Consider the following 226,583-nt stretch of genomic DNA (forward strand, 5'->3'; position numbering starts at 1 on the left):
AGGTGGCAAGACTGTAGTTGGTGCTAACGCACTCAGGGGAGAGCCCTTTGGGCAGCGACCACACAAACCTTGGGGTTCTGCCCTGGCAGCGGCGCCAGTCCCATCTCCCTTCCCTCACTCCCAACTCTTTGCCCCCTTTACCCCCTCTGCATTTCCCAGTGCAAGTGTCCAGCCCATTGAGTTTCCCTGATGGACACTCTTCCCCTGCCCTTGTCTATCTTGAACAGTAGCTGCAGGATATAAACAAGTGTCCAGCTGTTTCCCTGTCCTCTTTGCTCTTCCTGGGTCATGTCAATCGTAGACAGCACAGCCACATTCAGTGAGATGCAGACACCTAAAAAAATGACAGCCCTCCGTTGTCTCATCAGAAGGGCTCAGCAGGGTCCTGCCACTGCTACTGTGTGTGGCTGGGTGTAAAATGCTGCTCAGCCTGCAGTCCTGAGGCTCAGTATCCCTTTCCCTCAGGGAAGGAGATCTGGCATCTGCCTCCAGATGGAAGACCCTAGCAAGGAGTGACAATGCATTCTGAGGGGTTGTTTTGCATCAGGAGAGTGGCCCAGCTCAGGGCTTCACAAGAGAGCCAGGCTGTGCCTCTCTGCTGCCCAGCCTGACTCCTGTTTTGCAGCCCCCTGCAATCCATGAGCAGCATCCTGCTGCTGTCCCTCTTCTTCCCAACCAGCTACCAGCCCCACGGCAGTCAGAATAATGCTTTGCAGACCAATCTTCCCAGTGATCTTCCTAGACCCTGACGCCCCTGGTTACCCAGCAACCTTCCGTGGAGATAGGGCTCAAAGGCAGTCAGAATTCCCTGGCTCTCCCCGGGTCTTTTCCCGAGGGAGCAGGTTAGGCTCGGTCCCCCCAGAACCTTCCCGCGGCCGGCCGGAGCTGCGCTGCTCTGCTGCGGGCCGGCGGCCGGGGAACGTGCTGACCAAGGGAGATTTTGTGTGCGGTGATTTTGGGTCGCCAGTGAGGCTCAGGGGCCCGCCGAGCGCGGGGCAGGCAGGCACACGCCCACATTGCCATCTAGCCTCCCGCTCGGGGATGTGCAGCTCACCGCCCGCAGCCCTGCCTGCCGAGCGAGGCGTCCCGTCTCCGGCTGCATCACCCCCAGTTCGGCTGAGGTTTCAGCTGTCTCCCCCTCCTCCCAGCCCCCAATGTCACCAGCTGCCCCCCCCTTCCCCATCTCTGGGGTCCATCCACCCTGCTGGCACAGGGCCACGAGATGGGGCCGCCTGTTTCCCAGCCTCAGTCTCCAAGCAGATGGAAGACATCAGCTCCCTGCTGCATCCTTCCACGATAATCTGTCTCACCCGCTTCCTTTCAGGGACACCTCTTCTCACGGCCAGTAAATCCCCAGTGCTTGCCTGTCTTTTTCCAGACCCCAGCCTCATCACATGTCTTTCATGGGCAAGCATCTTCCCAAAGGCCATCTCTCCCTACCCATGCAGGATGCCCTAAAAAAAGACACCTCTTCCCCAACTCCCATGAAAGAATGTCTGGGCACAAAGTCCCCACCATCACCAGCAAATAGGCACCCTCTTGGGAGCTTCAGATGATGCAAATCCTATATCCAAATGCACAGACCAGTGTCTCTGCAACCCAAAGACCCAGTTGGAACTGAAGCAGGGCACATTTGTAATGAGGCAAGAAGACTCCAGGATTCTGCCTTTGGCTTCCCCTTCCCTTTGCAGCAGGTGGCAGCTCCCCCAGAAGCTGCACAGGAGATGAAAGAACTCTTCCTAAGCATGTGTCATCCTGGATTTTTTTTTTTTTAATTTATTATATAGAAGCATGTTAATGCCAGAATAATAAACAGGAACCAGGGGAGAAAGTGACCTTCTCACAGCAGCTGAGATAGGAAGCGTTTTGGTTTTTCTTCCCTCCTCTGAGGGAATCATTCCACCTGCCTGTAGCCATCCTTTAAGAAAAGAACCTGCAGGAAGAATTGCTAGACAGAGAGGAAATCATGTCTGCTTTCCTAGTAGGATGGATGCAAAAGGAAAAGCCTCCCATTTGGGGAGGTTTAAGCCTCAGTGGATTCCAAAGAAGGATGCCCCAAGCCAGAGCCCAGGAAACCCAGTAGCTGCTCCCAAGACAGCATTGGCTCACTGCTCAGAAGACTCTGGAACAGAGCAGAGTGCAGCCTGGAGGTTGAGAGCAAGCAGGTATTATCTCATGTGCAGAAACAAAAGAGGGGACCTGGAAATGAGGATCCTTGAGCAGGGTCTGCTCAAAGGAAAAGATGGAGAGCCTGGAGAACCCACATCAGCCTGGGCAAGGCCCCACCAATCTGCCCCTGCCTGCACAGGCTCTGCTGCCAGAGCAGCAGGGGCTCACCATCCTGTAGCCATGGCAGGGCCCGCAGCAGCAGGATGGGTGACAGCAGGCTATGGCCTCATCCACAAGCGAGATCCTTTCCCCTCGGAGAGATACTGCTACAGGCAGCACCTGGAATTTGCCAAGCACAGAGCTGTCAACATAGGTCAGGGATTTCTGCTGAGACTATATTCCTCATCAGGGAAGACAGGTAAAAACTGCAGGAGACGCACTATGGGATATGCTTAGCTTAGCTGTCTGCATGTCTGCTTATTAAGGTCTGAGATTAAGGATTTAGTTCCACATGTATCAGTTTACTTAGAACTAAAGCATCACTTCACATTTTAATCTCAAGTATGCTGCATTGTCTTGCCCGCTTCCTCTCGTGCCCTCTCCCCATGACCTCTTCCTCAGCAAAATGCTGGAAAGTTATTAGCAAATATTATGTGAAATGTTTAATATCCAAACAGCAGGGTCTGGCATCCCATGAGAGATTCATAGCTCCTATGGTCAGGACAAGAAAAACAAGGATTGTTTGCAGGCGCCCAGGTCCTGCTGGTCGATGCTTTGAGGCTGGAGTTGTTGTTCAGCAAAAATCTCACAGTAAAGTGTCCCTTCAGACAAGTTATAAACCAGGCTAGGCAGGAATGAGGTATTCAGCTGGGGTGAACTCCGCTTCAGCTCTACCCACAGACAGTGCACAGAAACAAAATACACCATAGAAGTGCTATTTCAAATTCTATTCTCCAGCACTGTGTTAGTGGAAGGCATTTTCCTCTTCTGTTCTCAAAAGCATTTACATTAAGGAAGGCTAAGCTGCTTCTGTTTGCAGGAAGGCTGGGACAGACCTGTCAACTGACTTGTGATTTATTAAAAATTATAAAAGTATTTGTTTATGTATTTATAAGGGTTGGAGGAGTTTCAAAAGTTGCAGAAGGTTTTCTAAAGACCTCAGAGCAATTGAGTGGCATAAACACTTTCCCTAAAATTGCATAAAAGCATATACCCTTTTTCTACTCCAAATATGATCCAGAAACAAATCTAACCATGAAAAAAAAAAAAAAAAAAAAAGGGCAATGGACAATGTCTGAGACATGAGGCTGTGCCATGCCCTTGTGACACCAAAATAAACTCCAACCAAGGGAGAGAGGCCAGTCATACCTTTTGCTGTGACTGCCACACAGAGTTTGCTCACTATCCCACTTAGAAAAACAGCATAAACATCTCCAAGCACCCAGAGTTCCTCCTGGAAGTTGACTGCACTCAGACTGACTGGAAACACTGACTTGAACCTGGTGAGCATCTGCTCTGCTGCTGTGCCATTGGGCAGACACCTATGGAGGAGGCAATCCCAGGGCTCAAAGGCAATGCCCATCGGGTGCAGAGGACTTGGAGCAGCACACCCAACGTTCCTCAGACAACAGCAAACAAGGAACATGCCACCAGCAGCATGATTCTGCTTTCCCACAGAACTGAGTTCACAGGGAAGTTTTACTTAGTAGGACAGCACCATTACTTAAAGGTTAATACTGAAATTAAACCTATAGTATAATCTTTTGTGTGTTACCTGGAGTAATGGAGTTGGAGGGGATCCAAGGCTCACTTTTTCCAGGGACAATGTGAATTTCACAGTGGGGACCGTGGGGCAGATACATCTGCAAGGAGTAACTGGAGTGCGCGATAGCTCAGCACTACATACTTTAGATCTTCTCACTGAGGCAATGCAGTGCCAAAGTAAGGAGCTTTCCCAGCATAACAGGAAGAGAAGGCAGAAGGGCAAAGAGCAGCCAGCCACCACTGCCACCCAACCTGTGAGGAACTGGCCTAACTGCTGCTGACTATACCTCCTGCTCACTCTTCCCCAGCACTGCTATGTCTAGGAGTGTTCTGCACTGATGTACCTTCACCAGTCATGAGCACCAAGTTTCTCTGCTCAGCTCCATAGAAAAGCAGCTCTTTGGCTCCTGGATCCCAACCAGTCCTGAAAGCAGAGTAGCATTTGCCCATCCCTGTGCCTAAGCGTAGGAAACTGGAGAACAGCCAACCTCACCAATTGCCCACTAAAGATGATGTCCAACAATGGTCCCAAGAAGCAGTCCAAAAGGAAGCTTCTTTCTGTGGTCCTTTCAGTCTGAACCCAGCCCTTGCATTAATCTGAGAACACAGTTTTCAGGGGTTGGTCAGGTGGAGAGCACAGGCTGTATCTCAAATCACCCTATGGCTCCCCCTTCAGTTCCCCTTCCTACTTCTGCTTCCCAGTCTCTGCTATGCCCTGTTCAAGCACACACCACTGACAGATGTCACAGGCCACCATGCCCTCCTGATTCTAATTGTTCCTAACTATTTCTTTTAGGCAAAGACAGAAACTAGTCTTTTTACCGAATGTGCCCAAAGCACCCATAGTTCATTATGTATCTCTCCTACTCTATTACTTGTGAATTCATTTTGTAGACTCCCAGTATGACTGGGCCAGGGATTGAGTCTTGTTCCTGGGGAACTGGGAAAGGCAGAAATAGAGAAAAGAGAACATAAGCAATACAGCACAAGGATTTTCATGTTCTCATTTTAATGATGACAGACCAGAATAACACCACAGGAGGAATAAGGGTGAAGGACTGTTTACCAAACATACTGCAGGTGTTCTGTGAAATAAATCAACCTTCTTTTGGAGAAAAATAAACTATTTCAATATTTAAATTAGTCGCTTGAAATTCTTAAAAGGAGGAAATATTCTTGATGAACATCAGCTTTTTCATGTTTCACCAGTTTCTGGAAAAGGACCAAGGAACAGCTACTGCATGAAAGGATATAAAAGGATTGCTGAAGACCTCTCTTAGCATTTACACAAAGTTGCGGGCAATAGCCAATACTTTGGAGAACTCGCCTTCTCTTCTTCGCAGTGTATAGGGTATTGGTGTTCTTATTCTAGTCCCTATTGGATTTCCATTATCTTCTATGAGTACCACATTGTTGGAATCAAATCTAGGCGTCATGGTGGGGCCAGGCATCTTGTGCCCTACAATTAAAGCCTTCTTCTTTTCTCCTTTGATAGCCAGAAGGATCTTATCTCCAACTTTGCCAACGCCAGTCTTGTTATACACGTGGATACATTTTGGTGGCCGGTGGTATGGTGTGTTCCCCAAGGTGCTGTTGTCCACCACTCGCACGCGGGTTAGTTTCTGTATTGCTCGACATGCTCCAGTGATGCTACCAAAAGACAGGAGAGAATGAGAGACAGATCTCCTCACTAATCCTTGGGGAGCAAAGGCAAACACAGAACAGAATCTTGTCATTACACAAGCCACTCAGAAGGCACCAGCAACGAATATATACCATATGGGTGACACACTGACTGCATTCAATGTGCTCTTTGAAAGACAGATGCTACTTTAGGCTTTGCACGTTCTTTACTAAATGTCAAATACAAAATGACCTTTCTACTCCAAAACACAACTAAAAGATGGCATGAAGAGTGGCTTGCATATATGGGCTTTTTAGCAATTGCAGATGATGTAGCTTCAATCTACAAGCAAAAAAATGTGCTCACTTCTGTTTCAAACAGCCTGCAGGAAGCTAAGACTCAAGTCAGGCTCTTTCAATCTTCCACACAGTACCCAGCACTAAGGACTTTTATGATCAACCTTCCTTTCACTGACATCTGTGAGTCTCACAGTTTATTTTATTCTCAGTAAGACCTCTGAGGTCCTGCTGTGGTTGTCCTAAGCTGTTCCCAACTAGAATCGAAGAGATCACCACCTTCCCCCTGTGGAAGGAATCCAGAGAGACACAGTCTCTTCTGTATGCTTGCTTTGTGGGAGTAAGAAACAACATAAATAAACTGCACAATATTAGTTGTTAGGTCTGACTCTGAATATTCTTGGGAACAGCAGGAACATACTACCTTAGAGAAACCATTATTCTTTTATTCAGTGAGCTCAAACTCAACTGATTTGTTGCTTGTCTTCAAATGACACCCAAACAAAGACGATTGGAAAAGCAGGAAGATCCTCTCTGCTGCTGAACAACTGCTTTGCAATGAGGTACTAGAAATATGCTGGCCAGAGCTGCAGGAATGCCAATCTGCTGCCAGCTGAACTACTCAGTGACAGCATATGGAAGAAACCTAACGATTCATCTTGTTTTTCAGAAGTGTGTAAAGTAAATAGGGACCATCATCCCTTCTTGAAGAGGAAAGGCCTGTATTTGCAAAAATACCTAAAAGATGAGCATGCACACCAAATGTGGTGTGGATGGACATCAGTTGAAGCAGGAATTTTTACACACGCTGAAGAAGGACAGTGGAGTCAATCTGCATTAGTCCAATTGCTCCAGAGGTCAAGCACTGCCCTCTCAAGATGTTTCACATAGTAGAGGCCTACTTTAGCTTTCCTGTCTCTCTCAGAAGTCACTAATCTCTGCAACCAGCCATGCCATCCCATCCAGTCCCATCACATCCTCTGGCAGGGACTGCAGTACATCACATTCTCTCTCCTCTGCCCACCATCTGTGGCTGCACAACAGGGAAAGCAGAAGGGAGGAGGCTAGAAAAAGAGAAGTGTTGTCACAGGAAGGAGCAGGGAAAACCTCGGTGGGACCAAGTGTATAACACAGCAGTAGCAAATAGATATGAATGTGACTGTCCAGGAACCACTAGATAAGAATAACCACACTGGGAGAACTTTTTCTTTCCCTTTTTTCTCGATTTCTGCCACAGTCTTGGAGGAATACTCCACAAAGAAAAGGTCTCCCCATTAAATTTTCTGAAGTCCTGTTGACCTCTATGGCCTGGACTTCACCTCCCTGTCATTGTCACTTATACATGCTTTAAATGTATGCTGGCCAATGCTCTCATGCAGCCAACTTAAAGACAAAGCCAGAAAGACCTGGATACCTCCTTGAGATAGCTCCCAGGACTATCACACAACCTAGCCCCAAGCATGTCTTAATCCTCCCTCTAGACCACAATTCTGGGAATGACTATTCTCATCCTTGAAACTGAAGCACTGACCCTTCAAAGAGTTGGATTCCCCAAACTGGCAGAGTGTACTGTGGGATTAAGCTCTAAGATTTGTGCAAGGCATTGTAAAATATGAAGTCCATAAATTTAAAACTTTGAATGCCTAGAGCAAGAAACAAAAGAAAAATAACAAAATAGACACTGTTAAAGTATGAGAAAGTAATTTTTCAGATTATTTTTGTTCTAAATAAATGATAAACTCTTGAATAATTCTGAGCACTGTAATTTGCTCTGCACCAGCAAGAGCTCGCTGTTGTTTTTTTTTTTGCACTTGCATGAGAAACACAGACATTTTCAAGTTCTACTTGCAGGCCCATGTATCGCTGTCAAAGACCTAAAAGCCTCCTTACACACATATGAAAATGCAGAATGCCAGGAACCTGCAAATGGAGGTTCACTTTTCAACCTATGAAAGAACAACTGTAGGATTTTTTTTTAATTTTATTACCCTTTTGAATTACAAATGCTATATCTTATTCTTGATCAACTTAACAGCAACTCTTTCAACCATGAAACATTCTGAAGAAAACAAAAGCAAAATTTAAAAGTTACCTGAACTGTCGTTGGATCACAGCACTACTTAGATGGGTTAAAGATAAACCAATTTGTCTATTCAGGAGAGCCATTTGGTAGCCACCCCTGCATAAGAAACAAAAGAATTATTAACTCTGGAAAATTGACAGAATTTGGTTTGCTTTCTTTCCTTTACATGAATCACACGCTAGGGTCTCAGCACCTATTTAGATGCCGCAATCCACAGGACACAGAGTGGTAGCAGCAGCTGTAGCACACTACAAGCAGATATACAACCCCTGCCTGAATTCAGGAGAAAATGTAATTCAGACACATATACTACAAAGCTGGATTCAATATCACTGCATTGCAGTTTCCTAGACACAGAGGTAAGGGCCCCTCTGTGTGCACTGTGAATCATATAACAAGAATCAGGTTTTGAGAATTTCAGATGTGAATTGGTTTAGAGGCTGCAGTGCCCAGAAAAAGCCATCATGGTTACTCGTTAAAAGCTACCAAGGTTACCTACAAAACCAAGCAAAAGGCCAAATAACTTACAGACTGGCATCACAGCTTCAGGAAACAATTTGCCAGACAAGAAACAAGTCAGAGCTCCATTGGTGAGGGCACGCTCTCTCTTTGCATACAAAGGTGTTAAGCAGCCTCTTACGAGACCACAGTTACACTACTGCCATTCTTGCCCTGTTCAGGCTGCCCAGAGAAAATAGTTCTCTGTACCTTTACAGTTCTCACTCCATGCTGCTGTACACTGTACACCATGCTGACTGCAGCAGAGCTGGGTTACAAGGGTAACCTCCAACTGAGAGCCACATCCTATCTATTCCTGCCTACGTCTGTGGCAGTTCCCTAACCTCATTCTGTCAGACTGACTGGGACCGGCTTGTGTGTGCAGTCACAAAGGCTTATCTGAACCCAGATCACTTTCCCAAACATCATTAGGGAGTGATGACCCAGGTGGTTATGCTGGCAGATCCAAGTGAAGGGAGGAAACAACACAGACCTAGAGCCAGGCCTCTTTCAAGCCAGCTCAGGTACAGCTAAGACTTTCCACCTGACTGCAACTACTACCGTGTGACACAGCTTACTGTGACCTTGGCAGAGTAACCAACACGCGCTCTGCTTCTCCCTTTTCAAAAGCAAACACTAAAAATCCATTGATCACCTCACCTCTCTCTGACCATTCTGATGAGTTTTGGGCCAAACTATAGTAATACATTGTAAAGCCATTTTTTTAACTTTTATTTTTAAAATAAAGCTGAGTTAACTTCTCTAGGGGAAAAAACATACACACAGAACCTTCCAATAGACAATGCCACAGCTCTTAAAACAATCAAGGTCCAGCCTAAATCTTAACTCCCTTTTTTATTTTTTTTTCTCCAATTTGTTTGCTTACTTGGGGATGTGTGTAAGTTTTAGGGTTTGCAGTTGTTCTACAAAGCAAGTGTTACCTGACAGCACAATCAAAATCACAGAATGTGCACCACAGCAGTTTTGAGTGGTGCTACCTGAGCATAGCACAGGTGGCAAACCAACTCTGTCAAACAGGCAGGTTTGGAAGAGAACAGCAACAGCCAAAGCTTACATTTATTTACTTTAAAAAAAAAAAAAAAAGCCACTTTTCTGTAGGGTAGATGATCATTAAATGAGTTGAGGGCTTACCCACACTGTCTCCTCTCTGCAATGAGACTCCAAAAAGGCTGTGTTTATGCCGCATGTCCTTATCTAGCTGTGTGATCATAATGACAGCAAGGCCCTGTTGCATTTACAGTGCTGCTGGCAATCAAGGTCCAATACGTGGCCTTGCTGCTGCTCAGATTTCTAAGCAAGTTCAACTATGCTGACTTGCTTTAAGCCCACTGTCTGCCTGAGTCCTGTGCTGCACAGGGTGTGCTGTGTCCCCATGTGAAACTCAAACTTGGTGGGTAGTAATGCTCCTACTTCCTCCAGACTCACAAAGAGCCTTTGGATCCCTCTACAAAACCCAAAAAAAACAGCAGCAAGTTGGGCTCTCTGTTGTCTTTCATGGACACTTCTTGGGGGGAGTTCAGATAGCAGTGTCACCCCCATTTCTATTTCCTAGCAGGCATGGTAGCCTTGGTGGCTGGAGAAGGCTCATCCTCACCTTTACGAAAGACCAATAGGAGAGGGTCTGCGGGCTCACAAGGCAGGCACAGCTGCAGGCTCTGCCTGCTGTCAAAGGGACAGCAGCATCAGGACCAGCATAGCCAGATGTGCTTAAAGCACATCTAAAATGTGCTGAAGTGGTGCGTAAACTCTGAACTCACTCATCGCTCCTGGGAGAAGTCACTGTTTGTTTCTACCCTGTGGCAGCAGTGAAGGTTTGAAGTTACAAAACTACCACCGGAAGCATCAACAGTATTAAGTGTCCAAGGACTGTTTATTTTTTCAGATGACTCAGTATCCCCTTCTTAGCTAAGAATTATTCCTCAGCACATTAAGATGTGTCACAAGCTAAGAATTTTCTCATGATTGATTATTTGGTATGAAGCATCCTGTTAGCAGGATTTACTTTAACTGAGTAAACAAGGGGGATGCATCCAAATAGCAGGAGAGTTCGGGGTGGAGGGAAAAGAATGCATCTATGGCATTAAGAACAGCATTCAAGGGTGCAAGTGTGTTCACAAAGAGTGAATCACAACTTCAGCTATTGTAACATGCCAGTTTCCTTTCTAGAAAGGAACAGCTAATAGTCTGGGTCTGACTCCAGGTGCTCTTCAACCAGACCCAGTCCCAATTTGATCCCACTCTGGCTGTGAACATCTCTCCTGCCCTCAGTTTCCCCCTATGGAGTTGCTAACTACTAAACAATTAAGCTTTGAAGGGCACAGAAGCTTTCACTCTGCCACACTTGGTGCTCCCAAGCGTGCCAAAATAGAAGAACTGCTATAAATCGATGACAGCTATCAGCCCCAGTGCCCCCAGCACTTTTCTCCTTCCAAGCACACCAGGGGGCCTTAAAAAGGCTCAGAAGAAGCTGAACTTAGGCATGGGGAATGCATAAGATCCAAGTTTGCCTCTGAAGGTGGCTCTCCCCAGGTCACCAGGTTTCAGTGCCCTCAGGTGTACGGGAAGAGTAACTCATAACTTTCAAACACAGCAAAATTTGTAAGAATTCCCAGAAGTCTACCATCAGTACTGCCCAACTGATACAGGCAGGAGCACACTCCAAAATACCATACCCTGGATAGACAAAACACCACCACTTGCTTAGCACTTAGTCACTAATATACTCCTGACCAAGGATTTATCCTTGAAGGGGGTTTTGGAGGTCATCTAGTTGAATCTCCTGCTCAAGCAGGATTAATTTCCAAGTTTTTCATGCTAAGCAAGAGCAGTATTTAAACAGACACTATCCTAAAATGAGAAGCCTCAAAGGCAACTATTGGTATAACATTGACCACGCACAGCTGCACCAAAGCAGCAATAAAGAACCATGAGAGTAATCTCTTGCTGTTTCTACCCTGCTGACCCTAATTTCTAGTAGTGGCTCTATCTCATGAAAATCACAGTCACAGAGACACTTTGCCCCTCTCCACATATCTGTTAAAAGTTATCACAGACCTTAGACAAGAGCTCAAAGTAACAGTCAGAAAAGGGTGAGGAATTTGTTAATCAAATATTCACTAAAATGACCCTATTTCTACTTCACTGAACTTCTTTTGAGCATGCAGTAACCTGCTACTGCAAATACTCTTCTCAAGGGCCCTTCAGCCTTACCCCATTCAATGCAAAAGAGTGACATAACATTTCAGCACTGCTCAACAAAGAAACTCTTCACCAGTTATAAATGTATGGAAGTTATTTACCCATTGCACCATTTTCAAGTGCTCTAGCTATCACCTTCAGTGGTTTTCCTTGATATTAAAGAACTAACTTGTATTTGCTGCAATCTTGAGTGGCTTTTGAATGGAGAAATTCTGGAAAGTTTCATCCCAGCTAATAAAATTGGAAAATACAAAAGATACATGTACACTATGTTCATCAAATGCATGCAAATGCACGAGTAGACCACCTCACGGAACTGATACAGAGCAAGGACATGTGCCAGACAAGGAAGACAGGATTACATACTCACTTTAAATGAACATCAGGGCACACAGCTCCAAGAAAGGAAGCCTGTGTCCCCCCAGTACACACTTCCATCACCTCCCTTATGCTGGCTTTAGTAGTTATGTAAATCAGTCAGTTTTCAGCTAGATCAGTTTCTTGATCCAGCTCAACCTGAAGGCACATGAACACTGCTGCAACGGAATGTGGCACAACACAAGACTGGGACTTCTGCCACTGGCAACACAGCCTTATGTGGTGACAGTATCTCCAAAGAAACACAAGGAGACTTGGACAAGAAAAGAATCTCTTCTCATTTCAGCAAGAACACCCGTGTGCCTCACTAGAATGGTCTGCATGAATCTGCTGTACTAATACATCTATGGGAGTACTGAAAAGGTATCTGAACACTCCAGAAGGCAGTGCAACAGCTCTGACCAAGTTCTTACCAGTGGTGCACACCCTACAAAACAGTCAATGCACCCTGCCTGCATCCTAGAGTAAATGTAATTTTAAAGAGTGCTGTTACTTGGCAATCCAACAGTACTTTCCTTTTTAACCACAAGTTTTGGAACTAACCCCTCCTCCCTATATTCCCAAGATCTCTAATTCTATAATCATTCAGCTATTCATTTTCCTTCTTTCTGTTGCCAACTCATCCACACAGACAGGCCCCATGGAAAACCAACAGATGTTACAAAGCATATGCTGAGGCCAACTACCCAAAGCCTGCTGTCAAAGCCAAAGAAACCAGGTAAAAATATTCTTCACTTTTATAGCAGTGACCTGATCTGCACAGCCAAACAGTGGGGACAAACATCACCTTTATTCTTTCAAAAGGTCAAAAAAGACATGCTCCAGGCAGCATAAAGGTTTGAACTGCATCTGTCATCCATCATTAAAACACAGGAAATAAACTCAAGACAGTACATGCAACACAAATGCCTAAACCCCTACTCTGCCACTGCAGGTCTATTTATAGACTCGTCTGCCACAGTGAGCTGCAGGAGCCAACTGTTAACTAGGGGACTCAATCTATTCACAGCTCTCCTCATAAAGGAAACAATGTGATTAAGGGCTGCGTGTGTTAAAAATACACAAGATAGTCATTACCAAGACATAATTGGTTTTGCATCAATGACAAACAAAAAGACCAGGATTCACAAAGAGGAATTAAGTCTTTTTAAAATCTGTTTATGAACAGGATTAGCTATTAAACAGGATATTTACTGATCCAAGTTACCAACAGAAACTCATTACAAGTGCATCTGTTAACAATTTTGAAGCAATACACACTAACCTAATTTTCCAGACCAAGATCAGGAATGGCAGATAACAAAAGAGCTGCATACCTTTAAAATAAAACTTACTTTTGACATTTTAAGTATCCAGAAGTTACAACTCTAAAGTACTTTTTGTCCTAATATCCGAACACCTAAAATCATCCTATATATTCATATTCACAGCACTATACTAAAACAGGGAGGGATTATTCCCAGTGCACCAGCAGAAAATTAAATTACAGAGAGGACAACTATCTGTGTGAAGTCAAAGGAAATGAGCAGGATGGCAGGTACTGGATTAGCCACAGAAGTTCTCTCTGGTGGGCCTGTGGGGTTTGAGGTGAAGCCAAGAAAGGCCCCTCCCCTGTCTCTGCCTTTTGGGAATCACATGTGAATTCAGAGAACTGCCCGCACCATCATCATTTTACACGGCTATCACCTCTCAAATGTCTCTTTACTGGTTTTAAAAGTATTGAGATCTCAAGAGCAGGACAATGGAAAGCCATAAGACCAGATTTGGTTCCCAGCCCCGACCTGGGTGGCCAGGCCTCGACCAGTAAGGTGCAATCACAACCCAGACAGCAGTAACCACGCTGGGGGGAGCTGTGGCAAGGAGAACACAAACAAGGAGGAAGAGGTGTAGCTGTGTCTCAACCATGAAGAAACGTCAGGAACAACTGACCTAGGCTAGTTGTTCACAGAACAAAAAACCGTATTGGCTCTAGGTCTTCCTGATAAAGCTGTACCAGAAAAGGATGCCTACTGCTGTTGGAATTCAGGCTTAAGAGAAACATGACAAAGGCATGCTTGCATTACAAGGCAGTACAGAGCTACCTGTAGCTTTAGTGGCATAAGCCTCATTTCTCACTCAGAAACTTCCCTTAACTCAGTCTCCTTCCAAACAAGACCCTCTCAGGCAAGCCTGGAGCTCTGGAACCAGAGAAGCGTACAGAGCTCAGATGAGCATCTGTGTCCTGCTGTTAAAAAGGTTGGCTTGCCCACCTGTTTTTACTACAAAGATTAAGGTATGCATGCTTTTAAGAAATATGTCATACCGTCTTTTCCCGCAATTTCCTCTCCTTACTCAGTGGACCTCCAAAAGAGGTTTCTGAAGAATAACCAGGAAAGCACAGGCTAGCGCCCATACTTCCCAAGCCCCCATGACACACGCGAGTAAATACCACACTTGTCAGGACACAGGAATTTTGGTCTAACTTTGCTGCGTGACTACTCATACCCACAAAAGCCTAACCCCAGCATCGCAGTCCCATACGAACTCTGAGCAAATAAACTCTCTGAACATGCAGGAACTTCAGAAGAATGTTTTCCCTCTCTCCTAGGCCACGCCGCAGAGGCAGGGACTGCGGTCCAGCGGGAGCACAGCGTGCAAGCGACACAAAGGCTCCAGCTCCCAGCTGCTTTTGCGCGATGTCACCACCCTGTGCCGCCCTCCGTGCCACCCGAACTCGCGCCGCGCATCTTCGGGGACAGCGCGTCTCCGTCCCTCCAGAGCAGCATGCTCAGTCAGGGTTGACGCGTTCCAAGCTTGGGCGCAGAGCACCAGAGGCACCTGCGAGCGGCTCCCTCCGAGGCATGGGCGGCAGGGCCGGGACCCGGGGGCAGGGAAGGCCCGGCCAGCCCCGGGGCCCACATGCGATTACGGCAGCGTCACAGCCCCAGCATCCGGGGACTGAGAGGGGCCGTCCGCGCCCCGAGCCGCTCGGCCACAGGGCCGTGTGAGGGCCCGGCGCTGGCTCCGTGAAAAAGCCAGCACGCCAGGAGCAGGCCGGTCCGGCGGCGGGGCAAGGCCAGGTACCGGTCCTGCTGGGAACTGCGGTACCCAGCTACACTACCCTGCGCTGCACTCCCAGCGAGCGAGCGAGCGTCCGTCCCGTCCCGTCCCGTCGCTCGCGCCCCAGGCCCCACCGCGCACCTCCGCGTAGAGCGCGCGCGCCCTACCGCCCAGCGCAGCCCCCGTGCGCACGCGCAGCACCACCCCGCCACTGTGCCGAGCCAGAGGCTGCGCGCCCCGCCCACTGCCGGGGCCCCGCCCCCCACCGAGCGCAGCCGAACCGAGCCGAACCGAGCCGAACTCGGCTGAGCGCAGCGGTCGTCGCTCGCTGCCGAGGGCGGCGGAGAGCAGCGCGGTACCGCAGCGCCTGGCCCGGCCCGGCCCGGGGGGGAGCCCGTCCGCGCTTGACACGGGGTAAGGAGCCGCCGGTAAGCGGGCGGCAGCTGGGGCACTGCGGGGCGCGGCGGCCGCGGCTCCTCTAGGTCCGGAGGGATTTTGCCGGCGGGGATGGGGGGTCCGCGGCGGCGCCTCAGGCCGTGCTGCGGCCGGGCCGGGCCGGGCGCGCGGCCGTTGCGCCGAGCCCGCGGTGGAGGCGGCCGGGGCCGGGGGCGCCGCTGCCATCTTGGGGCGGAGCGGGGCGGGGGGCGCGCCCGGCGCGGCGCCCGTGGAACGGCACGGGCCGCCCGCCGCCCCAAGGCCGCCCGGGGTTTCCTTCTGTATCCCGGGCGCCTGTCCTTTGCCGTCCCTCGCCTCGGCTACTGTTGGGTAACCGGGTTTGTGCACCTCGGGGGTCTCCGGACCCCTGCCGGCGGCGCGCCCGTCTCTTCTGCGGTCGGCGCTTTTGTGCGTGTTCGGGCTCGGAGAGCAGCCTGGCCGCCCCCCGCCGCTCCTGCAGGCACCGCTGTGAAGCAGAGCGGCAAGGTGGCAGGAGGGATGTTCCAAGGGTAGTGGGAGTCGCGCGCAGGTTTCTGATATTGCCCTGCTTATCCTCTCCTGGAATACTTGACAAAGGGCTATCGGATACAGCTCATGTCCGTGGCCAGATAACCAAGCGGTCCCTTTTTGCTCTTGTCTCGGTCGCCAACCCCTCCACATCAGCAAGCCATGTTTTTTTCCTCCTGCTGTAGAGTGCACCCTTTATGTAGCTACCTGCTGGAGGAGGCATCACGCCAAAAATCTGCAGTGTGGCTGTAGTCAGCCCGGTGTTCTCAGCAGGTTTGGTAGCTCTCAGCTAGATGGAGAGCAGGTGTTTTGGCAATTTGAGGTTCTGGGCACCTCCCTCCCTTGCTCCTCTCGATAGAAGTTAGAAACAAAAAGCCTGTTTGTGTGTGCTCAGGGTGGCTAATTTAGTTGTGTGCAGTCCTAGAGGAGTCCCCTCTCTCCTGGATTTATCTGTTACTGTGAAAGTGTCCTGCTCCGTAGTGTCATTCTCTGGAGGAAGCACACACAGAAGGCCATGAGCTGTGGGGCAGGAGCATCCTATTAGTGGCGGTCACAAAGCTGCTGAAGGGTTGCGTGGCTCAGGCACCTTTTGGGTGGTGCTGCCGATGCCCTACCCGAGTGTGGGACAGAACCTTTGCGAGTGCATGGTGGGACCAGTACCCTTCCCCTCCAAACAATCACACTGTACAGTCCCTAATAGCATTTATTACTCTTAATGCTTCTGAGAGAGCGCAGAGCTGACCACTCAGCTCGTAACTGACTGCAGGAGGACTCCATTCAACCAGAAATAGCAAAGCATTACTTCTAATGACTGCAATTAGCTGGTATCTACCGAGGAAGGCCTTTTTCATCTTGAGCCTTTTAGTAGTAGGAATATGCTATCTTTATGGGGAGAGAAGTCCATTCTGCAGTCCTCACCTGGATACCATAAGAGCAAAATAAACATTGAAAGAGCGTGCTTTTGAGGGGATTGGGAAGAGGCTCTGGTTTGACTCATAAGTATGTTTTGTTGCAATAAGTTTGCTCTATTTTTGTCTGTTCCTGTCTTTGGTAACCTTGGAAGGAACTGAAGCTACTGTATTTTCTGGGGGTGTCAGTTTTCATGTCAAGAAGGCATCACCACAAGGCTTTCCAATGCTCTATTTTCTTGCCGTTTGACCAGAGCGTAGTGTAACTGTCCTGAATTGTTCTGAATCCATGAGTTGAGCCAAGAAAAGAAAAATCCTGAGTGTGCCTTCTAGTTTGCGTGGGGGTTTATTTTTTTCTTTCTTTCTGGTCTTAAAGTATCCTTGCTTATATTTTTCAGCTTTCTGCAGTAATAAAGTGGGCTAATAATTTGCTTGGAGGGGTTTTTATATTGTTAACATAGAAAAAAAATCTTCATGAAATCTCTTCATTTTGGGAACTAGAACTTCCAGAAAATCCCAGGTAGCCTGAGGTTTGCAATAAAAGTTTGAGAGCTGGCAGTGCTCAGGCCCTGTTTTTTGTCTGTTGCTAATTACACTTCTCGTGAGCCCCCGGTCACTGGGAGCCCCGCAGCATCCTGCCGGCAGCTCCTCTGCCACCCGCCCATCCACACCAAGGTGCAACCCCAGCCTGCCTCCTTTCTGTAAGCGCCCCAGCACCATCCTGGTGGCCAGCATGAGGCTGTGTGCTGAAAATCCAAGGGTTGCAGACAACACCTGCCGCTCCCACCCAAGACAGTTGGGACCTGTGTCATCTGACGTGAAGCCTGCGCAGCCGTGTGGTGCTTGGGGAGGGAGGAGGCCCTGGGTATAGGATACTCCGTGTGTGCTGTTAATTGCAGACAGCGCTGGTTATGGATCCTGTGGCAGATTTGCATATCAAAGCATCTGAGAGCTCTGCTGTGGGTAGGGATGGGCAAGGATGATAAGGCTTGCTGGAGGCTGGGACTGGATCTTTCCGGTGGCTTTTTGTGGTGCACAGATGAGACAAGACGATGGGAATGTTTGGAAAATGGAATTTGTCTCCATGTCCTTGAATGACAGGACCATAAAGGCTTTTTAATCTAGCAGCTGCTTTCCAGAGGGTGAGAACCAAGCAATTCTGGGTGACAGTCCCTTAGGCTGCTCCTTCCCTGCCTCCTCCTGCTGCTGAGAGCTTGCTGGGTAGCCCACAGTGTCGAGCCCTGCAGATACACACACACACACCAACACCCCCCACCCCACCCCATCATCCGACAGCCCCGCAGCAAATGGCCAGTGTGCCAGCCTGCTGCTTGTTCTCCACACTGTCTCTCACACAAGGAGGCAGAGGCCCTGCTTGGAGCCTCAAAGCAAAGGGGCAGATTTCCCACTGCCTGAACTGGCTCTGCAGGGTCTCAGGTCTTTTGTGATAGCTCAGGAGATGTTGGGGACAGGGAATGGCAGAGCGTTGCATGGGCCATGGCCTCTGAGATACTGAATGAGTCAGAGGAAGGTTTGGCTATGTCTGAGCTCAATGAAGTTGTCTGTTCTTCCTCCTGGCTCTGGAAACGAACCTGGGGAGCTTCAGGCTTGCTTGCAGGCTGAGCTGGAAACTGAAATGCAGGTTTCTAGGAGGGGAGAGAGGTGGGGATCCCTGTGTCCCTCTGCCACTTTGATCTCAGCAAGCGTGTTGCTGGTCCTGATGGTCTAGCTCCAAAGGACCGCACTATGGGGCAGGTGGCCTGAAGGTAGCTCTGTGTTCATTGTGGGAGTGCCTGCTGCCTGGAACTGCAGTCCTCATCCTATTTCCTGTGCCCTGTACAGCTCAGGCTCTTACTGGGATGGACCCCTCACCTTGCTATCCATGATTTGTGCAGGACCTGCCTTGAGCACAGCCTTCTCAAAAGGCACCTTTCTGTCTGCAGCCTTCATCTGTCAGAAGCATTCTGGCTTGTCCAGGGTGGTGAGTTGGGGGCCAGGCCTGATGCATTGGCTAGAAAGTGCATTTCTCCTAGAAAGGAGAAAAATAAAAATCAAGGAATGAGAAAGAAATGTGTCTGTATGTATGTATTCTGCAACAGAGAGAGGGTGATATTCGCAGAGTCACTGCCAAGCTTGTAAAGCAAAGGCTTGCGGTATAAAATGGCTTTTCTCTGAGCCTGCAGGCCTGTGGTTGGCACTGCCTTCTCAGTTCATGTCCTTCCAGCATGGAGCTGGGTGTCTGCCCTCTGCCCCAGATACAGATTAGCTGCAGAAGCCTGAGGCTGGCTTGCTATGAGAGATGCAGAATCCTTTCCTCCTCCACTCTGCACAGTGCTCACTGGCCTTTACAGAGCTATGTTTGCATGCTCCCTATGTGTTCCTTGCACATGATTGCTAAGCAGTCCTGGAAAGGCTTCTGTTCTCCCCCTGGCTCTTGCATGTTGAAATTGACTGCCTGCCATTCTCCCTCTTCTGCTTTCACCTCCCTTCCTTCACTCCTTCTTAAAGCCAGGTTGCGGAATAGAAATGGTTTCCCTGTATCCCAATGTTCTTGTCAGGCCAAACTCTTGGAGTGGCTACACAGTTTATATGGGCAAGATAGGCATCCTGCTGGCATAGCCCACTACATCTGAGCAAGGTCTCCTGTTCTTGATGTGCTTTGGTCTAACTTGATGTCAGCAGCCTCTGCCCACATGGTTATTGTGCTGGGAAGAGAGAGAGCTGTTCTTTTATGCATGCTGTTTTTTCCCAGAGAAATTGGCTGTTGGTAGTACAGGTCTGGCTTAAAGCAAGGTTTTGAAGATTTCCATTTCTGTTGGCTGTTTGTGCTGTTGCATTAAAGAAAGGGCTGGATCTCTTAAAGAGCTGTGCGTTAGAAAGGCGACACATTGCATCAGCACAGGAGAAAGCAGTCACTGGCAGGATTCATGCTGCCTGTTTTCAGTGTGTTCTGCTATCGCTTTTCTGAACCACCACAGCCATGCTACCTCTGAGCAGCAAGCTGGAAAATCTCCCTGCCTTTGTCTGGAAGAGTGACTGCTGCAGACCTTTCCTGTGTGTCTGTTCGCTTTCACTCCCTGGAAGGACAGTATGCCCCCAGAGCTACCCACATCCCTTCCCTGGGTGTGCTCATCACCTCTGCAGCCCTGTAATTTTTTGTGCAGAGAAGTTGCTTGCTTTGATGCCCCCTTTCCAAGCAATGCTCTCTCATGTTTCTGTGCAGATCTCTGTTCCCAGCTTATTGCAGAGGATCACTCTGCAGACAGCTAGCTGCCACCAGTGATATGACCTCTGGCTCTGTCACCATGTGGTGTTGCCTGTGGGGAGGTGTTGCGCTTTCTTCTGTTGACCCGAATGGAAGAACTATTCTGATGGGCTCCCTTAAATCATCCACCTGTCTCCTGATGTGTTGCTGACATGGGTCAGGGGAGTGTGCTATTCTTACAAGTGCAATTTTGCACAAGAGTGCATTTGGTGGGAGAGTTTTGTGCTGGCCTAGCACTGCTTTTGCCAGATATACAGTGGCCTTTAGTAGCCTTTGTTTCAGGTCCCTTCAAAGTCAGAGACAATCTTGGCATGATCTTGTACTTAGAGGAAACTCAGATGGCAGCAGGCCTTGTCTTCTGCTTGAAGTAATTATCACATCCGATGATTTCTGCTGGAGGGCAGAGAGCACCTGGCAATGACACAGACTTGGGAGGGTCTCTGAAGATGGCCTCAGGATACTTGTGCTCTTGAGACAAAAATATAGTGCCTTTGGGTCCCAAGGAAGTGCTTAAAACGGATTCATCCTTCATCTCCCTGTGCTTATGGCCTACACTCCCTTATGTGAAGCTGTTGAATTTTGGAGGCTCTCAGGTGATGCTGGTAAAGCTAACATCAAGCATATACAAGTGGGTAGTTTGGTTTTCCTGGGCTCTAAGTCCATGCTTGAGGCATAGACCTGGAAATGAATTATTGTTGTGTGTCTGCTGAGCTGTGGTTGCTGCCCAAGGACTCGCTATTACTCACAACACAGAAAAGGCAGCTTGAGCTGGCATTAGTCACAAAGTTATAAATCTGGGAGGAAGGAACTGGGTTTGCGGTGGATGTGAAACTTGGTGTGAACTCCCAGCTATGGCAGAAGGAGCTGATGCAGCTCTTGGATAGAAGGACTTAGCTCCTGCAGGCATGGAAAAGAGGAACAAATAAAATGTGACAATAAGAGCTCTCGTCTTCACCTTGCAAACAAGACCAGAGGTGATGAGTTAATTTTAAAAAGCAAATCCAAGCACAAATCAGAATAGGTGACAAGACTATTTTGGTAAATTAGATGTCGTCATATGGGCAAAGCCTTATGAAATTTCCCTGAAAGTACTTCCAGACTAAGGCAACTTTTGCATGGTGAGCAGCCACCAGAGAAAACATCTGGTGAAGGGACTGTCCAAGGTTTGATCCCTTGAAATACAGGGGAAAGAATAGGACTACATCCAGCCCGTCTTAATAAGGTAGAATAAACAGTTAGTGTTTATTCTGTAAGGGAGGTGGAAGAATATGCCAGTTAAAAATCACCAGCATCCATTTGTCTGGAACGTAGTGCATCCAGTTGGTCAACACCCCTGCCTTAGAGGATGGCCTGCCTCATAGGTGAGCGGGGGCGACAGATAGATGTAATAGATCTTAAGTCAGCCAGCTCAGTGACCCAAGGGTAAGCCTTGTAAACAAATGAGAAAGGAATAGGAGATAGGAAGCATGCCCCATGTACACCCTCAACTAATGGCAAAATTGTATTCAAAAGAGTTTCTACCTGATAAAGAAACCCTAGCTAGGCAGGCAGGCAAAAATAATGGTATTGGCAGAATTTGAGGATTGAGCATTAATGCTCTTGTGGGGAGCAGAAAAACACAAGGAAAGCCTTGTGCCAGACTGAGTTAGGAGTGACACCTCTAAGCTGCAGGAAGCAATTAGTGCTCTCCTGAACAGAGATGAGGTGTTGCTGAAGGGCCAGGCTCAGATATAGGGACAACTCTTGGACAAGGGTGTGCGCAAACAGGAGACTATGCAGCAAAGCAATAGAAATTAAGATCTTTAGAAATATGATGTGGGAGGAAGGATGAGAAGAACTGTCAGAAGGGCTGTGTAGCCTGAGTAAGAAAAGGTGGAGGAGGGAACTTCGTGGTCTTTAAGAATGTACAGCAATGTGCATTTTTAGAAGACTGTAGTTGTGATGAAGATGGGGCAGGAAGTCACTTTACCTGTAATTAGTGAGTTAGACTTTATGATTCCCTGTAATATCATTTGGGATAGTGAAGCAGAAATGGAGGCTATCTTGAAGGGCTTTTGGGGGAATTGGGGTGTATATGTTAGTTTTAGAAAAAATTAGCTAAAAGTCTGTAGATCTGGATGACTTGCAACGGGCTGTGCCTCAAGTAAAACATCTTGACAGACTGTTGAATGTTAAGATATGTAGAAATGCAGAAATGCTAGGCTATGAAGAGTGGCAAAAAAACCTGTGGTGGGATGCTGGGACTGCAGTCACCTTCAGAGCTGTGCAGCCAGCTCTGCCTTCTCCTCTTGTACATGTGGAGGTCTTTGCCTGTTACTTTTTCAGTGCACCTCTGTTCTTTGGGTTTCTTTGTTCTCCTTCCCTGTTGCTCCTTAGTATCTAAGGCCTTTTGTTGAGACTTCTCTACCTTATGAGGAGACAGCTCCAGTAAAACAAAGCACTCACCTGGCCCCAGCTTATGTAGGGTGATTCCCTGACAAACCTATGCACATTCTCTGTGCATGTGCCTCTGGAATTGTTTCCTACCTGTCCTTGTCACATCCTGTTATCTGCCTCTGACTGATTTATAGCATCCCTTCTCCTGTGGTGCCCTGCTACTTTGCCAAACAGGTACTTGAGAGCAGCCAGCACCTAACACCTCTTCAAACTCAGCACCCTGGCTGGTTAAAATGATTAATGAAACCAAAGATGACCCTTGCCTCTGGTTCCTAGCAGTCTGTAATCCAGTGCTTTGTCACTTTGAGCTACTAGTTTATTTAGGGTCATTATGCCTGTTTTCAGTCCGTGAGGTGATGTTTCTTCCTTAGTCCAGTGAGCAAACCTCAAAAGGGAGACTGGGTGAGATACCTCAGCAGATGGCTCACTAAAATTTTGCTACATCCACAATTTCCCTTTCACCCACTAACACTGTAATGCTGTTAAAAATAAAAATTATCCACTGAGCCTGACAGGATGTATCCCTTGTAAATCCCTGCTGCATAGTGCTCCTGGAATCTCATGCTGTCTTCATGTTTTATTACTGCTTGGGGTAGGAGGGGAATTGCAAAGCTAGTAGATAGCTTCTGAGTATGGTTTCAAGTCAGGGAAGGCAAATGTTTTGATATGCTTTAAGCAAAACGGGGGGAAAACCCCCAGCATTTCAATTTTTTATTTTATTTTCTTCAAAGCTTTGTTCCATTTGATGAGAGCAGAGCTCTGGTTTGTAGGGAATAATGCCAGTAAGCCTTTGTGTTTTCATCTGGAGAGTTGAGTGCTACAGGGTGGAACAGCTGAAGTTGCTCCAGTAGAGTCTTGTGGAGTAGGAGCCATAGCTCAGCTTTCCTCTGGTGGATATGGAGTGAGGGATGCACCTTTGCAAATCAAAGGTTTAAAATCATGGTATGGTGGCACTATTTGAGCATGGTCTGGGCCATGTCTCTGGGGTGCATTAGGTGTCTCCTCCAAAACACCTGCAGCTTCTGGCCTGCTTGATATTAGGACTGCCTGTTTTGATTGCTCTGCCAATACATTATTTTAGCATAAAATGCTCCTGCTTCTAAAGTCTGGTTTTATTCCACCACCTTAAAACACTGAGAAGCAGTTTTGCCAGTATAACTGCACCTCCATCAGCAGACTTTTGCCTGTAGAGACATGTTGATTGCTTGGGTCTTTGCCTCTGTGTCTGACACAGCTGTGTTTGTAGATGTCTCTGGGGGTAGCTAGATGTGAAAGATCAAATAGAATCTTTAGATGGAGCTTGCAAATCTGGGGAGGAGATAGGTCAATCTAAGTAGAGGAAGTGGGCAGTTTTGTTGAGCCTCTTTTCAGAATACATGGGGGTGAGCGGAAGTGTGTGTGTCTGGTAAATAGAGAACAAAGCAGGATCATTCCATCATTCTTACCATACTCCATCCAGCTCCTCCTTGGAGCAGGAATTGGATAGAGCAGCATTGGCTATACCAAAAGAGGAGAAATGATGCCTTAAGTTTTAGCTTTTATATTTTTCAGATTCTGTGCTGCTTTAGTGTGTAGTTCTGAGCTTCATATTAAGTGTTGGTAAGCTCTCTTCACAAAGTAGCTCAACAAAACAATTCCTTTTCTAGCTTGGGACCAAGGACAACCTATACAAGTTTCAGGCCCAAGAGCATAAACAACAGTGGACTGAAGAGAGAAAACAAGAAGGATAGGACTTCATAATCTGAAGCTGTAATTGGACAATTAACTCCAATATGCAAATGGACCAACACTTAAAAAAGTGTGAGACCTCATGACTGGTTGTCCATCTTGGGCCCATGTTGGATGTAGCCCTGGCCAGGCTCTTGTACTGCGCAAGGTGTATCCATTGAGGCCTTTTAATAAATACCTACTTTATTCTTTAATTCTGTCTGCCCTCTGTTCTAGGTCAGCCTTTTCAAGGCATCAGGACAGCGTAGGCAGAGGTGGTTTTGCTCTTTGAATGGCAGAACATATATTCTGTCTTGTGTTGTTTGCACTGCATTTATTGGAGCACGAAAATAAAATTTTAAACCTGTTTGGTGAAAGTAGAGTCCAACCCTTCCAAGCAGTGTTACAGGTAGGGCTGCGTGTTGTAGCTGAATAGGTGTGTAGGCTGGAAACTTCCAGCCTAGTCCTGAAAAAATACTGCAGGGGGTGAGCCTGTCTGCCCTGGAGCAAAGATGCCCACCTGCTCTTCCCTCTGTTTCCTTTTCTTCCCTCTGTTTGTCTCCATCCTGTCAGTCATCCTTATCATCCTCTAATTGTCTTGCAGCCCACTCTAGCATATCGAAGCATCCTTTGACTTGCAATGAACATTTCTGATTGCGAAACCTGCCCTTTCTACCAACTCCTCCTTTCTGAGCTGGCTCTGGAGACTCCGGGAGCTCTGGGCCGACACTCTCTCTCCTCCTATCCCAGCGCCAGGGCTTTGCTACCTTGTTATTCCTGCTCTGCCTTCCCACTTAGATAGGTGTACATTTTCATACCCTTTTTGCCTGCAGGAGTCTTGTGGCAGGTGGATTTCAGGATAAGAGGGTTTGCAACTCAAATGTGGCTGGAGAGCAGTGGTTTGGTGTTGGGATTTTTGTTTCTTGGATTTTTGGGATTTTTTTATCTGCCTGTACTTCTTAAAATGTGTGTGTAGAGATGGCAGGACACGAACAGCTGTCCCATTGCTTGGTGAGTAGGTAAAAGAAGGTCCAGAAGGAAGACCTGCTGGTACATGTTGCTACCTGCAGTGCTGGGGGAGGAACCTCCCATTCCTTCCCGTACTGTGGTACCAAAGCAAAAACCAGAGGGAATAGTCAAGATGTGGTTTCCACTGTCCTGATGTGGTGACTGTAAATGCTAGGGGGAAAGAAAAATGGACAGGCATATGTGCTCTCTCTGTCAACAGCCCCCACAGGGCTGTGGGCTGGCCTTTCCCTAACATAAATTTGAACCCTACCTCTCCGGGTAGGAGAGAACTAAAGGAGAAAATGAGACAGTGAAGACAGGTGGCAGATAGCAGGAGGAGATACTTAATAGCTTCATGAGGTGTAGAATGAAGAGCCCATGGATGGGGAGTGGTAGCTGGGGGCACTGAGCAGAGCAGCCTCGCTCCACCCGAAGGTGGATGCTGCCTGCAGACAGGAGAGGCTGTGCAGGGGCTGGCATGGGGTCCCGTGACTCAGACTAGAGATGGATGGGGTATGTTTTATTCCCTCTTTCTCATTTTTTGTGTTAAACATGCAGGTTGGTGCCACTGCATGCTCCCTGGAGGGCAGGAAACATACCTGGTCCTGGAGAGCCTAAGCACTGACCTTGGATGGCAAATTAAACTAGCAGGGGCAAAGCTTTGCAAGGTGCACTGCTGCCCACTTGGGCATCTCCCTGTCTGCTTGGAGCTGACCAAGCTGGCAGCAGCAGTGTGAAGGTTTTGCTCTTGCAGTTACTCTGTCAAGCAGCTGGGAAACTATCCAAAAATATCTTTGGTTTTAATCCTGTGGCTAGTTCTTAAACAGATGTTACCCATCCAGGAGAAGGGTAGATTCTCAAGCCAGAGCAGAAGAGGGGACAGCAGAGCAGCAGAGCAGTGACAGCTTCCTGGACCTTAACAATGGGAGCAGAAGTCCAACGCTGCAAGACGTACCTTTCACTCTAGTAACTCAACAGGGATTTCAGCTGACTGTAGGTGAGAGTGCAGGCAGCAACAAGTACTTGTGTGCTGCTAGTATGTATCATCTGGAAAGTGGATTGTCTTTCCAGTGGCTGGAAATTAGCTGCGTTATCTCCCTGGGAGGAGTTGTATGTGATTCTGATGAACAGAGGCATGGGGCATATCAGCAGCATAGCTGTAGTCATGCAGCTGTTCAGGGTGGGATGCACAGTACAAGCAGGTTCTCCTGTTCTGTGGATCCATGTTGCTTCACTGCTGCTCTCTAAAGCAGAGTGTTGGCTCCCCTCACCCTGTGTCTCAGAGTGGTGAGGATGCCAGAGGCAGGCTGGGTGCATGGTTGGTAGCAGCAGGGAGTGAGTCAGTGCTGGGGCGGGTAAATCAGTGCTGGGAGGAGCAGGTGGGCAGGGGTGAGGATGACCGGGAGCTGGTACGTGGACATGTGGGAAGCTGGCATAGAGTGGGTACCCAGGGGTGAACCAGGAGGATGAAAGGAGCAGAGGATTGTCCTAGGCATAGGCAAAGTTGCTGGTGCCTTCACCTCTGTTGGTGCATAGAGGGCAGAAGCCTGCACCCTTGTTGATCCATGCTAAAGGGATGGTGCACAAGGGTAAGCTGAGTGGATGGCTTATAGCCAAAACTTGTTATGCAGTTGTCCAGCAGTTCCTGGACCTTGTGTGTGACAATGTCCCGTACTCCAAGCCTTGGCTGAACATGCACTAGAAGTCAGCTGAGGCTTTCTGGTAAAGCCCCTGACACCAAACCTCCCTTGCCTGTTAGGAAAGGTTAAAGACTCAGAAATTGATCAGCCCCTTAATGTAAATATGCATTCTAGTCAGCCCACTTGGGACTGGTAAGTGCAGTGGCATAGAAGACAAATCTGGGGAAGGAAGCCAGGAGGTCCATTATGAGTTTGGTAGGATGGAAGAGATGTTGGTTGGCTATTTGAGGGCAGGAAAGCAATAATTTTCTCAAAGATGGAAAGGAAAATGTGAGGTTCTGAAAATTAGCCTGGCATCATGAGATGGCTGGATGCAGCCAGGAGGGAAAAATGGAAAATGTGGTGGTGGCTCTAGAAAGAGTCAGGGCCTGGCACTGATTGTTTTGCCTGGAGAGGCTTCAAGAATCTGATCTGCCACCATATGGGTGTGCAGTTCAATAACATCATGTGGGATCTGTTTCCAGCCATCTAGGATAGGCTATAGCATTGCACTGGAGAAAGTCTGAAAAATTCAAGGAGCCCTAGAAGGCACTCATTTCTTGCCTTCTCTTGCTCAGGAGCATATTCTTAGACAGTATTCCAAGTGTGAGATGGTGCCTTGAGGAGCTGGGATTGTAATCCCTTTCCTTCCCCTACCCTGCTTTGAGACCCATAGTGAACCTTGTCATGCTCATCTCTGCCCACAGCTGAAGCCTGGTATCACTAGTGCCTCAGCAGTTAGATGTCCTTACAAATCTTCAGTGCAAATGGAGTAACAGAGTGACCATCCAGAGCAGGCTGGGCAAGGGTGAGCAGTGGGGGCTGCTTCTCCACCCACTGGCTGGAGGGGTTGTGGTTCCCCTGTACTGGGACACTACCTTGAGGTTCTGTCAAAGCACTGTAGCAACCAGCAGTGCTTTATTGAGCTGCTGCAAGAGGGTCCCAAGAACTGCCAGGAGGTTTTCAGAGCCTTCATTTTAAATTGATGCTTCAACACCTGCTGGCACTTGGTGCTTCTTAAGCCTGGAACAGGCTGCAAGGGATGCTGGCACACTCCTTTGTGCTGGATCTGATCTCACACTTCCACAGGAAAGTGTTCCCAGAGCTTAAGAGTCTGATGTGAAAGTGTGCCCTTGAGTCTCCTTGCATTGGTGAGGGAACTGCAGGTGATCAGCTGATTCTGCAGCACCCATCCCTAAGTAACCCTCCCACGATCCCCTCATCTTCCCACGACAGAAGAAAGTTCCCTTGCTCATGCTTCCTTGACTCATCTCGTCCTCCACTTCCAGCAGGAGTGTGTTTGGTGTTAGTAAACATCATGTTTTAAATAGGCAACTGATGCTATATTGGGAGGAGTTTTCTGTGGTGATTACAGGCTTAGTGGGACCTGGGCCTGGAAGCTGTGAGTACAGCTCAGGCATGCAGGGGCATTGGTGACCCCTCATCAAGGGGCAGCTGTGGATGTGGCTGAGGGGATGCTTCCCGAGCTCCAACTTTGCTTACCTGGCTCTGAGATGCTATCCAGGGCCTCCCACCGGCCCTGCTTGGCTTCTCACTACAAGGATGTTGAGCTGCTGGAGCATGTCCGGAGAAGGGCAGTGGAACTGGTGAAGGATCCAGATCACAAAACTAATGAAGAGTGGTTGAGGGACCTGGGATGTTTAACCTGCAGAAAAGGAGGCTAATGGGGAACACATGTACCTACCCTGAAAGGAGGTTGTAGCCTGATGGGGGACAGTGTCTTCTCCCACCTAACAAGTGGTAGGACTTAGAGACATACCTTTAAGTTGCAACAGAGGAAGTTTAAGTTCGATTTTAGGAAGAAATTCTTCACTGAAAGAGTGGTCAGGCATTGGAACAAGATGTCCGGAGATATGGTGGAATCCCTATCCCTGGCAGTATTCAAAACCCATGTGGATGTGCCACCTGGGTACATGGTTTAATGGTAGACGCAGGAGTGCTGGGTTAACAGTCGGACCTGATGATCTTAGAGATCTTTCCTAGCATTAATGATTCTGTGAATCTGTAATGTGTAGATTGATATTAGATTGGTAGGATTCAGGAGGAAGGAATGAGATGCAAATGGCTATGTTGGGCTAAACTTAGCCCTGAGGGTCTGCAGGTGTTCCATGTAGGGACTAAAGTACTGTTGGCCAGCAGCAGTGGAGTAAAACTGGGAGCTTGGTAGCTGTCAGCTTCCTTCTGTTGAGATGGTCCCTGATTCAGGAGGTGTGTAGCCAGCATCTGTGTGACTCTCTAAGATGAGCAGGTAACTGCCCTGGGATGCTTCGCAGTGTCCACTGTGTTGCTGAGTAGAAGGCACCAAGCAAGCAACGTCTCTTTGATTGCTGAGGAGTCACACATACACATCCCTGTGCCTGTGCCACTTGGAGAGCAAGTGTTGACCCTAAAACACTGCTGGGTCTGTGGGTTTCTGATGAGCTGCGGTAAATGAGTCACATACACACACCCAGTATGAGTGCATGAGGTGGAGCCCAGCGGAGATGCATGTGGCAGAGTTGATTGCAGAGGTCCCAGCATTGGCTCTGACAGGACATGTCCCTGCCACCCAGACCTGGCAGTCAGTCCCCAGTAGCCATGGCTGGCACCACAGCCTCAGCAGAGACCCAATTTCTGTATGTGGGGATTCTTGAAGACTTTGACTGGGATGCTGGTCAAGTGGCATAAGCAGAGTGCAGGGTGCCAGTTGTCCTCCTCACTTACAGAGCTGTGGCAGGATTACTGTGGCAAGTCTTGGGCATAAGTAGGTGGTGGGCAGGGCAGCAGCAGTAGCAGCAGCACCCAAGACAGGAGGTGGAGGAGTTGCTGCTCTCCTGCACCCTTGTGCTTTCCCATTTCAGGCCCTGGCAGACTAAGCGTGGCTGTCGGGTCTGCTCTGGGGGCAGCTGGGCACTGTCCCCTCTTGAAGCTGGCCTTGGATCTGTTTCCAGCACTAGTAGTGTAGGAAAGAGATAATGATGTACCCTCCTCAGGAGGCTGTGATTCAAGGAGGAGCTGTAAGTTGGCATGCCTGGATGGTCTTAAGCAGGGGACAGCTGATTTTGCAGCCTTGCCCCGTACTAAATTTGAGGAGGACGGGGGGAAAGGAGCAGCAGGCTTCCCTGGGAGTTCTAGGGAGGGTGTGGTGGTGGATTGCAAAGTGCAAACTGAATCTGAAAGCTCTCCAGTTTGGGGGGAGGAGGCTTTGCTTGGTCTGCTGCTCAGGTAAGCAGTGTTGTCTGGCCTTACTCTTCATTGTCCAGGTTGTGTTTTAAGCCATGTAAACCTAATGCTGCCTAGGGCTTTCCTGGGCTTGCTCCTCAGAGCTGACTGGGGTGTGTTGGAAGAGGCATCCCAGACAGCCTGATTGGCATGCAAAATGCGGCAGTGTGGCTACACTTTATCCATTGATAAAAAGCAAAATGTGTTGTAAGAGGCTTCTGCCTCATTTGTAGTGTGTAGCACGTGTCTTTCCATGCCATAATCTAAAAAGCAGATGTTAGGAAGCCTCCATTATGTGTTAATGGAGTTTGTCTCTGCCGTTGGTATCTGTAGGTTGCCTGCCCCATTAAGAGTGCAGGAAATTCTAGATCATACAGCTGCTTTGGATTACTCTGAGGCAGCTTGAGTGCTTCAGTGCAGGAGACCTTTTCAAAATAACCTGTAAGATCAGTGGAGGTAACAAAGGTTCTGTTGTGTGATTGCGTTTGCGAAGAGCCAATTGGCAAGCCGATTGATGTTGGTGATCCACAGCAAGTCTGGTAACAAGGTTTGAGTGTTCTCACTATGTAAAAATGGCAGAAATAGGATGTTTTAATGTTTGTTGATATAAATGGGAAAACTGAAGTTCTCCTTGTAACAGTTGACACTTACCAAAATACTGTGTTTATTTAAAAATAAAGAAAAAAAATTAAAGATAAAAACAAACCTTACTCTGCCCTCTCTCTGTGGACAGTTTGAGCACTGTGGGAGGCAGCTTTGCCGGAAGGAAACGGGAAGTGAGAGGATAAGCTAGGATGACAGTGTACTGGGATATATGTATATTTGGCCACGATGTGACTGAAAGAGAGCCCTTTGGCCTCTCAGACTAAGAATGGAAAGGAGTTGTGCTGCGGAGCAAGGAGGCCACAGTATCACTCTTCCTCTGGCTCTAGCCATGTCTATGCTTGGGGTCTTTGGGCACAATACATTCAGAAAGATGTTGACCACACAGAGACACACCAGCTGTAGAAACAGTCACACTGGAAAGGTGTGCTTGGAAAAATGACAGGTGTACATACTTGAGCTTGAGGAAAGTGGAGGGCAGGTAAGAGAGGTCTTCTGTCAGCAAGGGATCTTCAATCCCATTGCTGAGAAGGGAGAGCAGTATTTTTGATGAAGCAGTGAGAAGCAGAAGTAAGGAAATTTGGAAGCAGAATTGGAAGAAATTACATGCTTTTCAAGCCTACCAAAACCATTTCCCCAGGAAGAGAAGAAAGCTTTCTGGTCTAGGATCATTTATTTAACTGGTTGCTATGAGGTGTACTGCAGGAACATATTTGTCAACATTAAAGAAAAATTCTACTTAAACTTTTTGGTCTTTGCTGCCTCTACCCTGAGGCACTCAGCTGGGGCTAGGTTGGTAACTGCTGCACATAGCCAGAGTCCAGAGAATGCTTTTAGAAAACATCTGGTGCTTGAAGCAGGGCACAATACTCAAGTCTGTCCCTTTTTAGGTAAACACTTTAATTTAGCCATGTACTTATGATGACTTCAGTAGAAGTGTTTCAAGGTAAGTATGTACTTGGGAGCTTTCCTGAGCAGGGGTCATTTCTTTTGCATGAAGATTGTTGAAGAAATATCTTAATGAGCATTATCCTGTACAGTTGCCAAAGGTTTGCATTAGGAGAAATACTAAGCGGTAATCTCATCTGGGTTATTAATTAGTAATTTATCTCAGAATGCCATAGTCTACTAATTGTTTTGTTGTTTTGTTTTTTTTTTTTTTCTCCTGGTCTTTTGATGTGTTTGGGAAGGCCAAGCAAACTTCATGCCTATAAAGCAAATGCCTCAGCCACTCCTTTGGATGGTTTCTTTTCATGCAATACATGTGGTTAGTTGTCCCCATTCAGAAATGAGATATGGAGCAGCATGTTCACCCCTGTGAACCAGCAAAGAACAGGGGTTTTGTCTCTGAATCTTTGGAGTCCACTGGCTCCTTTTTATTTGGGTGATGGCCCCTCCTGCCCCCCTCTGTGATGCTGCACTTCACATCAGTCCAGCCAGCCAGCTGTCCTTTCCATAGAAGGTGAACAGTCAGGAATGTGATTTCTTGGCAGAAGCCCATGGCATGTTTTAGTGCATCCTGGGAGTGTTGTGCTGTGTGCTGGTAACTGTGTCCAGCAGAGGGTTAGGGTTGTATGGGGTGACCATCGAACTTCAAGATTGCACACAAGGATGGAGACCCAAAGTCAGAAATAGATGTCACCTCAGGTTTGGGGCACCTGGACCCACCACATTGTTTTCTTTTGATATTAGAAGTCATTTGTGGAAGCACAGAGATTGAAAAGCTTTAGGAGGGAAAGGTGGTCTCAGGAAATATGGCCAGAATAAGGATTGACGTGGAAGGGCTTAGCAGGGCAGCAGATGTGGTACAATGGGAATTGCACAGCTCTTCTGAGCATGTCTCTTTCAGAGCTAACTGCTACAGCTCCCATTAGGCTGTTCACTACTGATTTGCGCTCTTTTTAGGGCAGTGCTTTCTGCGGAAAGCAGCCTCCAGGTGTGCAAGCTGCCTTACAGCAGCTCCAGGCTATGATGCTTAGCTGCTCCTGGGTGTTCTCCAAACGCAAGCCCATGGAGTGCACCCATGTCTGTTTTCCTTTCAGCACCACTGCCTGGAGCAGCAGAGCCCAGGAAAGTCTGGCATGCTTGAGGGGGTTGCCAGGTGTCTGGTCTTAGTCCTTCTGTGTAATACTTGTCTGTCTGGGCTAGAGGACCATTCCTGCCTTCATCTCCAGCAGAGAGGTGAAGGCAGGAATACCTTAGTCCAGTGTTTGGTGTGCTTCACATTGTTTTTTGAGGTGACCTCCAAGCCATTTCCTTCATATCAAGTCAGGATTTTGGTGGTCTTAGTAGATGTGAGCACCCTGGCTTGAGCTGGGGCTGCAGGCCAGAGGAACCCAGGTTACTGAACTGCAGTCTTTAGTGGACTCTCATAGGCTTAGTATTTGCTTGTGTGGAGCTGTGCTCCACGGATAAAGAGTGACTCAGAGCAGCTTCATCCAGTAAAATTACTATTTCTTTGTTTGCCCTAACACTGAGATAGAGCCTGGATGACACGAGGCTCACACTGCCACGTCTTACCAAAAATTCAGTGCCCTCCTCCAAGCCCAAACAGCTGCTTTATCTCGCACGCCTTTATCAGTGGGTCTGGGAGCCAGGCTGCTTACCTTGAAGTACCACTTCAGTGTTCCTCGGTCTCTGCTGAATCTCAGTGCCCAGCGCCCAACTGGCGCTTTGTCCCCTGTGTTCCCAAGCCAGGCCCAGCTCCTCTTGCCAAGCCCAGTGGGGTGGAGCGAAACCATTGAAAAGAAGAGCCCAATCAGCATCTCTCAAGTGCTAGTGGCTGGCTGAGGGCCCAGCCTGCTGCATGCCAGTGACTCCTGCCTGCAGACCCCAGCCCCAGCAGTCAAAAGCAGGCAGAGCTGCCCTGAAAACTCGAGAAGAGGTAAGTGTTCGACAACCCTCATTTTTCCCAGCAGGTAAAGGTAATTGGGCACCTGTCTTCAGATTAGATCTCTCTGGCAGAATCAGAGCAAATATCACATAGATCACATAGAAGAGGAACTGAGACATCTCTGGGTCCTGATGCGCTGAGTGAGGTCCAACAGATCTCTTGAGTCTTGGAGCAAGGACAGTCTCAATGCTCTGTTTAATGTCCATCTACCTCTGCTGTGACCTTTGTTATTTATTCAGGGCCCAGGAGGAGGTCCAAATTGGTCTCTTATAACATCTGTCTCTCTTACTGGAGTTCAGTAGCTGCTGGGACAGTGCAGAAGAGGAACCATGTACTGTAGGGCCTCAAGGTTTTTCCAGTGGCACAGTTGTCCTAGTTTGGACATGTTTGGGGCCAAGGTTGCCCTGCTGCACTTGGCTGTACTGGGTGCCATGCCAACCCTGTGTGTGGTTCCCTGGTGCTGTGAGTTGGGCTGTGCTGCTATTGCTGGATCCCTGACTCTGTTGAGATTTCCCCAGTAGATGCAGAAAGCAAATTCCTAGATGGTCTCCTGTAACTGTCCTGGCTTGCTGGCCACATCTAGACCTCTTGCTGTGAGAACCCTTTGCTGATATCTGCTGTTACTGAGGAATAATTGAAGACTTTTCTCCTTCTGCTGTGGCTGCCAAATCTTTTTACAACTCAGCGTGAAGTCATAAAGGGAGCTCAATTTTGCTTGCTGCAGGGCTGTGATTACCTTGACCTTTGGTGTTTGGCTGTGTTGTGGGTCCTTTGTAGACCAACTCTGCAAGGCAAGCACTGTCTTAGGAATACTTCAAGGAAGGTGGGAAAAGGTGAGAACATCCTCAGCCTCCAAATTGTAAACACTTGAAGCTGCAATCTGCTGAAGGACCTTGGAAAAGAATTGGCCTTTATCTGTTAAAGGAAGGGTGCCAGTTCCAGGATTTGAAGTAGATGTTCCTGTTTTAGGAGCAACACTGAGGCTGCTCCTGCTGAAGCTCATGCAGTACCCTGGCTGCTTGTCCCTCAGTGCCCACGAGAGAAGAGGGTTCCCTCTAGGCTTCCTGATTTGCATTCTGGGTGTCTGCTGCTGGATGAGAGAGCCAGGCTGGTGGGCCCTTCCCTACTAGTGCCAAGCTTCTTCACCAGTATGTGAAGGAGGGTTTTTCTATGTGCCACTAAACACCATCTCCAGGGATGCTGCTCTAAGCACTTGGACCCATTTTGCCACTGTTCTTGAATTGATGCATGATTTCAATTTTCACATGTCCCTGTGGAGCAGTTGCTCAAGAATGGTGTAGAGAGTTGACACTGGCTGAATGCCAGGCACCCACCAAAGCCATTCTCTTGCCCCTTTCCACAGCTGGACAGGGGAGAGAGAATGTAGTGAAGAGTTCCTGAGTTGAGGACTGGGAGAGAGCACTCATCAACTACCATCACAGGCAAAACAGGCTCAAATTAGAGATATTACTTGATTTTTCTTGCTAACAAAATCAGAGCAGGATAATGAGAAGTAAAATAACACCTCAAAAATACGTTCCATCCAGCTCTACCTCCTATCACAGTAATGCAGAGAGACACAAAATGGGAGTTTAGGGTCAGTTCATCCATCACCTGTTGTTTCTCCTGCTGCTTAGGGAAAGGAGTCATTCCACTGGTCCACTGTGGGGTCCTTCCCACAGGAGACAGTTCTCCATGAACGTCTCCAGCATGAGTCCATCTCATGAGCAACCACTCTTTGTGAACTGCTACTATGTGAGTCCATCCCTCGGGCAGTAGCACCCCTCAAACTGCTGCAGCGTGGGTCACTCTTCCACAGGGTGCAGTCCTTCAAGGACAGGCTGCTCCAGCATGGTTCCTGTCTCTATGGGTCTCTTGCAGGTTCTCAGCCTCCTCTCAGGCATTCACCTGCTCCAGCATGGGGTCACCTCCATGGAATAGAAGGTGATCTCTGCATCCCCATGGTCCTCCATGGACTGCAGGGGCACAGTTGCTTCACCATGGTCTTTACCACAGGCAACAGAGGAATCCTAGCCCTGGTGCCTGGACCATCTGCCCTCCCTTGTTCTCCACTGGCCTCGATGTCTGCATGCTTGTTCCTCTCACATGTTTTCACCCCACTCTTCTCTGGCTGCAATTGCACAATAACTTCTTTCTTTCTTTCTTTTTCCATATGTTATTGCAGAGGACTTACCACCATTTCTAATTGGCCCAGCTTTGACCAGATTTGGAGCTGCCAGGCATTGGCTCTGCTGGAAATAGAGGAAGCTTCTGGCAGCTTCTCACAGAAGCCACTCCTTGTAGCAGCCCTTTCCTTTCCCCCCCAACCCCCTTCCTACCAAAGCTTGTCCATGCAAACCCAATAGAAAGAAGCATGAAGCTTTTCTGAAGTACCATCCAGGAGAGGTAATGCTTCACTCCTGTGCATGCCTAATTTACTGGTGTCAGCTTAGGGCAGGAGGACCAAGCAAGAGAGAAGTTTACCCCCAATAACTGCTGGCTGCTCAAGCTTTCATGCTGCAGAGTCAGGGATAGGGATGCTCTCAGGGCTGATACACTAGGGTGTTCTGCCAGCCTCTGGTGAGGAACAGCTGTGAAGCCCTGAGAGGTGGCTTGGATTCCTCAGAGAGATGCTCCTTGCCACTGTTTGGTGACTTGCATCACCAAAGAGTTTCCTCAGTGGGAAGTGCTGATCATACCTCATAGGCAAGTGATTATAATTGCACCCAGTGAACAGAATTCTTGTGTCTTTGAATACTGTGCTGCAAGGAGGTAAAGACTTCTGTCATGCAGAAGAGAGGAGGAGGAAACAATCGATGTGACCTTGAGAGACTAGATAAAAACCCGGTTTTATGAGAGACACATTTTTTGCTCAAGAGGAAAAGCTGGGTGTAGATGAGAATACGCAGTCTGTGACTGGCAGGAAACAGGTACGAGGCCTGAGGAAAGATGAATATGTGGTACTCTCCTATACACAAGGGAATTAAGATCAGAATTTACAATGAGGTGAGGTTACTGATAAACAAAGGAAAAAAGAATGAGAGTTGCAAGAGTGCAAAGCTCCTGCTAAAAACATGCCCCTGTGCAAAAGGGACAAGATGGTATTTAGTCACTTGAGAAACAGGAGAGATGTGGAAAAATTCAGAGTAAATATGAAATCACCAGGGAGATTGGTTTGTGTTTATACCAAACCAGATGTCATGCACCTGAACAACTCTCCATAACAGTGCTTGAAAACTAAAGTGGTATTTGTGCAGTAAAGATCCTGTATGAATAGTTACTCTCACTTAAAAAATGAAGTATGGGAGAGCTAGCCTGGGGCAGGCCCACAGTTTGTAAGGAAAGTGCAGGCCATATGCAGGTAGTATAAATGGTGATGATAGACATGCAGGGGATAATCAAGATGGCAACCAAGGTGAAGAACAGCCATTGTGCCAATGGAATCCATAAACTAGAAGCTGAAAACTACTGGTATTGTGAGGTCATGAAGTCTTCCTCCTTGTCTTTGCTAAAAGTCTACTGGAAATCGGTGAAGTTGCAACTGCTGGGGTGTTAAGTGATAGGTGAGAAAGCCCTGTTATCTGGAACTTACTCCCAACCATGTGATTTGGTTGCCATATGGCCACTGCTCTTCAGAATATACTGTGGGCAGTCCAGCACCTCATCGGTCTTGCTGCTCTGATGGTTTTTTGTGTTTACTAGATCACTATCGGCATATGCCTACAGGAAACAAGGGAAGCCAAACAGTAAGCGGTATTCCTTTATGAAGTACAGGCTGGCAGACAAACTTGGTATCTTTCTGAGATTTATAGCCTAGGAACTTGAAGGGAAAGTGACAGGTAAATATATTTGTAACTTAAGTGTTTGATTTGGTAACTAATGAAACACTCAAAATTTACTGTAAATCAGGGTGACTGTGATTCTGCAGTGCAAACAGAGAGCTGATTGATGTGGAGAGCTGTTCGATAGATTGCGCTTTCTCTTGATGGCAGAGGATGAGTCCCTTGCCATGAACTGGGACACATGGATAGGTTCCTATGAGACACCGTTGATGGTGTCCATGTGGCATTGAGGCTCCACAGCATTTGTCAGTAAGCAAACAAGATGAGACTGGGGACCTCTCCTTCATGGTGCAGAAATGCCAGGTACCATGGCATTGTAGCCATGTGGAGGTAGTCGAGCTGTCTTGGCAGCAGAACTGCATCATGGTGTTGTGTGGGTGTCACTGTTCTGCCAAACCTCTTTGGAGGGGAAGGGGCCATCATCAGCCCTTCCTTGATGGCCAGGCAGGAACAGACACCTCTTGCCCAGGAGTACCAAAGGGAGTCCAAAGGGATGTGAAAATTGAGGCAGGAAGACAGCAGTGTGGGACGTGCAGCATGGGAACAAAATGCAGAGCCAGAGAGACCAAATTGCCCTTAGGCTGAGGACAGCTTAGCCAGCTCTGATTGAAGAGCACGAACCACAGCATACTGGGTTTTAGGCTGTGGTACAGCCCTTCTTGGCGTGGTACATTATGTTCTGTGCACCATATGACTCCAAAACACTACCATCAGATTGGAGGGAGTTCCTGTAAAAAAGAGGCATGTAAAAGACCTAGCTGTTTGGAGCTGAATCCATATCACTTGACAAGGTAGTGTCCAGTGGGTGAAGGCAGCATGAAGTGTTTTGCTGATTTTCAAAGGCAAGGCTTTTGTGATTATCCTGGGTGATTTTGAAAGGGACTTAGTTGTGAAGTGGACAGGTACCTGACCTTCATGAAACTCAAACTTATGTTTTACATGAATCCAAATGCTCCCCACTGTTGTAGTCTACTACCATCCCTGCCAGGCACTGTCCCAGCTCAGGGTCACTCGTGTGGTTTGCAGTGCTTACAGTTGTGCTGGGAGCAGGACCAGGGGTTCTTGAGCATTGGGATGTACACGATCAGCAGTGTGCAAGCCACCACAAAATGGTGCTCTGAGCACTGTGGGGTTGGGGCTGGCTGTGACAGTGACAGTAACTCCCAGCACCAGGACTGGGAACTGATATGCACTAAAGAAAGGTGTGATGCCCTTTAGTGGTAGATATTTGAGGCCTGATGCAAAGCCAGTTGTGAGGACTTCAGACCCAGGGCAAAGGTGCACTTAGTTTTTGCTTTGAAGAAGCCAAGCCTGCCAGACCAAAGCTTTGTAGGCCTGGTATCTAGTTGCCTAGTTCATAGAGGTGAAGCATGCAGGGAGCTTTTTATTGACTGGAGGAGATGGAAAGGAGACAAAGAGATGTAGGGCTTAGGCAGGCCCCTCCTCCTTTCTGCTGATACAGGACCGATCCCTGTTGTATGCTTGTCAGTGCTTTGCCCAGGCTTGTTGGAAATGCACCAGTAGCACATTTGCTTCTTGATGCTTTTTCCCTTGGCCTGCAGATCACGTTTCTCCTCACTGCACCCAGCATGTCAGCACTTCTCCAGCCCTCAGCTGCCTGCATGCTCTGTGCCAGGATTGAAGCATGGTGCAGGACAGCTTTCCCACTGCTGTTTCTGCACCAAGAGTGGTATTTTCCCTGTTTAACTGTTGTAGTCTGGGAAAGGCTTTCAGCTAACTTGTAAGACCCTTTCTCCCCACCTGTCCTGAGGCTATTCCCTACTTGCTTAACAGAGTCAGACTGTTCTTCCTGTGGTCTGCTTGTGTCTGCAAGCAGTTTGCTCAGAGCTCTGCTGGACTTTGCCACTAAGGTGCAGGTAACCTAGGTGGCTGTTTGAGAGGATGAGAAGGCTCCCTCAACCTTGAGTGCCAGCTCCTGCTTGAGGGTCCCCAAGTGCTCAGTGCAGGCAGGTATGTACTGCCCTGGCAGGCAGAGGCTCATGATGGCACATCCTCTGGGCTCAGGTCCCTGGGGTCACACTGTGGGTTACCTATGGTACTTGGGAGACCAAGGGGACGCCAGAGGAGCAGGTCTGAAAGGTACAGGCCATGCCCACAGCACCCTCTGTGTCTGAGAACCAAAGCACACCTTACCTCCCTGCCATTCCCAAGAGATTTAAGAAGGTTTGAGCTTCTTTATTTTTAGTCTGGAAATTTGGTATTCTAGCCTTAGACCTGCTGGTTTCCGGTTGCCTGTCTCTGCAGCTCCAGCCTGCTGTGAGACTGTCACATTTCCATAAACAAATGTGTCTCTACTAGAGCACAATCTCAATGTTCTAATTACAGATGGAGTTATTAACATTTAGTGGTGAGAAAACAAATCAACGTAGCTTGTGTACTTACGTCGTTCCATCTGTGAGCTCAAGCATCCACTTTATTGATTTATATTTTTCTGCAGGTATTTCTCAGGTCACCTCCTCCTGTCTGGCTGACATCAGTGGTGTGGCTGAAGGAACACAGACACTTGCCCGTGTCAGTGCATCTGTCTGCCGGTTAGGCGGCTGTCCAGTTCCTGCGTCACTCCTGCCTGAGTCCCAGCACAGTGCTTCCTCTTTCTTCTTTCCCCCTGGTGCCAGGGGTTTGATAGAGGATGTGAGTGCTGAGTTTGAGGGGCAGAGACTTCAGGGTGAGCTGGTGAGAATGGGAAATGCTCTGTTTGAGAAGACCTGCAGTGCTGTTTATGTTGTCTGCCCTGGCCTTACAGTGCTGCAGCAGAGTTCAGTGTGGGACAGGCAGCCTCCTCAGCAGGCACCTCCCCATCCCCTGCCTGCATGTGGGATGACTCAGTAAGCATCCTGATGCACACTTTGCACCCAGTCATAGCAGTGAAGGACTTGGCCTTCCCAGCCTCATTCTGCTTTCTTTCTTCTTTCTCTTTGCAATGGATAGATGGGAGCGTGGAGGCTTGCCTGGTTGTTGTTGGGTCCTCATTTAGGTGCTGACCTGCAGGCCAGGCACAAAGACAAGGAGGAGGAGAAGTCCTACCCTGCCCTGCCGAGGCCACCAAACTCTCAAGAACAGCAGTTCTCAGGGTTGTGTTTGCACAGGGCTTAACAGGTGGAAGTTGGGGCTGCAGCACCAGGTGGGATGTGCTGTAGGGACTTCAGGTGGGAAGCTGTATGCCTCTGCTCCTGACATGTGTTGGTGAAAGCAGGGGACACTGGGACATGCTGGTCCTGCTGGGGATGTAGGGGCTATGCTGCGGGGTAGGGAGCAGGTTTCTCTGTGCATGGGAGAAGCTTCCTCTCTTCTCCTTCGTACTGTTAATAGAGAAGAGTCCAGTGTTGCAGAGTAAGAGTGGAAAATGCCTTTTGGCAAGTCTGTCTTTGCTGTTTTGAGGAAGTCAGCATTAATTATGCAGAATGCAGGAAGGGAAGCCTCTGGGACTTGCATGGAACCTGGTTTGATATCCTGCTCTTACTGTGCTTTTGGCCCCACTATATTCTGTGGTGACAAGCCATGCTTGTGATCAGGAAAGGGCTTTCATACCTTGAGCTGGTTCCCACCACTCCAGCCTCACAGCAGCTTCCTACCAACTCCCTGTGCCTTGTCTTTTGATGCTTAGGAGCTCATGCTGATGTTAGCATCTCAGCCCGGGCTGAGCCAAGCTTGCCCTGACCTACAGCCTTTAAGGGCAAGGAGGGACCAGGAAAGGCACCTTTAACCTTGTTCCGGTGCAGCACAGTTTGTGTAGTCAAAGATGCTCCTTTACTTGTGGTGGTGACATAAGGTATAAGGAAACATGCAGGGTCCTTCCCTAGAGGGAGACACTGGGATCAAAACAGAAAGCTTTGCAGAACCACCTCTGCCTTCAGTGTGTATTTGAGCTGAGGAGAGCAGCTGTTGCTAGAAAAATCCCCTTATCCCTCCCACACTGCTGGAAGGGATTTCCTTTCATAATTTGGAACTGTGCTTCTGTACTATAAGACTGTGCATGCTGCAAGCACCACCTTTCCTCCCTGCCTGTGCTTTGGGTGAAACACCGTATCCAACATCAGCTGCCTGCAGGGCTGGCCCTGCACCTTGCAGCACAGGACACATTGGAGCATGCCCTGCCTGGCTGAGGGCGGGGGCAGAGAGTCCCCTGGAGTGAGCATCTGAGACCAAGGTGCAAACTAAATGCAAGGGAAGAGGTATTGCCAAGCCCATGGGTTGCACTGTGCCTGGGAAAACCAGCCAGTCTTCTGCTCAGCTGAAAGACTCCTGGGAAAGGCCTTTGTGAAGGGTGCTAGCTAGGCACTGTTGATAGAGACTGCGGAATTGGTTGCCAAAGCATTTTCTTAGATGCCTAAATAAGTAACCCCAGAAGAACCCTGGTAAGTCTTACCTAAATTGATACAATGGCAGGTCACCTCTTAGCCTGCTGCCAGATGTTCTTGCAGCTGGGAGAACTAGAAGGGCACAAGCGCTCTGAACATTCCTGCGAGCTTTTCCCAGCTTCCCACACACCTGAAGCACCTCTGTCTCCATGGGGAGTTCCTTGTGCTTACCAGCTGGGTGGGAGGTTGCATAACTAAGGATGATGTGGACTACTTCTGTGCCTCTTGACTCAGCTAATGAAAAGGCAGTGTAAGCCTTGGGCATACACCACATCTTTTCCATTGCTGGGTGTTCTGGCTGGGTTACTGAAGAGGCTAGGAAGGTTTATATCCAGTCCATCCTCTAGGCTTCAGGGAAAAAGTGTATCTCTGGGGCCTGTCTCTCTGAAATGTGTCTTAAATTGCCTATAGGTTTGCAGAATTTGTCTTCAGTATGTAATGGTTTGTATAAATAATGTTTAGATAGGGTTGTGGGCAATCTGAGCATATGAGCCTCATTTCTTTTAAGAAAGACTACTGGAAAAATGGGGCCATAAAACATGCAAGAATGAGGTGAATGAGGTAAATAGTTTGGTGTCTGCAGAGGAAAATCATAGTTCCCTGATCTGTTGCAAGTCTTTCAATACTGTGGTAAAATAACAGCGTCTGGCAGACTTATGTAACTTGATTGGATGTTCAGAAAACCTCTGAAATTTCTCACAGAAAACTGTTAAGAAAACTGTCTACTGGAAGAGACATAGAGTTCTGGCTCAAAAATTGGCTGAAGTTCCACAAACAGAGTCAAGGAGTGAACTAGCAGTTTTAATGTGACAAGAGCAGAGGGATGAGGTCCTTTGCTATTAATGACCCAGAAAAGGTAATATGCAGCAAGGTTCCTAAAATCTGCCAATACCCTGGGGTCATTCAGATTTGTCAAGAGGAAGTGACTCCCAAAGTGACACCATATGTAGTGAAGTGGTGTGAGAAGTTGAGAAGCATGCAGCCAAGTGTATTGGAAGGAGTGATTTGCTCTGGGACATGGCTGGCTTCTAATTTACCTTGGCTACTCAGGACAGTGGGATTGCAGGCTTATGACAGATGCTTTTCTTCAATATGCAGAGATGCCATCGGAGAAGTAAATTGTGCTCAGCCACCTGAGGAGTAGTGTAAGGAGAGATGCTGAGAGCATCAGGGTGCTGTTTTGGCAGTCAAGGTCATTTCCCTACCCAGGATGGTGTATGTGGTTCTGGTCATCTTTCCATAGGGTCAGAAGAGAGGATGTGTTAGGAATGTGTGGGTGAGTGGTTAAAGCTAGAAAGACACCTTGTGTCCTGGGAAGGAGAGAGCACTTAGGAATAAACTTAGTAGATCTAGAAAAAGCAAATGCTTTTCTTCTTTGCCTTTAGCACTATAGAAGGTAACACTATAGATTGTAGTCTTTACTCAAAATCTGGAACTCATTGCTAAAAGTTTACAAGGCTCCCAAAAAGAGGATTGAGAGATTTTTTTTTTTCTTTCAGTTCATCTAGATTGCACTTACAGAGGGGTGTGACCATTTGTGCTCCAAAGTGTGTGATATTCCTTTGAGTCTCATGCCATCATTTTTTCCCATCATTCCCCTAGAGTTTCCGAGTCTCTAGTTAATTCAGCCTGGGTGAGTTATCCTGTCTTCCCGATTTATTCCCAACTGTGATCTCATGTCTTGGCTTGTTTTTCTCCTGCTTTTCTGCTCCCTTGTTGTGCCCTAGGCAGCCCTGCTCCACCTCTGTACCTGTGAATTATGTCTTAACAGGCTGCTTTGTGGCTTTTCCAATTTGGCTGACCCTGTCTCAATGCCTATACCCAGCTGGGCTTTTGCTTCTCAGGCTGCCCTTTGTCATTGCTGCTTCAGCTGGTTTGTAGCTGTGCACCCCTTTGAGCTGAGCTGGGAGGCATCACTTTGAAGCGGAGCTCTCTAGGTCACCTCAGCGAATCGTTTTGTGGTCATTTTCCAGCTAGCGTTGTGCTGCGATGCTGATAAATCTCTGCCACCAGGCAGGAGATGGCCAGGATTATACCCGTGAGCTGGAGGTAAGGGCCCTGCATCCCTTCTGCTAACGTCACCAAACAATGCAGAGCTTGAAGGGCAGCCGGTGGCAGCTTTCTCATCCTTTGGGCAAACGATGGCTCTTTTGCCCAGCCCTGAGGGATGGCATTTCTGGGGAAAAAAAAAACAAAAAAACAGGCATTGCCCAGAGGTGATACTGTGCTATCGATCCTTTTTGTGTGTTTCATGGTTGTAGTGAAGGATTTGGGGTGGTTTGTGGATGCTGGATTAAGAGGAATGGTTTAGGAATCAAAAGCCTATATAGATCTTCCTGTTATCACTGTTCCTTCTGCTATTGATGGGATTTTCTCAGTCCTGTTCTGAAAAGTGGTTGTGTTTCTGCTGTCAGCATGTCCTTCTCTGAGTTATTCAGTTCGCATTTGTCCGTTGCTACCATAATCATCTCTGTGTTTCTTATGGAGCTGCTCTGCACAGGAGGAGGACCTCCCCACGTCCAAGCAGTGATGCTGACCTGCATGCCACTGTGGGTCTTCTAACAGTTTGAGGAAGGCACTGATATAAATAAAATATTTGACCATCTAAATAGTAGAGCCTAAGCCTCCTTTCTATCCTGTATGCTTTTATCTAAATGGCCTCCAAGTCAGAGAAAGGAGAAAACAAGCAGGGGGTGTGACCAGCCCCTGATGGGTGCCCTGGGAGCTGGAGGCTGAGGCCCGCAGTGAAGAGAGGGTGATGATTCAGCCTAATAAAGCTAATGGCTTTATGCAGCCAGGCAAAGGAAATTGTGGGATCATGATGCAGCAACTGTCCTATAGCAGTTTGTTTTTATCATCCAGACGTGACTTAATGCCCCATCCACTCCACCCTTTCGCTTTTTCCTGTACCTAATCTCTTTCCTTGCTGAGGAGGCAGAGCTGAGATACCATGTTCTCAGGAAGAAAACTAGTCTGTGAGACAGCTGCACCTAAATAGTGTGAGAGTGGACACACAAGGAAGGGAGTTCTGGGACTCCATGGTGGGACAATAGCTGCTGAAGTGTCTGGGTTCTTCTGGCACCACCGAACTCAGCAGGCTTTTCAGATGACCTTGTCCCTGGATACTGGTCCCAGGAAAATCCTGTAGCACAAAGAAGCCCGAGCTGGCAGGCAAGGTTGGCCCCCAACTCCAACAGGGCTACATTGTCATCAGACTGGCGTGCGTCTAACCAGCTCTTTCTCTCCTTTCCCCAGGGAAGACGATGAAGCTGTAGAGATGCTTCCCTACGTCATTGCCACCTTGGGCTCAGTAGGGGCCCCCTGCAAAACTCCCACATGCAACAACAACAGCACTACCAAGGACTACTGCTACAGTGCACGCATCCGCAGCACTGTGCTGCAGGGGCTGCCCTTTGGTGGGGTGCCCACTGTCCTAGCCCTTGACTTTATGTGCTTTCTCGTAAGTCTACCTACTGTTGCTTCAATACCTTCTCCCCTAATTAACCATGAAACAAGGACGGTGATCAGATGATTAGGGTTGAGGGCCCCAAATGCCATCCCTGACTTTGCTGCTGGCTGGCATTCTGGCCCTGATCATGTCTCCTAGATACTGTGGGTTTAGCCACTATTGACTTAGCTCCAATAGTACCACATTGAGCCCCATGGAAAGGTGTTGCAGGATGGGGGTGATGTTGTGGGTGAGTCCTGCATCCCAAAACTCCCACTCTACGTTGCCAAGTCCCTGCAGCTTTATCCACCCAGTGGCTTTGCATGTTCCTCCTTAGAAGCTGTGGGACCACAAATCATATAGCCATAATTTTGACTTCTAGGAACCTCAGGGCCTTTTGATCCTGTGGAGCTACCTTAGCTATTGTGTGTTGCATCCTGGACCTCTGCCTCCCACAGTGTCCAGATAGTCTGATTAAACAGTCCTGGGGAACTTGTGCTCTCAGTGTGCTCTTAATAACCTCTCCTACTCTCCTTGTTCCTGTGGCTCTGCATGCAGAGGACAAGGACAGATTTGGATAATGCCTTTCCTCACAGCTTCTTTTTTGGTCTCTTTCAGGCACTGTTGTTTGTCTTTTCAATTTTGCGTAAAGTTGCTTGGGACTATGGACGCCTGGCCCTGGTGACTGATGCTGACAGGTAAGCACGGGAGAGTGGCAAGGGAATAAGATATGAGTAGTGCCCCTCCTTGCTGTGAGGCAGAAGGGATAAATCCTATTTTATGTGCCTGAGCAGCTGAAGAGGAGAGGCAAATGTGCCAGCTGCATCCTCTGAGCTCCAGGAACAGGAAGAAATCCCCACTTACTGGCTTTTTTGTTACAGCATCCTTCTCCCAACACACGGAGTGGTCCCTGCTGGCTCCATATCACTTATTGTCCCTTCAGTGACAGTGATGTGCAGGGCCCCTAACAGAGGAACAGCAGATGGAGGGAGGAGAGGAACAAGAGGTCACAGGAGGGGTGAGGGTTGCCACAGTAAAGGCTTTGTTAAGCCTCTAAGGTGTCTTTGTGACTCTGCTAGATACAGTTCTTGTTAGGAGCACTTGACAGTAGTATGCTGCTTTTCCAGGTGTGGTACTGCTGTGCTGATGTGAGTTTAGCTCGCATCCCAAATGCTGATGAATTGGTCTGGGTGTTGATCCTTCCTGCCTAATGCATTTGTGGGCTACAGTGTCTGTCAGCAAAAGCCAGGGCCCATTGGAGATGGCAGCTCCACAGCAGAGGGAGCATTCCCTGCGCAGCACTGGAAAGAATTGATTTTTTCCAGCATCGAACCAGGAATTCTTCTGGTTTAACTAAGTGGTCCTGGATAAGATTAGATAAGCAACTGTGTCCCTGCGGCTCCTCTGCCCATCGTTTCCTGGTCTGGCTGGGGAAATCAACTGCACAGAGGTAGTGGAAGGGAAACAAGGAGAAGGAATAATCATAGGAGACCCCAGTGGGGAGAGGGCAGCAGGGTTAAGCAGTCTGGATCCAGGTGCTGGCAGGAAGCCACAGGAACTGCACAGCTCTGGCCTCTGGGGGGGAAGGAGGGCTGGATTTTCTCTGAGGCAATTCTTGAGCACCTTAGGGGCAAGGGAGTGCCAGCAATGGCTGTAGGCAGAAAGGCAGAGGGGTGCCAGCTGTTTGGAGAGGGAGAGCTGGTGAGCACAGGAAAAGGGACAGGGTGGCTGTGGATCAAGCTGTGGATCAACGGGACTGCGGTCGCAGGGAGGAGCCCATGCTGCTTGGCTCCTCTGTGGGGTAGGATGAAATTTTCAGCATGGGGGTGCATGTGTGTTTATTGCCTGGGTGGGGAGGAGATATATGGAAGGGGAGCTCAGATGGCAGCCAGGCAGTCCCTACAGTCTGTCCTAATCCCCATCACTCAGGAGCTCCCTGCAATGTCCATTGTCTGGAGCCAGGTCACTTTCCCAGTGAAGCCAGCTTCACTTCAGCTGGCAGCAAAGCATTCTACCCCTGGACCAGTGGATGTTCCAGATTGCTGTAACTTGAGGCGTTGCTGGGCTCTGGAAGGAAGGTCTTCTCCAGCCTGACCATAGGCAGGTTTCTCTTCTTCAGGATGATGGGGAGCCACATTGGATGCATACTTCCCTACAAAAGAGGAGAACTCAGCACCTACTCCTGTGGTTGTAACCTCTACCTTTCTGTTTCTGTGCCCCCAGGCGCCGACGCTGGGAGACGGAAAGAGAGGAGCGGGAATAGTATGTTGTTTTCTCAGGGTCTCATCTCTTCTCTCTTTCTTGCTCACAACCTCTCTCTCTCCTTTTTTCTTGCAGCTGTCTTGCTTGTGAACTAATCTAAATGGCTGGGAGTTTGGGCATGAATTTTTGTCTCTTGGTGGATTTGTGCTCTTCTTTCCCTCCCCTTTGTGTCATCCACTACCACAGCTGAATGCACCCTGGTTTTCCCCTAGTAGCCCTTAAATGCTCCTTGAGAGCAGCAGTGCCAGGTAGCTCTCAGTCCTGACCAAGGCAGAGGGTGCTGTATCACATGCCCTGCTCTATCTGCTTGTGTCCAGCTATCCTGCCTTATGATGGAGGTGAACAAACTTGCTTGCCTGAGCCCACAGTACACTAAGGTCACCCAGGTGCAGGGGAGGCTACTTTGCCTGGTCCTTCCTGTGCCAGGTTGCCACAAGAGCTGTTCCCTCACCATCTGCAAAGGTAGGCAGACACACAAAGAGCATCTGGCAAGAGTACTGTCTTTCCTTTTTACCCCATGAGGCTGCTGGGACCAAGGCAACCTTTGGCCCTTGTCCCTTGCCACCTAAACCCACACCCAGCAAGGAAGCAGCCTTGATTTTCTCTCTTCTCCTCTGGAAGAAACCTTTTGCCTCAGTGCTGCTTAAAGCATCCTTTGTCACCTTGGCCTGGTGGTGCCCATTAAGCCCTGCCGTGGACTGTCCTCCCTGTTCTTACCTCTTTCTTTCTGCTTTTGTGCTTGAGAAAAGACCATCGCCTGTGCCTTGCTGACTGGTTGGGTGGTATGTGCTGCAGAGAGGACAATCAGCTGGCAGTGCACAGCCTGCCATGGTCATCAGCCACACTGATTTGTGCCTGAGGCCAGGGCAGCATGCTGCAGCCTCCTTTTCCCACTTGCAAAGCAGGGGCCTGCTACTGCCTTAAAGGGGGTACAAGAATGTGCCTGTTTTCTGCAGCTGATCCTTGTTCTTGGGAGCAGAGCAGTTGAAGTTGTTAAAACAGAACTAGTGGTCACTGTGGTACATGGCACAGAGGGGACTTCTTGCTCATGCTTGACTGCTTCACTAGTGGTTGGCCCTGCTTCAGGTGTGTCTGGCAACTTTTCACCGCTAACATCTTGTGGAGGGAGTAAGGCAGAGGCAGGAGAGCCATCATGCTCTGAGGATTTTTTAGGGGGCTACTTCATTTATCCTCACAAGTGCTTGTCTCACTCCAGGGGGCCACTTCTTCCTGCTCCTATTTTTCATTTGAGCTTGCTGGAGCCATCTGCTCTACACACACCACACATACCACCCCTAAAGCTACTGCATGAGCTGGGACAGTGTTAGCAGCCAGAAGCCTCCAAAAACCTGCAGAACTCAGTGAGGAAGTCTCATTCTGTCTGTGCTCCTTCAAGGCTAATGGCACATTCCCATCCCACTGTTCTCTGCTGGGGAGTGCAGTGACAGGTGGTGGGTTAGGAATACATATATGTCACCTGGTGCTCCCAGCCCCTGGATGTACAACACTGTTCTTTGCAGGAGAGAGCATCCTCCTCTGATGTGTTCCCTTTCCCTGAGAACCAGCAAGTGCCCTTATCCTGTGACTTGTCAGAGCTTGCAGTAGCCATCAACAGTCTCAACTGGCAACTCGGTCCGCACTGGGAGGTCATAGCAACCCATTTGCACCTCTGCGTATGAGGGAATTGATCACAGAGCCCTGTGGGTCTTGCCACCTGTGCAACCACCTCCAGCTTCACACCACAGCATGCCTGGCCTGCCCTCTTGGAGCCTGTGATTCCTTCAGCCTGTGGCTAGCTGTGCCTCAGATCGTGTATTTCTCCTTCCCTGGCAGGGCCTGCACCAAACCTGCATCATGCAGGGTCCCACCTTAATCTTAATTTGGGGAAATCTTGCTTTCACCCACTTGCAGTGTCAGTGCTTTGCTTTAAAAAGTCTCCATCCAGGTGCACCTGCTGTTGGAGCTCCCTATTCAGCTTTCCATCTTGGCAAGGTTTTGCATCCTCTGTCTTTAATCACTTCAGGTCATTCTGATTATTGTCACTGCATCCCCCTGCACAGAGCTGGGGTATCCTAGTTATCCAAAAGCTCATGGTGTCATCATGCTGTGCTTTCCTCAGGGCAGAAATTTCTCTTCAGCAGAAATTCACCCTCGCTCTCTGTGCCCAGCTGCAAGGCCTCTGTGATTATAAAGGGTTGAAGGTTTGGGAGCTGGGTGGAAGCTGTCTCTGTTCCTCCAGCAGAGCAGAGTGTTGGGCTGTGCAGTGGCAAGGCAGCACGCCACTGTCTAATCTGCACTTCTGTAGTCCCCTGACCTTCAGTTAATCTTCTTTCCCCTGTCTCTGTTACTTCCACCTAGGAACTGGGGACTCAGCAGGTGCTACTCTGCTCTGAGAGAGGCCACGTGTCTCATCCACTTTCCTTCTGAATGTTCATGAGGATCTCTGCTTGTTCTCCTTCCCATAATGTCATCCACCTCCTCTCTAGCACTTGTCTCTCAGCAGCTGTTTCTCTGTGTTCTTGCCCATCTTACCCTTCTTGAGCCTGTACTGACTGAAGGGAGACCATATTTTCATTTGGTTTTTTCCCTTTGTTTCTAGCCTTCAGATCAGTCATCTCTCTTCTTGCACCTCCAAGATCCCAGCCTGCTGTTGTCACTTTGCAAGTGCTATTTAATTTAGATCTCCGGACCATTTTCTTGCCTCCTTTTCCAGCTGCCCTCTGCCTCTGTTTATAGTGGAGGCTGTTGCCAGCCTTGGATGCTTCTGCTGCAGGTTCTTCATCTAGGTCCCTGCCTCTGGCTGCAGTAAAGAGGTTTCGTGATATTCACCCCTTTTGCTTTCCTGTCCTTTAGCATGGAGACATTCCGTTCTAGCTGTCTCTCCTGCTCCTGCTCAAGGGATTTCCAGGCTGGAGGCTCAGCTGAGGCTGGGAAGCAGGTTGCGCTGAGCCTTGCTCCAGGTAGCTGAATTTTTCCTCCTGCACTGAAACACTAAGGGTGAGGAGGACTGATAGCAGGATGCAGCCCACCAGACTCCTTCCTCTTCCTGAAGATGAGTGAGGTCCTCCAGGATAGGAGCTGCTCCCAGTGCCTCTCCAGCTGTGCCAGAACCAGAGGGGCTGTGTCAGCCTCCAGTTCTCACTTCCTTTCTGCTGTCTAAACCCTGTGCTAAACAGACCTCACCTCTCCTCTGTGGCAGCCTCTGCCAACCTCTCCTTGCAGGGACTGCCACATAGTATTGGGTGCCTTTCAGACGGTGCCTGACAAGTAGCATCCATGGGCTAAGCCCATGGGCTTTGCCTGGCTCAGCATGCCATCTGAGGAGGGTTCTCTCTTTACTGCTACCTCTGATCTTACCTCTCTCCACCTCGCCGGGTGCAAACTGACCTGAATTAACCTCTCGTCTCCTGGGCACTCTTGGTTCCTGGCCAGGCTGCCTCTTCACATCTTCTAACTTTCTCCCTCACCTCCCACTTGTCATTTTAGTGTAGCCTCCGCCCTGCATTCTGACAACCATGACCGCTACGAGCGCCTCACCTCTGTCTCCAGCTCTGTGGACTTCGACCAGAGGGACAACGTGAGTAGCCACAAGAGTCAAACGCTTTGCCTTTGGGGGGGGCAGGAACCCACAGCTTGGCTGAACCAGGGGCTTTTCAGAAGAAACACTTCTGCCTGTTCCTGGGCCTTAAGTCCCATATCTTGTAGTGTGTGAGTGTGGTATAGAACTCAAGGAGCTATGCAGCTCTTAGACATGTGCTTAAATAAATAGGCTCTACATCACTGTGGCTTTACAGACATCTGTCCGGTCTATAATCTCAGCATTACAGACAATACTTACTTGTCAGCTCTTCCTCACACTGGGGTCTTCTCTACTGGCTTTTTCCTCACTGAAGGGGAGGATAATGGGTGTGATGGATGGGGGCTGAAGCTCCCCCAGGTGTTCTTTGAGGAGCACTGCCTTGGCCCAGCCTACCTTCCCAGTCCTTACAGAGTTTCTCTTGTCCAGCATGATGGCTGAAGTACCTGTATGCTGAATTTTCTGGGTCTGCCACGGCTTTGGAGAGCTTTCATATTAGCCAGGAGCCCCTGGGTTGACTAGAAGGTTGGGCTGCCAGTTGGTAGGGGACAGCCATACAGCAGAGTCCAACCTGTGTTGTGCTCCGTGGAGTAGCACTGTCACCTCCTTCACCTTGGCCCATCTGTGGCTCTGTACATCTGAGTGCTTGTAGTCTGCCCGCCCCAAGCCAAGTATGTGGAGGTGCAAGGACATCAGCCTGGTCCCTGGAACCTTTGAAGGAGGGAGCTGGGATAAAGGAACACAGAGTGTTGTGAAACTGTCCTGTTTTCTTTTTGTGCAGGGTTTCTGTTCCTGGCTGACAGCCATCTTCAGGATAAAGTGAGTGCCCCAAGACCTGTATGGGGGATCCGCATGGGGAAGGAGGGGCAGTGCAGGGTTGTTGGGACACCCAGTGCAGTACAGCTTCATGAAGTCACTGCCCTTGCTGCAGCCCCCTCTCTGAGGAGCACAAGTGAAGTTTGTCCTCTGGAGAGGACAAGCAAAGACAGGACTACGTGAGGAGTCCTAAAGCCAAAATAAGGCCACAAAGTGAGTCTGTGGCAGAGGAGAGAACCCAGGCCCATGGCTGCCCCACCTCAGTCCCATCTCAGAAACTCTGTCCCCTGCTCTCCAAATATACTCATCTCCCTGGCGCTCTTGCTAGAGGCTCTGCTGTCTCAGGGATGGCTATGAGGAGGATGCAGGGAGATGGCCTCAGCTTGATGATGCACAGGAATAGTCTCCCAAGCACTTCTATTCAAAATGCTGTGGGATAATATCAGCATTTGTATCATAGCAAGGAAGGCAAGGCCCACCTGAAGGGTATAGGGTGTCCAGTTGCCTCTCCTGGGGAACAGAGAGCAGGGCCATGGGGAGCAGGGCTGGGTAATCATTGCACAGGCAGGTTTCTGCCCAGGCTGCTTCAAGGCTGAGTGCTGGGCTCCCAAATCCAGAGTCTGGCTACCGCTCTGTAGGGCAGAACAAGGGGTGCTGGGTGTGCTCAAATCAGGAAGGCAATGTGACACTGTACTTTTCCCCAGCACTTGAGGAAATGTAGAAAATTGCCTGACAGCTGTTCTCTCCTTGGCAGGGATGATGAGATCCGGGACAAGTGCGGGGTTGATGCAGTGCACTACCTGTCCTTCCAGAGGCACATCATTGGGCTACTGGTGGTCGTGGGTGTGCTTTCTGTGGGCATCGTGTTACCTGTCAACTTCTCAGGGGACTTGCTAGGTGAGAACAAGGAGGCTTTGGCTGGGCTGGGCCATCTGCTTTCAACACTACGTTCCAGACCACTGGGTAGGGAGGTGGAGGGCAGTGGAGGGCAGGACAGGACTAACACAGACAAACCCTAACTGCTGTCTCATTTTGACTATAGCGCATTCACAGGATCATCCTGTGTAACTTGGGGTTTTAGGTATTCTGCAGGTGATGCTCTTGCTGTAGCTCACTCTAGTGGTGCTCTGTCCCACTCAGTATAACTGAACATGTTTGTGTCTGCCTCTTTCTCTCTAGAAAACAACGCCTACAGTTTTGGGAGGACAACTATCGCTAACCTGAAGTCTGGGTATGTTTCAGCAGGGGTGGGATGGATAATTGAAGCCCTCAAGGTGTGTTTTGTAAATGTTCTCTTGCTCATCTCCTTTATGGTTGTATTTCTGCCCTTGCTGTGAGGCTACTGTCCCTGCTCCAATTTTCAGGCTGAGCTCCTGGAATTTATTGTAGGGCATCTGTGTGCTATGCTGAATACACTTATGCCCCCAGTGCCTTCAGGACCTGACAAGACTTGTACAGACTTGTAGTGGCAACCTTGCATTGACCTTTGTGGTCTCCCTTGTGACAGGAATAACCTACTGTGGCTGCACACCACCTTTGCTTTCCTGTACTTGCTACTGACAGTGTACAGCATGCGCCGGCACACTTCCAAGATGCGCTACAAAGAGGATGACTTGGTGAGCAGGACCTGGCCACTCTCCCAGGAACATTCTCCCATGCCCTGTGGTCAAGTCAGGTAGCCTTGGAGACAATGCTGAGCACCTCAATTTCCACAGCAATTTAGCACTGTCATGTTTTGGCCATTTTTATTCTACCTGGCCAAAGGCAGATCACCTCCAGAGCAGCAGCCATGACTAACTGTGGGGAAACAGGAGAGGCCTGCACTGGGTAAACATGTGGAAGGACCCCATTCTTCCTTAGAGGTTGTTCCAGCTGCTTTTACCTTCTCCATTTCTGAAGGGCGGCCATGTTTCTGTTCAGGCAACTACAGTAAGTCCCTAGCCTGTCAATCTGCAGCGCACCCGGGTGCAGGATGACTACAACCAGCAGAAGCACAGGAGAAAGGGAGCCCTGGTAGCTAGAATTGATGGGGCCACCCTTTTTCATCACTGATACAGGTCTTGGGAGGGGGTCTTGGTGCAATCTGGTCTTTTACACCATCCACACCTACCTGTCTTCTCCCTTCTCTCTTCTTTCCAGGTTAAGCGAACTCTGTTCATCAATGGGATCTCAAAATATGCTGAGCCAGAGAAGATTAAGAAGCATTTTGAGTAAGTCTCACTGTGTCCCTAAAGACTGCTCTGTAACAGGGATGTTTTTATTAGGATAGTACTAGTGTTATCTGGAATGGCAATAATACGTTGAGAGCATAGAGCTAAGCAAAATCAGTGAATACCTTTATTTTGGGTCTGTCACTGTTATTTTTCTGCTTTTTATCTGAATTTGAAGTATCCTTTGTTTTGTGTCTTGGGAAAGGCTCAGGCATCTCTTGCAGAGCCATAGGGTGTCAGTGTGCTAAGCAATGGACAGGGCACGTCTTGAGTTGTAGTTAAGTTCACAGGTGAGATACAGGCAGGAGGTGCTCAAGAAGTGACTGTGGGAGGTTGTGCCGCTGCCCTGATCACAGTCCTTGTAGAAAGTATAATGTTTAACAAGAAAATGAAATTCCTCTTCTGTCAGAACTTCACTTTCAGGACCATGTTTAGAAGGACCATGAGTAGAAAATAAATGCTTTGTACCCTTGGGAACCCTTCTGCCTCTTTCTGACCACAAGTCTGAAGGCAGAGGGGGGAGTATGGGGTCAGAGAGGCTCCTAGATGCTATAGGGCAGAAGTCCAGAATGGCTCCTTGTTCCAAAGCCTAAAGGATGTAGCATTTGCCCTGTATTTCACGTCTGCTGTAAGGGACACAGCCTGCAGGCTCCCCTGCAAAGTCTTGGTATGCATCACTGTATTCAGCCCAGGACACTCTTCTCAGGGCCAGAGAGAAGTTTTGAACACTTGGACTTTGCTAGGGGGCTACCTTTGGTGCCAGCTGTGATGAACTGATGCTTTTCTCCACAGGGAGGCCTATGCCAATTGCACTGTCCTGGAGGCCCGCCCCTGCTATGATGTTGCCCGGCTGATGTTCCTTGATGCAGAGAGGTAACCTCTATTTTTGAAGAAAAGGCAGATGTTCCTGACACCCCCTCAAGTCTGGTGCCACAGAGCTTTTATGACTCACCCTCTTTCTTTTCTTTCCTTCCTTCTCTTCCACTCTCGTGTTTCAGGAAGAAAGCTGAGCGTGGACGAATCTACTTCACCAACTTGCAGAGCAAGGACAACACCCCATCCATGATCAACCCCAAGCCCTGTGGCCACCTGTGCTGCTGTGTCATCAGGGGCTGTGAGGAGGTAGGGGAGTGCTGGAGGTGTTGGGCAGAAGTTGGGTGTCCCATGGCTTGGGTCCTCAGATCATCTCTCCTCTGACTTCTATCCTCCTGCTCAGGTGGAGGCCATTGAGTATTATACCAAGCTGGAGGAGAAGCTCAAAGATGACTACAAGCGTGAGAAGGAGAAGGTTAATGAAAAGCCTCTGGGGATGGCCTTTGTCACCTTCCACAATGAGACCATCACAGCCATGTGAGTGCAGATGGTCCCACCCTCCCCAAGAAGGTGACTTGTCCCAGCCTTTGCTTTAAATCAGAAGAACAGCAGCACTAAGGCATCCCCTCAGCTTGTCCTGCCAGCCTTTTGTGTCAGTGTGTCCCTCTTTCTCTTGTCCAGAATCCTCAAAGATTTCAACGCTTGTAAGTGCCAGGGCTGTGCATGCCGTGGGGAGCCCAGAGCCTCCTCCTGCAGCGAGTCCCTCCATGTCTCCAACTGGACTGTCAGTTATGCTCCTGACCCACAGAACATCTACTGGTGAGCAGCTCTCTTGTCCAGAATCCTGACCCACAGAACATCTACTGGTGAGCAGCTCTCCATCTGCTCCTCCAGTAACTGAGTTGTTCTTGCTGAAGCCCAGCCTGGCTGAGCTAGAGGTCTGATCTGGAGGGGAAAGGCTTGGGCTGGCACCCCAAGTGCTGTTCACCAGGCTGGGCTGTGGTGTGCATGCAAAGCCCCACACCTGGTATTCTGCCCTGTGCAGCCATCCTGATGCCCTCTTTCTCCCTCCCAGGGAACACCTCTCCATCCGGGGCTTTATATGGTGGATCCGCTGCTTTGTGATTAATGTGGTCCTCTTCATCCTCCTCTTCTTTCTTACCACTCCTGCTATCATCATCACCACTATGGACAAGTTCAATGTCACCAAGCCTGTGGAGTACCTCAATGTAAGGACTTGGGAGACAGGTGCAGGGTGGGTAACTCAGGAACCACCCCAAGGCACAATATCCCCTACAAAGCTGGGGGTAGGGAGAGAGATTGTCATTGTTCCCTGGGTCCTGTCAACCTGACCATGAGGGAGGTGCTGAGCCCGGACAGGTTGCAGTGGCAGTCACAGTGCTGGGGCCTTGGCATCAGCAGAGGCAACTGTGCCTTTGGCTGGCACAAGAGCTGGTTCACTATGTAGCATGTGATTTCTTCTCTGCCTTGTTGCAGAACCCAATCATCACCCAGTTCTTCCCCACCCTGCTGCTGTGGTGCTTCTCTGCTCTTCTGCCCACCATTGTATACTACTCTGCCTTCTTTGAAGCACACTGGACCAGGTAAGGACAGCCAGCACCTGTTCTTACCTTCTTAGCGAGCTGATTGGCTACTAGATGCTTCTCACTACATAAAGCTACGGCCTGAATCTTTCTATTTGAACTTCTCTCTTCCACTCCAAGCATGGTGTTATGTTGCACCTCTTGGGCACCTGGGGACTGCTGTGGACAGCTGTTCTGCCGCTCATTAGTTGCTGTTGTACAGCATGATTGTGTGAGCAGAGTTTGACAGGTCAATAAGAAGAAGAAAGCTGGGAGGAGTTGGGGCTGGTCACTATGAGAAATGCTAGTAGTGAGGGAAGTCTTGGCTCAGGTGAGCAAGCAGGGGTGATGTGCCTGTACCACCTGTAAGATGTAGCAATTCCAAGGGAAAATCATTCTAGGTGCTCTGGCTTCTGGCCTCAGGGAAGGCACTTGAAATGCAAAGCACTAGAAGCTTGCTGCTTGTGAGGCACGTTCCCCACAGGTCACACAATGTAACCTTTGTTTTTTGGTCCGTGTTGCAGAGACTGATGGGGAGGGTGTCACCAGCTCTGGGGATTGCAGGTCAGGGAAGATGATTGCAGAGCCTGTGAGACAAGGGGAAAGGAACAGAGACCCAATAACTGATTTCAGATATGCTGGGGGAAACGGGATGTATTTGTGTACTAGGAATGGACAGGGTGGGATTTAGATTAGACATTGGGAAGTGCTTACTGATGGAAAGCCATTGGGAGCACAGCTTGTGTGGCTGGTGGGGTGAAAGGTTAACAGCTTCTCTGTCTTCAGGTCCGGAGAGAATAGGACAACCATGCACAAGTGTTACACCTTCCTGATCTTCATGGTCTTGCTGCTGCCATCACTGGGCTTGAGCAGGTAGGGGTTGTGGGAAGGGAAGGCAAGTACAAAGATATGAAGCACAGGGAGGGTTGAGGTGCACGCCTGATTGTTCTCTTCTGTTTTCAACATCCTTTCCTCACTGCACTGGTGCCCTGGCCACCAGGCCCTTGGGAGACTGGTATTTAATTTTAGCTGAGGAAGAGCATGCCAGACCATACATGATTGGGTCTCTAGGACTTTACTGACTCACTCTGCAGATGCATTGACATGTGCCATGATGTTACAAATAATGTAGCAAATGTTGGTGTGGTAGATGAGTACGCATGAAAAATCTGCTTGATGTCTGCTGGTGAAGGAGGCATTCTCCACCTCTGTGCTCAGTGTGCAGTCCAAATTTTGCACAAAACTAGTGGATTCCCCCTTTAAGCCAGAACTTGAATAGGTTACGTTGCTTGGCTGGGTGGGAAAGTGTGGTACAGAAGTGCTCATCTGTTTGGGTCTATGCCTCAAATCTTCCTGCAGAGTTTATAGAATCACCCTGTCGGAAACACTTAAGTGTCACCTGCCAGCCATTGGTGTGGGCTCTAGTGCTGAACAGGGGCCAAGCAGGAGAACAGTGTGAGGAAGAAAAAACTGGGGAGTGGGTGAGGGACAGGAAACTCTGTGCTAGTTTATTCTTTACACATTGTGGGGTCAGGGATCATCTTTAAGATCCCACCTAAATTGCGTATTTGAGATACAACCCCTCAGTGGTCAGGCAAATCCTGAGAATAAGACAAACCATCTGATAGTGGCAGAAGAATAGTCCTTCACCTTGTTACATGTAAACTTGCATCTTGGGCAGGTGAATGCTCTTGGAAGGTTTGCATTTTGACCACAAAACAGACTCCTTCCTTCTGAGGAGTCAATCCCCATGCTGTTGCCTGTTGAGCTCCATACTCCACCTGTGCCAGAGGATTGGATAGTTTTATAAAATTGAAGAAAATGGGATTTGTTTCTTCTAAGGGATTTTTTAAATCTCTTGTTGGAGGGTACCTTGTACCTAACCAATTTCTTCTATAGAGTCAGTCATCTGTTCCTTACATGGATGTTGTGCCCAGAGGAGCAAGGAAAAATACTGAGAGGATCAGAGTAAAGGGATAAGAACACATATGAATGGGAAGCTTTGCATCCCTTTTTGAGTGTTGTATTGTTTTGTTCTGTCTTATTTTTTTTCCAGTGTCCAGTTTACATAATTGCTGGTGACACACTCAACAGAGAACAGAACAGTCTGTGGTCAGAGCTTTGGATCCTTCTAGAGCAGCTTCTACATACGTGCATTTCTGTCTGTTGCTGCTTATGATGGTTCATCTTTTTTTCTTCCCTTCTTGCCCCACAGCTTGGATGTATTTTTCCGCTGGTTGTTCGACAAAAAATTCCTTGCTGAAGCTACTGTACGATTTGAGTAAGTGGAGTTGAGCAGAAAGGCTTTGTTTACAATGGGAGGTGGCTCTTGTTAGCATCCAGAAGTTATGGGGACTCCCAGCTGCTGTCCTTCAAGGAGGGAGCACGCCTTGCAGCTTGCTCTTGCTGCATCTCCCTAGGTGTGTGTTCCTGCCAGACAATGGGGCTTTCTTTGTCAACTATGTTATCGCCTCTGCCTTCATCGGGAATGCCATGGACCTGCTGCGCATCCCTGGTTTGCTCATGTACATGATACGCCTCTGCCTGGCCCGCTCAGCGGCCGAGCGGAGGAACGTCAAACGTGTATGTAGCGGGGCTGAGGGATGGGTGGTGGCGTGTACCCAGGGAGGGGAGTGCTGCAGTGGGACCCTGATGGGGCTCACCTGGTGCTGTGCATCGAGCTGGGTGTGTTGCATATACCCACTCAGCTATCAGGGTCCTCCTGGTGATGGGTCTCCATTCCCTCCTGCAGCACCAGGCCTATGAGTTCCAGTTTGGGGCTGCTTACGCCTGGATGATGTGTGTCTTCACTGTAGTCATGACATACAGCATCACCTGCCCCATCATCGTCCCTTTTGGTAAGTGATACCCCTCTGCCTCCCTGTGCCAGAGATGGAGGGGAGGCAAGAAGGCTGATGTGGGAGAGATATTCCCTCTCAGTCTAGCAAAGAGGCTGAAGCCCCACTTGTCTGGCTTTTTTCTCCTTCTCCCAGGGCTCATGTACATGCTGCTTAAGCACCTGGTGGACCGATACAACCTGTATTATGCTTACCTGCCTGCCAAGCTGGACAAGAAGATTCATTCAGGGGCTGTGAATCAGGTAGTGGCAGCCCCCATCCTCTGCCTCTTCTGGCTTCTCTTCTTCTCCACAGTGCGCACAGGTGAGCACCGGGCTGGGATGCCCACCCTTAGCCTCCTACTGAGCCACTCCCTGGGCAGGTCTGATCCTGGCAGCCTCCCGCCATGGAGCACGGTCAGTCCTTTTGACACTGACACTTTGGTTTTCCTTTGCCCCAGGGTTCCTGGCCCCCACTTCCATGTTCACCTTTGTGGTCCTCGTGATCACCATTGTGATCTGCCTGTGTCACGTCTGCTTTGGGCACTTCAAATACCTCAGCGCTCATAACTACAAGGTGAGGCAGAATGGTTGGGTGCAGGACCCTTCTCCTTGGTAGCACAGCTCAAGCACAAAACAGCAGGGGCTCTGAGGGGTCCCAGCCTGCTCTTTGACAGAGCCTGTCAACCCTGACTTCACAGAGGGTATAGTCCTGAGGCTGTCTCTGCTGCCTGAATATTGCTGAGGTGGGACAGTAATTATGTTGCCCTGGCAGTCTCAATTTCTCCTTTTCTCTCCAGATTGACCACACAGAAGTGGATGCCATGGACAACAGGCAGAATGGGAGACCTGCCACCAATCTGCCAGCTCCCAAATCAGCTGTGAGTCACACTCCCCACCTCTGTACCCTGGCACACTCCTTGCCTGAGTTTGGAAAGGGGGAGGTAACTCCCTGTCTGAGTACCTCACTCCTCACTTCTCATTTTTCTGAGTCAGCACCTGGATCCTCCCAGTGAGGGTGGGAGGCAACTGTTGGCCACTGTGCCCCTCACCTGCTCTCGGTGAAGTGTAACCCCCACACACACACCTCTTTCCCGCTGCTGCTCCTCAGATGCTGTGCATTTACTTTCCGTCTCTCTTTCGGCTGGGACAGTGAATCCAGCCGGGTCAGTCTCCCTTCTCATTCTGCATCTTTGCACGCTTGCACGCCAGCAGAGGCTATCACCCATCAGGCTTGTCCTAGTGCCAACACAAAGGTGTCTCCATGGACATTGCCTTGAAGGCCATGCAAGTGCTTTGGGGACTATTCTCTCCCCAGTCCAACATCTGAGACTCCCAGAGTTGGTTTTCTGAACTTCACCTTGGCTCAACTGGCTCACTCCAACTGCTTCCTTCCACAAGGTTTTTGTAGTGCAGGGCTGTAGAGATGGGGTAAAGCAGAGCCTCCTGCTTCCTCAGGAGAACAGGGCTGGGGTGTGCACATGTAATCCAGGCTTGCTCCTGGCTCCAGACACCTAAGAGCAGCAACGTTTTGCCAAAAGGAGAATCCATATAAGAGGCAGGCAGAGCTTTAAGGACACAAAAGGAAGCGCAGTCTTCCTGTTCACATGGGCTCCAAAGAGCCTGAGAAGCCACATTCTTTCCTAGTCCAGATGCCCTGTCCCAGACTGTTGGGGTTTGAAACACATCTAGTGTTTCAGGGCCAAGCCTCGCTCTTAGACCTTTCCTGGTATATTCCATGAAGTCTGGACACTTCCTTGCCCTCCCAGCATATCCCCATGCTCAGCCTCATGCATGGTGCTTAGTGTGTTGTGCTCTGCTTCCTGGAGAAGTTACCTAGACTCATATGTGTTTCTATTCTCTCCCTGCCCTTTGCCTGCCCCTGACAGAAGTACATCGCCCAAGTGCTGCAGGACTCCTCGCCGGAGGGCGAAGCAACAGAGTCAGAGGAGCAGGGATCACAGGATGAGGAGCTCATCAACGCAGATGGCATGAATGACACAGATTTCCAGTCGTGTGAGGACAGCCTGATAGAGAATGAGATCCACCAGTAGGGACCTCAAAGGGTGGGAGGGGAAGGAGGCCCAGGAGCAGGGCAGGCTGTGCGCATGGAGACCTGGGAAGAGGCACCTGAGGGTGCTGGCTACTGCCCTCACCCTCCCGCCCCCAGGGCCGCTGCCTTCAGTGAGGGCAGGGGCCCTGCTGCAAGCTCTCCATCTCCCTGCCCATCCACCCCTGCGCCAGCCCAGCTGCTCGGCAGGCATGCTCTATACTAGCTACCTTCTTCAACACATCCCTGGACCCCAGACTCCCAGAGGCTGGGGAGGAGGGGGACCGTAACCCCCGCAGTGCTGCCCTGGACCTGCAGGGAGGAGGAAAGCTGGGTGCTTTGTGGGAAGGGGCATAAGGGGAACTTTTGGGGTCTTCTGAGCAGGCAACTGTATCCCCTGTCTTTCTGGTGAGAAACACTTAATAATTTAATAGATTTACAGGAAGGTGATAAATGTAAAACTTCAGTTTATTGGAAACCCCACCCAGGGTGGGGTTGGCTTTTGTTGCACCTTCTCCCTGTGCCTGCGTGTGCCCTTTCTAAACTGCTTCCAGCATCCAGTTGGTGTGGCATCCCAGGAGCTGGTCCAGGCCCAGGGGTGGTGACAGACTTCCCCCTCACCACAAGGATGGCGACGGTGACCCCAACTTTGTGGTCAAGGGTAGCATCACACCAGGGAAGTGGCACTGGGTTGACATGAGTTAGATACGCCCTTGCAGGGTGAGAGGTGCTGAGGGCATTTCTCAAGAGCAGGAGGAGGCGCAGGCAGCCTCTCCCCCAGGTCCTGTTCCCTCCTCCCCCAGGGGCACAGGCAGGGGTTTGCAGCATCATTTAAAGTGGCATTTTTCTTTGCACATTTTACTCCCCTTTCAAACAAATCAACCTGACCCCCATATGGTACTGCAGCCACCCTTTTGCTGCCCTGTGTCTGCACAGCAGGGTCTGGCTTGGGGGTGGGGAGGCTGTGTGGGGGTCTCCTGGGTGCTAGGGAGAGGGGAGAAAGGGTCTCAGGCTACAGGCCCTCAAGACCCTGCAAGATCAGCACTGCCTCGTTAAAATGAGGCCCCTTCCCTGAGCTGCTGCAGGGTCTTCCCCCACCTGAGGTGGTGAGAGAGGGAGGGAGCCCTGGGAGAGCAGCCCCTAGGAGCTGTCTCCAACCAAGACCACCATCTTCAGGACCATGAAAGCCTCATGGGACTGTGCTTTCTTCACCTGCCTTGACTGGTGTAGGCTCCCCTGCCACCACCCAGCCTGAGAGGCGGGTTGTTCCTCTCCTACCTCTTGCCCTTGCCCCCTCCCTGTTGATAGCTGTGTCCCAGAGGCAGGCAGGGAACAGGATGGGTGGGAGAGGTGACTGGAGCCCCTGGCTCATGGAAGGACTGATGCTGTTTAAAGACACTTTCTGGTCAGTATCAGTTGCCCTCAATTGCTTCCCCCCTCCCCTTGTGTAAAATGTAAAGGAAAATAATAAATCCCTCTGCTATTTAGCTATATTTATTTCCCTCAAACCCTGCCACCGTCCTGTTTGGTGCTCATTGCAGACACTATCACCCTCCCTTTGCCTGTCATTTGTGGGTGCTGTACCAGCTCCCTGGGGCTGTACCCTGAGGGGCCAGGTGAAGGGGGGACAGTCATTTACCTTTTCAATCACCCGTGCTGGCCCAGGAGCTCCAAGCACTTTAATTGACCAGAAAAGTGAATTGTCAGCCCTGCCCACCTCAGCTGCCAGGAACAGTGGTCACATCTTACAGCTTTTCTCCCCTGTGCCTTCCACTAGAGGAAGGGAATCAGATCCACAAAGGGGGATGCTGGGAGGTGCTCCAGGCAGGACATAGCTGCCTTTCCTGTACAAAACTTCTATAGGAATCCCAGGCCTGGAGAAAAGAGTGGATGGAACAGAAGAGGTGTGGGTCTTCAGTGCATGGGGAGGGCAGGTCACACCAGCTTCCAGGGCTCAGCTGGGGCTGGAGCACACCTGGGTGTGAAGGGGTATGGTGAGAGTCGCCCTTCCCTTCCAGGTAGCGGCCAGGAATGAAATGAGCATGTGAGCTGAGAGTTCCCAGTCTCAGCTTACAGGCTGCGGCAGGGGGGATGTTGATCCTGCTTCCCTTCTTCTCACACCCACCTACTGCCCTTGCTCCTGGTCCAGCAGATGGGCTAGGATGCTATGGTCTCTGTAGGTACGGCCGTGCTCTGGGGCTGCCTCTGTAGCTGTTGGGGCCCTACCCACAGAGGGCTGTGTGTTCTGAGTGGCACTGTCTGTGTAGAGATGTGTATAATACCCTGTATATATTTGTGTACAAAAGAAAAAAGGAAAAAAAGGAGCTATTGTTTGTGCAGTCTTTTCTTTGTGGAGTGGGTTGGGGGCTGGGACCTGGGAAGAGAGGACCCCAGCTGCTGCAGGGCTGCAGGAGCATGCGTGATGGAAAAGGAGGGGTGGGGAATAGCATGAGCACGAGCCCTGCCCTGCTGCCAGCAACTCAGCCACGGCTCAAAGGCTCTCACAGCATGATTGGCTTTCCCTCTGACTTGCAGAGGCATCAGGGACTCTGCTGCTAAAAGCAGGCAGATGGGGAGCTGTGTGCACTGAGGCTGCAATGGAAGAAGATGGTTTGGGAATGATGTGGTGGGGGAGTTCCACTGGTAGCCTCGTGCCACATGTCAGCCCACCCTTACTGTTCCAATAGTAGGTTACATAGCCACTTCTGCAATATCCATTCAAAACCTGGACGCCTGGTTTGGGCGGGCAGCTACAGCCTTTGGGAAAGCATGAGGAGTGCCAGACCCCTGGAGCACGGAGCAGCACTTTCCCAAAACACAATGCTGCTCATATGTAGCCATCCCCTGAATGCTGGGACAGACAGCAAGCAGCCAGGCCCCAGGATACTCCCTGCTGCTCTCTGTGCAGGCTGTATCTGGCATGCTTCCCAGGAGCCTGCTGCGTGCTATGCTCCTTACATTGTGCACAGTGGCCGTTGCTTGGAGGATGGCACAATGGAGAGGCAAGGCCTGGTCTGGGGCTGCCAAGAGACGGACAAGTAACCGCAGCTCCATCCCCACCTCACTGTGATCAGGCTTCATGTGCCAGCAGTGCAGCACTGGCGGGGGACAAAAGACCCTCCTGCCCACAGCCAAAGGACAAGGGAAGAAGCAATGCCAGAGAACAAAAAACTGAAGACAGAAAGAAGAACCGTGCCTGCTGCCAAGTTCCTGCAGCTATCACTGCAAAGGAAAGCTTGAGGGAAGGAAACAAGGAAATTGCAAAGAGATTTTGCAGGTGTTTTAGAGAAACAGTTTTCAAGCACAGGGGGAAGGACGTGGGACAGCCTTTGTGACAGGATTATTGAGGAGCTGTCTCCTGCCCCAGGAGAGGGATCTGTGAAAGCAGCTTTGGAGGCTACTGAAGGATAATAAGGCAGGAGCTGAAAAGGACAACAGCGTCAAAAGGACGGGCACAAACCCAAAGCAGGAACAAGCCCTGGCCCTACAGGCTTCTTGCTGTTTGAAAGCACAGTGCTGCCTGCAGTTCTGTGCAGAGCTGAATAATGTCCCCCTTATGCAGAGAGCCCTTTATGCTTCCAGCCTGTGGCAAGCCTGGCTGGCAAAAAGATGAAGCAGCCCTTGCAACAACCCAGAGCAGGGCACCCCAAGGCCATCTCTGCACTAGGATGGCAACAAGCAGAACAAGCTGCCTGTAACAGAGTCCCCTGTATAGGAACAGGACAGCTCTAGTGGGTGCTGGCCAGGATCGGACTGGTCCCTTGTGCGTGCAGCAGCAGGACCATGCTACAACTGGTTTTGAATGTTTGGTTTGCCCTTCCCTCAGGCAAGGGACATGGCTCCTGGCCCCACGTGCAGCCTGCTCCCTGCTTAGGAAGGATTTACCCCCTGGGGCAAGGTGGGGTGAGGTAGAAAGCAGGTGCCCTGTGAGGCCTGGGCTCGCACAGGCTTGATGGCAGATGCTGCAGTGAGTCTGTATGGGCACAGCCTCCCCAGCTGCAAACAGGCACCACAGAAGGAGAGGGAGTTCCAGGGCTGGTGACACCCATTAAGTTCACCCTGTTCAGCCCTGGCACCAAAAGAATGGCAATACAGAGCTTCTTTCCTGGGGCAGGGCTGAGCTGAGCTGCTCGTGCCAGGCCAGACTGTGTCAGATATGCTGGGCTAAGCCACACCAGCCAAGCTGTGCCAATCCATGCTGAGCCATGCCATGCCAGCCAAAACCATGTTAAGCCACACAGGGCTCCAGGGTGCCAAGCCCTGTGTGGCCATGCTCCTTGGTAACAGCACCACCCAGCATAGCTGCACCCTGAGTCACGGAGGGCACACAGGGGCAGCCCCGGTGTGGCTGTAGAAAACGCCAGGGCAGTGGGACCTGCCCAGAGAGGGCCCTGCTGGCACCCAGCAGTGAGGGGCAGCTGGTGGTCGGGGTGGGGGGGAAGGTGGTGCCAGCCGGGACACGCAGGGAGGCCCGGGCAGCTGGTGGTGATGTTGTTGACCGTGACCATTTGAACCACTGATTGAGGTGGTGCTGGCACAGTCCCCGCAGGCATGAGGGAAGGGAGAAGGGACATAACAGTCTGGGATATCCAGTGGGACCACCGTACTCAGCTGTGGCACCAGAAGGTCAATAAATCCTTGGGACAAAGTGCCGTAGAGAGCTTCACCTAGCTACGCTGGGGTGCCGGCAGTGTGGAGCAGTCACCTTCTAATCCATTCCTAGGGGAATGCTTCCTCTTTTCCCTCCAGCCCCGGTTTCCGTGTGGACCCAACCCTTTCCTCAGAACAATGGTGGAAGGGCCACCCCCATCCCGGCAGTACTCCTCCATCCCTGCGAGCTGGGAGAGGGTGACAGCAGACAGAACCTCACCATCAGCCTGGATCAAGAATCCCCTCCCAGCGTCTGTAAGATGTCACTGCTCCTTTAATTCCCCCTCCCACTGCCCTCCCGGCTTTGCTCATACATCCTGCCCGCCGAAACTCCACCTTCCGCGGGGCTGTACTGAGCCGGGCTGGGCTGGGCCGGGCCGAGCCGAAGCGGGTAGGGCGGTGGCGGCAGCAGCTTCCGTAAGTCCATCCCCCCATCCTCACCCTTGTCCGACCCTCAGCTTGGGGTTAAGCACCGGGGGGGAGCCCGCCGCCGGGCGGGCAGGGCTTCAGGTCCGTCCGTCTCCCCCTCCTCGGCTGCTTCCTCTGTTTTCTAAGCTTATCTAGGCATGCCTACCCCTCCCATCCCCTTTCTATCTGCGGGGATTTTTGCATTAGGTAACGCATCCGTAGAGACCCAGAGGCTTCCCAATCGGGGCGGCGAGTAAACTGAATACCGCAGCGTCCCGGGATGCGCTGCCGGCCCCAAAGCCAAGCCCGTATCCCATCAAAGGGATGCGGTAACATAAAGGGGAGCCTGTGGGAAATGAGGATCTTTGTCATCTGGAGGGCTGGAAAAGGCCTGAGAGCTGCTTGAGCACTGTGGGATGCCACGAGCGGCTGTGACGCCTTGCCCGGAGCTGAATATGCGGCGGGATACCGTGTGTCAGGGCTGGTTTTGAGGAAGGGAACTCCCCACTTCCGTTGATTTGCAAGAGCAGCTGGCAATCCAGAGGTCTGCAAAGATTTTTGGCCGGACTTCAACAATGATGCTGCCAAGGGTTTTGCAGTATGCGCTAAAGCGCACAAGGTGTCAGGGAGCCTGCAGGAACCAGTGTGTCTTTTCACTCCCACCTGGGAGGGATCAGAGGTGCCTCGAGTACTGGAAAGCATCATATTGTAGTTGGGTGTCACCTGTGGTGGAAAACTGCCCTGGGGGCTTGGCTTGTCTCATCACACCCTTCCTCCTCCGTGGAGGGCCTACAGTGTCCATCAGCATAAGCCCGGGGAGGTGTCAGTAGCTGACCCCATTGCTTTAAAAGACCCATGTGGTTCCTCTCCCATTCTGGGGTGTGAAATGCTTTCCTTTGGTCTGCGCTTGCGTGACCTCCGTCTGCCACTGAGCACGGCCTTCCCGAGTATTTTGAGCCACAGAGCTAAGAATAACTCGTACGGTGCCCGTGTCTGCACAGAGCTCCCCATGTCCGCAGCCATGTCCCGTGCTGGTAGGTAGGGTGGGAAAGGGTGCAGGGAACCTGTCAGGGGCTGTGGGTAGGGGGAGTTCCCTGGCCACTGGCAGGTTGTGGTGTAAGTGCTGGGGAGGTGGTGAGGTGGGATCTGGAGGCAGTGTGGGCAGCTGTACTTGAGATCCCTCCTCCCTCAGGGCCCCTCTGTTCTGGGAAGTGTCTGGGACTGGAGAAGCCATCTCGCCAGCTCTGCAGGCACCAAGTGCCTAGCCACTGGAAGAGACTGCCAGGGTGCTGTGGGGCAGGAGTTGTAGGAGGAGCTCCATAGATTTGGGACCATCGTAGAGAAGGGCTGGCACTTCCCTGGAGAAGAGTAGTGGGTTAAGAGCATCCCAGAGCAGGTAGAGTGACGGGGAAGAGTAAATTTTTTCTTCTGAAAAGCTTCTGGCTAGGACAGCCACATGGGTTAGCAGCCAAGTTTATGCCCTATGCATGTGCCAGGAGCTTGCACCCTATTCACTGTTGCCTGCAGTCCCTTTAGCTATCACAGCACTTCAGGACAAGGAAAGCCGCCTCTTTGGAGCCAGGCGGTGCCCTGCTCCCCTGGGATAGGGTACTGGGGAGGGAGTGGGCCAGCACTGGCATTCGAGTTTGCTGCTCTGAGTGGGTTGCTGGCTCCTGGCTTATTTACCCAAGGACTACACCACTTTCTCACACGGACAAACCTCTGAAGTATTCAGCACCAGCCCAGCCAAGCAGGAGCTGAGATTGCTGGAGAGTGGGGCAGGATGAGCCACAGATGCCAGTGGGCTGGGGGCGGTGGCACCTGCCCCATGGCCCTGCTGCAGGTCACACTGCTCGCATGGAGGCTTGGACCAGACGGTGCCAGAGGCCTCTTCCAGCCTGGGCAGCGCGGTGGGTGTGAGTGCTGGCTGCTGCCATTGTGCCTGGACAGGGCTGAGGGCAGCGGGACGCCGGGAAGTGAGCTGGGACTTGCCCACAGCAGCGGGCACGGTGGGGCAGGGCTGCGGGACCAGACATGCCTGGCAGCTGTGTCAAGCTGGTTCGAAGCTCCTGGCCGTGGGCTGCTGGGCAAAGCCCCGGGAGGATGGCCAGAGCAGGGAGAAGTGCGGGATGCGGGCTCTGCGGTGTCTGTCCTGCCCCACTCTCCTGGTGCCGGGGTGCCCCACTGAACTCCGCAATCCCTTCCCGGGATCTCCCAGCAAGCTGCTCCACTGGCGGTCGACGAGCCTTGAGTCATCCTCCCTGTGTGTTGTGTGCCGTCCCGCCTCTTCCTTCCCTGTCCTTCTCTGGCCCCATAGCTAGAACTATCTGCGCCCCGCTGGGCTCCTCCCTACCCGCCCCTATTGACTCAGTGCTCAGGCAGCCGGGCCGGCTTTCGGAGAAGAGGGAAAAGGAGTGGGAGAGGCCCCTGCGGGTGGGAGAAGCTGCGGGCGGCTGCTGACGCCCTCCCGGCCGAGGCGGGTGAGGAGGAGCCTGGACGAAGGAAGAACCCGGAAAGTTGCGCCGGGAGGAGAGGCTGACAAGGTTGGAAAGCGTCTGAAATTCCTCCGGGCTCAGCCTTTTGGCGTAGCGGTGACAGGCAGGACCCATGACCTAGGTGCTGGGGGGGCTGCCTCCTCCCAGCCCGCCCTCAATGCCGCTTTGTCCCCTTGGTGTTCCCTAAAGACAGCAGGGCTGCAACGGCCAGGCTGGAGGATAGGGCTCAGAACGGGGCTGCTGCTGGAGATGGGGTCTGGGAGGTTCTCCTGGGGTGCATGCCCACCCTGGGGTGCTCTGGTGTCATTCGGCTCACTGTGCCAGGCCAATGCTGCTGGAGAAGGTCCCTGCTGTGGGAATGGTGGGGAATTGGGGATTCAGCCTCCAAGCCTGGCTCTGTGTGATGGCTGATATCCCCAGGGGAGGGGAAGGTAGCGGGCCCTGCCTCAGCGTGGCTGTGCCTGTTGTGTTGCAGGGAGTGCAGCGGAAGGTAGCGGTGCTGGTGCCGAGCTATGATGCCCTTTGGCGGGATGGCTGCTCGTGTTGAGAGAGACCGCCTGAGAGCCGAGGGGCTTGGCCAGCACAACAACGCCATCAAGTACCTCAACCAGGACTATGAGGCCCTCAAGCAGCAGTGCATTGAGAGTGGCACCCTCTTCAGGGATCCTCAATTCCCAGCGGGCCCAACTGCCCTTGGATTCAAGGAGCTGGGGCCACACTCCAGCAAGACACGGGGAGTGGAGTGGAAGCGTCCATCGGTACGTGCTGGGTTTGCTTCTTCTCAGGCTGGGCTGGCGTCCCTGCCCTGCATGTCTGCACTGATGTGGTGTGCTGAGCTGCACACTGGTCCTTGCTGGCACCCCTCAGTGCTCCAAGTCCCTGGAGTGCTGCAGAGCCACTTTCCCAAGGGTCATTCCCCATGAGTGTCTGCTCAGAAAAGCACTGTGTCTAGCAGGCACTGCTTCCTCTGGGCAGCAGACTGTGGGCTTCAAAACAGATGGGTTGTGTTCTTGCTTCAAGGTGTCATGGCATGGATGTCTCACTCTCAGTAGCTGGGGCTTTTGAGAGTGCATATCCCCTGGTGCCATGAGGGCAAGGAGAATGTCATCCAGCCTTGTCCTCCCGTGGTTACAGCAGATCTTGCCTTGCCTTACCGTGGTGGCCTTGGGGTTGCAGTCAAGCAGCCTTCCCTAGCAGAGGGCAGGTGGACTACATCTCACAGGGACCATATACCTTTTCTCTCGAGTCAGAGCTGCAGTGGGTGCCAGCCCTGCTAAAGCCCAGGCCCTGCCAAGGTCAAGCACCAGCATCTGATTCTGTCCTTCTGCAGGAATTAGTGGATGACCCTCAGTTCATCGTTGGCGGTGCCACCCGGACAGACATCTGCCAGGGGGCTCTGGGTGAGTGTTGAAGCTTTGTCCCTGGACCTTGGTCCAGGCAGTAGTGACTGGGGAGGGTTGGGTGGTTCTTTCCATTCAGTGAGGTGGAAACTGCAAGTCAGGGGGCATCTTGTGCCTCCTAGTAGCTCTAGGTTAAAGCTCCACAAAAATGAGTCAATGCGCTCCCAGCTTGACGATGCTGAGATCAGTGGAGATTCTGGGTGCATCCATGCCTCACACATGCTGACAACAATGCCAGGAGCTGCTCCAAAGGCTCCCTGCTTTGGTAAATGGTGAGGGATGGCAGCTGCGTGACAATAACAAACTGAGGTGGTGGTGGTGGTGGTGACAAAATGTTTGCTAACGAATGTGGTGTGGCAGAAGGGTATTGAGAGGTGTACAAGTGATGATTTGTCTTTTCTCCAGGGGTGTCTCCCAAGGCGAGGGCACTGAGGCAAGGAGAGAAGTGTGAATGGGCTGGGTAGGCTAGCAGAGTTGCACCACAACTGGGATTTTGTGGTCATCAGAAATAGATCTTGGTACCACAGACAGTGTTGTCCTGACTGGGAGCAAGTAGGGCACTTGATTGGGAGTACTGTATACCTTAGCACATTTAGCATGCTGTTTTCAGGGCTGACTACATTTAATATATCCAGTAATTAGGACAAACTTGAGGTGGCAACTGGAGTGCATAACAGCCCAAAGCACTGTGGTAGTGTTCACTTTGTCATTAAAAACTCAGAAATGGCATTTTGTCAAACCACAGCCCGGTTACAGGTTATGCAGGCTCAAGGCTAAGGTGTGAAAGGTTTCAAAGACAAAAGAGAAAAGAGAACCAAGTAAAAGAATTTAAAGCACAGTTCTGGCCTGGAGCAGCACTTGTGGTTAAGATCATTCGGAAGGAAAAGTGCAGTGGCATTGCTTGCAATTTGAGAAGCTGGGGCAGCAGCAGGAAAACGCTTGCTTACTAAAATGGCTTTTTACATGCAAAGTGTAATTCCACTGCAGAACTCGCTGTCTGAGATATGGAGGGCAGTCATATGAATGAGTTCCAGAAGGGTCCAAATAAATGGCTGCAGGAGGGGGCTGTTGGTGCTGACTGTGTGTGGTGGTCTGGACACAGGCTTTAGGTGAAGGAGGAACATTCCCTGTTGCCTTGAGCTAATACTTGTCTCTGTGGGCAGGCTGAGCAAGCCTGGATCTCTGAGTTCTGCTTGCTGGACCTTCTCTGGTTTTTCCATGGACTTTTTGAGCTGGGTAGCCCCAAACATTTGCAAGGAGAGCACACCATGGGCTCCTAAATATCTATCACCTACCCTCCCAGCTAGGGAGGTGATGGGTACTCATACCAGCTTCCTTTCATTCCCCAGGTGACTGCTGGCTGCTGGCTGCCATTGGCTCCCTCACGCTCAACGAGGAGCTCCTGCACCGCGTGGTGCCCCATGGACAGAGCTTCCAGGAGGACTATGCTGGCATCTTTCACTTCCAGGTGGGCTGGGAGCTTTTGGCCCTCCACAGCTGGTGGGCTGTGGTAGAAGCAAGGGTGGTGGGTTGAGGCCATCCCTCTGGGGTAGGGATGAGCAAGCCATGTGATGCTCTGAGCTCACCTGCTCCCTCCTCACCCCCCAGATCTGGCAGTTCGGTGAGTGGGTGGACGTGGTGGTGGATGACCAGCTGCCCACCAAGGATGGGGAACTTCTGTTTGTCCACTCGGCGGAGTGCACCGAGTTCTGGAGCGCTCTGCTGGAGAAGGCCTATGCCAAGTGGGTATCCCCATGGTGGGCATGTGGGCAGGTGGGCATGTATGGGGTAGGGCACCTGCCTGTGCGGGGTGGAGGGAAGGGAGTCTCCTCTGTCGCTGGCCCTGCTTGTGCTGGGTGGCAGGGCAGCGGCAGTGCGCTACCTCCTTGTCTCCTCACACGCCCCTCAGGCTGAACGGCTGCTACGAGTCGCTCTCGGGGGGCAGCACCACCGAGGGCTTCGAGGACTTCACGGGTGGCGTGGCAGAGATGTACGACCTGAAGCGGCCGCCACGCAACATGGGTCACATCATCCGCAAGGCGCTGGAGAGGGGGTCCCTGCTGGGCTGCTCCATCGACGTAAGTGATGTGCCGGGATGAGCCGGGGCTCTGCCACAGCTGGCCAAAATGAGGCCTCACAGCCAAGGCTGTATCAGCAGTCCCCTCACTGGGACACCGGTGGAAGGTTGCTTCTTTGCCCTCTTACCACAGCACCCTTTCCAGAGCCACTGTGACAGCCCTGCAGCACAACATGTGGCTCCTTTGGATGGAGCGGGATTGTTCATCTCAAGTGCAGGACAGGGGACTGCCTATAACTCTGGCCATGTTTTGCATCAGCAAATTACCTGGAGCAGGGTTTTTAAATTCTGAAGTTTGGGTGGTTCCTTGATGGATCTTCGGGGTCCTCTGCTAAAGAAACTGTCTTTAAATTGTCCACAACCAGCAGCCTTTGAGCACAGGGAGCTGCTACCTGCTACTTCTCTTGGCTGGAGCAATGCAAAGCAAGGAGAATTCTCCACACAGTGGAGGGAAGGAGTAGGGATAAGTCTACACAAATTCAGTCCTACTGACTTGAGCATTATATGTTCTCCTCAGATCACAAGCGCCTTTGATATGGAAGCAGTGACCTTCAAGAAGCTGGTGAAGGGCCATGCCTATTCTGTCACAGCCTTCAGAGATGTGAGTCACCTAGATTAGACTTTAATAGCAATAGCAGCCTGGCCAGTGGCATGGACTCCACCTCCTGTGTCTGGTGTGTGGCAGGTGAACTACCGGGGTCAGCAGGAACAACTCATCCGCATCAGGAACCCCTGGGGTCAGGTGGAGTGGACTGGAGCCTGGAGTGATGGGTAAGCAGGACAGAAGGGATGGCAGTCTTGCTCTGTCAGGCCAACAAGCACTGCACACAGAGCAGTCAAACATGGGGCAATGCTGAGGGGAAGCTCACAGTGTGCAGAGCCCTTCGCATCAGAAAGAGAGGAGCTGAGGGCCAGCTCTGAATTGCTCTCAGGAGTCCTTATCTAATTGTCTCTCTCCTGCTATTCCAGTTCCTCTGAGTGGAACAACATTGACCCTGACGAGAGGGAAGAGCTGCAGCTGAAGATGGAGGATGGAGAGTTCTGGTGAGTGTTGGAGCAAAGTGCTGCTCTATTTCAGCAGCTGGTCTGGGAAGGAGCAGAGGAGCCGGGGAGAGGTCCTGCAGTCATGCTTCACCTGAAGCGCATGACCTACCTTAATGACCCAGCTTCCCAGCACTGGAGAGCTTGCCAGCATTTTCTCATCTATCTAGTTAATAATTTTCCTCCCTTGAAGGAAATTCAGGCCAACTAAATGCAAAATAAACATCTAGGAAGAGTAAACATCCCTTCTTACCCAAACCCAGCACAAGGCTTTAAATAAGCTATAACTGTTTAGGGTAAGAGATTTTACTGTCACTCAATTCTCCTAAAATGTTAGCTGGGTCCAGAGCTACTTGCGCTCTCCTCCCTCCCCACAGCAGTGCCCTGGCTTCAGCCCCTACTTGCCTCCCACAGGATGTCTTTCCGAGACTTCATGAGGGAATTCTCCAGGCTTGAGATCTGCAACCTGACCCCCGATGCCCTCACCAAGGACGAGCTCAGCAGATGGCACACACAGGTGTTCGAGGGCACGTGGCGCCGGGGGAGCACTGCTGGGGGCTGCAGGAATCACCCAGGTACCTCTGGCCTCCATGTCTGTGCTCTTGGCAGCTTGATGAAACCAGGTGTCTCATCCATACATCCCCTTTCTCCCAGCCACATTCTGGATCAACCCCCAGTTTAAGATCAAGTTGCTGGAAGAAGATGATGACCCTGGGGATGATGAGGTGGCCTGCAGCTTCCTGGTGGCTCTGATGCAGAAGCACCGGCGGCGGGAGCGGCGGGTGGGAGGTGACATGCACACCATCGGCTTTGCTGTCTACGAGGTAACTTCTGCCCGCCCCAAGACTTCTTCCTTGGGACAGGCTCAGCCCTGCCAGTCCCACCTCAACCCCAGTCCCCAAGAAAATCTTTTCCACCAGCTTTGGCCAGCTGTGGGCTAATGTCCCCCATCCTGTGCTCCCTGCAGCTGTAAGGGACGGGGCAGGTACTGCGATTCTGATTTTTTTCCCCTTTTCCCTCCTATCTGCAGGTTCCTGAGGAGGTACGTCCTGAGCTGTCAGAGCCTACCCCATCTTGGAGGGAAGCACAAGACTGGGCAAAAATGGGTTGATGCATCCAGTGGCATGGGAGCTCCCACAGCACTGGCTCTGGCTAGGGTGCTAGTGGCAGCTGGGCACCTCCATGTGGAAGGGAGAGGTGGCTCCTACTGGATGGGCAGGGCAGGGTTGTCCTAACTGATGGGGCTGGCACTGGTCCCACCACTCCCTGTGGGTGCTTCCCATTGTGGTCCACAAGCACATTCCTTCTCCCAGGCCCAGGGCATGCAGAATGTGCACTTGAAGAAGGACTTCTTCCTGCGAAACCAGTCCCGGGCACGGTCTGAGACCTTCATCAACCTGCGGGAGGTGAGCAACCAGATCCGGCTGCCCCCCGGCGAGTACATCATTGTGCCCTCCACCTTCGAGCCACACAAGGAGGCCGACTTCGTCCTGCGTGTCTTCACCGAGAAGCAGTCGGACACAGCGTGAGTCCTGGCCTGGGAGGGACACCCCGTGTCTGTGAGCAGTGGGATGTTCCCCACTGCAGGCAGCCTGCTGGCTGGGGACCCTGCTCATCACTTTGTTTTCCCCTTTCTGCCCCAGGGAACTGGATGAGGAGATCTCAGCAGATCTGGCGGATGAGGTAGGAGCTGCCACTTTGAATCAGCTAGTGCTGAGGCTCTGGCACTTGGGAGGGGGAGCTGCAGGCAGGAGGTGGCTGTCTGAGTCTGGGATGTCAGTGTGGCTACAGAGGGCTGGCAAGGTTGAGGCGATGGGGATGTGGGAATGAAGATGAGAAGAACAAAGAAGAGCTTCCTTTGCAGTTGGTGTTTATTGAGTCTGGAAGTCAGGGCAGAGCCTGGGTTTGACCACTAACCTCTTCTTTCTGATTTGCATCACCCCAGGAGGAAATAACTGAGGATGACATAGAGGACAGCTTCAAGAACATGTTCCAGCAGCTGGCAGGGGAGGTGGGTATGGCTGCACTAAGCTCTGGAAAGCCCTCTGGAGAGGGGAGGGGACAGAACCGAACCCCTGGCCATGGGAGTTCCAGCCCACCCCACACTCGCTCAGTCCCATCCTGCAAGACAAGTCCATCTTTGCTGTGCCTCAGCCCAGCTGCCTGCAGGGATGGTGTGATGACAGAGGCAGATTTGGGGAAGAGCTGTGACCGAAACTCCTCTGAGTGTACAAGAAATGTGATGGCATCCTCATGTTTTGTGACTAAGGCAGAGATGTTTAGGCAGGAGGGGGACAATGGTTACAAGTGGGTTGGAGAGCAGGCAAGGGGTGATGCTAACTCTGCTTCTGCTCCAGGACATGGAAATCAGCGTCTTTGAGCTTCGGACTATTCTGAACAGAGTCATCTCTAGACGTAAGCACTACCCTTGCTACTCCTTGCTCCCTGCAGCCCAGGTTGCTCAGCAGGTTGGGTTTTGGTGCAAGTGCTCAACCTCCTCCTTTCTCCTCAGACAAAGATTTGAAAACAGATGGGTTCAGCCTGGACTCCTGCCGCAACATGGTCAACCTGATGGATGTATCCTCTTGATGCTGTGGGCCAGGGATGGTTTTCATGGCTCTTAGCCTACAAGAAACAAGACTTGTCTCTTGGAGCTGGGGCTTGGCTCTCCAGCAATGACGAAGCTATTTAACTGGGGGAAGAAAGGAAGGGGTCCTTATGGCTTCAGGGCCACCTGCCCTACACTCTTCAACTTCAGCAGCAGGTTTTTTTGCAAGGGCTATAACTTCCCCTGCTTGCTTAGGCCCTGGCTCTGCCACCAAAAGCCCCACACAGTCCCACCCCATGCCTTCTACTTTCACCTCCAGGAGGAAGTTCCTATGTTTCACTTCCCACAGACTCCCTAGCCAGATGTGCTGTTGTGCCACCCAGCCTTTGAGGCACTCCTCAAAGGGAACAAGGACTATTGGGTTTCTTTCCTCCAAACCATCCTGTCTAGGTGTTGTGGATGAGTCAAGTGACAGGAGCAATGGCCAGTGCCCTGCTTGTACAAGGACATGCAGCTGGGAGGTCAGGCAAGGAGCACCTCCGAGTCCTCCAGCCCAGCCCTACAACATTCCTTTTTGCTGCAGGTCAGCCCAGCTTTGGTCCAAGGACAGCACAGTATTGTTCTTCCTACTGCAGCAGCACAGCTGCTCCCAGGGAGTGGCATGGCCGCTAGTTCAAGTGTTACCCTTTCCTTGCTGGGTTGCAGGCTTTTTGCTGATGCTGCATAGAATAGAGGGGAAGGTTGGGGGAAAAATTGGGCAGGCCAAGTATGTCCAGGCTTTTCTCACCTCCTGTGGCTGGGATCTGGTAGCTTTGCCTTTGTACCCCCTGCCCTTTCCTGGCTGCTTTGACCTCCTTGACCCTCTGTTCCCCAGAAAGACGGCAGTGCCCGCCTTGGGCTGGTAGAGTTTCAGATCCTATGGAACAAGATCCGGAGCTGGCTGGTGAGGAGAAGAGGGGGCAGGGTGCACTGCACAGGGGTAGGACCCCTCCTGAGGCAGCAAGGAGGGGGGACAGTCAGCCTGGAGGCCAGAGGAAAGCATTCCCTTCACGTCCTCTGTGATGTTTTTGCAGACGATCTTTCGGCAGTATGACCTGGATAAGTCAGGCACCATGAGCTCCTATGAGATGCGCATGGCTCTAGAGTCAGCCGGTAAGTCTGGAGAAGGATGGGACTGGGCTGGAGGCTGGGGAGGGGGCTCCTGCTGTCAGAGTCCTGACCTAAATAGCAGGAGAAGAGTGTAACCAGCCTATACTGCATGCTTGAAGCCAACCTGTTGTAGTGAGATGTGGCCCCTGTATGCACCAGGCTTTCTGTATCACAGCTGTTGCCAAGTGATGGAGCCTCAGAGTTAGAGATGCACACAAGATTGTCCCAGCCTCTGACCTCCTCTGACCTGCAGAATCCCATCTTGGCAAAGCAGAGGCCTGGGGTGGATCACTGAGCTAACTAGTCATATGTGGCTGCAGGGAGAGCATCCCTTCTTCCTATTGAGGCTGGACACAGTGCCCTTTCTTGGGTGGGTTGGTGGACTTTGTGTGGGTGCATGGACTTTCACAACTACACCCTGCTCTCCTGCCTCCCTGGGGGGCTGACTGCTCCCTGCCTTGCAGGTTTCAAGCTGAACAACAAGCTGCATCAGGTGGTGGTGGCGCGCTATGCAGACAACGACATGGGCGTGGATTTTGACAACTTTGTCTGCTGCCTCCTGAAGCTGGAGACCATGTTCAGTGAGTGATGGCCCTGGGGCAGGGAGGGCAGGAACAGAGAGATGTGTTGCTCACTTTGTTTGCGTCCCTGCAGGATTCTTCCGTAGCATGGACCCTGAAGGTAGTGGCACTGCTGTCATGAACCTTTCTGAGGTGAGAGTTCAGCCCAGTGAAAGTTGGGGTGGCAAACAAGGGGACATGGCATTAGGGTGAATGGGGCACCTGGGGTGGGTGGTAGAAAGCCCTCCAGCCCCTTGGGTAGGGAAAGAACCCCTAAAGATCAAGGTGAGTAAATAGGACTGTTGCAGGCTCTGTGTTTCATGGAGGGCTGTTAAAATTTACTCATGAAGACACGCCAAAAATGCACCCTGCTCACCCCTTCTCCCTCTCCTTTCCCAGTGGTTGCTGCTGACGATGTGTGGCTAGGAGTTACAACAGATCTGCTGCAGCTGGGACACCCCAATGGGCCAGGCCCACTCCAAGTGCCTCCCCTTGGATCTGTGGATACAGGATACTTTCCCCCTTGCTCCATCCCACGCTGAGCCACCAGCCCTGCCTCCCAGCAAGCCTCACACCATCTTCTCCAGTGGACCAGGGGTTAAGGCAGGCAGGGGATTCCCTTCTCCTCTTCTGGGCTGGGCTTCTTTCCACATCCCCTTGCTCCCTCTCACCCCAGAACAGGAGGAGGGCGAGCAGCATGGTGTACCTGTGAATCCCTGCATGGTGGCAAGCTGGGGGCCAGTTGCAGAGCAGGGAGAGGCAGCTGCTGGGGCATGAAGGGGAGGACACTCGTATCACTTGCTCTAGTGCTGACCCATCCCCTCCAGCACACATTGCCTATCTCTGCACCCACACCTGGGAGCATCAGCACATATTGCCTTGCTCAGGCAGCAGGTTCCTGAGGCAGCCACAGTGGCCTTCTGGGAGGAGGAATGGCCACACTCGATATCATGAAGCCCTTGCACCGTACTTATCACCACTAAGCACGACCAAAGCGTGGAGCCTGCTGGCTCTTTTCTGCGTGGCCTTCAACACATCCCTTCCACCTCCATGCCCCTGCCTAAGCCCACCACTGGGTCAAGCTCTACAACTCAAGCACTGAATGTTTTGGGGCTCCTCCATCATATGAACATATGCAACCCTGTAGTGCAGCACTGAAGCTCCTCTTGCCCACGCAGGCACAGCTATGCCATCACTGTCACAGCAGCCTGGCCTCCCCTCCCATCCCTGGGACATCCTGGGACATCTGCTGCCCTTGGTCATGGCCCACAGCAGGGCTAAGGAGTACAGCACCCAAGAGGCAATGCCTTCCTCCAGAGAGCAGTGTGGTGGTTTATGGGGGTCTTCGGCACAAAGTTGGGTTTTTTCTCCCAATCCCTCATCCTCCCATACTGTAACACTCTCCTCTTATCTTGGGCTCCTTTGCCCAAAGTGGATGATCTCCAGTGCCAACATATTTGCACTTCTCTCTGCTACTCCATTCCCCTCACCGTCTTCTGAGGTAATGGGGTGGCTCCAGCCTGGCAGTGGGCAAGGGCCCGTCCCCTGCCCTGTCGAGGCAGGCAGGCAGTTTGCTTCCCCAGAGCCCTGTTGTCGCTGGAGGATGCACCTGCAGCAATAACCACTGCTGCCTGCCCGGCAGCTCTGCTTCCTCACCCTGCTCACTGTGCTCTCCAGGAATAAACAGATCTGTCAGACCTGTGGTCTGGGAGGTGTCTTGGGGTCTGCGTCCTCCCTCTGCTCAGCGTGGGCTAGTGCAGAGCCAAGCCCAGGTCACGCTGCTTGCCCAGCCTCGGGCACAAGTGGAGCAGCACCATCAGAGCAGGTCTTGCTATGGGGCTGGAGACATCCACATTCCCTAAGACTTTATAAAACTTGCCTCTCCTTTCTCAGCGCTTACACATGGGGCAACACCACGTAAGAGAGAGGGAAGGGAGCACTGCTCTTAAAGAAAGGTGTCTTGTGGAGGCTGGGAAGGGGAAGAAGGATAGGATGGAGTTAACTATGGAGTTGGTGGAAGTGGAGAGCAGCCTGGAACTCTGGACCCTGGAAAGAGACCAAAAGAGGTTTATTTCTTCCCTGGGTACAGTCTGTGGGAAGTGAGTATTTTCCCCTGCTTCCTTTGCTTCCTTTCAATTATAGCTAGAAGCAGAAGCTTTCCACAAAAATGAGAGTGAAGTGCTGGATAGTGGGGCTTTTCACAGCGTGGCTCAGAGCAGGACTGGCTGTCAGCATCATCCTGCTCCTTGCTCACACTCCAGAAGGACATTGCAACCTGGATGGCCCAGGGGTACTCAGCATTTGTAAGAGCAGTGACCTTGCGTACTTCATCCATCCCAGCATCTCAATATCCCTTATATGGGTGCCCTTTGGACCAGCCCAGCTCTCTGGGACCAGCATCCCCACAGTGGGGCAGCACCCAGTTCTGGGGAAGCCAGCCTGGCTCAGAGCATGAACAGGACAGGAGGAAACAACCCCCCAGCTTCCTCACAAGCCTGCCCTCTCCTACAGAGGCTCCCCAGGGCTGGATGGAGGTGGCCTACTTGTGCTTGTCGCTTGACTACCTCTGAGCTGAGCTGCCTCCCTGTGGGGTGGGAGTACCTTAGGGCTTGCCAGCCCAGGCTTCCTGCTCCTCCATGCAATCCAAAATCCCCTGCAAAACAAGACTCAGGTGGGACAGAACAGGGGTGCAGGCAGGCAGAGCTGTCCCAGCTGCAGGGCCTCATCACGCACACACAGGCCCAATTATAGGGGATGGTGACACCCTGGCTTGGGGATAACAGGTGCCCCTGGCGTAGCCTTACCAGAAGCCCCCTCCCTCCCTCCCTCTGGGTGCCAGCTGGCAGATCCCTTCCCTCGTCGGCCCCAGCAGCTGGCAGACCAGTATCAGCAAGGGGTCGGCAGGTGGGGGCTTCCCCAGCTGCCAGCTAATGCCACTAAAAGTAGCCTGGCTCATCCCCCTCATTGCAAAGGGGACAAGGAAGACGCCCAGCAGACGCCTTAAATCCTGAGGTGAGGGGAGTAGCAAGGGGACCAGGTGTGACCAAACCTGCTCTTAGCTTTGGCTTTGTCTTGGGACAGGCACTAGCCAGCACTTCTGCCTTTCCCACACCAATCCCATAGGTCTATGCTGGGTGGGCCAGCAGCGACCATGGATGCACAGCACCACTGTTCCTGCTCCCCAACATCCCAGAATTTCCTGCACCTCATTTGGTCCTGTCTCCCGCAGCCCAGAGCTGCCTGCCCTCCCTGGGGGTTCCCCTTCTCCCACCACCTGCTCATGTCCATCCCCCAGGCACAGGAGGGGGCCAGGAGCGCAGCCCATCCCCACCTGGCCCCACCAGCTGCCCCAGCAGCTGGGCTCTGGCATCTCCCCCTTGGCTACGCTTCACTCTGCCCCAGGCCCACGACTGCAGGAATGTCATTCCCGTGGGCACAAGGGGCCTTTGTGTGAGCAGAGAGGGGTGTGGGGGCCCAGCCCAGCATCTCAAGCTGGGGCTGGGGACAGTCACAGCTGAGGGCTCGTGGGTGGGCAGCAGCTGACTCCGGCATGGCCCCACAGCTCCCAGCCAGGCACGGCAGTCTCCCCACTACTGCAAGGGGTTATCAGGGAGGAAAGCCCTCTCCTCGTCCTCCTTGTCCCTCCAGCACCAGCAGCATCCTGCAGTCACTGCTGGCTCAGGAAGCAGCACCAACACCAGTACAGAGCCTCAGCACCTGTGCCAAGGGATGCTAAGGTCTCAGCCACCCCACAAGGAGAGCAGGAGGCCTGGGACTTGGGGCAGGGGCCAGGAGCACCAGCCAGCAGCTGCTGCATTTGGCCTTTTTCAACAGCTGCTGTCTCAGCGCCAGCAGCAGGGAATGAGCATGGGCTGGGGCTTTCCAAGGCCTGGCTGCAGTGCATTAAACAACCTATTTATAGCACTTGCGTCCCTCATCAGCAGGAATGGCCTGTGCTCCTCCTGCATGGGGCTGGGTGCTTGGGTGCCACCATTGTCCCCATCACCAGCACCCTCTGGGATCCCTGCCAGAAGGGTGAGGTTTCCTAAAACAAAATACTCTTGGCCTTCCTGACTCTCATCTTCCTCCCCTGCCACTTCTGAGAGCTCCCAGTGCTGCCCAGAGCAAGACTTGCAGCAAATCTCATACAGCTGGTGAAGATGCCCTTCTTCCCATGATCCCTGCTGAATCCTTTGGAGATTTTATCATAAAACAGTCTATACCAATGGTTGCTCTGTCCCCTGCCTCTGAGATGGCATGAGGGTCTTGCCCTCCCACAGAGCAGAGATGCTGTTCTGGGAGCAGGCTGAGTGCTGGCAGGTCACTCCTCGGGTGGCCTTTGCCAGATTTGCTTGTTGTGTGATGGGGCACAGGACTGCTCAGAAGACATTCCTTCCACAGAAGGGTAGCAGCAACCAAGGGGAGTTGCACTAGGAGGTAGCACAGCCATCTCCTGCCCAGATACTGGCATGTCACACACCCATGACCCTCCAGCCATGCCTCCTCTGAGGTGGCCTCCCAATGGGTCCATCCTCTCCCAGAGGAGATGGAGGTGCTGTCTGGCTCCAGCCACAGTGGATCTCAGCCCTTCCCATCAGTTAATAGGTAATACAATAAAGAAAAGGGATGCCTGAAAGGAAGCGGTCTTGACACATACCCAGCAAAACATAAGTCAACCATCTGGTGAGGAATTTTGAGTCCCTTGGTGGAGAGGAATGAAACACAGACAAGTAAAAAGTGTTTGTTGAGAGACAGAGCAGTGATTGCAGGACCAGAAATTCCTCCATGGATCACAGAAGTTACAGCAAAGCTCTACGTATCTTGGCCTAGATCTTTTGTTTCGAAGTAGATACTGATACGATTTTGTTTTCTTTCAAGGTTGCATTCTCTCTTGGGCATTACTCAACAGAAGAGCAAGTTTACATCCCTTCATCTCCCTGGGCTGTACTTTTGCCCACTTGGAGGCTAAAGACCCATACCTTCCAGATGGGGAAAGTAACTTGGCAAGATCTCTGAATGTTTGGCAAGAGACAAAAATCTGCCTTTCTATGAGTCCCAAGAGCTTGGCAATTAAGCCCTGCCCCACTTTCTTCCCAGTGCTGGGATGTTGCAAGCATCTGGCTCTCAAAGCAGGGTGAGAGCCTTTTGCGCTCTCTCCCCAGGAAGGAACAGGTTTTTGCAGAGGCCACACACTACAGCCCCTTTGCTCCCAAAGAATTTTCCATCCACTCCCTTGTGTATCTCGGCAACATTACAGTCAGATACAACCTAACACACAGAGGCAATGCTCCCGGGAACGTGCTGCAGCATCTCTGCACCTGGTCAGCACCTCCCTTTCCCCGTGGAACTGGAGGACAGGATTCCTCTGGTAAGGATAGCAGGAAGATCAGTTCCCCCAGCCCAGGCAGGGCTTTTCCTAGGAAAAAGCTCTCTGTGGAATAAGATGTCCACTCTCCTCCATTACTGTCATGACTAACACTGACCTAGGATGCTGCATTTTCATCCCAGTGGTCCCCAGCTAGCTCAGAGGTAGGATGCTGCAAGTGCCCTCTGCACAAGGAGAGGATATTCCCAGTGGAGCTGTACTGCTGGGGAAATTAAGGCACTAAGTAAGGCTTATCCAGGATCGGCTGCAGCACATTGAACCCAGGAGTCTCAAGAGCAGGCCAAGCACTGCACCCACTGCCTCCCTGATGGAAGGGGAGATGCTCCCTCCTGGGGAAACGCAAACCCTGACATAGCTGCAGCAAAGCTTTGGCTCCCGCTTCCTTCGTCTCAGCTCTTCTCGCTCCCCGTAAGGCGGCCAGCACGGAGCTGGCGGCAGCGCGCAGCAGAGCCCTGCGCCTGCGCCGCGGCCTCTGACCACAGCAGACCCGGAGCCCAGGAGCCTCCAGGAGGCCAGTCCCAAGGGGCTGATGTCAACCCCGGTCCTTGAAGCTCTGGGACCATCGGGGAACTGTTTCTGCTTTCAGCACATGGTGTCCCTGTGCTGAGGCATGGCCAGCCTGCTTTCCTCATCCATGGCTAGCTCCCTGGGAAGAATCCATGGGGCTGGGAAAGGTCACCCTGGCTGAGCTAACCACCCTTGGATGGGACTTACTGGGCAAGGGACAGCTTACAGCAGGCAGGCAGGGAAATGGAACAGTAACTTTTGGTCCCTCATGTCTGTTCATTCTCCTAAATTCTTCTTGAGTGAGAGCCAAAAGTAGGGCCTTGGCAGGGTTTTGGAAGGAAACAAGGGGAGGAAATTAAAACAGACATCCACAGGAACAAAACAAAGGTTTGGCACAGGAGGGAACTAGAAGGGCACAGACATGACCATGGACCTTCCTGCCTGCACGCTCACTCTGGCTAGCTTCTGCTCCCCTGGCTGCTTGCCCCAGGCTAACATAGCTTGAGAACACTGGAACACAGCTGGAAAGTGCAGGACACTCGTTACTATCCTGCTCTTGAGCCACTCATGGAGCCAAATTAAAGCTCTTTCTCAGAGGAGTACACAACTGCTCCTCAGTGTATTACACCTTGGGCCATCCCTTGCCTACTCTCCTTGTTGGCTCACCTAATCTGCATTCCTGGCCCTTATAGGAGCAGGGTGACAATTTCTGGCACTGGAAGGGAATGACAGGCAAGCATATTTTGGACTCAGCTGCCTGCTCAAGGGCTATGGCAAAGACTTGCAGTGAAACAGAACCCCACCCTGCCAGCCCACATTTCTGTGGTGGGCAGATGTTGATCCTCCCTTGCCCCCCTTATCTCCCCTACACTGCCACCCCGACAAATGGGGCCTCGGCTGTGAAGCAGTATCACTTTCAGGGACCGTATGTGGGGCCTGGGAGGAGGGGGCATTTAAATGAACAGCTGGTTTTTTTTTTTTGTTGTCCCTTGCTCTGGAGCTGTTCCTGCCATTTGGGCTGGTGGCAGGTTCACGCTGGGGAAGCTGAGCAGTCCAGGCTGCTCCGGGAGAAAGAGCTGAGTGGTGTCCCGGAGCAGCAGGGATCCCAAAGAGGGTAAGAGGCGGGAAGGAGCCCCTTCCTGTGCTTCTCCCTCGAGCCTGCCCCAAGCAGCCCCCGCTCTCAGGAGGGTGCGGACCCCCAACTTCCCGCTCAGCTCAGACGTTCCAAAACGTGAGGAGCTGCCGAGCACCCCCGCTACTGCAGGTCAGCCGGGGGTGTGCCGCTGTGTCCGCAGGCTCGGGGGCAGCATGCCCGCCCCGCCGCTGGCCGCTCCGCTGCTGCGCGCCCTGATCGCCCGCCTGCTGCCGCTGGCCCGCCGGCGCCTGCTGCCGCCGCTCCGCCGCCTGGGGCGCCGGCTGCGCTCCCGGGAGAGCCGCCAGGCCCTGCTCACCTGCCTGCTCTGCCTCCTCAACCTGCGCAAGAAGGCGGACGACTGAAGCCGGCCGGCGACGGGCAGGGACGGGACGGGACGGGACGGACCCGGCAGGGCGCGGCGGCTCCTCCCGCCTGCCCGACCCGCCGCGGGAGGAGGGACCGGGCAGGGGAGGGGACGCGCCCCGGCGGGGGCGGAGGGCCCGCCCAGGCAGCCGAGGCCGGACGGCTGCCCGCGTTTCGCCGCTCCGGCCATGGTTGCTGGGCCGCCCCCCGCCCCGCTGCCCCCCGCCGCGGGGCCGCCCCGCCGCTGAGCGCCCCCGCTCGCCCCGGGGAAGGAGCCGGCGCTGCCCGGGCGATCTCCATCACCCGCTCTCCCGGGCGGTGGGGGCCCCACACTGCCGCTTCACCCCACGGTGCCCGGGCCGGGACCCCCACTGCCCGCAGCGGGCAGCGGGGAGGGCGAGGATGTCGGGCAGCACGGCGAGGAAAGTGCAGCCCTTCACCATCAGCACCAGGCTCTCGCTGCCTAAGTGTGCCGCGGACTTTCCCGGAGACGCCTGCCCCGGCATCGCCCTCGCCTCCGCGCTGGACAGCCACCGCGGCCTCCGTCGCAGCATCAACGAGCGCATCTCCCTCTACCTGGCCCACGCCCGGGCCGGTCCCGTCGCCCACGCGGGGCAGCCCCGCAGCCCCAGCCCTAGTGAGGACGGGGGCCCCGACGAGGACCGGCTGAACCGCAGCTCCCTAGCCCGCTCCATTAAGAAGATCACGCTGTCCAACTGGTACGGGGACGCTGGCACGGGAGAGGCAGGGGGACCCGGGGACCATGCCCGCGCCAGCGGCGAGAGGAACCACAACAACAACAACAGCAGGACAGGGAAAGCTCAATTCAAGGTAAGCGATCCCGGTACTCTGTGCCCTTTTCTCGCCCCGTCTTCCCTGAATTCCCCATTCCTCGCTGCCAAGGGATGGATAGGTCCTGGGGAGGCTGTGCCCATCCCTCTTGCCTTATCCCCATGCCGTCCAGGTAGCAGTCGTTGCAGGGCTCCTGGAGTAGTTGTTTTTCCTCCCGTGTGCCCCCCCACGCACTTCTCTGTCCCATCAGGCTGGCGGGCAGGAAGTCTTCGCGGGTGAGCGGAGATGAGCTTTCCCCGGGGCTGAGATGAGCCAGAAAAGCCCTGCCCCAGAGCCTGGCTGTGGAAGGCTCAGCTTTCGAGATGCCTGTGATGATAGTTGAGGATAGTTGAGTGCGGAGAGCTGGGAACTCACTCTCTCGTTTACCAGAGGGGAAACGGAGGCTGGGAGAAGGGAAGTGACTCATGAAGGGCCACACAGCCAGGCAAAGCTGGGACAAGGCTAGGATCAGGACCCAGGGCTCTCGGCACTCCACCCTCCAAGTTTGAGCACTAGCAGGCGCAGAGGTAGGAATTCAACAGTGCCAGAGCTCAGGAGACCCCCAGTGTGGGTGGGACGGGGAGGAAGGCATCTCGGAGATGTTGCAGTTTCTGGCAAGAGCAGGCAGGAACTCCTTGGGATTTAACCCTGACCTGCAAGAGCTGGTTTCCCAGCAGAATAGTACTAGGGAGAGCCGCGCAGCCCACTGCCAAAACCCTCATCTTCATTGCCAATAAAGGCTAGACACAGCCTCGCAAGAGGTACCGCTTCCTCGGGCACGCAGTCAGCTCCTCGCTGGGCGGCCGGAGTCTGCGCAGCCCAAAGGGCATCGGCATGAGGGCTCCCCTCTTTCATATAAGGTAGGGACTCGTGCTGGGCACGGTGGTGTGGGACTCTCGGGAGGCTGCCAGGATCGGCCCTTCCTCCCTGTCCAGCATAAGCATGTGGAGCTGAAAGAGGTGGGCAGGCTGCAAGATGGAACTTTGGGAGAAAGAGGGAGCTGGGAGGCAGGGGAAGACATGTGGGATGGCAGCTGGAGGAGAGGAAGGACACTATCTCCCACACAGAGCACGGTAATACCTTCCTGAGCGTACCCCGCAGCCCTTTGATTTGCCCTTCACTCCTGCCCCATAGGAATGAGGGGCTCCTCCAGGATGAGCACAATGCTGCCTAGGAGGGCCTGGCCCCGCTCGTCTTGTTCGTGGGAAGTCACTGGCGCCTATTCTATGGGAATGCGGCAAGCATATGTGCCATGTTAATTTTGCTTTTAGAGGGGGAAAGAAGTGTTTGCAGAGGCGGCAGCTGAGGCTGCTGCGCTCATTTCACGTGTGGCTTTGCTCATGTTATGAAGCCTGGTGTCCTGCTAGGGAGCATTTAGCACAGCACCTCATGGATGCTGAGGCAGGCTCAGCTCGTTCTCCCGGACTTCGGTTGCTGAGAGAGTTTGTTGTTTTGTGGGATCAAGGACCCAGCTCCAGCCAGAGGGACCGAGAAGGGGGGGTAGTCCCGGTGGAGCAGCTCTGCAGGAAGGATGAAGTCATCGTTGTGCTGGCAGCCCTGTTTTCCTGCGGCTGACGGTTCGTGAGACAGGGACTTTATTTAAAGCTCCCGTGTCACCTGCAGGCTTGTCTCCCATGGCTGAGCCCTGGGGGCCAGCCTGACATGTTACTGCATAAAGCTTTCTAGGGTCTTATGCCTCATAGGCACTTCACATTTAGCTCCCTATCATTCCCTAAATATGCATCCAAACCTCTCAGTCCCATGGTCAGACAAGGAGGTGCCTTTTCCTTCTGATACCATCCTGCTGAGTTCTCACTGTGCCTGCTGGGCTGTGATTCAGCCTTGTACCCTGACTGTTCTTCCTGTTTAGGATAGGATGCTGTGGCATGTGGCAGCGGTCTGTCCTCTGCAGCCCTGGGCCAAGCTTTGCAAGCCCTTGGAAAGGTTCAGTGGTGCTGTTCTCTTAGAGGCTGTAGAGCTGTTGGGCTGTTTGTAGGGCTCTGAGACTTTTTGGTGGCAGCAGCTCTATGCTGGGGGCTGCTGTTCATGTCAGGACTCTTCTGCAGTGCTGGAGAGATGGTGGGAAACAATGTCCTGTGCAAGAAAGGAGTTCTGATTTGCCTAGGTTCGTTTCCCTTGGACAGTGTCCTCAGTTTGGAGTGGCCTGAGCAGTGGTAGGCTGGCTCTGGCTGATCCAGCACTGCATTTGCGGCGGTCTCAGAGAAGGGGTTGTCAGGGCAGCACACATTGTCCATCCCCCTGTTTCTGTTGCCCTGTGCCCACTTGGATGGTTGTTACAGAGACAGCAAGGTGGCCCCAGGAAGGGAGTGGAAGGAGGTCCCTAAGTTAGCCTGTTATATCCAACAGCCCAAGAAAAGATCCATCTGTAGAGGATAAGGCTTAATGCCCTTGGGCATGATCCAAACAATCCCACGCACCTCTCCTCCTGGGGCTGTGCTGCATCAAGGATAAGGTAATGTGGAGTTCATCCTGGACATCCTCTCTGTGCCTGGCTGCAGTTCCTGGACTTCCTTCCTCCTGCCTCTCCTGCTTCCACCTTCACCCCTGTCCTTTGGAAGCCCTTCTCTGCAAGCCAGCTGCCCCCTTAACTCATCTCCCAGCTAGGCTGAGATCAGAGATCAGCAGCTGAGAAGATTCAAGTTCATGATGTTGGAGTTAATGTCATCCTGTACCCTCATGCCTCTGCCCTACTGTCCTGGAAGAGGGCAGGGGAGTCTCACTCTGAACACCCTTAGATGACCCAGAACCAGTGGTGATCATTAATGGGTTTCTGCCGGCTTTGGAATCAATTCAAGGAGAGAAAAGATTGTCTGGGGTACTGGGAGCTAAAATGAAGAAGGTTGTGAGCAAAGCAGGCTTAGGAGTTCTTGCCACTTGCTGGACATGTAGTGGGAGCTGTGGGTGCTGCTTGGAGAAGCCTGGCCTAGATGTATAGGGAGGGATGGGCAAGAGCGCAGCCAAGCAGCGTCTGGGTACTACCAGCAGCTGCCTCTGGCCCAGGGCAGGGGGAGGTGGGTGAGTGCTCCTCTGTCGCCTTGGCTGCCAGGACAGTTAAGCACTACCAGGCTTAGAGCTGTGCCTTCCTGCCTCTAGGTCTTCCTCAGGAAGGATGTGGATGTGGACGACAAGCAGCAGGAGCCTGGGAGTGTTCAGGCCAGTGTTTTCTGCTCTCCAGTGGACAGATGTTCTCCCTTCTATGCGGTATGTCCCCCTGCCCTCAACATTAGGGGGGCATGACATGCAGCTTGGAGCTGAGCAATGAGGCTGGTCACTGGTGGTGTGCCTAGGTGTGGATGGAGCCTTGCCTCTTCCAGTCAGTGCAGGAACAAGCTGGGCATGATGGGGCAAGGAATCACCCCCTCAGGCAGCACCCAGAGGTTTTATTGCTTCCAAGGGAGCCAGATTATGGGCTCCTCCAGCCAAGGCTGAGTCAAGAGACGAAAGGTCACAGAGTCATAGGAGGGCCTGAGAATCTGTGTTGCTATTAAAAAAAGAAAAAAAAAAAAAAAAAAAAAAAAGAGGATTTCTGTAGTTCTTGTGGTTAAGTAGAACAGGCATTGGAAAGTGAGTCCCATGCTGTCAGCAGGGCAGCACATGCCAGAGTGCTTAGAGAGCCTGAAACAGTTGCCTGATCCCCACTGCTCCACAGGCTCCTGGAAAATTGCTCCCTGGGAAGCTCGGGGGCAGCTAAGACCCTTTTCCTCCTGAAAATTCTCAGTTTCCTGTTTGCCACCAGGTAATATGCAGTCAGATCCCCATCCCTGGGCAGAAGGGTGGGAAGCAAGTGCCCAGATGACGATGCTGTCCCCTTGGCTGCGTGCAGCTGGGGCCCAGGGCTGAGTTTGGAGAAGGGCCAGCACTTTCATTGGCTGACTTTTGCTGTCAACCCTGGCAGAGCTGAAACCCTGACAGAGGGTTTCATCAGCATCAACTGCCCACAAGGCCAAATCCCAAGGGAGATGATGTGCTCTCTGCCCCCTCCAGCCACTCACTGGGGATGGGGGTTTTGGGTGACACCAAAGGAGTGATGGGGCTGACCAGGAACCTGCCTCATGGCCCCTCCATCCCATCCCAAACCATCCCATCCCATCCCATCCCATCCCATCCCATCCCATCCCATCCCATCCCATCCCATCCCATCCCATCCCATCCCATCCCATCCCATCCCATCCCATCCCATCCCATCCCCTGGCAGCATCCCCCTGTGTATCACCAAAGAGATGCTACAGAAATGAATGCTCCTCACAGGGATGTGCTGCCTGAGTCTGGAGGGGCAGCAAGCACTGCATCCATCTCCAGTATGGGTGCCACGAGCAGTCCAGGTGCTGGATGCCATCCCAACAGCCTGGAATGACCTAGAGAGTGACCCACTTGAGGGAGAGCCCAGCAACCCCCTGCTGGGGTTGCAAAAGCCACCAGTGTGGCCTTGGTAGAGGGAAGTGGTACCTCAGTGTGGTGGAGGAGAGCCCCAGATAGGTCAGTGAAGGAGTGGAATTAAGAATAAGGCATGCTGACCTACTTCATTTGGGTTTCTGAAATGCTTCTGGGAGGTAACGGGGAGGGCTTCCTGGGGCAGCACACTGACACTCCCAACCCCACCTCTGCTCCCAGCTGGCAGGATCCCCAGTGTCATCACCCCAGAAAGAGAGCCCTAAGGGCAAGGAGTCTGCTGCAGCACCAAGGTGCAGTGGGCGAAGCGGCGTGGGAGCAGCCCCTCTCCTTGACCTGAGTCCTCTGATAGCCCAGTTCAACCGGGAGATGCTGCAGGTGAGGCCAGCTGGGGCCCTCTCCCAAGGGTCTACGTAGGAAGTGCAATGGAGGGCCACCGGCAGCCTTTCATGTGAGCTGTGGGGTGGGGTGCGCAGCAGGGAGGGTTGAACTCCCAGCCCGAGCGAAGCCATGGTTGTGGCATGAGATCATGTTTGGCTGCCTCTCCCTGGCTGTCAGCCCCAGGGAGTGGGGTCAGCCCACACCAGGGCCCTGCTTCCTCTCTGTGTGCGCATGCTCCTCCTGTGCCCCATTCTCCTCCTCCTCTCAGACCCTGTCCCTCCCCAGCAGCGTGGGAACTGAGGTAGTGGGAGGGCTGCTTCCATGCCATGGTGGGAAGAATTCATGGGTGTTTGCACTGGGGAGCAGGGTGCAGCGAGGAGAGATGCTTTGTGTAGGGATGTTCTGTGCAGACCAGCCTGCTTGGGCAAGCCCAGCTTCTCCTGCTGGGCTGAGGCAGACGCTGGAAAGAAGTGAGGTGCTGCACACCTTCACATCCCCATTGCCACAGATGCTGTCCTGAGTGCCGGCCTGTTGATTCCCAGAGCAAATGGGTTGTCAGCTGAAAGGGTGCACTCCAGTCCCTGTCACAGCTTTGGGAATGTTTGGGCTCAGGTCCCCAAAGATGTGTCCTTGAGGCTCTGGTGGAGGCCCCCAGCCACGTGGCTCTTTGTATGTTGCAGGCAGAGACCTGGGTGCGAGGCAAGCTACGGGACCTGAAGGACGGCTGTGACCTCCAGGACTGGGAGGAGGTGGCTCAGACCTTGCAGCGGGACATGAAGGATTTTGAGAACACACTGATAAAGCTCAATCAGGTGGGGCCAGGCAGAGCATAGCATGGCATGGCTCCCGTTACTCACAGCACATGTGTCCCTGGGTTTTCTGCAGCAGAGGGTCCCTGGGAACCCCTGATGCTGAGTGGGTCGCTTGGCTCCACAGATGGGTGAGCAGCTGATGTGGAGGGCAAACCCCAGTGCTGAGGCCGTGCGGAGGCAGCTGCTGGCCCTGCAGGACCAGTGGCAGCTCCTGAAGCAGACGGCTGCCAGCCAGAGCAAAGCCCTGGGGGGGCTGCGGAGTCTGCAGGACTTTAACAGGAAAGCTGAGCGGCTGGAGGCGTGGATCAAGGACAAGGTTTGGGGGATGGGAAGCATGGTTTGGGGAAGGGGACAGCCTGGTTGTCCCTGCACCTTCTCACACCCTTGCCTGGCTCAGGAGGAGAAGCCCTCTCTGGCAGCCCTCCTGCAGGAAAGCCCGGATAAGATCCAGCTCACTCGCCGCATCCTTGACTTGAAGCAGGTGAGAGGCTTCTGGGGGATTGCCGACCTGTCAGGGACCCCAAATACCTTGAGGCTGGGGCATGGCACAGGTCCCTGAGGAGGGATGCTGATGTCTTTCCTCTCTGCTTGGGCCAGGAGGAACAGCAGTTCCAGAATCTGCACAAGGAGCTGAGCAGCCTGGCCCAGAAGCTGGAGAAACAAGGCAAAAATGAGAGCAGAAACGTCTCAGCCCGGCGCAAGCACCTCAACAAAGCGTGAGTGGAGGACACATGGGCTGAGCAGGGCTGAGCCAGGCACCAGGAGCTGACCAACTGGGAAGCAGGACCCCCCAGACTTCCTGGCCTAGCTCTGCACAGCTCCCCAGACAGGCACAGGCTGCCATTCACCTTTCCCTTTCCACATACTCAGGTGGCTTCGGCTGCAGGGGACCCTGAAGGAGCACCACGAGGCTCTGCAGCTGGCCCTGGAGGTGGCCTCCTTCCTCCAGCAAGCAGATATCCTGCTTGGGGTCATCCATGCAAAGGTATCTGCACTGGAGCCAGGTTCACCCTGGTATGCGGGGTTGTTGCATGGCCTGAATGAAACTTGGTGGGCAGCATCTTGCTCTTGTCCCCTGCATGGAAGCTCCTGTGGTCCCAGCACTCTCAACCTGGGCTTTGGGGAGAGAACCAGGGGATGGAGAAAGGGAGCCAGGTTGGCAAGTGCAGCCTTGCACTGTTTCTTTCTGCTGGAGCTGGGAGCAGGGCCCTGTCCTCCTCCCACTGCTGACCGTGGCCTCTTCTTACAGCAGAGCACCATCTGCAGTACAGGGAAGCCAGGGGAGGGCGAGCCATGCCAGGATCGGGATGTCAGGGACATAGCCAGCCAGGTGATGGTGAGTGCAAGACTCTGCCTTGTCCTCTGAGCCCTGGGGAGCATCCTGACAGGGGGGAATGTGAGCCTTCCCAGGCCAGCTCAGCCACCAGCAGCACTGTGGGCTCTGCAGGCACCCCCCACTATGTGGGTGGCTGAGGCTGTGAGATGGATGGGGGAGTCTCCCCGGGGGCAGACAAGGACTGGGATAGGCACTCACTGCCTCTGCTGCCCCCAGAAGGCTGGTTGTCATCACATACCCTCCCCATGGCCATGGTGGTTTGTCACTCATGAACCCTGTCTCCATCACTTCCCAGCTGCTCTCTCTTCTCCAGATGCTGGATGTGACAGTGTCCCAGCTCCTAAACTTGCAGCCCAGCCTGGCAGCCCGAGTCACCTCAAAGCACCGAGACGTAAAGGAGAGCTGGGCGCAGCTCCAGCAGACACTGAGGTAGAGCATAGCTGGGAAGGAGCACCAGGGTCCCAACCCTGACCTCCCAGCACTGGAGCCAGAGGCTTGGAAAAGACCTGGGTTAGCCCCCAGCAGGCTGCCTCTGGGGCACCAGCTCCACTCAAGGTCTCTATTTATCCTCTGCTCCCCTGGGCTTCCCTTGCCTTCCTTTCCCAGGACAGGGAAGGCTCCAGCACGGGCAGGCAGTTCCCCAGGGGGCAAAGCTGCAGCTCCAAATGTTGAGCCTCGAGGAGATGATAGCAGTCACGGGGCTGTGGGTAAGGAAGCGGCAGCCAAATGGACAAGAGGACTCGTCAGCATGGTAAGCACTGTCTTCCTCCAGGCATCTTCAGCTCCTCTGCTTCCAGAAGACAAGGGAGCCTATGGGAAAGGGGTTCAGGTGTTGGGCAGAATCCAAGCTGGATCTGGTCCCACCAGTTATGGGAGGGGATAAGTGCCAGGCCCAGGACAAAGCAGGTATATGCTTTGTGCTGGCCAAGGAGGAATGGGAACCTTTGTGCCACAGGTACCAAAAGATGTGCTGGAGAAAATGGCAGAGCACAAGAAAGGAGAGGAGAGCAACCCTGGCTCCCCAGCAGTGGGACAACCCCCTCATGGAGGGGACAACAAAAGGTACCAGCTTGTGAAGGCAGTTGTGGGAGTAGGACAGAGTCAAACGGGATAGGGATGGAGTTCCCCTCTGCAAGGGGGAACTTGCAGTCCTGACTGTCCTTCTCCTCTCTCTGCTGGAGGAGGAGAGAGGCAGAGGCTGAGTGGGGGCTGCAGCAGCTGGAGACCCAAGTGCAGGATGTCTGCCAGGTAATGTCTCCCCAAGAGTCCCCTTTGCTCCCTGCCCATCCGAGGGAAGGACTCACTTCCCTAACCCACTCCTGCTGCCCATGGGCATGCAGGCTTGGGCGTACATGCCTGGTCTGGGCACTAACCCAGCATGTCTCCTGCTCCTTGGCAGACTCTGTCCCCATACAAGGAGAGTATGGGTATGGGAATCCCCCCATGCCCAGTGGCGAGCCTGGAGGCAGCACGGATGCAGCAAGAGCCCCTGGCCCCCAGCTCCAGTACCAGGGCTGTGCTCCTGGTGAGCCTGCTTGGATGTGAGGTGGGGGGAGGACACCAGGTGGGGTCCATCCTAACTGCCCTCCCTGCCTCCTAGGAGGAACCAGCACGAGGGAGGCCTCCCGGGAGCCCTCAGGTGGAGGCCATGCTGCGGGAACTGGGGGAGTTGTGGGAGGACCTGCAGAGGAGGCATCAGGAGAATGGTGTAGTGCTGCAAGAAATCGATAAGGTATGTGGCATCAGGGCTAGGGTGGGCACAGGGCATGCTCCAATTGGAGCAGCTTGCTGGGGATCACCAAGTGAGGTTGGCACCTATGGAGCCTGGAGCTGCAACATTGGCACCGATGTCTTTGGCTGGCTTTGCAGATGGCACACTTCTCCCACTGTGCTGCCTATGCCCCAGGTACCACCTCCAGTGGGATGCCAGCATGGCTCCTGCCTCCTCTGGCTGGCTCAGAGCCAGGCTGATGGGTTCCCTGCTCTTCTGAAGGCACTGAGGCTGGTGGGGGAGCTGGACCAGGTTGAGCGGTGGCTGCAAGACGTGGCTGGGTCGCTCTTGGAACCAGCTGCCATGAGAAGCCCGGCGGAGCTGCGCCAGGACCTGGAAGAAATGAGCCGGCTGGAGAAGCAGCTCCTGCTCTGTGGCCTCAAGCTGCAGGCACTGCGGGAAGAAGCAGCAGGCGAGTCGCCCACTGAGCACGAGGGGGCAAGGAAGATGCAGAGGAAAGTGGAGATGGTGGAGGAGAAGTGAGTCCTGGAGGAAGGTGCCTCTTCTCTGATCCCCAGGTTGGATGGGGAGGAGGATGCTGTCCCTGAGGAGGTGCAGAAGCTGCCAGCACCTCTGATGAGCACCTCTCCCCACAGGCTGGCACATGTGCAGGCAGCCCTGCGGCACCGGGCAGCAGATCTGCGGGACTCCCTGGTGCTGTCTGAGTTCCTGCGGGACCTGCAAGAGGAGGAGGCACGGAGCCAGCAGGGATCTGCAGTGGTGAGCAGTGTGGCCAGACATCCCTTGGGATCACACAGCACCTGGGATTGGACCAAGGGTTGATCTGTGGTTGGCAAGGGGCCCCTATTGGGTGCTCCCCTCCAGCCCAGCTGCCTGGGGTGTCACTCCCCATCTCTTATGTCTGGTGTTTCTGCTGGCTTCAGCCAGGGAGTGGGCGTTGCAGCTCGCAGGGGTGTTTTCCCCTGCTCTCAGCCCAGGCTGAGAAGTCTCCAAGCACTGAGGACATGAGCCGCCCCTTGGGAGAGCTGCAGGAGGCCGTGGAGATGCTGAATGACGCAGCGAAGGAGCGGGAGAGGGTCATGGAGGTGGCAGCGGAGACGGAGAGCCTGGAGCGTCTGGTAGGGAATGGAGGCTGGGGGCCTGGGGATGCAACTGGGTGGTTCGTCTGCAGCTGGACATGCCGGCTGACTGGGAGAGGGCATGCACTTCAGCTGTCCTCAGTGGGACACAAGGACATTGGGATTCATGGGGACCACTCTGTGCGAGGCTGGTATCCCTGTCTCTCCCATGGCTAGCACCTGCCCTTTTGCAGCTGCATGGCAGGGTGTCCCCAGGCCGGGGTGGGCTGGGGCTGTGTGGCAGGTGGTAGCACAGGGGCTTCCACCGCGGGGCTAATCTCGCTCTGTGTCCCCTCCTGTCCATCCAGGTGGCAAAGATATCCCCACAGCTGGAGGCCCTTCAGTGCAGAGCCAAGGCTCTGTCTCAAGACATTGCCCTAGCAGAGAACAGCTTCACCACGGTGAAGAGTGAGAAGGACCTGCAAGGGCTGCAGGGCTTACTAAGCTGCCAGCAGGAGATGGAGGTGAGTCAGGGGAGCCCTGTGCCAGGAAGGTGCCCCGGCTGGCTGGGGCTGTCCCAGTGAGGCACTGGCCCTGCTCCGGGGGCCCAGGTGTTGTAAGCTTTGGCACACTGTGGCAAGGCAGGCTGGAATTTTCCAGTGGAGCTGAGACTTGCCTGCTCTGATCTTCTCTGATAGCATGGGCCAGGCAAGGGGACAGAGCTTGCATCAGCTCCCATGTGCCAACACCCAGCTGCCAGCACCTCACTCGTCTTCCCTCTGGTGGGGAAGCGACTCATGCACACAGGGCAGGGAAGCCAGGCAGTTCTGTGCTCTTCCTGTGCTCCCCATGGAGGCTAGCTCTGCCCACTCTCTGCAGTCCCTGTACCAGCATCCTCTCCTCTGTCCCTGCATCCCAGAATGCAGGGGAGTCCAGCCTGGGTTCAGAGGGGTTGGATGCATCTTGAACCTTTCCTGCCTTGTGATCTTTAGCATGCAGTGTCACAGACCCTGCAAGGGCAGCTGGAGGAGCTGGAGAGGGCAGCTGCCCGCTTGCAAGAGCTGTGCCCCGCTCGGCAGTGCCCCATCAGCCGGGAGCTGCAGGAGACTCTGTGGGCCTGGGCAGGGCTGCGAGAGCTGCTGCGAGAGACCCGGCTCCGTGTGCAGCAGGCCAGCCAGCTCCGGCACTTCTTCAAGGATTATTTAGCCATGATGTAAGTGGCAGTGAGCTGTTGGGGTTGCTTCTGTGGTGGTTGAGGGGGAGCTGGTGAGAGCATGGCATTGGCAACTATGTGGGCAGTGCTGGAGCTGCAGCCAGGCATGACTATGGGGAGCCTGGAAGGCAGGGTTGCACCAGAGCTGTCTGTTGTGAGGCAGCCCTGCAGAATCTTGTCCTGCCTCAAGAGTCTTGCCACAACCCCAGTGAGCTGCTTCCAGCTATCCCTGAGCATAGGAATGGCTTCCCTGGGGCCTGCAGGGCTGGAGAAGGGTTGGGTCGTTCCTCAGCCTGTTCTTTCACATGCTCACAGCTCCTGGACTGAGGACACACGGGCTCAGATCTTCTCTGAAAGCCCAAGCAGCTCCAGTATCCCGGAGACTCCATGTGAGGAACTGGAGAGGAGAATTGAAGAGAAACTCAAGGAGTTTGAGGCACTAGCAGCAGCAGGGCAGCAGCTGGTGTCTGAGGAGCACTACCTGAGTGCAACAGTAAGGACAGGGGAAATAGGGGTTGGGGGGAAATTCTCAGCACTCCCTGAAGTCCTCTGGGGACAGACCATGAAAGAAAGAGCAAGGTGTGGGTGCAGAGCCCCAGTAAGTGGTATGGGAACAGCTATGCATCCCTGGGGCTGCTCAGGGCAGGAAGAAGTTTCATCCAGTGGATCCTGAGCTCTGAGTTGATGTGGCTGTGACTGTATCCCACTCACAAAAACCTCCTAACTGCTCTGTTGTGAGATATCCTGGTAGGGCCAGTGTCCCTGGGCCAGGAGTCCTTGCATGCTGCCCAGCATCTCTCCTCCATCAGATAAAGGAGCGCTTGGAAGAGCTGCAGAGCATGCTGGGCTGGGTGCTGGTGCGGTGGCGAGCACAGAGGCATCAGCAGCAGGATCCGGGGAGCAGACAGGAGGAGAGGAGGGAGCTGGAGAACCTCTCAAGCACATCCCCCACTGGTCAAGTGAGTACCCAGCCATGCTGAGACTGTCAAAGAGAATGACCGGCCTTGAGGCTGAGGATAGCAGAGGCACTGGATGGAGTGGGTGGTGCAGAAGGTGGGGGTGGATGCGTGCCAATACCTGTGAGAGTCTCTGGGGTTCAGGCAGGGCAAAGAGAAGGCTATCCTGAGAAAACACCTGGCTACAACAGCCCTTCCTTCATGTTCCCTCTCTTGCCTTGCTCCCCAGGAGCAGCATGCCTCACGTGTTCCACCGCACCTGGAAAGCATCCACAGCCCAGTGAAGTTCATGCCCTCCTCCCTCCTCGAGCCTGTGCAAAGATTAGAGCCAAAACTTCCAGAGAAAACAGCCATCTCCCCACCCACATCACCCCTCTCAGATGCCCCATCAGGAGCGGAGCAGAGCTGGGGGGAGCCCAGCAGCAAAACACCCCATGATGCAGAATCCCCCAAGGAGGCTGCCACCTGGGATCCTGCTGAGACCTCCACGCTGCTGCTGCCACCACGGGGCCCCTGTGGTCTCGGGGGGACGGTCAACCTCATCCTCAGCATTGGCAAGAAGGGCGAGAAGAAGAAGGCACAGCTGCTGGCCAGCAGCGAGCGGCCAGGGGAGGAGGCACTGCCAACGGTACGGGGGGATGGTGGGCAGCTTTGGCAGGACCATGGGCGAGCAGCCACACAGTCAGAACAGCTCTCTGGAGCTGTGCCCCAAGCAGACTGGGAGGCTGCGAGCGCTGTGGGGTAATCCCCAAGCTGAGACCCCTCTAGGCCATTTCTAAGTGAGCTGCTGGGACTCTGAAGAGGGACCTTTGGCCATGCTGATGCTGCGTGATGCCTTAGGGCTGAGGCCGGCCTGCGCCACCCCCTTTGCCTGTGCTCTCCTGCTGCAGCTCCTTGCCCACTCTGTCCTCTCTGTGTGTCTCTTTCTCTCCCCTTGCTCAGCTGCCTGCCGCTAAACACTCAGGCTGTAAAACCTTTTGGAAGCGTTGCCAGGGGCTTTTGGGAAACACTTGGGGTAGCTTAAAGCGAAAAAAAAAGCCACCTCACCAGCTGGTGGAAGAGGTAACGTCCCGGGGAAGGCTGCATGCTGGGCAGAGTGGCTGCATGGCGTGAACCTGCCTGCCACCAACCCTCCTGGCCATGCCACGGTGCCCTGGTGGCAGTGGTTCACTGGGAGAGGGAAAACCCTGCTGGGGCTGTGGGGTCCAGAGTGTGGGTGCTGGGATATGTGAGGAGGGGACTCAGGCAGGGCTTGCTGCAGTTTGGCCCCACATTCAAGTAGTTTTGGTGGCCATGGGAGGTATGGCTACCTGGTGGTCAGTGGGAGAGCCTCCCTGCTCCATTGCTGGGGGGCAGCAGCAGTTCCTTGTGTAGCCAGCTGAAGGGGACAAGGGTGGTTGGGGCTGTGTGAGGTGCACATTTTGCTGGGGTGGGGATCTCACTCCAGGTTGGTTGGCTTGTAACTCTGAGGCTGGGAATTTGGGAATTTTTAGGGGCTCACATCTCTTTGTTGCTCCAGAGCCTGTGCAAAAAGGTCTGTGTGTGAGGAGCCCCAGGGGCAGCCAGGCACAAGGGAAAGGGCAGGAGGACAGAGAGGCTGGAGGGTGTTGAGGCAGGGTAAGGGGCTGCTGGGCTGCCAGAAGGGTTTTGGTAATGGGTGCCATCCAGCCTAATGGATACAGGGGGACACTGCTCCAGCTCCTGCAGACTCTTGCAGCTGTCTGCAAACCCAGTAGAAGGACTGCAAGGAATAGGAGGGGCAGGGTCTGCACTCAGTCCCTGCTCTCACATTCATTGCTTTACTGCCTTGGAGCATACAGAGCTGGCAGGCATGGACAGCAGTGACTGCTGTCTCAGTAGCAACCCAAAAGTGATGGCTTGGAGGTCAGCAGTGCCAGGGAAAAGCTGTATGGCAGTCAGCCCCAGCTGTACCACTCCTGGGGGCTCCATCATGGGCAGACTCCCTTGTCTGCCTCTACCCTGCCTTGTCTGCCTCTACCCTGCCTGCACCAGTGTGGGAGCAGCCCTCAGGGGACTGAGGTGAAGCTCTGTCGTTCCCAGCACTGCATGTGCTGCTGGTGAGCATTTTTGTCTGCCTGCCCTTGCAGCTCCCTGCTTTCCCAGATGCAGCATGGAAAGGGGGCAGTCGGCACAGGGTGGTGGAAGCTCCAGCAATGTGGATCACACCTCTCTCCTTCTCTGTTTCCTCAGGTGCAGGTGGAGGCCAGTAAAACCTGCACCGCAAAGCGGCCGCCCGCTGTTGTCCGCCGCCCTCCGGCATCCAGCGGTGGGATGCCGGCTGTCTCCCACACCCTGCCCAAGGCCGGGGCTGGCTGTCTCTTCAACAGCCTGCAGCGGCGGGAGCAGGCCAGGGCAGAGCAGGCCCGGCTGCTGACTCTCCGGGGCATCATGGGTGACAGCTCCCTGCGGCCCACGCCTGAGGAATGCCACGGCCCCAGCAACACGTGGCCTCAGAAGTGTGGTTGGAAGAAGGGGGGGTCAGGGGCAGCTGCTGCTGGACCTCAGCTTGGGGAGCTGCTCCTCTACGTCAGGAACCCGCTGGTGCAGGACATCGATGCAGAGTGTGGGGCGGCCCCTCAGAATCCCTGCCTCCCTAACCCAAAAATCACATGCCCCCGTGTTTCCCTGGGCTCTGTGCTCAGCCTGGAGCTGCCACGGGATACAGTGGTCCTGGGGTGCCACCGAGGGGCTGCGGCACGGCAGCAGGAGGCAGAGGGGCAGGAGCAGAGGCAGGATCAAGGGGCGAGGCCTTGGAAGCCCACAGGCACACATGGAGTTGGATGGCAGGAAGATGGGCACAATCCCCAGGGGCCCAGCAAGAGGCTGGGAGTGTCCCCCAAGAGTGAGCAAGAAACGTGGTGCGAGGAGGTGAGCTTCAACCCCAGCTACAGCCAACAAAGGGCACGCTGTGCTGGGAAGGAGCACTGGAACCTGCAGCACCCCAGCAGCACCAGTAAAGACCTTCTGGACTTGAGGCTGAGCCAGCCATCCCGTGTCAGTACGGGGGATGAGCTGGCCACCCGCTTTGGCCAGAACGACAGCCCCGCTGCCACTGGCAGGGCCAGGCATCACAGAGCCGCTTGGCTAGAGATTGGATCGTCCCCTGCCAGCACCCCAGGCAGGGCTGGAGCCATCCCCAGCCCGGCCTGCACACAGCAGCCAGCCAGCAGCAGCCAGCCCAGAGGGTCCCCAGCTTCCCCTGTCGCCCCCACCCAGCTCTCTGTCTTTGAGTGGGCACTGGGCTCTCCACAGCCCCAGAGCCCTGCACTGGGCACTAAGGAAGTTTGCCACCCTGCCCACAGGCAGTTTGAGGAAGAGGAGGAGGAGCTGCAGGCCATCTGGGATGGAGCGCACGACCAACAGGCACAGAGCTCACCAGGAGGCAGCTGTGCCAGCCACCGTACGGGCAGCGGGGCAGGCAGCTTGCCCAGCTCCAGTGCCACTACTGGTGGGCCCCTCATCCTGTCATCAGCCAACAATGTGCTAGTGGCCAAATTCACCATTCCCACTGCTGCCCAGCTGCTCCACAGCCCACCGGGAGAGAAGAGCCCCAGGGTATTGCACAGTGGCAGTGGCAGTCCCAATGGGCTTAGGGTTTCCCCCCACATGGAGGAGCTGGTGTCTGCAGCCCCCTTGGATGCCTCCAGCACCTGGGATCAGCAGAGGCATCAGGAAGAGGAGAGAGAGAACAGCAAGGTGAGATCCACAGGCCAGGGACTCTCCTTCAGGGTCAGATGAGGGGCTGGGGAACAGCCAAGGCAGCAGCTGGGTTATCCACTCCAGCAAACATAATCTGTATCTGGGGACTCCTTGACTCCAGTGGCCCCTTTTCTTCAGCTGGTAGGGAAGGGCTAGGTGTGGTATTTGGGGTCCCTGTAGCATACACACCCCCTACCAACCCACAGCCTCAGCAAGGTGGCGCTTCACCCCTAAAGCTGACACCCCTAAAGCCCAGCCCCTGCCCAGGTGAGAAAGTTGTTCCTCATTGTCATCCCACTCCCACTTTGGCATCGCTCACCAGGGATGGGTCATATAGACCTCATGTGCATGGAGGCTGAGCTGGCAGCACTAGCCCCAGAGAAGTTTTTGCTCACCCTCTGTGCTCTTGCAGGTCCTGCCTGCTAAAATGGAGTTTCAGATGATGGAGGGGACGCTGGAAAGGAAGCACGTATTGCAGACAGGAGGGAGAAAGGTACAGACATGGCTGTGGGGTTCGTCTGGGACAGGGGTGCTGGGACATGGTAGGGGGTATAGGGAAGCCAGGGATGTTCCTGGAACTACCACAGCAATGCTGCTGGCCATTCTGGAAGGGCAGAGCCTCAGAGGGACTGGGCCACATTTTGAGTGGCATGAGACCATCTGTCTTCTTCCAAAGCTGTTTGCATCACAGCTGTGCCCTGCTTGTGTCCCACAGGCCAGCTGCCGGGCCTGGGGCCTCTTTCACGCCGTGCTGATGAGGCAGACACTGTGCTTCTACCAGGACCGCAGGGACAGCCTCAAGGTACGGTGGGGGAGATTGGGGTGTCGTAGGAGGGGGCTGGCAGCAGGGTGATGGCTCTGGGCCCCATGGGCATGGAAGGCAGAGCTGTCCAATCCTGCTGTTGCCGTTGATTTTCCTTGTGCTGTAGAGCTCCGTGGTGGCCCTTCCCCTGAACCTCTCCGGGGCAGTCTGCACCCCAGATGCTGAATACACCAAGAAGACCAACTGCTTCAGGCTTCAGTGAGTCCCCCATCCAGGGCAGTAACCACAGTCCTCCCAAGTGTCTGTCCTCTGCTGGGACAGACACATACCAACATCCCCAGGCAGGACCAGCACAGTGCTTAGATGAGGATTTCCTTTCTTCTTTCTCACCTACTTCTTTTCTGGTCTGGTGGGGGCTGTTGTATCTGCACCCTACATTGTCCTCCCCCTCTCCCTGCAGGCTGCAGGATGGCTCTGAATACCTCCTGAGGGCCCCCAGCCAACCCCTCATGAATGAATGGGTCTCAAAGCTGCAGCAAAACTCAGGTAAGCAGCCCTTGCAGGCAGAACAGGGGCCCAGCTCTATGTTACCATGTTTGTTCAGCCCCCACTGAGCCCTTTGATACATGGGGGGTCAGAAGAGAAGCAGCACAACATTTTACTCTGATTTATGCATCCTCCTAGCTTGCCTTGGGAACAGCAGTTCTCTGCCAGGCAGGATTTGGAGGCTTTGTTTTCACACCACATACACAGCTATAAATCAGGAATAGCACAACTGACGTCAGTGGTGCCTCAGCAGCAAAAATCCCATGTCAGGAAAATTATAATTGTGCCTTGGTCTTCCTCCATATCCGCTGGGCTTGGAAATGCCTTGCTTGCCCTTGAGGCAAGGAGACCTGTAGTACTGAGGTCTTCCTGTTGCTGTACCCACACCTGAGGAGTTCAAGCCCTGCTATGAAATCCTAGGCAGGTTGTCAGGACCAAGAGCAGGTACTACAGCAGGAGGTTGGAGGAGCCAGCCATGCAGCATGGGCAGTCGCATCAGGGACTGGCTCTGTGTGACAGTCCTGTGCACTGCCAGCATACAGCAGGATGTTTGCTGTGCCCCCAGGTTTCCCTGAAGTGGATTACTTCCAGGCAGCAGCACAGCGTGTCGAGGGCACTGGTGGTACTGGCAGGTGAGTAGCCAGGAGCTGGCCAACTCTATTCCACGTTTCCCAGAGCGTGCTGCTCCAGCAGGACATTGGTGGGCCAGTCTGGTTTGCTAAATCTCTGCTGCTTTCAGTTTCAGCAAGGTCTCCAGCCCTGGGACCTCCCACCTCCAGGGACATCATCAGGTCACAACCACCAAGAGCCAGGAGATTGTGGTGTTACCCTGCACAAGCCCACTACTGCAGCGGCCTCTGAGCAGCCAGGATGGCCCAGTCGATGGGACTGTGACAGCAGCAGGTGACTTTACTGTCTGGCTGGGTTGCCACTGTCCCCCAGCTTCTCTCCCCAGCCCAGAGAGGTACATGGGAGACAGCTGAGGGAGGCTGAAGGCTGTCGGTCAGTCTTGAACTTGGTGGTATCTGGGCTAGGAGTCCCAGGGCTTGGGACTTGGGGAAGGAACATTTACTTCACTCCTGGGATACTGAGATAGTCATACATTTCCCTCTTCTCTTTGGGGCTGACACAGGGGTGCCCTGTGATGTCCTTGCCTTGTGATATGTCTCCATTTTGCTTCAGAGAATGCTCAGGGGACTGGGCACAAGGAGCAGCAGTGGTCATCCAGGGCGTCCCCTGGGCTGTGGGACAACATCTGCCCAGAAGATGACTATGGGCTGGTGGCCAACAAGAGGAGGTCCTACTCCTTCACCTCAGGTACAGTCCTGATTTTGCTGTCACCGCCAGGAGGTGGCACCACTGTCTCTGTCCCCGCAGACAGCCAAGGACAGATGCGATGCTGCTCCAGCATGCACCTGGTCCTACATACCTGCGCCCTTGTGTGTAGCCCCCATTTGGGGAGGGCTCTAGAGGGCTGCCAGGGCCTGCTGGCACCCTGCCCCTTCCAGTGACCGCTCCTTCTTGCAGCCACCTACCAGAAGATCACTCCGTTGGCCGTGCCCAAGGAGCCGGTGGAGGCCGGGAGCAGTTACTCCGTCACACTGTACATAGGGGAGCAGGTGTCGGCCATGCCCCGGGCACGCTGTCACTCCTTTGTGGCCCGAACAGGGAGCCCCCGGGACACACGAGGGGAGAAGACCACCAGCCCCCCTCGCACCAAGAACAAATCTGTCTTCAAGAAGTTCTTTGGGAAAAAAGAGTGAGCCCCAGACAAAGGGAGAAAATGCCCTAACCTGCCTCTTACCCTCCTCTTGGGCCACTCTGACATGATCTCTACTCCCAGCACCAGTTCATGGCTCACTGCCTCCCCAGGGGCAAGAGGCTGTGCCAAGTGGCTCTGTTTCAGCCAGCCCCGGGGCTGCCCTGTGCCCCAGGCACTGCAGCCCCCAGCCTCAGCCTGGTGCTGAGCACCCCTCCTGCCCAGTGCTCTCCCTGGGTGCTCCCGAGGCATCCTAATGACACACAGCACAAGCAGAAGGGGTGGATGATGGTTTTTATTAAAAGATAAATAGACACGTAGTGTGGGAGCTTTTTTGTCCAGCACAGGAGGACAGGAGCTCTCTGCAAGGTGGTCCTTGCTAAGGAGTCAGGGGAGCTTCAGATGAGGAGGGCCCTGCAGTGAGGTTCAGTCCTGCTTGCAGGGGGAAGCTTGAGCTGTTCGGTGCCTTTCAAGGATACTTCACAAGGATGCTTTGTCCTGTGCTTCCTCTCTGCCTGCACTCAGCCCAGCTGATCCCACAGGCTATCTGGGTCCCTTTTCCCTGCCCTGGGAGCTTAGCAAGGAAGTCACTACCTACAGAGTAAATACTCCTGCCTGCACAGTCCTGACAAGCCTGCCCAGCCTTGTTCTCTCACAGGATGCCTGCCAGCCTAGGTCACAGCAGGTGAATGCTGCCTGATACAGATGGGGGCAGGGGTGTGTGGATAGACCCCCATTCCTACAGCCCAGATATTTTTGCAGTAACTTCACCAGACCATGCCAGTTTCAACTGCCCCAGTTGCCACTTGAACTGGGAAGGGGAAAAAACAGCTGATCCAACCTGCCCTGAGCCTGTACCAGCCCTAGAGGAAGAAGGGGAAGTTTCCAGGGACTTAGGTAGCAGGGCCTCTCCCTGTCAGGCCGTGAGGCTCAGCTGTGCACACCACTCGCTTCCTCAAACACATTGTGGGGCTTAAAATAGAAGTGCTGGCTGCAGCCCAGCTCTGCAGTAAGGGCTGGGAGAGCAGAAATTCTCCTGCCACCACATCTCCCTCCTGCAGTATTCCTGGGGCTGGAGACAGGCAGTGAGGTGGAGGTGGGGACACCAGGGTCACCAACAGATGGACTTTCTCCATGTTCCCAGCAAGGGGTGGGGAATGCCCCGGTGTGGGCGGGGGTGTGCTTTCTGAGCTTCCCCTGTGTCTTACCACCCTCCACTTGGCTCCATCACTCCTGGCTCTGACGCCTGTTTTCCTCCAGCACCAAAGCTCAGCTGCCTGCACTTCCTTAATGGGAAAGGACAAGCGGGATGGTAAGGCTGGGAGGGGAGATGCCCTGGGCAGGGGCCAGGCTTGTCCAGACCAGTGAGGAGGTCAAGGTACAGCATTCCGGCTCTGGCTGCACATACCAGGAGAGCAGCTGGTGGGCTGGTGCCAATTCATTCCTGAGCAGCTGCGGGGCCCGGCAGAGGGGCAGTGGGTGCAGGGTGCTTTACTAAGGGCCCCCCTGCTAGCCCCAGGGGTCGATGCTGACCCATGATAGGGCGGGAGCTCAACAAAGGTCCCATCATGGCCCAAGTCCAGCACAGGAGCACGGGATGGCATGTGCCACTCGAGAGATAACACCATCCCAGGGACGATGCTGGCACCTGCAGCACCATTTTCGGCGCCCCCGTTGTACAGGCTTCATTGTCCCTGCCGAGGCGGTTGCCCACCCAGAGCCTCCCCTCCTCCCCTGTGCTGGCACTTGGCCCCACGGCAACCGCTGACGAATCCCGCCTATAATTCCTATGGCAGAAGCCAATTCCTCCCCCCGCCCTGCCACTAATCTGCCCGTGCACGCAGCCTCCACCTGCTGAGCCAGCGGAAGCCGTGCTCAGCCAGCCCCAGCCAGTGCCAGGGCTCTAAAACCCACTCTGGCTGCAGAGCTTGTAGGGTGGCAAAGCCTTTGCACCCTGGTCCTGCTGCCGTGGGAAATCCCAGTCCTCTTGGCACCAGGCAGTGAGGAGTCTGCAGGCAGCATCATCCGGCGCCAGGAGAGCTGAGCTATCAAGGTAAGGGCAGGCTGCAGGCAGGGAGGTGACCGGAGTAAGCACTGTACCTGCTGTGCCTGGTTCGGCCAGGCACTAAGGAGAGGGTCTGGTTCCAGCCTCCTCCACTGAGCCAAGGTCTTGTCCCCCATTTCGACGGCTCGGCAGTCCTGCTCAAGGTCACCCTGCAGCCGGGAGCCTGTGCTGAGCTCTGGGGCTATCACACAATGAAGGACCCCAAGCAGGGTCCAGAGCTTTCTAGTCCCAGAGCTGCAAGGAGGGCTCGGAGCCTGACCCCGGCGCAGGCGGGAGTGAAAGCGGGGAGCAGCAGTGGAGGGGCTGGCTGCCGGCACCCTGCCCTCCTTGCCTAGGCAAAAGGACAGCACGGCTATGCCCCCGTACCAGGGCAGTAGGGCCAGCCGTCTGTTCCAGGAAGAGAGGAGACACTGGGGAAAAGTCAGAGCATTGGACATTCCTGTACCGGAGCTGCGGTAGCGAGGCGACCCCAGCACCCTCCCGCTCTCAGGTGCGGCCGATGCAGCTGGGGGAGTCGCCGGGTCAAAGCGGGGTGCGAGAGGTGGGGGCACCGGGCTGCAGTCCGGCGGCCGCGGAGCCGGGGGCTGTCCCAGCCCGCCCGCGCGGTGTCCTTGGCGCGGCGGGAAGCGCTAGCACCCGGCCTGCCGCGGCCGGCAGTGCTGGCACCGGGCGCTGCGGGACGGGACCGTGCCCTGCAGGCGGCGGCGCCGCGGGAAGGAGCCGGCAACCCCCGGCGAAACGTGTAAGCAACGCGGCGGTGCCCCGGCTGCGGGTGGGTGCTGGGGCGGAGCGGGGCCCCCGGCAGCGGCGGCGGCAGCGCTCGGGGAAGCCCTGGCAGCCGTTCCGCTGCCGTGCGGAGCGGCCGGGGCTGCGGAGCGGCCGGCTGTCCGACCGGGGCTCCGACCCTGGCGCGCTCGGTCCCGCTCCTGCCGGCGCTGGGTGCTGCTGCCTTCCCTTCCCCTTCCTCTACAGGACCGCCGCGGGGCCAGGGAGCCTGTCCCTGGAACAGAGTACCACGGGGCAAGAAACGCTTCCTCTTTCGCCATCCCCCGAAACAGCCAGCTGGGGACGGTGTTTGGTTACCCTGCCCGTGGGGATGTCACCCGACCACTGGCGCGGCCACCACTTACTGGCCCCGTCACCTTCCTGTGTCAGTCCCAGCCTTCTCTGAGTGCGGGCTCCCTCCCTGCCCTTCCAGTCACATGTTCCTGTATGGCCTCGGGGGTGCCTGCACCACAGGGAACACCTCCAGGGAACCCTACCCGTTCTTGGGGTTCCTGGGGCTGTGCCACTGCTCACCTCCCTGCCAGAACAACTTCTACAACCCCATTCGCCTCTTGCAGGCGCTTTGTCCCAGTAGCTGGGCACTCTCCCATGACCCTTTCTATTTGTAGGCTGACCTCTGGGAGCTTGCCCTCCCCCCTTGCACCATTCCCATGCAGGTCCTTTCTCCCCAGGCACTGTTCCCTGGCTGCCCTCGGTGTGATTTGGCCCAGCACAGGGTCCTGGCTGCATTCTGAGTCCAAGGCACGACCCAAGGCTTGTTTGCAGGAGCCTGACCTCGCGTGCAGGCGGAAGAGAGGTGAAGGTACAGACAGAGCAGGGTTTGTAGCATGGCTCTTGACCCAAATCAGTCCAAATCAGTGGTGCCTCTCAAGGTCAGGGCACTGCTCTGCTGCCCCAGTAAAGGTCTTAGTGTAGGAGGTTAGAAAACAGGGTCCCCACTGCTGCTTTTTGTCCTTATCCCTTCAGTTCCTGGTGCTGTCCTGGGAAGGGAGTGAGCAGGTGCTTTAGGGGCTGAAATGGATCAGAAAATGTATGAAGTGGGGGAAGCTGGCACAGCTGGGTGGTAGGAGATAGTGAAATTTATTAACGGTCCTCAGGCTTGTGGAGGATGTGGTGGAGGAGCACCAGCTGTGCTGCCCTGTTTTCTGCACAGACATATAAGAAGTCCTGCCATTCCCTGCCAGGAACCCCCAGAGCATCCCTGAAGGCAAGCTGGATGTCATTGGGACCAGCAGGGTGGGAGAGACCAGGCAGCAGTGGCAGAGAAGCCTGTCCTCCATGAGCGCAGGCAGCCCTGCCCTGAGCTACTGCCAGCAACAAGACCCTCCAGGGCTCTCCAGAAAGCTAGGGGTCTGTGGAGCTCTTTTCCTTCTTGAGAAGCCTGCTTTTTTGCAGGGAACCCAGCACCTCCATGACTGAAGAAGCAAAGCAGGGCCAGCAGCAGCACTGCTGGGCACTGCATGGCAGCTCAGCTCTGCTGTGAAGCTTCCCAACTCTATCATCCCAGGACACAGCCCTAGCAAAAGTCAGGTGAGACTTTCCCACTTGCTTGCATCCTCTGGAGATGGCAGATCCTGTGTGGAGAGTGGAGAAAGACAGGGGGTTGGTGATGTCTGCAGCTGCTCCTCAGAAGAGGGATCTTTGTGGGAAGCCGGCCACCACCGTTATCCGGGCTGACTTTAGTCATCTGGCTTGCCAGAAAAGAGATTTACTGGGTCTGGGCAGCAGTGTTAAAAGAGCAGGCTGTTTCCCCGGAGACTGAGTCCCTATCAGCTGAGTATGGATGTACAGAATAAAGCCTGAGGCCCCGAGTCCCTGGGAGGGTAGCGCCAGGATCCCCTCTTGTCCCTGAGGCACTGGGTCTCTGGCACAAGGGTGCTCCTGGATGCCTCACAGCCCAGGACCAAGGAGAGAAGCAGGCAAGCTGCCTTTTGAGAAGTAACCTATGCTGAGGAGGTGCACTTCAAGCCTTTTCCCATCCCATCCCTGTGGAACTTGGGGTTCTCAGGGGACCAGCCAGGACTCCTTCCTCTGTGGCCTGCAGCTGAGCAGCAAGCACAGCCCTGCAGGACAGCTACTGTGTTCAGGGTGACTGTCACAGTCTTATGTCCTCATGTGATCCATCGTGACCCTGAAATCTGCTTCCTAACACTATCCCTGTCCTTCTGACCAGTGTGTTATCTATAGGCAAACTCTGTTTCTTTAAACCACCTTCAAACAAAAAGCTGCTTCTAACCTCGGACTTCCCTGCTTTCTCCCAGATTTCCCAGCTCCCACTCATCCCCAGCCCCCCTATGCATTAGTACAGCACACACTTCGGGGTACCCTGTCCCACCTTGTGCACTTGGCTCCCAGTGCCGTTTATTCCCCCATCTCCCTGCTGCCGCTCACCGCCTCCTCATACTCACGGTGACCCCAGTGCTCGGGGCCGTGCCTACCCTTCCCTCGACGCCCTGCCCGAGCGGTGGCTTGGGATGCCTCCCCACCCTGGAATGCCAGGCCCTCTCCCACCAGCCACCAGCTCGCCACTGCTGCGCACCCCCATCGCTGCTTCCCCACCCTGGCTCCCGCATTCCGCGGAGCCGCTTAAGCCCGAGCCCGGCTAATTCCTTCTCCGTGCGCTCCCCGTGCTCCCGGTCACGCCGGGGCGGCCCCGCGGCTGCCGCCAGGGGGCAGCGCCGGCCCGCGCCCGCCGCTGAGTGTGGGGGGCTCGGCGCCGAGCCGGGGCGTCCCCCGGAGCCCCTCGGGGTGCGGGTGGGAAGGGGCAGAGGCCAATGCCTCCCCCCAGGGACAGGCAAACTGCCGCGCTCCCCCGGCAGCATGGCCGCGGGACACTGTAGGCTCCCAGCCGCGTACTCCAGCCCCTCGTGTGAGAGGTGCAGGATCCCCCCGAGGGTTCCCCTCCTCCCTGGTCCATATTAGCGCATCCTCTACCCACCGGTGGACACTCAGCTTTGCAGAGGGGCTGAGGAAGGGCGGGGAGGGCAGCCCCAGTGGTACCCTGGAAGCTGGGCTGCTGGTCATGGGTTTGGCCTGCCCTTCTTTTGATGTCCCATGTTTGTGCTCCACTGGGTGGCCTGGGGGCCTCGTTTCAGCTTGGGAACCTGCGGAAGCATGACTGGCAAGGAGAAGAAATGATGAACGGCTGGTACTGTTGGAAGCTGTGGGAAAGGGCCGTCCGGGAGACCTCCCTGGAGGATGTTTAGGAGCATTCAGCCACAGCTCCGCTGCTGATTTGCCCAAAGGGGAAAGCATGACTGGATGGACTTGGTCTCCAGACAGGATTTAGTCAGCCTTGCCAGACATTTGCACAGAGTGGAATTCCTCCACGCCAGCCAGCAAATGTTGGGGCAGGCACAGACCAGGGCTGGCACGGCTCTGAGAGCTCCTGGACCTCTGTTTGGAGCCCTCCTCTCTGCAAGTGGCTGTGTGCCATGGTCCCCGTGGTGCCAGTGACCACAGAGACTGTCCAGGGAACAGGCTGGCTAGGAGAACAGGTAGGGACCTGGGCTCTGCCCTGCCATGCAGGGTGGGCAGACTCTGGCTGCAGCAGCATTCCTGGGGAGCTGGAGCATGGCTCTGTCTGCTGTCACCAAGGTGCCTCGGGAAGGCTGATGGGAAACCATTGCTTCAGGCTATCCTCCAGAGCTGGCATTTACCCATCCTACAGAAAGCCACTTTCTGCCTTTTAGATGGTTCCACTGGGTACCTTGCTCCACTGGGCTGTAGATGGACTTTGTCAAGCGGGGAACGGGACCACACAGCAGCTGCCACCCCTCTTCCTCTCACCAGGTTCCCTGGTTCCCAGCAGCCCACAGCTCCCCTGCGGTGGTTTACAAGTGTGGCTGAGTGCCAGCCAACTTCCTAATGGCTGTGCTCCATCGTGGGAGACTGGTGCTGCCAGTTAAGGAGGAGGATATGCCCCCGGCACTGCTTCAATGGGCCAGATGACCTTGGCTGTAGAGTGGCTCCCTCTGCCAGCACCAGCTCCATCCTCAGCCAAGGAGACCTGGAGTGACACCATGACAGGGTGCTTGGAGTGCTCTGTGTCCTGAATGCCACAGGGTGTTCCTGCCTGCCGCTGAGCCAGGGGTTAACCCTGTTTCCTCTGGTACAAGTGGGAGCCTGAACTGTGTGTCTTCAGTTTATCCAAGTCTCAGCTTGGGCCCTGGCAGGCATAGACTGCCTGCAGTGAGGTAACATTTCACCCTTGCCCCGTGGCAGCACAGCTGTCACTCAGTAACTAGCACCCAGCAGCTCAGCTGCTAATTGGTACCATTAGCCAGTATTTACTCCCCTAATGCTTGTAGGAGAAAGCAAATGGGCAGCTGGAGCTCGTGAGAGGGCAGCAGCAGTGCAGGGGGGGAGGCAGAGGGATGGGGATGGAGGAGGGAGGGATTGCTCTTGGAAGGATTATGCCCAGGAGATGTCCTGTGTCCCAGAGATGCTGCTGTTCCACTGGGGCAGGCTGCCCCCACCTCCAGCAGCCTGAGAGGGGGCTGGAGCTTGACTGGAGCCCACTGTCCATGCCAGGTCCCAGGAGCCCTGTGGGCACCACAAGCCCCTTGCTGAGCTGTGACCAATCAGCGGACAATGGAATTTGTTTCTGTTTGCCCAGCTGGAAAACACCCATGGCCCTGCCACTGGGCTGGAGGCGTGTGGAGGCACTTCCTTGTCATGTCTCCAGACCATTTGCTCACCGGGGCTGTGAGTTCTTTGGGGGTAGTTGTGTCACCATATTGCATCTCAGTGCTACCAGCAAAGGGTGATGCTTAGCATGGGGAGGTCGTGGAGTTGGCAGAATGGCTGATTGGCAGCAAGGGTCTCTGTCTCCCTTGCCTTTCCTTGCAGGGTTTCACCCAAGGCTGCTCTGCTGCTGGCAGCGAGGTCCTGCTGCCCTCAGCCCACTAGTGAAGAAGTCACAGGCAGCTGCCTGACTTTATCCCTGCAGGCCGAGTCGTGCAAGGAAGCAGAGGGACAACAGGATGCTGGAGGTCTGCATGGCTCCCTGCAAGCGGTGATGTGCCAGCTGGATCTCTGTGCCACACACAGAGTTCACGAGGGTATCACAGCCCACTCCTTCCCCACCTCATCCCAGCAAGGCTCCGACCATCAGGTGAGCATAACCTCTGTCCTACCACCTCATCCCAAAATACAGGGCAGGGCACCAAGAGCCCAGAGATCACCATCAGGAGTCCTGCAAGCAATGACTGGAGATCTCCCACCCCAAAAAGGGTCTGCCAGCAGCTCTTCAGCCAGGATCCTGTTCCAGGGTCAGCCAGGACCAGCAAGGGAATAGCAAAACTAAAATGATCAGTCCCAGAGCCATTTGCTGACCTCAGCAACAGGCTGAGATGCTTTGTTGGCTATCAAAGCATCCATGATCACTGCAGTCTTGTTATAGCTGGATTCCCAGGAGCCTGTAGCAGGTTTTTTTGCCCCCATTAGCTAATAGATTAATAACCTGCTGGCACTTGACAGAGGTTCAGCATCTTCTGTTTCCCTTCATGTGACTGATTAATATCCCCCTTTTCCCCTTTCCCCGTACAGCTGCCTTGTCACACATGCAGGCACTTGGATACAGCTGCTAATCCGTTTGCTATTCCACTCCTGTCTGCCTGCTCTGCCTTTCAGACATACTGGCTCTCTGTTTCTCTGCTCTGTGGCACCGAGGGTCAGCACAGAGGCTCTATGAGCTGACCTGCCATGCCTTCCTCTGGAATGGGGCAGGCAGCATCCAGTGGAGGGAAACGCAGTCAGTGTGGGTCATGCTCACAAAGGGAAGGGTGGTTTTGCAACGGAAAGGAGAGCTGGATGACATGCAGCCCCCTGGCCTCAGCTCTGCTGCAGGCTGATGGCCTTGCCATGCCTCAGGTTACCCTGTCCCTGGCACAGGCGCATTACAGGGAAAGGGAAATCTCATTGTAGAGGAGGGCTGGTGGGTTAATCAATGTATGGTTGCGAAGTGCTTGCAAATCTCCAAGGAAAATGGTCGACATGGGTGCCAAGTGTAAAGGATTCTGGAAACATTAAGTGCCTGCAAATACTGCCTAGCTCCTCAGGCCCTAAAACTCTGATATTGCCCAAGAGGCAGTAAAAATATTCATTTAGCTCCTATGATGCAATATCCACTGCCTGGAATAAAGCTCCCTTTTTGCTCTTGCTTTCCAAACCAGCTGTTTGTTTGTTTTCCCCTTTTTGGATTTCACAGCTTTAGTTAAAGCAGGGAGTTAAAGCTACAAGGGAGGAGGAAAAAAAAAAAAAAAAGCAGCTTTTGTGAAAGGTTTGGCAGCAAGCGTCAGTGAAGGGAGAGCACTTTGCCTGTTTGTTCTGCCTGTCACAAACTAGCTGTGAGCAGAGCATACAAATTGGGCGCCAGGTGATGGCATCGCAATGCCTGCAGTGCATGTTCAAGCTTTCAGAAAGAAAACTCAAAGGGCTGGGCAGCTTCAGCCCCACCAGCATGTTCTGGGAAGCATATCCATGAGCTCCCAGCCTTATGTAAAGGAGAGGCTTTGCTGGCTGCCTTCCTCCCTTGCTTTCTCCCTTTGCTCTGGGGAGCGCAGCAATCTGCCAACAGCAGCAGCATGTTCTGGCACTGTGCTGCTGCTTTGGGGATGGAGAGGGTGGGAACACAGCAAGGCCACGGGCCCCACTCGAGGCTGCCTTTTCTCCTTGCCCAAATTACACAGGGGAGAAACATCCAGCTCTGTGGGCCATACAGTGATGGGCCCAGTACCAGTGCTGGGCAAAGCACAGCTGTTTCCAGTTTGGAGCAGAGACAATTTTCATAGCTGTTTGCTATTTCTAGGATGTTTGCTATTGTACACACAGAGGTGAAGATGATAACATGAGAGTCACTAGGGAGCAGAGAGCTCTTTAAATGCAACACCTTTGCCAAGATGAAGCAAGGCTGCTTGGCCCTGCAGCAAGAGGTCATGTTTGTGGGGCAATAAATGAGTTGTTATTGGCTGTGCAATTTGTTACCTTCCCATGCACCGTAGAGGAGGTGTCACCCCTCTGAAACTGCCATTGACATGCTGCCATTGACATTACACAACCCAAGGACTTGCATGGCTCTTGGGAGCAGCCGAGTTCCTTAAGGGGCTAAAGTGCCTCTACGGAGAAAAGCACTCTGAGCAAAATGTCTCCTGTCCTGCAGGAGCCAGGGCTGGATTTTGAAGGACACACTCTCTCTCCCAGACTTAGCCTTTTTCACCCCACAGTGTCTTGCTCGCTCCGGGTCTTCTGCCTGCACAAGGGAAGACATCATCAGACCCTGTTCTGCAAGTTGGTGATGGGTGGGGGCACAGGTCTGTGCAGGGAAGCAGCCAGCAGCCAGTGCTGTGCTTAGGAGCTGGAAGCTGCCTTTCTCCATGCCTCCCCTCGGGTCTATCTGCTGGCCTCCTGTCTGCCTGTGGTCACCAGTGGCTGGGATGCTGTTCAGTGCTAATGGATTTCATCCCCCATCTCCAGTGAGAGGCGTCTCTATGGAGAGATGTTTGATTCCAGTGACTGGGGAGTGGCTGTGCAGACAGGACCAGAGCTGCAAATTACAGAACATTTAATCCTGCATTTTGGTGATGGTAAGTGCTACTCACCCTGCTGCTGAAAGCCTGGGGTGAGGCAGCAGCTACACCTGCCCTGTCCTGAAGGAGAAACTTCCCGGAACATCCACTCAAAGGTAAATGTTGTGGTGTTTCTCCTCCCGAGGGGGTCTGAGGTTATAATGGTTGAGGTTGAGAGCCTTGTCCTGGCTTTTGGAAGCACAAGTGTCAGTTTGGCTGGGCAGTGCCAGTCTGGATCCTATGCTCAAGTTTCTGGGGGAATTGGTTCTCAAAGCTTTTAGTCTGTGCTAAAGTTGGAGCTTATGTAGAAAAGCAAAATTGTAGAGATGCTCAAATTTTAGCTCATGCTGCTGAGCAGCGAGCATGGGTATCACAAGGAGCAACACAGTGCCAAAGCTGCTGTGGCATCCATGTTCTAGGGACTACCAAGGGGGCTTGTGGGCCTGTGGGTGAGAAAATGGCACACCTCAAAGCTAGAGAGGAGGTGACAGAAGACATCCCAAGCGGGCGACCTTGCTTTTCTGTTTTGTTTGGATTTTGCAGAGAAGAGAGGAGAGAAAAGATGAGGCAAGGTAGGGAGAGGAGCAGTCTTGTCTGTGTTGCAGCTTACCCAGAAGACCTTCCAGATCAGAATGGCTTACGGAAAGGGGGCTGAGGAAAGGCAGACCCAAGGCCTGGATTTGTCATTGCCTGGGAGATGCAGCCTGGGAGCTTTAATTGGAGATGAGAGCTTTTAAATTTAATTTGATCTGATATGGATCTTAAATTTAAGAAAAGAGCCTCCTGTTGTATTATCTGGCAGCATTGTCTGCCGCTCTCCTCGTGTTGTTAGTGTACCCTACTATCTGCCCCCAGAAGCCCATAACCGTGACAAATATCTATGGCCAGGGCAGAGGGAGAGACCCAGCTGTGGAGGCTGCTACTGAGCAGATCAGTGAAGAGGTATTTTCCTTAGGATGAGACTCGCAGTGTCATTGTTGCAGATCAGAAAGCACCAGCAGCTGTCTCAGCCCTCTTACCACTGACTTTTTCTTGGGCTTTGAGGACTTTTTGCTTACGTGGTAATGTTTTGTAGGTCTGTCTTAAAATACAAGCTTGGTGCTTGGATTCTGCAGGAAGATGTGTGTTAGAGATCATCTTGCTGAGAGAGCGTGAGAACAAGAATCTGCCAGAGCTTTTGGGGGTGTTTTAACTTCTGGTTTTAATTTCTAACCCAAACTGATCACCATCTGCAGAGAATTTTCTGAGGCTGTTTATTAATGGAACAAATGTTGTAATGGTCAAAGCTGCTTCGGGGATTTTCTGGTGCCACTGCCTGTGCCTGCACAGCACCGTGAATGGAGAGAGCCAGGAGGGCCCAGTTTTCCTTTAAACACCCAGCTACATAAAAAAAATATTTCTGTCACTGTTTAACCGCACAGATATAAGGTTAAATTCAGGTGCACTCCCCTCTGCTGGGGGACAAAGTACCTGAGGAATCCTCCACGTTTGCACTTCAGCTGAGCAACATGCTTTGATCACAGCAGAGTAGATATCAGTTCTGGAGAGATAGGAACCTGGAGGCGGCAGCCAGAAAAAAAACCTAATCTTAGAGTTTGTGCCTGCCCTTTGGATACTGAATACATACGGTACTTATATCCTCTAAATATCAGGGGATTGCTAAGGTGCATGGGGCTCTGCAGATTGCCTACCATCCTGTGTAGCACCACCAGGAATACACAGTGCAAAAATCTGTCTTTAATCCTCTCTGTGACTTACAGAATTGTAAATGGTTTGGGTCGAAAGGGGTCTTAAGGATCATTACGTTCCCATCCTCCTGCCATGGGCAGGGATGACACCCACTAGATCACTAATTCAAAAAAGTTTATATATATATATATATATATATATATATATATATATATATATATATATATATATATATATATATATATATATATATATATGCAACACATCTTCTGGGGCTGATGTTACACCCTTTGGTGCCGAAAAGTGTCCTTGCACATATACATGTGTATACACATGCATATGTATATTTGTGTGTACATATATATACACATCCGTATATATGTAAACGTATACATACTACACCCTCATGTGGTGACTGCCAGCAGAGTGTTTTTGTCTGAATTAGAATGCAGCATGGCGGGCAAGTGAGGAACATAGCCAACTAGGGGCCAGTTCACACTCCATTTAGAGCCATAATTTAATGCATAGCTCCCTTTAGAGCTGTAATATCTACTAATGCACGGACATGAACGGAAACCCGGTGCTGGGTACGGCTCCAGAGTTAGAGGGGGTTTGCTTTGCTTTCCTTCCCCCAAGAAGCAGGCGGCCGCGGGCCGGGAGGGTTTCCCGCCACATGCGGGGCGTGGAGATGGGTAGGCGCGGAAATGGGGGGAGCCAGGGGCGGGCGGGCTCGGGGAAGGGACAGCCGCGGAGCGCGGGGCGGCGCGGAGAGCGCGGCGCAGGTGGGTTCTGGGTTCGCCCCGAGGTGCGCACGGCTGCCCGCGGAGGGGTGGTGGCTCCTCTCACCCCTTTTCTGTCGGGGACGAGGGGGGACGGGGAGCGGGCGGGAAGCAGGAAAACACGCCGCCTCTCCCACGCGGGAACCGCGTGGCAGTGAAGGCGGCAAGAGGCGGAATTTAAAGGGCGGCTCGGAGGAGGCAGGTTTCCATCCGCGCCAGGGAGACAAGGAGACGGCAGGCAGCGGTGGGCGCTTGAGTTCGAGGTACTGGCTCAAAGTCGCCAGAGCTTGTGGCCACCCCGGCTCCCTCCGAGGCTCCGCGCGGCGTTTCAAAGCTGCCGGTAGTGTGGGGAGCCTTCAGAGGGAGCCGGGGGATTCCCCAAGCTCAAGATTCGGCGCCACAGCGTGAGGAGAGGCGGCGTGCGAGTCGCGGCTTAGGGGACCGGGCGGGGGGTGTGTGATGCATAGATGCTGCTTTTCGGGGCGGGGTGGGGGGGCCCCTTCCTTGCTACCTTGCACGGCAACTACACATCCGCTTCCATAGTTACTGCCGCGGGCAAAGCGTGTCGTTTTGGGGATGCGAAGCGGAGCGGCCAACACGTGGCTCTGGGGATGCAAAGCTCAGTGATGCTCTGATACTTGGGATGCAAGACTTCACCGAGGGGTTTGTGCCGCGGTCCTCCGGCTGCAGAGGTGCACATCCCTGCCGAGTGGCACGTGTGCACGGCAGTGTCTGCCAGCCTGCCTCAGCCGCGGGTGTGGGGGGGACCCGCTGGCAGGTGCGTGGGCAGGGTGCCATGTGCTGCTGTGCGAGAAGTGGGGCAGAGCCCCCTTGGCTGGCAGAAAAACTGCTGGGTCGAGGTTGCTCCAGGTCCTGGTCAAGAAAATGCTCCCGGTTGGCTGTGGGATGTTGTGGATGATTTCAATGAGTGTTTCTTTCTATTTCTGAGTAAACCGTCAGCGTTAATGGAGAGCAGGTTCAGGCAGAAGTGCCAGGAGCTCCTGTGGAGCCCTTTTGTGCTGTCCTCACCTCTGTAGTTAAATCTGTGCCTCACACCCCTGCTAGATGCTAATACTGCCAGACCAACACAGTCCCTGCCTGTACTCACCAGCGCTCCCATCTGCCTCTCGGGAATGGGCTGTGGAATTGCAGACTGTGTGGGAAGGCAACAGCAGCTAAGCCCTTGAGCTGTGGGATCGCAGACAAGTAAAGCCTGTGTCCTTGATCCCAGGGCTAGGGGCTGCAGGAGGAATTTGTGCAGCTGTTGGCCACAGCTGGATGCACTTCCCGACTGCTCCGAAACAGAAACCAGCCCAACGGCCCCTCAGTTGCTTGTTGTGAGCAGACACAGTTGAGGGACTTCTGAGTGCTGACATGGGAAATCCCACTCTCCTTCTGCACTGCATCCTGGCTTGGTGACATTGTTCCCACTCACCAGCACCTGCAAGCTGCTGGACAGCCTCAGGCTCCCTCAAGCCTGCCTTCTCTACAAAGCTGTCTCAGGATGTGACTGTGCAGGGATGCTTTTCCCTTGGGTTCACTGGTTGTCTTTGTGCAGCTCACGGGCCATTGGTAGTGTCAGTCCAGTGCTGACGCCACACATATACCCTCCAAAGCACTCCTGCTCCTGCCATTGTTTTTTGCTCCTGGAAAAGACAGGTAGGCTTGCTCTTAGCTTACCAAAAACCTTTTCACAGAGCAAAGGCATTTTCTTTTCAGCATCAAGGGCTGTAACATCAGCCCCAAAAGATGCTTTGCAGGATGACTCGTCCCTCCACAACTAGTGCAGACAAGAGGTAGAGACTGTACCAGATACCTCGAGTGAGGAGGCTGAAGAAATTCACTTTAGCTTAATCAGCAGATGGGGCACCAGCACACAGGACAGCATGGTACCTCCATCCTGCAGTTGTCCCCCTTCTCCATTCCCCACCAAGCTGCATAATTAACTACTGGCATCAATTCCCCAGCATGGCATGGCTGCTCTCATTATCTTGGGCTGGGAGGTGTTAATGAGCCTCTTCCTCTTTGAAGATGAGCCATGGGCTTTGTTGTTGCCCTGGCCTGACCTGTCTTATTCCTTGTTGTGGTATGGGGGTAAGCCGGGGTGCGGAGGACAAGGCACGCGTTCACCCACTCCCGTGCTGCGCCTTCTTCACTGCCTGGCTTCATTCCCAGTTCTCCTGGCAGAGGCAGGGCTTAGGGACCAGCCCATTGGGATAGAGGGAGCCCAGTACCACCGTTGTGCCCTGTCCAAATGGGAAGGCACCAGCCACTGGCTTTAGGAAGCCAGCAAACATCTTCTGGTGGTTTCCATGGGACATGTGTAGATCTTGGTGGTTTTTGTTCAGTGTAATGTCCAGGCCCTTGGCAAGTGTTGCAGAAGCTGCAACGCCTGCTCTCATCCACGGAATTCTGTTTGCTTGCGGTCCTTGCCAGCTCCGTACTGACCCAACAGCGTAAACCTCACTTACCTTCCTGAGCCTTCCCAACACCGAGCTCTGTCCTGAGACCTGTGCCAGCCCAGCACTGCACTACTTGGGGCTGCAGGACTCCCTCTCAGAGTCTCATCTCCATGCTAACTTGTACTCAGCTGCCAACAAACTGAGGCCCAAAGCACTATGCAAAATGAGCTACAGGCATTTGCCTGACTCTGGGCAGGAGTCAGGGTTTTACTAGCCACACAGCTATCTTGATTTGATTAAGCAGTGCTATAAAGACTTAATTGGTTCTTAGGTTAAGAATGTGCAAGATGTGGGTTGGGGAGAGAAGTGTGCAGAGTAGGGGCAGAGCCTGGATGAGTTTGGTTACATCAGAATGTGTAGTCTGGAGGGACTCAGTTCCCCAGCAGAGGCTGCAGCACAGTACTCCACTCCAGATTCCGTGGACCTAGCTCTACATGGGTGGGGGGAGGCTGTACATGGGCTCTGGTGTCCCCGTGTGGGAGAGGAGCTGTGATGCTGCATGAGGAATGCATCTGAGGATTGTTGTTCCTGTAAGACAAGGGAAGGTGTTGCATAGGAATAACACTAATAAGTTCTTTGTAATTTCCTTACTGATGGCAGTGGTGTGAAAAATGTCCCTGTTGTGACCTTTTGGTCCTGCTCTGGCTTGGAGCATGCCTTTTCCTGGTCTTGCCACTCCCTAAGAAAGGGGAAGCTCAAAGCTCTGTGTGTGTGGCTGTCATGCACTAACTGTGACACAAATTGGTGAGCCTGGCATTCTGGGTGCAGTGCTCAAGGCTCTCTTTCAGCCTCTTGGTTAAGCTATGGGTGAGCACTTCACCTCCAGGAGACCGACTTTCCTTGGGGCCAAAAGGGAGCAGAGACCTATTGCCTGCCTGGCGGCTCGTGCAGAAGCTGTCAGCAAGAAGTCAGGCAGATTTCCGCAGAGCCTTCTTGCTTCTTCCCATCACACACTGCCAGTGCGACTTGCTTTAGTTCATTTCCTTTAGGACTAGTCTGATAGGAAGGCACCTCCCTGTGAAATTTCCAGCTGGAAATTCATGGAGTAAGCAGACCAGGAAGCTGCAGAGGGAGGAGGGAGGCAGGGGCTGGAGGTGAGGAGCAGGGCTCGGAGGGACGTGACTGGGTGAGCAGCAGCAGTGGGACTGGAGGGTTGTGCCATCAGCCTCCCACCTGCTGAGCAGCCTGCTCTGGTCATGTACTGAGGCTCAGTCACAGCAGCAGGACTGTGTCATCAGCTGTGCTGTGCCAAGGGCAAGGCATCCACCTGAATGTGTATCTGTGTATCTGTGCCCCTAGACTGACACTCAAGTGGCTCCAGCCTCCTGCACAGCTGCTGGGGAGAAGGGTGTCCTGCCTGGGTTGCCCTGGTTGGCATCTCCTCTGCTGCCCAAGCTGTGACTCCAAACATGGTCCTCATCCCTGTCTGGTTCATTTTCCCCAGCATCTCCAACCATGGACACAGTTTGCACCTGTGGCTGAGGGCCTGTTCACCTGGCTTGAGCCCGTGAGGGCTTTGGAGTTCCGCTAGAGTTTTTGTTCATAGTCATGGTAAACCCTCATGAGAGAAACTCCCCTGTTTTAAGCTTGGGGATAACTCCTGGAGAACAGCCAGGGAGGCAGGAGGGACTGGTGACAGATCTGGCTTCTCAGTCCTGCCCAAGGCTCAGGGTTGAAGGAGATGCCAGCCTTATCTGCCTTGCCTGATCTGCCCATGACAGGCGGTGCAATTTCCTGGCCTCAGGACCAAGTTGGAGGCAGTTCCATTTTTTATCCTCCCTCAGTGCTCTACCCTCAGGTCCCTGATGGTATTTGCTCTGGAGTGGACTTCAGCCCCCACAGGGAGCCTACTGCTGCAGGATGCACATAGTGCATGGTGCTTTCATCCCATCAGGGTTTGCAGGTGTTGGGCTGTGGTTGAGGATGGCAGGGCTGGGTGGGTCTTCATGGCATCCTGGCAAGAGCAGGAGTGTTATCCATTAAGTACAGGAGGACACAGACCAATGGCAACACAGCCAAGCTATTATGAAGTGATCCACCCTACCCTGCAGCTTCTCCTTCCTGTCTTCACACCCACTCCTTGTGGCAACACAAGGCTGGTGTGTCTGTGTGGTGAACCACGTCAGGACACTCATCTGCTAGCGTGTTTCTGAATAGGGCTGGAGGCAGCAACTGTGGGGTGCCCACATAATGTGGGTCAGAATCCATGCCTTGCAGGGGGATGAGGAAGGTGCTGAAGAGCACTGCATTCCTCCTGCCTGGGCTCTGCAGCTGGGCTTGCTCCAAAAGTGGAGCCTTTGACCAGAAACAAAATCCAGCATCAGTAAATTGCTTGGCAATCAATACTCAACACACAAGTCTGCTGTCCCTCCCTTCCTTCTCTGTGGCTGTGAAGGGGATGCAGTGTGTCAGAAGGGACTGCTTCAGCAAGGCTCAGGCCCTGGGCTCCCTATCACCTGCCATCACTGTGGAGGTACATCAGCATCCACCCAGGCAAGCCCTGACAGGACACCTTACCAGATGGCCAGCTCACCTCAGTGGAAGCTGCTGTAACCTTGGGTCTCCCAGCAGGGTGTCTAGAGCCACCTTCATCTCCTCTGCTCCCCACATTAATTTGGGGAGGCTGAGAGGCTTCTGGAGCCTGCCAGCCAATGCCAGTGGCTGCAAAGTGACTTGATTTCCTCAAGAGGAGAGCACTCAGTGGCTCTCATCCAGAGTTTTTCGTGCTTCCCTGAGACATCCTGAGGATGCTAAGGTTGCCAGACAGGCTGCGATACCGTCGCTGTGGCAAACTGGGAGGTGGCTGTTTGCACCGATGTAGCAGCCCAGGCTGGGATTCGGAGGGGATGTGACTTGCTCTTTCCCAGCTTGTGGCTGGGCTTATTATTGTTGGTTGTGTGTGAGATTCTGTTTTGATGGCATTTGGGCAGACACAGCAGTCCCCACCTCCTGTTTACTCTCCCTGCCTGATCCTACTTGCATAAAGATTTTCCTGTTAGCCGCTGTTCAGCGAAGGCCAGTGCCAAGGGTGGGAGGTTTGGGCTCTGACTTACTTGCTCCGAAGGACGTGTCTGCCTCAAGTCTTGCTTTGGCTCATGTGAGACCTCAGTCCTGCCAGGCTGTTTGGGGAAGCTGAGTTATTCAGGGAAGAGGGTGCCAGAGACGGTGCTTCTGCCCTGGCTGTTTGCTCCAACTCCTTTGCTTGCACCACATCACTGACAGCACGCTGCCTCCTTGGCTTTCCACTCCTTGGTCTATAGATCGTGTGTTGCCCACACAGCTCTTCTGTGTCTGCCACAGAACAGGGATATGGCAAACCCAGCTCTCAGCAGGCAGCATCTTCCCTGCTGGGAAATGTGCAGGCATATGTGGCTCCTCAAGTCCCTTCAGCTCCTGGGACTTGTGGGGACTTTACCCCACTCTTTGGAAATGGCTGCAGCTTTGGAAGTGAGTGGATTTGGCACAAGCAGACCCAGATAGGGCATCCATCCCTTCTCCTTTTGTTTCTGGGGATTGTGGGATGCCCCTTGGCTGGCACAAAGTGGGTTTTTGAGGTAAGGGTGTGATAGACACTCCCTGTCTCTTGGAGTAGAGCCACTGTGAAATAGCTGCATTTAGCATCTGAAGCCAGTTTGTGATTTGTAAGATGCTGCGGCTGTCCGGGCAGTGAGCAGGATCTTGGCAGGACGGGTAGCTGACAGACAGACTGCACAGGAGCCTGACAAGTCCCAAAACCTGCTTCTGTGCTTATCATCCTCTTTCTCAGTAGGGCTGAGACAGTTAATGCCAAAAGCAGTGGTCAGCCAGGGCCCCTATTCTGAGCTGGCCTACAAGCAAAAGGCCCCTTTGGTCTGTGGGGACCCAAAATAGCCCATGTATTTCTGTCCTGGCCACTGGGACATGCAAAGGACAGAGCCAGCCTCGACTCACCACAGGCCAGTGGTGGTTGGCTCCTGTATGTCTGTCCCATCCTCTGCCAAGGGGGCTGCTGCTCAGTGGGGAGGAATTTCCTCTCTGAATTTTGGAAGCTGTTAGATGGTGACACCAAGGGAAGATTGTGTTGTTCTGGCTCTGGTTTCGTTTCTCTGTCCTCCACTAAATTGGAAACAGCTGTGCAGCCCAGACCAGCCTCCAAAAAACTGCTGAGGGGGAGCAAAATGATCTCTGCTCCTGGGCCAGTACCCCAAACAGGACTTGCAGCCTTCTGCTGGGCTGTCCAGTGCAACGGCAAGGTTCACTTTGCCCAGCCCTGAGGATGCTCTCCCACCTTCTCGGGGGGCAGCAGTTCAGCAGCTCCCACTGGGTTTGGGCAGCTCTTGCCTGCTGAGGGTCCTGCCAGTTCTGCACCTTTGAATCTGGCTCCATAGAGGAAGGAGGCAGGGCTGGAAGGACAGCCTCTCTCCTGGGAGGTGGAGGTGCCATGAGGTGCAGGAGGTGGCCAGGTGGCAGTGGGCAGGGGGCTGCTGCAGACAGGTGCTCTCACTGCTGGTTGGCTACTGGCTTTTCCTGCTCTTCTAGAAGCATCCCTGTTTTGGAGGCAAGTGAAAGAGGGCTCAGACTCTCCTTGGGAAGGAAGTTCCTGTAAAGTACAGGGTGGCATTTGGGGTGGGAGAGTGCTTGAGCTGAGCCCTCCAAGCCATTTCTGCCTTGCCCCTCACAGTAGTACTGTTTTGAGGACCTCTCAAACAGAATGTAAGCTGTCCCCATCCTTCTCCTCCAGACCCTCACTGCAGGTTTCTCCATGCTCAGCTCCCTTATGTTGTTCCTGGCCTGACTTCTTCCTGGGTCTGCCAGCTCTGAGCTCAGTCCTGTAAGCCAGCAACATGAAGGAATGAAGGGGGAATCATCTCCACTCTACATCCCACCACCCTAGGGGTGCCAGTGGCAGGTGGCCTCCTGCAGTCCTGCTCTTCCCCTCTGGTACTGCTCCCCAAGCTGTGACCTTGGGGTAGCCATGTGTTGTTGGTAGACATGGCCCTACCAAGCCCAGGAGATGGCAGGCTATGGAAAAATTCATTTTACCCCTCTTTCATTCCTCAGCTGTGGGATTCTATCCTCTGGGTTTCCTCCCACAGATTCAGTGAGTCCTTATTTTCATACTTGTCTGGCTAAGAGCTGTTTTGCTGTGGGCTCCTCTTTCTGTGTTTCACCTTTGCTCTCCTCAGCTGCATACAGGAGGAGGAAATGGGACATGGTCCTGTAGGCTCAGCCCATCCCTCTGACCTGCTTTAGCTGCTGCCCAAGGTGTGGCCAACCAAGATACCGTGGTGCAGAGACAGGGATTCTTCTTGAGCAAGCATGAAATAGGGAGGGGGAAGGCTGATAATCCAAAAGAGGTGCATCTGACAGCCAGATCCCAAGGGGTCTTACTTAACTGCTGTCCCAGCCCATCAGGGAGCATCTCTCCTCCCACCTGACTGGGTGGAAATAAGGACCTGCCTGTGGGCAGGCAAGAGCCATAACTGTGCCTTGTGTTGTACGTGGTTGGGATTGCCTTTGTCCTCTGTGCCTAGCTGTCCTGCATGTGGTGGCCTGTGCCACTAATGCATCAAGACTGATGCAAGGAGGACCTGCTCCAGCTCAGGGTTGCCTCTGGCTGCTTCTTGTGCTCCCAGCTGAATTTTACATTAATGATAATCTGGTTGTTCTCCCCAGGTGTCCTGTAAGGTTTTCCCCACTTGGAAGTGGAAACATGGTTTCCTGCCATTGTGCTTCTTCCTGCTGCAGCCCCCAGATCGATTAGAGGGAAGTACCCCTTCCCGCAGCACTTCCCCTCCCCACGGCCCCCGAGCAGCACCTCCATTGGCCATCCTGGCATCCCTGGGGACATGGACCAGCCCTGCAGACATGGGCTGTGAGGGTCTGCCGGCTGCAGAGGATTGCTGGATGAAGATTAATGTCTGGGGCAAGGCATCCCCAGGGTCTCCCCAAACCCATGGTGGTCCCTCAAGAAGCCATGGTCAGGTGTTATGAGTTTGGTGAGCTGTGCATGCCCATAGTGGGTCACTGTGTGCCCCTTCCCACCTCCTTACAGCTCCTGGAGGTGCTGAAAGCTGCCCGGAAGCACCATCCAGGTCCTGGAGATAGTTTCTGCTTGGGCTTGGAGGCTTCTGCAGCTGCATTGAGTGAAGCCCTGAGCAAATCCTTCCTTCTGCCCTTGGGAGAAAAGGTCTTTATTTTTCTAAATTTCCACAAATAGAGACTGAACCTAGCCCTGGAAAAACGTGTGTCCTTCCACAGCCTCCCAAAAAGCAGGTTGGGGTTGTGGCTTGGAGAGGACAGTCCTTTCCCTGGGGCGAGCAGCCTACGTGGGTGCCATCAGAGAAACCAACTTCTTGGAAGAATCCTGTCTCTGCAAACAGTCTCCTGGGATCAGCTTATCTCTCCTCCTCTGACGCCTGCTCATAAATGACGTTTTCCCCCTGCTCCTGCCCTTCCCCAGGCACTTGTATCTCCTCCCGCATCCCCAAACCGCCGGCCCTGGAGCAGGCAACGGCTCCAATATTTGTGGGGCTTTTCCTACCTCTCCAAGGCTGCATTGTCCCTGCATCGTCCTGTGGCTTGAAGTGACAAGGAGCAAGGGGCTGGCACTGCCCTGCCCTTCTGGTAAGCTTGTTGCGGTGACATTGCAATGTCCCTCTGCAGTGTTTGATGGGATGCTGGGCAGGAGCACCCATCTCTGCTCCTGCGGGGGGTTTTCTCTGGCCAGGGACCAGATTGCACCTGGGCTTGGGCACTCGCCATGTGCTGAGGACAGAGGTGTGTGAGTTCATCCTGGGGCTGCCATTGATGGCGTTTGACCAGTATTAGTCAGGGCTGGGAAGCCACTCAGCTGGCCTGCTGAAGAGGTGGATGTCCAGGGCTTCCTGGGACTCAGTAATGGGTGGGATAGTCCCAGCTGTGCCACCTGGGGTAGTTTTAAGGCTGGCTCTGTCCTATCACTGTCCTCTGCCCTCTACCTGGTGGGAAGCCCTTCAGGGAGAGTGCTGGAGTCCCTGGGGAATTTGCTGCCCAGCCAGGTCACTTTACCTGCCTGGGACAAGGGCCCCCAGGGAGCCTCTCAAGGCTCCTTGAACTCTCCAGATAAGGAACTTCAGCCTGGTTGGTCTACGCAGTTCAAAACATACCAGGGCTGAATGCTCCCCCTGCACCACCCGGCATCTGAGATAACAGCAAGTGCTGGGAGCAGGGTCAGTATCCACAGCTGCTGCTCTGTGATGAGTTTGTGGTGGCTGCTAGTGCAGCAAGCCCAAAGGCAGAGGGGGTTTAGAGGTGCCTCTTCTTTTGTCCATGGAGGAGTCGAGGGAGTGAGGTGAAATGGGTCAGAAACATTGCCCAGGGACCCTCATTCTATGGGCTGAGAGTGCTGCACAGAGCACCTTGTAAGAGGTTTTTTCTGCTGTCCAAGCGTTGGCAAAGCAGAGGACTTGGTCTGCAGACAGCAAATCAAGGGAGAAAGCAGAAATACCTGCTCCCTCCTGCTCCCCTGCTAAGCTCTCTCCTCTGGATGCAGGCACGGAGTAGGGCTGGAAGAGCAGAGGGCATCACAAGGCTGTTTACTGAGAGGCATAGAGAAGAAGATGGAAACAGCTCACAAAGCACTCCAGGACTAGGAAACCTGCTTCAGGATGTTGGATGGATGAGGGATCAGAGTAAGAGAGGCCATAGCAGAGAAGACAGATGAAGCTTTTACCTCTCTGTTAGCTCTACAAGAGTCTGAGCAGTTTCTTCCACCTTCCTTCGGGGAGCTCCTCAGACCAGAGGAAAAGTTAGAAAGCAAAGGTAAACAGCAACAAATGTCTTGGGCCAGGCAATGTTGCCCAGAAGGAAAGGGAGGGTGAAATGGCTGGTTGTGACTGTGGCCTCTAGTCATTCATTTGCAACTGCTCCAGCCCCCAGGGACTGGGAGGAGGGAAAGATATGATGTTATTTTCTAAGAAGGGCTGAAGGAACTTCAGGGAACAGCTGACTGCTGAATCTGCTGAACGTCCTAGGTGTCTGCAGGGACAGGGCCTGTGGCAGGTGGGGAGGCTCCTGTGGAGGGGCCCTCAGGACTGGAGCAGCACTTCCTAGGGAGTCTGAGCTCAGAGTGCCCACACTGCTTCCTCCAAAAAATTCCAGTCAGCTTTCAGCCCAGTTTTTAAGGGAGCTTGTTGGTCAAGAGGGAAAGTCCTTACTCAGCTCCATAATTAGTATGAAAACAGGAAGGAGGATGTAGGAGTCAGCAGTCAGTTTTTCCAGAGAAAAGAGATCTTTGCATTGGTGACATGTTTTTTCAACACATTTATGAGTGACCTGGAAAAGAGAATGAGCAATGAGATGACCGAGCTTTGCTGAGGTGATTGGATTACTCAGGTTCATGGGGACAAGTGCCAGCTAGGAGGAGCACTGACAGCCATTACACCAGGCAACTGAAATTCAGTTTAGATAAATATCAAGTGATAGACAAGGGGGGAGGGGAAGAAGCCCAAATCCACAAACAAGATTATGCACTAAGGCATCCATGAGCCGGCCACTCACAGCAAAGCCGGGGGCTATTTCAGATAGCTCAGTGTGCATGAAAACACACACTGAATTATCTTTCCCAGTTGCAAAGCAGAAACAAAGCAGGAAAGCTTTGTGCCACTCTTCACTCTCACCCCCACACAGTCCCTCTGTGTCCCCAGCACCAGCATCTCTGTAAGGATCGAGAGGAGCCAGGGAAGATTTGGAGAAAAGCAACAAGGACTGAAGGCATGGAGCCATGCCTGAATGACTAAGTGAGCTAGAATTTCTGTTTGAAATATGTGCTGTTGGGTGGATACAGTCCAGGTCTGTAAAGCAGCCACTCCAGTGTTCATCCACCCTTTGATGTTGAAGGCAAGGGAGCCCTGGTGAGGCCCTGTATGTGGGGAGACCTGCTGCCCTGTCTCAGGAGCTCCTGAGTTGAAGGGGGAAGCAGAATTTCACGGAAGTGAAACCCACATGGCTACAAAACACATGAACATCATGTCCCTTCCAGCTCAGAGGCTGGGGAAACAATTGGGCAGTTAGTCCGCACCCATGCCACATTTACTATTATCCTAGCATCTGCTTTTGCCCTCTGATGGAGGCCAGCCTTTGAGCTGGGCCAGCCTCTGCTTTGACTCTAAGCATCTGCCTACCCTTGTTTTGGGAGGGCTTGTTTTAGTCTCACCACCACAGTGGTGGTGCGCAACTGTGCACACTCATCTGTCTTGTGAAATACAAGCGCGTGTCCTGGAGGCGGAGGTGGAATTCCCTGCAGTCCAGCACAAGGTAGGAGGACCCACAAGCACCATGGTCAGAGTTCAAGCACGCATATGAAATCTCATGAAAGGGGCAGTCTCAGTCTCGTAAGTGTTTCCTATTTTCCAGCTGAGTCATGGCCACCAAGGTTTCATGTGACCCACATACCTGTGCTGGGCTTGTTCTGTGCCTGCAGATAAATCTTGAGGGGCCCCTGGATCAGCCTTCCGGGCAGGAGAATTCTGGTGTTGCCCAGTGGGCAAGTGGACATAGGGGATGGGGTGAAAGGCTGGTGGGGCAACTGGTCCTGTCCCATCTTGGCCATGCTTGGAGGAAGTACTGACATTATCCCTGCAAAATGATCCCCTGACAAGTGGTGTCAGGAGGACACGAGGTGCTTGCTAGTGAATTTGCTGATAACCCCTCAGCTATGGACTGCTGGGACACTTCTATACTTGGTGTGGTGTAAACTTTAAAAAGTTGGTGTTTCTGGGTATAATTCCATGCTGCTATAGCATGCCTACATGGCAGCAGGGAATTGCTCAAGTGGGAAACTAAGCATGCACTGTGCTCACCCTTGGTGAAAGCAGCAGGAGCAGAGGAAAAGGTGATGTGGGGAAAGGAAGAGGTAGGGTGCGGGGATTGCTGGACTCCAGGACGGTTTGGGTGGGTGGTAACGAAGGATCTCTGAGGCCCGGTCTTTAGAGCATAGGGTTTATTGTAAAGGATGAAGGGCCCTGCTTAGAGTTGCTAGCCACAACTCGTGGCAGGCCCAGGGAGAGCGGGGGGAGAGAGAGAGGGAGAGAGAGAGATGGTGCTAGGTGGGTGTCCCAGCAGGAAGGTCCAAGAGAGAGAGCGTCCGGTCCCTCGGGCACACCTTATCAGGGGGCTTCAAGGTGGGCTGGGACAGGACTTGGGCCAATGGGGTTACAGACATCGGATACTTCAGGGGAGGGTTACAGGTATGGGATGAACCATACATTGGGGGGTGAGACAGGACATTCCATTTGACCTTAGGATCTATCAGAAAGGGGGGATTGCATTATTGTTTTCGGGATGCTCAGTAATGAAGGTTTGGTATTTCAAACCTTGTTTTCATCTCGATATCTGTATTCTCTGATTCTTTTGCCAGGCCCTCATATTTATAGGGCCTTGCTATTTCATCTTCCCCAACAGTAGGGAAGTATCCAAAGCCAGGTAACAAATGGGTGCCTGCAGGTGTGGCTGTCCTGCAGTGCAGGTTTTTCTGCAGAGGTTAGGCAATTTTGGTGACAGCTGGTCCTGCCGTCAGCTCCCAGGGCTCGGCTGTCAGTGGGGCTGCACATGGCCACCAAGGGTGTCACTCAGCATCTGTCACAGCCTTTGTCCTGAATGGGCAATTAAAATTGTGCCATCTCTTGTTTGTACCTGTTCAAATGTTCTAGCTTTTGGTTTGTTAAGCCCACTCTTTGTGATCTTGCTTCTTCTACTTACACATCACTTCCATGGAGTTAAGACAGACTGCTCTATGCCCAGGAAGAAAAGGAATGTCCTTACACCAAGGCACTACATCGCTCCTCGTTTCCTGTGTCCCTCAGGATGTGCAGCCACCACACTGGTGGCTGGGCTAAACACCAGCAGACTCCTGTGGGGGGTAGTTGGAGCTGTGCTGTGCCAGCTGGAAACATGGCATCTGTTCCCATGTCCCATCGGGTAGGGCAGCTCTCCCCGAGTGGGAGCAGGGTTGCCACCTGTTGCTGGTGTTGGTTCATGTAACCTTTTCTGTTTGTTGTAGGGTTCTTTCTAACAGCCAGCAGCTGGAAGTGTTTCCTGCTGTAATGACTGCTGCCCTTGGCACGCACTGTCTCTTTGTGGAAAAAATTAGGAGGCATTTAGCGAAGTGAGACAGAAAACAAACAGAGCAGGCAGGAGACTGCGGCCGGGCAGTGCTTGCCAAGGAGGCTGGGCTCCAGACACAGGGATGTGGGCACTCTCCGGACGGAAGCAGGAGGTGGTGGGAAAGCAGCATGGTGGAGCGCCCTGCCCCAGCACCCCCAGAGTCCTGCTCCCGACCCCCCCCACCTCCTTCCCAACACCCCCGGCTCCTGCCATCTCCTCCTCAGCAGCCTTCTGTTCCTCCCTTCCCTGGATGGTTGGGCAGCAGGACCTGGGCTGCGTGCCAGCTCTGGTACCCGATACCTCTTCTCCTCCTCTGCGGGTGCCGCTAGACCCACAGGGCTCCAGCCCCCGTGACTTGAGCCAGGGCCTGCCACTCACCCCCAAGGGCGAGGAGTGTGGAAGCAGGGGGACACACTGCCTTCAAATACTCCGAACACAGGGCTCACCCTGGCTCTGTCCTCTCTCCCAGGTATGTCTATGGGGTCAGCCCCTGCCTCTATTTCTAGGGACAGCGATGTGACCTGGTGGGGGCTGGAAGGGGGATCAGTGGCTTGGCTGGCAAGGGGAAGCATGTTGGGGCTTGCTGGGGACCCACGGGGGAAGCTGAGGTCCTTTTGCCTATTTGGGGTTGAGATCAGTTTGCTTGGAGACAAGCAGTGGCCCCGGTGGGGTCTCTGTGTTCGAGGGGATGGCAGTTGTGTTTGCAGATCCCTCTGCTAATCCCCGGTGAAGATGTCTCCTCCCCGCAGAGGCACTGGCAGGCTGCCAGGAGGGGATTTTGGGATGTTTTCTCTGGAAGCCCGGATGGCTCACAAGGGCAAGGCAGGAGCTGTCATGCCCCTGAGCTCTCTGTGTGGGAAGGCAGGGGAGCGGTGCTGCAGATGGCTCCAACATGAACAGGGTGGCACCTGTCGGGCTGGCAGAGCCCTCGATCCTTTGCAGGCATACTGTTGTCCTGCTCTGTCTTTCCCAAGGGGCTTCCAAAATCTCTCTCCACATCCCACCGGCTATGTTTCGGCTCCATCGTAGCTTAGGCTCCCCAGCCTGCAGGATCCTACTGGAGGGGGAGGCGAGCTCTGCCCAGAAACCCGCAGGCACCTGCGCCAGGGACGGGCTGCGCTGCCTTCAGTGAGTGGCGGGGCTGGCAGGGACTACAGATCCCAGCATGCTGCTGCCTGCCTCTTCCTCCTCCTCCTCCTCCTCCTCCGCCCTGCCTGGCAGGGCGCAGGCAGGGATGCTGCAGGAGGCGTTGGAGCAGGCATCCGTGGGGCATGTCCCGGGGGGGCCAGGGACACGGTGCCGGCGGCCCCGCTGCAGGTGAAGCCCTGGGAGAAGTACCGGAGCACCCCATGCTGCGCCGCCCCGACTGGAAAAGGACAAGGCAGGCCTGCGGTTCCTCCTGGAGGCTAATCCCACTCTGCCCCGGGAAGAGGGGGTGACCGGGGAGGGAAAGTCCCTTTTTGGGGCTCTGGAGGCTACGTCTCTGGGGCTTTTAGAGTGATGCCTGAGCGGTGCAGTGCCTGGGCAGGTGGTTATGGGAAAAAAGGAGCGGTGGGTGCCTGGGAGGGGACAGCAGTGCCAGGGATGCCCTTGGCTTTTCAAGGTGACCCAGGAAAGGGCTGTGAGAGCCCCAGGGAAGTGGAATTGAAAACGGGAGATTTGCTGGTTCTGGCCGGAGAGGCTGCTGAATTAAATGTGTCTTTTGTGCCACCGAGCCCGGGGCGTTGGAGGGAGCTGGGGTGGGCAGTGGGGGCAGACACAGCCCACTGCGCATATGCTTCACTCACAGCCCCAGGATTGGGGACAGAGAGCTGCAGGCTCACAAATCCCTTAAGAGCCTGCTGCAAGCAGCTGGGCAGCCAGCATGAGCAGCCTGGGTATCTCGGGGAAGCAGTTTCCTTTTGGAGGGAAGGCTTGCTGTGCCCAGCCAGCAGAATAAGGTTGTGTGTCACAACCCCTTGGCTTAAGGACTCTGAGCTGCAGGTTTCCAAAGGTCCTGCACTGTCCTCTTGTCATTTTCTGGGTTGGTGTTTGGCACCGAGTACTGTGGAACACTTACTGGCAGCATGGGTTGGGGTTAAAACCAGTGCTGCCCCTGCCTGGCATGTGTCTCTCACTTTCCTATAAAATCTTCTGTTTGCTTTCCAGACGGAGAGCAGCCATAAGACTTGCTGGGACCTGTGCTGACTCTTGCCACACAAGATGACAGCAAGAGACGGGCCTCAAGATAGGTAATGATGGGTTCTGATGTAGCTGTGGGGGCACATCCAGGATACCAAGAGGTGAGACAGGATAGTGGGAACCAGCATCTGGGAGACCCCCTCTCCTGCATGCTAATTGGGCTACCAAGCTGTACCTTCTTTCTCAGCTTTTCCATAGCAAATGGGCTGTAAACTGTAAACAGTCCCCTGTAAACATGCCTGGGGAGCCTAACTCTCTCCCAGATCTGGTGATGGATGCTGTGTATCTGGGTGCCACATGCTGAGGAGCAGCCAGCCTCTCCCTGCCTTTGTAGCCTCCTGGGGAGAGCCTCCCACAGCCTCTCTGCAGTGCCACATCTCTGGCAGCCCAAGCTAGTAAGGGCTGTGGAGCAGGGCAATAAATATTGTCTGGTGCCTCCCACCGCAGGGTCAGGGACAGTCAGAAGCAATATCCAGTTTCCGCTCCAAACCCCACTCTGTCCCCTTCACAGGTACAAGGCTGTCTGGCTGATCTTCTTCATCCTCGGCCTGGGAACGCTGCTGCCATGGAATTTCTTCATGACTGCCAGGGAGGTGAGGGCTTCCTTCCTGCTGTTGTCCATGACAGTAATTGTCCCCTATCGTGTCTAGGGACCATGGTGTAGATGTGGCAGCATGGCACAGCATGCAGAGGACCACAAGCACGTGTGACCTGGGTGTGACGAGTGGCACTGAGGCAGCAGGAGGGATGGGCATGGGTCTGGACAAAGAATAAGGGTGGCCTTGGAAGGCCTCACAGAATCTCAGCCCCACCAGGCTCCTTCCTTTGCAGTATTTCATCAGTCGCCTTAAGGACCCAGAGGAGACAAGCCACGTCAGGAACCAGACTGGCGAGGTCACCTTCACACTCTCCTACCTGCAGTCCGTGTTTGACAACTTCATGACTCTCTGTGCCATGGTGCCCCTCCTTATCTTCACCTGCCTCAATTCCTTCATCCACCAGCGGTGAGCCTTGCTCTGTCATTGCCCCTGCCAGCTCCCATCGGGCTGCCCAGCCCTGGCCTGTTCTCCTGTCCCAGCACTAAGCCAAGCTACAGCCCGTTCGGTCAAGTCAAAGGCAAAACACTGGTATCCTGTTTGAGGGTTTGGCTGGGGTTCCTACAGTTAGAGCTTGGTCCCAGCCCCAGGTTTTTAGGGGGTTGGGTTTTCCTCACTGAGACCTTCTTTTGTAGGATTCCCCAGCAGATCCGCATCTCAGGCAGCCTGGTGGCCATTGGGCTGGTGTTTTTAGTCACCGCGATCATGGTGAAAGTCCCCATGGAGCCTCTTCCCTTCTTCATCTTTACCATGATCAGCATTATCTTCATCAACTGTGAGTGAAGCAGTGGGGGAAGGAGAAGGACACAGTCCCATGGCTAGGGCTGAACCCTCTGGGAGAAAAGCATGAACCTCACTGTGGGAGAGGCACAGTGGGGAGGGGGATTTGCCTTGCTTTGCAGGGGAGGGGTCTTGGTTCCCTGCAGAGGTGCAGTCTGTCCTTGTCTTTGGTTTCTCATTTCTGCTCCTCTTTCCCCTTTGCAGCCTTCGGCGCCATTCTCCAGGGCAGCCTGTTTGGGCTGGCAGGGCTCCTGCCTGTCAGCTACACGGCCCCCATCATGAGCGGGCAGGGCTTGGCAGGCACCTTCGCTGCTTTGGCAATGATCTTCAGTATTGCCAGTGAGTAATCCCTACCTTGCACACGACAGGGCCTTCCCAGATCACTGCTATCACAGCATCTGCCGAGGTCATGCTGTATGGAAGATGGCAGCAGGGCCTTGCTCCTCTCAGCTGTCATCATCTTCCTTTCCTCTCCCTTCCTATGCTCTCAGTTGGTGCCCAGCAACCCGAGAGCTTCATCGGTTACTTCACCACCGCCTGTGTGACGATCGTGCTGGCAATCGTCTCCTACGTAATTCTGCCTCACATGGTGAGACTGCTGTCCTGGTAGGGAAGGGCTTGGGGACATGAGACCTTGGCGCATCCCAGCACAAGAACCGTGGCCCACTAGCAGCCTCCACCTCGTGTGTCAGGGCAGGTTCTCCTGTGTCCCAAGGGAGCACTCTGGGATACTTCCCACCACAGATACCCATATACTTGGGGTATCTGAGTCCCTGGATAAGCAGGAAAGCATCAATATTGGACATAATTGGAAGGAATACTTTGCCCATATTGCCCATATCTGCTGTTGTCACACAGCCCCTGGCAGCCTTCTTTCTGCACGCAAGAATGAGTTCTCCCTCCTGTCTCTCTGCAGGATTTCTTCCGATACTACTCCATGAAGGACAAGACAGAGTACCGCGTGTACAGTGCAGAGCTGGAGACCAAGAGAGACCTGATTAAGAAAGGTGAGGGGCTGAGAGAAGGAAAAGGGAAAGAGAAAGAGCTTAAAGAATGAGATAGAAGGACTGAGTTAGATCTCGGCTTTTTGGGGTCTGCTATACCCTACTTGTGTTTCTCCCTGCAGATGAGAATGGGATGGAGCAGAATAACTCAAAGATCATCCCTGTCCACAACCCTGATGAGCAGCCCTCTGTCATTGCTATTTTTAAGAAGGTCTGTGAATTTCCAGCAAGCCTTGTCCTGCCCTTCCTTTTGGGATGGGCACAGGTGTAGGAGAGCAGGGGGAGAGGAGACCAGCCCTGCACTGGTCTCTTGCCCTGTGTTTGGTACCAGCATTTTGCTTTCATCTGCCTAGCTCTGGGTCTTGGCTCTGTCTGTCTGCTTCGTCTTCACTGTCACCATCGGCGTCTTCCCTGCCATCACAGCTAAAGTGTCCACTGTCCTTGGAGAGGAAAACAAATGGGGTAAGTGTGCCTGGGATGGGGGTGAGGTAGGAAAAAACTGAGAACAAGGTAAATGGGAGAAAAGAAGGTGGGGCTTGAAGGTATGTGTGGTGGGGTAACCCTGTCTGGATGCCAGGTGCACACCAAAGCCACTCCAGCTGGACAGGAGAGATAAAATATGACAAAAGGCTTTTGGGTCGAGGTAAGGACAGTGAGAGATCACTCATCAATTACTGTCACAGGCAAAACAGACTCAACTTGGGGAAAATTAATATAATTTATTTACCAGTCAAATCACAGTAGTATAATGAGAAATAAAAACTAAATAATTAAACACCTTCCACTCACTCCTCCTTTCTTCCCAGGCCTAAGTTTATTTACAATTTCTTTATCTCTTCCCTTTGCAGTAGTGCAGGAGGATGGGGAATGAGGGTTGCAGTCAGTTCTTCACACATTTCCTCTGCCACTGCTTCCTTTTCAGGGGGAGAACACTTCCCATTCTTCCCCTCCTCCAGCATGGGGACCCTCTCATGGGAGGCAGTCCTCCTTGAAGTCCAATGTGAGTGCTTCCCATGGGCTGCAGTTTTTCATGAACTGCTTCAGCCTGGGTCCCTTCCATGGGACACAGTCCTTCAGGAACAGACTGTTCCAGCGTGGGTCCCCTGCAGGGTCATAAGTCCTGCTGGCAAACCAGCTTCACAGTAGGGTAGTCTTCACAGGCAGCAGGTGGATATTGACTCACTGTGGACCACCTTGGGCTGCAGGAGGGCAGTCTGCCTCACCATGGTCTTCACCACAGGCTGTAGGGGAATTTTTGCTCTGACATCTGGAGCGCCTTCTCCCCCTCCTTTTCCACTGGTTTTGGTGTCTGCGGAGCTGTTTCTGTCACATATTCTCACTTCTCTCTCTGGGTGCAATTGCACATGTTGAGATTTTTTTTTCCCCTTTTTAATATATCATCCCATAGGCTCTACCACTGTCACTGGTGGCCTTCCCCAGTGGTGGGTCTGTCTTGGAGCCATCTGACATTGGCTCTGTCAGACTTAGGGGTGCTTCTAGCAGCTTCTCTCAGAAGCTGCCCTGTAGCCCACCCTATTACCGAAACCTTGCCACACAAACCCAATACAGAATGCTGGAAGGAAGAGGGAACCACTGTGCGTGATGGTTTGGATGTGCACGCCAGCCTGGCTGGGAGACCATTCCAGGCCTTAATGGGAAACTAGTAGGCCCTAGACCTGAAAGACAGTCAGTCTCCGTGCAGTGGGTATGAGGGACTGGGACACACTTGGATTCTCACTGGCCATTCCCTTCTTCAGGTCTCTACTTCATTCCTGTCTCCTGCTTCCTGCTTTTTAACGTCTTTGACTGGACAGGACGGAGTCTCACTGCCCTCTTCACATGGGTAAGTATGGGGCAGGGAGCAGATGCCAGGCAGTGTCTATCCCTAGGTCCTTCAGCCACAGCTGTCACTGGGGCTGCTATCCATGGCTTGGAGAAAGGAGGAGGTGCAGAGATAACTCCTGCTTTAAGTTTTAAGCGCAGATTTATGGGTCAGTGCCGAGAATCACAGTGTTGTTCTGTCCTCCCACCTCTCTTTCAACATGGCTTGGATGAAGCTGCCTCCTCAATTTCAGCTTCTCTGTAAACAAACCTTCACTCCAGCTATGCAAACGACGAGACAGGATGGCGACAGGGAAAGAGGGTGAAAGACAGGGCAGCCCAAAATAAAACCTCTGGCCTTGGCACAGGACACAGCTGCTTCAAAGACCCTTGTCCTGAGAGCAGGGAAGGGCCATGCCATGTGGGTCACAGTACTCTCCCCTGCCACATCCCCTTGCTCTCATCTCCCCAGGACGGGCAAGGAAAGGGGCTTTCCTGTCTGGGCCTCTTCCTGCCCCTTCACCCACCGCCCAAGCACTGTTTCCCCCTGTATTGTTCAGGCTGTTTGTTTAGAGAAGTTCCTCAGGACCACATGCTGCATGGGGTCTGCCTGGGCCTGCCTTCCCCACGGCCTGGAGCTGCTTCTCCGCTTGCCATCACTGCCTGTTGCCTTTGGTCTTGGCCATGAGCCGCCTTGCCTGGTGTCCAGGCCACAGCCTCCATGGTGGGATGACCCAGCAGGAGATGTTTCCAAAACAAGGCAGTGTGGAAAGTCTGACTGCATGTGGTTTGGGCCACATTTCCCTAGTTGGGGCCCCGCTCACTCCTTTTCTCCTCAAGGAGGAGAGGCAGCTGCTGTCTCCAGTTTGCCCCATAGACACGGCAGCTGGCCTAACCTTAGTTTCCTCCTGTGTTCATGGAGTTTCCTGTGGCCATGCCAGCCCAGCTCCCAAGGCAGCTGTGGGTCTCTCCTCACCTCAGACCAGTGAACCCTGTCATTTGTGAACCTGGCACCTCACTGAGGGGATGAGGCCTGTCTTGGTCCAGGGGCTGCCTTAGTCCCAGCTGCAGGGACAACACAGGGGGATGGTATCTCCTTCTTTGTCCCAGCCTTAGTTGCTCAGGAACTCTGGTAAGATCTAAGGAGACTGTAAGTCGGTCCATGCCTTTCCCAGCACATTCCAAAGCAAGCTCAGCTTAATCCCTTTCTCGGATTGCTGGATCTTGCCCTGCTTGCTGGAGGATGGTGTAGGACGCTGAAGAGCTGGCTAAAGCCCAGTTTGCAGGCACTGAGGTGCCAGAGGGGATTTACCTCAGCCACCCTTGTTCTGCATGCTGGCTCACTGCATGAGCGTGCACAAAGCTCTCTTGCCTGCCTGTCTATTGCCAGTAAGGGCTTAACAGTTGCCCACAAGCCTGGCTCAGTATTTTGGCTCTAGTGCTGCTTCAAGTCACCTGTGACAGGGCTTTCAGACCTAGAACCTACTTATGACTGCAGATGGTGATGCTGAGATTTGTTGAAGCCGAGAAGTCTGTCAGCAGCTTTGCCATCTCTGTGGCTCCTCCACAGCCCTGGTGCAGTAGGGACAGCCTATGTAGAGCCCCTGCCAGCATGCCATGGGATGGGGAATGTCCAGTTCTCAGCGGCTCAGCAATCTGTGTTTTTCTCCCAGCCCGGAATGGACAGCTGCCTCCTGCCAGTGATGGTGGTCCTCCGTGTCATCTTTGTCCCTCTTTTCATGCTGTGCAACGTGAAACCCCGTTACTACCTGCCTGTTGTGTTCGCTCATGACGCCTGGTACATCATCTTCATGATCTTCTTCTCCATCTCCAATGGCTACCTGGCCAGCCTTTGCATGTGCTTCGGGCCAAAGTGAGTGCGAGCTGGGGACAAGGGAAGGGTTGGTTATGCCCCCAGATGCCAGCCCTGGAATGACTTGTGGAATCTAGCTCTGCCCAGCTCTGGCATCTGGAGAAGAAGCCGCAGGCACAGAAGGGAATTGTCACTACCCACAGTGTCCCATCTCCTAGGCTTGTGCCTCCATATCCTAGGGATGAGGAGGCTATCTGGGCTCTCTGTTTTCCCCACCTGCCACACAGGGGAAGGGGCTGGATGCAGCAGAGATCTGGAGGGGAGCAAAGCATGGCACAGCAGCCACAGTAGGGTGAGCAGCTTTGCCCAGCACAGGCAGCACAAGGAGCCCCACAGGGGTCAGAAAGGGATGTCCCTGGTGCCAGGAGCTTCGGGGTGGCCTGCCTGATGCACTTTATGAGCCAACAGTGTGGAGACTTGGAGCTTTTGTAGCTCTGGGAGCCAAGGGGGATTTCTTCTTGCCATTCCTCTGCTGCAGACAAGCTTCCCAGCTCCACTGAACAGCAGGGCACTGGACACGCATCCTGAGTATGGATCTGATACCTGTTTTTCCCCTAGGAAAGTGCTTGTGCACGAAGCAGAGACAGCTGGAGCTATCATGGCATTTTTCCTGTCACTGGGCTTGGCCCTAGGAGCTGCCGTCTCCTTTCTGGTCCGAATTCTCATCTAGCAGAGGCACACAGAGGGTGCAGGGACACCAAGAGATGGCTCCGCATCCTCCACTGAGGCCCTGGACACCTCAGCACTGTGGGGAAACAACAGCTTACACCTGTCCCTGCCAAATCACACTGCCACAGCAGACATTACACCCAGGGACGGTTCCACTCCTGCAGGGTTGGCCTGGTTCCTGCCATGCTCAGCTGTGTGATGCCTTCAGGCCTATGTGCCTTCTCCTCCCCCATGCTGTGTGTGTTGTAAGACCCCCGGGATCTCCAAGAAGTCCAGCTGCCTCCCATGCTGCATAACTTTCCTGGATCAAGGCCAAAAGCCATTTTCAGCCTCTTTCTCGCTCGGAGAGAGTGAAAGGCTGCTAACTAGTGTTACTCTTTATCTTTCCCTTGTCTCCAAAGTACCTAGGAGATTCTCTCCTCTCCTCCTAGACAGCCTGGAAATATCCCACAACCCTCCTCCTGCTGGTAGACTTGTGGATGGGGAGGAGAGCACCAGCCAGCCTCACCATCCCTGCTCTCTGCTATACGCACATCCTCCTGCCCAGTGGTATCCCAAAAGTGTAGACATCTGTGTCCCAGCCACAGAAAGAGCCAACACTGTGGCTAGGCTGAGGGAGGAGGAGGTCTCCACACCCCACCTTCTCCCCCTCTCCTTGCTTCTCTTTTTTTTTTTTTTTTTTTTTTTTGTGATTCTGACATTGTTTTTTTTTTCAGCCTCCTGGTTGTGTGACAGGAGGTTCTACTGTGGGTTACAAGAGGAAAAGCAGCAACTCCCTTCCCAACAAAGCTGCCTTCCCTACCCATGTGTGCTACAAGGGAAGGCCTCACCTCTCCCTTGGCTTTCCCGTCCCTTGTTGTGTAAATGTGTCTATACAGTTGCCATTTTCTATAAAAAGAACAAAATGCTCCTTTGGGTATGTGTTTTTGTCTCTGTCGCCACAGGGGAGAGGGGCTGTGGAGGGTCAAGGGTTGAAGTGAGAAGGCACTGGTGTTTCCTTACCATCCTGTAGTCCCCTGCAACCAGCATCAGAAATGGTGGGAATGGTGTGTGCATGCCCTGCACAGCCAGGCCCAGCTATGAGGACACAGCCAGTGTGGGAAGGGGATCACAGAATTATAAAATCAGAATGGTTCAGGTCACAAGGGGCCTTGAAGATCATCCAGTTCCAAACCCCCTGCCATGGGCTGTGACAATTTCCACTACCAGTGGAGCGCAGTAACCAGGTTACTTGCAGCCCCATGCAGCCTGGCCCTGAAGGCTTTGAGGGGTGGGGCATCCACAGCTTCTCTGGGCAACCTGTTCCAGTGCCTCATCACACTCAGAGTAATGCATTTCTTGCCCAATATCTAAACCTTCCCTCTGTTTGAAACCATTCCCCCTTGTCCTGTAACTACATACTCTTTGTTCCTGTCCATTTTTATTGTAGGTCCCCTTCAAGTACTGGAAGGCCACAATTAGGTCACACCAAAGCTTTCTCCAGGCTGAACAGTCTAAATTCTCTGAGACATCCCTTGTAGAAGTGCTCCATCCCTCTGATCGTGTTGTTGTTCCCCCTACAGACTATCTCCAGCAGGTGCAAGTCCTTCCTGTACAGGGGACATCAGAGCTGGATGCAGCACTGCAGGTGGGCTCTCACCAGAGCAGAAGACTGTCCCTTGCCCTGCTGGCCGTGCCGCTTTGGATGCAACCCAGGACACCACTGTCTTTCTGAGCTGTGGGTGCACATGGTGAACTCATGGCCAGCCTCTCATCCACCAGCACGCCAGGGATGCTGCCCTCGTGGTACACCAAGGGACCACTGACACCTCTGATAAAGAGCAGATGCACCTTCATATTTTGAGGTGCAGTGCCCTGCAGCACAGCACCTGGGAGCTTTCTTTGTGCCTGGGAACAGAGAGAGTGCCACCTCTTGCTCCTGGGGTGAACTACACCAGCTTGCCAGTGGGACTCCCCCTCCCTCTGTCCCACATCATTCATTCACAGCCATCACCTCTGCACCACCAGGCACCAAAACCTATGTGGGAGCTCGGGTCCCCTCATCCCACTTCCAGCTTCCTTTTGCTCGTCAGGGCTTTTGTACCCACAGCCTTCACAGAATCACAGAATGGGTCAGGTTGGAAGGGACCACAGTGAATCATCTGGTCCACCATCTCTGCCTAAGCAGGGTCATCCTAGAGCACAGGGCGCAGGACTGTGTCCAGACAGTTCTTGAGCATCTCCAGTGATGGAGTCTCCACAGTCTCTGTGGGCAATCTGTTCCAGTGCTGGGTCACTCACACAGTAAGTAAGTTCTTATGCATTTTCAGGTAGAATTTCCTGTGCATTAGTTTGTGGTTTCTGCCTCTTGTCCTATTGCTTGGCAGCACCGTGCAGAGCCTGGCTCTATCCTCCACACCCTACCTTGAGATACTTACAGACATTGATGAGCTCCCTTCTCAGTCATCTCGAGACGGAATAGGCCCAGCTCCCTCATCCTTTCCTCTTAAGAGAAATGCTCCTGTCCCTTAATCATCTTTTTTACCCTCCACTGGACCGACTCCAGGGGCTCCATGTCTCTCTTGTACTGAGAGGCTCAGAAGTGGACAGAGTACTGCAGATACTGGAATGGTAAGGCTTAAGATTGATTGACACTGCAAGGACAACGTCTCCAAACACTGTTTTGCAACCGCGACACAGGCCTGCCATACACTGCGGCCCTGACACCTTCTGTCCCCGCCCCTTCACCCGCTGTGCTTAAGTTCCACGCAGCTTCAGGCCGGCAGAACTACGCGGCTCCCGGCCTCGGCGGGAGCTGCAGGATGAAGCTGGGGCAGTGCGGATTCCCGGTTCCGCGCCCCAGCCGTGGAGCCGAAGAGGCGCCGCTGTAACCTCTGTGCGGTTTTGTAGCCGTAGCTGTATTCCTCCGCGACGGGGCGCGGAAAAGAGTTCCTCGCCGGGGCTCCCCGCCGCCCCTCGCCGTGGCGCTAGGAGGTCCCGGTCCTGCGGCCCTCCGAGCATCACGGCCAAGGGCGGCGGAGAGCCGGGGGTGGCGACCGCAGAGCGGCAGCATGAAACCGAGCATTCATTGCACGCCCGCCCCCGCCATGGCCGCCGCTAAACGGCAACGCCGGTGTCTCCCATACACCATCGATCTGTGGTTCTCTGACCGCAAACCCTTTAAGGCGGAAGGATACAGTGTGACGTAAGCCAGCGCCTCGCTCCGTGCCTATAAAAAGCGGCCGGGGGGGAGGTTTAGTTCTTTCGCCGGTCCCTCACGCCCGAGACGGTAGGGACCGGATGGGGGATGGGGCTGGGCCTGATGCCGCCATCGCCCTCGTGCCCTGAAAATGCACTGAAAATAGGCATGTGTTTGTCTTGTAGATGCCCGAGAAAGTGCAGCACGAGGAGGAAGATGCGGAGACCTTCGCCTTCCAGGCGGAGATCGCCCAGCTCATGTCGCTCATTATCAACACCTTCTATTCCAATAAGGAGATCTTCCTGCGAGAGCTCATCTCCAACGCCTCCGACGTGAGCTCGGGCGGGAGTGGGCTCCTTCCTCTGCCGCGGGGCTCGGGGTCGGGCTGGTGTCCTTCCAGGAGTGCCTGGGGAGAGGCCAATTCCTGGCTCTCCGGGACGGCTTGTGCAGGGGAGGGATGGAGGAGGCTGTTGAGTAGGGAGGCCGTGTCGAGCATCCCTCTCTCCCCTAGGCCCTAGATAAGATCCGCTATGAGAGCCTGACTGACCCCTCCAAGCTGGACAGTGGGAAAGACCTGAAAATTGACATCATCCCCAACCCCCGGGACCGCACACTGACTCTGGTGGACACTGGCATTGGGATGACAAAAGCAGACCTCATCAACAACCTGGGCACCATTGCCAAATCCGGGACCAAAGCATTCATGGAAGCACTGCAGGTGGGTTGCCTTTAGCTGCATGGGTTCCCTGGCACCTGGGTTACAGGCTGGCACTGAATGTACAAATAATAAATAAACAATAAAAAGGCCCTGCTGCCTTATTTGCTGTGGGAAATGTTGGCCTACTCAAGTGTGCTTTCCCCATCTTTCCAACATCAAGGAGGAGCTGAGGGTAGAGCTGGTTGCCTGTTGGCACTTGCATGTTTTTCTCCGTGTGCTTGACCCAGTTCTTTGCTGCTGTGAATCAGTCACAGACATTTTCTACCTGCACACTGGTCTTAGCAGCTGCTCTCTGCTTTCACAGGCTGGCGCAGACATCTCCATGATCGGGCAGTTCGGCGTGGGTTTCTATTCCGCCTATCTGGTGGCTGAGAAGGTGGTTGTCATTACCAAGCACAATGATGATGAGCAGTATGCTTGGGAGTCATCAGCTGGGGGCTCGTTCACTGTCCGAACTGACCGTGGTGCGTATTGTACAAAAAGCCAAGCTCGTTTTCCTGCCAGAAGCACCCCTTTCGCTGGTGCTGCCTAGAGCCGTGCTGCACTGTCAGTCACACTGGTTAATGCTGGGTATCACATAATGTTTAGGCTCGAGGAGCTGGTCACACTTGCTCTCTGCCCCAAAATACTCATGTTTCTCTCCCCACGCTGCAGGTGAGCCCATTGGACGTGGCACCAAAGTGATCCTGTACTTGAAGGAGGACCAGACTGAGTACTTGGAGGAGCGTCGTGTGAAAGAGGTGGTGAAGAAGCACTCCCAGTTCATTGGCTACCCCATCACACTCTATGTACGTAAGGAAAGGACTGTGGGGACCGACTGGAAAGCTGGAAGCAGGGGTGGGTGGTGTTAGAAACAGGAGCCCATTGTTTGGTCCCTTCTGTAGTTCCTGGCTGCTGGGTACTGAGCAGTGGTGCTCTCAGCTTCTGCAGCCAAAGGTGGTTTGAGGCTGGGGGCTTACTGGAGGTGAAGGAGGTGGGTATCCAGCCACACTAAAGGCCTTTGATCTCTGTAGCTGAAGATCATCTTAAATCAGCCAGGAAAAAGGAGGGTTCCTGCCACTTTTCTCAGACACAGCTTTTGGTTGCATGATGAGGGGCTTTTGAGGACTGGTTCCAAGAGCTTTGATTCCAGATGATGCATTTGTTTGGCCTTGAAGGATACCATTTTTCTCATCTGGAGCTAAAGGATTCTTGGTAACTTTGGACTAAACCTGACTATTGCTTGTTTGTTTCTCCACAGCTGGAGAAAGAACGTGAAAAAGAGATCAGTGATGATGAAGCAGAGGAGGAAAAGGATGAGAAGGAGGAAGAGTCAGTGTCCAAAGATGAAGAGAAACCCAAAATCGAGGATGTGGGCTCTGATGAGGAGGAGGAGGGAGACAAAGGCAAGAAGAAAAAGACCAAGAAAATCAAGGAGAAATATATTGACCAGGAGGAGCTGAACAAGACCAAACCAATTTGGACCCGCAACCCTGATGACATCACCCAGGAGGAGTATGGCGAGTTCTACAAGAGCCTCACCAATGACTGGGAGGACCACTTGGCTGTCAAGGTGGGTGCTGGGCTACCCTGCCTTCCAGGGAGAGGCAGAGGGCCCCTTTCTAGTCCTTATCCACAGTTGTGGATCCATAGTTATGCCTCTGTGGGACTGAGCACTCTCAGGCCACTTGGTGATGGAGCAACCTGCACTGTGACTCCATGCAGATGGAAGGATTGGCAGTGCCAGTCCATAAGCAAGACAGGAGGATGTGGGGTCTCAGAGAAGCACTGACTTCTCTGTCCAAGCCTGCTGTATGCCAGAGAACCTTGGCACATAGGGGATAGTGGGCCTGAGCAGGAGGAAATACAGGCTGCTTGGATGCTAGAGATGTTGCTGTGCCCCCTTGCCAGCCCCAGTGCTGAGGAGTGGCAGTTCAGCCTCCCTGCTGTGGGAGCTGGGGAGAGGAGAAGTGAAACACCCCAGCAGCTGGTTTTTTTTTTCCTGGTTCCACAGCACTTCTCTGTGGAAGGGCAGCTGGAGTTCAGGGCCCTGCTTTTCATCCCGCGCCGTGCCCCTTTTGACCTTTTTGAGAACAAGAAGAAGAAGAACAACATTAAGCTGTATGTGAGGCGGGTCTTCATCATGGACAGCTGTGACGAGCTCATCCCTGAATACCTAAGTAAGAGCCTCCTGCCTCACCTTCTCAGTGCAGAGCTGGGATCCCCACAGCCTGTGGTACCACTTCCAGAACAGAGGGACTGGATGGGGTGCTAGCTGGTGAGGGTGCATAGCAGTCAGTGTTTTAGCTCTTTTCTTTTTGGGTTGAAGCTCAGAATCCTTAACCTGACGCCTGTTTTCATTCTCCCTATGCAGACTTCATCCGGGGTGTTGTGGACTCAGAGGATCTTCCTCTGAACATTTCTCGTGAGATGCTCCAGCAGAGCAAGATCCTCAAAGTGATCCGCAAAAACATTGTGAAGAAATGCTTGGAGCTCTTTTCTGAGCTGGCAGAAGACAAAGAAAACTACAAGAAATTTTATGAAGCTTTTTCCAAGAATCTCAAGGTGAGTTGGGCACCCTACACCTGGAGGAAGGGCGGGCCCATGACCCATCTGCCTGAGGAGCAATCTTGTTCCTATGCTGTGTCTCCTCTGCATCGGTGTTAGGATAAAGAGAGTGGGTCTTGTGAATGTCTTGGAGTGCCTTTGTGGGCACCTCTCCCCTCTGGCTGCCCTAGGCCAAACAGTCAAATGATCAGGAGCTGGGCAGATGGCTGTGCCTCAGGGGTGGCCAGGTGCATCCAAGTCCTGTCCTGGAGACTTCATGCCTCTCTTCTGCCCCCAGTTGGGCATCCATGAGGACTCCACCAACCGAAAGCGCCTTTCGGAGCTGCTGCGGTACCACACGTCCCAGTCAGGCGATGAGGTGACTTCGCTTTCTGAGTATGTGTCCCGTATGAAGGAGAACCAGAAGAGTATATACTACATCACAGGTGAGCCAGAGCTCCTCTGAGCCTAGCAAGGCAGAGGCAGGTAACCTGCATATGAACCCTAATTTAAACATTTCCTGCTGCCTTCAGCAGGTCATCCCTGCTGAAGTACAGCTCATTCCTGGGTGCTGGGGAAAAGGCTACCAAGCCTAGAACCCTGGCTGCTCTACCAGTTTTATGTTAGGGGTCCCAAGTGACTGATGGTGTTTGTCCTGCTGTAACCAGCTCTTACCTCTTGGTGATGTTTCATTTCTACCCTCCATAAACACAGGGGAGAGTAAGGAGCAGGTTGCTAACTCAGCCTTTGTGGAGCGTGTGCGGAAGCGTGGCTTTGAGGTGGTGTACATGACAGAGCCCATCGATGAGTATTGCGTGCAGCAGCTCAAGGAGTTTGATGGCAAGACCCTGGTATCAGTCACCAAAGAGGGGCTGGAGCTGCCTGAGGATGAGGAAGAGAAAAAAAAGATGGAGGAGAGCAAGGCCAAGTTTGAGAACCTCTGCAAACTTATGAAGGAAATCCTGGACAAGAAGGTGGAGAAGGTGAGGTGGGCAGGGAGCTTAGCCCTGTGCTGGAGGGAGGAGGGCTGGGTCCTCTGTGCTGCAGGTGAGGGCCCCCGCTCAATGCATGCCTCTCATCTCCTGCAGAGGAGCCGCTAAAGGAGACTGGAGATCCCAACATGCACCATCTTGCTCTAAGCAGCCAGGCTGCAGGCGAGGGGCACTGACCCAAATACGTGCATTGATGGGAGAGGGTAAGTGTGGCAAACATGCAGTGGGTGCTCTTAAGTGCTGGCTGAGCTGTCCAAATTAGTCTGCAGTAGTCCTGGAGCTGCTTGGAGCATCTCTGCTTGCTTTGGGGTGTCCCCAGGTGAACCAGGGGCAAAGACTTGGGCTGTAGTGTGCTGTGGCTGGGCCCAGTCCAGGGCTTTCGGGGGCCTTGCTCAGCTAACCCTTGGCTATGTTGGCAGGTCACCGTCTCAAACCGGTTGGTCTCATCTCCCTGCTGCATCGTCACCAGCACCTACGGTTGGACAGCCAACATGGAGCGCATCATGAAGGCTCAGGCACTGCGGGACAACTCTACCATGGGCTATATGATGGCCAAGAAGCACCTGGAGATCAACCCTGACCACCCAATTGTAGAAACCCTTCGCCAGAAGGCTGATGCTGACAAGAATGACAAAGCTGTTAAAGATCTGGTGGTGCTACTCTTTGAGACTGCTCTGCTGTCCTCTGGTTTCTCCCTGGAAGATCCCCAGATGCACTCCAACCGCATCTACAGGATGGTCAAACTCGGGCTTGGTGAGTATCCATGCAACTTCTCAAGCCTGCAGCAGGCCTGAAGGTTAACTGGTCAGGCTAGTGTCTAGGGGCAGGGGGAGGCCAGTAAGGGAGCCATGCTGCTATGATGTGCTGAAGTGGCTCTGTACATAGGGTGGCCAGGAGAAAGTGTAAACCTGGAACAAAGTACTTCAGGAGGGCTCAGGACTCTGGGTGGACTGCCGTGTCCTCCACAACACCAGGAGTCACCACCAGGATGTTCAGACGACAAGCTGAGGCTTTTTATTCCTTCAGAGTAAATGTCTGTCATGGGTATGTGACCCATCTGGAGAAACAGCCTGTGCTTGCACACAGCCTTTTCCTCCAAATTCACTGTTTAGCTAAAAATGTAAATCAGAAGGTGCTGTGGCTTGGCACAACTAAGTTAGTAACTCTGTGCTGCCTCTCTCTACTCCTCTCAGTAGGAGTAGGGTGTTCTGTTAGTCAAGTTGCAGGTAAGGGGACTGTATGGTAGTACAATTTTCTGTTCAGAGTATACTGAAACAGCAACCTACAGGGTTGGAAACTGATGAGCTCTAGAGTCTCGCAACTGCTTTAGTTGTGACTTGACGGGATTTACTGCATTTCTCTCTAGAGAAATGTTCATGCTGTTCAAACCACATTCTCCTGGCTTAATCTCCAGGTTTTGTGGTGCTGGGTGACAGATCTTTTGTAGTTAATATCAATTGGCTAAGGAGTGCACTCTAATGGCATAGGTAGTATCCACATACTAGTGTGGATCTTACTGGGAAGATGTACTGCTTCAGGATTAGTGCTGGAGCTGACAATAACTTGTAGCAATGTTGACTTGCAATTAGTTTTTAGCCTGGAGGAAAGGAGACTGAGGGGTGACCTCATTGCATTGTACAGCTTCCTCACCAGGGGAAGCAGAGGGGCCTGCAGTGATATCTTCTCTGTGGTGACCAGTGACAGGACCTAAGGGAAAGTCATGAAGCTTTGTCAGGAGAGGTTTAGGTTGGATATTAGTTAAAGGTTTCTTACCCAGAGAGTGATTGGCCAAGGAACAGACTCCCCAGGGAAGTGGTCACAGCACCAAGCCTGCCAGCATTCAAGAAGTGTTTGGACAACACTCTGAAGCACATGGTGTGATTCTTGATTTCTATGTGTAAAGCCAGGAGCAGGACTTCAGTGATATTTGTGGGTCCCTTCCAAATCAGAATATTTGATTCTGTGAACTATTGGATGCTAATAGCCCCATTCTTCAGGCTGGGGGCAAGGAGCCAGGTTTACTCTGGGAGAGGATGTACATCTGGGATTAGGTGTCATTTGGAGGCCTTGTCTCTTCCTTTTCTCCCCTTTCCCAGGCATAGATGAAGATGAGGTGGCTGCAGAGGAGCGCAGTGCAGCTGTCCCTGAGGAAATCCCCCCTCTGGAGGGAGATGAAGATACATCCCACATGGAAGAGGTAGACTAAAGGAGGAAGATTCTTCCTTCACCTGCCAGACCTCTCCTCTATCATGTTTGCTTAGAAGATGGTCTCCTCCCACCAGCTGCTACTGACTTCTTGGTGGTGTCTTCTTTTGGCTCTGTTTGGTTGGGGTTGTTTTTGGCAGGGTGCAGGATGGCATGATTCCCTGTTTGTTAGTAGTGATTCAGGTAGCCTGAGGCCTGTCTATTCTGTGTCTTTCTGCTTGTGTAGGAACAGCTGATGGGGAGCGGAGGAGTGAGGAGGCATCAGGCTTCCCCTCTCTCCCCCTCATGGAGTGTCCCATGTTACCAGTAGGCATCAAACAGTGTCCTTATTCCATTGGGGTGGGAGAGCCTTTCCTCCGAACAGTGCTTCCCTGAAGCCCCAGGATAGCATAATGTATTTTGGTTGGGTTTTGTTTGATTATTTTTCTGGAGTTTGTTGTACTGGAATTAAAGAATTGATGATTTACATGGTGGGGTCCCTTGTGTTTCATGCCTGCTCTTCTGAGGAAAATGTCTCAGCCTGCGCCTGAGGGCACTGGACTGTGCTGTGTAGGTGTCCCCTGTGCCCTGACTGCTTTTCTGAGCCCTGCTTTAGGAGATCTTGATCTCTTCCATGCCCTGGCAAGATGAAGTGGGTGGAAGGAACACATGACCTGCTGTGCAGGTGGGGTCATCTCCAATGAGCAGTAATTCTCCACCAGGAGAGCTGCATGCCCCCCAGTCTGGGAGCAAATTTCCAATCTGTGTGGGTCAGCTGGGTGAGCTGCTGCTGGCTGGTTTGATCTGAGCACCTCTGGGGCAGGACAGTGGCAGGAGCCATCAGCTTGTTCCATTGCAGTGTGGAGCAGGGTGTGGAGTGATAGCTCAGGATTGCAGTCAAGCTGCCTCTCTTCACCTGTTAGGCCAAAGACTCAACTCCTTTCCTCCCACCTCCAGCCTGCCCTTTCTGGCTTTCTGCAGCCATTGGATATTGAGCAGTATCTGGCTTCTTTCCATCTGTGTCCTAGATGAGAAGCCTGGGCCATCACCTCTGACTGAGCTGCCCCTTGCACTGAGCCCACACTCTGAGGTTTGTTACCCTTGGCCACAATGGCCCTTGGGGTTTGTCAGAGAAAAGTGACACCAGCATTAAGTTCTCTTGCTGCCCACATGCCAGCTGCCACAGGCACAAAATAGAATGGGCTTTAGCCAGTATCCATCTTCAACAGGGAGGCAGAGCCTGCTGGAATCCCTTGCTGCACACCAAGACACTGACTTGCTGCTGGTGCGGCTGCTGTGTGCGTGCAGCCTGCTAGGGCAGCTGAGCTAGCAAATTGTTTAAAAGTAGGATTTCTCTCTCAATAGGCAAGTGTTGCCAAATAGTGAATCAATAAAAAATAACTTTTTAAGTTAATGTCCTGGGTTTTCTTTTTCCACTAATGTTTTGTTTAAATCTACATTTAAATGAGAAAGGTTATCCTGCTGTATCCCATTCCTAACCTGGCAATGTGGGTTTTTGTTGTTTTATTTTTAATCAAAGGAAATCACATTCCATTTTCAGTCTGTCAGCAGATGGTGAGTGCAGACATTTGGCTGAATTTGTAGGACAGGATGAAAAGTTGTGAGCTTGCACAGGTACCTCCAAAAGCTCAGAGCTAGAAAAGAAGCCCTGGTAAAACTGCTGAGAGCCAAGTGCTCCGAAGCCTGGGCTGTGCTCAGCACCAGCTCTGGTATTCCTCCAGGCTCAGCTAAGTCACCACTGTCCCTAGTCTTCTCCTCTGTTTCTCTTGTAACCCTCACCTGAGTGTCCCCTTTCCCTAGCTGTGTTAGGCCCCAGTCCTGTTTCTGAGCCCAGACTCTTGCCTGGATTTTCACCAGGCCTCCCACACGTACCAGGAGGATGGACCATCAAGCCTCTCCTGGCTCTGGCTGCTGCAGGCTGCTGCAGTATGCCCCACAACGTGCTACAGCACCGGTGGCCCTGGCTGGCAGGTGCTCAGCACGCCTCTGTATCACCTCTCGGTAGCTACACCCACTGAGAATTCCTTAAGTTGCACCATGCAGAGAACTTAGGAGCCAAACTAGGCTCAGGCTAATGGCTCCTTCACCTGCCCACCAGCATAAGCAGCATTCCAAACCTGGCTGTGCTCCCCAGTTGTGTGTGCAAGGATCTCCTGTCAGGCCTTGCAGCTTTGAGTGCAACCCTGGTAGATACCAGCCTTGGCAAAGACAGAGAGCGGCACCTGTATTTGGAAAGACAACTTTGCTGTCCCAGAGAGACTAGGGACACAGGAAGAGTTGGAAATCTCTTCCCTCCTTCCAGGTACATGGAAAAAAAATACAATGTAAAAAAAAACCCAAAAACCAAACACATTTACGCCCATTGCACTATATGCAGCATATTTTTAATTTAATAAAATAAAAAGAGAAAAAAGTTGCCTTGCAAAAGTACCAAAACCTGCTGGTTTGTCAGTCAGGTTGTGTTGACGAGAAAAGGATTGACCAATAAAACCCAGGCTTCAGGGGAAGAAGAGCTTTCACTGCTCCAACCCCTACTGTCTGTGGAGCAGGAACAAGGCACCGCAAGCGGGCTCTGCCCCACGTCCCAACCCTCCAGGCACAGACTCTGGCCAGTCCCTGGGGAAACCAGGGCCAGTGCCTCCAGGTGGCAGGAAAAAGAGGAGTTGTTTGTGCTTGTCTGAATGGCAACTGCAAAGCCCAGAACCCATGGCACTGAGGGACCCCGAGGCGGTGCTGGGGCTTCTGGGCAGTGCAGCCTTTGGCCTGTAACAGCAGCAGATGTAACCAAAAAGCAACCTCGAAGGACTCGGCAAGCCTTGGGAACTGTCCAGCTCAAGTACTGCATAAAAATCAGCCTGGGCTGAGGGGGCCAAAGAAAGTGTCCTGGAGCAGGGGTAAAGAATCGATAAAACTAAACTGGGAGGTACTGGCTTTCACTGCAATGCCCTCCCAGAGCAGATCCCAGGCCTGGGGTAGGACAGGCTGGGAGTCCTTCCCCTGACTGTGTCTGTAATACTCAAGAGCCCCTCCTGGAATGGAGGAAGAGCAGTCCACACCCTTTGATGGGCTCAGCTTGGGACTTGCCTCACTCAGAGGTGTTTCAAAAAGAAACCTAGTGTTTTGCTTGCCCTTTCCTCCTGCCAAGCTCTGTAGTACTAACAGAAATGGAGGAGCATTAGCCAGAGGCAAGACAGTGCCAGGGAAGTGTTCCCTTTTTCATCAGTGACTTTGGGGAGAAGCCACAAGACAGGTGGGGCAGGAATACCAGCAGCCCCATGCTGGTGTGTCCCCAGGCCTGTGCCTTGGCTATAAGTCTTTGACCTATTAAGGCAAATGGAAAGGTTTGGAGCTGCATCAGCCCAGAGCATTTCCTGGGTTTGTTCCAGCCCCTTTCCCAGGAAAAGCAGGTGGAAAACTGAGTCACTGGTCCTGCCTATCCATACCGCACTCTTCTCAGTTGGTTCTGAGAAATCCAGCAAATACCCTCAAGTGGAGGCAGGACAGTGGGCATGGCTTAAATGCCATGGCCTCAGCTTCCTTAGACCTTTTGAACAGGGGTTTCGCCCGGCGGGAGCTTCTTACTGCGCTTCTTCATGCGGCTGCGGGCGTAGACACGGAGAAAGAGGGCCATGAAGACAACGGCAATGCCCAGCCCACCCACAACAGTGACAGTGTGCCCGTAGATGAGGCAGGAGAGGAGGATGGCAAAGGCCTGTCGGAGTGTCATGATGATGGTGAAGACAGCTGCCCCGAACTGGTTGATGGTGTAGAAGATGAAGAGCTGGCCGCAGGCAGAGCACACGGAAAGCAGCACGGCGTGGGCGGTGAACTCCGAGTGGCGGGCCATGAAGCGCAACGACTCCAGCAAGGCACCCTGCTCCACGAGCGAGCCCACGGTGAAAAGGCAGGAGAAGACGTTGACACCAAACATCATCTGCACGGGAGACATCTTGTAGGTGAAGAGAGCGTCCTGCCAGTTGGAGGTGAAGCTGTCAAAGATTATGTAGCCAGCCAGGAGCACTATGCCAGAGAAGGTGGTGACAGTGGACACCGTCCTGTTAGGAGCGCTGGAGAGCAGGAACATGCTGACCCCCACGGAGATGAGGGCAGCAGTCAGGTACTCCCAGTACTCGTAACTCTTGCGTGACACCAGTTTGCCCATCATCATCACTGGTATCACTTTGGAGGCCTTGGCCAGCACTTGGGTGGGGAAGCTGATGTATTTGAGTGCCTCATACTGACACCAGCTGCTGAGGATGTTGGAGAGGGAGGCAAAGGAGTATTTGTACATAGGAGCCCCATGGCGTGGCTGCTTGGTCAGGGCGCAGTACAGACCAGCCACTGTGAAGGCCAGGATGCGGTTCATGAACACAAGGAACTGGGAGTCCTTGAACTTCTCTCCAGGGTCTGTTTCAGTGGCACCATATGTTCTTGTCATCACACGCTCCTGGAGGACACCCCATGTGAGGTAGGAAGCCTGCAAAGCAGCAGGAGCACAGGGAGAAGTCAGGACCTACAATAGCAGTTGCCAGCAACAACAGGAAGAACAGACCCCAGGAGATCCTTGCTTTCCCCAGTGTTGCTCATCCTCTGCATGGCAATGCTTCCCTGAGACACTGGGAGATGGGACCACCCTCCACTCCACCCATCTGAGGGAACCCCGCTGATCCATGTGGTTACAACCGGGAACATCCTGTTCCAAAGCACACCTGCTCAGTGGACAGGGGAGAAAAGCCCACAGTGCAAACATCCTGGTGAGAGCGAGCAGTTACGCTTTGAGCTACTTTAAGCCTGTGGAACCAGACTGACCGAATCAGGGAACATTACTGATACACTGCTGTGGTTTTGGTGCCAGCTCCCTGCGGCAGGTCCTGGCAGTTTTCCCAGTGGCCTCTGCATTGGTTTTCACTTCCAGCTCCCTAGGCCTGGTTTTTACATCCAAATCAATTCTAGTTTCAGAACCAGCAGACAAAATTGTCCATGAGGGATGATCACTGTTCTGGTTGTCATCTCCACTACTTTTGGTGCAACAAAGACAAGCGCCTCACAGAAGTAACAGACTTCTTCTCATCACACATCCCCCAAGAAAGTAAGACACAGAGATGGAATAATTTGGTGGCCCACAGCATGTCTGAATAGGCTGGGGGAGTAAGCCAGAGAGTGAGTAGTTTCCTGGCTGCAGAACACCTGGGTTTTTCTATCTCAGTGCCTACATTACTATTTTTTGTTCTCATAGATCAAAAAAGTTGCCCTTCCTAATGATGCTCTGGTGGTAGCTGAGACTTGGGGAATCTAAAATTTTAAATTCCTGTTTATCTGTAGCTGAATTAAGTATTTTCTCTCCAGTACTCAAATTCAATCCATCAAGGCAGAATGCATCAGCCCCAGACAGTGACCAATGGGAGAGCCTGGGATAAAAGAGGGCTCAAACTATCTGCTGATCTGACATCAGAGCCAGAACAAAAGCAGCCTTAACAATCTGCTGAATCACAGAATTTTCAGAGGCTCTAGAGGACTGTGATCAGACAGACAGGATGCTCCAGCCCAAATGACAAAAGCTAAATGCACCTCCACAGCTCTTGGAGGTGGACTGTCCTGTCCCAGCCTCCAACCCCTGCCTTGATCAAGGACAGCACTGCATGCTTCGTCTTCAAGTATCTGACAGTCACTAACCCACTGGCCACTTCCTCCTTCCAGAATGGGACAGCCACACATGCACAGGACCCCTACCTGTAGACCAGCAGCACAGAAAAGCAACTTGAAGACTTGTCGGGCTGTGGAGGACTCTGAGGGCTCTGCTCGGGGTGGCAGGGAGCCATCGTCCTGATGTACAGACTTCACCTCAGAGCCAAACACACATGATTTGATGACAGGGAAGCAAATGCCTCTGCCTAAACAGGGTAAGAGAAGATGGACACACAATTAACCAAAGCCTGGGCACCACATGCTGCACCAGCTTGAGAGGTGAAGCCTCCCTCCTCACTAGCCTCCAGATCTGCTGGCATGGGGGCCTCAGAGAAATTTGTTTCAGGATAGCAGCTGGACAGCACTGGGACACAGCTCTGTGAGTGGCTCAAACCTGACAATGCAGGTTGAGGAAGGGAAGCTCCCACTCCTACCTGTCTCCAAGTAGTTCCTTCTCTTGAAGTACTGGATGAGGAGGAAGCCTGGTACCACAATACTCGCATAGCCAGCAGCATTAACAAAGAAACGGAAGAGCCAGAAGTCCCCCCAGGAGTCCTGCAGGGCAGGGGCAATCTCTTCACCTGTAGCCATGGTAGGGAGGGAAGCCAGCAGGAGGGGAATGCAAAATCTGCAGAGAGAGAAAGAGGCAAGTGGTGGGCTACTGGTACCTGGGCAGCTCCACTCCACATGCCTGTTATATCCACCATCCAGCCTGATCCTCATCACCTGTAACACGGCCACCTAGACCCCAGTGCAGCAAGAACAGTGATGCTGGCAGCACACAGAGTAGGAAGAGTCCTCCAGAGCTGAAAAGTACAGGCCAGACATCTATGTTTGCTTCTGTTAAAGGTGGTTGCTCTGGAACATGTGGACTTAGAACCTTGGATTCCCAGGATTAGAGAGAACAGTGCTGTAACCATCTGGTTTTGACTACACTCTTACTCCAAATGCAAGGAGCACCTCACACCTCACCTTTATAAGTTAAAATTTAGCACAGCTTTTGGGTGGAAAAGGAAAAAGTCATTGAACAGAAGAATTGACTCCTACCTCGAAGCTTACATTTCAAGCCTGTGGCAATGAGCAACCTTCCTCTGGAAGCAAATAGTTCAGAGGTTTCCCCTCCAGCTACACTAGATGATGAGTGGAGCAGAAGCAGCGTTTGGAGCTGCCAGCCTCCCCCACCTCCCCATGCAGCCCTGGAAGTGTGCCAAGGCATTCCTCACAGCTCAGAGGAAATTACCAGGGTTCACCCGCTTGGCAAAACACAGCAAGAAAGCCAGGCTGGAAAGGAACTTTCCTACCAGCTGTCTGGTTGGGATTTTACCAGGACTATGCAATGAGGTATAGGTGATATTCTTCAGCTGTAGCTGTAGGAAGTGATCTAGCCAGCTTTAAAAGTCCTTGAAGGAGTTCTTCCCTTCACAGTCCTCTCTCTCACAGAGGCAAACCTGCAATATTCATGGTACTCAACAGAATGAGCAACCAGGCAAGAACTTCCTACACCCCAGGCCGCCTGCATCCTCCCCTCACAAAGCAAGCTACAGCTTCCTGCATCAGGGTAGAAGGTTTCCCTGGTCCATGCTACATCCCTCAGTTGAAAAAGCCTCCCAGTTGCCTTGGGGACCAGGTGAGAGTGCTGTGGGCTGGCTAGATAAGCATATACCAGAAAAGCTCCTGTGACTGAAAGGGACAGAGATGTTAATTCCTCCTCCCCCTGAAACAAGTGAGTCAGAGGAATTTAGGTCCTATTTAGGGGTGTACCTGGCCCCAGTGTTGTATAACTGTGACCTCTAGTAGCCCCCACACGAAACTCCGAGATTTACAAACTTAAGGACTTTAAAGGCAATAAAGTCCCCTGCCACTTCATGAGCAAGCACTTCCACCAACCTCTTGTCCCCTTGGGAAAGACCTCAGGGACTTTTCTCATCCTCAGCTACTGTGGCCAAGCCCTTGGAGTTCCTGGGGATGACCAAAGCTGAGGCTGTGTTTCACCCAGAAAACTCCCTTCTGTGACTTAGAAGACATAGAAATTCCCAGACCAGGGAGAGGCGCACATGGCTAGGGGTGGATTTCTTTGCCTTCTTCCTATTCCTCTGTCTCCCCCCTCCCCTGGAAAAGACAGTCTGACACCTCCACTCAATATTTCCTGCTGCAGGGGCATCATCGCAGGCAGTACAGGTGCTGTGGGATGCAAAAACAGGGCTCGGTGCTCACACCTGGGGCTGAAGCTGCCCGTGTGCTCCTGGGTTTGTCCATATTAAGTAACCGTGGCTGACGGTGGGGTGCAGAAACGCCGTTCACTTTTGCAGAAGTCAGATATAAATGACAGGGTCTGTTGCCACATTTGCAACTTGAGAGGGACTGCAAGCTCCGTTCAGCACGACTGCGCCTGCTGTTACCCCGCCAGCTCCTGCAGCGCTACCATGGGAGGAGAATCAGCGCCGCTCTCCCACAGCGCCCGTGAAGAGGAGGCTATGGAGGGACAATGGCTCTCTATGCCTGCGCTAGCAATTCCCAGGCCCCTAGAGCTGACTCAGTGCAGCAGGCCCTGCCCTCTCTGCCGAGGCTGGGAAGGAACAGGGACCCCAGTGTTACAGGTAGAAAGCGGGGGGGCTGAGCAGGCAACATGCTGAGGCATGAAAGGAGCCTTAGTCTACAGAGCAGCCCAGGAGCCGAGACAACAGAGCCGGCCGCTGCTCCCCTGGGCACTGCAAGGGCAGCTCTCAAAGGCACCGCTTCAGAGCCGGGCTGGCATCCAGCCCTCCGACTGGAATGGACAATTTGGGTCCCGGCTCTGAAAAAGATCCCTGCCTACAGCCCTGACACTCTTCAGCGCGCCTCCAGCGCCTGGAAGGGCTGAGGTCAAATGCAAGCTCGGAGCTGACAAGTCCATACTAACATCTCGGGATCTCGTGTCTGCTCCCTGTCCCTGTCCCTGTCCCTGTCCCTGTCCCTGCACGCAGCCGGGTCGCAGGGGGTGCCTGCCACTCTCCTCCCAGGGCCGACCGCCGCCTCTGCCCAGGAGCCACGGGACTCTGCCGCTCCCCGCCGGCCGTGGCACGGCGCGGGGCTCCCGGGAGGGGAGAGCTCTGCGCTTGTCGCTCAGGGGCTTCTCTGCCCGAGGCTCCAGTGGCCCCGCGGGAGAAGCAGCGCACAGCCGGGTACGGGACGAGCGCGGCCCCGGCGCCGCCTCCCTGCCCGGCGGCCACGTTCGCAGCGAGCAGGCCGGCAGCGCGGCGGCAGCCTTCGCCCGCTCTCGCCGAGCAGGGCAGCTGCCGCCCGCGGGCCGGCCCGCCCTCCGCGCCCGCCCTGGCCTCGTTACCCACCTGCGGCCCGGCCCCGGCTCGGTCTCGGCCGGCTCCCCTCGCCTCCGCTCCCGGCGGCGGCGGCGGAACCCCGCCCGGCGGGCGCGCTCCGCGCCCCACAGCGCCCCTGCCGCTCCGGAGGGAGCGCGGCGGGCGGGGCGGGGCCGCGATCACAAGAGCACAGAATCAGCTTGGAAGAGACCCGAGGTCATCGAGCCCAACCTAGGACCGAACACCACCGTCTCAACTAGACCACAGCACTGAGTGCCACAACCAATCTTTCCTTAAACACCTCCAGCGAAGGTGACTCCTCCACCTTCCTCGGCCTGTCTATTCTAATGTCTCATCACCCTTTCTGTAGAGAAATTCCTCCTACCATCCAACCTAAACCTCCCCTGGCACAGCTTGAGATTATGTCCTCTTGTCCTGGAACTAGTTGCCTGGGAAAAAAGGCCGATCCCCACCTGGCTACACACGCCTTTCAGGGAGGTGTAGAGAGTGACAAGGTCTCCCCTGAGCCTCCTTTTCTCCAGGCTAAATACTCACATCTCCCTGAGCAGCTCATCATAGGGCTTTTGCTCCAAACCCTTCCTTCACCAGCTCTGTTGCCCTTCTCTAGACATGCTCCAGCACCCTCTTGAAGTGAGGGGCCCAGAGCTGGACACAGGACATGATGGGAGGCCTCACGAATGCAGAGGAATGATGACTTCCCTAGTCCTGATGGTCACACTATTCTTGATTCAAGCTAAAAGCCTTCAAAGCTGACTCCTAGTTCCATTCCTGCCCCTGTCTCAGATTAGCCCCCTCCAAGCTGCCAGCCCTGCACTGAGCACAACCACAGCTGGTTCCTGAGGCAGGTGCTGCCCAGGGGCTGCAGGTCAGTATGACACACCCCCAGTCCTGAATCCCCTATCCCAGCCCCAGGCATGGCTGCAGGGCTGGTTGGAGCCGGCAGGTGGTCACCCAGTGATGTTTTACAAGACATCTTTTTAAAACAAATAGTTTTATTTTAAAATAACAAAACAAACAAAAAAGTGCAGATCACTTGTTTCTGCCTTTTCCCTTTGCTCCCAGCTACAGCCGTGGCCACACCATCCCACATTGCCCTGCAGCATCTGTCATCGCTTCTTTGAGCAGCCTGGAAGTGCCTCATGTCCCTGGTGAAAGATGTCCTTGAAACAGCCCCATGGGTTTGCAGCAGGGTTGAGGCCCTGTCAGAAGGTGAGGCAAAGATTCAAAAGAAACAGAGCAATCCAGCTCAGGACTGATGAGGAAACAAGGCAAAGTCCAGAGACCTGGGGGGTCCTTATGCTGCTTTCCTGGCAGCATTCCCTTACAAGAAGGGAGGAAGACAAGAGCTCACTCCAGAGCATCCTGGTCGATTGCACCATCCAGTATTTGTCCCAAACAACAGCAGCTGCTCCCAGGCAACAAGTGAGGAATTTTCCTGGCTGAGATGGGGTATGTCATCTGTGCCTCCATTCCCACAGCACCTTTGGCTGATTTCCTAATGCACTGCATGTGCTCCTCTGGCTGGAGAAGTAAGTGGCAGGGAAGGGTGGTGAGCTGAACAACAGGAGGGATGGGAAGATAATGCTGCCACCTCTTCAACTTTCAGCCTGGGAGGATCTAAAACCCAGGGAAGACCCATACCCTAAGTTTTTTAACCCCCTTCCAAGGCAGGAGAAGGGGGCAGGATCTTCCTGTCCTCTGTGAAAGAGGAAAACACAGCACAGTAAAGCAGCAAGGTGTCAGGCACAGTGGCAGAAGCAGGGATCCACAACCTGGTCTTCAGCATCTCCTATGCTCTTTCTCCAGCCCTGTAGCCAGATGTTTGGCAAGACAGCATGGGAATAGAGCACCTCACTGGGATGCCCAGCCTTGGCCTCGAGCACTAGAAAGGCTCTACGAATGGGGAAGGCCCTGTGCTCCCACTCACCTTGTGCAGTGTGAAGGACCCGAGGGAGCAGGCAGACTGGGGAAACCCCTGCAGCCCTCATGTCCCCAAACCCCCACAGTGATGCACAGCCTCCTGATGCTGTGGGGTGTGGGGTGGGTTAGATCACATGAGACCTCTGGTGCCCACAGCAACAACATTTATTAGAGTGAGTGTTGACTCTCCTCACCCCACACTTATTCTGACGGGGTGCCAGACGATGCTCTGTCCAGCCTACAGTGTGAAAATGAGTCCTCTCCTACTCCTTCCCTGTGTATGCTGGAGATCCCCACAAGTCAGACTCATGGCAGGGAGGGGAAATTCAGTCCTGCTGCAGTACACAGATTCTAAAAGAAAAGCCTCCCCTGTGTAGTGCTCATAATGCCACCTTCTTCCATCTGGGAAGGCAGCCTGAGGCAAAGAAAACTTTTCCAAAGAGGGGAGGGGCAGTGGGATAAGTCTCCCAAAGTGTCTCTGCTCCCACTGAACTGCAGGCAGGCAACATCCTAGTGGGCAGCAGGGCAGCAGCACAGAGGAAGGAGGCAGCCCAACGGGCCAAAGGAGTCCATCTGCTCATTCAGAGCACACAACAGGCTTCCCTGAGATCTTCAGGTCATCGAAGGGCAGCAAGGCAAGGAGCTGCAAAGATCAAGGATATAGACATGTAAGCATCCAGGGTTGTGTTTCCACCAAGCTGGGGTAGGGGCCCAAATCTTCCCCCCACCCAGTCCTCCAGCCTCCCATGTTCCCAGGGAAGTGCCAAGAAGCCCTATTTAGGCTATTCCTGGGGCTCGAGGCAAAAGGTAGTTATCCCACACATCACAGAGCCAATGCTTACAACATATAGGGAAGGATAGGAACAGCTAGAAACTCCTACTAGGAGGGTCCCTCTAATCACCCAACTCCTGCACCTCCTGACACACTTGCAGAGCCACAGGCTTCCCCCCATAGAGACTCACATCATCGTTGCCATCAGCCAGGTCCTGAGCTGTCTCGTTCTCCATGTTCCTCAGCAGGGTGTCAGCCCCAGAGTGTGAGAGGATGGCAGCGATGGCAGCATCCTTGCGGCCCACAGCCAGGTGGAGCGGAGTGCACCCGTTGTACATCTGGGCATCCACGTATGCCCCATTGCGCAGCAGGAACTGGACAGCCTTACGGTTGTGGCATTCCACAGCCAGGTGCAATGGGGTCTTCCCACTTGTGCCCTCCTGCAACCCACAGATCACAAGGGTGTCGGTGGGGGGCCCCCTCAGCTGGGCCCTGCAGCACCCACCCAACACCCCTTTGACTGGGTGCAGAGGGCAGTCCCCACCCTGATTTCTGCCACAGCACCCAACAACCTCTCAAGGACCTTTACGCTCTGCTCCCTCGCCTCATAGTTGTGCCTGCCCCAGGGCTGAAGGGAGTGCCCAAAGGAGAAACCCACTGTCCCAGCCTTTACAAAACATCACATCATGCCCAGTCTTACCCGAACATCAATGTTGGCGCCGCTCTCCAGCAGCAGAGACATCATTGGGATATTCCCTTTCAAGGTACTGATGTGCAGACAGGCCAAGCCTGTGATGGGGAGGCAGAAGAGAGCCACTGTCAGCCCAGACCACCCTGGGGCACACCAATCCCATCCGCATTCCCATTCTGCTGTGCTCCTGGATCCCTGCATACACATCTCATGGTCTCTGCCCTAATCTGGCCACCAGCTCTGCCACTGCACTGCCCCCAGGTCTCACCTTGCCAGTTCTGGAGCTGCAGATCCTGGTGGTACCCACGGGGCTGAGTCGTGCCATCTGGTGTGGCTGGGCCCTCCAGCAGCTGCTGGGCACACTGCAGGTGCTGCTGCTCACAAGCCAAGTGCAGCGGGGTGTTGCCATTACGGTCCTGCAGCCCAGGGTTCACTCCCTTGTGGATCAGTGCCTGGATCACGCTGGGCTGCTCCAGGTACACAGCGAGGTGGAGCGGAGTCTGGAGAGAAATTAGGAGAGGGGAGGATGCCCGGTAGGACACCAGGTGTGATGAGCCCCACCAGTCTCCAGGAGCTAGCCTGGCAGCAAGAGCTGACCGCCACGCAGGACACCCCATCCCTGTGACGTTACATGTGGCTGACACTGGTGGGGTCACACAGCTTGCTGTTCCCCTGCACCTCAGCTCACAGATCACCCATGGAGACATCTCATTCTCCCAAGCTGTCTACCCTGCCACATTCAAGCCATGCCTCTTCCATGGCTGTCTGCAATGTCCTGGGGCCTTGCAGAGAAACTCTTCACCCCACAGTGCTGGGAGCTGTCACACTTCTCTCTCAGATTATCTCCACCTCCCTTATTCCCCTCCCTGCAAAGAGACTGCACACACAGGACCTTTACCATGCTCTGGGGGAAGCAGGTGGGGGGTCCTGGGGAAGGGGCAGATGGATTGAGCAGCTATCCAGGGAACAGCCTGCGGCATTTCTCTTTCTCCCATCTTCTGCCTATCACAACAGCATACCTGGAAAAGATCATTTTGGATCTCCAGCATCTCCCTGGGTAGCTGAGCGATGCAGCAGAGTGCTACAGCTGGGACACAGTGGATAATGGCCAGATGAACCAACCTACAGGGGGTTAATGGTGACAGGAGAGAAAAGAATGAAAAATAAGCCATGCTCAGGAGCAGAGATCCTTCCCTGCTGCATGAAGGAGCAGGGAAGAAGAACCTCCCTGCTTCCTCCAGTCTCCTTCCCTCCAGCTTGGAGGTCCTCCATCTTTCCCTCTCCCTTGGGAAGCTCAGCAGAAGGCCAAGGTCACAGGCTCCACAGGGCAGTCCTTCACTCTGATCCTCATGGGTAACAGACCCTCCTGTCCCTGCTAAGCAATACAGGGTCCTCCCTCAGACCTCACAGATGTGTAGGGTTTCAATGTGGCACTGCCCAAAGCGAGGCCTCCAACTGGTGTAGGTCCAAGGAGCCTGGGATGTCTTTCCCAGAGTTCAGGAGCTGGGTCTGGTGGCTGTGGAGAGAGGTCTGGGCTCTGGCAGCTACCCAGGGAATTCCAGTTCCCTATTGCCAGCTGCACACTGTACTTCTGCTTTCCCCTCCACGAAGGCAAACAGTCAAAGCTGGGCAGGAGCCCAGAGCTGGTCCAAGATCACCTGTATGGCACAGTCCCTATGCCAGCCAATCTGCCAGTCCCACACTGATTTCCTCTTCTCTTCCCCACATCCTTCCCTTTTAGCACTGTTGTGACAAGGCTGGCACGCAGCCCACCAGCACAAAGGGACACCAGAGATGCATCTGTCAGAGCTTGGTGGCAAGCAGGGAGCTCTGGTCCTCAGGACTGTGGTCCCCACAGCCATGGGGTGGCCAGGCACCTGAGTCCCCCAGCCCAAGGACAGGTCTAATTTCCAGACAGCCCCTGCACAGTCAGAAGAGAAGTGAGAGCACAACAGAGGCAGCACTGAGAGGGAATTTCTAGTCCCCCCTGCCAACCTCCTGTCTCCCCGGCTCCCTGCACTGAAGGGCCCATCTTCCCATCACAGGGCAGCCCCCACAGGTCAAACCTGGCCACCACAGTCAGCAGACAGCATCTCCTACTCTGCACAGCAGGGCAGGCATGAGCTCAGCCTCCTGACCCCCCACCACTGCACTAGAGGCCCTGTGTGGCCTCTGTCTCTGGAAGGAACCAGCTCCAAACTGAAGGCTGGGCTCTGCCACCCATGCTGCTTTGATGGAGACTGATAGGGCGAAGAGATGGAGGGTGAGAGCTGTGCCAGCCCTGTCAAGACACCCCACTCTCCAGATGGCCCAGCTTTGGGATGCCACCTGCAATGTGGGGCATAGAGAGCATCCCTCCACAGGCAGGAGAACAACACCTCGCCCTAAAGCATTGCAGACAAGAAGTGAGACTGGTGCTGTCTTTTTGCCAGTTGCACTGGGACATAAATGTGCTGAGAAGCTCAGAGGCCAGTTTCCAAGAATGTCTTTTATTGACCTCCTCCCAAGTCCTGCTTGAAGATCAAGCCAGTATCTGGGACCCCAGGCATCTTCAGTTGAAACCTGATTTTGAAGGCAAAACAAGGCCAGTTCCTCTCCACCCTGCTGCCAGGGACAGGCTGTGACCAACAGGAGAGGCTTTGTCCCTGGGGAAGCCCCAGGTTATGTTGCAGCAGGGAATTCCCCACTGGAAGGGGGAGGCCACCCACACTTGCTTGCCTCTGCACAGCCATGGGGTGCCCCCTCACTGCCAGCACTCCCAGGGCAGGGGAGGGGGCTGCAGGGGCCATGCAGCCACATGGGCAGGGTCTGGCCACCTTCCATGGACCATGAGGCAGAGGCACAGCCAAGCGGCCCAGCCCAGGAACAAGGCAACCAGCTGTAAGGACAGCCCTCCCCTCATCAAGCTTTTACTAACCCTAGCTTAGGTATCATCTGAGCAGGGAGGTTCCCTGCTGGGTTTTGCATCAGTCCCTGTGGTAGCACCTCAGCTGAGGTGTCCTTTGCACACTTGCAGGGACAGCCCCTACTTCTCCAAACCTGCTCCCAGGTACCACGTGCAGGAAGAGGCTGCAGGATCTGACTTTTTCAGGTACAACAGAGTTAAGACTGCTCAAATAAGGGACTTTCCACGGCAATTTCTTGAACTTTAAACCGCTGGTGCTTTCGCTTTCCAGAGCCACGCTGGGCTCCCAGGGGAGAGAGCAGTGCTCATGGTTGTGTCCCACGACAGACAGCCCTCATGCCCCAGGAATCCCCCGGGCCCCTCTATCACTACCCACACCACACGTGGGGAAGAGTGGGGCAGTCACCCGGGGGAGCTGGAAACCCCCGAGCAGCCCTCTGCCACAGCCAGCACCTCACTTTTCCTGGCTTGGCTGCCTTTGCAGCTCAACAAGGCAGCGGAGCCGCTCGGGGCTGGGCTGACACTGAGCTAGTTTGGGCATCCATGCTGCACAGGCAACGGGGATGACCATTCCCCTGGCCAGAGCTCCGGCTTTCACCTCTCAGCTGGGATGTGCCGGCTTTGAAGGATTGCTTTCCACCCTCCCCCTTCCTTCTCCACCCGGATGAAGCCTCCTCCTGGGCTTTCATTTCTGCATTCGTTCCCGCCTTTCCTCATTATCAGCCCTCAACTTCCTGAAATGGCTGCAAGAACCTGAGATACTTGGGGGAATCATCACACGGCCAGTGGGCTGGGAGGAGCCCACCATGAGCACATGTGCACTGAGGCATTCTGTGCCACCGGCAGTGCTGCCAGCCAGGAACTGGGATTGTCTCCTAACTCAGGAAACCTCTTAGACCCAGGAGACATGAGGTGCAGGCATTGTGCCAATCTATACTTTTTTCCACCGAGGCTACGAGCACTCTCTGTGTCACAGCAGTTGCATGGTCTAGCTGCTGATGGGCTGCTGCATGCTGGCACATCGTGTGCCAGAGCTAGGGCAAGGCGATGAAGAGACACCTGCTCGCTGCCAGAACCTCTCCTTGCCCAGCCACAGCAGCGTGCCCTTGCCAGAACAAGCCCTCTGCTCTTCCATACTCAGATCCTTGCCCATCCTGGGCTGCCTGCACATCTCTCCTCTGCTTTCCTCCACTTGCCTGCTCCCTCCCTCCCCATGCTCTTGCCTGCAGTGCTTCTGGCTGCAGCCTCAGGGGTGGGTGTCCAGCAGGAACTGTCAGAAAGGGCAACAGGGAGTTTTGAAAAGGGCATGGGATGGAGGAGCTGTGAGCAAGGGAAACACAGCAGGAGTACAGACTGCTGGGTTCATTCTCAGCTTTTCCACTTGCTCACCAGCTCTGTCCTGGCATAAGGGGTTCAACACTCTGAATCACAAAGGCATAGGACATCACTGGCACAAAGTGATCTACCCATCATCAGAGAGATAACAACCCTGGAGCAGAGAGGTTGGGGCTATCCCTGTGGATATCCCAGGGAATGAACATGCCATGCACAAAGTGGTCCTAGCTTAGGCACAGGAAAGCATCCATTTCCACAGTGCTGTCCATCTCCAACTTCTGAGTGACCTTAAGTGTCCAGTAGGAAAAGTTCCCACACATGAGGACTGGAGGCAGGAGAACAGGGTAAGGGGTGGCACCCAGCTCTGACACACATGCAGAACTGATGAAGTCTCACCAGTTCTCTGGCTATCCTTTTCCATCCCTCTAGAAAAGGAGCTGACCATGCAGATTTCCCCATCTGTAGAGCAAGACACCTTGTCCACAAATCAGCCTCTCCCTCCACCATATCACCCCAAGAAGCACCTTAATCAGGGTATCCAGCATTCAACTGAATTTGCTTTGACAAGTTTTTTCCCTCTCTAGATAAGGTCCCTGCCAGCAGCAGGAACAGCTCATTCCCAGCTCCTTGTTTTGGCTGAGTGGAGCAGTAGGAGATCATGCAAACAATTCACACAAGAGAAACTGTTCAGGGGAGGAAATGGCCCCAGCAGCAATAGAAAAGAGAGCAAGGGAGGAAAACTGCAGGGGAATTCCACGCTTACCCTGCTCTCCTGTTCCAGCCCTGTAACCTGCACTGCTAACCGCTTCCTCAGCCACCAGCATGAACCTCTGCCAGCCGGCTTAGCAAGCACAGCTCATCCTGCCCTGCAGCCCTGAACCAGCCCAGCTTGGCTCCCTTCCTTCCTCCCCACATACCAATGCAATGCTGCCCTGCTCCATAAAGCTGTTCCAGCTGCCCTCTGGCAGCTCCAAGGGAGCAGTGGATCTCAGCTGCCTTATCCCATGTTCTGTGTTCCTGCCTTGCAGGTTTCATCATCCCTTCCTGGGGAAGGGCACAGCTTGAATTTGAGTGGAGAGGGGAGTTGGGATGGGACTGGAGGGGGGCTGCAGCTAAAGGGATGCAAAGCCCTTTCAGCCACGTTGGGTTCAGCATTCCTAATCTCCAGTCTGGGCAGCAGCTGCTTCCCAGCCTGCTGCTCCTGGGGCCAGAGTGAGGGGTGGGAACTGACAGGTGAGCAGAGGAGACAGTATCACCTTTCTTGGGGTGCTCTGCAGAGGGTGTGGTCTGAGTGCTTGAGGATGAGGGCAGCTGGAGGCTGACTGGCAGGAGAGGCAGAAGGGCTGTGGGCACCTCATTTTTCAGTGAGGTGGGGACGAGAAGGTACCCTGACCTTACAGCCTCTAGATTCTGCACCCACACATTTGAGAATTTTGCTCTATTTCTGAGCAGATGGTGGCTCTGGGATTGCAAAAGCACTAAGCATCAGATGCATATGATCTGTTCCCTGCAAAATAAGGGGCCTGTCCCATACTATTATCTATGCACAGATGGGCCAAATCAGAAAACAGGTCAGCCCACCCAAGCAGGGGCCAGTCACCATCAGAGAAGCATGATGTACAATTTCAATAAAAGCAGTAAACATCCCAAAAAGTCAATTGACTGTGGACAGTCCATTTCAAACAGAACAAACTCACAACTGACTCCTTGAGAGGCAAATACATTCTACAGTTTCCATACACAAAGAGATATCTTGAGGTCAGAAGAGCCTCTTACAAGAGGAAAGCGACTGGACTTTGCCAGAGCCTGTACAACACACCCTAGCAATCATTTACAACCCCACAGATATCCTCACTGTCTCAGGATTTTCTTTTAATGAGGCATGAGCCGTGGGTCTAAGATACTTCAGGGCCCCCCTTCAGCTCTGGATCTGCCCCAGGCAGAGGGGCTTCCCAGCTCTGTGACACAGAGAGCATCCCACGCAGCTCATTGATAGGCACACAGTAACCACTCTCACAGCTCAGAGCCCACAACCTCTTCCTACACAGTCATGTCTGACTCCCCATTTTTTCACATTATACTAAAAAAACCCAAACCCAAGCCAATAAAAAATAAAGATTTTTGTGTTTAATTAGCTGAGCTCAACCCTCTCCCAGCAGCAGTCAAGCCCACCTGCAGAGTGCAAGGACCTGAAGCCCTCCATAGCTTGGCTGATCTGTTACAGCCAGGCTTCTGCATCCCAGGACACAGAAATTTCCAGCCATTCTTTCCCTTCCTCTGTGCTGAAGTTCCCAGTGTTTGTCTCCAGCTCTGAGGCAAACCTAGGCAGGTGGAAAGTTTGAAGAAACTTCCTCCAGGCCAGGCTGAAGTCATCCAAACTGGGAATAAAACCTCTTGCATGCATGATCTCAGAAGGCTGCCAGGACTTACCCACTTTATGCCAAGGCTGTATGTGTGTGACCCCTGCAGCAGCCAGAAACTTCTGGGGCATTCCAAAGCAACTTGTGCAGTGCTGCCTGGCCTTGCTTAGAGGGACATCAAGCTCTCCTGTTTACCAAACTCCTGAGCACACACAGAGGAAGAGCTGAGAGTTCAGGGACAGGGAGCTGGACACAGGAAAATCTCCCTCCTGGCAGACTCAGGTTAGGACTCACTTTCTCTAATGCCCCACAATTGGCAGCATGCTAGGGAAAAACTTGGGATGGACTTGAATCCTGGCAATCAAGCAAAGTTTCTGAAGACCCTCTGGTAAAACCAAGAGCATCTCCACTTCCCATTAACTATGGCCATCCCACTGCTGGGCAGCTGGCAACAACCCAGCCCAGCAAAGCAGGGGGACTCCCAGCCTGACCAGCAACAAGGTGTGCTCCCTGCATCCGACTTCTTTAATCCTTCTCCTAAAACTGAGTCTCTCCAGTCCTCTGTTTCTTTTTCCTTTCCTCGTTTTCTTTTATCTTTGTTGTCACACTCTGAGCATTCCACCAGATGCACAGGGCACAGGGGTTCAGCAACACTCTTGTACAGCAGGGCAAGCAGTGAGAAAGCAGCCAAACTGGAGTAGACAACCTGAATGGGGACAACCTCTATTCCCCTGCTCAGGGAAGATCTCCAGCCCAAGACCACATGACTGGAGAGGGTTATGATTGGCACATGCCAATGAATGGTTAGAAGTGGCTCTTGGCCCCTTGAAGATGAGCCTCATGCTCAGCAGCAACCCGTGCGGGAAAGGGAGGCCCCTTCACTACCATCATGTGAAGAGTTCAGAACATCAGCTCCCATGGGGCCCTGACTTTACTCGATTAGCTGTCCCCAAGCCCTTGTTAAGGCATTTCAGCCCACGAGTCACTGGCACGTGATTTCTTATCAGCAGATGGGGCACCACTTGTCTCTGGTGGAAGGAGGAAGTCAGGCTTCCTCTGCTCCCCATCCTCCCTGAAACACACACCAAACCAAAACCACACAGTCCCATTTTCCATCTGAAGAAGCCCTAGGTCTTCCTTCTGTAATTAAGCTGGGGTCCCTCGACCTTCACCCCTTCAGAGATGCTGCACTGCTTTGCATACAGAGCCCCATGCACAATAGTCAGTCTCCTGCAGAGGTGCATTCCCCAGCCTCTCCATCACCACAACATCAGGTATAATGGCAGAAAGTGGTGTGTGACCCAAGGACTAGCATGGGTAGGAAGGAAAACATGTTTTTAAGTTTAAGATAGACTATACAGTCCTAGAGAGAGGAAACTCTGCTTAACTTCACACACTCATGAATCAACTCTGCCTCTCCAGAGCTGGCAGAGGCTGATATCAGCCCAAGGAAATGGGGAGGTTTTCTCTTGTGCTGGGACAAAACCAGGTGATCCCTTCACACCCCATTTCACCTCAAAGGAGCTGCTCCCACACTCATCCTTTTCCCAGGATGGTGGAATTGTGCATCTGCCAGGTGAGGTTGGGGAGGACGGGGTTTCCTCAGTGAATCCTCACAAAGGTTGAGGTGGTCTGGAGGCTTGGGTGCAACAATAAATCTGCCTGCAGTCTGCTCAGAGGCATCCAGGCCCACAGCTGGAAAGCCCCTCTCTTCACTTCCACACAGAGCAGTCCCAACAGGACCAAAGTCAGCAGAAAAGGAGTTTGTTTACATGGAAGAGACAGATATTTGGAGTTTTAGGTCATAAGGAAAAGATGGATGCTTGGAGGAGACCATTTGAGCTTGAGTGCACAGGGTTTGTTCTCTACCTGCCCACACAATAAGCAGGATACAGATCACTGCCCAAAGTGCACCCACCATCTTCCGCTTGCCACCCCACTCCTCATGCTCGATTTCTCCTGCCCTCACAGCTGAGCCACACTCTCTTGGGGACTAATGTGCCTTATTACTGTGGCTCTGACTTCCCTGAGGTAGAAGGGGCTGCCAGTGGCACTAGGGAGCCATGGAGGGGATGACATTTGGGCAAATAATTCTTGGAAGACAGCACCCACGCATTTCACTGGCCATTATACCCCTGTCCTTCCTGTTAGCCAATTTCCTTCCTGCCGAAGTGAGACTCCTTCTAACTTTGGGCACAGGGAGAAACAGTTTTAGCCCCATTGCTTCAACCTGCCTGCTCTGATGCTCCTCTCCTTCGGAGGCAGGCAGGGAAGTATCCAAGGAGGATCCTGCTGACACTCCAACTGCCCAAGCGTGTGCCCTTCACCTCTGCCTCCACCTCCTGTTTTTACCCCTCAAGTGCCAGGCTGACAAACACAGAGACATCTTGAGATGGCACAGGTGGGTGAACCTGAGTGAGCTATGGGCAGTGAAGATTTTTGTCAGATGTAGAGCCAAGACTTTTGCCAGCTCCCTTCGTGCAAGCTCAGTGCTCCTCTCAGCTCAGTACCAGCCAGGGCATTTGGGGAAACAGGAACTACTTAGGCAAAACCCCTGAACTTTTTGTATTTTCAAAATTACAATTACAGGAAAGTGTAGTTGCCCAAGTTTTCTGAAATATAATGATAGTATGATTTTAATTCTCTGCCTGGAGCTGTTTTGTGACAGACATTTAAAAAGGCACACAAGGAAATAAGCTGCAGACAAAGATGAAAAGAAGAAATGAAGATGGGTTTGTCTGGCCGGATGAAAGGGATGTAGCCTGTGGCCATCTGATCCCTTCTCTCTGGGGACCTTCTGTCGCTGGATGAGCAATTGCACCACAGACTTTAGCATTACTGTCAGCCCTGACTTGTTTTCACATACAAAAACGGTGGCAGTTCAATGAGTTCCTGGGTGCTCACAGTCCCCATTTGCATCGACCTGAGTGGTGGATGTTCAGCACTTCTAAATATAAATGCCACCTACCTCTGCCGCAGGGTCAGGAGGAGAGACAAGAATAGCGGAGGCACAAATCCACAGCCTCACCACTCTAACCACAAGAATAGGGTTTTTTCCCAGCAGTGGGAGTAGATCCCAGAAAAGCCTGTCTCCTGTGTGGACATGGTGAGCCCAGAGCTATACAGCCAGCAGACCTATAGCTCCCTCCCTCCGTCTTAACAGATTTCCTGTGCTGAAATGCACTGTGAGTGAGAGAAAACAGAAGAGCAAAGGCAACTTCTGAGAGCCTCTCCTGCCTACAGTAACCAAGGCACCACTGATTAATGTTTTCCTAGTTAATAAGATGTTTGCATTAGGTCTCTCCAAGCAAGTCTGACAGGCAAAGAGCTTCAAGCACCAAACAAGACAGCCTCAAGCACGAAAAGCATCTCCACTAATGAAACACTAAGTGAAGAGCCCTGGGCACACCATGACAGACGAACCTGGGAGGTAAGCATTACTTCCATAGCTCTGATTAAAAGACACCTGGCTCTCTCCGTGGACACCTTGGCTCTGGCATTATAGCTGGGAAAACTGGCAAAACTCCTCCATTCTGAGGAGCCACAGAACGAGCCTGTAGATAGGACAGAACTAGAAAGCCTGTCTCGGGAGTGTGGGAGGCTGGGTTTAGTGTAACTTTGCTTGCCATGAGACTTCCAGCCAATCCTCAGAACAGATCCCAGAGTCAGCATTACTGAACTAATTAGCAGATGCACAGATTCCTTCCTAACAGGGAAGTAAACACAGGCTGTCTCCCAGCTCATCTTCAGCTTCAATCCAGATGTGCTCTGCCAGGCAAGGACAGAGCTTTCTTGCTGCTCTCACTACTGAAGACATTTGCTTGATCATGTCAGTGCCTCTAAGTTTCTCTTCCTCTTGCACCATTACTCAGTATTAAACTCTAGCCTGGTTTTGGGGCAAAGCTTTGCCCTCAGCTGTGAGAACACTTCGCTCACGCTCTGCATGTACACTCATGATGAAAACCTTCCATCGAGGGAATGTACAACAGGAAAAAATGCTGTGATTAGCTGAAGGTAGTTACCAGAAGCCAAACCAAATAACTCTGGCGTGATGCCTCTGCCCTTGAGAGGGCATTACGGATGTGGGAAGCCCCCCCTCGTTAAGAGAAACACTTGTCTCTGTCACAGAAGCTCAGGAGAGCAGCCCCACAACGGGGTGTGCGTCACAACTCTGCCAAAAGCCATGGCTCTGCGGGCAAGTTGGCAAAGCAAGGCGATTCCCACCTGAGAACAAATAGTTCTTGGGTTGCTCGGTTGAGCAGCGTCTAACACAGCCATTGCAAGGTCTTGCCCTGCACAGCTAATCTTGTTTCAGGACTTGCTTACGTGCCATCTCACGGAGCCAAGCCTTGCCCATTGTGGAGGAAACGTTGCGTTCTCTGGGGAAGAGACAGTGGGAGAGGCTTGATTTGCTCTCCCCTTTCCTCTAGTTGCTAGCAGCCCCACGGCAAGTGGAGGTGGGCTTCCTATGGTGGGAACATTCTGTGCCATGCAGCCTGGGGTGCCTCTCTTCCTGCTCACTCTGCTGGACCTGGCTCAGACACCTCTCAGGGTTGGGGGGTGTCATCCACCCAAACCTGAATGCCAAGCATCCACGCACACCAAGGCAAGGCGGGGGGCTCTTAGGACAGGGGCCCGGGGAGACCCTAACAACACGGCTGAGAGGATTCTCCCCGGGAGAGAGCCGGAGACCACGGCGAACACAGCCTGGCTTATCTCTAGGCACCGGCTCCCCGCCGCTGCAAGGGGAGCAGCCCGGGGCTGGGGGGGGGGGGCAATCGCTCGCAGCTCCTCGGGGGTCACTCACGTGTCTCCGTCCTCCGAAAGGTAGGTGAGGGCCTGCTGCTGCCGGCTGAGCCCCTCGGGCCGGGGCGGCGGCTCCTCGGGACGGTCCCCCGGAGCCCCCGGCAGGCCGGGCAGAGCCTCGGGCAGGGCGCCGGAGCCGTAGCTGGAATCCAGCCGCTCCTCGGCGGCGGCGGCCTCGGCGAGGGTCTCCTCGGGGGCGGCCGGGGGGCCCTCGGGCGCGGCGGGGGTCTCCCTGCCGCCCGGCAGCGAGCGCAGCGACTCGATGCCCGAGTCGCACTGCCCGTCCTCGCCCTCCCAGCCCGCCGCTTCCTTGCGGCACTCGCCGCCCGCCGCCCGCGACATGGCTCAGCGCCCGCCGTCCGCCGGCCCCGGGCCGGGTCCCGCTCCCGGCCCCGCTGCCGGGGGGCTCATGGCCGGAAAGCCACCGAGCGGCGACCGGCGCACAGTCTAAGGCGCCACGGCTCCGCCTCCGCCGCCTCCTCCTACCCCTGCCCGCACTGACTCAGCCGCGCCCCGGCCCGCCTGCCCGGGATTCCCCCGCCGCCGCCCCGCCCCGGCACAACGAGGGGCTGCTCCTCCCCGCCCTCTTTGTCTGGAGAGCGCACAAGCAGCGGGAGGGAGGAAACGCGGTGGCCACGGCAGCGTGGGCGGGGACCGGCATCCGGGGTGCGCAGGGCAGGGAGGTGGCAACTCTGCACTTCCCTAGGCCGGGCAGTGCACGCCGGTCTGTCCTGGGCCTGCCTTCCCCCTGCCCGGTTGGTTTGGGTTCTTTAAATAGCAGGCAGGTCTGCCAGGGGAGGGAGCGGGACCTTGTCCAACCAGGCGGTGTGTGGGTGAGGATGCTGTTGCGTGTGCAGGTGCTGAGAGAAGCCACAGGCTCCGTGGGAAACAATGTGGTGGATGTCACTTGTAGCAGAGGTGCAAACAAGGTGTTTGCTTTTCCCATGTGCATACGTTAAACTGTTCCACTCACTAAGACACCTTCTCATCTCTTCTGCCTTTACAGGGAAAGCCAGGAGGTCAGTGTAGCTGGCTGCACAAGCCTCTTGGTCCAGCCGCATCTCACCACCTTTCTGTGTTGAAAATAGAAATCCTTTCAAAGCCCCGAGTGGCTACTAGGGCTCACACAAGAAAAGGCAAGATATAGAGATCAAAACTGAAAATAGAAGGTCGAATGAAGGCCCAGCTCACTGCCTGTGAATGATTGACCAGACTGCATTTCAGTGCTCTCTTCCCACTGCCAAAACTCCTGTGGATCTGCATAGATGTCATGTAATTACTTTCCAGTGTCCCAAGCAGTGGGCTTTCCTCAAAAGACAAACTAGATAGCTCTGAAAACAGCTGACACTTTAAAATCAGTTTCATTTTTTGCTTTTATTGCTCGAGATGACTTTCTGTCTCAGCAGGATGCCCATTCTTCCAGTTCATCTGAGCAGGAGGGGAACAATCTCATGCAAGGAAGCTTACTTGGGAAGAGCTTGGATACTGGATGGACTCACAGGAACCACATGCAGAGCAAGAAATAGGTCCCTATCCCACACTGCAGCTGTTGCTTTGGGTTTGTAGGAAGAAAGGTTTTGGGTTGTGAGGGCAGCAGCAGGGAGACAGATAAGTCTCTTTTGGCATCAATGACTACCAGTCACAAGTTTTCTTCCCATGCTCAGTATCTATTTCAATGTCTCCAGTTGTGTCTCTGGCACTATGTCACTGCAAGATTACAATTACTGAGGGAAAGGAGCTTCTCCCACGTCTGTCAGCTCTGTCCAGTGCAGTATGGGGATCTGGGCCATATATCCATGTCACTTCCTCTCACACCCTGGTGGTGGCTGCATCCCAGCTCCACCTGTAGCTGTTGTTCCTGATCCGCACACAGAATTAATAGAAATTTTAGCTTTCGGCTTTCCATACTCAACTAGTACTAGGTTATCCACCAATTGCCTTTCTGAATGCCTTTGCCATTTTCTCTAGTAACATACTAGATGCAGCTCCATCATGGAATGGCTCCTTGTACACTTTCCTATCGATAAAGTGGTAAAATCAACACAAACTTGTGTGGTGATACACAAAGATTTAATTTTTCTGTGAACTAGTTGCAGCTAATCTTTGCATCAAGCATCAGTCACACCTTGATTATATTGCGATGTGCTGTTCCAGTTGGGAAATAGGTGTGGATCCTGATTCCAGGACTAGCACATGTCCAGGAACAGTTCAGCCAAAGCACAGAACCTGGAGTAGTAAGCCCTGGACCAGTTCTAGTAAAAAGGCAATTCAAGACCCACCACTGGGGACTCTACAGTCCAGTTCATTGCAAGCTGTCTACACCTCTGGTTAGCAAGTAGCCCCTGGAAATGGCCTTCTTCTGCTGCTGATGGGAATTTATCTGGAGTTTGTGATCTTGCAGCTTCCTTATGGTGAGCCTTGAACTCTTTTAGCTGGCTAGTGCTGTGCCAGGGCTGTGTTGCTGCGGTCTACTGCAGCTGAGTGGGGAGACCAGGCACGCCCCATTGACATCAGCTATGCCCCCCTAGGCATCCATGGCCAGCCACTCTCTGCTCTGACCTTTCAACTACACCCACTAACATCCAGCTCAGGCACCATCTCCTGCCACCCCTCTTCTGACTGGGTGTGCTTCTATCAACCTTTCAGACAATTTTACTGGAAATTCTGAAAGAGGAACTTGGCCTCTTTGCCCCATTATTTGCCTTCTATTACTCATTCTGCAAGGCTTGGGCTCCCTTTCATGCTGTCTTCCTAAGAGAGAGCTTTTCTGCCTGGCTGTGCAAGTTTTGGACTTCCATAATTTTGAGAGGCTTTAAATACAGACATACATATGCACAAATATCTATATATAATGTATTGAAGACAATGGTAGAGCGATTAAAAATAATTAAATATAATATGAGGCAAATCTTGATGTTCTGATTTAGTTTTGAAGGTTTTAAAAAGCGAAGCTCTCTTTCTTGGGTCTCTCCAGTTCGCTTTAATATGTATCACTTAAAATGGTTAAAACTGCAGGGAAAATCTAAAGAGGAAGGGATTTATTCCCACTAGAGGTCAGTGTCAGCACACACTGTACAAGGCACCAGCGTTTCCCACCACACTGCGCTGCGAGGCGCATCAGATAAGACCATGGACACGGGGAGGAATCCCTAAGCTACCCAGACTCCTGGGCATTGTCTCTGATAATGTCCTGTCCCCAAGCACAGCCCTCTGACTAACGAAATTAAACGAAGGCCTGGCCTGGCACCAGCATCTTCTCTGTTCTTTGAGCTGTTAACTGGGTAAAATAAGTGAAAAGCAGCTGAGAGAGGTGGAGAAAGGAAAATTATACCCACTGAAATTATACCCAGTCTGTGTCTGTTCTGAGAAAATATAATGGCCCTTTAATTACCAGCTGTGGTCCTGTCATTTGTAAGCAACATTGGTCCCCTGAAATTGTGATAAGCAGTTATTGCCGCAATAATTCACACCAGGCAATGTGACTGGTGCCACCTTCCCCCCACGCAGTCTGTCCACTGCACAGCTTTCATCCCACGTGAGCACTGAGCTGCCCCATTCCCTGGGGATGCAGCCCTTTTCCCTCATCCCCAGAAATCAGAAATACTGAGTCCATAAGAAAGGTGCTAGATCCCCATTTGAGGAAGCTCCTTCTGCATTCTCCTCACCAGAGATGTTGCTGGGCACCCCAAGCAACAACCTAGACCCCTGTCTGGAGCTCCAGCTCCAGCTCAGAGAGCTCAGCCTGTGAGCTGGGCATCCAAGGGAAGCGGAAGCCCTGGAAGAGTGATGAAAGTTGCAGGATGACAACAGACTCTCTGCTCTGACTGTGGTTTCACATATCTGACACTAAATCAGTTCTGTAGTGCACCAAATTGGGTCACTTCACTTTCTGCCCCAATAAAGGAAAGGAGGAACATGACTTTTCGAGATTCTATGCCCAGAAGCTTTCCAACAGAGCAACTGAGTTGAGCCAAGCTTTCCAACAGAGCAACTCAAAGCAGGTCCTGCTCGGGTACACATTTTCTGGGGTAGTCAGTCCAGAAAGCACTGGCTGCCCTCTCCTGGTAAGTCTGGCTGAAGTCACAGGGTCACTTTGAATGGCTCCAGGGATGCTGCTCTGGGCATCTGCTTGCTTTTTCAATATGGGATTATTTCCAGCCAGAATTTTTCTCCTTGCAGTCTGTGTTGGATGCTTCCATTGTGCACTCCTGGAATGTATGGGAGCCATCGTGCCATTGTGGTGACACAACCCAGAGCAGATCAGGTTTGTCTACATGTAGGTGGTCGGCAAGTTGCCCAGCTAACGCCCTTCCTGAGAAGATTCCCACTGTTGCTCAGAGTGCCAGTGGATAGGGAAGTTTCTACCTCCTTCTGTTGTTCACAGTGTGTATGATGTGTAGGAAGTTGGACAAGAGGATTAGTTAATCCCTTGAATGGGGATCACACTTAACTCGCTCCACTCTTGGCCACGGTATTCACTTCCACAAACAGAAAGTGATCGGTATAAAGGTGCACTAAAAATCCTCGACCTTACAAAGTGAATGAACAAAACTCCTAGATATTTTAACAAAACCTCATTCTAAATTATATCCCTCTTGTGTAATTCCTGTCAGCCTGGTGGCTGCTGCAGCAATGCTCTCTGCTTGCATCTGGGCAAATGCATGGTTGATAGGCCTTGCTATGTATTTATGTGTGTGTGTGTGCTCAGAGCTCTCCCAAAGGAGATGGCAGATGTGATTATGAATGGGGAGGGAGTGGCAGATGGTCTTGGAGAACTGATAATAAAACCATGCTTAAAAAGATGGTGAAACTGTGTCCTAGGTGAGAAATCTTGTCACCTGGGGCTCTCTTTATAGCTAGTGATGAGACAGACTCATTTCAGAGGGTGGCTCTGATAACCCCTGTCTGGCCACATCACTCTAATGAAGAACACTCCTCCCTCCCCATGGAATAGCTGTGGAAGACAGCGCTCCATCGCCGGGCTATCATTTATTCATGGCTCTCTAAGTACAGTTCATCTAGCAGAGACTTCCCAAGACAAAACAAAAACAAAAACCCGCCCAAGCATCCCTCAGCTCACCTTGCCAGAGAGCACAGGACAGATGCTTCCAGCGCTGCTCCTGGGCTTCAGCATTGCCACACTGGACCTGATGGCTGGTAGAAGCGAGGATGGGTTAACTTTCATTTTTAAGTTGATTCTGCTTGAGCTGCTTTCTGCATCACCTCAGCCCCTCACTGCAGCCTTGCACCCCCACTAGCCCAGTCCTTGTCTCCCAGCAGTGCTCTGAGTGGCTAGGTATTACTCATGCAAACTTGGCTCTGCTCTCAGGAGAGTTAAACCTCCCAGCTGCCAGACTGAATTAGGGCTTGTGTCTCTCCACACTTGCATCAGAGTGAGATGGGAACAGGCCTGGTGGGGAGCCACACTCCTGAAAACAAGTGAGGAGCCCAGGCAGGGGCTGGGAGAGAGGGGTGAGCAGGGTGGCAGGGAGGGGAGGTGAGGGTGAGTGAACTGTTTGAAATATTCAGGTGCTGAGCAGGAGCAGGTGGCCATCCCATTGGACAGAGCAGTTCTGACACCATGAACAAGTGATGACCAAATCTGTGTTGCCCAGGTGATGGGGCACACAGAAAGTAGGATTGCAGCCATTCCCCAGGACTTTGGCCACACTGACAGACCTGGCCTATACAATGACCCCTAAGCATGCAGTGGGTTTTAGCCCCTTCCCTAGAACAGCGAGTTCCCTGCCAGCCAGGTTCATGGGGAGAGCTTGGTGGGACAGGGATGCTTCTCCAGGTCAGGGTATGTCAACTCCTACCCTTCAGTTTGGGGAAGGCAAACTTTAACAGAAACCTATTTTCTGCTTTTAGGGAGGTGACTCCCAGGACCGTAACTGGAGATAGACTAAATTCCCTGAGCCATTAGTTTCTGTGGTTTATTTCTTTCTGGGGGTGATGGGCCAAAAATTTAAGTGAGAACAAAGCATTTGGCAAGGGAGGATTTGGCTCAGTTTCCAGGCACTTGAGGCAGTTGCCGCTGCTCTGGAGTTATATCGGACAAAATGTCCTGAGGATTGTCAAACCGCATGTGGGCAGTGCTGAATCCACTTTTCATTTCTAGGAGGGATGTGAGGGAGCGCCCTGGGTATCCTGCTGGGCTACTGCAGAGAGGAAAGTGATTTAACCTGACCCAGAAACCTCTGTGGAGCCTCACAAAAGCTGTGATGATGACAAAATAGACTCTCATGAGGCTGGATGGAAAACAAACAAACTGTATACAGACAGCCTGTTGGAGAAGAAGGGATCAGAGCGGGGATCAAAGACTCTTCAATGACAGAAATTCTATTCAGTGAAATGTGCCCCAGAGCGGCAGCTACAAACCCACCTACTTTGTGAGGTCTTAGATTTTGAGTGTTTGGGGACTGCAGTTGTGATGCATACCCCTATTAGTGATGCTAAACAGAAATGAGCTCCCCAGTCACCTGGGGGTTTCCTTCCCACAATAAAAAAAGCACACCTTAATCTCCTCCCAGCAGACATGAAGTCTGAGTGCAGCAGATGAAAACACAATTAATGGCACATATTTCCTTGAGGACAAAGCTTGCAGAGGTAGATGGCACCCAGACAGTCAGCACCACTGACCAGCAGTGGCAAAGGGATGTTGTTTAGCTGGAGCAAGAGGCACATTCCTTCACCCACACTCCCCTTGTTGCATTAATAAGGAGTAATTTAATTGGAGTGACACATTCTGAAAGGCGCAGGCAGCCAGCACAAAGTATCCTTGAAATTTCTAAATTGAATAGGCATTACTTTCTGAGCATAGAAAATCTTGCATCCTAACACAAGGGGATTCTCTGCCATGCATCTTCTTAAGAGACAAAAAGCAGCACACCACTAGGAATCATTGATTGCTTTGGAACAAAAGACTGAGTCTTGATCACACTTGGTCTAATGGAAAAAATAAAGCTAAACATAATGATATATATATCTATATGATGCTGTAAAATCCATTTTTATATTTAGGCTACAAATACCAGCACAAGGATAGGTTATCTATGGCCATCTGGTTTAAGATGCAGCCTCCATCAAAATTTTTTCTAGAAATTGAATGCAAATTTGCTTCATGGGTAAGAACTAATAACATATTTAAGCAGGAACTAAAAGGCTATTTTCCGTAACTACCAGAGACAGAAGAGTGAGACTTTTTGCGGTTTGATGCATTATGGAAAGTGAACAAATCCTGCTAATATGATGTCATGCTTTATGCTTGCTTGGAACAGATATGAATGTCTCTGCAGGGTGGCAGGTACAGGGTTTCTGGAGAACAAACCTATTGGTAAGGGCACCACCTCTACTTCAGTTGCTGTGTCTTCTTAAAAGCCTCCCTGGTTCTTTCAACCATTTTGTCACATCGGAAAGGCATGAATCCCAGAAATATCCCACTCTCCAACATGATTTTGCACTAGAGCATCCTGAAACCTGCAGGAAAAACTGGGGGAAAATCTCACAAATTTTTGTCTCTTGCCCCCAAGAAAAGGAAGATTGAGTGATCAGGCAGTGTGTTGTAATTACAACTTCTGGGTCCTCCCTCTGATGATGACACAGAACACAATCTGGCATGCTGACCGTCCTGCTTTAGTTTCTGAAAGGCCTAAGCATCATATACTATATATATAGTCTTATTTCTCCCATTCCTGGGAGTCCTTTGTTACACATTATCAGCCATGCCTTTGGGCACCTGCCCGAGGGTGGAAATCTTCCACATGCCTGTTTTCCTCGGAAAGTGGCTGAGAACTTATACAATTTCAGTTCAGACAAAGCAGGGCACACAACCTCTTTTGTGCCACCTCATCTCAAAAATAGCACAGCTGGTGATGTGCTTGACAGTGTTGTCTCCAAGATATGCTGCCAGGACCAGTATCAAAGATGCCTGACACAAAAAACTCTACCTCTGGCTCATCAGTAGCCACCGACTCCACCAGTGGAGGATAAATTGCACTGTGGGTAGCTCCATAAGGGTGGCAGCAGCCTGCTTCCCAAGGGTTAGTCCTAGTGGATAAAAAGCCCAGAATGGGCACATCAAAGGAAGCTCCTTGAGTCTGTGAGTGTGCTGTGAAACTCCTTGCCACAGAATGCATGAAGCATCTACAAGTCCAAAATCAAAACAAATTCAAAAGTAAACTGACGAATTCCTTAGAGAAAAAGACACCATGGGCTATTAAATGCAAAGACATAAACTTGTACCACCTTTCCCCCCTGTTCACTCTTCTGCTTTGCTCTTTTTGTGTGATATTCAATTTTTGAGATAAAACCAGTGCTGTTCCTGGAGGGCAATCCCTCAGGCACTTTTTGGTCTAGCTGAGGTCACATTCTATAAAAAGCAGAAATGCATATAGGAATGCAAATTATTTTCAACTGTCTATTAGTGTGCATGGAATAACATGCTGCTACAGGAATTGTGGCAGCTCTGGGCTTGTGCTTCTTTGCCTTGTTTTGCCATGACACACATCCATGGGTGAGCTCTCCTCGGAGACATGGGATCCATCATGTGAAGGTGGGTCTGAAACTCCCAAGAGCCAAAGTCTGCCGGGATGATTGGGCAGGGGGTGTCTGAGCAGTAGGCAGCAAAATTCCAAGCAGGCTGCTCCTGCTTGCTGCTGTTCCCATGGAAACAGGGGAAAGGCGAGAGGAAACACATCCCCAGCCTCTTTTGAAGATGAGCTCCTTCAGCAGCACCCCCGGCCATCACATCTATTCCCATAAGAAGCAGGGGTTGGCAATTCCCCTCGGATGCATCTCCTTGAGTGAGACCATCAGGCCTACACACTGTTTCTTCCTCATCCCAGGCAACAGTGGACAAGGGCATGCCAGTTATCCCATAGCCAAGGCTGAGCCTCAGAGCTCAGAAAAAGAGAAGTTTCCAGCAAATTCTGCAGCTTATGCTTCTCCCCAGTATGGATCTGGGGAAGCACCTGCAGAGACACCTGATTTCCTGACTATCAGGGAAGCTGGGCTGGGCTGTACCTGCAATATCCAGACCTTGACAAGTGTCGCCTCCGTCAGTTTTGGCTGAGGGTCCCTAGAGACTTTCCCACTCATCCCTGTAACCAAGCATGTTAGCTCTGCTGAGAAATAAGCTGCAGTTGGCTCTGCAATAGCTAGGTGAGAACCTTTGGGCCCGGTGCAGATCACAGCAGGGAAGATCCTGCCCCGCCTAAGGATTTCCGTGAGTGCCAGCATCAGCACTGACTACCACTAGTCAGTCACCACTACCCCACTTACCCCGACCAGCTGGGGTGCCCACAGATTAGAAAAGCAGACGGGGCACATGGGAAGTGCTCCCGGTTCTCCCGCTTCATCCCGAGGGAAGGAAAACCCACGGGACCCCTCACCTCTCCATCAGCTGTCCAGCTGGAACCGAAGCCAGCCTGACGACCGACCCCTCGGCGCGGCTGAGAGTAGGAGCTTTTCCCGACAGCGCCGGGCGGCAGCTCCGCTCCCGGTGGGGCTCGGGAGGGGCTTCTGCACCGGGCTCCCTCCCTCTCTGCTGCCGGCCGGCGCCTCAAGGTCATCCGCCGCTCCGCTCGGGCGGCCGCGGATCCCGCCGTGCCCCCATCCCCATCCCCATCCCCATCCCCATCCCATCCCCGTGCCGTTCCCCCCGCCTCCGCCGCGGCCCTCCCACCGCGGCTCTGCCCGCCCTCCGCCGCGTGTAGCGGCGCTGCGCTGCGGCGGGGCCGGGGCCGGGGCCGGCGGGCGGCCAGCGCTGCCGCCGAGCCGCGGCTGGGGGCGATGCCGCCGCGCCGCCCGCCCGCCGCGCCGCCCCGCCGCCCGCCCGGCGACCGGCGAGGCAGCGCCCGGCGGCGGGCGGGATAATGCAGCTGCCCAGCCCGCAGGCACCGCCAGCGGGGCGCCCCCGCCGCCATGTCCCCCCCGGCCTCGGCGGCCGCCGCCAGCGAGGGAGGCAGCAGCACGCCGGTGCCTCCGGAGGAGGAGGCGGAGGGGGCCAGAGAGGAGGTGAGGAGAGCGGCCGCCCCCCGGCCCGGGGCTGCCCCCTACCACCCTTCCTCCCCGCCCGCTTTGCATGGCGCGTTCACTGACCGCCCCGCCGCGGGCTGGGCCGGGCTTTGCCCGCACAGGTACGCACCCGCTCGCTGGGAGCCCCTCTCGCCCCCCTCCGGCCCCGGGCATGCGATGCGGGCCGGCGGGGCGGGGCGGGGGTTGGGGGGCCGAGGATACCCAGCCGTCGGTCCGCGCCGCCGATGGGCTGCCCCAGCGCATCTCTTCTCCATCGCTCGCCGGTCACCTGGGGATCGCTGCGGAGCCTCCGGGGCTAGAAGGGATGCAGCAGCCAGCGCCGTCCGGAGCGGGGGCCGGAGCTGAGCTGGCGTGGCCGGGATGGAGGAGGAAGGGAAAAAATCACAAACGAGAAGCGCGGGGCACCGTTTGGGCTTACCGCCGCGGGCAGACCTTGTTATGCCTGGGAGAAGTGGACGTGGAGACCCCCTCCTTGCTGTGCGCTGGCTTCTGAGGGCATCCAGGATGTGGCACAGCTGCCTGGGTCACTGTGAGGCAAGACGCAGTGGGCAGCGGGATAGAGGGCTTGGGGACATAGCAAAGCCAGGGGCTGTTGCTGGTGGCTGGTCCCAGCCAGAGAAGCAAAAGGTGCAGACTGGGGCAGGCCAGGTACCAGCACAGCCTTGCCTCCAGGTGTGCTGCAGTCTCCCTCATCAGATGACTTCTCCGGAGTCCAGGCAGCAGATGCCAGAAAGGGTCAAGAACAGGGTGCCCTGTGCCTTGGGAGCACCACTGAGAGGCAGGAATGCCAGCCCTTTTGTCTGCCTCTACAGATCCTGCTTGCAGCTTGGGCTTCCCAAGAAGAGAGAAGGCAACTGCACTGACTGGTGAGACTCACTTTATGCCATGGGGCTGCTGAACCATGGAGGGCAACTAGGTAGTGTAGGAAGGGCAGCATACTCCTACTGTGGTGGGCTGCCCTGTCTGGTGAGACCACAGCTCGAAGGGCAGCTTGGGGGGTACTCAGAAGCTGGTGCATCACTTCCCCTTCTGCTGATGAGGAGCTGCAGTTTGTGAGTGCTGCATAATCCTGGTATTCTCTGCCTCCTTGGCTTGGGCAGAACATGCATGCCCATGCACGGTTATTCTATATATACAGACTTATATTTAGATATAAATAATTGCAGGAGAGGAATGCTGAAGTTCAAGGACTGGGAAGCTGTACAAATGCTGTATACTCTGTGTCCCTCTCTTCCTGCCTGTATTCAACAACTCCTGATGATCTGAGCCCAGCTCTTCAAACAGATCCTGATGAGGGTAACTAAACTGTGAGGCATTTTTTAGCATGAGGATGTGCTTGTGCCCTGCTGTGGTATTGTCTCTTACTGCCAGTGCTCTGGCAGTGCTGCTTCTACTTTCAAGACTGCATAGACTTTTCAGAGGTGCCAGAGCAAGAGCCAGTTTGAGTGACAGAAGTGTAGCAGGGGCAGTGCCCAGATAAGTTTCCCTCACCTACAGTGCCCCCTGGCTCGCAGGGATTATAAGATTGTCCTGGCTTCAGTTACTCTGTGGTGGCTGCCAGCGAGGGTGTCAGTATAATACTCCATGGGAGCAGGCAGAAAGGCTGTAGTCCATGACCTGCTCTGTTTAGGCTAAGGGCATGCTTCTTGTGGCCAGAAGCTATCACAGACTTGGATGAAGCAGCTGGTGGAGGAGAGGGAGCCTCTCGTGATGGTGCTATGCTTGCTGGCGTCTCGTCTGATGCAATGAGGAGAGACTTTAGTGGCGAGCTTGGATTCATGGACTGACCTAGTGCAATCCTCTTGTCTTCAGAGCTATCAGGAGGGGAGAATGTTCCTCCTCTCCTCTAGTGCCTATGTAACACCCTACGTCTGTGCAATGTCCTCATTTCCATCAGAACCAACTGCTGGTGCCAGCATTGCCGAGTGTCCCCACAGTGTGGCTCAATCCCACATGTCAGGGTCTATTGGCCAGGGTGAGTGGGAAGCCAGAGGAGATGTCTGGAAAATGGGAAACTTGCCCTGTCCTGTTTGAAGGTGTCTCATCGTGATATCTCAGGTTGCTGTGTCGAGGAGCCAGGCAGGGCTTCAGGTGTTTCTCATCTTGTCCCAGCAAGGCAAGTAGAAAGAGCTACTAACCAGAGCTGACTGAGCCCTTGTTCCATCTTGGTGTCACATGCCTACACCCACATTTAGTGGTGGCGAACTGAATTTCACTTATCAGTACATACTTGGAGGGTAGGAGACGCCAAGAGACAAGCTCTTCAGCCAGGGAACAAGCAAAAACATGTCCTTGTCCTGCTGCTCAGGTGGGATCTGATGGAAGGAACCAGTCCTCCTCCAAGCTCCTGTGTAAAATGGAGACCTTGGTACTGCTGCGGGAGCTGACTACTGGCAGGACTCCCTGGCTTGTCAATGCTCAGCCTTCCTCTGTCCTCTGCAATTTGCAACACTGCCAGCCTGGGACTGAGCCACCTCTTTCTTGTAGGCAGGTAGTTCCTGAACGTGGGCTGTAGGCATGGAGTGTGTGATGTGGGTATTTGCTGGGACCATCCTGGCCAGGAGTTGCCAATGTTTGTCCAGAGCCTTCGAAGACAGTGGTAATTCCTAGAAATGACTGGATCCTCCTTACCTCCCTTTTTCTGGGGATTTGAGGTCAAAGGAATCAGGGCTTATTCATTTCTTGCATGATGTAAGTGAATCCTGGGGAAGAGCCATGGGAACTGATGCTCAGGAGTCACTCTGGAGTCCCCTGCAAGCTGCTGCCACCACCTGGCAGTAGGGAGCTACCTGGTCTTCAGGCTGCTGCTCTGGGGCTTTTTTTGGATTGTTTTTTCAGCCCTCTAGAGGGCTGTCTCTAGAGGACACCTAACCCTCTGAACCCCAGGCTGTATCCAAATATGAAGGTTTAGCATTCTGGAGGTGAATCAGAGATTTCACAGAAATCTCTGCAGGGAGAGGCAGGTGAGAGGCATGGGAGGTAATGACATGGAAACACTTGTTAAAAAAGGGGCCAGTGGATGGGGCCAGGACCAGGCTGTTGCTGGGAGTAGCTTGAAGAACTTGAAGAGTTTTAGTATTCAAAGTTGCAGGGTCAAGGTTGCAGGGGTGATTAAGGGATTTTGATCCATGTGCTTGGCCACTGAGGTGCTGGGCATGTTTGTCCCCTTGGGGCTGTTTTTTAAAAGAGGATCCCCTAGACCTCAAAGGAGTTTACTGCAAGCAGTGATGGGGAGCCCCTCTTCTACTGCCTCTGCCCTGTGCATTGTGGGTGTCTCCTTTTGCTTCACGGCTGGTTGTGAGTCATCCCCTCCATCCCTCCCCACACATCCCGAGCAGCAACTGCAAGTGTGGGCCTCCATCTCTGTTCACTTCAGGGGCAGTGTCAGAGGCCAGTGCCACGCAGGAGGGAGGGGAGGCCCAAGCAGCAGCCTACCCCTTGCCTTTCCCAAGGTGTGTCTCTGGCTAAGGGTTACCCCATGCATTCCACGAAGTGAACTGAAGCACAGAGAAGGGAGCTGGTTGGGATCCCACAACAGGTTCAGCTAAGCTATGGCCAGCCTTGCCCCCTAGCACTGCAGAGATGTTTCAGTGCACTGCAATAGCAGATTTGCTTACCAGTCTCCAGTGCTGGAGCCTGAGCAGTGAGGGAGGCTCCTGGTGATGGAGGGAAACCCTGTTTGCAGTGAAGTAGGGCAAGTCTTTTGCCTCATTCCATCAGACTGCAGTGGGCAGATGACGATGGCATTTATATCAGTGCCTGCTCTTCTCCTAGTGACACTGTTCTGAGACACATTTCTCTTTCCCCAGCTTTTTTGTCTGCTTGTTTGCTATGCTGGACTTATCCAAGGCTGGTTAAGAGCTCAAGGAGACAATCTTATTCAGCTGCTTCTGTGGAGGAATCTGTGGAGGTGATTGTTTGCTCCTGTGAGCCCTTTGCAGCCTGGGAGAGGAGCAGGGATGCTGCAGTTCCTACTGGGATTAGACTCTGCATCTGGCTCCTCCTCTGTCTCTGCTGTGGTTGTATCCCGTCATTGGCACTTGATCAGCTTTAGGAAACCCCACCAGTGCAGCCGAGGTGTCTGTGTTTTACCTCAAAAGCCTAGGACAAAGCTGGGTTGTAAACAGTTTACAGCAGGGGTTAGTGTGACCCCGTGAAAGCGCTGCAGTATCTAAATACTGCGTAGTCCTAGGAGGAGACTAATGCATGGACTAGAGCCCTGCTAACACAGTTCCTGGAACCAAGCCTGGGCTGCATCGTGCTCCCTGCCCTGGGTGGGTAACCGCAGTGGGGCTTGCCTGCATCTCTGCAGGGTGACAGCCAGCATCTCCCTTCTCCTGCGACACAGGCAGTGCAGAATGTGAAGGGCTGGGGACTGACTGTGAGGTGGAATTTGCTTTTCTGAGACAGATGTGTCCAAAAACCTGTCATTCTGGTGCCCCTTCCCCAGCTGGCAAATGAATGAGCTGGATGCTTTGCTTTATTCCTTGTGCTCTGTTTGCATATCTGCCTCCTAAACAAGGTGCTGTTTCTCAGCATTCACACCCCACAGACACCCCAGGTTTGGCATGTACCACTCCAAGGGCCCTGTTCAGACCCTCCCCATGCTCCTCCTTTGGCTGAGCAGCTCCTTTAGATCCTCACAGTCAGACCTGCCGCTGCCAGGGAAAGCCGCAAGGCAGAAGGCAGCAGTGAGAGAGGAAGCCTTTAGCTGCCTGGGTAGTGGTACAGTATTCCAGCATGGGAGAGCCGTGCTGCAGCCAAGCAAAGACAGAGGGGTCTGAGCAGGCTCTTGTAACTGCAGCATTGACCTCAGGAGGGAGAGCGCAGCTCAGGTGGCTCTGCATCCTGAAAGGGTCCCCCTTCTTCTCCACACTCCCTTTTCTCTTACCTGGGGTTGCCTTCTTGCCCCATGACTGTGAGGCTGCTGCAGTGCTCAGTTGCACTGGGAGGACTGGGCTGCAAATGTGTCCATGCTAGCACTGCCAGCAGTGCCACCCGGCACCTCTCTGAGATGCCTGCAGTCCAGCACCACCCCACCTGCCAGCCCTGGGCTCTGTCTGTCTCCAGGTCCTGCTCTCAGCTAGTGGCTTCAAAGAGAGGAGCCCAGCATTGCTGATAGCTGGGACTGCCAGTGGCACGTACCACCATTCCCCTCACCAACCGTGGTTTCTCTGGACGAGCATCCTGCTCTGCTCATCATGGGGGGCGCTGGCTGTTGGGGTGGGCAGGCAGGGGAGCTGCGTGCCTCAAGGAGAGAAACCTCTGTTGGAGATTTGGGTAGGATCCCTGAGTGAAGTGACAGAAAGTCCCACTGGCAGGCTTTGACAGGGTGGGGAGGAAAGATTGGCCTGTGGGACTCTCGAGCACCAAGCCAGGAATGAGGAGATCTTCAGAAGAGCAAGATGCATTTCTTAGAGGAAAGAAGAGGGCCCAGGTCTGTCCCTAGACCTGCCAGTGGCCTTGTGATTTCTGGTTCTTGCTTTAATTTTCCTTTTCATGCCAGAGTGAAAGTGCCTCTCCTGCTTTCTAGCAGTGTGAGCCCATTCAGTTGTTTGGGATTCCTGGATGAGAGACCTCTACAGCCCAGCATGTTCAGGAGTGGAGAATACTGGAGCCAGGCTTGGACTGCAGTGCCGTGAGCAGTGTCATTACAGCTGGTGTTGGCCCCTGCCACAGCAGAGGTGAGCTCAGGAGCTGCTGCTGCTTGCAGGTGCAGAGGGAGAGCAAAACTTGAAGCCTCTGAGTGAATTTGGTGGCATCTGCACAAGGCTGGTGTTCTTGACCCCCTCTCTCAGGTTACACCTTTGGAGATTGCTGGATGAAATCTTCTGTGTAAGAAAGCAAATTGTTACTTTGTCTGTTCTTTCTTTGGGTAGGATGATGTCAGATCTCACAGACAATGGATCAATACTTGAGACTTCAGAGTGTTGCAGTGACAGAGGTTTCCTTAACCAAGTTTTTTTTCATGGATTTGTGTGAAACCCTGCACTGTACTGTGGTAAAGGCACCAGTGCAATCCCTTTAAAAAGTCATGTTGCTGAAGCTCTGCCTTTTCCTCACCATGAAAGACCTAAGAGCAGTTATTTCAGAAGTGTGACTGTCACAGCTGAATCTCAGTGCAAGCAGGCACATTTGCCAGCAGCTGTGAGTGGCCTCTTGCCCTCCTTGCTGCTGTAGATTGGTAGGATGCTCCTCCCTTCCAGCCTGAATACTTTTTAGGATGTTACTCCATATTTGCTTTCTCTCCTACCAGAGGTGGCTCCATTTCAATTGTGGAAAAGTACTTTCTCATTGGTATGGTTTATAAAGCATTTGAGAAGCACTTCAGAGCTCCTTAGGCTGCCAAGTGTTTTAGTGGGAATTGTCATTACCAAACACAGACCTTCCCAGCTGCAGAAGGTCTGTTTCTCCATCTTATAGGCACACCAGCAGCTTGTGCCGCCCTGGTGGAAAAATTGGAATGTTGCTGTTGGTCATTACTGGGTAGGGGGGAGACTTGTGTGCAGTGGGATGAGCTGTAGTGAGGGGTTCTGGTGGGGTGACATCAGTTAGAGCTGCCTGTGCTGGTGGGGTGTGTGCAAAAGCTGAAGAATGTGGAGGAGATCACCCAGACTGTTATCTTGTGCTCCAATAGCTCTTCCTTGGAAGTGGCAATGGTAGGGTTTACTCCCTGTTGGAGAAGGGGGGTGCTCAGGGTGCGGCTGACAGAGTTGTCGTTTGCCACTCTCTGCCCTGTCCAGCTGGGCTCTGTCTGTCTCCCAGGGAGGGGCAGAGCACCAGAAATGGAGGTGGGGGTTGTAGTTGCCTGCACTGCATGGCTGTCATCCTGTGAGAGATCCCAGCCTCTGCCCTGCCCGCTGAGGCCAGGAGCCCCATGGCATCTGCTGTTTGGTCTCTGTTCATAGAGCTATAGGTGCTACCACAGCACCCTGCTGCCTGCTCCCCTTCCCCTGCCACTGCAGCCTACTGACTCCTCTCTTGTTTTTTCTCTCCTTCTCCCCGGTCCCCCGGAGCAGCAGCGGCCAGTGAAGCAGTCTCTCAGCAAGTCCCTGTGCCGAGAGTCCCACTGGAAATGCCTGCTGCTGTCCCTCCTCATGTATGGCTGCATGGGAGCCATGACCTGGTGCCACGTCACCAAGGTGACCCGGCTGACCTTTGACAGCGCTTACAAGGGCAAATCCATGATGTACCATGACAGCCCCTGTTCCAACGGCTACGTCTACATCCCCTTGGCTTTCCTGGTGATGCTCTACGTGGTGTACCTGGTGGAGTGCTGGCACTGCTACACGCGCAACGAGCTGCAGTACAAAGTGGACGTGGAGAGCGTGCACGAGCGCGTGCAGCGGATGCAGCAGGCGACCCCCTGCATCTGGTGGAAGGCCATCAGCTACCACTATGTCCGCAGGACCCGGCAGGTTACCCGCTACCGCAACGGGGACGCTTACACCACCACCCAAGTGTACCATGAACGGGTCAACACCCACGTGGCAGAGGCCGAGTTTGATTATTCCAATTGTGGAGTTAAGGACATCTCCAAGGACCTCATTGACCTGGAGAGCTACCCAGCCACACGGCTCCGCTTCACCAAGTGTTTCAGCTTTGCCAATGTGGAGTCGGAGAACTCCTACCTGACCCAGCGGGCCCGCTTCTTCACAGAGAACGAGGGCCTAGATGATTACATGGAGGCCAGGGAGGGGATGCACCTCAAAAATGTGGACTTCAAGGAATACATGGTGGCCTTCTCTGACCCAGACAACCTGCCTTGGTATGTATCTCACTATGTCTTCTGGGTGGCAGCTCTGCTGACCCTATCCTGGCCCCTGCGGGTGCTAAATGAGTACCGCACCTCCTATGTCCATTACCACGTGGAAAAACTCTTTGGGTTCGATTACGTGGCAGTGACGCCGGCCGAGGAGCGCTCCTTCTGCCGGAGGATGCCCCGTGTCAACACGGTGGACAGCACCGAGCTGGAGTGGCACATACGATCCAACCAGCAGCTGGTGCCCAGCTACTCGGAAGCAGTCCTGATGGACTTGGTGGGGCTCTCCGGCTGCACCAGCTACTCTGCTTGCCGCTATGGGGGCTACCGGCAGAACTGCGAGCGGTGCCACAGGACTATAAGCAGCTCCTCCATCTTCTCCCGCAGTGCTCTGAGCATCTGCAATGGCAGTCCCAGGATTCCCTTCAGCAGCAGCCGCTTCTCCCTGGGCCGCTTGTACGGCTCGCGCCGCAGCTGCCTCTGGCAGAGCCGGAGTGGCAGCCTGAACGAGCAGAGCTGCCCCACTGAGCAGACACGCCTCTCCAGCCAGGTGACTGTGGAGGAGGAAGACCCCCCTCCTTATCAGGATGCTCTCTACTTCCCTGTCCTCATTGTACACCGCAACGAAGGCTGCCTGAACCACGACCACCGTCACCTCCATCGCAATGGGTCCTGCGTGGAGACCTCACTGTGAAAGCAGAAGGCGGTGAGATCTCATTGTCCATTGCCTGGCCCAAGCCAGCGCAGGATTTGGGGAGAGGAGCACAAGGGGGATAGCCTAGGAGGACATCAGGATGGAGTGGACATGGCATCCTGCTCCGGCAGCCAGCAAAAGCTTCCCCCGCTGTGGCTCTGACCTCCCAGAGGGGTGGATGCTGATGCTCCCCCTGACATGGCACAGAACTCTAGACTGATCACCACATGCAAAAAAAAAAAAAAAAATTCAACCAAACCAACTGCAAAACCATAATTCATGGTATCAAGACCCAAAGGGGGGAATAAAATGACAGGCCTGATGCAGGGAGGGGGTGGCTTTGGCTCCCAGCCCTGGCTTCAGGCTGTCTCATGCTCCAAGGAACCAGCAGCCACCAAAAAGCACCCTGCTGCACCTCTGCCCACCCTGCTTGCCACAGTGGAGCGAGACCCCTCACAGGGTGGAGGAGAACAGGCCCCTGGGAGCAGGGTATTGCTGCCTGTGACAGAAGGTCACGGGTACCCAGGCACGTGGAGCTAAATGGCAGGTTAGAGCAAAGGCTGAATGCCACAAATCCACCTCTTCCCCTTCCCCCCAACCATTCCCCACCCTCCCCACTTTTTTTTAGACCATGCTCCGACTGTTACTTTTTTCTCACTGCTGGGAATGGCATTGCCTCCAGAGGATCCCATGCTCAGCTCCTTAGGAAGTTTTGGTGTGCCAGATGTGAGTCAGCATCTCCTTGTTAAAGGGTTTTTTGTTTGGGCATGCAGCACCGGGGAAGGGGTGAATATGCAAATCCAGATGGAGTAGAGATCTGCAGTGCTACTGATGTGTTTGCTGGAGGAGGGCTCAGCTGGAAAGAGAAAACGGGAGGCCCCTGGTGAGCTGGGGAAGGGGAAGAGGATGGCACTGGAACAGACATCGTGGTATCAGGTGGCATATCAACTGGCTGGGGACCCTTCCTGGCTTTGAAGTGAGTCTTAATTGGTTCAGCCAAGCATCAAGGAAGTCTCTGGTAGGTTCAGCTGCAGTTCACCTATTGATAATGGAGCAGCAGGTTGGTGCATGTCTGCATAAGTGAATTTTGCATGAGATCCAGCTGGGCTCTGGCTGTGGACTCTGAGCTGCAGACTCCTGGAAGCCTCATTTTGGCAGAGAGCTCTGAGGGGATAGGAGAGACAAATGCAAAAGCATGCTGGAGCATTGGGAATTTTGGCTGGGGAAAGGAGGATCAAAAGGATTCCATTTCTGTGGGACCCCACTATTGGTTCAGGACCCGTGCAGGAGGCACTGCCAAGAGGGATGCTCTGCAGAACAGAGGCCGGGCATGCGTTAGTGGAAAACCTGATTAAAACGAAACGTTTTGCACGACAGAGGTTTTTGCAGGGAGGTGTCAGGCTGTCAGAAGTGAGGTGACTTCTGCGTAGCTCATTAGCTACTGTGTTCTTCTGCCTTGCTCTTGTCAGGGCAGGTTGCTCTGAGCTTTGTGCTGCCCTTTCTACCCTGCTGGAAAGGATCTCACTGACATTGGGCAGAGAGCCTTTGTGTCACTGAAACTGCAACAGTGTTTGCAGCATGCAGACACCCAGCTTTTCCTCCTCCAGCAACACATCCCCAGATCTCTTGTGTCCTTGTTCTCAGAAAAGCCGTCTCCTTTTCAGTCAGCTCTTTGGGGAGTGCATGCCAAATCAGCCAACGATTTCTCCAGACAGCACAACTCCTCAGCTTCACCCTGCTTCCCTCATCAGCTGTGGAGAATGAAAGCTAAGAGCAGCACATCTTGGGTGACAAGGGCAAGTCCAGTGCCACGTGGGCATTTGTGCTTGGTGTCTGCCTCCCCATCTGTCATAGAAGGGCAAACAGTGAGGCACTGTATTCATTCCAGCCATCTTCCTCCTGCCAGCTATTAATGAGGGGTCTGTCTCTCTCATTGTGCTGCTGTACTGTTTTGCCTCCCAGGTCTTGAGGAGGCTGCGAATGCACCCATGTACCACACTGGTCCTATGTTGAAAGTAATCTCCTGCTGGCAAGCCTGGAGTGATCAGCACCTCTGGCATTGTAGGGCTCCACTTTTCATTTCACCCAGAGCAGTCTGTTCTGCTTTTTATGCCCTGCATGTCTTGCTAAGTGTCTCTTGTCCTTTGAGTTAGCTTGTCCTACTGGATCTCGGGTGCTAAACTACAAACAACAGTGGTTTGAACGGGAAGTCTCTTAAAATCTCACTCTGTTTATGATTGTCTTAGCATCTGCCCTTACTTTCACTACCAGAGCTAGATGTTGGCTTAAAGAAGAGGGTCCCTTGGAGGACAGAGAAGCATAAGGTCTCTGCACATCCCTCTCTGCATTTTGTTCTCATTATTTTTGGCACAGATTCAGACTGGGTGAAAGCAGCCCTGGGATTTCCTTGCTTAGTAATGACATTTGGCTTGCTATGCACTCGTGCTTCTCTCTCCAAGGGCCTAATGTAAGCCAAGGCCAATGTGGAGCGTCCTTGTGACTCCAGGGAGATAATGGTGTGTGCTTGTATGTCCCAGTGAATTGAGACAGTGGAGCTGCAATAGGTCATTAGTGAGGAATGAGGTCTCTGCTTGTCCTTCCTGACATGTTCTCTTTGAAATCTGCAGTTGCTTAAATTAGGCTGTAATGGCTCATCTTTCTAGCTCCAGCCTCCAAGATGCCTTGGACAGATGGATTTACCTAAGTTTTGGCAGGCCTTTTAGCTCCCTGGGGCAAAGACAGTCTTCACAACAAGGACAGATTAGCAGGGTCTCTATGCCCCCCAGCTTTTAGCACCTGCAGCAGAGTTTCAGGTACCATGTCCTTGGCTCTTTCTGGGGCTTTCCATGAGGGTGCCTAGCCTTGTTCCTCTGGCCCCATTTTCACCCGTGAAATCTTGTTCTGGAGGTGGTCTGTCCACGTGGACACATGGATCTTCGAGGTATGGCTGCTGTTCTGACCTACAGGATCTATACAGTCTTCCTGTTACTGAACACCTTCCCCATGTACATGGTGCCAGCTGCAGCCAGGTCCCAGCTATAGTCCCAGTGCTACTGTCTGTGGCTGGTCCAGACCCACAGTACCCTGAGAAATGGGACTCTCTAGTCAGTGTTCCCCACTGCATGCCAGGATTTCTCAGAGATCCCATCCCTCATATTCTCGGCCCTGCTACCCAAGTACACCTGGTAGAGCTGCTCCCCTGTTCCATCCTATTCCATTCTCTCAAGGGTGGAGACATGCCTCAGGCTCAGGAAAGGGGGCTGGTGCACTTGGACATGGTAGGGGAGCAGGACTGGGCGGCAGGGACAGGAGCTGTCTCGTGGCTTGACAGAGAAGTGGTGGAGCTGAAGAGGAGAAACTGAAACTAGGACTCGTCCTGGCGTGTCTAGTCAGGCAGGAAAGTTCAGAGCAGAAAACTGGGCTTTCCTTTCCGTCTCCTGGCATGGGACACTACTGCTGGCATGGGACACTACCAGCAAAGAGGGTTTCCTCCTAAGTGTTGGTGAGAGAATGCAGTGCCATGGGCCAAGGGCAGCTGCTGTAATTCTCCTTATGGCTCAGGTTACGAGCACAGGTACCAGAGACGGCCTGTCCCTGTTCTGGCACATGGCCTCTCCATGGTGGAGTGGTCCCATCTCCTGGCACATACACATCACCCACCACAGCTCTGGGCTGTGCAGCAGTCAGGTGCCTGCTCTTCTTGAGACTTGTGTCTGCTCTCTGCCATATCCACGTTGGTGATGACTGCTCCTTTGGCAGGTCATTCAATGGCCCAATCTGCTCCTCTCAGGATAGGCTTCTCCCTTACATCTAACCTGAGTTCTCCCTGCTGTATCTTAATCCCTTTACTTCTCCTCCATTGACTGGTGAGTGTAATTGGTTCTGTTCCTTTTTCTCATGGCCTTCCTGACACAAGTAGGCTTGTTATCTGTACCCTTCTCTTCTCCTAGTCCAGAGTCTTGATCTCACTTGCCAGACCCTGGCTTGAGTGGTGGTGCAGAAGTTTTCACTGTGTAGTGAGTATGTCACTCCTGCTCTGAGCCTGGCCCGGACAAGAGGGCCAAAGGTGCGAGCAGTGCCTTGGTCTGTCAGTGTGGCTGTGTCCTCATTTCTGGTGCGGAAGATCTCTTTGAAGCAAGCGGAGCTCACAGGGCTGCTGGCTGCTTACACAAGGAAAGCAGGACAGCATGCATCACCCTCTGGGAAGGTCAGAGCTGGGTGCTTGTCAGTATGATTGGGGCAATAATTAGGAGGATCTCAGCAATCAGATGGCTTTATTTTTTTCCATATATCATTCAAACATTGCAGTTTTCCATGGGCTGAGAGTCAGGCTCAGCATTGCACTTAGCAGCAGACTTTCCTCATATACCAGAAGGAGGGAGGCAGGAATGCTACCAGCTCCTCTTTGTGGCCCTTCATGGTGCTAATGCATCCCAGAAGAAGGCTAGTCCTTACTGCTGCAAGGCTGGAGAATTAGTTTGGGCTATTTGGTTTTTCCTGTTGTTGTCAATATACTTGTCAGGTACTTAAAATCTCTCCAGCTTTTCTGAACTAGAGAAAAAAGGAGAGAGAGAGAAGTGGTGTGTGAGAAGCTCTCGATTACCTGATCATCAAGACACATGACCACCCATTTATCTGTCTTTCAACACAGTGGAAGCTTCCCACATAGCACCTAGCACCTTGCTTGTGGAGAGCCAGTCGATGTGGTACTTCTTTGAGCTCTCTCTGTCATGTCTCACTCCACACCAAGGAGGGAGGTTTCAGAGAGGGCTGTCAGGGTGAGCAGCTGTAGGGGCATTCATTAGGACGGTGAGAGGAAATCTGAGCCTATGGCCCAGGCCAGGCCTTCCAGGCAAATACACACTATTAAGGCTGGGGAAGCTGTTGTTCAGCTATTGTCGAAAAAATGCACCCCCCTTCCTTTCTGCTCCCCATAAAATGCACATTAGAAATCCAGCTGGTCCCTGCCCTCTTTGTTGTCTCTTCACTCAAGAGGTTGCGGAATTGTTTAATAACTGATGGATGCCCATGGGGTGAGAACTGCAGGAAAAGATTTATTAAGTGGAAGTTTAAGAAAGTTAGGTAGCATCAGATGCCAGTAAAACAGCATTTGCTGATTAGCAGGTGGGACGAATAATGCCCTTTAGGCTCTCCTTCCAGCCTTTCCAACCACAGCTTCTGTACTGCTGTCTAATGTCACCAGGGTGCTGCCTTTAGCAGGGTACAGACTTTGCTGCAGTGTGCTCCTACTCTGCTGCAGTTGCTGTAGGGGCTGGGTCTGAAGTGCCACACCACCACCAAGATGTTGTGTTACCAAAGCGCTGTAAGTCTCAAGCTGGGATATGTCCTTCTGATTGTGTTTCATTCATATTCAGTGGTTAGAATAAAGTCTGTAGGAATAGGATCTGGATCCAAGTAATGTCAGAAATGAAACAGTTTAAGTGATAGCTCTATCTGGTGCTGCTGCTTCCTGTCATGCACTTGGGGCTACACTCTCCACTGAGCCAGGTACGTGTGGGGACCAAAGGCTGGTTCATAGGACCTGGGACCCCAGTGGGGACTTGGGGCTGAGCCTGCCTAGGGCTGTTTTCCCTGTGGGCATTCTGGAAAAATTAAAAAGGGGTCATAGTCACACTTCAGGTAGAAATTAATGGGCTATGCTCATTCCTAATGTAATTTTACTGAAGCCAGTGGTACTATACTAATGTGAGGTTGGCTTAGCAGCTCCTCGAGGTGTCTGTTCCCAAGTCCAGAAAAATTGATCTGTCACAGTGTTGCTTTGATGCATAGATTTTGTGTTGGGACTTGGCCAACATGAATGAATGTTGAATATCTGTAGTTTCTGCAAGCAGTGGGTTGAATTGTTCTGCTCTACTGCCTCACAGCTGCTCCGCCAAGGGGAACATTATGCCCATGGATGTGATCTCGTCAACTCCCTCAAAAGCAAGATAACAAGCAAATTGACCTCCACAGCACCTCCACAGCACTGGGAGAGGAGCTTTCTCCCGCAGGACCATAGCCTTTCCACCTCTGAGGTAAAAGAGGTCCCAAGGACAGAACTGAACCTGCAAAACCCATGGCCTTGTGGCCTGCCCTTCCTCCTTCCCACCTTACCTCATGTCTGTCTTGGGGGACGGACAGTTTCCCTGTGGAGTTCAACAAGCTCCTCTTCCTGCAGCTCGTGAACAGGCTCTACTAACAGGTATATCATCCACCTATGCAACTCTTCCAGAAGCTGCCAGATTTTCAGGAACCCATTACAATGTGCAGCATGGCCATCCAGCACTGAGAATAATCACAGCGGCTGCTGGAAAGCTAAGTGGGTTTTATTCCTCCCCCGTTCCCCAGGAAGACTCTTTTTGTTGGGCCACGTTGTTTGTTCGTTTGGGTTTTGTAAACTTCATTTGGGGGAAATGATGCTTGTGAGAAATTGGTGCCCATCCTGAACCCTCCCAAGTCCTTCGAACTCTGTGAATGGATGGATCACCTACTCTGATTATAATTTAGTGGATTTTGTAGAACAAAATAACTTCACAAACAGACATATGAGGTTCTTTCACTCTCCATCAGCACAAGCTGCTTCTGCAATCTTAGCTATTCACATTAGTGAAAGAAAAAGCTAGCTAGAATGTGGTGAGATGACGTAGTACTTTGTATCAGTCCCATGGTCCCAACGTCCATTAGCAGCGCCGTCAGCTGCCTTGACATGAATTCAGACTTTGGATGGCAGCCCATGAACCAGTCAGGGTGAAAATTTGGAAAATCCCAAGCCTGAGTCTATGCACATTTCCAGAAGCAGATGCAGAGGGAGGATCAGCTTAAAGCAGGCATCACCTCCTGCTCAGCCCAGGCAGAAGCTGGTGGGCTCTGTTCGTGCTGCACCTGCCCCTCAGGAAGAGCCTGTCCCCAGGGGCTGAGCAGAGGGGAGTGAGAGTAGCAGTGTGTCTGATGGAGCAGCACTGCTCAGCTGACTGGGGAACCAGCAGTGACAACTAGACCCCGGAATAACAGAATTTCACTTTGGGAGTGCCAATGGCTTTTTCAAACTGAAATGCTACAAGAAGGCCTTAACAGCTGTGGGAAGTGTTTCACATTACTGTTCCTTGCTTAAAAAAAATATATATAATCTTGGTGATGATGTGGGTTTAAACTCTCTACTCCTTTCAACTCTGTTAGTAATGTGCCATGCTGGTGGAGAAGAAATGCCCAAGACAAATCAGGATAGTGGCCCTGTGGCTTTGCAGTGGGGTAGGTTGATCAGAAAGGGAGGCCAGAGTTTAAAATCTTTCTCTGTCCTTGGAGGTGTGACATGGCTATCCACCCAGACGTGGCAGGGTGGGGTTCTGCATGCTTGTGCACAGCTGGGGTCTGTGGCCCTGTGGAGGGTTGATATGTTTGTGGCATTGGTGTGGTGACACCCATCCACCCTTGCAGCAAGGGCTTTTCAGGGTGACAAGAGCATTGCTTGTTCTTCGTGAGAGGAAACTCCTGACCTGGTTTCTGTGAGGAGATGGTGTGAAGTGTCACATTTGCTGCAGAGAGTGGCAGGGAGCAGGGATAAAAGCATGGAGCAAGCTGTGTTTGAGAACAAGCTAATCCATTGCTGGCCATCTGAAACTGGAGAGCTGCCGGATTTGCTCCCTGGATGACGCTTTCCAGCTCTTCTCACTCTCCCCAAACCCATGTGCAAACTGTCATTCCTCTGAGCTAGCCAAAGCACTCCCCTCCCCTGAACTCCTCTGAGGCTGTGCGTTCCCATCATTTTGGTCCCCTCCCTGCTGGGCGCCATGAAATGCCAGCAGGTGCATGATGACCATGGGCATGCTGGTGGCCAGACCTCACCATACCCTGCCTGTGCACAGCCTTCCAGCACTGCTCCCTGCCCTGGCGTGCCCACTGCTTGCTTGCTGCACAGCAACTGCAGCATACGCTGGCATCACTTTGTGCTTTCCCAGAGAATTTCGCAGCACTTGTCCTAAGTTAGAAAACAGAAGGCCTTGATGTTTTGGTGGTCCTGGTTTCCAGACCAGGGAGGAGAGGAGAGGCAGGTCAGCTGTTGTGGCAGTGAGGGAGCAGGGGACAGCATCATGGTGAAAGCAGCATATCTGCTAGAGGAGTCTCCAAACATGGCCTCTGTGCTTCTCTGCTGGGGCTGAGGGCAGCTGACAGAGGGCAGAATAGGATGTGAATGCTCAGCAAGACATGGGAGGAAGTGAGCTGGTTGAGAACATCTGTAAAAGGCTTTGCAAAGGTGGTGGTTTTTACAGGAGACAGAAAGCAAAATGAGGCAGGAGGATGTGGTGCTGAAGCAACAGTGCTGCAAGGCAGGAAGGGTTGGGGGGAAATGGAGCTGGGCATTTGATAGAGAAGCTAAGGAACAGAGTGGGCTTTTGAAGCAATCTCTGCTTGCTCTGGCTGAGGAGAAAGGCAGGAGGTATTCCTAAACTGAGGTGCCCAAGCCATGTCTCGCTGCATTGTTGGAGCAGCAATGTCGCCTCCAAGCCCAGCAGTGACAGCTTGAGCACGTGTCATCAACCACCATGGCTAATGCAGCCACAAGGTGTAAATGTCACTAATGAATAAATTGCCTTGTGCCTTGGAGAGGCGAATCCATCACGGCAAGAGACAGGGATCTGACAAGCTTGGCTATTTCAGGCATACCCTGTAGGGAGGAGGAACGCTTCATTTCTGAGCCATCCCCTCCACCTAGGGAAGCCGATGCAGGGCTTGGCTCTGCGCCACTTCCCATCTTCCCAGCCACATGAGCTCAGGCTTCATCCCTCTTCACTGCAACTGAAGAAGCATGAAAGGATCTAGATTAGCCAAAAGTGCCCTGTTAGCAGAGTGGTACATGGGGTTAGCAGGTGATTGAGGTTGGAGGGAAGCTGCTGGACACAGGGCACAGGTGCTGTAGGGGTGATGGAATACAGTGGTGGGTCCCCAGTGATTGGGAGAGCTTGTGTTAGTTGTCTGAGTGTGTTTTGGGGCAGGAGTGCTTGGCACTATGTTTTAGAAGCGTGCTGTTTCCTCCTCAGCCCACTGTGCTGTCCCACAGGCAATGCACAGTACCCCCATTTTCAGGACCCCCTGTGTGTGAACCCCAGCCACCAGCACCCTGTCTGACTGTGCAGAGGGCCAGCAGGTACCAAACAGGCAGGGACAGCTCAGCCTAGACAAATCCAGCTCCATGGGAGCAAAGGGAAGCTGAACATAGCAACCATTTCTGTGTACAGCCTCTGCTCAGCCTTGTGGCAGCCTGCTCCTCCTCCCACAGTCGGTGCTCAAAATCAACCTGCAATCCTGTTTGTGACATATGCCAGTGTGACACCTTGCAAATCGATGCCTGGGTCTCTGTGAGCAGAAACCGCCAGGCTTGGGAAGCTGGCCACTGTCTCCTGCTGCCGTGTGCGCTCTGCTCAGAGCAGCGGAAGCCGGGCTCGCCATCTGCTGTGGGAGAGAGCCAGCTGGGTGCCCCTGCTCAGGTCTGATGGGACAGCCCGAGGGCGAGCCCTTGGGTCATTCCCCCTTCTTTACCTTCAGGCCACTCCTGTCTCTCACCATCTCTCTGGCACAGACCCATGGGTGAGGGGATGCTCCCACCTTCACTCTTTGAGTGCTGCTGATGCTGCGTTGGTGGGTGGTGGCAGTGCCCAAGCTCGTTCCCTCCTCCAGACAGAGGCCTGCAAGTGACCCTCCCTCCTCAGAGCCTGCCAGTACTCCTTGGAGATAGATCTCATGGGAGAGCTAAGGTATTTGTTCTGGCCCTGCACTCAGCACAGAGTGACCAGCTAGTTACGCGCCCTGTGGTAGCTGGACCTGGAGCTGACAAGTGACCCACCAACAGCAGGAATGTTCACACTCCAACAATCTGCTGTTGCTGTCTGGCCAGAGTGTGTGGCATTTGAAATGGCTTCTGCCTTTGCAGACTGGCAGATAGTAGACTGTTGGTCTTGGGTGTGGGCAAGTGCTGCAGGCTGCTTGGTTTGGACTTTGCTTTTTGGCCAAGAGATTGATGGGAGAGAGGGCAAAGAGTTCTCCAGGCAACTGCTACCCATCCAGGCATTCCTGCAAGTGGCAGCCCAGGAGTGGGTTTGAAGGGTGATTAAGTGGTGTTAACAGTCTCAAGCAGTTAGCAGGAAAATAAGCAGTGAATATCTTGGAAACCAAGTCAGTTGTTGTTCTGGTGATGACATGTTTTCCCAAGCCCTTTTCTTTCCATCCCTTGTCCCCACTGGCTGTGGTGGCCAATTCCTCTTCATGTGTCTGCTAGCATGTCTGCAGGATCTCATCACTGCCCACCAAGCATGAGCTTCCTTTGCACAACTGGCTGACCAGCTGCAGCCCTGTCCTTGGAGCTACAGGCAGGCTTGCCTAGGACCAGGCCACCCCTCTTAAACCCCCACCCTGCTGCTGGAGCTGTTGCTTCATCAGCCTGATGCTGATCTGGGTCTTTTCTGCTGTTTCTGAACACGAGTTCTCATCTCATTGAGGTGTGTCATCCAGTGAAAATATTTTGTAAATGCAAATAAAAATAAATAAGTATATTCAATACCTCGGTCTCGAGGATGGGAAACAAGGAGTGGGAGTTGCCCAGGTAGGGAGGTTTCACAGCTGCTACTGCTGGTTAGGAATTCTTCTGGATGTAGCCCCTGGAGCATCCATCAGTAGTCGGGAAGGGAGTTACACAAACCTGTGAGGGCTTGGGGCTGAGCCCTGTCGGCACCCCTGCTGTCGGGGCAGCCTCGCACTCCATCCTTTCTGATCTATATGGGCGTGACACGGTGCAGGTAAAGGTCCTGTCGGCCAAGGGCCAGTGGCACCGTCAGTGTCTGTATCCATCAGGCAGGGCAAGGCAGAAGCGGGTATGTGGTGAAAAAATTCTTTTGTGAACACTGGGAAACGGTTTTTACTTTCCAACTCTGTCAATATGATCTAGCTCTGTCTGTCTCTCTATATATGTACAAACAGTATATCACAATGTTGCCTTTTTTGTTGGAAATATCAAAGTACAAAGATTGTAAACCAAATCGGTGTAATAAAAGTTTCAGATGATTCACTGAGGTGGTTGCCGGCAGTGGGTCTGTGAGCGCTGGTGTTGGGCAGGGCTGGGAGGCATGGGAAGCTCCTGCCTTGTTCAGAGGGTGGGAGGGGATGGAAGTCAACCCACTTGTTTAATTCCCTAATATCTCCTGAGCAGGGTGGTCAGTGGACCAACTCACTCATGTATGTGCCTTGTCCCATCCTCAGGTTGGAGCCTGTAGAGCAAAAGGAAGCTGCTCCATTTTGCTCTAAGCCAAGGAAGCTGCACTGTTTTCAAACTTGTGAGCTATGTGGGCCAGCAGTCCTGAAGGGACCCCTCTAGCTTGAAGTTATGCAAAACAGATTGTTTTAGACAGGTTTGCACAGAAAAGCACTACTAGGTAAGGTAAGCATCTGGTTGTAAAGAATTCACCTGTTGCAAAGCAGGCTAGCACTGATTTAAAGCAGAGCAACCCAAAGCAGGAAACCACATTGGTGAGACCTCTTGAGTTATTGAATTTATTTCTATTTACTTTTCACCACCCATATCAGACTCCAGACAGATTTAGTAGAAATTCAAATAGATTATTGAGCAGAGCAATAGCCAGAAAAAGCTGCTGAGGATCTAGAAACACCATTTCCTCAGTCTTCTAGGCCTCTCACATCCTCCTCAGCAAAAACTTAAAGTTAGGTCTGGACTAGACCATTTAGGTAGCAGAGACCTCAGCTGCTTTACAGGTGAAACAATATTCAGTTGCCTGAACTAAGCTTGCTGCTGGAGCATATAAAAGCATCACAGGAGGTGAGATTGGGGTGCAGTGAGAGAGAGGGCTTAAGAGGCAGATTGCTCTGCGGTGCCACTAGAGTGCCTTGAGATCAAGTGTCTGTCTCCAATGAAGTCACAGGTTGGATGATGGGGGTCTGGGAAAGGCTGCGGTGGCAGCCACAAGTGAAGTGTTTCTCAGGAAAGCAAATAAAACCAAGACCCTAAAATAAAGTGTTTCCAAGACTGCACACCCCAAGCTCATTGCTCCCTGGAGCACTTTATTCAGAGGGGTTCAGTGGTGGGGTGCTGCAGAGATCCCCGCCTCACTGCTTCCCGATTGGCCCACACAATTTCGTGAATGAGGAAATCAGTCTCCTGTTCCACCTCTGCGTGGCGGAGATCAAGCTCGGTCAAAGTCTTGTTGTTTGTCAGCCCTTCAAGCAGCTGCTTCCCACCATCCTGCAAAAGGATGAGAGGGGATAGTTAAAGGAGGACATCCAAAACAGAAGTGTATTTTTTCTTTTCCCTCCTCCCCAGGGCAACTTCTGCTGCTGCCAGTGGGAGGTCCATGAGATGGTGCCAAAAGGGATAAAGGTCTCCGCCCAGGTCTGAAATGTTGCTCACAGGAGAAGTGCAGAGGAAGAGTGTAACCTTATGCAGCTCTCTGTGACATGACACATGCTAATGACTCCCTCTGGGTACCATGTCAGGAGTTCTCAAGCTCATGCTGGTTAATAACACATCTGGCAATGATAACCTGAGAAGAGTCTGCTCCTCCCTGTCCCCCCATTCCCAGCTTACTGCTGGCTGGGGACAAATGGATTAGAGCGCTGTTCCTCATCTTGGCAGTTGTGAGAGCCCCAGAACTGGCAGTTTTCTGTCTGGATGTGATTTCCCAGGCTGGTTTGGCTTTCCTGAGAGGAATATCTCATATAACTGAAGACCAGCCTTCATGAGACAGAAAATGTGAGGTAGACTTAGGGAGGCAACCCTCTCTGAGGCATAGCTCCCCCATACACTGGGGGAGCACTGTATTTAGGGATGTGACAATTTGAACTTTTTTCCGCTGTTGCTATTCTCTTCCAAGTACCAAATACACTTCCTGTCCCTTCTCCTCCATCCAGATGGACCCCTGATCCCAACACCCTGCCTCTTAGCCCTTTTGCCAAAAAGGGCAGAGCAAAAAGGACTGCAAAGAGGTCTCTTTTTAATGGGCTACATAGGTCAGAATTGAATGCATCTCTAGCAAAACCCCCAATTTTCCCAAAGATAATACTACCAGCCACCTTTTGGGCTGCCATGGAACTTCACAAATGGGTAACAGGAGAGCTCATCAGAAGGAAAATACAAGCACAGAGATTATTATTTACTAAACAAATTTCCTTCTACCCTTTCCAACCTTTGCCCCCTTGTATCATTAAACTCAGATCCAGGACCATAAAACTGAGAACTCACAAAAGGTTTTCTGCCATCAAATCCTTTTAAAACCCTTGTCAAACACATTGATGCCAATATTCCTGCCAGCAGGGACAGCTGGTCTTGCTGTCTCTTTATTTGACAGTGAGAATAATCGAGGCAGCACAGAAAGTTTAAAAGCCAGCATGATTGCTTTTGGCTGTCTAGTTTCAGATTTCTAAAGCTCTTTTTAATCAGCAAAAGAGAAGCGGTCTGGTTTGTGGCCATGTTGCATACTGCTGCTCTTAGGGATGTAGTAAGATCTGTGGATGATATTCTGTCTAGAAAATGTAAGCCTGTGTTTTAGGAGCCACTTACAAGCACACAGACATGACACTCCTGACCCACCACACTGTTCCCGGGCCGCAGGGTGAGTTAAAGAAGCTCAACAACCAAGCCAATTTTCTAACAGTCTCCTCTGAGCGTATGATGGACAGGAGAAATTCTGGGAAGGGTGGCACTATCTGTGTGCTGCTGAGTGACAGATGGCACAGCAGATACAAAACACAGAGGATATGCATGAGACCCTCATCTTATGCCGCCTATCATTAACTACACTCATGTGTGCGAAGCGTCTGTGATTTTTCCCAGACATGCTTCCTGGTTTTCAGTTTCCTGGGGGGGAAAATCCCTCTCTGCCCAAAAGCCCAAAGCCTCAAAGACAGATTCATCCCTATGAACAGAGCTAGATGTAACAAGTGAGGTAAATGCATGTTCATGCAGAGAAAGTGTCCTTCTCTTTCCTGGCATCTGCTACAGTCTCTTCCCTGCTCACAACTGATTGTTATCATAGCAAGAATGCAAAATGAGGGATGCATTTGCCTCTGTGGCTTTGAGACAGGCTCAGGATCTGCTTTGCAAGACCACCACACAGGGTCACAGACTGCAAGCAGAAGAGGCTTCTCTTACCAGCCCTAAGTGGTTGCATGAGAAGTTGATGCTCCTCAGAGTGGTGTTCTGAGCCAGAACCTGGGAGAACACTGCCGCGGTTGGCTCTGACAGGTTATTACTTCCCAGATGCAGGGATTTCAGGCTGGTGTTGGTCAGCAGGGCATGGCCAATCGCCTCCCCACCTTTGTCCTCCACGAAGTTGAGGCGTAGATTCAGGGAGGTCAGAGTGGAGCTCTCAGCCAGGCCTTGAGCAAGAGCCTGAGCCCCCAGGTGACAGATCTGGTTGTTACACAGATTAAGGGTTTCTAATCTGCTGTGGCTGATCAGCTTGCCAAGAGCTTGTGCCCCGTGGTCCCTGATGAGATTGTGGGACAAGTCCAGCTCCAACAAGCAAGGGTGATGCTGCAAGTTACGGGCCAGGAGCTTGATCTTGTCATCATCCACTTTGCTTTGTGTCAGCTTGAAAACCTGTGGGCATAAAAACCAGGGTCACTACAACAGGCAATGCTTTGGACTGAGCTTTGTACAAGATCATCACGGAGTTAAACCTATGGTCCACCAGACAGGATTCATCTCCCTTCACTTCAGACACCTTTAGCTAGCAGGCTCAAGTATTTGCTTTCCTAGTGGACTGATACTTCCAGCAAGCAGGCCGTGCCACTGATGTCCCATGCCTATTCTAGGGAAAAAGGGTTTGCCTCCTGGAAATACCTGTTCCTCTCCTCTGACCACACAAGATCTCTAACTGGGGGTTAAATTAAAGCAAGATAAAGCTGTCCAAACGTCTGCAGCAACTAGCAGTGGAACCCAGCCCAGATCACAGTCGAACCTGTCTGAATGAACACGTGCACCAGTGATAACCACAGTACGATGTCCTGTGTGCCTGGGGCACCTTAACAGCCACAAGAGAGGTAATTTCTCTTCCAGAAGCCATATTTCCCAAAGCATGCCAGTCTGTGGGGAGTTCATCTAACTCACTGTGGCTCCACTCTGGATAGCAATGCCCACTGATGTTTTGGAGGGGCTGAGTATCTGCACTGCCGTTGCCACAGAGCTGAAGATACTGTTAGTTCTTAGGAGGAAAATCCCTCATTGCTCTAAAGCAAGTGTGAGTGTTTCCCCACACTGTTCTTTGGGGTCTTTGCTCCTCTGGGAGAGGCTGACATGCATTTACTGAGCAAAACTACCAAAAACTGCTTATGAAATGTTCCCTCTGGACTTTTCTTCTCCTCCCTCCCAGAACTATATGAGGAGTTAAAACAGTGGTGCCTCTTATGCTACAGGCAACAAGTTTTGTGGGAGCAAATATTTTTCTCATTGATCCCCTGACAACCCATTCTAACAAGGACACAGCAGAACAAGATACTCAGCACTAGGCCAGCAGGTTAACATCTCTGCACTCTGTCAGAGTCTGTAACTTGCAAAAGGAAGGGTGGTACCAGCAAGCAAAACTGGTCCCTATATTTCTATCCACGTGCAATTTGAAGATCTAGCTGAGGCAGTAAGGTTCAGTTTGCGGTATATTACTTTCAAGTTACGGCACATCTTCATGGTAGCAGCCAAGTTGGAGCAGTCCAGCTCAGTGAAGTTAAAGAGGCTCCACTCAAAGTTCATGCCACAGCTCTTCACACCATAAATGAGATGAAGCTCTTCAAGGTGAGGGAGAGCAGTAATGACATCTTTCAGGTCGTAATGATGCGTGTAGACCTCACTAATTTCAGCATCATCCTCTGTGTCAGAGAGGTCATTGCTCTCCTCCTTTTGATCCACCCGCAAAGGTGGCAGGAACTGATTGATCTCCAGTTTCCGCACGTAGTCTTTACAGAGTGGGATTAGCTCTAGCACCTGCTTGGGGTCTGTGGTGTTAGGGATGAAAAACTTCAGAATGTTCTCCAGGTGACGTTCAAAGAACATCCGTTTCCAGCTGTCTCCATAGTTGGAGACGTCACACACTTGCCAGCGCTCCATACAGCACCTCTTCCAGTACTCCTCGTGGCTTACGATGTTGGCAGTCACAGTGAGTGGAAGACTGGTGGAGAGCCTATCCACCACCTTCTTTTGATGCTCAGGCAGAAGATAGTTCAAAATAGGGTTCTCTGGAAGAGATAAAAAGAATGAGAGGTTGGTCTGGGCATAGGAACAATTGCTGGCACCGTGGTTCTGCCCGGGTCCCCAGCTGTGTGCCCATGCCCTCCCCTCTGCTGATACCGGCTCTCTCCCTGGTTGCCAGAAGCTGGAACACAGAGCTAAGTTGGCAGAACACATTTGTACATTTCCATATATGATTTCTAACTTTTACAATGAAACATCAGTGTAATTGAGTTTACTCTCATAGTATTTGTGAACTATGCCAGAAACTGAGCTCCCCATTTAAACTTAGTCTGAATGCAGTTTATATTCAGGGCAGGAATTCTCCTCCCAAGAGAACTAATTCAGCCTTACAGTGATGGGAGAGCTTGGCCTGCCATTTGCTGAACTTTCTCCCTTTTGGTTTCTAAGCATATTGAAGAACAGTATTTGAGAACAACTGTGTGCTTTTCATGCAGGTCCTTGTGCCTGTTTATCTTAATTCAAGCATCAGTCTTACCTCAAATTGATTCCTGTTCCTTTTTGCTGAGGCACACTCCTAGCTTTTAGGTCCATCTTGTTTAAATAAAAATTCTGTTTTCCCAGGTACTCTTTCCCCTGAGTCTCTTTCCCAATGCTTGCCCTAAGTCTCAACTCACTTCTCTGGTGGAAGATTTTGTGCTCAGAAATGCCAGAGAAAAGCCACATATACTCACACCATGTATATTTGGTTATGTGTACACAGTTGTGTTGAGTAACATAAATCATCAGTGAAAAAATTTATCTGTGCACAGGAAACCAGATTATGAAACACAAAGTGGGATTAGCTTTATAGTTCCTCTCTTTCTGGGGCATTCCCTTCCTAAGGGCACTGATAGTTTTACCACAGCCTCTTCATGGAGTCTATTTTCCAGTGTCCCACAGCTGACACTGTGGTGACCTTCTCTGCAAAGCCCCACAACACAAGCAGAGGTGGGACACATATGGGCAGGGCTGGGCTAGCTTCACTTAGGCTCATTCAGGCTCCACTGTGGGCAAGGTGCAGACTCACAGCTCAGGTAAAAGCACAGGGGTTCCCATGAAAATGAGTACACTGCTTTTATGTGTGCACAGTGCAGGTCCAATGCATTTGGCATCAAACTGACTGATCGGGCTGCTGGGACTGCAAGGTTGTCCCAGCTCAGAGCCTCAAGTGCCTTCAGCTCCTGGCATAAGGCAGCACTGAGCTCCTCTGTACTGTCTTACAGTCCCAGTGTGGACATAGCCTTAAAACTATCTTTGGTCTTTGCTGCCACTTCACTGAGTCAGCCAAAAAGACAGGCTCTTCTTTTCCCCCTCCCAGTCAGTTCTCAGATGAGACATGCTTCTTCTGTTTTGCTGTGTTTCATCAGTCCACCTGCTTCAAAAGCACATTCCCCGCCTGAGGATATAACTTGTCACATCACCACCAAAAGCCATGGAGGAGGGCTGAGCCAGTGAGTACAATACTGAGATGATAGCTCCTCTGGGCAGGGAGCAATTCTGCATGTCTTTGTACAGCATTCAGTACAACAGGGCTCCATCCTCGAGCGCTGCCCTAACGTCTGTATGAATCAAGAGCAGGAAATAGCAACTGCACAGCCCCAGTCATGGTTGAGGTGAGTCCAGAAGAGCATGGATGGAAGAAGATGTGATAGAACAAGGTCAGTACAGAGTCACATTCTGTAGTGCAGCCCAGAGGACTACAGCCATTCCTGGAGTGTACAAATACATACTTAGCAACTAAACAGTTTGTTTAACTGGCTGCCCAAGGGGATATTTCTCCCCATCTGTTGCTTTGGCAGGGCTGGGTGCCACACTGCCTTTCAGATGCATCTGCCTGCCTTGTTGACCCTCTGCTCTCTGGGACTGACCCTCTCTCCGCGTGTCCTAGAGTAAATGTGCTCCCACTTACTTTCAAAATTGTGAGCGATGTGCTGGAGGCAGAGCTCAGTGAGGTGGGGGACAGTGACCAGGGACCAACTGAGATCCTCAGTGATGCAGCGGCGTGTGTAGAATGAGCCATCAGTGAGGTTGGCCTGAGGTGGACATGGTGAGGGAATGCCTCTGCTCTTATCACCAGCTTCTGGCTGCTGCATCCTTGTTCAGGATTTACTTCTCCTTCAGGAAAAGCAAGGGGAAACTTCCTTGAGAGTCACCACTACGTGGTTACCTGCAAAATAAAAAGGCAGCTTTAGAAAGAAGCTAGCAATATTAATGGTCAGCTCACACTGCTCTCCTGTAACACACTTGCCCTTTGCCTGCCTCCTCTGCTTTGGACTGGAAACACTGCAGCCAAACAACTATTACTTAGCTTCATCTTTATACCCTGCCCTGTGCAAAGAGGTCTCTAGGCACCACATGCAATAAGGAGATAATAACGTGGTGTTAATTCAGAGTGCTGTTGAAGAGGATGGACAGGAATTGATTGTTTACTGTCTTTTCCAATAAAAGTAATAGGGGAATCTGGCAGGAGCTAGGCTTAAAGCAAAGGGTTCTTCACACAGGCTACAGTTGAACTGGGAAATTCCTTGCCACAGGATGCTGTGGATGTTAGGAGTCTGCAGACTCTAAGAAAAGTCCATGGAAGAGAAACCCTTTGAGAATTATGAACTACACACAAGTCATGTGGCTCAGTGTGAGCAGCTGAACAGAGCTGGAGGTGGGGAGAGTATTGGAGGAAAGAAAACACACTTGCATTGTTTTTCTACTCTTCTCCAGGTGTCTGCTTCTAGCCACTGTCAGAGATGGGTTTTTGGGCCAGCCTGGTTTGATCTGGTATGCCTGTTCTTATGACTCTCTAAAGACAGATGCTTTACAGATGAATACATTATAAGTGTAATCTTTTCCTGCTTTTCTCCATTATTCTCTGGCTGAACTCCTTCCAAACATCCATTAACGGATGAGATGGGTCAGACCTGTTCAGACCATACTGAGCCTAAGCAGATATGAGCTAAAAGAATGAGCCTGGAGCAGAAGGAAGGATGCCTGGCCCTATTAACTTTGCAGAGCTTTCCCAGACCAAAGTTTTCCATTTGCTGTTTCCTATTCCAACCTCAAGGCCAGCACTCTCAGAATCCCACACGTATGGTTATTGCCTGGAAGTCCTAATGGTTCTCAAACCAGCCACTCTGAAAGAGGCAGAAAAGACACCAGGAAGGAATCATCCACTTGAGTTCTGGGTTCCACAAGAGCATCTAGGTCTGGTGAGCATCCCCCAGGGCATTCAGACCCATGCTGATCCTTACTGGGGCTAACTGGGCTTAAGAGGGCTGCAGCACGGGGCTGGGAGGTTACAAGCTGCAGGACACCTAAAAGAAGCATGAGGCAGAGGTGGATGGCAATGTCAGAGGTGAGAACAGCTTCCTGCATGACCAAGAGGATATCTCAGGGCACTGGTGGCCTTGCACCACCATACAGTCAAAGGATCCTGTGGAAGGATAACTGCCATGTAGTGTCTTTGGCCACCATATCCCTCACCTGAAAGGTGGTTTGATCCCAACCAGCTCCTCCTTTGTGAGCGATGTGATCAAGACAGTGGTCCCTAGATTAACCATTTTAGTACTTCTTTCCCCTGCACAAGGTTGCTCCTTTCACCTCTGCCTTCCCAGCTCATGCTGCTTCTGCCAGCACTTCCTTCTCTCTGAAAGCTTTGGAGCTGGCTTTGCTAGTGTTACTCCCTCTGCTCTCCTCCTTCCCCCTCCAAAAGGCATCTGAGACAGGGCCTGCAAAAGAGGGAAGAGAGGAGATCTGTGAAATGCTGTGGTCTAGAAGAGAGGAGCAAATGATTAATGCTGTAAATATGTCAGCAAAAGCTTCTTCAAATGCACTTGAGGCAGGCCTGAGAGGGACAGTCAGGAAAGGGTGGGGATGGCAGTGGCAGGGCATTCTCTGGCCCACAGCAGGAGGATGAAGGGTGCCAAGGACAGGGAAGCTGATTTCCTGTGAGGCAGTGGTGTACAGATGACAAAGGTAAAGGCTGATAAAAAAGGGAGCCTGATCTGATGAAGGGTGGAAGTGGAAAGAGAAAGTGTTAGGCAGCTGTGAGAATGCTGGGAATCCTTTCCCTGCAAAGATCCTTGTGCCTAAGGAAGGTACTATGATGATGGGCCACCTTTCAGGGGGAAAAGAAGAGACCTGATTCTTCACAGCACACTAACCCAGCTGAGACCCAACTCCTGGTGCTCGATGGACTTCCATAGAAGGGCAAAACACAGCTAGAAGGTAGTGAGGTGGCATTAATGGAAGTGACTGGGAAAATTGTTTTCTCCTTGCTCAGTCCTTTGTCCTATTCAAAAAGCATCTGTATCATTTTGTCCCCCGGGCCAATCACAGCTGATTGGAGCTTCTGATGGCTTTCCTGACCTAAACAATCATTAAAAGCCAGCTGTTGGGGAGAGCCAGTGCAGCATTGGTGGCCTAGGATTGTTTCCTGTCTGTTCCAGCAGATGATGGGATTGCCTGTTTACCGATGGCAGGTTGATTTTCAGAGGGTAGGTAACCCATGGCACATGCAGGGCTGCCAAATGGGCTCCAAGAGTCTGGGCAGGAGACACAGCTGCCCTGAGGCAGAGCTGCCCAGGCTGCTGAGAGGCTTTCCCTTGATCTGAGCCCCAGAGCAAGTCAGCTCAGCTGACTCCACCATGCCCACTTGTCATTCACTATGAAGCAAACAGGAGCAAGGCTGCAAAACATCAAAATCAACCCCATGCCTGTGGTGCCAGGTCTGACCCTGAGCCACTGCTCCTAATACATCCATTCCCACCACACCAGCGTGGTGAACACAAACTGCCAGGTGCCCTTACTACCAGGGAAGGGCCTCCTTCACTGCTCACTCCCTCTGCCTCGGCTGCAGGAGTCTCACCCAGCCAGAGCTGAGACTCTAAGCCACTTTCCAGAGCCAGGTTTGCTAAGCACGTATTTAAAGAGAGGGGGAGCGCCGTAATTCACTATCAATAAACCAAGTCAACACTGTTAATGCACGCTCCTTCCCACCCACTCTGCATACACATCAGTCACCTCTCCTAAAAAGGCTTTATTAGACAATATACAATGAACAGAGCCATGTAGTAAATTCCCAGTTTTTGTCATTTAACACCCAGATTAGACTAAAAAGTAAATAATGCTTGAACTTCTTAAAAAAATAAAGGAAATCACACTTCCCTTCCCCTGGAGGAACTGACAGAAATCTAGTCACACAACCAAATTATGCTGCTACTAACATGCCTTACAAACGTTCTTCAGCTAAACCTGTTTTGATCTGGAAATAAAAGATTTTTGCTCTTTTCATTCGCACCAAATCCCAGAGAGACCAAAAAAAAAAAAAAAAAAAAAAAAAAAAAAAAAGAGCTGCATGAAAACTGGTGACCTTTGGCTGATGCTCCTACCAGGATTACAGAGATCCAAGAAATGGAACAGTAAACACTGTGCTTACTGGAGAGTTTGTAAGAGCAGGATAAATTATTTCTGAGGGTGGTTATGCCCCAGCCAAGATTACATTTCCACTGAAGTTCTGTCTGCCTACTAATTGAGGAAGCTCTTATGCCACTGCAGCAGCACCCTGAAAATGCCAGTTGTTCTGCAGGTGTGCTGACCTTAATGCTGTTACCTGTAGTCCAGGCAAGTCATCCTGAGTCTGGCTAACACCACTGATCCCACCAACACCTGTGGGGACTTGCCATGCCCTGTGGCACTTTCAAAGGCTAATGCTAAATGTGCATTAGGATACTGTGTTGGAGGCTAAGCCTGGGCCTGAGACACTACAATGGGCTTTAAGTGAATTAAAAAAAAAAAAAAAAAGTGCCAAATGAGGAATCTATTTAGCTTCAGATATAATAAAAATTGTCTGTAATGGGAGACTGGACAGAGTGAGGCCAGCTGGCCGTTTGGGAATTTGGTTAATGTCACCACTGTAATCCTGGCGGTGTGAAGGGCCAAAACTGCGGTCCTGCATCTCGGCCAGCATGACCTGTGAAGGGCCACTGCCCTAGTGTCAGAAAAACAAAAGCCCTTTCGGACCTGAGCAGTGCCCACCGCAGCCCCTCTGCCGTGCCAGCCCCGGAGGTTCGGAGAGGGGTCCCTTCCCCGGGGGGGGCAAGGAGAACGCCTGGGTGCTGCTGACCGCCGCGGCCCCCGCCAGCCCCACCAGCCCAGCTCCGTGGGATGCCGGCCCTGCGCTCCCTCCTGCCAGCCAAGCTCCTCTCCAGAGACCCCGAGAGGGAAGGGGACACATCGGCGCGGCCGCTTCGTCACGAGTCAGACCTGCGAACCGCCGGGGGAAGAGCCCGCTCACGGGCGCTGGGCGTCCCCAGCCCCGGCAACGCCGAGGGGCACTGGGGCCTGAAACGCGCGGGGTCCCTCCCGACACCTGGGCCTGGGGGATTCGGCTGCCGGCTCTGTCCTGCTGCTGCGGGGCAGGGAACGGAGCGGGACCGGGACCAGCCCGGCCCCTGCGCTCGCCACCGCCGCTGTCGCCACGGACGCGGCCGTTGCCGGGGCGGGGCTCCCGCGGGCTGCGACCCCCGGCCGGGCACGCGTGGGGCTCGTGGGGAGCCGGTCCCCGTCGCGCTGGGGGTTCGCGGCCGCGTCCGAGCCAAGCCCATGCAAGGCGCGGTGCTCCGCGGCCGCTGTCACGGGGCCTGCCCACTGCCAGGGCGTGCGGGGCGGCAAGATCCAGCAGGAAGGGACGGGACGGGATTTGGAATGGCGCTCCCCCGTCACCCCGCCCCGTGCAGCTGCTGAGAGTTAGTGCTTGGTGAGTAGGAGCCACCTCTTCTAGCACAGAGATGTGTGAGCTCACCACCATGCTTCACGAGTGCTGGGTGGGAAGGAAACATTTGCCGAAGTCCTGGACACTCCTGCAGCAACAGCAGCAGCTGCTGTGGCATCATGGAAAAAAATGGGGCAAGGGGTGCAATGCAAATGGTTTGGTACCAGTCAGTATTCAAAGGGTGAATACACCGCTATTCTCAAGATACCCGCTTCCTTGCATGTTTGTATGGCTAAAGGTACACTGTCCCTGAAATAGGCTTGCTTCAAGGCCTTATATTTTGGGGCAGAATGACATCACAGGCCGTCTGAGGGGGAGGAAAGCAAATCTGAGAACTCCACTGATGGCAAGAAGATCTTGGTCCATCTGCTGCATGTTCGTCTCTTCTCCTCAACCTGTTCGTTTTTCATTCTGCTGTTAAGCATCCTCTACAGAGGTGGGGAAAGACCAGAATCCTCATCAAGACACACATCATGCTGTGGAGTATAAAGAGTAAACAAGGGGATGAAAACATGCATCTCCTCTTTCCCATTTCTCAGATCTAAGTGTTGCAGTATTTGCCAGGGCATTTCCAGCCTGAGACAGGTTTTTCTTTCACTCCTTTGGAATGCTGATGTACTGGGCACAAGAGGAGTGCAGCCAGCCTGTGCCCTGTGGGAGCATACATAACACTGGTGCCAGCTCTCATGATAGTCCTGCAAGTCCCATAATAGCTGGCAGTTTTAGGAAGCTGTGCTGACTTTCGTATAAAATTTACCTCCTGGTCATGAAGAAGATGTTAAAAGCTTGATCCCAGATCACCCTAAAGGCTCGGCAACAAAACAATAAATGCAAAGAGGCATAGATTAAAAAAAAGGATCAAGACTCTGAGGCTTCTTTGTGAATTTCAAAGATGGAAAGTTAGACCTTGGCAGCAATGTACTTCTTTTTCTAGGTGTGGCCTGATTCTGTCACTCAACTCCCCACAAGACAGTGACACTGCCTGTGAGTCAAGCTGGTGTTCAGCACAGTGGGGTAGTCAGAAGGCTTGCAAAGCCCTTCACAAACGCTGGCCTCACACTGACCGTGTTACTCCTGGGAACACATCTCCAGGGCTTTTGAGACCTTGAAAAGCAGAAATGAGAGCAACATGAAGCCAGGGATATTTTCTCTTGCACTGATTTCCGTGCATACATTTGGTCAGACTCTTGAATTGCAAAGGAGATAGCCAAACCAGATCCACAGAAATAGCACCCCTGAGTTGTCTGCATAACAGTGATCAATTTCTGAGCTGAGCCTTCAGCAAGCCATCAACACTGAAGTTTTCAGCCCACCTCATGGCCAATATAATGCAAATGTCATGTTTTGGAGACTTCACAGTCCAACGGAGTTCAGCTGTGTCTACCCAGTCATTGATTCCCAGAGACAACAGTGCCCAATATTGCAGCCAGTTGTCAAAATGGATGCAATCAGGTGTTGAATCATATGCTGAAAAGAGGTAGTGGTAGTTCAAAAATAGCTATGTTAACTCTTTTTGTACCTTAGCATTTATTTCCAGTGGGAAATGTAGACATTAGTGTTGTTCCCAGTGGGGTATGCAGTGTCAGTTGCTCCTTAAATTCTGTGGAGTAGGGATGCAGGGTAAAACATTGCATCCATTTCCATTCCCATCCCCACTGCTGACAGCTAACAGTGAGGATGAGGGAAGGTACTGCTTCCTGGCCCTAGTGACTAAAGTCCTACCAGCAGACCCCAGGTACCCTCTGTATCCCTCCAGCTACCAGGTTTCAGATTTCCCCTAGACAGCACCTGTGATGGTGTTGTGCATTATCAGCTCTGCCAGCTTTGCCTGGAGTTGGAGGACAGTGTAACAGCAGTCAAACCTCATATCACAACAAATAAATTGGACAGGAGCCAGTTCCTGCAGTGTCTTGTGTGGGAGGAACACATCCCACAGGGCATCTTCTGCTGCTAATGTGAAGATTCAGGTGCTGTTCTGGAAACAAAGCTGTGGCTCTAGGATGACAACCTTTTTTAGTGTCCCAGCGTGATGGACTAGAAACATTATCCTCCCTGGCTTTGCCCAGCCACCAACACATCCTGCAGCCAAGCATTTCTCCTCTCCATCTTCCTCTCCCTCTCCTTCTCTCCAGTTACACCAGCACCAGCTGTCTCTTCAGGGACTTCAGGAACACATCTGGTGAGCTTTCTCCCCACAGCAAGTAGCAGGTTGTTTGTTTGCAGTGGCAGCTTGAGGTAGGAGTGAAAAAAACACCTCTGTGCATGTATCCTCCTGGTCAGCTCTGCTAGTGCATCTCCTGCAGCCTGCAGTGTCCTCACATCACACCATGATGGCTCTAAGTCACCACACCAGTCCAGGATGTCATTTCATTTGAGTCCTGTGCTCCATGTGGGGCAGCCTCTCTAGCTGATGCCTGCAGCAAGGCAACCTCCATCTGTCAGATGTGGTTCATCTCTCTGTGGGGAAGAACCATGGGCACAGCTGAAGGTCAGGTTGGAGAGGAGCCTATTGGTGTTTGATATCTCCCTGACACCAAAGGGATTCATTAGGGTAGGAGCCAGCAAGGTTTGTCCTCGGCACTGGTGCAGTCCTCTGTCATTAATGGCTTCTACCCTTTCAATGAGGATCACAGAAAGTTGCCAAAACTGGGCAGGACTCAGAAAATTGAGGATGCTGAGGAGCAGGGACTGGCTCTAAAGCTCTATTTCCAGGACCTCCTCTGGCTGTCTCCCTGCAGCTCTTGCTGGAAAACACTGCTAACAAGCAGCCAGCAGCTCCTGGAGTCCTGGGGGAAGCAACAAAACAAATGACATCCTGGAAAGAGGAAAATTGCCCCTGTACAGCCAGTGCTGAAGGATGGGGGAGCAGGATGCTCTCTGTGCTGCTGCTCTCCCAAAGCTTTCTGCTCTCCCTGGGTCGCAGCAGGAACGATGCAGCTGCTGACAGCTATTAATAGATGGAGAGAACGTGGGCTCTTTTTCCTACTGCTTCCTGGGATGAATGGTAATTACCCTTAATGAGACTGGATTTGGTTCTACCTCCTACCTTCCAGCCCCCTTGCCTGTGCTGGCAGGGAGAGACCAGCCCATCTGCTGCCTGCACTGGCTCTGTGGGGAGCAGAGCTTGACAGCAGGAGTGAAGGCTCATCTCCCCAGGATATCCCACAGGCCTTGCTCGTGGATGCTGGGCACAGGGCAGGAGGCAGAGCCTTCCAGCTGATAGGCTGCAGCAGCTCCCTTCAGCCTGGCCTTTCCAGAGGCACACAGGAGCCCCATGGGGGTGAGATAAATGATCCCACCACAGGCTGAGGGTGCAGCTGGCTTGGATCCTCTCTCTTTGAGATTAATTAAAGAAATAAAACAGGGGAACAAATAATCAGGGAATCTGTCCTGTTGCTATGATTGGCATCCCCATCGTCATGCATCACATCAAGATTTGTGAAAAGGGGTATCCTTCCTCCCTTGCTGGTGCAAAACCAGTCCCAGAATATTCCTGGACTTGGCCCCCATCTTCCACAGGGCACAGTCTAGCTGCCATAGGGTTAATCAGGATATGACCTGCACAAGTGAGATGGCTTTGTTGTCACACCACCGTGCCTCTGGCCTGAACTCTGAAGCAGGAAGGTTTCCTTCATTCAGATTACTTCAAAAATATTTCATAAATAGTGCAGGAGGTTTTCTTCATCCACTGGGAGGCTGTGCCTCCTAGTAATCACCTCCAAGTAGATGGATGCAAATGTTAAATCTTTCTTTTACATTCCAGACTCTGGCTCTGGGGCAGGATATCCTCTGCATTAGTGTTTGCCCAAGATGCTTGGTAAGGCTGCACTTCACAACCCCTCCTCTGTGCTGTCCTTCCCATCTGGACAGCCATAGTGCCTCAATGACTCTTTACCGCTCCCTGAAAACTTAGAATTTTCTTTTCTTGGGTCAGCTTAGCTGGTAACACTTTCCACCATGGGACCCCCTTCCCTTCACTGACCCTTGCTGCTTGCATTAGGGCAAGAGGTAAAAGGCTCCCCTATTTGCCAAGCTGAAACTTCCCAGGCAAGACAGTTTATTTGCCTCTTAGTTTTTAATTAGTTTCTTTCCAGATCATATGTTTTCTTGACTGAATCACAAAAACCTTCCTGCAGGCAGGGTCTGTGATCTGTGCCCAGGCACCTACTGGTTCCCATTTGCAAACCCCTGCCTCCTTGCTTCTGGAGCCCTCTCTTTTTCCCTCTCTTCGAGATCCCTCCAACGTCAGACCAGAAGTTTCAAGTCCCTCTGCTGACTCCCACTCAGCCCCTTGTGTTGCATCCAAGTGCCAGATGGCACTCTAGGATCGAGAAGGAGCTGTGCCAGGCTCCCCTCCCTTTCTCTCCACCCTTCAATCTAGGGAAAAGAGACAGAGAAACAGCACTGCCAGATTTCAGGCTGCCGTGTTTGTGCCAGCTTCTGTGGTCTTCAGCCCCAGTTGCAGTGGGATTGACATGGGAGGTACTGCCACTACCCTGGAGCAAGGGGTGCCAGGGAAGAGAGGACCTCTGAATCTCTGAAGCTCCCCTCTGTGCCCAGCTCTATGTTATAATTAATTAATTAATTAACCAACGCTGAGGAGACAACAACAGCCACTGCTTCCTCCATGCTCCCCAGCCCTGCTTCCTTCTTGTTGGAAAATGTCTTGTTTGTCTGGGGCTGCTGACCAGCACTGGGTAACTGCCTGCAAAGGTCTGCAGGTCTGAAGGTTTAACAAGCTCCTCTTGGGCAGGACAAGTGCCCAGGCCCCCTGTATTGAAATGAGGAGGAGGAGGAGTAGAGGAAAAGCAGAGCAACTGCCCTGCCAGAAAGAGGCTGTGAGCAGCAGAAACATCCTGTTTGTGACTCCTGCTGGGAGCATGGGGTTGTGTTTGGACAGCAGAAGGAACTTGGGGAGGATGTGATCAGATATTCCCAGCCTTTCTGCTTCAGATAGCTGCGTTAGCACAGTACCTGCTGCTTTTGGCTCAGAACTGGCTGGCCCCTTGAATAAACCCTCCTTTCCTGGAGGGACTCTGGCACTTTTTGCTGGCTATTCTTGATACTCAGGGATTGGCATCTCCATTAGTACTGCCTCAGCTCCAGGGTCTTTGCTGTTACTACTGTGTCACAGCAATCCCCAGAGGTCCTGTCCCTGGAGCATGTGTTTCCTCACTGCCAGGTTGCTGTCACTCAACTCCACGGAGGGGATGAGGAAGACATGACCCTTAGTAGAGTCCAGGAGGAGACATGCACAAAAGATATGAGATGCATCCTGCTGCAAGAGGGCTGGTCACGAGGGCAGTAATTAATATAAAAACACTGATCACTGAGATTTTGCTAGCCCTCCTCCTCAGTTCCTGGTGAATGAGGTGCTGTTGTGTCCTTGCCAAGGATGCCAGCTGTGGCCAGCTTCCCTTGGCCATGCTGGTTACATTCTACCCTGCCCTGTCTACCTGGCTGCTGGCTGCAGGGCTCTGTGACAGGGAGACATGGCATCACCACTCGACCAACCTGGCAGTGGTCGTGTGAGCCAAGTTGGGGTGCCATGCAAGAGAAGAGAGCTGGCTGCATATTTGGTTGGAGGAGGGAAAGCTTCTAGTTAGTGACTTCTATTCCTGTCTGGGCTTGTTGCAGACTTCACGACATTCAGAGCAGGTGTGAAGCTTTTCCCTTACCAGCCTGGGGATGAGAGTTAGTGGGAGGCTGTTTTCCAGCACTCTCATGAAGATGAACCATTGGTTTTACATTGGTCTCTTTTTTCCCACAGGATGGTCCATGATTTGCATTTTAGCTTGTGACTCTGTGTCATTCCCTTCCCTGCCCCAATTTCCACCTCTCCTTGTTGTGCTGTATTTAGAAAATCCAAGTGCTTGCCACAGTCTAGGTGCTCTAGAGGGACATGAAGCAGGATCAGGTCCTACAGCACAGGCAGTGCACCGTGAGATTTTGAAAATTCCAGAGAAGGCAGTGCATCATCTTTCCCTTGTTTGGCCACCAGAAAGCAGCTCAGAGGTCCATGATTCTTGTTATATTTGAAATGAGGCATCCTCCCTGCTTGCCTTATTTACCTTCAAGGCCAGCTGGGCTGTGATATCCTTTGCAGAGGGAATAACCAACACCCCTCACAAGTAAATACCCCTTCCCTTGGAGACTGGGATGCTTCCTGGAGCTTGACCCACAGAAGGAGAGGACTGGGAAGGGGATCACTTGGGCTGTGTGGCCTCGGGAGGTGGGGGCACTTGGGGAAGGAGGTACATTTTCCATCTCAGACCCTTGGTGTCTCCCAGGAGCAGCTCCATATATATCTTGTATCAGGAGTTCAAGGGCCTGGTGTAGGGCAACTTGCAGGAGCAGAAGGGGGCCCTGTTCACCCCATGAGGGTGAGAACAGCAAGAACAATGTCGGGGCGGTCGCTGTGGTGGGAGTTGGACACTGATGGGACAGGACAGCCTGGGAGCCTGCGCGCCAAGGGCTGCTGAGTTGACGCTGTCCTTTGGTGCCCTCTTCCCAACCCAGCGGAGCCCAGCACCGGTAGAGCTGTGGAGCTGCCAGCTGCCATCATTGTCCCTCCAGAGCCATGCTCTGTGACAGATCTGCTTCCTGCCGCTGCGCCCAGCTCCCGGGCACTCCCTGGCCTCACTGCAGGGGATGGGGGCCATGGCAGAGCCACGGCCCCCTTGGTGCTTCCCTTCAGGGCTTGGCTGGTGGAGCAGGGCCCCAAAGCATCGTGCCGTGTGCTGAGGGGAGCTGGGTGCATGCTGGCCCCCCTGCAGCTCTCTGCCACCACCTCCCTGAAAGTCTCTGCTGTGTTTGCAGCATTGCAGGCCGGCTCCCGGAGAACCACAGGGCTTCCCTCTTGTGCCCCGTTGCTGCATCCGGGTTATGCTGGCTCTGCCTGCAGCTGCTGAGCCAGGCTCTCTGGAAACCCTACACTTGAGGATTTGTTCAAGGGTCAGAGATTGCCTGATGCCTGCAGGGTGCTTTTGAACGTGCAAGAAGCAACCTGGAGTGTTCCCAAGGACTTCTGCAGTGCCAGCAATGTGCCAAGCCTAGCTGCTGCCTCTGTGCCTGGTCTGTCCCTGGGTTATGCCCTGTGGTGCTTCCTCTGGACCAGTGCAAAGCTTTCCATCCCTGATTCTAAGTCCAGCTGTCCCCCTCCACTGTGAGGCCTCTGGCTCTCCTGCTAGGCCCAGCTCATCCCTCTCAGCTGTGGTTTTTGGCTGCACTGCTTGGTGGGTCTCTCCTTCTTCCATCTCCCTGGCTGGGTGCCCAGGGTGATGCTGCTCGCCCAGGGCTGGGAAGCCCAGCTGCAGAGCCCTCACTTGCTGTCTTTTCCACACAGAGATGCCAGTGTGCAAGCTCCATGGCCCTCAGATGTGCACGGGAGGGGGGAGTCACTTCTCCCAGAGCCTGCCTCTGGTAGGGAGGGGTGGTGCCCGTGGTGGGGACACCCCAGACATCCCAGCTCATCCTGCTGCTGCAGTGCTGTGAAAGACAGCAACTCTTGGGTCACTCTTGGGGCAACCAGCTCCAGCAGGAAGCTCTCCTGGCTCTCTGGATGTCCAGTCTGTTCCAGGTGGGTGATTCCTGTGTATCTAACAAGGCAGGGAAAGAAAATTAAAAGCCCAAGTGAGCAAAGCAGCCAGGCTGAGCCAGGAAACGTCAGAAATGCCTCTGTCAACACTGCGGCTGAGGCAAGCAGGCAGGCAGGCAGCTTCTTAATTATTGATGGTGCTTATAAATAAATGCTGGGGTAGGGAGGAGAAGGTTATAACAGAGCAGAGGAGCCACTACTGGGTGGGGGAGGGAACCTGAGAACTTGCTTGTTTTAAAGGTCATTTAGTTTTGCCTGTTTCCCCTTTTTTTCTGTAAAACTCGGTGATATTTGAGTTGGTGGATTATCTTCCCTGGGCATCTTCTTCTTGCACCTGCCTAACCTGGCCATCCAGGAGGAGGAGAGAGGAAAAACACCCGTGAGGGCAGTGAGAAAAAGAAGGGGGAGGGAGGGAGGAAACATTGTGTGGAATGTGGGACAAACAGGCAAACGAGGAGACAACGAAATTAGTAGAGCAGCAAATCCCAACCCGAGTGTAAATAATTTTTCACCATGTGAAAAGAAGGTCTACGTAGGCTCAGATTTATCTTCCTGTTCCTGGAGCTCAAGCCCAGGCAACCTCTGATGTAAAGCAAGAGGAAAGTGCGTGACATGAGGCTGGGTAAGGACTAGAAGGAGATGCAGGGATCCTGGTTGGGGACTGGAATAGTAACCCAGTGTCTGCACAGCCTCAGGGACTTTTCCAGCAGGCTCAGGGTGGTGTGTCCCAGAGAAACTAGACTATCTGATGGCAATAGTTCTGGGATAGGGATCCCACAGCCAGCTGAAAACACAGGTACTCCAGTATTTTGAGACTGACAGCCCTCATAGGCATCTTAAGTGATTGTGCATGGTAGGACTTCACAACTTGGTCTGAAGCCCTTCAGCTCACAGAAGTGAACATGCAAGCACTGGGTGCAATAGGGACTCAGGCACAACGGAGCTCCTTTTAGTCTACACCACAGCAGACTCTACCATCCCCCACCCAGGTCTCAAGGGAGCCACTGCATGTGGTGGGCAGCAGCACCCCAGTGCCTGGGGCTGGTCATGGGTACAGCTTTGGGTGCAGCTTTGCTCATCTTCCCACTGGAGCCTGCCATGGATACACACCTGCAGGATGAGCAGCTCTGCAGTGCATGGGGATGCAGCAGCACATGGCTCTCTGGATGCAGACTGGGTAACACCATGACAGCCTCACTGCATTCCCTCTGTGCTGACACCCTGGGACCCCACAGCCACTCTGCAGTGACCCAGAATGACATCAATCAATCAAAATTCAGCCCTCAATGGAAATGGGCTGCTCTCGGTCAGGAGGGTGGGCTCTGGAGCAGGGTGCTCCTGACAATAATTGGGATGGTGATGGGGAGGAGATGTAAGGGGAAGCAGAAGCATTCTCCCAGCCCTGTGGGTCCACCAGGTGCTTTCTGGAGGAGAGAGGAGCTTTGGGTTGCAGCTGAGGAAGTCACGCCTCTCTGCAAGCGGCATGGAAACACCAGCTGCAATCCAGGCTGAGGAGCCGAATGCAAAGTGCTCTCACACAGGGAACCAGCTGGCTGTGAAGGGCATGGCAAAGGCAGGCTACTGGGATTCCCCAGGAAATGCCTCTCCTGACTCTTTGGACACTCAGCTTGCTGCTGTGGACAGCGTTCTCCTGCAGTGGAAACTTCTCTTCCCCAGAAATACTCCCCAGAAGCTGGGGACCCAGAGCTGGAGGGGTGATTCAGCCATGGGGTGTTCCTGCCCAGCCCATGCTGCCTGTCCCACAGCTGAACACCTCTAGCACAGAACCATTCCTCTCCTTTCCCAAGCATCTGGGATGTAGGAGGTGAGCAGCAGCACCAGCTCGACATAGCCCTGAGCTGCTCCCGAGGGATGGGAAGTCTCGCCTCACCATGGCTGCTGAGCCCAGGGCTGCCCTCCACAGCCTTGTGTGCACTGTGCAGCAGCTGCCCACGAGTGGGTGTCGGTTGCTGCAGGAACAGGGAGCCTGTGGTGCAGGGCACTATGAGGGTGAGAGCCTGCCAGTGTAAGCCAGAATCCCAGATATGTGCATGCTTGGGTTCCTGGATTACACGAGTACATGTGTGGTGACCAGTTCAGTGCACACTATCACTATGCATGTAGAATCACAGAATCATAGAACAGTTTGGATTGGCAAGGACCTTTAAAGGTCACCTCTGGTCCCCTGCCCCTGAGGTGCTCTCCCTCCCTGCGGGGCTCAGCTTGGACATGCTACATTATGTTTAGTGTTGCTGGGAGATGGCTCAGCATGGACCAAGCCCCACGGCTTTTGAGCCTGTGGCTCAGCACATTTTTAAGATCCTCTGCATGGCTCAGCTCTGCTACTACCACAACAATCCCAGGACTATCCTGAAGTGAGTCCTATGGCACCCAAGGTGCAGCATGTCAAGGTCCTGCAGCAGTCTGTCCCAAGGCTTGGGGTGGCAGGGGTGCCTAGGGAGAGCTGGCCTTCTCCCTGACACTGTGCCAGCCTCCCAGTCTGCAGCCCAGGCTACTGAGTGTGGAGCTCCTGGAGCAAACTGTGTGAGAAGAGACATGCAAGTACTTTCTGCTCCCCTTTTGCCAAAGTCAGGTAGTTGCTTGGGGTTGATGCTGGCAAGCCCTTGCATTGCAGGTGCCCTTAAGGGACCTCGGGGTCCATCTGGCCTTATGAAGGTGTTGCCAACCTGACAGCACCAGCTCACAGCAAAAAAACCCATTGTCTTTTAATTAGTTTCCCACTTCTTGCTGTCCCTTCTGTGTATATGTGTTTGGAGGTGCAAATGTGTGCCCAGGATACTGCTCACACCTTAGATCTTTGATGTTTGTAAGGGAATGTAGGCTGCAATTTTGGTCAGAAAACGCCATTTCAAATTTGTGTTTCATTTCCCAAAGCTTCCCAGCTAAGCATTGCCTGACCTGCTGCTGACATGCAGGGTATGTCAGGCACAAACATGGCAGCTACTGCAGCTCCTGCACAGTATGTCAATGTCTTGTCCTCCTGCAGCAGGGAAAGAGGAGCACGGGATGTAAGTCTGTGCACTAGAACTTCACCAGGATAACGACAGGAAATGCCCTCTCTTACAATCAGCAGCCTGACATGGCTGCAGCACAAACCTCAGCATTTCTACTGCAGTGACCCACTTTACCAGCCTGAGGTGATATGGGCACCATGGATGACTCCACAGAATCACTCTTTGGTAGGATAAGATCCATTTTCTCCTTCAATTCCAGAATGCTTTTAATGCTACTGCACTTACAAGATCATGATTTGGTTATGCTGTGACATCATTGATTCTTGCAAGCTCAGAAATGATACAGGAAATACTGAATTTCATGTCTATAAAAGCCAAGAGCAGCGAAGGAGGAGGAAGAAAATGGGGTTCCCATGACAGCCCCAGATGAGGCAGAAGAGCACCACTGCAGCAGCTGCAGCCCTGCTTACAGACCAGGTAGTTCTTAAGGTTTATAGGAAGGTGGTGCAGGAGATGCAGCAGCCCTGAGTGTGGCTGGTGCTGGGGCTGCTGCAAATACCCTGGGAACAGAGAGTTATTTTCCCGTGGAACACAGGAGGGGACTTACAGATCTGAAATGCCAAGGCATAAGGTCTGTGCTGCTCACTCACCACACAGTGCTGAGAGCCCGACAGCATCCACAGTGGAGATGCATGTCCTTCCAACACCTTCCTTCCAACCACCTTCCTCTGTGGTGCTTCTAGCAGCAGCCCTTCACCTTCCATGGAGTGGTGTCAGGGGCTCAGTAAAGGCATTATCTGGAGGGGCAGCACCCAGACCTCTGCCCTTTAAGGGGGTGGGCAAATTCTATGAGGTCAGTGGCTTTGAAGCTAACAATCAAGCTAAAACAGGTTAATTCCATAAGGCTGGCAAGTTCAGGCTCTGCTTTTGGAGCATCATGCAGGAGCAGCTCAAGCCAGCATTCCTTTCCTCCTCCTCACACCTACTCTCCAACACGGAG

General features: G+C 52.9%; 10 protein-coding genes and 1 long non-coding RNA gene across 37 annotated transcripts; 6 read left to right on the forward strand and 5 right to left on the reverse strand.

Moving 5' to 3' along the window:
• Positions 1–4,863: 4,863 nt before the first annotated feature.
• On the reverse strand, positions 4,864–15,217 carry MRPL14 (mitochondrial ribosomal protein L14). Of its 5 annotated transcripts, none has more exons than XM_053937022.1 (3): positions 15,152–15,217; positions 7,886–7,972; positions 4,864–5,523 (listed from the first exon to the last, which is right to left on the reverse strand). In XM_053937022.1, the coding sequence occupies exons 2-3, from the start codon at positions 7,957–7,959 to the stop codon at positions 5,157–5,159; spliced, it is 441 nt and encodes a 146-aa protein (XP_053792997.1). In that variant the 5' UTR covers positions 7,960–7,972; positions 15,152–15,217; the 3' UTR covers positions 4,864–5,156. The 5 variants fall into 5 exon arrangements, with proteins under 5 accessions (XP_053792997.1, XP_053792998.1, XP_053792994.1 ...); XM_053937023.1 differs by lacking the exon at positions 15,152–15,217 and adding an exon at positions 15,072–15,118; XM_053937019.1 differs by lacking the exon at positions 15,152–15,217 and adding an exon at positions 14,789–15,018.
• Positions 15,218–15,298: 81 nt separating this feature from the next.
• On the forward strand, positions 15,299–63,813 carry TMEM63B (transmembrane protein 63B). Of its 5 annotated transcripts, none has more exons than XM_053937017.1 (24): positions 15,299–15,438; positions 45,150–45,354; positions 45,961–46,040; positions 47,566–47,604; positions 51,091–51,181; positions 51,963–52,000; positions 52,752–52,894; positions 53,177–53,228; positions 53,505–53,613; positions 54,137–54,207; positions 55,000–55,080; positions 55,206–55,329; positions 55,424–55,557; positions 55,702–55,839; positions 56,096–56,249; positions 56,518–56,624; positions 57,390–57,476; positions 58,819–58,884; positions 59,024–59,186; positions 59,356–59,461; positions 59,597–59,764; positions 59,901–60,016; positions 60,240–60,320; positions 61,329–63,813. In XM_053937017.1, the coding sequence occupies exons 2-24, from the start codon at positions 45,172–45,174 to the stop codon at positions 61,491–61,493; spliced, it is 2,496 nt and encodes an 831-aa protein (XP_053792992.1). In that variant the 5' UTR covers positions 15,299–15,438; positions 45,150–45,171; the 3' UTR covers positions 61,494–63,813. The 5 variants fall into 5 exon arrangements, with proteins under 5 accessions (XP_053792992.1, XP_053792991.1, XP_053792993.1 ...); XM_053937016.1 differs by having other exon boundaries at positions 15,299–15,424; XM_053937014.1 differs by lacking the exon at positions 15,299–15,438 and adding an exon at positions 43,870–43,943.
• Positions 63,814–66,485: 2,672 nt separating this feature from the next.
• CAPN11 (calpain 11) lies at positions 66,486–79,514 on the forward strand. 2 transcript variants are annotated; one of them, XM_053938598.1, is made up of 22 exons: positions 66,486–66,556; positions 69,518–69,800; positions 70,373–70,442; positions 71,792–71,910; positions 72,051–72,184; positions 72,352–72,520; positions 73,037–73,120; positions 73,205–73,290; positions 73,489–73,563; positions 73,975–74,135; positions 74,215–74,384; positions 74,591–74,602; positions 74,874–75,085; positions 75,204–75,243; positions 75,506–75,571; positions 75,918–75,975; positions 76,073–76,137; positions 76,983–77,051; positions 77,182–77,260; positions 77,722–77,838; positions 77,912–77,970; positions 78,217–79,514. In XM_053938598.1, exons 2-22 carry the CDS (start codon positions 69,555–69,557, stop codon positions 78,241–78,243), a joined length of 2,118 nt encoding a protein of 705 aa, XP_053794573.1. In that variant the 5' UTR covers positions 66,486–66,556; positions 69,518–69,554; the 3' UTR covers positions 78,244–79,514. The 2 variants fall into 2 exon arrangements, with proteins under 2 accessions (XP_053794573.1, XP_053794574.1); XM_053938599.1 differs by lacking the exon at positions 66,486–66,556 and adding an exon at positions 69,023–69,090.
• A 5,920-nt stretch (positions 79,515–85,434) lies between these two features.
• Positions 85,435–105,034, forward strand: LOC128786249 (uncharacterized). 4 transcript variants are annotated; one of them, XM_053939388.1, is made up of 33 exons: positions 85,435–86,039; positions 89,154–89,261; positions 90,672–90,827; positions 91,511–91,642; positions 91,767–91,958; positions 92,040–92,123; positions 92,240–92,358; positions 92,513–92,627; positions 92,892–92,978; positions 93,292–93,407; positions 93,585–93,729; positions 93,934–94,040; positions 94,160–94,226; positions 94,378–94,503; positions 94,579–94,710; positions 94,972–95,228; positions 95,346–95,469; positions 95,634–95,828; positions 96,137–96,292; positions 96,761–96,981; positions 97,297–97,474; positions 97,791–97,940; positions 98,167–98,565; positions 98,880–98,999; positions 100,149–101,654; positions 102,070–102,150; positions 102,373–102,459; positions 102,587–102,678; positions 102,881–102,966; positions 103,532–103,598; positions 103,706–103,869; positions 104,149–104,283; positions 104,494–105,034. In XM_053939388.1, the coding sequence occupies exons 1-33, from the start codon at positions 85,611–85,613 to the stop codon at positions 104,727–104,729; spliced, it is 6,369 nt and encodes a 2,122-aa protein (XP_053795363.1). In that variant the 5' UTR covers positions 85,435–85,610; the 3' UTR covers positions 104,730–105,034. The 4 variants fall into 4 exon arrangements, with proteins under 4 accessions (XP_053795363.1, XP_053795364.1, XP_053795365.1 ...); XM_053939389.1 differs by having other exon boundaries at positions 92,895–92,978; XM_053939390.1 differs by lacking the exon at positions 98,880–98,999.
• Positions 105,035–107,484: 2,450 nt separating this feature from the next.
• Positions 107,485–141,032, forward strand: SLC29A1 (solute carrier family 29 member 1 (Augustine blood group)). Of its 7 annotated transcripts, none has more exons than XM_053936865.1 (14): positions 107,485–107,532; positions 112,528–112,692; positions 133,347–133,429; positions 133,891–133,972; positions 134,211–134,383; positions 134,611–134,750; positions 134,960–135,094; positions 135,247–135,344; positions 135,672–135,762; positions 135,882–135,970; positions 136,113–136,221; positions 137,517–137,602; positions 139,254–139,453; positions 140,012–141,032. In XM_053936865.1, exons 3-14 carry the CDS (start codon positions 133,401–133,403, stop codon positions 140,121–140,123), a joined length of 1,344 nt encoding a protein of 447 aa, XP_053792840.1. In that variant the 5' UTR covers positions 107,485–107,532; positions 112,528–112,692; positions 133,347–133,400; the 3' UTR covers positions 140,124–141,032. The 7 variants fall into 7 exon arrangements, with proteins under 7 accessions (XP_053792840.1, XP_053792839.1, XP_053792837.1 ...); XM_053936864.1 differs by lacking the exon at positions 107,485–107,532 and adding an exon at positions 109,035–109,106; XM_053936862.1 differs by lacking the exons at positions 107,485–107,532; positions 112,528–112,692 and adding an exon at positions 126,499–126,680.
• Positions 141,033–142,856: 1,824 nt separating this feature from the next.
• HSP90AB1 (heat shock protein 90 alpha family class B member 1) lies at positions 142,857–150,207 on the forward strand. 2 transcript variants are annotated; one of them, XR_008429688.1, is made up of 12 exons: positions 142,857–143,390; positions 143,486–143,632; positions 143,812–144,018; positions 144,323–144,482; positions 144,673–144,806; positions 145,259–145,570; positions 146,012–146,177; positions 146,372–146,562; positions 146,843–146,990; positions 147,259–147,527; positions 147,633–147,739; positions 147,956–148,043. XR_008429688.1 is itself a non-coding variant. In XM_053936861.1 (12 exons), exons 2-12 carry the CDS (start codon positions 143,486–143,488, stop codon positions 149,740–149,742), a joined length of 2,178 nt encoding a protein of 725 aa, XP_053792836.1. In that variant the 5' UTR covers positions 142,857–143,390; the 3' UTR covers positions 149,743–150,207. The 2 variants fall into 2 exon arrangements, 1 of the variants encoding a protein (XP_053792836.1); XM_053936861.1 differs by lacking the exon at positions 147,633–147,739 and adding an exon at positions 149,633–150,207 and having other exon boundaries at positions 147,956–148,289.
• A 1,887-nt stretch (positions 150,208–152,094) lies between these two features.
• SLC35B2 (solute carrier family 35 member B2) lies at positions 152,095–160,710 on the reverse strand. The gene is made up of 5 exons (XM_053936850.1): positions 160,093–160,710; positions 158,753–158,864; positions 155,861–156,054; positions 155,472–155,632; positions 152,095–154,218 (listed from the first exon to the last, which is right to left on the reverse strand). Exons 1-5 carry the CDS (start codon positions 160,250–160,252, stop codon positions 153,280–153,282), a joined length of 1,566 nt encoding a protein of 521 aa, XP_053792825.1. The 5' UTR covers positions 160,253–160,710; the 3' UTR covers positions 152,095–153,279.
• Positions 160,711–160,810: 100 nt separating this feature from the next.
• NFKBIE (NFKB inhibitor epsilon) lies at positions 160,811–174,034 on the reverse strand. The gene is made up of 6 exons (XM_053937743.1): positions 173,534–174,034; positions 163,146–163,248; positions 162,395–162,626; positions 162,136–162,224; positions 161,627–161,875; positions 160,811–161,306 (listed from the first exon to the last, which is right to left on the reverse strand). The coding sequence occupies exons 1-6, from the start codon at positions 173,872–173,874 to the stop codon at positions 161,241–161,243; spliced, it is 1,080 nt and encodes a 359-aa protein (XP_053793718.1). The 5' UTR covers positions 173,875–174,034; the 3' UTR covers positions 160,811–161,240.
• An 814-nt stretch (positions 174,035–174,848) lies between these two features.
• Positions 174,849–183,131, reverse strand: LOC128785330 (uncharacterized). The gene is made up of 3 exons (XR_008429840.1): positions 182,925–183,131; positions 178,613–178,686; positions 174,849–175,390 (listed from the first exon to the last, which is right to left on the reverse strand). It is a non-coding gene; the product is annotated as an uncharacterized LOC128785330 (long non-coding RNA).
• A 299-nt stretch (positions 183,132–183,430) lies between these two features.
• On the forward strand, positions 183,431–203,086 carry TMEM151B (transmembrane protein 151B). 4 transcript variants are annotated; one of them, XR_008429836.1, is made up of 3 exons: positions 183,431–183,549; positions 190,590–193,044; positions 197,912–203,086. XR_008429836.1 is itself a non-coding variant. In XM_053937737.1 (3 exons), exons 1-2 carry the CDS (start codon positions 183,457–183,459, stop codon positions 192,024–192,026), a joined length of 1,530 nt encoding a protein of 509 aa, XP_053793712.1. In that variant the 5' UTR covers positions 183,431–183,456; the 3' UTR covers positions 192,027–192,038; positions 197,912–203,086. The 4 variants fall into 4 exon arrangements, 2 of the variants coding, with proteins under 2 accessions (XP_053793712.1, XP_053793711.1); XR_008429837.1 differs by having other exon boundaries at positions 190,590–192,573; XM_053937737.1 differs by having other exon boundaries at positions 190,590–192,038.
• A 977-nt stretch (positions 203,087–204,063) lies between these two features.
• On the reverse strand, positions 204,064–214,766 carry TCTE1 (t-complex-associated-testis-expressed 1). Of its 5 annotated transcripts, none has more exons than XM_053937741.1 (6): positions 214,610–214,766; positions 211,723–211,967; positions 210,158–210,415; positions 207,685–208,253; positions 206,176–206,625; positions 204,064–204,270 (listed from the first exon to the last, which is right to left on the reverse strand). In XM_053937741.1, the coding sequence occupies exons 3-6, from the start codon at positions 210,339–210,341 to the stop codon at positions 204,094–204,096; spliced, it is 1,380 nt and encodes a 459-aa protein (XP_053793716.1). In that variant the 5' UTR covers positions 210,342–210,415; positions 211,723–211,967; positions 214,610–214,766; the 3' UTR covers positions 204,064–204,093. The 5 variants fall into 5 exon arrangements, with proteins under 5 accessions (XP_053793716.1, XP_053793715.1, XP_053793713.1 ...); XM_053937740.1 differs by having other exon boundaries at positions 211,840–211,967; positions 214,504–214,766; XM_053937738.1 differs by having other exon boundaries at positions 214,504–214,766.
• Positions 214,767–226,583: the final 11,817 nt, after the last annotated feature.

This window comes from Vidua chalybeata, chromosome 3 (assembly GCF_026979565.1).
Source record: "Vidua chalybeata isolate OUT-0048 chromosome 3, bVidCha1 merged haplotype, whole genome shotgun sequence".
NCBI lineage: Eukaryota > Metazoa > Chordata > Aves > Passeriformes > Viduidae > Vidua > Vidua chalybeata.

Coding starts and splice junctions, on each gene's coding strand:
- HSP90AB1 (XM_053936861.1), top strand. CDS start 143,486: ATGCCCGAGAAAGTGCAGCACGAGGAGGAAGATGCGGAGACCTTCGCC. Junction 144,807..145,258: donor GCTACCCCATCACACTCTAT/GTACGTAAGGAA, acceptor GTTTCTCCACAG/CTGGAGAAAGAACGTGAAAA. Junction 146,563..146,842: donor CTTTTTCCAAGAATCTCAAG/GTGAGTTGGGCA, acceptor TTCTGCCCCCAG/TTGGGCATCCATGAGGACTC.
- TMEM63B (XM_053937014.1), top strand. CDS start 43,915: ATGGCCAGGATTATACCCGTGAGCTGGAG. Junction 46,041..47,565: donor CTGGTGACTGATGCTGACAG/GTAAGCACGGGA, acceptor CTGTGCCCCCAG/GCGCCGACGCTGGGAGACGG. Junction 60,321..61,328: donor TGCCAGCTCCCAAATCAGCT/GTGAGTCACACT, acceptor TGCCCCTGACAG/AAGTACATCGCCCAAGTGCT.
- CAPN11 (XM_053938598.1), top strand. CDS start 69,555: ATGATGCCCTTTGGCGGGATGGCTGCTCGTGTTGAGAGAGACCGCCTG. Junction 71,911..72,050: donor CTGGCATCTTTCACTTCCAG/GTGGGCTGGGAG, acceptor CTCACCCCCCAG/ATCTGGCAGTTCGGTGAGTG. Junction 77,971..78,216: donor CTGTCATGAACCTTTCTGAG/GTGAGAGTTCAG, acceptor CTCCTTTCCCAG/TGGTTGCTGCTGACGATGTG.
- MRPL14 (XM_053937019.1), bottom strand. CDS start 14,871: ATGTGGGCCCCGGGGCTGGCCGGGCCTTCCCTGCCCCCGGGTCCCGGC. Junction 7,973..14,788: donor TCGGAGGGAGCCGCTCGCAG/GTGCCTCTGGTG, acceptor TTTCTTATGCAG/GGGTGGCTACCAAATGGCTC. Junction 5,524..7,885: donor GTGATCCAACGACAGTTCAG/GTAACTTTTAAA, acceptor GTCTTTTGGTAG/CATCACTGGAGCATGTCGAG.
- LOC128786249 (XM_053939388.1), top strand. CDS start 85,611: ATGTCGGGCAGCACGGCGAGGAAAGTGCAGCCCTTCACCATCAGCACC. Junction 92,124..92,239: donor GCATCCTTGACTTGAAGCAG/GTGAGAGGCTTC, acceptor TGCTTGGGCCAG/GAGGAACAGCAGTTCCAGAA. Junction 94,041..94,159: donor CATGGAGGGGACAACAAAAG/GTACCAGCTTGT, acceptor TCTCTGCTGGAG/GAGGAGAGAGGCAGAGGCTG.
- NFKBIE (XM_053937743.1), bottom strand. CDS start 173,874: ATGTCGCGGGCGGCGGGCGGCGAGTGCCGCAAGGAAGCGGCGGGCTGG. Junction 162,627..163,145: donor TCCAAAATGATCTTTTCCAG/GTATGCTGTTGT, acceptor ATTTCTCTCCAG/ACTCCGCTCCACCTCGCTGT. Junction 162,225..162,394: donor GCAGCTCCAGAACTGGCAAG/GTGAGACCTGGG, acceptor TCCCCATCACAG/GCTTGGCCTGTCTGCACATC.
- SLC29A1 (XM_053936865.1), top strand. CDS start 133,401: ATGACAGCAAGAGACGGGCCTCAAGATAG. Junction 134,751..134,959: donor CAGCATTATCTTCATCAACT/GTGAGTGAAGCA, acceptor TCCCCTTTGCAG/CCTTCGGCGCCATTCTCCAG. Junction 139,454..140,011: donor TGCATGTGCTTCGGGCCAAA/GTGAGTGCGAGC, acceptor TTTTTCCCCTAG/GAAAGTGCTTGTGCACGAAG.
- SLC35B2 (XM_053936850.1), bottom strand. CDS start 160,252: ATGCAGTGCATTAGGAAATCAGCCAAAGGTGCTGTGGGAATGGAGGCA. Junction 156,055..158,752: donor GAGCCGGGGCCGGGCCGCAG/GTGGGTAACGAG, acceptor CTCTCTCTGCAG/ATTTTGCATTCCCCTCCTGC. Junction 155,633..155,860: donor AAGGAACTACTTGGAGACAG/GTAGGAGTGGGA, acceptor TACCCTGTTTAG/GCAGAGGCATTTGCTTCCCT.
- TCTE1 (XM_053937742.1), bottom strand. CDS start 210,341: ATGCAGCAGCCAGAAGCTGGTGATAAGAGCAGAGGCATTCCCTCACCA. Junction 208,254..210,157: donor CATCGCTCACAATTTTGAAA/GTAAGTGGGAGC, acceptor TATCTCTTCCAG/AGAACCCTATTTTGAACTAT. Junction 206,626..207,684: donor AGATGTGCCGTAACTTGAAA/GTAATATACCGC, acceptor TTATGCCCACAG/GTTTTCAAGCTGACACAAAG.
- TMEM151B (XM_053937736.1), top strand. CDS start 183,457: ATGTCCCCCCCGGCCTCGGCGGCCGCCGCCAGCGAGGGAGGCAGCAGC. Junction 183,550..190,589: donor CGGAGGGGGCCAGAGAGGAG/GTGAGGAGAGCG, acceptor CCCCCGGAGCAG/CAGCGGCCAGTGAAGCAGTC.